Source organism: Pelecanus crispus, chromosome 4 (genome assembly GCF_030463565.1).
Source record: "Pelecanus crispus isolate bPelCri1 chromosome 4, bPelCri1.pri, whole genome shotgun sequence".
Lineage (NCBI taxonomy): Eukaryota > Metazoa > Chordata > Aves > Pelecaniformes > Pelecanidae > Pelecanus > Pelecanus crispus.
Genome location: NC_134646.1, coordinates 2,504,984 through 2,784,025, shown reverse-complemented (window position 1 = coordinate 2,784,025; position 279,042 = coordinate 2,504,984). Strand labels below are relative to the sequence as shown.

The window sequence follows — 279,042 nt, the reverse complement described above, 5'->3', positions numbered from 1 at the left end:
CCTACCATCTGGAACAAGTCAGCCGGAATGAGGCTTTGCAGACACTACAGACAAGGCAGAGAAACCTCATGCAGCCTCCCTGCCCCGTGCCATGCCACAGCGCAATAATTCAAGGGGCTGGTGTTGCCAACCAGCATCAGCAAGAGGCTCCTGCAGCCCCGCCGGTTCTCACCTCATGCTTCACCAGCTGCAGGTCACCCACAGACAGGGCTAAAAAGGAGCGGGTTGCCCACGAGGCTGGACCCCTCTGAAGGCACTAGAAAAGTGGTGGCTTTTTCATAGCAACATCTTTACACCATTCACAAAGCAGACAGACAGCAATACTGTTTTCTTCCTCCTCCGGACCCTCCGAGTGCTCTCGCTTCCAAAGGTGGCTCAGGCAGACACCGTCACCCTAAAACTAGAGTGGGGTCTTCCCACAGGCAACGACCCTGGCAACTTGGCGCAGCAGGGAAGGATCTTTCCCCCAGTTACAGGCAACAACACCTAACATCAGGCTTGCCCACCACATTTCTTTTGCAGGGACCTATTTTCCAAATACCTTTATTACTGAGGCAGGAATTCCTTGGGAATAAAATAAATAGTTTCACTGGTGCAACTGGGAATATATTATAAAGGCAATGAGGCCACACCACAGGTCATTGGATGCACCAGGCTCCCGAGCTGTTTGAGCACAGCTTCCACCCCGGGGCTGGATCCTGGTAAGAGGCAGCGGGTCTGCACCAGCACAGAGGGGAGGGGGCTCACGTGCAACCCCCAGCCTGCTAAGAGACACCAGGAAGGCAGGGTCAGCACCAGACCCCCAATTCCCACTGCGTGCCTGGCCCCAGCACATTCCTGGCAGAGCCTGAGCCCCCCCGGTACCCGCTCCACAAGCGCACGCAGCGCTTGCATGTCTTGCAGTGCTGCTGGCTGTATTTTAGCTTGCAGCAATCGGCCTCCAAAAGGCTGGGCAAGCTTTCCCACCAGACCAAGCTCAGATCACGCCAGGAACTTCAATTCCCGTAGTCACCTGAGCCTTCCTTACTCTTTTTATACAAGCTGCGATGATTTCCTTCATACAGCTTACTTCGCTGCAAGGTGCTCCTTAGCAGGAAAAGACATGTTTTAGGCCAGCCGCAGAACTTAATGTCCGAAGGCTACAACTTTATCACCTTGAGTAAAAGCAGCAACTTTGTGTGAGAGGTGTCTAGGAAGGAAAAGCTGCAAAGGAGAAAGGACCTGGAAAAAACCAGATAACTCCATGGCATTCAGGATAAGAAACAGCCACACAATTTGCCTTTATTTTCTTGTGCCTTTACCTGTAGTCAGGCAGGAACAGCTTCTGAGGCAACTGAAGTAACAAAGCCTACCTGAGTCGGGGGAAACCCAGGCCTTAACTTCTCAGCAAAAACACACGAGCAGAGACAAACCCGCCATTTTGAAACTGCTATGGCTACACGCCCACCTGACATGAGTGCTATAAGCAGGCCTGGCAATGACTAAGAGGTTTGGTGTCATGAACTAATTACTAGTTGTGGCCTCAGCTGAAGTTCAGAGATGACTTTTAGCCTTCTCCCTGGCTCTGTCTCCTCTCCTCCTTTGCCAGGGCTCATACTCGCTACCAAGCCTTCCACCAAAACGCTAACAACTTCTAAGCAGCCAGGCTCAAAGCAGAGCCCACCATGTCCTCTACTTCAGTCTCCAGTATATTTCTATGGTCTCCAAACAAAACACACACACGGTTTTGGACATCTGAAAACTGCCTGACAGCTGCCACTTGAAAAAAAATGTTACAAGCCACTTGAAAGCCATGTAACAGCTCATCTCTGAAAGATGGACAGATGAGTAGTGCTCTTCAGTGGTGGCACTTAACTAGGAAAGCACTGTGCTCTCCCACAACTGCACTCAGTCCCTTGCCCACTGACTGTGCAGTATTTGCAGAGAAGACAATAAAGCGCACTGCCTCGGTCTCCGTGGGGAAGACGCAACTCGGAGCGTGTACGTGGGTGTGGAGGGGTGTTCACCCAGCCAGGCTCCCGAGCACTGGCAAGAGCCAAGCAATCATGTAGTCATGCATGGTTCAAGGGCAGCTTTGAGACTAGGACCTCCCCAGTCGCCCTGGAAATGCAGAGGACACAACACTGCCTTTGCTGTTAGGTTAAGTGCAACACCGTAAATTAAATTGTCTGTACGCAAATGCAAGCCAACAGAGCAACTTTTTACTGAAACCTATGCAAAGTCCCCAGCAACTACCCATTTTATACCGGGCACTGTACTACAGAAATCTCCAAAGGCTATAATAAATGCAGATGTCAGGCTTAATGTAAAAAGCTAAGTCACACGTGATAACCCACTAGGAAAAGAACAGCAGAGCACGGGCGTGCGATACAAGCTTTAATAATCTGTCACGCAGACAGACACGCAGCCTGGAGAAAGTCTTTCCTCTGCAACACAGTGCCAGCAAACAGCAATTTCCCATCATCAAGGATTTCAAGCAGATTTATTAGTTTAATCCTAATAATGCAAATAAAGCCAGACGCAGAACTGGCAGAAGTTGCTACATGTGGAAAAACCTGCCCATGACCCCCCCTTCATGAATCTCTCGTAATAAAGCCTGTACCATTACCCTTTCTCTCCCTCCCCATCCTTGGGAAACCGAGCCAGCTCCGTGCTACCAGGCTGGGTGTGCGAGGGGGACAAGGCTGGCACAGGTGCCTTTTCTGTAACAGATTTCTCTCCCAATCAAGGTGCTTCTGCATTTGTATCTAGCTAGGTGTCCTAGCACCTGGGACCAAACTCAAAGCTTGAGCGCAGTGATATACCTTCAGGGGTTGCAGGTTTTTTCCTCTCAAAATTCAAGCCCTAGCAGAGAGGCTGCAAATCCCCCTGTTAACGGCAAAGGCTTCAGAGGCTCAAATGATACCCGCAAGTCACACTGCACTTCTCGTCCCACTCTCTGGGGTCAGACTCACACCGGTTAGCATCCTCCTCACCAAGTCAAACGCAAGGACGCTGATTACTGTCAGCTAAATGATTCAGAGGGGGGCTGGCACAAGCAAGGAGAGACCAAAGCCTCTCACGGCCCAAGCAGCTCATTGCTCAAGGCCAAAGCTCACTCCCTGCCACCGCAGAGCACCCAGGAGGCTCGGGTGCCCTGGGTGCGAAGCGCAGCACCGTGGTGTGGCTACGCCAGAGCTGGCAGACACCAGCCATCATTAGGGGTTGCGCTTGCTCCAGGCACTTTCATATTTTACAGCCTGCAATCTGCTTGCACATATCGGCACTGTTAGTGAATACCCCCAGCAAGCGTCTAAGAAGCGTATCTAGATTTCGGGGGAGGAAGCTCATTCTTTAAGAGATGAGAATAATCCCACATTTGACTTCCCACAAACGCGTTATGCATCAGCAGTCATGAAAAGACAAAGCGCCACATAAAATTCCTGGGGCTGGGAGGGGGGAAATCTCTTCGAGACTGTCCAACATGAAATGAAAGCTAAGCAAACAAAACATCAAGGTCCCACACTTCCCCTTCATGCAAGTAGGTTCAGATGCTAACAGCCCCTGAACCTTCAGCCAACTGGTATGTTTTCACAAGCTTAGCTTTTCTTGGCCAACAATTTTCATTTTTGCTCTAGAAAAAGCGACATATATATACCCCAAAACAAAAAAGCCCAATGGGAACAGTGTATAAATACACAACATAATGAAATAAGCGAGAGAAAAATATTTTTCTTGTCACTGTTGCTAAGTTTTATTAACACTAAGTGTTATTTTGAACAAGGACATGTAGAAAACAAAAACTCCTAAAGGATAATACTAACAGTACTTCTATAAACAAACTCACACTGGTGGCTAAACTCCAGACACTAATTAAACACATCCTGTCACCATAAAAATCCTTTTCTTACTTATAAATAATTCTGAGACCTCGGTCCAAAAGCTACTGTCAACTTTAGAGGGCCCAATGCTCCAGCCATACAAAGTTTATTCCACCAGGAAAAGGAAAAAAAAAAAAAAAAAAGGCAAAAAAATCCCCTATAACCTCAGGAAGCATACTGCACACTAACCTGACAAAACACACAAAGGTTTTCCAGTACTAAGAGTCCCACGGTCGGCGAGTCTGTTCTCAGAAAACAGTCCTGGGGTACGCTGGCAGGAAGGGAAATGGCTCCGTCTTCTGTGGGCTTATTCTTGAATTTCCCCTCATGTCAGCAAGGGGAACCGGCCCCTGCTGCGCACCCCGAGAACACGCCCAGCATCACCCATGCAGTAAACTGGTGAAAGATGTTGCAGTCACATATTTAACAGCACAGATGAGCAAACTGATTTATAAACTCCGGGGTTGCGGGGGAAGCAGCCATGTATTAACACCACCATATACACTTAATCAAATTAATTCACTTAATGATGAATAACTGCCTAATAGACACAGCTATGCTCTGCATGGTTTCCCGTAACTATTCTAAGATCCCTCTGATAAAACAACGCGCAGCCCTAACTTGGCAGCAGGTTCAGCATCGAGATTACAGTCCTACGGGCTGTATCAGTGATTTGCCATTTTCCAGGTGCTTAAGAGAAAGGGGGTGCGATGGCCTTCGCCCAGCACTCGGGAGCAATGTAAATTAGCAGGCACGGTTCTCATTTTGTAACTCTCTGAGCTCTGGACATCAGACAGAAGTCCTGTTAGAATCCATTCCAAAACCTAACATACAGCTTTATACCTTTGACCTGATCAAAGTATGGAGACTTGCATGTCTGAAAATGAAGGAAACTTAACTTTCACTTTCTAGCCACCAGATTTTTCCCCACATCTATTACTATCAATAAGGGGGTTTGACTTAACTTTCACTTTCTAGCCACCGGATTTTTCCCCACATCTATTACTATTAATAAGGGGTTTTGAGTTTCCTTCCCCCCCCCTCCAGTTCCAGAAACAGCCTTCCTGTAGCTATTTTTTCAAAAGCCCTCCATCCCAGCACCGTCCCTGGCAGAGCTGCATGTTCAGCGATCTCGTGGTACACGTCAAAGCTCCGGAACATTTGAGGATTACATTGCATTTCAACCTGTCCACCGAGACCAACATTTGTAACAAGAGAGGCAGTAACGTAGCAGGAGCGACACTTGGCCTGGAAGTGAGACAGAAGATGCCTTCATGGCAGGGAAAAGCTCCGTGAGGACATCGAACAAGCTATCCAAGGCTTCTGAAAGCAGGAGCTGCCAGCACAGCCAGGTCTGCGCAGCTCCCAGTGTCCTGCAGCTGGGAGGAGCGGTGCTCCTCACTGGGCACGCCAACTGCGGACCCAGCTTATTTTGCCAAAACTATGGGGGTAGCTGCAAATGTCATTTTTCTTCCTATGAAACGGGACATTTACTGGCAACGCTCGGCTGGCCATAAACACTTCATCGGGCTTCCCGGCACCATGGCTCTGCCAGAAAAAAGCCTGCAGTAAAAACATGGTTTGCTTATCAGTCTCTTTCAAAAGAAAGAGGGCGCTGTGCGTTACAGGCAACACTTACTTAAAACATTACATGCTTTATGGGAACGCGAGGACAGCGAACTTGTATTTGAGCTGGTCACTCACACCCCCCCACACACACACCCCCAATACGGGCAACGCAGAGGTTCCCACTGCTTCAGCAGTGAGCTCGCACCACCGGCACGGCCTCCGCAGAGCTCCAGCAGCCCCAGGGGAAGGTGAGCAGCACCCTGCGCTGGCCCTTTCCCTACAGCCAACGGCTACAGGCTGAGCTACAAAATTGCGAGTGCCCCCTCTCAGGGAATACCACCCTGCCAGCCCCTCCGGGTCCTTGAGGGGCTTCTGCTTGGCAGGTTTCCCTATCTGATGCAACAGGCCAACCTCCACAAACCAACCTGACACAGGAGGGTCACCCTCCTGTCTGAAGGTCGTGCCTCCTCCAGCCAGTAGCTCAGGCGATGAACCACAAAATGTTCCTGGGCTCTAACACCACCAAAAGGCAACCGCTCCAGCTGCTCAGATGCAAGCACTGCTCTATCGTGTGACCACATCTGGAGGCATAAAGTGCAAAGATGCACCAGGTAATGCAGATGAACTACAGCAAGTCTCCCTGTAGCCTTCTGCAATTATTCTCAAAGCAACAAAGATTCTTGCAGCTAAATGGTGCACCAGAACTTCTGCAGAGGAGCGCAGCACACTCTGAGGGCTTGCAGAGGGGTAGCTATCATCTAAGGTGCTCCTTAGGTGTGAGGATACACTTTGTTACTAAAAACAACGTGACAGGAAAATGCCAGACTTCAATGGTGTTTTCACCCTGCCGCAGAGCAGCTGGATGAGCAGACAGCAAACAAACCACAATTAGTGGTAAGCAGGTACTGACCCTGCCCTACGCGTTGTCAAAGGCTTCCCATCCGCATACCAAGGCTCCCAAATGCCTTTGTGAGCTGGACCTTCGGCTTCTGGTATCTTGATCCTGCTCCGCCTGCAGTGTCGCGACAGTTTAATTAAAAGCAGGAGGCTGAAAAGCTGGAAACAGGCAGGGGAGCGCTGCTGGGTTCACATCTGGCTCGCAAGTTTGATGCCGAGGCAAGGCTTCCATTTCTTCAGCTGCAGGAAAGGCACCCAACACCAAGCTCCCGAGCCGGGTAACAGGTCTGTAATGGTGCTGTGAGATCAAGTGACCCGGCGTTTGCCCAGACAGTCCAAGTACTTGAAACAAGGGAATTGTCTTCCCGTATGACAAGAGATATTGCAAAGGCTGCTTGGGAAAAGCCGGTAGCTAAAAACATCTCCCTGTGTTGCTTCCCACTTCTTGTTTGACGCATGAAGAATCCTCATATTTAATACATTTCTGCTCACTTCAGAATATCCTGCCTAGAGCCCAGAGCTGCTCTGCAGAAGGGCCAGTCTTTAGGAACTAAGTGTGACACTTCCAAACATTACCCTGAGCTAATCCAATGTTATTTTTCGTGCAGCAGGCCACTGCTCACAAGACCATTGGCAAAGATTTGCAAACCACTGGCATTCACCCACGTGCTCACTAGAATCGTGTTCTTCCAAATTCATGAATTATTCCATACACAGGCTGCTGCGACATCCATTAGCTGTGGATGGAGCCCTGCTAAAAGATTAAACTGAAGCCAGCATCCACCCCCACAGATGAATTAATGTTGGCCACCACATTCTGCTTTGACTGTCCACACCAGTCATGTCTGTGCTTTAAAGGAAAGCAAAAGCAGGCAAGACCCAGACTTAATTTTAATTTCTGCCCTCCTGTCAAGACTTGTGCTGTAGCAATCCATGCCACTGCTTGTAACAGACTAGTGTTAAATTAAACCCACACTTCCCGTGTTATTCCTTGAAAACAGCCCAAAAGTGAACAAAACAAATTCCCTTGGCCTGCTACCCATCTGAACAGTCCAGCCACTCATACTTCTCCCAGACAGTCAAGCTAAACACATACGTGGTAGAATTCAGTGTCTTGCAACCTTACGAGTACAGACAATACATATTGCACTCCACTTTGTTGAAATACATAGCTCAAGGACAACTTTTGGAAGGGAAGAAGGGAACATTTTGCAAGGCTGTTTCTCCAAACAAGAATAATAAGCAAGAGGATTTGCCATTAGCGTGTATCTCCTGCAGTTACTTTATGCAGTAGCTTTCTATACTCACATTACTCAGCTTTCTCATCCTTTTTCCCCTAAGAGGTGTCACTCCAAAGAAACACAACCTAGAGCCCAGGTGCGCCAGCCACCTCTCATCCCACTGCCTTGGCAGGAGAGCGCAGAGGCAGCTCACGACCGGCTGCTCTCCTGCAGCGAGATTTGCAAAGGTAGACCGCCAGGCCAGCACACCGCCCCGTTAGCTAGGGTCCCACACGGGTCACAGGCTGCCCATACTAGATCCCATTTTCTAGGCTCGATCTCAATTCCTTTTTTGTCCTGGAAGCACCAGGATAGGCAGCAAGGCACATCGGGTATCCCTCTGTAAGCAAAGCACTGAACTGTTTAGCTTGGCCAACTAACTGTGCCAGCACAGACCACGTAACAGCTGAGCACGAGTCGGCCGTGGAGCAAGAACGACTGTGACAGATGAGCAGGGGTGCTGCCGAGCGAGCAGGCTCCGCTGCACCGCGCTTCATCTCTCTGCAGCAGCAAGGCTTTAAAGACCTGACAGAGCAGGTAAATCTCGTCACAACTTTATGGAGCCAAACCTAAGGATTTGGGAAGACGAATGTACCCAAAGGCGAATTCAGCCTGCTCCAAGCAAGCGTTTCCTGCAGAGGACTAGGCAAGATTAGTTCACATGAAGGAGCTTCCTGCTCTGACATGCTCTACAACTCCGAGTGCTGCAGACCTGCCTATCCCAAAACTGGGGCACAATTCCCAAGCGTGGTGCATGTTTTTGCCCTTGGCTCGAGTTATTTAATGAGAAATACCAAAGCAAGTGATTTGCTGGTGCACATTCCTTATTAACACTGCAAAGGAGATGCAGCAGTCTCCACCTCTGCATTGCTCAAAGCAGTAGGTAACGCACGAAGCAGCACTGCATGGGTTACTTATACCCCAGAGCAGCTGGAGTCTGACAGCTAAATAACTGCTCCAGGAACTTGGTAAGCCTTCAAAGAGGAAGGCTAATGCCCAGCTTTTCCTCTCTTCCTCTCACGACTGTCCAGGAGAAAAAGCTGGGTTTGTACAGGCAGCATCAAGGCTCCCGCTCTGTGCACGCCGCAGTACCCACACAGCACGAGAGCCCGGTCCTGCGGCAGGCCAGCGCACGTTGACCCCGGGAGAGTCAGCGCAGGCAGGAGAGCAGCCCTTCCTCGGGTGCGTGATGTTTTAACTCGCATCTCCTCGGGCCACTCAGCAGCCCCCAAGGGTACAAACTGGAGCATGAAGCTCAAAAGCAGACTTGCACAGTCTTCTACTTCTACAGAAGCCAGGACAGCACCCATCCGGCCATCTCCATCCTCCCTCCTACCATTCAGCACCACTGAACGCGAGATGCTGGGCCATGGCCTCCTCTGCAAGGCACCGCATCAAACCAGAAACGCCACGTCCCCTGCCCTGAACAGCTTTCCATTGCCCAGGCTATTTCAGCACACAGAGTCCAGAAAAATAGCCACTTACCAGAGTTAGCGTGGATAGGGACAGCATCTACACGTTCTTCTCTCGGGACTTCTTACTGTGTGTTTTTACATAGGGACCAGCCACCTATTCCACACCAGAAACACAGACCATTTTTTAGCCTGTGTGAACTTTATACTTTCCCTCACTGCACGCAAGCTGTATCATAGCTAGCCCGCCTAGATTCATACTTCTAGCTTTCTGGCTCATCCCACTGGAAGAAATTGTCAGGTTGCTTCATTAGGCTATAAAAAAAAAAAATTGCTTTCCTTGGGTTCTATCAAAACCACATAATGCACATCCCATGGAAAAACTGCTTTTCAGAGTTCCATTCCTGGAGAGGCCAAACCCGGGGGAAACATGGCTGCGTTCGGTAACAGTAGTCACACATCAGACTATGTTCAAATAATGCTTTTGTTTAAATAACAAAACCAAAACACCTCTGCCTTTGATGTTTAAGCGGCTCCGGCCTAAAACAGAGAAACTCACCATGTCTTAGGAATGCTCTACATGAAAATTGCCCTCAATTACATTTACGTAAACCCAGAGAAGCCAGGTCAGTGGAGTTATTCACACTGCTCGCCTTATTCCTTATTGAAATTACTTGTTAAATCTCCTTGAAAACATAACTTGCATATTGCCCTATTTAAATAGTTATTTTCTTGGAAGCGTGCTTAATTAAAAGCATTAGTCTGGTAATGCTTCTGTGCCACAAGATCTCACTAGATTTGGTGCAACAGGGCTAGGTTTGTAAAGGTGACTACGGCCGTGCTATTAATTCATTCACCACAGCTTTGCACCTTACAAAACAAAGGAATTATCATCTGCTTTACAAATGGAGAAAACAAAAAGCATACCAAACCGAAGGTATTTGCTCAAGACCACCCAGCAAATCAGGAGCTGAAACACTTGCAGCATGCCAACCGCACAAGCCCCAGTCCCGTGTGGCTCTTGTAATTAATGATCTAATAATGAATAATTGCATAACTCCAAATGCTGAATAGCAAAAGCGCTTTTCAGTGGATGAATATTCAGCTACCTGGAAACACAAAGCCCAAGGTCCCCTGACACTACTCCTGCTTGGCAATTACGTATCAGAAACCAAACTAAATCATTCAGTGACCATGAACTGTGCATCCCAGAAGGTAAGGCACTTACTCGAGAAGCTGTTTAGTTTTAACTTTCAGCCCAGCTTCTTTGTAATTCAGAGCACCGGGAAAAGTTTACCGCTGCTTCACTGAAGAGCTGGCCCAGTGCCAAAGCAGAGACTTCACAGGCAAGTTTTCCCCAGGGTGAAGCAGCTCCCAGATCCGGTGCCACTCTCCACCTCCGCTGGACACCAGGGACTTGTGGTACAGTCACCAAAACCCCCCACTCCCCGCAAGACCCGAACGTTTATTAGGCCTACGAGGAAGACAGGAGCACTCCGCAAGAGCTCACTCAAAGCCGGGAAGGAGGGCTGCCTCTGCAGTCCGCCCAGGGACTCATTTCATGCCTTCCAAGATGGGGCTGGCACAGTGGAATAGCATCTTCCAGGCGCAGGGGCAGCACCCTCTGACCTTCCTTGTGCCCAGTCCCTACAGGAACCGCTCACGCATCAGCCTTGACACCGACCACGGGAGCACCCTCGGGCCCCCGACAACCTGCTCCCCAAAGACGCTTCGCACCTCTCGCCCCACGGGTGCTCAGAGGACCGGCTGGCACCAAGCACCTTCTCAAGAGCAGGCTGAAGGCTCAGAAATCCTGATGACTAACCAACCTCTGAAGACAGATTTGAGAGGACAGGGGGAGTAAAAAACCATAAATTAGGTCAAATGTTCCTGGAAAATGCCAATTACTTTATATATAGCAGATTGCACTCGGATGTCATTTAAAGCTCAGCTTGCCGTTGTCAGATATTAGCTGAAATTCCCAGCTTTGCTTCGGTTGCCATATTACAGTGCCATGTATTCAATATTAATGAGACAGATGAAACAGAATGAGACTAGGCTGGCATTTTCTGTGATAAAAGATACTTTGTGGCACAAAAGCATTCATTTAAAAGCATTAAAGATTTTTCTCTGCTTGGAAATTACATACAATATACAAGAATATAAGAATATATACATTTTCAAAAGTAATTAAAAATCTTAATCTTCTGATTCGATAAGCTAACAAAGGCTTAAGCATTGATACATTGTTTCTTCTGTTAAAAACAACAGCAGCAAGTTGAGTTACCTGGCCACAACTAGGGAAGGCTTTACAGATAAAAATGCTGGCATGGATTTGAGAAATTACTTTCCCCCCACCCCCCAAGCGTCTACACCCTTGCACTTACACACAGGCAAAAGTATTTCAGAGCGCAGAACCCTGTGACTGACCAAGAAAAGGCACGATGAGACCTGCCATTGCTCAACCTGGACACGAAACAGATTTGGGGGGAGGAAAAAGAAGTAGCCAACAGATGTGGTGGTTAAGCCGTGTGATTTACCACTAGAGCAAGTCAGCAGACAATCTAACAAAATCCCTGCTGCTCTTAGGGTCTTGACACAAAGATCTGAGGACTGTGCATATGTTCAGTTCCAGACGGCTGCGTTAAGCCTTATAATTACTGCTAGCATTTACAGCTAGCAATATACCTGCTCGCAGTATGACGACCTAATCTTTTAGCCATAAGAGCTGAAAATAAATGAGAACTGGTTCCAGTTATTTAATTCAGCAACTGGTTCCAGTTATTTAATTCAGCAACAACTGAAAATATCAGTCTTGATAACTCAAACTAGGAACAAAACAAAACCAAACACTATAGAAGTATCATTAGCCTTGCTGTTTCTAAGTTCATTCTGCAGATACCCAAGAAGTTTAAGTCTACCGATAAAAAAAAAAAAGGAGACAGAGAAAACAAAAGTCTAATCACATGAAGAAGCAAGAAAAGGAAAATCCAACTACATTCATGCACAACCTCTTTATTGGCAACGCTGTACATTTCCTACACACATCTGGAGGATGTGGGGTAATCCATGTTATCGCAGTGAGATGCCAAGAACGACCGTCAATGATAACCAGATACCTCCACCTTTCCAGGTTGCAAATTAAATCTTATTTCCAAGCTAGGATATCGCCTGCCAAATTTTGTCTCGGAAAAGTGAAGGCAGGACCGTCACCCTGCTATCCTTCATTCATCTGAAAGCTGCCAAAAGCTCCTAGGCTGACTCAGATTGGAGGAGAAGGGTTTTCACAGGGCCTGAAAGGAGATGATTTCTGTGCTTTGAAACGCAAAGATTTAGCTGTGGCTACAAGTGGGAACCTCCATCCGAAAGAATAAAAGCAGACTTGCAATTCAATCTCTACTGCAGTCTATGCTCTTGCACTTCACTGCAAATCAGTCACCGTGCTGCCCTGCGGAAGAGGGAAGTACAAGCTCGCACTGTCACCGAGCAAGCCAAGCAAGCCGTCTACCAAACTCGCTCCTCTCCCACCTTAATTTTGTTTACAGACAAAACCAGAGGCTGCCACCACCAGACTGCCAGAAACTTAATTCAAGCCACGGTAATGTGCTTAGGTAAAGCATTTAGCACAGTCAGTGCATTCAGCACACATCTGGCAAATAGATTCTGCCGAGTCTCTTGCTTACGCGGGACATCGTACTTTACATTGCACCCAGTTAACCCCCCGGCAAAACACCCACAGACTTTGCCAAACACCTTCAGATCCACGGACAGCCCCAAACAGTCCTGCAAATCACTTACAAAGATCCCCCTCAGGATTCAAAACACTATTTCTCCCCTTGCCCTCCCATCATGTGAGAGAGGTTAATACAATTTCTGAATGAAACACGTGAGATGCATGCAGATTTCCAGAAACAATTCCTATTAGAACTACTGCTGCGTGGAGGAATCGGTTCTCAGGAGCCACTGGCAAAGCGGGCAACATCTGTGGCAAACCCAAAATGTTTCTAAACCAAGTCTTTTTTATTAGCTTGTGCCAAGTATTCATGACCAGAGCTGGTGAAGAAATAACCTGCAATTATAGTACTTCAGTAACATATTTCCAGCAGCTAAATCCCATCTGAAAATAAATCTGGGATGCAGGAACGGTAACAGAAAATCCAATTAGATAATAGAAAGATCTAAAGAAGCTATAAGCCGAGATGGGGAAAAAAAACACGCCAAAAAACCCAAAACAACACCAAAACAAACAAAAAAACACTACCAAAACCAAAAACCGGTAGTAGCCTGCTCTTTGCCATCACCTTACGTGGGATGCTACTAAAGAAAACAAAAAGACCAAGCCTGCAGGAAAAACATTCAGCTCCTCCGTATTTCCAGCAACTTCAAAAGCTCTAGTTGCAAATTCAGATCCTAAGGCCACTCAGCCACTTTTTTAAACACAGGCACAGTCTGTATTTTTAAATACAGAGTCCCAAAGATAGCTCAAGATTTATCAATTTCAGAGCTCAGCAAAATAACTGTAGTACTAGTGAAAGGGCAATAATAGCCTTTGGACTACGTGTTTCATGCCAGCAGCGGGTATCACTTATGCTGGACGAGCAGAGAGCGCAGCCACAGGGAAAAAGCTTGCGAAGGGCTGGGTATTGCTAATGGAAAACCACAGGGAGCTTTCCCTCCTCCTCACGGCTCTTTCTCCAGCACCTCATGCAATGCCTACACCGGCATTAATCACACCTGCCCGAGCTGTGGATGACAACAGCTCTGGCGACTCCTGCAAGTCCTGGCCCACTTATGTCTAAACCAGGCACCGTGGCGTAGAGGAGGGGGGAAGGCATCCAAATGTAATGAAGCAGCCAAGAGCAAGCATCTCTTATTCCCATCTCACTGACTGCATCACCCAACAGCGTGCAAACTAGCACTCATAGGGAGAAAGAAGATTTGGGGTAATCTTTCTTGCTACCACCGCTCTTGGCTAAGACGGCAAGACCCTGAACTCAGTTTTCGTCCTCTGTTCTGGAGCATTCTCCACTAGTATTAATGCCAAATGATACAGCACCGTGGTGTTTGTCTGAACCATTATTACGCATCACTTATTACAGTAGGCTGGAGAGCTGTTCACAGAGCTGGAAGCGAAGGCAGCTAGATAGTGTACCTAAAAAAAGCTTGCAGTACTATTGCGGGGCTTTTTTTGTCTCTTTTTAAATCACCTGCTTGCATCCAACTGTTCCAAGCTGAAATTGCTTCAGTATCTTTTTCCTGCAAGAGCCACTGTAACTTAGAGGACTGAAGCCTAGAAGCAAACCAAGCCAACAAAGAGGTTGGGCAAGGCAGAAGCATTTGTCAAGCCAAGAGAAGACCCTGTCCCTTTGGCATCTCTCCTGCAAAGCAAGCCACAAGCTAGAGTAGTTCGTGCCCACGCTCTCGGCATTACCTCGAGAGGAAGAGGCGTGCCACGGGCACTAAAGGAGCGACAACCCTCAAATCTCTCCAGAGAGGGCAGCCAGCCAGCAAAGCCATCTCTTTCAGGGGCTGCAGGGGTGGGAAGGGGACATCTAAAACATGCCTCAGCTCTGAGTAAATATTTTACTTCTCGGATTCATGCTGCTTACTTAATCAATCCCCATCGCTATTTCAGAGGCCCTGCTCAGACACTAAAATTGATTCCCCATGATCTCATCTACACGATATAAGGGCTTTCCAAGTATCTCCATCAGATCCTGACTCCAGGTCAGCTCACTGCATGCTGGAAAAGCCAGAGGCACCAAGCTTCTGGTGGGCTGGACACATAACCTGCCCGGCGGCTGAGGCTGCGCTGAAAACAAGGCAAGGAGGGGGCAGGTTCCCACCATTGTTAACATCAACGGGAGCAATAAGAATTGTCTGAAAGAATTTCCTACTGCAGACAAGGCACTGAGGTGAATAAAGGAAACGAAGAGTTCACAAACTAAAATACAGTCCTGCGTGCACCGCCTGGGTCTGCTTCCCTGGGACAGCTCAGCCTCACAGTTAACTTGGAAAGCCACAAAGCTGCAAAGCAGCCATGGCCTGCAGACCTGTGCCTGGAGTGTGGCAATCCACTCCCTGTCCCGGGGTCCATCCCAAGCCCACCTCATCCCCCAACCTCTCTCTGTCTCAGCTCTCCACCTGCAACAGCTCTTCTCCCACCCAGTCGCACCTTTGACAGCGAAGACGACCAGACAACAACCAGACACTCGGCTACCAAGAGCACAGAAACCCTCAGGGACAGAGGTATATCCCCTTTCTTCGTGCTCATCCCACTTGCTAAAATTAGTGGCCATGGTGGCCCTGCTCCACCCACCACCACACATGGATGTGGCTTTCCAAAGGCGCTGCCCCACAGCTCTTGCTGACCCCGGTGGGTGCTGGTAGGTCTGCTGCTCAAAGACAAAGATTCTTCAGCTCCGTTAGCCCCACTCTACCTTCTTGTCTTGTCTCTCATTCTCTCCCCTCCATGGAAACTGGCAGTCTCTCATGACCAAGTATTTTTAAAACAGATGGAAGAATACACTGTGCTGTTTTAATCTCTCGGATAACGTTTTCCATGGCCCCCATGTAAAATTTGTATTCCAGCCTCATTTTCCATCAGTTTTTGTTTGACTTGGAGGGGAGTATATGTTAGCATATACATACGAGTAAACATTCGTTTTGCTCCTTTAACTAGATCAAGCTATGATTCTGCAAACGTTTAGGATAAACAAATCAAGAGAAGGGGAGGGAGGCCAGAGCCCTCTTCCATGCTCTGAACTACTGAGAAGCCATCCAGCACTGGTCAGGATGCTGGGAATTTACCCAGGAGGAGGAAGGGGGTCCCCTATCTAGCACATCTCAACAGTTTCCAGACTGCAAGTGGCTTATCTCGCACTGAGCCCAGACAGAGCCAGCACAGATGACCGTACACATCCTTCCACCCCGACGTATGTTTAAGCATACGCATGGCTTTCATCAGCTGAGAGGTCCCATGGCAGCTCCCGGCACCAATCCTGCCAAAACTTTGCTTATGCATGCCTTTACATTTACATACCGAGATCAGTCTCTATTAAAGTCAAACGAAATTACAGGCAGTGCATTACACATGTGCCTTCACATCTGTGGGATCAAGGCCTTCAAATGAAAGCTGCCCGTCCTACCAAAACACGCCCTGCTCGGCTACAATTAAACACAGACACTTCAGAGCAGCTCGCTGAAGTTATTTTTTATGCATGCTTTTACAATTAACATAATGTCATATCCTGCCAGGACGTAAAAGGTTGTGACTCAGGAATGTTATCTTAGTCGTTAAGTCAAACTAACTCACTTTTCATTCCTTTCCTTTTCTTTCCCCCTTCCTTTAACTCTATCCCCATGCTCCCCCCAACAAGATGCATACCACTCAGGGCCCTTATAAAATATGATTATTAAGTTGAAAGCTTGATCGGCAAACGTTCATCAGCCTTGCCTTGCTCTACCGTATAATTAACTGTTTCTTCAAATACCACCCTCCCAGCAACACAACAGCAGCATGCAAAGCAGCAGCAGAGAAGATTAGATAAGAAGGTATATGAGATGAAACGCCCCCAACACCTACTGAATACCAGCCCGCTGTCCTTTCTTCTCTTATCACCCCAAGATAAAATGACTGTCTTCCTCAAAAACCACCAATTCTGGAGGACGAATGCCCTGCCCACCAGCTGCTTCTGAGTGCCCTCATCCTTCCCTCTCTGGCACACACATGCTTCTCACGCCGGAGGATGAGTTATTGTGCGGTCAGTCCCACCGGACTGAACTCAGCGGCACATAGATTTGAATGGAGTTTAACTGGTGCAAAACCCTCTGTGGACACTGGTTTGGGATTGCTCATGGGCTTCGATTAACCAAAAATGTGAGAGGCTGAGTAGTGGCATCAGTTGAATATAACGACAAAGAAATAAAGCAAAACGTACACAAGAACAAACAGCAAACCCCTCTTGCAGTAAGCCACGTTCCCGAGCCTATTTACATTGCTAGGTTGCTACTCTACACAAAGAAAAACGGCTCTGCTTGGCAATAGCCTTCAGCCTGCCCTAAAAACCAGCTGAAGTAGCAATTTCAAAGCCTCTTCTTGCACTGAAAGACAAACTTCAATTTCCAAGCATGCTTTAGACCTTAAGATCAAGGAATCATTTCAGAAGCAGCTTTACAAACAGCTGGTATCATTTACGGGTATTCTGTTAACAAACATCAGCTCTCATTTTGCTTAGTCGCATAACTTCCCCACCTCCAGTAACACCATTAACCCCATCTTCATATATTTGCTTTGCCACATCAGAGGAGCCGTATAGCCCAGCAGATCCATAAGCGCATAATAAATGCTAAAAGAAACTGTCTCATCCTGGGCACATCTTGAACACAGACCATTTTCTTATTACGAGAAGGAGCCACATTCAAGTCCTCCACTCATGGGCAACATCTGTTTTACTCGCAAGCACTGAAAAAGTTACTGGGAAGTCGGTCAAGTCTCTCTCCCTCCCCCGGCCGATGCACAAAAGTGCATTCAGTCTGGTCATGGTGGAGTTTCATTCACGTTTCTGCAAGCTGGATGCAAGAGAGCTTTTGGGTTTGGTTTTTTCTTTTCTCCCCAGGAGCAGCATCTGTTATTTTTTCTGGGTTTGGGGTTTCCCCCCCCCCCCCCTTCTCTCTGTAAAGGGGAAATGCTTTGTCTTTCTCAACATGGATATAAAAATACTGCCGGCCGCCACATCCCCAGAAAAACGGTCATGCTGGAAGATGCAAAACACGCGTGCCCCTCGGAGGACTGTCACGCCGGGATTTCCACGGCTGTCGCCCGCCGCAGCCGAGCGCCCAAAGCCTTTTCCCAGGGGCTGCGGGCACTCCCCCGGCTGCCCACCCTGGACGAGGCGCAGCCCTCCCCGCTCCCAAGTTTTCCCATCCATGGGAACCGGCGGGGCAGAAACATCCGCGCCGAGCCACCAAACGCGGCCCCAGCCCCGGCGGGAGCGGCTCGGGGACCACCCCCGGGGTCTCGCCGCTGCTCAACGCGCAACAAAGAGCCGCGGCCCCAACCCGGGGCCAAAAAGTTTTGCGCGGCGCCCCCCACCCCCGGCGAGCCCCCCCCGGCTGCGCACCCCCGCAACGCTCCGCGTTACACGCGGGGCACTGCACCCCTCCACCCCCCGGCGTGGCATCCCCGTGCCGGGGATGCAACTCGCCCCGCAGCCCCGCGCCCCTGCCATGGCACCGCAACCCCCTCCCGTGCTCCGGCCCCGCGGCCCCCGGCCCCGCCGCACCCACCGCCGGTCTCCCCACGGCCACGGCCATGGCGGTGCAGTGCGCTGCGCTCCCCGGCCCGCCGCCGCCGCCTCTGCGCCGCCTGCTAAGGCTGCAACATGGCCACCCGGCGGGGAGGGCCCATGCGCAATGCAAAGGGGCCGGGCGGCGAGGCGGGACCCGGCCGGACCCCCCCGGCCCTCCCCCGGGGCCGCCGGCTGCACCCCGCCACCGCTCGGGGTACCCCGAAAGCGGGCCGGAGCCCCGGGGGCCGCGGGCAGTCCCCAGCGGTAATTGCAATTAACGCCTCTCTCAGCGAGCCCGCCGGGGAGGGGCCGCGCTGCTCTGCCCGGGGGGCCCGGGGAGCACGGCCCGCTCCCCAAACCCGGCCGCCGGTCCCCGTCCCCTCCGCCTGAAAGCATCACTCGCTCCGAGCCGGGCAGCCCCACAGCGATGGGGGACAGCCGAAAGCAGGGAGACCCAGCCGCCCCAGGGGCCCCCGCAAAGGGGAGGCCAAGCAAGCCACTGGCGAGGTCCTTCTCCTACCCGCTCGCTTAAGGATGGGGACTCGGCAAAAAGATATTTGTAACGGGGTCAGATGGGAGCTCTCACAGCTGGGGCTGTTTTCCAACAGGAGCCCCTACTGCCCTCATATAACGACACAGAAGGCAAAACCAGGCACCTCATTCCTCTAGTTTCTCTTCCAGCTCTCCCCCTCTGCCAAACACACCCATACTGCAGTTTCAAACAAACTGGGTACGCCAAAAACCGGTCATGCCCCGGTAGACGGTTGCTCTCCCACTCCAGTAACTGATTTCCAGGGATGAAGTGAAGCACAGCTGGCTCGTTGCTGCTCCAACCGGCAAAATGCTTCACATCCTGATGTTAAGCATGATAACCCTTTACCTGCAAAGGTACGAGTCTCAGGGCTAAACTCAGCTCTGCTTACAAGTCTTTGACCAAGGCGGCAGTGAAGGAAGGGCCCTCCTGGGCCAGGTCCTGCAGTGTTTTGCAGGGCATAAACCCCAAAAGACAGAGACCTGATTCACCGCCACACATGCAAAGGACGTGTTGAATTACAGACGTATCAGAGCTACTCCCTTACGTGAACACCCACAGAAACAAAACAAAAAAGCCAAAACAATAAAAGCGGAGAGCACCTTCTACAAGTAAATGACCCAGGGTAGTAAGTAAACAGACCTCAGGGGAACACTTACTGTTTGTACAGCCTCCAACCTAAAGCTTTTACCTTTTTGCTCCAAAAGCCATTTTCGCACGCCTGTGGAGAAATGCACGGCTGTCTGCAGATGGGTCCAAAGCACCAGGTATTTCCTTCCCGCAGCTCTTTTGATCATGTTTTGAAGGACTCAGGAGCTGGTACTTGAGAGCAGTCCCCCACGCCTGCTCCCACAGCCCCCAGACTGAAGAGGAACCAAAGGAAGCACAGGAGCCCACCCTGGCACTACTTCTCACCTGGGCTGAGGGTCTGCACCTGGGGCAGCAGCCCTTAACCGGGCACAGGTGCAGCCATCCTTAGCAAAGCTGCTACACCAAAAAACTCTAATGGGCTTTCTACCAGTACCATTTTGCAAGCGTAGTCGATGCGGTGCTTTTATTACACTAACGTGTTAGGTGTTACTGCTAATATCCTAGGGAGGCTGCTATATTGGACTCCCATTCTTGCTCTTGTAGCAAATTCCTCCTGCATGCACGGCTGCGGGTGAGGAGGTGCTGAGCGTGCCTGTACTGGGAAATGTGCTCGGACCAGCGCAGCCTCTAGTGGGAACCTGATGATCATATCTAAAGAGTTGCCCTCGTTGCACCTGTGGGTGAGGCAGACATAGCTTCCCTTTGTCTGAATTAGAGGCACGCATGATACTCCTGCATCAGCATAACTTCACTAACGCAAAGATCTTCTGCGTTTGCAAAACCCTAACGTGACTCACCGTGTCCTTCCTTGGCCCGAAGCTGGGAGAGCTGTGGCCGAGTTTTCTCCATAATACTCATGCATACAAACCTTCCTGGGCATGGCCGTTCATGCTGAAAGAGGTGGGGGAAAAAAAACCCCATCAAGACAAAGAAATGTTCTGCAATCTTTCTAGATCTTAGCTAGCGTAGTTCCTTGCATTCCTAGTGTTCAGCAGGAAGCAGCACATCCCTCACTCGTGAAAGTTTCACAACCGCTACTAACAGATCGGGACCCTGCAAAGGGAATTGCTGGTCCCATATCCTAGAGGCCCTGCGGGAACTGTTTCCATTTCTGCAAAGCTGTTTTGCATCATTTTGCAGATATGGCACGTCAAGGCTTTAATAACCTTTTGTGTCAGCTGCGGAGCAATTTGTCAAGATTACCTGGGATGAGAAAATACACAAGTAGACACAGAACTTGGGTTAACTTACCTCCTGTTTAAAAACAAACACGGGTATATAGCTCCCTAAAGGCAACACCTTCTTGCACAACAATAGGAAGCTACAATAAGCGGTGGGCTTTTTTTTTTTTTTTTTAATGTTGAAGTAATGCTCGATCCTGCCTCCATTTTGTGATTAGTGCTACTCACAACTTGCTCAAATTTCACCCAAAGAATCGAGAGACCTGCTCTGTCTGGAACTCCGAAAGATGGTGAGACCGGGGCAAATTCAGCCGTTCTGAAGACTCCTACCCAAAACCAAAAGCAACCAATTTGCAGACAGGGTAAATCATTAGAGCATAAGGGGAAACATGAATCTCTTTAAACCTCTTAGCGTGAAGCAGGCAACGAAGCAACTCCAGGTAGCAGGGCTGTGCTTCTCTTTGCCTTCGTGCAGCATTATACCCCCTTAATCCCAAAATGTGATTTGCAGCTCAGGCTGTAAGGGGGGAGAGGCGTGCCAGCGTTTGGTCTGCGTCTGAATCAACGCGAAGTACTCTTTCAGCAGACTTTTGCATGTGCCTACAAAGCCTATCAACAGACAGCCACCACCAAAGGGGTTACAACCAACTACCTTATTATTATCCATCATCTGAGCTATCCAGTACGCAACACGCTCCCAGCCAGCGCTGACCGTCAAGTGAGACGTGTTAGTTTAACCCATTTCACTCAAACAAACTCACTGAGGCTCTTCCAACCTCAGCAACGCAAAAGCATCAGCATTCAGCGCCCGTCTCAGTCCTGCAGGTACTTCAGCACTCAATGTTACCTGAGTGTGTTTCAATCACTTCAAAAAATAAGTTTACAGGGTGAGAGCTGACATTTCTCAGGAGAAAAACCTCTATTTTTTAGTCCAAGGTAAGCTTATAGTAAGCAAGATAATACCTCCAAGGGTGTTTAAATGAAAATAGGATACCATGGAAAGCCTCCTGCTTACGCCTTAGTCCACTAAACCAAAACACCATTTTCATAGCAGTGTTGTGATTTGCCACTGTTATTTACTTGGATTTTTTATCTTCACAGTCTACCCTCCTCTCTTATTTGTGATCACAAGTATATCATTATGCTCCGTTCATTTCACCTCAACCACTTCCTCTGAGAGTGTGCTGCTATCACAGTTGTGACTGCAATTCAGGGCTCATCGGAAGAAGAGGGAGAAAGGTATTTATGCCTTGAAGACCTGTACCAAAAGCACGTGCAACACGATAAAATATTACCATGAGCCTTACCCTCTTCCCGGCACCTGCACCCTGCTCAGATGAACGCCACTGATGGGATGTAGCCACACTCTCCTACAACATGCACCACAGGGAAAACCAAAAGCCGGATGTGGCAGAGCGTGTAGCGCAGTTTCTCTTGCTGTGCTACTCAAGCAACCAAAATCTTGGCACACTGGAAAAGTTTTCTGATACACTGCCTAAACTGTAACTTCTAACCTAGAAACTTTAAATTTAGTTTCTTTTAGGGCTGCTCCCACCACTCCAGAGGTTACAGTTTAGCAGTCCTGCAGCTCCACACGGCAATTTATCCTGCAAACCAGCACGATAACGCACCGAAACTAACGGTTCAGAGCGAGCAATCCAAAAGCACAGACCCGTGTAGCCTGCTTACTCGAGAGCAATGCTGCCGCACGCATCCACTCTTGCTTGTGTTTTAAAAGGGATCCTAAGGTTTAGCGTCACCAAAACGGAAATCACAAAACTGTACGTACCACCCATTGCAACCTCTGCCTGGGGTTTGCAAAGGTTGCATACGCACCTGGGTTTGCAGTGGGCTGGAGGATATTCCAGCTGCCTAGATGACAGGCAGCTAAAAATATTGAGGGACACCTGGGAGCCGGCAGTAGAGATGATTTCTGGAGCATGACTTAGGGCCGGATCCAGACCTTTTTAAAGCCAGGGAGCCTATACTGAGCTCGCTCCCTCCACGCCTCTGTTCCCTGGCTGTAAGACAGAAAAAACGGCGCACCCTCTCTCCCAGACTTTCTACCCACTATTCGCTCCCCAAACTCCTTGGGGCAGGGGCTGTCATTTGTTTGGTGCCTACAGGGCCCGTTGCCCACTGGGGCACTGACCTTATCCATCCCTCTCAGCTGTAATGTACGCGCTCGCGATAATAGCATTAGCAACAGAGAACGACATTAGATCCCCGCTCTAGTACAATGCGTGTCCAATCTACCTCAGCCACACAGTGAACACAGAGATGATTCGAGATATAATTTGACTTCAGGCACTCTCGGTATTTGCGTGTGGTTGTCGTACATGGGTGCAATCCCACACGCTTGCGATAACAGCTACCCCGAACCACAATCACATTCATGCATCTTTATTGCCAGTTTTTGTAAGTCACAGAATCACAGGGTGGTTTGTGTCAGAAGGCACCTCTGGAGATGGTCTTGCCCAGCCCCGGCTCAGGCGGGGTCACATCGAGCAGGATTGTGTCCGGCGGAGCTTAGAACATCCCTGAGGATGGAGACCACAACCTCTCCAGGCAACCCGCTCCAGTACTTGACCATCCTCACTGTAAAAGAGTTTCTGCTCACACACAAAGGGAATTTCGTGCATTTCGATCTGTGCCCATCGCCTCCTGTCCGGTCACTGACACAGTAACTGATAAAGCGCTCCTTCTCCTCACCGCACGCCAGCAAAGCTTTGTGCTTCTCAGAGCCCTAGCACGGCTCCGCCAGCCCCTCTACCCTGCTCCCCTCGTTCCCCGCCGCCGGTCCTCCCCGCTGCCACCCCAGCCGCGCAGCCCCACGGGCCGCCGCCCCGGGCAAAGGCGACCGGGGGGTGGTGGCCCGGCTGCGGAGGAGGAGGAGGAGGAGGCGGGGAGGCCCGGCGCGGCAGGAGGCGGGTTTCCCCGGCGCGGCAAGCGCCGTGCACCTGTGTGCAGCGCCGAGCACCGACGTGCAGCACCGAACCGGAGCGCCGGCAGGCCCGGAGCATGGCGCGGGAGCTGAGCCAGGAGGCCGTGCTGGATTTCCTCTGCGGGGCCGGCGGCCGAGCCCCCAACACGGCGCTGCTCCGCCACTTCCAGCGCTTCCTCCGCGACCCGGCGCTGAGCGAGCAGCAGCGGCGGGAGCGCCGCGAGTACTTCAAGAGCCTCGTAAACTCCCTGGCCACCGTGCACCCCGCCGCCGCGCCCGGCGCCTCCAAGGACATCGTCCTCCGCCGCAGGTACCGCGACCTCCTCGATGAGGAGCTGCCGCCGCCGCAACAGCGGGAGGAGGAGGAGGAGGAGGAGGAGGAGGAGGAAGAGAAGGAGCCGCCCCCGCTGCCCCGACGCGACCCCGACCGGCGGCGCGGCCCCGCAGGGGAGGCGGCGGCGAAGGGGCGGCCGTGCGGGGGGCAGCCCCCGGGGGCCGCCGTCGCGGGGGGCTGCGCTGCCCGGGGCGGACCCTGCTACGAGTGCCGCCGGGCGCGCCGCGCTGCTGCCGCCGCTGCCGGTGCTGCTGCCGCCGCCCCGGACCCCCGGGCGCCGGCCCCCGCCGCGCCGCCCCGCTCCCCGCCGCCGCCCCCCGCGCAGCCGCCCCCGTACCGGAGCCAGCCGCTGTCCCTCGGCCCCCGGGCGCTGCACCCCGCCGGGCCAACCCGCCCCCGGCCCCCGCCGCCGGGGCCTGGGGCGCTGACCCCCGCTGGGCCGCCCCGGTCCCGGTCGCCGCCGCTGCCTCCCGCCGGGCCGCCCCCGTACCGGACCCTGCAGCCGCCCTCTGCCAGGCCGGCCCGGGCCCGGTCCCCACCGCTGCCGCCGGGGCCCGGGGTGCTGCCTCCCACCGTCTCAGCCCCGTTCGGGTCCCTGCCACCGCAACGCCCGGGAGGGCCGCCCCCAACCCAGTCCCTGCCGCCGGGCCCCGGGGTGCTGCCCCCTGACAGGCCGCCGCAGCCCCGGGCTCCGCCACGGCCCCCCCCGGGGACACCCCTCCTGCCGGCCCCCGCACCCTCAGCAGGCCCCGGGGGGCGGCCCCGCACCGGCCCAGCCCAGCCCCCGCTGCTGGCATCGGGCCCCAGGGTGCCGTCCCCCACCGAGCTGCCCCTACCCCGGTCCCCACAGCCCCCCCTATCCCGGTCCCTGCCGCTGCTGTCCGCCCCGGGGGTGCTGCCCCTGTCGCGGTCCCTGCAGGTGCTCCCCGCCAGCCCATCCCCATCCCCACCGCTTTTGTCAGGCCCAGATGTGCTACCCTCCACCCGGCTGCCCCCAGCGCAGGCCAGGTCCCTGCAGCAACTCCCCACCGGCCCATCCCCGCCGAGGGGATCCCGGGTGCCGACCCCAAATGGACCAACCCAATCTCAAGCCCTGCTGCTGCACCCATACCAAACCCTGCCACTGCCGTCAGGCACCAGGGTGCTGCCCCCCACCAGGCCACCCCCCTCCTGGTCCCCACCGCAGTCCCCCACCTGGCCATCCCAATCCCCACCGCAGTTCCCCACCTGGCCACCCCCATCCCAATCCCCACCGCAGTCCCCCACCTGGCCACCCCCATCCCAATCCCAATCCCCACCGCAGTCCCCCACCTGGCCACCCCCATCCCAATCCCAATCCCCACCGCAGTCCCCCACCTGGCCACCCCCATCCCAATCCCCACCGCAGTCCCCCACCTGGCCACCCCCATCCCAATCCCCACCGCAGTCCCCCACCCGGCCACCCCCATCCTGGTCCCCACCGCAGTCCCCCACCCGGCCACCCCCATCCTGGTCCCCACCGCAGTCCCCCACCTGGCCACCCCCATCCCAATCCCCACCGCAGTCCCCCACCTGGCCACCCCCATCCCGGGCCCTGCGGCCACCCCCTGCCAAGCCACCCCCATCCCAGTCCTTGCTGCCAGCACAGGGCCCCGCAGGGCCCCCAGCCCCAAAGAGGAACCCCCTAGCACCGCTGCCTGTCTTCAGGAGCATCAGGTGCCGGCTTGCTTTGTTGGAGGTGCAGGGCATCGCCCCATCGCTGCCAGACAACTGTGGGCGGCAGCCTCGCATCGTACCCTCCAAGAGCTCCCTTAGGAACATCCCAAGCCGGGGGCTGTCGGTGCCGCTGGGGCAGCGGGAGCACGCCTGGCTGGTGGCCGTGTCAGCGGGGTGCTGGGCTCGGGTACGGGGGCTCTTCCTGGAAGAGCCGGAGCTGGCCCTGCAGCGGGACTTCATGTCAGGCTTCACAGTCCTTCACTGGCTGGCCAAGCACGGCGACGGGCCGGGCCTGCAGGAGCTGGCAGCAGCGGCGCGGCAGGCTGGGCTGGCCCTGGATGTGGACGCCCGCTCGGGCTGCGGGTACACTCCACTGCACCTGGCCGCCATACACGGCCACCAGCTCGTCATCAAGGTGCTGGTGCTGCAGCTGGGGTGCCAGGTGCGGGTGCGGGACAGCAGCGGGCGCCAGCCCTGGGAGTATCTGGGCAGCTCCACCTCAGGGGAGATCTGGCAGCTCCTGGAGGCACCCCGAGGCACCATCATGTTCCCCACGAAGCCCCTGGCCCGCAGCGTGTCCTCCGTCAGCAAGGTCTCGCTGTCCGCCGGCAGGACGGCACTGCCTGCCTGCCTCAGGCCGCAGCACGGCCGTGGGGCAGCATCCCACCGAACCGGCAGCGAGAGTGACTGAGAGACAGCTCCCTGGCATCCCCTGCCAGCGGAGATGGGACCGTGGTGGCCATTCCACAAGAGGAAGCCAGGCAGGCAGAAAAAAAGCTGTGAAACAGATTGAACCTATTGAAGAATGTACTTTTAAATTAATCCAATGAACGGTTGTCTGAGCCTCTCTGCCCTCCATCCCATTTCTCGCTTTTCTACCAGTGAGAGGATGCAACGACTCTGCTGGAAGCACATCTGAACCCTTGGTAGGCAAGTCCTGTGCACCCCACAGGGCAGGCACCGGCTGCTGGGTGCAGCCCACAATCACCAGCATTAGGTGGGACCATGGGTTTGGGGTCTTAAACACCGGTGTGAAGCTCACAGCCTGACTCCAGCCAGGGCAGAGAGCTCGGTTTGCTTACAGCGACAGATTGTTGTTGGTCCAGGTGTTTGCAAAACACTTGTTTACACCGCCTAAATTCTGGGGAGTGGCTAAGACTGCATCCCTTTTTAATTCCAGCAGACTAAGGACGAGTCCCGCTTCTAAAAATGCAGCTGATCAAGCTCCAACCTTCCAGCAAGAGTCCGTAGAGAGCGGCTGGCTGTGGCAGAGGGCGGCAGCTGGCGAGCCCGGAGTAGAGGAGGGTGTAACACACCCACTCCATCGCTCAGCCCGTCTTGCCCACCAGCCCATGCAGAAAGGAATGCAGGGCAGCACTGCGGCCCTGCTCCTCCCCACGACTGCCCCAGCCTGCCCGGCAGCACCGATACCACCCCCTCCTTCCCGCACCTCCAATCCCTTTTCTCACACCGCAGGACTAGGAAGTGGTACCCATGGTGTGGCTACAGCCCCGTTCCTACGCCTGGGGACTGAAACCATTGCTGCAAGAATCTGAGCTGGGCAGAAAAGGAGCTGTGCCGCGGTATGGGTCCCAAGCTTGTAGGGGGAAGGCAGAGCTGCCTTCCAGAGCTGCATTTCCTCAGAGACCCTGGCCCTAAATTGCCTCATAGGCATTTATGTGATGGGAGTGCGTGGGATTGGGGGTTCAGGGGCAGGGAAGAGATGTCCAGTGCAGTCGTTCCTGAGAGTTTACAAATAACAAGCTGGCTTTAGGAATCTCACTGGATTATGTGGGTCCCATAACATACCCTACTCTCTGACTTAGCATAAATGAGCTTCTGAACAGTCAAAAAATGCAATAGGTTAATCTTGCACCTAATCTGGCTGTCCTATAGATCCTTTATGAAGGCAGGAAGAGAGCTAAGATACACGAGGCAGGGCTACAGCACTGCCTGGTTGATGCTCCTGCTGCTGGGTGACCCCAGAGGTAGGACCAGCGGGTGTCAGTGCTGGTGAAACTAGGGCTGCCGGCTCTGCTTCAGCGGGATGCTTTGGGGCAGACCAGGGCAGTAGGTGGGACCGCTCATGTATTTGAGGCATGTGCCTAAATGCCTGCAGTTTCGGGGAGGAATGGGAATCAGGGCAGCAGAACCTGACCCTTGCATAACACGCGAGCTGGGGAATGCCTCGAGTCCTTGCTCAGGCACTAATTGAGGTCTCCACTTGGCTTGGGGTTTATTTGCGGGAGGAACTCTTTCCTGCAGAAGGGAAGCTCCTCTGCCTGACTCTGTGGCCACAAAAGGTTGTTGCCTTTTCCCAGCCTGGTTTTCTCCTTTTATAGAGGAAAGAGCTCAGTAAACCAAGGCAGTGTCCTGTGAATGATCATTCCTCTCTGAGAGGACAACACAAGCTTGACCTCCTAAGAAATTCAACTCTAATGTGGCCTCTGAGCCATTGGCATGGACAGCCGGAGGGCCCTCCAGGACTCCCCCGCAGCAGGAGGAATCCTACGCATCGCCCTTCCTCTTTGAACCAGCTAGGAGCTATAGCCTAGATCAGCATGAACACGCGAAGCGGCTGTTGCCTGGTAAAATGCTGAAGTCTCTTCCACCACATTCAGAGCCATTGCCACAATTCACATCATGCGCCAGGCTCCCTCAGGAAAGGGCTCGCTAAAGCCTTCCATGCGCCTCGGCTAGAAGCTCTTAAGAGCACCCTGTTGACAGTGGGTATCAGGGATACACCTTCACACACAGCGAGCTTCAGGGAGGAAATCCCCAATGAAAGAAGTTTGTGAGCTGACCAAAGCTGTCTGGTGGGGAGCATACTTTTGCTCCGCAGCCATCTAAAGATTCCAAAGAGTAAGGTTTTCCCCTTAGTATCCCCAGTGTTGCTAAGACAAAGACCAAGGAGGACAGTGCTACCTTGGGATTCTCTTTTTACAGCCTTTCCATGACCTTTCTCCACGATGCACATCTAAGCAGCACTTGTTTTTCTGCACGCTGTTGCAGACCTTGTCTGTCACCTTTTTCAGAGCTGTTTTCTCTCCCCAGCAGTGTTCAGTTCAGCAGTCTAACAACGAGCTGTGAAATCATTTTGTGACCACTGCTTGCTCGCCTGTTGAGATGACACAGACAAGCTGCTTCCTCCAATTTTTAACTTATAAAGCAACCCTTAGGAAGTCTGAAACTGCAGAAACCGATTCACTGCTGGATCCATTCACTCTGATTTATCGCCCTAGGATTACTTAGGAGTTCTTGGACTGCTAACATTGGTAATACTGCACAGCTCCTACACCACACTTTTGAAAAGCAGACGTTATCCCCACTGCTTGTGGGAATAACCACTCTTTTAACCCACAGAAAGCCTCATTCTCCAGGTTGTCTGCTGGTGAAATAAGCAACGGACAGGGTAAAACTCATCTCCAGCCCCTTATGAAAGGCAGGGCCAGATCTTTCATCAGCCGTGCCTGGAGGAATCACGCTGCCGCCCTGGAGCATCAGGCAGGCAGGGCGATGCAGGCATCACAGGTCCAGTCCCCCAGGAATAATCCACCCCGGATACACACACACGTGGCCTGAGCATCTCCGTTTCAAAGCGCTCCTGACCTCCTTGCTACTTACCTGTCAGCCTGCCTGGCCCCTTCCACACCCGTGCACGCTGCCGTTTCCTCATTGCAGGTGGAACGTGGCTCCTTGCCTCACACCCAATCCAGGTATCTGATTTTGCACCACCCTGAAACACAGGACATGTCATGGATTAGTGCACAGCAGGACTCTGCCCTCTCCTCTCATTGCTCTTGAAAACACACCTCCTACTCCACAGCTCATGATGATAAAGTCCACCCCTCTGCTCTCCAACGCTTATCTCTAAGCAGCTGTTTTGTAATCTGAAAGCCATGTCCTTCAAAGGAGGGGGGTGTTATTCCCACACAGTAGCCTCTGCCCATCACATACTGTCAAGCCCGTGAACTCCGAGCCTGACAAAGTTACAGTAAAGGTAACCCTGAAAGCACAGTACCCCCTTTCTCACCACCTCCCTGCTCCTGGGGCACACGCTTTCCCTCCCACTCATTAGATTGCTAAAAGCGGACAGCATAGCAGAGCTGGATGTTGATCTTGATTCATGCGGCTTCCTGTTAAGGGCTCCATTACAATCCCACATTGTGGCTCTGATTAGACTCATGCTGCAGCCTTTGCTAACCAAACTTGCACAGGTGAGCTGGCAGCCTGATGCGATTACTGAGCTATTAATGAAGTCTCTTTGTTAGTCACCAGCTATCCTTTGCCTATAGGGTCTTTGTCACTTCAGCCCAAACGAACGGCTTCTCAAACCACAGGAGTTTGCAAGACTAGTGCTTAAACCCGCAATCATTTATGCCGAACGGGATAAACCCAGCACAGAAGGGGGATTGGGTCAGTTTTGTGTGTTTTCAGTCCCATTTTGTGGCAGAGCTATTCTTTGAAGAGATACGAAGCTCCTCCCACTCAGCAAATCAAAGCTTTTTATCTGAAAGGAGTTTCCCATCTACAAACACACCAAATGTACGCTAAGCTTCCCAATCTGAAGAGCAGCAAGCTGGTAACAAATTGCCATGCTTCAGGTTTGGTTTTTTACAAGTCTCTGGACAAGAACCACATGCTAGAGCAACGGTGCGATCCCAGCTCAAACAACCCAAGAGGCTTTCATGCAATTAAAAAAGTGTTCTTGGGCAAAGCAGACAAGCGATGCAGCAGAACATTGCTAAATTAAGCTACCGGCCAAGACATCCTTTGTATCACAGCACTTTCTGAAGCAGTGAGAAAGAGAACTTGTACAATTAAAAAAAACCCCAAACACATCGAAGAGTCCATCACACAAAACGCACTTTTTTCTATTGTGATAACTGCCATTTGACTTAAGTAGTTTATCTACAACTCCACACTAAGAACAACATCTTGCACACTTTTAACAAGTAATGGGACAACTCCAATTGCTATTAAATGTTGTTAAAGCTAGAATTTGTCATGACTACCTTTACTGGAAGTAGTATCAGATAGCAAGTTAGCAGGATGGGTTTTACAAGAAGAGAAAACCCCAATTAACCGTACGGTTTTGTCCAGCTTAAGTTTCTCTATTAAAGTGAGAACTGTTAGCCCTTTGGAGGAAAAAACTGTTGTCTTAGGAAACTGAGTCACTCTGAAAAACACTGGAAGTTGAATTCTTGATTTAGCTAAATTAATATCCCTAATCCCTAACATGAGACCATTTAAGCAAACAAACTTTGGTTTATTATTAATAAAGAAAAATATTTTAAGATATCAACTTGAACTATTTGAGCAAAAATATTTAATGATAATATATCAAAGCAAGCTACCAAAACACTTTTTTCAGCATATGTGAAAACTTATTTATTAAATTAAATTGTCTGCCTTTAAAAATAAAAACCATTGAAACAATAATAGTTCCATCTCAAAAACTTTCAAGAATACCTAAGAATGTTCTTCCCTGGTCCACACATGCCCAGTCAGAAGCATAACCCCCACACTTGAAGAAAATAATGGTACCTAGCCCCTTATATAGCCTCAGTGCTGGGTGAGACTGCTTAAAAGGAGGCTGGGAAAGGCTTTGTTTTTATCACACACAGTGATTTTCTTTTGAGGCTGTAGTCTTGTTGGTGCTTACCTGAGAAACAACACAATAGCAAAGTAAGAAGAAAGCAAGCCTGGGTTATTTTTTGGGTGTTGTTTTATGGCTGAGGGAATATGGTTGTGTTTCATTTGTGGTAATTTTGGAGGGTGGGAACCAATAAATTTTTATTTTATTTTGAGGAAAAACATAAAAAGGATAAATGTGGGGGTAGGGAACTTTTAGTGCAAAGCATTTAATAGTTGACTGAAATAAAAAACAACAGTGAAAACGAGAGGAATACTTCAAAAGCCAGAAGGGTAACAAGTAAAGCAAGGTATTACAAAGAACAGAAAACTAGAAGAAAAAAACCCCCAAGTTTTCCTTAAGAGGTGGGGAGGAAGTGGTGCAGTTCCTTGTGTGAGCAAAGGCTTGGGTTTGGGTGATGCTGGGAGAAGCGTAGCAGCCTTACATAGGTTAGCGGTTTGGTATACTAGGTGCTGTGGCTAGGAGGTTTGGTGCTGAGGCACTGTTGTGTTAAATACCTAACCAAGCACAGTGACTTCTAGTGCAATAGCTTGCTTATAAAGACACAGTTGGGTGATTTTTTCAAGGTTATGCTTTTTTAATTAGGGCACTTAATTTGACCTGGTAGAGCTAACTTCTATCTGGATGGTTTACATAAGCCTAAGGCTCATAGTACTTTAAATCTGTATTGGATTTGGCACAGACAAGACAATCAAGCTCCTAATGTCTATCAGGACTTCCCTATTGTACAGTCTGCTCATAAAATATACGCAAAACAAAATCTGTATTTGTGGAGTAGATCTTTGCCCTGCTATTAGTTTTCTTAGTTTTGATGGCACTGAAGGAAGGCACAAAACTGCTCATGGCAGATTGGTCTGATAAAGATTTCTGATGCTTTTGTGACAGTGTTTCTTAGGCAGATGTGTTCTATGTGCTCAAAGGCCACAAGTTACTTAAAATTAATTTTTTAAAGAAAATTGATTATTACTGTTCTGAAGGAAACACCCATCAAAACTATTCACAAGTTTCTCCATACAAGCATGTCAGTTTGGAGGGACTGGCCTCAGTTTGCATTTCTAATGCTGCCATGGGAAGCAATGACCAAAATCCTTCAAGATGTGTCACAGCAGCTTCCCCTTTGCTGCTGGGCCTCTTTCAAAATAGGTATTGGTTTAAGTCTTTTCTTTCAGTTTTTGTGAGACACAGCTCTAGACTTGAGGAATATTCTGATGAAAATGATACTAGAAGATGTGGTTTATGGTCTTTAATGTAGCCCAGAATAGTGTCTAGTAAAAGTGGGAATTAGAAGAATTTGCATTGGTGTGTGTCTTGGGCCTGGAGTCCCATAATAACTCTGCAGGGAACAAATAACTTTGCACAGCCAAGCCCAGAGCAATCGTTATCACAGGTTGTCCAAAGTCCGTGTGGGCGCTGCATGCTGCTGGTGAATAGAAGGGATTGCTTAGGGGAAATGGGAAGCTCTTGAGTCTCACTTACAGAGAGGACAAGACCTACCTCTCAGGCCTTAACGGGGAGTGTGTTGCCACAGGGACGCAGAGCCGTGCTCCCTTGAATAACAAGCACTTCACCCTCCTTATCTCCCTAGTGTTTCTTGCTGTTTTGGCACCCTGTCCTTGGTCACCAGGAGCCAGCACTTAGTCCTGTGGTCTGTTTCTTTTCCTGGCCCGAGAAAAACTGGGGAGCTGAGAGGGATAAGGGTGGGGTTTGTTCTCGGAGCCAGGTGGTTTGCAAGCTTGCCAGTGGCCAGGGAAGACAGGGGGGCTCCAGAGCAAAAGCCCAAGGGAAAAGCAACTGCTGCTGCTCACTTGCAGCCTGCAGTGCTTTGGTAGAGGCTATGCAGAGCTTGGGGGCAGCAACAGTCCCTGCCCTGTACCACCGCTGGCTTCCTCTCTTGCAGATTCAGTCTCCGTGTGACTTTACCCAAGGGAAAGCCTGCCTGTCACTGTGGATCGCTTCATATTCCTGCCTGAATACGTCAGTGTTGCTGGTTCAGCCCACATGTGCCTCCATGAACACAGGCTGGGCAACCAAGGTGGGACCCTGTGCTGTGACCCTGACTTGACCCCCAAAATTGCACTCCATCCTGTGTCTGAGTGAGGCCGTGTCCCCTACCCAGTGTCTGTGCTCATGCCAAGTGGTGTCAAGTCACCCCAAAGGCAGGAAGACCTTTGCTAGGCATGTGCTGATTATTATTGAAGAGTGTAAAATGCAAATCCATGCGAACTCTGGAAGGGGATTAACTCTTATGTAAGAAAGCATGTATAAAACTGTCCAACTGCATTAGGAAATAATCTTGCTCTTTTCCTTCCTAGATAGCTTCTTGCATTAAAACACTTCATCAGCTGAGTTGCCAGCTCTTGTTTCTGAGTCATAACATCAGTGACAAAGAAGGTAAAGCCTGAATCTTGTTTCAGCGTATTTTTTTTTTTTGCTGGATGTTGTGGTGGTGCATTCATGACAGGTGTTTATAAGCCACAAGCCTGTTAAATTTTATTTGTTCTGCCCATCTGAGTCCTGGTCACTACAGACCATAGGCAAAGGCAAGGAATGTACCGCAGCAGTAGGAGACACTAGTTCACAGCAAGCACAAGAAGCTGACAAAACCTGTCAGAAATCCCTAAATATAAAGCCTCTTTTCTGCAGAGGGGGGGATGAGTGATGTTGTTTCATAACACATAGTATGTATATATCGAAACACATCTGTTTACAGAAAAAGATGAGCCGCTGCATGGCACCGTACAAACTTGTACATCTCTGACTAGATGCGGCTTAAGCGTTTTTTTTGGGGGGGGGAGCAATGAAATGTTCTTGCCAAGGCAGGGAAGCTTCCAGACAAGCAGCTTTAATAAATACCATCTACAGGAGGTCAGTAAGCCTGGCAGTCTTGCCTCCAGATTAAGATGCGCAGATGGGCGTAGTTAAGGGTAGTCGCACATTTTTCTTTGCATAAACAATAGGACTGGTTTAGTCATCTGCAGAATGGCATGCTCAAGGGAAATGCAGATCTTTCAGTTCGGGCGTTATTTGCATCTGATTTGGATTTTTTGTCTCTTTGCTTTATAAATACTGAATAGATGATTTAAGCAAACATCTTGAAACTCTCCCCTCTCCTTGGTTTCTCGCTGTTGCCTCACAACAAGCCCCAGGTTGCTATTACTCATAGTGCTTGCCTACTGATTTAAGTTGGATGGCTTTTTAGCTGCTGGATGGTCTGCGCTGGAGATGAGCAGCAGTCAGTCCTGGATCTGTATGTCCGTCTGTACAGCCATAGCATCTGGAAAGTCCCATTTTTCCTGCCTGTGGTCAAAGGGGAGGGCAGATGTAGCGGTGCTTTCCTGGGATTTTGGTATCTTGCAGACTTTGGCAGGTGTGCTGCTTGTCTGTCCTTGGGCTGAGATTTCCAAAGGCGCTGCGGGATTATGTGCAGCCAAGCTCTGTCAGACAGCTGTTTCCTCTCTGGTGCTGAGCACACCTTGCTGCAGATGCTCATTTACCGTGGGAGGGCAGTGCCTTAGAGTATGCCTCGGCGGAGTCTGCCACCTTTTGCTGGCTAGCGTGGTGGCGGCTGCATGAAGGTAGCCAGTTGTGTTAGTGCTCTCCCATGGGACTTGAGGGCATGCTGCAGCCCATGTCATGAGTCATGGCTGAGGCCTTTGGCATGAGTCACGCTCCCCCAATTTCCTGCTTCTTGTCAGTGTGAGAAATTCTGCCTGCCCTCCTTTTTCCTCGCATCCTGCAGTGCCCAGGGCTCCCCACCACTGCCTCATTTCATCATGCTGTGGCCAGAATCTGTTTATGGAGCCACGCAAGAGCTGCGAGCGAGAGCACCACAGCCTTCAGGGGATTTAGGAGCAGGGTTTCTCATCTGCCCACAGTGCTTGGTAATGATGCTTTTGCTTCCAAGCAGAACTTACCGAACTGCCACTTGCAAGTGTATTTGTCAATGTGTGTGTATGTGCATATTTCTAACTGGCTCTTTCTTCTTCAGCTATCAGCTGAGATGTCGCCTTCCAACCATCTGAGAAATGGCCTGTCATCAATAATGGGAGACAATCAAATGATCTGCCTGCATTTGATACTGATTTACAGCTGCTGTGTTTAAGGCATCCAGTAACATCAGTCTTAAACCTGAGTGTATCTTTGTTTATAGTACTTCAACAGCCAGAGAAGATCAGAGCTTGTTTCTGAAGCAAGGGAGCTCTCATGACCCAGGACTGGTTTCAGGTAAACCCTAAATCTGGCTGCTAAAACACTGAGGGAGAAGGTGGCAGGCAGGGGAAGGAACTTCACCCCAAGTAGCATCATTTTGAAGGCCCTTCAGTATCTTGGGGCTCAGAATGGACAGCGTTAATATTTCTGCAAAGTTTGTTGCTACATCTTTAATCAGCGTGTTGTTTCCAAGGCATTTTCCAAATACTTATTGACAATTTTCTTTTGCCTCAAATTGCATTTGAGAAATCTGACCTGCTTTAATACAATCCCTCTTCACTGTGGGTGGCTCAAAGGAGTCAAATACTGGTGCACACATGTTTTTGTGGGAAAGAACTCCAGATGGCTTGAGTTTCTAAACCATCCTGGCATGTTTTATGTGCTATATGTCAGGCTAGAGGAGAGCCCTTCTAAATCAGTCCAGCTTAAGCTTGCTGGAATGCTTTTGTGGACACTTTGTCCCACCCTATTCCAAGTCCTTGTGAGGTATTTTCCCCCATTGATTTGAGCAAAGCTCTAAACCAAGAAACTACCTGACAGTCCTTCAGTACAAGGGAGACCCCTGCCTTGCTGGTCTTGCATAATTAGAGTGACATAAGGCAAATCAAGCCTTAACGTCATAAGGAGAAAATATAAAAGGACCAACAGATAATTGTTTCTGTCGGTTGCTGAGAGGGCAGGAACCCATAGCCAGTGCCCTTTGCATCTCTGATACACGGAGAAGGATGGAAAGGGTGATTTAACTACTGATGTTCTTACCAGCTATCTAGGTTATGCTTGCCCAAGTTGCCCTGCAGCGGCAACTTGAGGATGCGCAGTCCTGGCAGCGTCACTGTGCCACGAATGGGCCTGCTGGTAGTTGCACTAGTAGAGCAGACAGCTCTCCAGCTCTGAGCACAGCTGATCTTGCTGTTGTGGAGCAGGTAAGTGATGCTGGCCTCTGCTGCAGATCACTATGCACCATGGAAGCAGTTTGGGGAATGCACTCCTTCCAAAGATGGCTTTTGCATTTGCAGATGCCTTGGAAGGTGCCAGATCTGCTCCAGGGACTGCCAGCTCCTGCATTCCCTTCTCTCAGCTTTAGCAGGACCAAGTAAGGCATTTCAACCTGAGCAGTGCAGTGCTGCCTCTGCCTTCTAGCCCTGCTGAAGCGGCTCCTGTGTTGGACAACAATGGGGGAAGTAATGCTTCCTGATGTGTCTGCTGTGACAACGCAGATCCAGTCCTTTGGCCTGCAATGGGGCAAATGTACAGTTACCTTTCATGGGAGCATCCAAGGTTTCTTGGAAAAACCCAGAGGCTTTAACTTTATGGATGGCACTATGTGATGAAAGCTGATTTGTGAATAGGAAATGAAACAAAGGCTGGACCCCCAACCTGTGTGCAGTTACCATAGTTCAAGATAAAAGCTCCCTAGAAGGTGTGCTCCAGTGATCATCTGTCTCCATAGACACCCCTCCATTTATTTTTTAACCAGAACAAGCTACGTTACTTGCAATCTTTCTCCTCTTGCTCCACTCACACAGGTCCAGACCCAGCTAAGCAGCGCTACTGCCGAAGTACCTTGGGGGGGCAATGCAGATGCAGTCCCTTCCAGCTTTCCTCACCTCTTGCACACCATGTAAACAACTTCAAGGCCTGTACAGATTTTATTCAGCTGGTTAAGGATAGGGGAAGGCATAGTTCCCCATCCCTTCCCCCTGCCCCTGGCAAGTCCCCTTGTTAAAAGTCAAACCCAGCTTGTCTGGAGCTAGACCACAGGCGTACATAAGGCTTGGGAAGAGCTGCTATCCTACTGTGGTATCTCAGGGAAAGGTGTTCCAGGGTCTGTTCCCTGTTGCAGAAGTTTGCAATGTGGTCATAGATGTAATTTAAACAACTTTCTTGTTAAGAAAAATAATTAAAACTGCCAGAGTTGACAGACCTCTAGAAAACATGCACTTGAAGGGCTGGTAACCTGTGGTGTCTGTGAATTCCTACTGTAGTAGCTGCTACAGCTTCCAGCTCAAGATCTTGCTGTTTGGGACACGGTGTCCCAGGGGAACAAGGGCTGGTCTGTCCCGGGTGATGTGCGTCTCGCACTCTAGTATGGCAAGAAATGGTGGTGAAAGGAGTGGCCTGGCAGGTGAAGGTGCAGCATGGCAGTGTGCAGCAGCAGGGCAGCACACTGCTTTTTACTGTTTTCTTGCAAGCGTGATGACTTTGGAGGAGAGATTAACCTTCCTGCTGCCTGCTGAGCTGCAAAGGGGAGGAAAAGATGTACCTGGATTTGTAAGTTTAGAGTAATGGAGACCTCTAATGAGGAACAAATGCAAAGAGCTCCTTTGAGATGAGGCAATAAACTCTGAGGAGAGGTGTTTGCCATGTGCAAACTTAAAAGGTATGGGGAGAGGTGCTGAAGTGAAAAGAGTCCAAAATAACAAAGCCCCAGTTCTGGGTAGTTAACAATTTGCTCTAGTTAAACCTAATCCACTGAGAGATGAGAGAAACATGGGGATTGTCAGCTTGGGTCAGTGTTAATGAGGGAAATAAAATGATGAGACATACTTTAAATCCCACTGAAGGGATCGGCAAACTCCTTTCATCACTTTGAGATAGTGCAAGAATTCCTATATAATTAACTTAATTTATAATTAACCTGTAATAGAGGTGCTTCCCTTTTAATGTAGGGAAAGCTGAAATCAGGAAAGCCCCTGGGAGAAAAATGCGGTAGTGACATGTGGCCATGCAATCCCAGCTGGCATCCAGGGTGGACTGGACCTTCAGCCCTTCTTCCCAGCACAAACTTCCCTCAGAAGCAGCGCTTTGCGAGGCTCGGTGCCTGCAGGCTTTGGGAGGGTGTCTCAGCCTCCTGCCAAATTGGACTGTGGCTCCAGAGTCATTCTTTGTCTTTCAGGAGGAGGCTAAGGATTTTTCTTGAGAGTCCGGCTCTATTTCCCTGTGGACCCTGAAGTTTCCCCCATGGATAGTGTAGGGCTGGAAGATACCATGGTGGCGAGAGCACTGTTTTAGCCAGCCATGCAAGGGACCTTTGGTGCAGAAGGGTCCAGAGAAACTGTGTGCAAAAACTCTTCAGGGGGTTGTGACCGCTCGAGCAAAAAGGCAGAAACTTCTCGGATGAGACAAACTGACAGGAGAAACAGGAAGAATCAGACCCATTAACAGCAGAGGATTGTTTAAGTTAAAAGTCCACACATATTCTGACGTAGAAAACAGCCTTGTGTGTGTATAGATGTGTATATCTATTATGCTATAACATAATATTTAGGTTGCAAGAGTAACCAGGGGCTATTGCTGAGACCAGGATCCCATTCAGACAGTACTGACACAAATAATACCTAAACACAGTGCATGAGAAAGATGCTGTATTTGCTTGATGAACCGAGAATGAACTTACAGAGACAAGAATGAATCTTCCTTAAAGAAAGGGCAAAAAAACCCCCTAACTTAGAGCAAACTATAAGCTTCAGCTCACAAGAGAAAGTGATGAGGAGTGTTTCTTATCCCGATTTTATGAGTATAACCCTTGCACTAGTGAATATCAGTCGGAGCTGTTTTTGTCCCTCCCTGGCCAGATGGAGTGATTCAGGTGTGTGTTGCCACTGGTGTGATGGTTGAAGCAGGGGTGCCCTCCCAGGGAAGGACAGGTACACTACTGCTGTGCGGGAGCTGAGGCCAGATGCCATCTCCAAAGGAGGAGAAAATTACGGTTTGCTCTTTCAAGCAAGAAGTGGGGCCTCTTTCTCAGCTATGGCAACTTAGGATATATAGCATCAACAACTACTGAGGCGTGTGGGTTCAGTGCAAGACAAACCAGGCACAGATACGGAAGAGCCAGCAGTGCTGGCCTCTGCACCCGGTGTCGCACAGGCTAGAGAATATACCATCGTCCTTCAGTTAGCCTGCAGCACAGGTGTGTTCTTAGACCTTCCAAAAACAGGGGCAAGCCATTTCCAATGACAGGAGTGATTAGCCAAGGATATGACTTGCCAAGGGCTAGGGTGTATTTTCTCTTGCAGAAGATTAAAAAGAGTAACAATCAGCACGCTACATCCTTTTGGTATTTACATTTTTCTAAAGCAAGTCTGGAGCATTTCTAGGGAGTTACAAGAAAATCACACTGGCCAATTGTCTGGCTTCAGTCTGTGCAAATCAAGAGATGAATTAAAAGTTTGGGCTGAGGACCTGGTGCTGGGCAGGGCCCCATGTCCTGAAACAAGCCTGCAAGGCCAGGTGCTGGAAGGGCACCTTTAATTTTCCCCACAGGGGAAAATTCCTCTGGGCATTGCCCTCTGGATGAGCAGGAGATGACTCTCCTCTCTCTGCTTCTGCCAGAGCTGCCTGGTGGGTGCAATGCTCTTCCCCCGAAAGCGTGTGAGAGCAGTAACTCCTGGAAAGGGGAACATGTACACCGTATGCACTCCGACTACTCTCTCGCAGGGCTGGTACATATGGCAATCCCTTGCTACGAGCCAGATAAAGCTAACTTGGGCTCTTCTCTGCATTCTGTCTCCTGCCCAGGTGTCTTCTCAGAATGTTACCTGCTGGTTCTGGGGCACAAGAGCAGCTTGCATGGGGCATCTCCCTCGTTCACACCCTAATCCTCTGCCTGCCTGCTGTGAGCTTTATGTTTTTCCGTAGGTGCAAAACTCCCACCCCAGGAAGCGGGGTGTGTCAGGGCTGAGTCCCTTCTCTGCGGGCAGCACAAGGTGTCCTCTCCCTCGTGTTGTGCAGAGGGGCTGGGGTCACCCTTGATGGGGTGGGCCCGGGAAGCATGGCCTTTCTTTGTAGCCTGTCTCCTTTTACAAACACTCTAGGAAGGGAAGGAGACCCACTGGGGAATTTCTTCCCACTTCTTCCCACTGGAGGCTGCAAAAGGGAAGATGTTCTTTCTTCTACCTCCCCACCATTGGCTTTAGTCCCTAGGAAAAATGTAGGGCAGTTGGGTATCTCAGCATTGTAGTCTCAGAATAAACGCTTCACTGATTTCACAGAGCATAAGACCAGGAGTGTTTTAAATCAGGGGCAAGACCAAAGGGTTTGTTGCTAAACCAACTAGGCTGCCCCTGCAGAGCACTCAAGGAAAACAAACTGTGCAGTCTCCACGTATTATTAGAAAGGTATTTTTCTGTCTGAATGAAAGGGTCAGAGAAGGAGACTTCAGGACAGAAAAGCAGCTCACAAAAAATGTGCATTTCAGAAGGGGAGTCAGAGCGGCCAGTGCTATGGCACTGCACGGCCCCAGCACCACAACTCCCCTTGCCAGCAGCTCTGTCTCCAGAAACGCTGCAGCGCGGAAAGGAGGAGAGAAGTCTCCAGGGATTTCACAGAGCTTAATGGAAAACAAATACAAAAACCCAACCGACCAAACAGAATTTGCTCAACCCCTCACACGTGGCAGCGAACAACTGCACTGTAACTCAGGCACTGTAACTCAGGCACACAGAAAGCGGGTGCCTAAAGCCTGGCTACAACACGTGATCCCAGCTAACATCATGCAAGAGACCGGGACAAACTTAAGGTGGAATTACTGGGCTTTCTCCCAACTGTCCGTGGAGGGGCCCGCTCTCAGTGGTGTTTGCTACCTGCACCAACTCTGCTCCTGCACTTGACTCCCAACTTCAGCGTGGCTCTTGCGTATGCGTAGCATGGCCAGGGAGGTTGGAGGCCAGAGCATGCGTGGGATTTTCCCTGTAGTACTTTCAGTCAGCATTTTGCCCTCTTTTATACACCCCGGTCACAGGGCTCCAATTCAGGCTTGTGACTTTCTAGTTCAAATTCAGCTCGGCTTTGATTCACTCGGAGTCATATGGGATGCTGAAATGCCACGGGAATGTTCAGAAATGGGTGTGGGGGAGATCTGGGGCAAAGGATGGCGTCAGGATGCTGTTCGTGTAACAGCGAGCACGCTCTAATGAAGTTCCAGCAGGCTCCTGCGGGGTAGCGTGCTTCCTCCTGCTACCCAGCCATAAATTCCTGCGCTGTTTTGTAAGCTGCCCTTCCTAAAGTTATCTGCAGATAGGTATCTCACAGGCTAGTCACGGCTTAACCAACAAGTAGCACGCTGCATGTATATAGCAGCTCTGACTGAAGTTTTACAAGTGGGATTGTGAAGCTACATGTCATTAATGTCATGTCATGGTTTAGCCCCAGCCAGCAACTCAGCACCACACAGCCGCTCGCTCACTCCCCCTACCCCGATGGGATGGGGGAGAGAATCGGAGGAGTAAGAGTGAGAAACACTCCTGGGCTGAGATAAGAACAGTTTAATCATTGAAATAAAATAAAGTAAAATAATAATAATAACAACAATATAATAATAATAGTAATAATAATATACAAAGCAAGTGATGCCCAATGCAATTGCTCACCACCCACCGACCGATATCCAGACAGTTCCCGAGCAGCGATCGCTGCTCCCCGGCCAACCCCCCCCCAGTTTCTATACTGCCCACGATGCCGTATGGTATGGAATAGCCCTTGGGGCAGTTGGGATCAACTCTTCTGGCTGTGCCCCCTCCCAGTTTCTTGTGCACCTGGCAGAGCATGGGAAGCTGAAAAGTCCTTGACTAGCATGAGCAGTACTTAGCAACAACTAAAAACATCAGCGTGTTATCAACATTCTTCTCCTACTAAATCCAAAACACAGCACTGTGCCTGCTGCTAGGAAGAAAATTAACTCTATCCCAGCCGAAACCAGGACATGTCACTTCATGTATGAGGGAAACTGAGGCACGGAGGCCTGAGGATCCTGCTAAAGCCAATCCAAAGCTACAGATGGCACCCGGCTGATCCAGTCACACAGACCCACAAAGCGCCGCAGCTGCTCCAGCCTTCACCTCCCTGCAAAGACTCTCGGGGCAGTGATGCTATGTGCTTTTAAGGGACATAGGAAAGGGGAAAAGCAGGCGTTAGGGACTAGCTGGGAAAGGAGCCTCCTTTCTCGTCAGCTGCACTCAGCCCTGCCTGGCCTCTTCCTCCGCTAACAAAGCATTTCTCTTTTCCCTCTGGAGCTTTTTGCAACTGGAATGGAACCAGAGAGATCACGCTACTTTTCAAAAGCTGCAGCCCGAATTCTCACATCTAGTAGTGCCCCACACAAACAACCTGAACTTTCAGGCACTTTTAAAATGCTGGCATAGAATATGACAAAGCCCTGGGCTTCATTTAACTGCAAGTAGTGATGATTTGTACCCAGGGGCTCCCATCTGTCCAGGCTCCTTGCAGGCATGAGGCCGGGCTGCGAGGATGCGTACGCACATATTCTCAGACGCAGTCATTTTACAGCAGTAATGTGAGGACTCCAACCCTGATTTTAGCCAGGGATCACTTAACAAAAAGCAGCCACCTTGCTGCAGGCACAGAGCCACACTCGGTCTCCTGGGATAAGAGCCAACATACACTGCATAGCAGCTAGAAGAGCTTACAGCAAGGATTTCTAGGATCACACGGAAGGAAACAATCATTAGCTTTTAAAATCAGACACATCCAGCCTGCAAAGAACAATATCAATAGAGATCTCCCGCTGCCCACTTTAAATGGCTGGGAAAGCTCCAGCCCCGAACAGCTGCAATTGATCCCCTTCTTCACCTCCCCTCCATCATGTGATGGTCCTGCCCAAGTGATTTAAGCTGCGGGAGCGCAGTGCTGAGTCACGTTGGGCTGTGGAGCAGGGGCTCCGGGGTGTCCTGGCTGGCGTCAGCAGCATGGAGCAAGTGAGTGCCGTCTTTGAGCTGGGTTGGTGTGCCAAATAGGACTAGGGTTTGGTTTCGTGTGGGTTTTCGGCTTGGTGCCAGAGGTAGGAGGAGAAAAGGATTAGCTGAGAGGAAATGCTGGGCGGTGGGAGGAATAGTTAGGGCTGACCAGCTGTTTTTCTTCTCCTTCTCTAGTATTTTGTTGAAGTGGGGAAGCTATTCTAATGCATGTTTATATCTTTGAGTACTCTAAAGGTTTGGGACCATTTGCAACTCTACACTTTGAATATCCTTTATACCTTTGTTTTTTTTCCCCATGAAGTTTGTATTTTCTTTCTGGAAAAATGCCTTTTTGGTACAGGACTGGGCTAACTCTAAACACAACAGCAGAGGAAAGCAGGACGGTTGTGTGTTCTGACCTACCCCAGCCCCCCTACCTTTCCTTTCCTCAAAAGACCCCCTGGGCACTGCGGCTGTGCTTCAGGCTGTGCTCCAGCACTGTACTAGATACAGAGCCAGCAAGCAGGGGTAGTGCCCTGACGATAAGCAGTTTAGTGACTGGGGGAGATCTGACCTTAGCAGTCTGTGCTGTGGGCAGAGCAGGGAACAGGCACGGGGACGAGCACTGCTGGGGCTGGGTGGCAGTCCTGGAGGGTACTGCGCTCCAGAGCAGCCGGCAGCTGCTGGGCATAAGCCCGCACAAGCTAGACAAGAAGAACTAGGCCAAATACACAATATACCTAATTTGAAATTAGTTTTTCTGCCTTATCTGTCTCGTGGTTAAGTGGAGCTCAGCATTGTTGTGCTTGGGCCTGGAGGAAGGACAGCAAAGCATGATTTGAGTTACGCTGGGCGCCACCAAACAGCATCCTCTTCTTAGTTGAGGGAGGCTGGTGACGTTAAGTGCGATTTTGGGGGTATGTGGCTGAGGGAGTGAATAACCTGGCTCTGAGGAAAGGATCAAGCCCTCTTGCCCGCAGTGGGAGCTTCCTGGGGGGTGTTTGTTCTGCTTTACTGGGCTGCAGCCAGAAGTGGGCTCCACTGACCCCTCTCTCTGTGTCTAGGCTGCTTTAAGTCAAGGCAAAAAAAAATTTTTTTGGTGGCTCCTGTTGCTTGGAGACCCACCTGGGGAAGGGGGACAGACCTAGTGTTGGAAAAGCTTTGTAACTAATGTTAATCCTATGCTAATGGCTCTGGCCACTGCTGACTTGAAGGTGCAAGCTTGCTTGCAAGGATGCCTTCTGCAGCAGCTGGTAAATCAGTGCCTGTACCCTACTCCTGTTACACCGGCATGAATGGCCTCCTTATCAGCTTATGTTGCTTAGTGGGGTGGGAGACCCCGATGGGGTGGTGGCTGTGAACCTGGGTTCCCTGACAGAGGGCTGAGACAGGCAGCTGGCCTGCCTCAACCCTTCCTTTAGCAGGAAACTGCAAATGTGTTTGGTCTGCCAGAGCTGGTTGTGCCTTGGCCCAAGCACTGCTAGCAGGTTTGCCTTGGGTCAGGCTAACTCCTGTGTTTGGCCCTGCAGGGACTGGTCGTTACTCAGCTGGACATACAGCCTGGCGAGTGCATCAAGGTCAAAGGGAAGATCCTGTCTAATGCCAAAGGGTGAGTGAGGAGGTGGCGAATGGATTGATGTGGCACTGGAGGGAGCCTGAGCTCCTGCTGTGTCCAGCTTGTCAGCACTGGGTAGCTGGAGCTACCTTTGCACTGCCTCTCTGTTTCCCCAGGTTTGCTGTGAATGTAGGGAAGGACAGCAGCACCCTCATGCTGCATTTCAACCCTCGCTTTGACTGCCACGGGGATGTCAACACCATTGTGTGCAATTCGAAGCAGGATGGCACGTGGGGTGAGGAGGAGAGGAAGGCTGACTTTCCCTTCCAGCAAGGTGACAAGATCGAGGTGAGGCCCCAGGGATGTGTGCGAGACCCTGGCACAGACGGTGAACGGGCCAAGGGCACGGCTTCTTAATGCTGCCTTGTACCTCTGTGGTGGAGGAGCAGGCGTGGAAAGGGGACCAAGCAACAGGGGAAAAGCTAAAGCCAACCCGCTGTCTAGACCTGCTCTGCTCAAGTCAATGCCCAACAGCTCAGATGTGTTAAATGCCTTACTTCTGCAAGCTGCACAAGTAAGAGCAATTAAAACACTGACCTGAGATTCCGACTGGGTCTGTCTCATCCCTTTGTTGCAGAAGCTTGGAGCTGACCTTGGGGCGGAGCAAACAGGCTTCCTCCCCTCCATGCCTCTGCTGGGCAGGGAGGAGACTGAGCTAGTGAGCATGGCCTTGACACCAGCAGCTGCCTCATCTGTCCTGTCCCCAGATTGGAGGTAGTAGGGAGTGAGGCTTGTGAGCTGCGATGTGCTAGCCTTCCTTCTTGTGGCTCTCTACAGATTTGCATCTCCTTCAATGAAATGGAGGCAACGGTGAAGCTGCCTGAGGCGGAGTTCCAGTTCCCTAATCGGATGGGCATGGAGAAAATTGAATACCTGGCTGTGGAGGGTGACTTTAAAGTCAAAGCCATTAAGTTCAGCGAACAGCTATAGCGTGGTTTGTTTTGTTTTCTTCCCCCCTGCATAGTGAAATAAACCCAAACTTGCAATGGCTGCTTCTCTGCTGTTTTCTGCTCTAATCTGCTTGCTCCTGTGTGTGCTACAGGGGTGGGCAGTGGGAAGGGGTATGTACACATCTGTGTGCATACTTACACTGCGGCCTTGCAGCTGGTACTGAGTTAGACCAGGCAAAGCATGATTTACTGTGAACAAAGCTATTCTCTAAGCTGTGAGCTTAGCAGTAGTTGCTTCCTCGACCCTGTTGTCTGCAGTGAGTAGTCCCTGGCTGTTGGGTTTCTAAACTCTGGCACTAGTCTCAGCCAGGGAAGCTCAAACAAGTGTATGTTGAGCATGTGTTGTGCCAGCTCTGACCAAGAAGTGCTGCTTGTATCTCCTTGCTGGGGATGGGGGACTGACAGGGAACAGGGCATGGCTTGTGCTCTTGCAAATAACTGTGCTTTCTAAGAACACGCTCAGCAGTTGGGTGCATTGCAGGCTGGCACTGGCATACGTAAGGAACAGAGCAGGCAAGACAGGCTAATTGCACTTGCTAGGGGAAAAGGCATGGAGCGTAAGGTGAAGCCTGACAGAAAACTTGAGTGAGGTCTGGAGAGCATCCAGGCTGCCTGTGTGGCTTCATGACACTGTCAGAGACTCAGTATCATGTTGCACCATGAAGTTGGTGGCTTAGCAACATGGCAGGTATATGTGACAAGCCATGTAGCAGACTGCAGGTCAGTGTCTGTAACACTTGGCTGCGAAGCTCCAGATGCAGCCTGGCTGTATTGAACAGAGTTACTAGAGGTAGTAAATCCTGAGTGCACCAAGCACAACTAGCTGCAGTAAAGCAGACCAAAAAAAAAGAAAAAGCTTAGTAAACAGTCTCTTCTGCATACAAGCTCTTTGCTCTGCTCCTGCAATGCCTTGGAGTGTGTTTGCTACTGCTATTCCCCATATTCCCAGCTGCCTGCGAGCCATGCCTACCCAAGACAGGGCTCAAGTTGGGAGTCCCGCAGCATTTGAGGACCTGATGAAACATAAAGAAGTTCTGACTGCGGTATGAAACATAAAGAAGTCCTGCCTGCAGTGGAGAGCTGGGAGCCTGGGCAGGCCGCCCTGGTTTTGGGGCTGGTTGTGTGACTACTGAAGCTACAACACTGCTGCCCCAGTGCAGCCTAGCTGGTAACTGACTGTGCTGGTGAGGTCTAGCTTAGCCAAATGCTGCTGAAGTGGTGGAATTTGACTCCTGCTGGCTAATCTCTCTCAGCAGGGCTGTTCTAGACCAGGGCTGCATCTGCTGCTCCTTTGAATAGCTGAGCAGTTGGGCCAGCTGCTTGGGTAGGGACAATACCCCTCTGCAGAGTATTTTGGCCATTTGAAGGCTTTTTATGGAGCAGCTGACAGGCTGCAAGCCTGTTGCCTTCATGTCAGCATAATTGCTGCATGGCAGTAATACCGTGACCGATGGGGGATTTGCTTTGGATGGTGGGCCCTCCTGCTGTACTGATGTCATTTTTCTCTCTGCTGTCTGATAACCCTTGTTCTGGAGGCTGCCTTGCACCTCTGCCAGAAGGGCATGGGTTGTAGCTGTGTCTTGCCAGTCACCCTGTGAGCAGAGACATTGTGACTGTGGCTAGACAGTGTCCTTCCTTTGTTCTCCAGAGCTGGTGCAGCTCATGATAGCAAGGGACTTGGTGTGCAAATAAGCAGGAGGCTTTCTGGGCACCTGTCCCGCTGGTGAGGTATGTGTGTCTGCGGAACACCAAAGGGCTCTGCTGCAGTGTCAAAGTTCAGCAAAAGTTTCCACTATGTGCCTGCTGGGAGGGGGGGAAGGGGCTGCTGTAACCCATCTCCCGTGTGGGAGTAGGACAGAGACAGCACGCACCCTGCACAGCAGGAGCCTGGCCGTGCTGTGGGACTAGCTCATTTGATATTGATGGGGGCACAGATAATGGTGCTTATAATTCCTGCCCTGCATATACTGCATTATTTACAGGATAGGAGGTTAGTTTTTAGAGGATAGGATGTGTTTACTAGGCAAAGGATGAGACAAGTCTTGCTGATGCTTTGCCTTGCCAAGTAAGTCTTGAGTTTTTTTTTTTTTTTTGAAGTCTATTTGTACTTGAGGTGGGGGCTGGGGAGAAAAGGATGGCTCTTGTCTTGTTTCCCCCTCTATGCCTTTGTTACGTTATCTGACTGAAGGTAACCCAAATGATGAAGCCTATAAGCACTTAAAAAGTACAATGCCCTTATGTTGCAGAGGCACAGAGGAGCTTAGGGCTGGTCCCTCTGCTGTCTCTGTTCCTGGCTGCCCTGATTAGATCAGGTATACGTTTGCCAGCACTGACAAGAGTAAAGCTGATCTCATTTTTGCCTGTTAAGCTGGCAGTCCTGATTTCTAGGTAGGTTAGCCACAAGTGTTCTTGACTGCTACTGCTATGCTCAGGGTACAAACAGTACTGTCGCGGGGGCCAGCCCCCTCTTGTACTTTTCACAAGAGTTAATTGGGCTTATCCTGCTAACACTGGCAGCTACCACTCAGGAGACCACAAAACAGGAGAAAGGGTAGGAAGGAAGCATGCCTTTACCAGCACTTCCTGCTTCTTGAGTTTTGTGCTCCCATATCCCAGAGCTATAAATACTCCTCTTCCTCTAAGTGGCACTGGTAAACAGGCAGAGTAAATGCGGAGTGCCCTGGCTGGCTCCTGGAGGGATGATAAGACTTTTTTTCTGTTAGAGCGATCAGGAAAGCAAGCACTGTGCACCCTGGGGCAGGCAGAGGGTCACAGTGAATGTCCAAGCAGGCCTCCTCCCTGCCAAGTATGCTCTCCTGAAGTGCATGGTGAACTCAGCTTGTCAGTATCTCTGGGAGGACCCTGAGCCCTGCTTGCTTTGGGGAGGAGCAGAAAGCACCACAGCATGGCCTAAGGGTGTGTGGGGGTGTCTTTTTATTTAAATCCTGCGTTGTGTGTAGTCAGTCTTGCAGTCCAGCAACACATCCCGCCAGGAGCCTAGGGAAAGAATCTGCCCCTTGGTTGCCTGAACACTGAGAGTAAGTTGTGGGGGGAACAACACTGATCCCTGTTGAGAGGGATGCATTTGCTGAAACCTGCAAGATTGCTAATCTGTACTCAGCCTCTGTCCCTGGTTATTTGCCAGGAACCAAAGCTGCACCAATTTATTTCTTTACAGCATCATAGTGAAGGAAAATGGGACCTTGAAAACCCTGCAAAACAGCTGTGAGGCTTTGTGTTGTAGATTGGAGATTTACATTGGGTATGAGGAAAAATTTCTTTGGGGTTGTCAAGCATTAGAACAGGCTGCCCAGGGAAGTGGTTGAGTATTTAAAAGACATGTAGATGTGGTGCTTAGGGACGTGGTTTAGTGGTGGACTTGGCAGTGCTAGGTTAGGGGTTAGACTTGATTATCTTCAGGGTCTTTTCCAACCTAAATGATTCTATGAACACAAATTAAGTGATGTATGTTATCACCTTGTGTCTAGGAAGAGGAGAACAAATACCCAACTAGAAAAGAGATTAGTTTGGAAACAGTAGAGATGTGACAGGAATTAAATCTCATGCAGGACCTAAAAGAGTGGTGGCTAAGACAGACCAACAGCTTTGTCTTCTCAAAAAATAACTTCTCCCTGAGCAGTTCACAGTAACTTCACTTGACAGAAATAGGCCATCCAAGTGACTCTGGAGCTACACAAGCACGCATGTGACACTGTTCAGCACAGCCTCAAAAGACAGTTGCAGGACGCTGTGCACCCAGAAACTGTGCATGGTGTAAGTATGTGTAGTGTGTGGAAGGAGGGTGCTGAGGTAAGCTGGTGGGTGATGCAGGTTGTGGCAGGGCATGGGAAGCCAGCTGGGTCACTTGCCATTGGAATTTACAAGCAAAAAAGGTGCAAGACAATTTCTTCCAAACAATATACATAAGAAATTAACCGATATCTGTTGTACAAAAAGAAAAGGTGACCACCAGCCAGCTTTGCAGTGTGCTGACAGTCCCATTCTTTGTCTCCTCACTTCCCGCTCCCTTAGCTCCGGTTTCAACATTTAAAAACCAAAGGGAACTTCCATCACTTACTTTTGGAAAGTCAGCATGAAACTGTAAGCTGCATGACCTGAAAGCTGGTCCACCATTCTGGTGCAGAGCATGGGAAACCTTAACCACAGAATTCCCCTTTCCCGTAGCATGATGGAGGTCTGAGCACAAGGCTGGCTGCTGCTGGTGTGGGATACCAAGCCCTTGGGGTCAGGCAGCTACAGACCATCCGTGGTCAGGAGCCAAGGAATGAGGGCAAGTCCTTCATGCCAGTGGGGGACACCACTGGGCCTGTGTGCCATGCAGAGACCCCCCGGATATGTGCACCAGCAAGTCCCCACATGCTGGGGCCCTCCCTCTGAGGACATGGCTGTGAAAACCAAACCCCCAACATGCCTGTTTTCCAACAAACTGGACCATTTTTCCCCCTCAACCCCAACCCGGCTGCTCCACAGGGGGTGCAAGCAGGCAGGCACAGGCTGCAAAGCCTTCCCACATCAGGGAAAAAATGTATAAAAATATGTATGTACTCACCTTTTGGCTTCTGGCTGAGTGCATCCTCCTGCAGTGCCTTGTGTGGGCTCCTGACCAGCTGTCCCTCATTAGCCCCAACTACCCCTCCAGGTACTAACTATAAAAACACACCAGGAGGGGTGGGCAGCAAGCCCTGCTATAATTTTTGGAGATTCTGGTGAGGGATGGGTGCTGGGGGGGTGTCCCGGCGTCTCCCCTGCTGTGCACTGCTCCCTTCAGCAGCCTGTGGCAGCGGCCCCGCCCGGCCCCTTCATGAGGTAAAATGGCAGCTGCCCCGCCTGGGCCCTTCATGAGGTAAAATGGCAGCTGCCCCGCCCGGCCCCTTCATGAGGTAAAATGGCGGCTGCCCCGCCTGGCCCCTTCATGAGGTAAAATGGCGGCTGCCCCGCCTGGCCCCTTCATGAGGTAAAATGGCAGCTGCCCCGCCCGGCCCCTTCATGAGGTAAAATGGCAGAGGCCCCGCCCGGCCCCTTCATGAGGTAAAATGGCAGCTGCCCCGCCCGGCCCCTTCATGAGGTAAAATGGCAGCTGCCCCGCCCGGCCCCTTCATGAGGTAAAATGGCACCTGCCCCGCCCGGCCCCTTCATGAGGTAAAATGGCAGCTGCCCCGCCCGGCCCCTTCATGAGGTAAAATGGCAGCTGCCCCGCCCGGCCCCTTCATGAGGTAAAATGGCAGCTGCCCCGCCCGGGCCCTTCATGAGGTAAAATGGCAGAGGCCCCGCCCGGCCCCTTCATGAGGTAAAATGGCAGAGGCCCCGCCCGGCCCCTTCATGAGGTAAAATGGCGGCTGCCCCGCCCGGGCCCTTCATGAGGTAAAATGGCGGCTGCCCCGCCCGGGCCCTTCATGAGGTAAAATGGCAGAGGCCCCGCCTGGCCCCTTCATGAGGTAAAATGGTGGCTGCCCCACCCGGCCCCTTCATGAGGTAAAATGGCACCTGCCCCGCCTGGCCCCTTCATGAGGTAAAATGGCGGCTGCCCCGCCCGGCCCCTTCATGAGGTAAAATGGCAGCTGCCCCGCCTGGGCCCTTCATGAGGTAAAATGGCAGCTGCCCCGCCCGGGCCCTTCATGAGGTAAAATGGCAGAGGCCCCGCCCGGCCCCTTCATGAGGTAAAATGGCGGCTGCCCCGCCCGGGCCCTTCATGAGGTAAAATGGCGGCTGCCCCGCCCGGGCCCTTCATGAGGTAAAATGGCGCCCGCTGCAAAACCAGCTTGGAGAGCCACGAGAAACTTCTGCAGAAAGCTGCTTTTCTCCTCCAAAACCTGCTGCCATGGCTTCTCGTTTTCAAATGCCATCCTTTCTAAGCTTGCCCAGATCCTTTTTTTTAATCAAAATCTTATTTTAGCTCAGCAAAACACCTGTGGCACAAGCTGTGCAAAAGCGGGTCCCTCGTACGCTGTTTCCTCAGTATTCAGTCACGCTTTCACCAGCTTTTATTCTCCCCAGCTGAATTACGTGGTTTTTTTTTGCATTTCAGGCCTAAAAATTCATTTAGTGCTAAAATGAACATGAATGAAAGAAGTACTGCTGGCCTCTCTTGTTCTGTTTGAAGGCTATCAGCTCACAGAGCAACCCTAGCAGGAAGGCACGGTCTCAAGCTGCAAAGCACGGAGGAAAAAGCTGCCTGGCTCACATGTACCATGATTTCTTTATGGTGTAGTGGAAAAAGAACCCTTTTTCCAAATCCCAAATCCTAATCCAGGCAGACCTGCGCTGACACCCCCCCCAGTCCCAGCCGAGGGTGCTGAGGCTGGCCGGCTCCAGCTCCCCGCCATCTTGCAATGGGCAACGACAAAGCAGGTTTTCGCATGGATTTTTAGCACTAACGCGCTGCAAGCTCCACAAAAGCCAGCGCTTCAGCTGGAGAGGTTGTGTTAGTGTAGGCACATAAGCAACAGCATAAGATGCATGCGTAAGCGTCTGGCAAGCACCCTCCAGACTACTTGATACCCTGAATTCAGCCTGTTTCTGCAGTTTGTACTGAAGAGGGACAGCAGAGTCCAGCCAAACCAGGCACAGAAGGACCATCTCCTAGACTGAGAGCGCTCTGGCCACATAAATACATTCAGTTGCACAACACAAACGATGTTTTTTCAGTACCGCGTTGCTAGAAAAACCCTGTAATACAGGAGAGGTGTATGACACTGAAGTTTGCGTGCAGAGGCACGAGGAAGAGTCCTGTAGGAACCCAGCTGAACCATAATGCCATGGCACGGTCAGCATACATCCCCTCTGGAGGGGATATAAAGGAAGAAACAGCTCTTATGTGACTTAAGCCCGGATGGAAACGCTGTCTTGGTGGATAGTTGACTAAAAGGCATGGAGAAACCTGGGGATCGGGTCTCTAGCTATGCCCCTGGTTTGCTCATACCGCTTTAAAGCATGGGATCTCCTATGAAAAGCTCGCTCTGTTTCCCATTTTGCAAATGACAACTCGTTGCTCGTGTTCCCATTGAGGATTTGTGTGGAGTGAGTATGAAATGCTACCCGGTTTGGTTTGCTTGCTTCTCTTAATTACCAGTCTATCGTTTAGATCACGACAGCGGCTGAGTTGTAGAGATGATGGATCAGGCCTGACGCATAAGCTCTTTTGGTGCTCTGTGTTTGACCGATTTTATAGGTAACCTTCACAAAAGATCGTGTGTATAAATTTACAACCAACAGACCCTAGCATGTAAACACTCTTTACTAGATTCAGTCTTGGGGAAGAAATGTGACGTGAATTCATTGTGACTATCAATTGCCCAAGGGCTCTGATAAAAAAAAAAGCAAATTGTAAATCAGATGACTAGATTTTCGTGGCGCTTACATCACGTGGCACGGCATGGTAGAGCAGACTGTAGGCACAGCATGTTGCTAAAAGCATGTGAGGACTTACGGAGAGCTAGGTTTAAAAGACACGCTTCAATATCCTGCGCAATAGATGGCATCACGGTGCGAGTGCATGCCTCCGTCTTTTTCGGAGACCCCAGCGGGGTCTGGGTGCTATGAGAGCAATGCAATTTGGTTATTGTCAAAGTCCAGGAAAAGCGCACCCCAGCTCTCTAGTGCCAAGGCTACAGCCTGAGCAGGAGCCTCTGGAACAATGATTTATATCTGCCTTTTTCCTGAGAGGTTCCTCAGAAACTGCCTGGAAATTGAAGATGATAAATTATTTAAGGAACGCTGACTCAGGAAAAATGCTATGTTCCTAACTGTAATGTGCAAGCACAATGTAACGTAACAGGCAATGAGGCACCCCGTGGCTTTTGTACAACTAGCTTTTACTATGAACTGGCAACGTATGTCAAATGTATAACTGCTTTGTCCTTACTAGCATTTTTCCTCAAGCGAGTGAAGTGAGACTGCGCACTTCACCCTGTGCTAGGGATCGACTGTAGCCAGCTGAACGGGCCAGGTACCTGTCGCAGGGTCCTTCGACAGTCGACGGACTTCTCCGGAGACCGCTTTGGAGAAGGCGCTTGACTCAGGTACTCTGAACTGACTTGGGGAGGAGTCTCGTCCACCGTCACCTACGGAGAGAGGCCATGCAGGCTGCCCCGCGAACCCAGCCAGTGCCGCTGTCCCCGCCGTACCGTGGGAGGTAGGGTATTCCATCCCAGTATCCCAAATAGGTGTTTCAATTATAAAAATGATGCTCATTTTTAGCAGAAATGCTCACTGTAGCTCACCTGCTACAGGTTCAGCTCTAAAAATCCCATGTAGCCAGACCCAAAATTCAGATTTGTTTCAGTAAGTTTACAAGGACTAGACAGTAAATGTAAAATTCTGTCCATGGTATTCCTGTCCCAAGAAATCATGTCATCACTCTGGGAAATGAGTTTCCATTATATTCGAGTTTTAAGAACACAAGAGAAAAGCAAGGTGGGATAAGGAGCAATGAATAGCTTCCCCTTTTTGGCAAAGGCACGGAGAAGTAAACCTACTGGCTTGGCCAATGTTTAATTACCTTTAAGTACACATCAAGATGTGCTTCTACCAAACTTAGCAAAACTTGCAGTTAGGGGAGCAACTGTTGTGCAAAGACTGCTTCCCTAATGATAAACTTACCAGTGCTTACAACAGAAATACGGGCTTTAACTCATTTTTCACCTGAAGATCTAAGCTGTTACAAAAATGTAAGTAACTATCGCTTGCCTCATTAGCTGATGCTTGTGTGTGCAGTGAGAGCACACGTAGGACTTGCATCATCAGCCCCCAAACGTGCTGGACCACAGAGCCATGCCAAACACCTGAATCTCCTGGAAACCACCAAGAACCCTTAACCCCAAAATTTTTAGCTGGAAACCCAACAAAAGAAACTGTTTTACACACTACTTAGTAAAGCCTTATATACCGCCTGGCTGACTGCCCGCCACTTGGAAACCCTTGACTTGTAGCGTAACGCCGGCATGCAGAGTGACGACTGCCGTCAATCATGCATCCCGTGTGGGCGAAGGTGGCCGGACCGTGCAGCCCAAGGTGCTCCCGCTGAAGTCAGTGCTGGTTCCCGGAGCAAATGGGCAGACCCCGCTTGGATCGGAGGCTCTTCATGGCCTGAGGGTAGACTGAAGGACTTACTTTCTCAGGAAAGAACTTACTAAATGGAAAATGCACTGTTGGCCGGTCTCAAGCTGTTCGCAAAAGCCTGCCAGATTTGCCAAGTCTTTCTGATTTGTTTTGGTAAGCGCAGGATGGAAGGATGGCTTTAAAAAAAAAAATCTAAATGAAAAACTTTTAAATGTGATAAACTAAATGGACATACTGTGTAGTTTTTTTTTTTTTTTTCCAGGACAAATTAAATGTTTTGATTGGCTTGAAACAGCTCCCCCCACTGTTTTCCTGAAACTCCACTCAAACAAAGAATTATTCTTGAGTGCCCCCCAAAATACTTTTCCCTCCAATTTTGTTTTTGATTCAGCTATTAAGGCATAAAAAGCAGTTTCTCTGCTTAGGGTTCTCATGAAATGCTGTATGAGCCTGAACAGCATTCAAGCTCAGAAGTAATGAAAAGGATAGGTTTGCTGTCATCACAAGTAATTGGCTTGCTGCTTCAAAAAGCATGACAAAACTAGGTAGATTTTCTTTTGTGTATTGGAGAATTGATGCTTGATATGACAGAAAGGCATTGGCATTTAGTCTGCCAAGTTGCCCGTGGAAGAGCTATGTGGTGAGCTATTAAAAAAAGGGGCTTTAAAACCAGCACTGAAAGCAATGAGTGTTGTAGTTACCAGTCACATGCTAGAGTTGAAATTCAAAACGAATGGACTTAAAAACTACATGTCTAAAATCTCTGCTCTGGTCCTGGTGGCAAGATAGGATGGGATGAACAATGCAACACCCTGGAGAAAGGAGACGCATGAATCGCTGCTGCAGCAGGAAACCTCTGCACAGTTAGAAGAGAGATGACCCAAATCTGGCTCATCAGCCACGGTGGTAATCTGTTCAGGTAGCTTCTAGCCATTTTGTTTAAATGGCGATGCAGCTCGTTAGAGAGGAAAGCACGTTCCACAGAGAAAAAGGGGCTCTGCCCCAATCTGCTTTGCTGACTGCAAACTGGCAGCAATCCTCCACCACTTGGTAAGTTGGTAGCGTTAAGGGATAGTTCAGTCAGGCAAATTTAGTTACTCCGTGTTTCCCTGACTAGGAAGTAATCCAAGAGTCTTTATGGTAGGCTCTCGTCTATCTAACTAGGGTGCACAACATTATCACTACATGTGCATGATTTCTGTGGGTAGGGAGAGAATATTGGATTTCAAGTTAATGCCTCTTCTAGCTTGTAAAATAACTTCTGATGAAGTGGGTTCAGACAAATGGGGTATTGCTGTATGAAAAAAGTCCTAGTGTACATCATCCCTTCACAAAAACAGGCCTATAAATCATGTCCTTAGAGATCCCTCTGACATCTCACAGAACTGCATTCAGGCTGCAACTGTAACACAGATCCTGAGTTAGATTATTCAAAACAAAGACAGACTTCCCCTATGCTCCTGCAGTGAGTCCAGACCTGAGTTTGTTACTTCGTGCTAACTTGGACTCCTGAGATGCAGGTTCTCATAAAAGCGTGTTTAAACTCCAGAATCAGTGGATCACACAATCCAGAAGAGGAAAGATTGTATGTCCCTGGTCAAAATCTCCTCCACAAGGCCACTTAATAGTATGTTTAGCATGTGTTGAAACAGGTTGAAGCTTCTTCTGGTAGCCCTTTATTATATTAAAAAACAACAACAACAACAGCAACAAAACCACGAGGAGATGTTCCAAGCTAATGCATGACTATCTTTGGGGTTCCCTCTTTTTGTTAAGGTTTTCACAAAATACAAAATTAAATGTCTTTTCTACACACAGAACAAAGTAGAATCAAGTGACTGATTAGAGTATGTACAAAAACTTACACATTCTGTCTTGTTCTTTAAAAAATATAAATATCAATAATGTTCAGTAGAATGGGTTGGTTTTATTTTTAAGGCTTCATTCTTTTAGATCCTTCATTATTTAATGAGGTGCCAGGTAGGCAGGAAAGGGAAGGAAGAGAGGAGGTCATGTTTTTTATTAAAGGTAATGTGTTTGATTCTCGTTAGATTCTTCCTCATCTCTGGCAAGAGGAGATTTCCCTCCACATTGATTTAAGTTTCCAGGAAGCAGAGGTGGAAGGAAAGGAAAATAAAACCTTTATTATTGCTATTTTTTTTCCTTCATTAAAATCTTGTTTTAAACCTGTCTCTGTTCATTGTCTTTGTAGAGAACCATCTGCCACGTAGCTGGATTAGACTCAAGCAGGAGGACTGTATCCCAGGTGCACCTGGGAAAGGTTAGAGCGAGGAGGAGACCGCTGGAGGTGTTTTACCACTGGCCCTGGCAGAGGTAGCAAGTGCTGCAGCTAGGGCAGCTGCTGCTGTTGCATCCCTGGGCGTGAAGTCTGTGGGGAGGCTTTCCATCAGGCACTTGAGCTGTTCCTGACCCAGTTTGATTTTATCATCTAGCTCTCGCTGCTCTATGAGGAGCGCGGACTTCATCTTTACAAAGTGCTGGTAGTCCTGGAGCTGTTCCTCAGAGAGGTAGTTGCCCAGGATCTCCAAGACCACCCGTTCTCGACGGTCAAGGTTTTCCTTCAGTTCCCGGGCATCTTCGTGCTGGCCAGCCAGCAGTTTCCTCTTCTCGTTCAGCGAACTCTGCACACACCAGAGAGAGTGCTTCAGTATCAGCAGCACCGGACTCACCGATCCCCCCTCTCCTTCCCCCCAACACCATGTTTGCCACCTCTGGGGGAGGCGGGATGGCTGCTAAGCTCCCAGACACACAGTCAGAAGCCCGGGGGAGGAGGATGAACTCCTCATTGCGGACTGAATGTGAATCTCACCGAATCAGACTCCGAACGTTCTAGTCAATGTGGGACAGAAAGTGCTCCAAACAAGTCAGGAAAACTGGCTTGAAAGCAACAACTACCAGGAATACCTGGCTTTGCATCTCACAACCACCCAAAGAATGATGAAAGGCAGCTTCAACTGAGGCAAAAGGCAGTGGGTTGTTCCACGATGCACAATACCATACAGCCTTTCCTCCAGCCACGGGTCACAGACATGCTGTGCCAAACACGGCCGTTCTGTTTTGAGACAAAACCTGCAGGATCTGAGACATTTATGCAAACCGGGACCAGATTCCCAGGGACAGAGCCACGTTTGCTACTGCTTATACGTAAGCGCTAAGACACCTGCCTTCCTGTGAGCCTTTGGAGGTCCTAGCTGATACAAGCACCTTCTTGTGACTGCTGCTGTCCCGCACCCCAAAAAAGGCCAAGATGCTATGGTTGTGCAGATACGTACCCGCTCTTCACTGTTGGCGTTTTCCCCTAGGCTACTCAGAACGTTCTCTACGCGGGCCAGGCGTCCCGAGAGGGAGAGCAGGAGGTTCACCACCTTATCCAAATCGCCAATGAACATCTTGTACTTGTCAAACTCGTTAGGTTTGCATAGGTTGCTGATCAACAGCTCCACCTCCTCTCCAAGAGCATTATTCATCTTAATGTCTGCAAGCAGGCCTTCCTTGGCTTCCTTCAGGATTTCCAGTTTGTGGGTCAAGCTCCCGATGAGCTCAGCCTGTCAGAAGGGAAACACATTGCCACATTGGTCATTACCATGATCGCCCTGATCATATGGGTGACGACAACAAGAGGATATGGCTACAGTTCCTGAGGAGCTGGGTCAAGTCAGCAGCAGCCGACAAAGACGACATTAAGGAGGGAACAGAGAAAAGTCTGAAATTCCACATCTACGTGATAATCTGAATACCCGAGCAGATTGCATGAAGATATATTTGCTCTACGAACATTTATAAAAGACACATCTGATTTGGTGTACCATATTCTGATATGCAGCTACCTGCCTCTGAAAGAGGTAGGTTCTCTAAAATCTCTGAGTGAAAAGAGCTACAGCCACATCTCCTGCATATTCCCCACTCCCTGCCCCAGCCTGAAATAGTTACATATGGCTTAGCAAGAAAGACGGAATTGCTGCATATTTCCTCCTCCTATAGTACCCTCAAACTACTGACTGCTCCTTACTCGGCCGCCTCAGTGTTGAGGTGCAAGCCGTGACCAAATTCAGCCCTGATCAAAACTCCCTGCCTGTGCAGGCACTACCTCATAGAGACAGGCACCAAGCAAGCATTTACACCAAAGATGCTCTAAATTTACTTAGTGACTGAGCAAAGACACGGAGAGCACACACCCATTTTGTGAAAATGCTGGCAACTGTTTCACTGCTGAAGAAAAGGAGGCCCCCAGGGTTCAGTTACTCCAGACACAGCAGTGCTGCACATGTGCTGCAGATCCTAATTTCTGTTAGGATTTAGGGGAAAGACATATGCAAAAGCAGAAGTCTATGGCCTGGGGCTTGCAATTCTTGCTTCCATCTACTCAGAACTGAGAGCACAGAGAGCAGGAAAAGCTCTTCATACAAGGGCTGGGTATTTTCAGTCTCTGCAGTTTATGCACTGCTGAGGCACCATTATATCTATGTTAATCTACTCTGCATACAAACACTGCAGGTTGAAATAAAACTAAATCACAAGGTTGCCTGACAATGTTCTCTCAAAGTTTCCTAACACAGTCTCCTTTCCATCAAAACTAAGAATTCATTTCAAGTTGGAAGGTGGTCTACTTCAAAGGAATAAGGATCTTCAAACCCAGGTCAGGCTGGGAGTTGCTCCGAATTGGCCCTTGCCCCCGGGGGCAGCCTGTCAAAGCGGGGTTTAGAAGGCTGGTTTGGCAGCTGGGAAGTTAAGAGCACTGTTTAGGCAGGCACCACTAGATGGTACACTTTGCGCGCATCCTCCGGAGCGCATGGCTTTGTGGCTGCACTCCAGTCCACTCTCAGCTTCCACACATATGCAAAGGCTGAATGAAATGCGAGTAATATTCTCTTAAAACAAACGTCAGCTACCAGACTTATGCTTGAATGACTGCTAAGTCACGCCGCTTGTTAGCAGCATAGTTCAGGGGGACAGGAGAGCAAAAGTGGTACTAAATCCAACCTGGTAGGAAGAAGGACAACTGTCCTGGTTTCGGCTGGGATAGAGTTAATTTTCTTCCTAGTAGCAGGCACAGTGCTGTGTTTTGGATTTAGTAGGAGAAGAATGTTGATAACACGCTGATGTTTTTAGTTATTGCTGAGTACTGCTTATGCTAGTCAAGGACTTTTTCAGCTTCCCCTGCTCTGCCAGGGGCACAAGAAGCTGGGAGGGGGCACAGCCAGAAGAGTTGATCCCAACTGCCCCAAGGGCCGTTCCATACCATACGGCGTCATGGGCAGTATAGAAACTGGGGGGGTTGGCCGGGGAGCAGCGATCGCTGCTCGGGGACTGGCTGGGTATTGGTCGGCGGGTGGTGAGCAATTCCATTGTGCATCACTTGCTTTGGATATTATTATTATATTGTTATTATTATCATTACCATTTTACTTTATTTTATTTCAATGATTAAACTGTTCTTATCTCACCCCAGGAGTGTTTCTCACTCTTAGTCCTCCGATTCTCTCCCCCATCCCATCGGGGTAGGGGGAGTGAGCGAGCGGCTGCGTGGTGCTGAGCTGCTGCCTGGGGCTAAACCATGACAACAACCAAAACTCCTTTGCTTGGATTCTCCCCTCAGTAAGACAGGTAGCATCCAGAGGCAAGAACCAACACTTGCCTTCCCTGTGCCTATGATGCTAATGCCACCTTCAAAAGAAAAATCCGAGGTCCTTATCAGTTGATTGTTGGACCAAATCCTGAGGAGCAAGAGAAGGGATCCATTTTCAATGAGTATGATACCAGGGGGGAAACTCTAGAGCAGGACTCTACGGGCTGGACGCAAAGTCCGGCATTAACCTTGACCGGCTTTCAGGAGGCCCGAGCTGCTCAGAAATGGCAGTTGTTCCTCCCTGCTCTGGGAGCTTTGCTCAAGGTGCAGACCTGCCCTCCAAGCGTAGCAGGAGGCTACGGAACTGCTGGGAGCGATGTACCTTTGTTCTGAAGGCATGGGAGCTGGACGGGGACTGCGAATTACTTGCTTTGTGTTCATTAATCAGTGACTCTCCTGCGATGCCAAATGCCAACCAATATAGCTCCTTTGCCTACTTACAATGGAAATGAGCTTGGTTTATCCAAATGACCTCTCAGAGTAGCTGCCTTCTCAGATAATGCCTATGCAAATGTTATTTCACACAGACCATGAACAAACATGCCAGGCTGATCTTGCTGTCTGGGCTTAATCACTCCCATCTATTTCTGTTTTCCATGCAAATGTAACCTTTGAGGCCCAGGACTCGTCCTCCATGGCAGAACATCTACTTGCAAGCCTGTCAGATGTTTGCAGCATGTCCACCGACTCCTTGGAGCAGCACCCTCGTCGTCTTTAATCGCTCCCTACCTTTCTTGTTGGTATAAGCAGGCTTCCAGTTTTGAAATGAACAGCACCCCAAAAATTGATTGAGCGCTGCAGACATGGCGGGGTAAGAACCGATTGAGCGCTACAGACGTCGCAGGGGCTGCGATTACCTTTGAAGCTGGGTGCTCTACAACCAATGGCTTGGGCCAGATGATAATTAAAGCAGCAGACAAAGGCCTTAGGCAAATGTTTTTGATTAGCAACACATGCATGACCTATCTGTGTAGACTTGCTACCCAGAATCTGTGTAGGACCACAGAAATAAGAGAAGGCAGGCACGGCGAGTGTCTCTAACCCATTCCGTTGGCATCGTATGACAGCTCGTAAAGACTTGACAGGGTCCTACCTGCACCTCAAACGCTCTACGAAATAGGACTAATCTACTCACTCAGTACTAATAATTTCTGTTACAGAGCACTTTGATGGCGGTCCCATTCTAGCTGTCATTGTATTAAAGCCTGGTAGGGAACAGATTTTGCTTAGCAGAGAAAAGCTGAGAACAGGAACAGAAAGGCAATATGAAAGAGAGAGGTGAGCTCTCCAAGTCAGGGCTGCAGGACAAACTGCATACTCGCAAACACCACTCACCCTCGCATCTTCTTTTTTCACTTGGCACGGGGATGAGGACCCGCACAGAAAATGTGGAATTGTGCTAGACACACACGAATTCTCTGCACTTTGACAGAGAGGCTGAGCTTGGGAGTCTTTCTTTAAATCCATGCCTGACTTCAGTGCAGGAAGAATTAAGTGCTATATTTACAGCACATGGGACTTGCACAGATATTTGTATCCTTCAGTATGTTTAAACTCTGCTGTTGTACAAACAGTATGAGATACGGGCTGTGCTCCTCTGTCCAGTGCAATGTAGGATGCTGTAAACTTATAGGCAGGCAGGCACAGCTGCTTTTGACATGAAGGTAGTAGGTGTGTGAAGGGAGGCACAGACAGACAAGTACCTGCTTGTGGCTCCCTGGGATTTGTGAGCTTCGCAACATGTCTGTAATTAGCAGGTAACCGATGTGAGACAACCACAGGGACAAATTAGAAGGCCCTGCAAAAGCCCTGGAAGACAGAGCACCCAAGCCTACGGCAAGAACTGCAGGGGCCATTCCTCAGTGAAATGTAGCCGCAGTAAGAGAGGAAAATGTTTCCTCCTCTCCTGCCCTGCTCTCCTCCCACCCGAGTCATCGCATCGAGGTTGCGCTGACTGAGCTGCTGAGGTGCACGTGGCTTTCAGCAGGTCAGTGAAACAATGAAGCGTGGGGGAAAAAAAGGGTAACCAATGTTTCTTTGGAGGCAGGGAGTGCAGACAGCAGGTAAAATGGGTAAACTGGCTTCAGTGAAAAGGCAAATCCTAGGGTGAAACCTCAGACAGTGCAGTCACTAGCTGGGCTCCGTTCCCGTTTCTAACCCGAGGTGTCCTTGCTTAAGTCACTTCACATCTCCCTTTTCCTTCCTTGCTACAGGACAGGGAGTGCCTCTTATAACCTGTACGCTCAGCATTTGACGTAATACAGGCCCGCCTCAGGGTTGTGCAAGATTTGTACTCAAATTTGCAGGGAGTACTCAGATTAACTCTCTTCCTTCAATCTGGGTCACCCTAATGAAGCTTCACGGGTGGCCTAAATGCACCCAGCCCCCATGCAACCTGGGACTGCCAAAAGCTGACATCAAATAGAAAGGCGCTTTAGGGCTTACTATTATTTCAGGAATGTCAGCAAATGGTGGTGTGTGCTGAATTTACCTTCTTCTCATTGATGTCCAGCAGCTCCTCTTCCTCACCTGCTTCTTCTGGCAAGTCCTTGATTTTATTCAGCAGTTCTGCTTTGGGTGCTGAAACACTGTAATAAGCAGGACAGGTGACCAGGATTACAGGAGCTTCCTTTTCTTCTCTCCTACACCACAGTGAAGAAAAAGGAGGAGTTCAGTCTGAGCCTGACTTTTGCCCATGCCTAGATCCCTGGTTTTCCAGCACTCCCTCTTTGGTACCTTCCCAGAATTATTAGCCACAAAGGAAATGTTCAATTCCTGCCATCAGAGGGTGCATGTCAGCTGCTTTCCTGGCTCTCCCCTGCGCAGAACAGTGCAGCTGCTCTGTTTAAATGTTGACTGGTTAGCAGCTCTGTACAGGATCAGATCCTTGCTGAAGGGAAATCAGCACAGCTCAGCTGGTGATGGCTAGACTGACTGTCTTGTCTGGCATGATGCGTTACAGCTTATTTCTATATATTTCTCCAGCTGTCATTGGGATTCTCTACCTTAAAAAAACCACGCTGGAGGACTTGGCCTGATCTTTGCATCCCCCTCTAATAAGTAGGCGCCCACATCCCTCCTTCCAAAATTTGGCCTTTCATTATCTTTCTGCCCGTCGCTGTTTTGGTCCTGGTTTTACTCTCGTATCTCTGTTACTGTGCTTCGGACTGAATTGCTTCAGATTACACAGGTTAAGATAGCAAAATCAAATAACAGAGATGGTTCATTTCCTGCCCAAGTTCAGCACCGTTTTCTACACAGCCCAGAGAGGTGAGCTCAAAGGCCACACATTCAGCCGAGCTCACGAGAAAGGGCGTTCAAAAATGCCCTGCCAGTCCTCATGCCTGAGAACTGGGAAACTCGCTCTCTGCCAGCATCCACCTATAAAGATGCAGAAAAATTCAGCACAGGCTTGTGCTTAAAAGCAAGCAAGCAGCCAGTTCTGCTGTGACATTAGCCCACAACCCAAACAAGAAGAGCTTACGTGTCATCTTCGACTACTGTCCTGCTAGCTGTCTTCTGCGTCATCTTCCTTTTCATGTTGTTCTCCTTCAGCAAGCTGGTTCCGCTGGGGAAAAGCCCTTCCATTAAGTCCATGGTTGTCTTCATTTTGGAATCTGGATCCAGGATGTCGGCCAGAGACTTGTCTTTATGGACAATTTCTTTTGCTAGAGCCTCTGACTTAATATCCTCTGGGGTCTTTGTCTTTACTGGAGGTGCTGCGCTGAGTGTCCTGGAGTCCAGGTTGCCATTTTCTGACTCTCCGGTGATGACTGCTGGCTCTCTGTGGTTGCCCTCAGGTTGAGTTAGGGGCTGTCTATCAGCGCTTTGAGGCCCTTCAGAAGCAGCAGGTACCTGGTGCTGCTTATCCACAGCAGATGGAGAGCTAGTCCTCTTTGACGCAGGTGGCGAGAGGGGCCAATTATTTTCACTGCTACTGGTGCCCAATCCTGTTATCTCCCTCTCGGCCAGGTCTTTGGGAAAGCTTTTGAAGCTGCTATGGACAGAAAAATTCCGTGAGATGAAGATAAACCACACAGGATCGTTGGGAACACATAGTAAAGGCCTAAGGCAAGTAAGTTTTCCTTCTCTCTCACTTATTTTTGTTTCTTACTTCTCACAGGCCCGCAGTGTCAAGCTACTGGCACCAGAAGCATATTGTCCCCTAAACCTGGACACTGCTGTTTTGTCATTCCAACAGAGAAGGAACTAGTGAGTGACGAGCCAGTTTGTTTTCTGCTCACAGGCTGGGGACATTGAGTCCCACCACCTGGGAGTACCATCCTGAGCAGCCTATACCCATTTGTTCTTTTCATGATGGAAAAGCCAATCACTACCACAGCCCCGGCCAGATTCCTCCTGGATGGAGATCAGAGCAGCTCCCTGGGAGCGAGGGAAGCTGCGCTGAGTTAAACCAGCTGGGCATCTAGCCCGAAGTCCTATCCTTCAGGAAAAATTCACTACGCAGTGTTACTGTGACATATTTGTGTTGTCACTTCTTGGCAGATGGTCACTGTTTCATAACAGCATTATTTTGTGCCAGGTCTAAAATGTATTTGGGGAAACTCTGTTTGGAAAAACTGTCATGGATTTAGTTCTCTCTCAAAAACCAGTAACTGGAAGGAGTCAGCAGCCATTTTAACTCTTCATGCTGGAGTTAAGAAGCAACTCCAGTGGAATCCGTATGGTAACTGCAGGGAGAACGAGACCAGGATAGTTTCTCACCCATAACCCCCTTGCTTGCCAAGCACCTGTCAGTGCATCTGCTGATGGGCCGCAAAGCTTTTTGCCTTCTTGCTGTGTGCCCTGCCCTGGCCACATCATTTGACAACGCTCTTGGCAGCCAGCAAAGCCTAGCAGCAGCGAGTCTGTCTGTCTGTCCCTCTCCCCTTATAACACGTGCCCTCCTCTGCAAGCTTCCCGCTCAGCTAGCAGCTGTGGGTGGGTCGTCGCGGCACGCAGAGCTGCGGAGGTCAGTCACAGTTGTGTGGAGCTCCGCATATCTTACTGTATATGGCCCTACAACGCCCGAGACGCTGCGGTATAGCCCTCCCTTACCTCACTTTGGCCTCCTCTGTGAGCCTGGTGGATTTGTCTCCAGCTGCCCCATTCCCCTCAAGCACCGCCGGTGGGGGAGGAGGTGGGAATTCCTCCGTGCTGTTTGCAGAAGTGCAAGAGCTCAGCTCAGGAAGAGGATGGGATGGCAGTGGGGGTGAGAAGGATGGAGCAACGACACCGGGCTGGGAAGGCATGACAAACACCTCGTCGTCTTCATCGTCCTGCAGCAGTGGTGGGGGTGTGAGCTGTGGGCCCGACTCGGAGATCCGGAGATGGGTTGTCCCCTGGGCAGAAGGACTCTCTGGGTCAGAAGAAGTGCTGCTCTGTGTTGGCAGGGACTGCCACCTCTGGAAGAACTTTGGCCCAGCTGCTGGAGAAAACACCATAGCCCTTGGGTAGCTGTTGTCTTTGACTGAATGAGCCCACACCACTTTGGGTAGGAGGGATCTGTGAAGCAGCCCAGCTTTCCTTCTCCACATCATTTCTTCCGTGGGAGTCTCGGGGGATCTATCCTGGACAGCATCCAAAGACTGTGCCTGAATATCACCACTGCCCTCAGGGGGAACAGCATCTCGTTTGGCATGCTGCTGTCTCAGAGTCTGGCCATCACCTGCACTCTGGAAGTCTGAGGGAGTCTGGGTGGGTGTATTAGAGGAGGACTGGCCAGATCCAGAAGGAGTAAGGTTAAGGAACAAGGGTTTAAAGCCTTGCTTTTGCTCAGGATACTGACTCCTTGCTTCTGTTGGGGATGGCACAAATGCAGAAGTCCTGCTATCTGGCCTGGAAAGTTCTGAGAGCTTGTGGTTCTCGGTTAGTGTGGTGGACCCGGTGACAACCTCACTGCTGGGGTGAGGATGGGGATAGTAACTCGTGAATGCCATTTTTTCCGAGTGGCTTCTTTCTTTCTTGCTGAAAGACCTAAAACCCAAGAGACAGACCATGATAAGATTAATAATTAATCAATGAGCAAAAAGCTCATTGTGTGCCTCCTTAATGAGCAAATTATGCAACCGTACCAGAGGCCTGGGTCAGCGCTTGCTGATCTAGGTGAGGTGCAGTTGTGCTTTGAAACTGGTAGTAAAATCCAGTCTACTAATGCTAGGGACACAGAGCCAGATCCGTTCCCACTCACCGTCTCCCATCATTTTTAGCGTGTGCTAGATCACGCACACATGTGCACACATGTAGCTAGCATCACAGCAATAACTTAATAGAGAAAATTTTAGGAAAACCTAAGTGCCTGGCTTCCCTTCCAGCTTTGCTTTGAATTTGGTTTGTTACAGATGGGGCCAGTAGTGACTGCTGTAAGAAAGACTACTAGACATTATCTACCACAAACTCCATTCTCGATTGCCAATAATTTTAAGAATTTCAGCTTTATGGGCCAAAAATTCCCATAACATTATCTGCTCCTTTTGGAAAGCTGCCATTGAAATGATTCAACTGTCTCCGAAAACAAAGTGAGGCCAAAAAATGCACTGTTTTGACTGCGGAGAAAAATAAAAAAAAAAGCTCTTACAACCTTGGAATCCTGTTAGAAAAAAGAGCTCCACTCAGATAGGTAGGTGGTGTAAAAACCAAAGCCAATACACTTCAACTGCAAATGGATTTCAGGCTGCAAAGTCAGCAGATTAAATTATTCCTTCCAGGTCTTTTAAGATGTTCTCATGTGAGTCTGAGAAACAGTGTTGGGCCTTTGAAGTGAGGACCCTGCTCAGAATACATAGCCCAACCTACTTGCCCATACGGCTATTTAGCTAGAAAACAAAATGAGCAGTCATAATAGCGCTAGCAGATGCAAGAGAAGATGGCCTAAAAACACGAGGCCATACCATAAAACAATAAAATACAATAAAGCTCTACTGCCAATGTATTTTCTGTTCTTGAGATGCATTGTTCAAATAATCCGACACTGCCAATGTGTGACGTTTGAGACTTAGGCCCCAAATTTGCTCTCAGATGTACTGGTACAAATTAAGAATAACTCTGTCAAAGATGTGGGTCGTTCCGGCTTTATTCTGGTGTAACTGAGAATAGAATTTGGCAACCTTTGCCTGGGGGTGGGGAAACTTCCCAGACAGACTGCTCTTGGTATTGTCTGTGGTTCCTGGACAGTAGCAATGTGTATTCTTTTCAGATGCTCAGTGTTTGTCAGAAACGCCAGATGGTAATTCTCTAATTGAAAGATCTCTCCTACTGTGGGAGCAATTGTGGATTCTAAAATTGGTGGAGCAACAAACATTCCCAACAGTGCTTATGAGACAGCTATTGTATGACACCTGGGGAGTACCGTAAGAGCACAGAGTGCAAGGCACAGAGCGTGTGTGACCACACCAAGTGGTTGCTGACCAGGGTTTCCTTAACTTCACCATTTGACATTTTTCCTTCTTGAGCAAGAGAGGTGGTCGGGATGGTCCCATCTCCCCTCCAGGATGTTAAGCAGCTGTGTCCCAAGGAAACCTAGAAGCGTAATTCCTACTGCCTGCTATCGCCTTCCCTGAAGGGCCCGTCCATGGAGTGAGCTGCAGATAGCGATAGGGTGGTGATGGTTAGGTGTGAGAGGACTGGATAGAAAAAGAGCGATTTGGGACTGACAGTCACGGGACAGACAAGGACTGCATCTGTTAAGGGATGGATTAAAGATGCTACAATAATCCCATATGGACCCAGACTGTGAAATACTCACTCACACTGGGGCAGGGGAATGTTCAACAGTATCCTAAGAGTGGAACTCCTTCTGTGAATCATTGGCACATGGGTAAGGTCCTGGTCTACCTGTCCCTTCCAGTCTGCAGAGGATTCAGATCTCGTTCTCATTGAGAGTTAAATATAAACTTATACCAGCTTCAGGAGCGCACGGTCAGAGCCCTCTGGCTTCCAAACCTCATTCCCATTCTCTTTCAGATCATTTCAGGTGCAGTAACATAAGAAAAATCACTCAGCAGCTGAGGCTTGTAGGGAGTGATTTGCAGCCTGTGTAGTGGGACCCTGTGTCCTCAGAGCCAAGGTCTTTTACCTGTCTTCTCCCATCCTTTCGTTCTATCTTTTGGGAAATCCGATTGTGATCAAGAAGGGAAAGCAACCTCACATCTCCCAGAAGAAATGTGCGTGCAGAGCATGCAGGATGCCTATGCAGCAGAAACATCATAAAACTGTTAAGTTAATACCAATGATCTTTGTGCAGTGAAGCACGAAAATGAGAAACCTACATTTTGTGCCCCAATAAACTTGTTTTCAGTCTGGGTGTTCAATGCCATTACCTGGAAAATAGGGGGGGGAAGGAAGCAGCAAGGAGTTATTAAGAATGATGAAATGCCATCTCTAGAAGAAATGGGGAGGCAGGATGAACTAAACCAGCTGTACTGTTCTCTTAGGGAAAAAACAGTGGAAAAAGTTATTCCAAATCAAAGTAAATGGGTGTGTTTTAAATAATCCTAAAAGGATGTGCCTGAAGGCGGATTGAGTCCCTCTAAAACAACATTTATGTCTTCCTAGGGGCAAAAATGGCCAGCCGGTCAGAAGTAAGATCCAGCTAGACTAGGAGCCTTCCTCTACTTCTAGCCCTCGCTCCCTGATCCAGAGCTGCACGGTGAAACCTTTGGAGACAGCAGTGTTAACTCCCACTGTGACAACAGAGTGGGATGACATTTACTGCAAGTTTGTAAGAAACAGCTCCTCTGTGAATAATTCTTTCCGTCCCTCTTGATGGTTTTTACTGTAATACAAGTTAGCTGTTTGGGCACTCAGAGCTTAGGGCAAGCATCTATTTAAACGTATTTATATTTAATACAGCAAGATCAACTTCAGTTCTAGTTAACTTCAAAACTACCCACTGCTAAGTGGGTAGTTACGTAAGTCCTAATATTATGCGTTTTATGATTGCACTTCTCTATTTTTAAAAACATTTCTCTCTCCCCTGTTGCTGAGCAAAATATCCTGCCTGAACAAAAGAAAGCAGCCTAAATGCAAGCTCCCAATTCAGCAAAGTAAATGAAATCTCCCGGTTTTAGTCCATGCAAATGTTCACTTGCTTTTGGGGAGGCAGCACCCTGGACTGGAGAAAACCAGACAGAGTGGGACACCAAGTATTTTTTCCTTTAGAATCCTTTGGTTATGACAGCATCTGGATGTGAGTCCTAGCAGCAGATCAAACACATTTTGGAAGGTATGTAATTGGAAATTTGCTGCAGAAACATGCTCCAAGATGACATGAGGAGGATTTGATAGTGAATTAATGTCTGTAGCGAAAAAAAAGCTCACAGCAACTTACTCCCCTCAACTCTACTGGGCACAGCACACCCAGAACTGTGTCTGTGCAGCTGCTTTCTCTGGTTTGTCACGATCCATCCATTTACACAGACAACGCACGACAACTGCTGCTGGCAGCAGGATGGCAAGAGCTGGTCCTGCAGTGGCAGAGGGGACGTTAACATATACCTACCTGGCTCTTGCGCTGACCACATCGAAAGGATCTCTCACCGTGGGGCCAAATTCGCTGCTTTCTCTTCTCAGCAGGTCCTGGAGTGCAAAAACAGTATTAGCAGCGAGCAGAGAGCAAACCAAAGTAACAAAACACTGATGCTTCCTACTAAGAAGAGAGCGCAGCATGTGCCGTATACAGACGGGAAGAAATCTCTAGTGTGGCATACCACCCTCCAGTGCCCTACTCCTGCTTAGAGGACCTGTCTGCCTTTTTCAGGATGGATTGTGGACCAACAGGCAGTCTTACTCAGAGAAATGTTTTTTTAAAACCCCTCAGCAAGTCCTTGCTTCTTCTAAAAACATGCTCAATGGTATCAGTGGGACCAGGGTGATCACCTCTGTTTTACGTGCAAGCAAGAAGCCGAGACGTCACTGAAGCAGCCTTAACAGGGGAAGCTAAACAGCGAACAAGCTCTGCCCATGCCCAGCGCCAAAACAGGACTGAAAGGCTGCAGAGATGCTGAATGCCACAAAGGCTGGAAACTCCAGCCGCAGGCAGAGGCGCGGAAAAACATCACCAAATCTGGTACTTGGTGCTTTTGAAAACTAAAGCGCAGGAACTACCTCCTCTTTAGGTATTTATGTCAGCTAAAACCAGAGAAATGTTGCAGCTGAAATACATTTGTGAATGTGACTCTGCCTGAGCTCCCACCATAGGACACCAGACTATTAAGAGACATGAAAGCAAATGCTAAGCCTGCTTTTGAAGAGGTTGGTATTTTCTCCCGTACGATCTTTCCAGCGGAGAGTATTTCAGTGCCCCCCTTCCCCACACCCTTAGCAATTTGCTTTTTTGGTCAGTGTTGCTGCAGAGGGAGGGTAAGTGCAGGTCTTGATTTAGGAGTCCGGGAGCTGGGAGATATGTGAGCTGAGATGGACTAAAAAAGCAGAGAGGAAGGAAGGCTGAGAATGCGTTCTGAAGACTGAGAGCTAATAATTCCACATGGCTATCAATTTCTTTATATCTTTAAACAAATCCCTACAGTGACACTGCAATGTGATTTATATACAGCCTGCAAGGAACATTAGACACTGTACACAAAGCCCTGACAAACATACAGTGAGGCAGAGAAGTGTGCTGCTAAACTGGAAATAAACATTTCCCACAAAAAATCTGAAAAGGCCAAAAAAATAATAAAAAACACCCCCGCCACCCTGTTGCTTTGGCTTTGTCCCCAACTTTTATAGCTGTGGTTTTGTATTGGAGGCAGATAGGAAACAAACCTAATTAAGAGAGCACTTCAACATATACTTCCCTTTCAAGCAGACACTTACGGATTGGTGTATATATTTCAAGTCAAACATGCTTTCTTGAATTAAGATTTAAGAACAGGATTTTCACAAGTGCCTTGCTGCCTATGGGAGTAAATCAGCATTCCAGAAGTGGATACAGCTAAATCACTCTGGGAAACAGCAGTAAGGGCTCTCCTCTCTTCTACACTTAGTCTAAGACCCTGCGAGCAGTTCTGCACTGCTGTTCATCGTCTTCCTCGAGTCAGCTTCCAACAGGCAGAAACTCTGGTTTGGCTGCTGAACATATGCAGGATTAAAAATGAGCCAACAAGGGGGAAATAAAGATCTTAAGAACTACCCTGTATGTCAACTACCCTGTATGTCCCCTGCCCAAGAGAGGCGGCTGGGTAAAAATGAACCAGGGCTGCTCGTCATCCAACCTGTCATCTAAAAATACATTATAGTGATTTTTCTCTTTCTGGATGCCTGGTTTTGTCGCTGCTCTGATTGTTCCAGGAGGCAGAGAAAGAGCCACAGCTTGGCCTTCACCCTAACTTTCTTAAGGACTGGCCTCTTACTGAACGCAACACTTCATGATCGGCAAGTGTGACAAAATGGCACAGGTGAGCCCGATGCCTGGCTGGTGTGGAAAAATACTGATGATGGGACGAGACAGCAGTGGTTATGGAAATGCATTCCAGTTACTTGATATTCACAAGCTGCTTTTTAAATTCTATTTAAAAACGTAGTGTGGGATCTGAGGTCTGTCGAGGGAGGACATTTAGAATGAAGCACACGGTAAGTTTGGGAGGACGGCTCCTTCTCCCGCACCCCGGTTCGGCCTGTTTCCGAGCTGCTGCCCAGAGCCTCCTTTACGTTACTTGACTCAGTACCACTTCATTGCACCTAGATAATCTGATCTGGGCCAGTAGCGAGTGCAAGAGTAGAAGGAGATGTCCTGGATCTCAGCTGCCCCGTAAATAGGTGAGACTGCCCAAACACTCAGACTATTTGGAGCGAGGAGCCTGTCCACACATTTCAGTTGTTTCGTCCCTCTCCCCGTGAAGAATGGAGCCTGGCGTGGAAACAGCTCGACCAGTTGCAGTTACCTAAATAGGTCTGAGTAGATTTCAGCCAGCTGAAGAGCTGGCCTGGGCGGCAGTTCGTTAAGAAGTTAGCCTGTTTCTACTATTTACCATCATCAGAGTCAGTCAAATTCCCCATTTGTGACATCAGTGCAATGTTCCCAACCACCAAGCAGGGGACATGGAAAGAGCGGCCAGGGTCTCCACTAAGTTTTGTCTGCAATGTTTCCCTCCAGGGCTGGAGGCAAAACATAATGGTTCCTTGGCAGTGGCTCCGCTGAGCATTTCCCAGCACTGTCAGGCACAGTGGGAGCCAGGGCAATTTCAAGCAGCCTTTAATCTTCTCTACTTTGCACCAGGAAAGTGAGCTAAGGCAGAACAGCAGCAACAGCGTCTCTATCGCCACCGTAACGATAGACCCCACCAGAAAGGCGATCGTGCTTCTCCGGCGATGCTGGCAGGTAAGAACAGGACACCTGAGGTGGGATGTCAGGAGCAGCAAGAACACATGCACGCTACCAGCATACGCACTGAAATCCCAGCATCTCTGAAATCCCTGAAATAGCCCCAGCAGTAAGCAAGCTGAACAGAAGCAGTACCCCACCAGCAAGCATTTCAAACAGCATCCTGGTAATTTAAACACAATAAACTGTCTCTGTCTCAACATGTATTTAACCTCTCTGTAACCAACAGAGTAACTGCCGTGACTGAACATCAGCCTGTCCTCCGACATCCCCCGTCTTTCCCTGGTTCATAAAGCCCTGCTTGCCCGCACGCACGATCCGGTTTCCACATACCTGGTGTTTCTTATCCGCCGTGGGAGACGATCTGGAACGTACATGCACAGGGACTGTCTGATTGTCGTACCTATCGAGCAAGTCTTCCACAGACACCGATTTCCCAGATTTCCTGGCAGTAGAGGGTGTTTCAAAGACCTGCTCCTGCTTCCCATAGCGAGGCTGGCCCTGCATGCCCAGAGGGTCCGTCTGCGTGCCTTTCGTGAGTTCCGTTTTGGCTCTGTAATCCCGGCACCTCTCTGTTTTCGGTCGGCTCGTGACCGAGCTGTCCTGGTGCCCTTTCTTCTCATCTCCACTGGTGTCAAAGCAGCTCATCAGCCCAGGAGGAAGGGTAGAAGATATCCGCCCCGTCCTGGATATCCGCTCTATGGACTCTCTCCGGCAGTAAAGGTTCTGGTCCTGGAGGGAATTCATGCTGGAGGCGGAGGAAAGGCTCTGGCTGTCTGGGCCACCTGCCTGTAGGTAGGAGTTGTGGGAGCGCTCCCTCAGCAGTCCGACATCTTGCGAGGATGGCCGTCTCCCTGTTTTGCGCTCGATGTAGTCGGCGAGCGCGTTCTGCTGGAGTTGCTTGAGCTCTGGCTTGGAGAGGCTAGCTGTGGAAGAAGCTTTGCTGTCCCTTTCGAAGATCTTACGCCGGTCAGCCACCGTATTCTCTGGAAAGACAAAATGGATACCTTTCTTCTGGAAGGAGAGAGGCGATGGCTCCCCATCAGAGATGCCCACCTCGTTCATCTTCTCCGGCTCCGAGTAAGACCGCTTCTTCTGCTCTGCCGTCAGCCGCTTTCGGCCCCCGATGCGCAAGACGTGCTGTGTCTTGGAGTAGTCCAGGGCGGAGAGGCTGCCTTCTGTTGGCGTGACACTGTGCCTCTCCTTCGGGGTGTGGGGAGACGGCGCCATGCTCCTCACGCCCACGTGGGCCGAGGCAGGCCTCTGGGTCGTCCTCTTGGGTGCGCTCCCGAACGGGGGGCTGATGCGACGGAAGGAAGTGGCCCTCAGCACCCTGGACTGAGCATCTTTAATGCTGTTCCTGTAGGCCCTGTTAAATGGTGTGTCCAGCTGCGACCCGTGGGCATCCTGGACGTTATCCTTCCAGAGGATCTCCTTCTCAGGCTCACCTCCCAGCTGGAATGTGCTTTTACTCCTTGGTAGCTGAGCCGCCCTTACGTGTGCCTCATTTTCAGGACACAGGCTGTAGTATTCGCTGGGTCTTGCCTGCTTCACCGAAGCTGCCATCTGCAGCTCTACGGGGCGCCAGTCAGCCTCTTCTAGCTTCCCGTTCCTGACGGAGGGGCTGGAGACCCTGCCCGGCTCACTGGGCAGCTGGCCGGGCTCGTGGAGCCTGCTCCGTATGTCCTCCGGGCTGTGCAGAGAGCACCTCGCGCTGGAGGGCTGGCTCGTCCTGCTCGGCCCGTAGTGCTGGCCGAAGCTGGGAACGCCGGCACTCTGGGGCTGGTGAGTGCTTTGCTCTCGCTGCTCAAACTTGCTGACCTTCTCCAGCACCGAGCAGCGGGGCTTGCTGGCGTCTGGTTTGCCGTAGGGAAAGCTTTGGGTGCCACTAGAGCTGAGCCGGCTCCTCCCGAAATCAGAGGGTTTTGGCTGCTGCGGAGAAGGGGGCTCTTCGCACTTCGGCTCAGCAGCATGGAAGGGAGTCACACTCGTGCCCTCCTCCGCCTGCCTCGCAAAGGCCTGTGGGTCCACATCACTCCGCTGTTTGTGCCCCTGTCCCCTGTGATCCTTCTCCTCTTTACTGCTGCTGTTCAAGAAGGACAGTTTGGTGTTGGGATAGCCCTCGCCTGGCTGCATCTCTTTTAGCTCCGAGCTGCTTTGCCTCCTGGAGCTGTCTGGGATGTTCTGCAAGGAGGAGAAGCCATACTGCTTGGCCTTGCTGTGACCCCACTGGTGGTGAGCAGCAGCGTGTCTCTCGTTTATCTGTGCGTTGCCGTTTTTGTCCTCCTGGGATTCAGCCGTCCAGTCCTCTTTGGGCTGGTAATGGGTTTTTCTCTCACTAGCATCCCTCAGCTGGGGCTGCGGGGCTTGAAAACTGTGTTTGGAGGCCTCTGCAGTACTTGAGGTCTCTCGGTTGCTGTGTGTTACCTTGTAAGGGGATAACAACTCCTCCTTTCTCGACGTGGTCAGGCAGGTTTCTGGGCCTGCCGTGCTAGGAGGTTTTTGCTGGAGAAGTTTTGCTGCAGCATCGTGCTTTCTCTCAGCTGCTGGGGGCTGGTAGAAGATGGTTGCCCTGCTTGTAGTGCTTTGGTTTCCATTCTCATCAAAGCCCAGGGTGCTGCTGGCTACGGCCTTGTCGTAAGAGACTGGAAGAGGTGGAGAGTACCCGCTTTCTTTGGCCAGGGCTGGATAAAGCGTCCCATTACTGCTTGCAGAAGGCTGGGGCACCTGGGCGTAGTGCGGCTCTGGGGAAGGTACCGGGTAGACACCAGTAGGCAGCAGGGGCTGCCCCGGCTGGGCTGGCTGGGAATAGCTCTGCTTGGGCTTCGTGGTGGGGCTGCTCTCTGGGCTCTTCTCCACCACGGTGTGCAGATGCCCTTCTCCAAAGGGGGCTTTCAGCACCGGTCCCTGGGATAGGGTGCTGACAAGCGGAGGCCAGGACGCTTTCGGCTGCGTTCGACCAGGCTTGTTCAGATCAAGGCCGGCGCATGAGCTGGGCCTCTCGTGATGCCTGATGGCTGCGTAGCTGTCGCTGCGAGTGGGAGGCAAGGGAGGTCCCTTGGGGGGCTGGCTCTTGCTGTCCGAGGAGCTCTGGCCTGGCTGCGCCCTGGAGGGAGCTGCGTTGTGCCGGCCAAAGCCGTGGAGCCTGCCGTGGCTGCGAGCGTCCAGCAAGGCCCGGGCCTCGCAGCTCGGAAGCAAGGTGGAAGACTTCACCTCATACTCCTTGGAGATCCCTCGCTGGGCGTCGTAGACTGTCTTGACGTACCTGATGTCAGCTTGCCTCATCCCCTCCTGCAGGCCGCCTCGGGACTGCATGCTGTCCATGGAGCAGGAGTGCTCCTTGCTGAATGGAGGAGCGGGATACTCGGGGATGCTAGAGTTGGTGGAGAAGGAGCTGTAGGCAGAGTCTCTCTTGCTGTGGAGGTGGGAGAGCTGGTCGATGCTGTTGGTGGATTTGGCCGGGGACAGGTGACAAGGGTGGTAGCCAGGGGAGGAGTGGTCCAAGCTCTCCATGCTGCCCCGGGAACTGTACTGGTCAGGACTTCTCCTCAGATAGCCATGCTCATAGCCAGAGAGATCGCTGGTTGAGGAGCTGGGGAAGAGCGAGAGAAGAGTAAAAACCCACTGTCAGCAGAGGAGAGGCACAACTTATAAGTGAGCTCAGAAGCAAGATGTTTAGTTTTGAGAAGTGCAGATGAAAACCCATATTTGGGCCTGACTCCATCCCCTGTTTGCAGTCATCCCAGTTCACAAAGAGGAACTGCTTGACATTGCAACACAAGGCTCTTATTTACCACAGAAGGGTGGGAGGGAAATACAGACAGAAAGACAGTGCATCTCTGGAGCCAGGGAGGATCAACCCCACCCATCAAACCTATCCAAAGCACTTGGAAAGCTGAATGAGCGCAGATGCCACTGAGGAGGAGGAGAGGAGCACGAGAGGCGTTCTGGGGGGAATCTAATATCTTTCTTTTTTTCCCATTTCATTTCTTTTTATGGAGACGAAGGCTATGCCCTGGCAGGCTTCCTGGAAATTCAGCTGTCCCAAGGACAGTCTGTTTGCTGCGAGAAAACTAAACTGACAAGACAGAGAAGAGATGCATGTGTTTGTGCGTGGAGGCAAGCGGGGGTGCAACAACAGAAACAGTTTGAGGATGCCCCGGGAAATCTTCACAGCCACCTCCTCATGTAGCTCAGCAGGTGCAGGTACACCTGGGCACCTGCTCCGAGATACACGTGTGCCAAAAGAGGACTCGTGGCCACCAGAGATGTGTTCAAAAAGAAGGATATTCAGACATCTTTCTGTCAGTGGCGAGGGAGCTCCTTGTGCCGGCCACAGTTCTTTTTACACCTCACGTGGGGATATCACAAATTTATGTGGAGTTTCCCCTGGCTAATCTTTCCTCCCAGACTCAAGCAAATACACTGAGTACTGGGGAGCGTAGCCCAAGGATTTCACTTTCCTCCCCTCTGTTCCCAGCTCTCCTCCCTTAGATATCTCTTTCTCTAGTTCCCCGTGCAGCTACATGCGCTGTCCTGGCGGAGCCACAGGAAAGCCCCAGGGAAGGAAAGACTGCTGTCCCACGCGAAGGGCGGCAAGGCGAGGCTCAGAGCTGCAAGCAGCCACGGAGAGGAGCCTGGGTTCGCCAGGGTGCAAGCTGCAGCCTCACCTGGCACAGGGGAAGGCAAGCTCCATTTCTGCGTGCTTTGCTCCGCTGGGTAATAAAACCAAACCTGCTCCACGCAGCGGGGGAGCTGGGGATGCACAGCAACCCTGAGAATCAAGGAGGCAGCAGGTACGTTTTCTAACAGCCCCCTCCCTAACAAGCGTCTGCTGAAGAGCCTAAAGCTTGCTCCAGATCATATCCCAGTCACTTCCATCCTGCTGGATGGACACCCACAAGCCCAAAGGACAGGCAGGGGGGAGAAGGCTGCTAAGGATGAGGGAAGGCAGAAGGAAGCCTGCCTGCGAGGGGAAAAAGCAGCAGCTCTGCAGAGAGATGCAGAGGAACGCAGAGACAGGCAGAAAGACTTATGGCAAATCTCAGGATAAAGCTGGTTTACTCATTTAAATGCACCACTCTATTTTAGTTTAAAAGAAATATCTCCCTGGCAATGCCCAGCGCAGCCCTGGCCAGCTGGCCACTAGATGTTCCCCGTGCTCCTCTTCAGGCACTCGGGAGACAGAGCCGCGCTGCCAAAGGCTCTGCCAGGAGCTGTGGCTGGGAAGCAAAGCCCCTCGGTGGGAAATGAATATGCTACAGCATGATCTGTGCTGAAGGCCAGAGATGAACATACATTCTTTCTGCAACCATCTCCTCACTTTTTTTAATGCTCTGTTTTCTTTTTCCCCTGCCAAGGCTCAGCTCGCCTGTAGAAGAAATGATGTTTAAATCCCAGTGGCTACAAGGAGAGTTTCCTGCTCCTGAAACCCTTCTGCCTTTCCAGGGAAAATCCTCCAAGGGCAAAGTTGAAACTTGTCCTCCCTCAAGCTGCCCCAGGGCTTACCACCAAGAACATTTTGGGGCTGCTCAGGGTGGCTGAGGGGTATGTCTGCCCTAGGCAGCTCTCCTCCCCGTACTCACCACACTGCGTGGCCTCACATAAACAGCCGCAACTCGCTGGGACCGCATCACTGCTTCCCATCTGCCTCGGCCACGGTCTACGGCCAAAACCAGAGGTGCTTCATACCACCTTCTTTTAACAGCACTAAGATTCCTAATTTAGTCTTCTGGGGACTGATAAACCACTGCACTAACTTCTTAGAGAAACAGCCATGCACATACAGTTACGATAAAGCTGACCCGTGCAGAAAGCAATTGTCAAAACCAGGAAACCCCTCGCTGAACTTCTCACCCTGCGAGTATCGTCGGTGATGCACTACTGTCGGCACTGAGAGCAGCCTGGTTATGCTGATGGGCACAGCTGCCCTGCTGCCTACACCCTTTTCTTCCTTTTTTTTTTTTTTTAATAGGCTAATTCTGACTTTGGATTTCGTCTCCTTTGCTGGTGAAACAACCATGCTGTGGTTCTATGTGGAGGATGCAGAGCAGGACTCCAGCTCCTGCATCCAGTCCCAGAGAAAGCAGCATTAATGTCCTGACAGTAGACTCCCACCTTGGTAGGAAGTGGGATTTTTAAAGCAATTAATTTCCTAGCTGTTAATCACCTCAGAGAGCACTCAAAGGAGAAAACATGGCCACTTTATCTGGGTAACCAAACTGGAATCTAAGCCTTCCTAACTCTAATCCTAACCCTCGATGTTTGTAAGCCTGTCCAGCTGTATGGAGGCGACTGGTAACATTTTTCCACCACATCTTTTGTCCCATTCCTTCACTCCTGTGCTCTAGATTTAGACCCTGATCTTGTAGTCAGTACCATCAAGACACATCCTTGGGCATGAGGCAGAGCCTCCCTGAAGTCAGCATAACACTGGAAACAAGGAAGGACATAGGACCAGGGGACTAGTTTAGAGGCATGTTTGCTCGGGAGCCTGATTTCTACACCCATGGGAGATATATCAAAAGAGGGCAAATGATACCAAAATGAAAACCACACACTGCTTTACATCTCTGCCTATGCAGCACAGGACCACAGCTGTGTAGTGCTTACCTGGAGTGGTAGGGCTGATGCCAAGGGGTGCCAAGCATACCCTGAGATATTTGCATCATGCTGGGATCGGGTTGGGTCTCCACAAGTTTGGTTGAATGCCAGGAGTGAGGCCGGCCTGGAGTTTCACTCCGCCTAGGTAAAAGCAGAAGGATTTTGCGTTCAGCAACAGGCCGGCTCTTCCAAGGAAGATGAATGTGAAGGAACACCAACAGCCATATTTAAAATTGCTCGTGCTTACTTCTGTTTCACTGCTTTCCAAGCGAACCAAGCAGCAATCATGCACGGTTCCTGACATTCACATGACACGTTCCCCCTCGTATTTGCAAGGCAAGAGGCGTGGGCAGAGAAGCGGGTTATCACTGAATGCGGGGGGTCTTCCCCTCTACCTCCCAGCCAGAAGCCTCACGCCTCTGGGACGAGCGTGGGGGCCCGTTCACAGGATGAGTTTACAGGCCGGGCTGCGTGTGGACTCCCGCACGGCGCACCAAGCAGGGTGGCTGCATGTGATTCTTACGGATGCTGAAGGAGCACTTTTTTCACAAGGTTCCCTTCATTTTAAAGCGACAGCCGGCAAAGTCATCTAAAGAATCAATTACCACGAGGGGGTGGAAGCCCGCACAACGCTGTTTTGATCTCTCCTCGGTGCTGCTAAAAATGCAGGAAGAGACAAGACAACCAAGTGCCAGCAATGTGCATCCTTTGCATCCCCCGGGGCCTTGCAGCCGGCCGGTGTCCCCCTGCAGCCCATGAGCCTGGGTGCGTCCCCAGGCACAGCGCGGCACGGTTGGCCTTCGGTTGCTTCAGTCACCAACGCTTAGGAAGGCCTCCGTTAGCTCTTAAGAGAAAAAACCCACCGACAACCTTATTTAAAGTACATAAAGGTGCAATGGAAAGTCAAAGCAGGGGATTAGCGATCAGGTACCCTGAACACGCCGCACAGACTCTCCTTCGCCCCAGCCTTTGGGCTTGTCCTTAATCCTCCCTCTGCTTTCCATGGGGGATCTCTCTCCCTGCTCTAGCACTCATCTCTGCAGTTTCTAACTCTTCCTGTGAGAACGAGGAGCAGCACTGGACCTGTGTAGCACTAAAGTCCCAAATGTGACAGCCTGCTGGGCCACCTTGACTACCTATAAAGCATAAATGCAAGAGGAGGATATGACGCATCTTTAAAGGCTTCATCTCACTGAAAATTTCACAGTACAGCATGTCCTGAATAAGTCAGTAAATAGATTAAAATGCCCTCTGCAGATGGTAACCAGACACTGAAAGAGGACTCTCCTAGAACTGCCTAAGATTGTGAAAAGAAACAATACAGGAAAACGTACAAAGTAAAAAATGCTTGTTAGGGTCAGGTCCTTTACTAGCACAAGTTAACATTGGCACTGGCTGATGTTCTCCGACATGGAAAAGCACTGGCAGAAAGTGAGAGGTAGAACCATTTCACCAGCAGGTTTTCCATACAGATTTCAGAAGCACAGGTCATTCTCTCATCATCAGCTAAAGAAGAAAAAAAAAAAAAAAAGGACATTCTTTTCCTTTTAACATTTGTTTTGTTGTGACAGGATTATCTTAAAGAAAGCTGAACTGGAGGTTTTACAGAGGGCGAGCTGAACCAAGCACCGTTTTACCATTACATGTGTAGGTGTGTTTAAAACAGAGCTCTTTTGTTAAGCTCCTTGCCCAGAGAAACAAGGAAGCTGAACACTGCCGGATGGGAAGTTGACAAAACTATTTATTAAGAATAACCCGCATTCTCACCTTTTCTGTTGCAGAGATTTAAAGACTCTCTTCGTACTTTCGAGTAGTACGAGCCCCCAGCATTTTTTTTTTTTTTGCTTGGGAAAGCAAACTGAATGATCACAGGCAAGGCACGTTACCCCTCGATTTGATCAGTAAAAAGCTGCAAGGGAGCTGCGTAGCCAATCTTCGGAGCCACAGGTATTTTAAACCCTTTTGGTCAATATCCTTGTAATAATAGAACATGTGGACAGCGAAGCTGTGAATTTAAGTCAGAAGACATGCCGTACCAGCTCAGTGCGGGATAACCTTGCATTGTTTCCACACCTACCTGATCCTGGAAACGTGGATTAAGGGTAACCGAATCTTAGCCGAGCTTAAGCCAAGAGGGGAAGCGCTGCCGCACGCACGATCTCCAGCTCGTGTTGCAGGCTCACGCAGGTCATCTCCAAGGAGGCAGCAGGATGGAAGTACGAAGGGTCTGCGCGCACACGCGTGCACCGAAAGGCAGAGGACAGGGGGCCTGATCCAGTCCCCACTGAATCAACCGAAAGACTCTCCTTGAGACGGAGCTCTGAGGTTGTAAAAGAAAGGCACAGCCGATGCTGCCAGTGCCTGCGCGTGGGCGTTCAGGGAACGCCAAGAATTTCCTAGCTTCAGCCTTCTATAACACCTGAAAATAGCACCTTGCTTCACCCTACTTCCTTAAGCTTAGTTTATAATTATTATTGCCTAATTAGGGAAAAGGACTGGAACTGGAGTGCAGTACAACAGTGAGCACCACAGTGTCTAAAGGAGAACAGCTATCTCCCGTTACAGATGGAGGGGGAGCTGGACATGGTGAATCCACCATGTTCAGGTTGCAAAATTCACGTTGAACTTTGCAACAGCTTTTGGTTACACTTGCTTTACTGCAGAGCACAACTTTTGGGAAGCAATAAAAACCAGTGCAAGATTAAACTCTTTTTGGCAAGTGGGGCGGAACTGTTTTTGTAAAGCCCACAACGTCTGATCCTGATTCATCCCAGACAAACTGGCCGAGTGATAAAACTTGCAAATGCAGCAGCTAATTCCTGACTTGAGTGAAGACAAATAAATCATTAGATCTTTAACTGGTATAAATTTGGTGCAGCACAGTTGCCTTCACCATAACCAGGAGCAACAGCTGATACTTTGCTCCAGGAGGTTGTAGGATTTCAAAATGCAGAACTGTAATAATAATAGTAATGACAACAACAAGAACAACAAAATTATTTCATCCCCTTATCCTTTATACTAGCTCCTCAAGGGCTGCACCTGGACCATACTTGCAAAAGTGTCTGGACAATCTTATTACTAAAAAAATTCTCCACTTTAGATAACGGAGAAAGTGATCCCTCTGTTGTAAATGCCAAGGCTGGAAAAGAGACTCCCGGTTCCTCATGGACACCTCCAGTCATCAGATAACCTGGGCATCTGGGTCAGGTTGGCATCACGACAAATGCCTCGGAGCGAAGATATTCGGAGACGTCAGTGGACCTTGATGCAATGCTGGCATCTAAATAGGCTCCTCGGCAGCTGCAACACCGATTACCTACCAGATACTGTCAAATTCACACCGTAAACTGGAAGACCGAAGGGAAACAAATAGTCTTTAATCTTGTCCAGCTGCTGTTATCTGGGCGCTCCTTGTTGCTATACTAGTCACAGCGTTTTCAGACAGAAACGTGACCGGCACATTAGCAGTCTACTCTAACGTAGTCTGGCAAAGGCTTGATGCCGTCTGGGCTGCAAGGACCGTACTGACATTTCTGAGGCCCTTCGCCATTAGGAGCTCTGTATCTCGCTCTTATTAGGAAGAGCTGAGCGTGTTCTTCTCTGTAATCTCCTTAGATTATTTTTATGCTTTGTATGCAAAACAGTAATGGAACTTTATAAAGATACCTTGGCACTAACTCTACAAATGAATCAGCATCTAAAGAACAGCCATCCAAAGCTTTCTTCACAGCATAACTGAAAGGTTGATTTATCTTTTTCCCAAGGTTACAAACTAAAACCATACAGAACAATGTATTCAGTCTAATTTCCATTCTTTACACACTGTTCCTCACCGATGCCAGAGTACACGCACAACCTGAGCGCTTTGCAATTCAAATGTACTCCAGCCCAGTGTCCTCCGAGAGTGCACAGATACTTCTGTGTAAAAAGGCCCATCTTTAACCAAAGCAAACAGCCTAGTTTCTTCGAATTGCCATTTCCATTTTTTCTACATTTGCCTAGAAAAGCTTCCCTTTTCCTAAACATCCAAGTGGAGAAGTTTTGGAGGGAGGAAAAAAAACAAAAAGGAGAGGAGAGGAGAGGAGAGGAGAGGAGAGGAGAGGAGAGGAGAGGAGAGGAGAGGAGAGGAGAGGAGAGGAGAGGAGAGGAGAGGAGAGGAGAGGAGAGGAGAAGAGAAGAGAAGAGAAGAAGAGAAGAGAAGAGAAGAGAAGAGAAGAGAAGAGAAGAGAAGAGAAGAGAAGAGAAGAGAAGAGAAGAGAAGAGAAGAGAAGAGAAGAGAAGAGAAAAAAGAAAAGAAAAAGAAAAGAAAAAGAAAAAGAAAAGAAAAAGGGAAGGGAAGGGAAGGGAAGGGAAGGGAAGGGAAGGGAAGGGAAGGGAAGGGAAGGGAAGGGAAGGGAAGGGAAGGGAAGGGAAGGGAAGGGAAGGGAAGGGAAGGGAAGGGAAGGGAAGGGAAGGGAAGGGAAGGGAAGGGAAGGGAAGGGAAGGGAAGGGAAGGGAAGAGAAAAGAGAAGAGAAGAGAAGAGAAGAGAAGAGAAGAGAAGAGAAGAGAAGAGAAGAGAAGAGAAGAGAAGAGAAGAGAAGAGAAGAGAAGAGAAGAGAAAAGAGAAGAGAAGAGAAGAGAAGAGAAGAGAAGAGAAGAGAAGAGAAGAGAAGAGAAGAGAAGAGAAGAGAAGAGAAAAGGAAAAGGAAAAAGATAAAAAGATGTTCAAATAACCCCTGCAGACTCCTGTGCTCCACGTTTCCGGCAGCAGCCTCCAGGCTGCCAGCAGCCAGCGGCACGCTTCGGCTGAGGCCGCGGAGCACAGCAATCCAGCAACACTGACCGCTGCTGCCGTGACAAGAACTGCAGGTGGATGACTACCGTTACGCCCAATTTATGAGACCGGTTTCTACGTTGGGATGAGAAGCAGGAAGGAAGCAGTTCCCTCCCTTCACATGCCATATCCTGGTCTTTCATGGAGCAGGACCCTGGGGCACGTCATGGGATGTACTTGCTGTGCAGATTAGACATAGCGTGAGAGCGTCAAAGCAAGCTGCTGAAGCTAGAAGAGAAGGATTTCACACGGAAAGCACCTTCTCTTAGGAAACACAGACTGAATTTTATCCTTAACAATAACAGGATGTCACTCAGCCTTTTAGAAAGCTAGTGAGTGAAAGCCAGGGAGGGGATGTTGTGGCTGATCAATTAGCAACTCAGAGTCATCAATGCCCCAATAAACTGATCTACTTCTACTGCAACATACCCACGGAGCTTGCAGGGAGCTTTCATCAGTCTCACATCTGTCAAACACAGCATCCAAGACGCCTGAACAGAGACCATTTGTGAACAATTCTTCTTCTACCACTGACCTTGTGCTCGTTTTTTCTCTGTCCCAGCAAGCTTCAAAATCCTCCTCAGCAGAGACGGGAAATGTTGAAGATTAAAGGCAGCAAAACCTTTCAAGAAAAGCATCTCTCCCCAAGGAGCAGAATCCACCTGCAGATCCAGGCAGGAGCAGCGGTCACCAGGACACATTCTCCATGACCTGCAGGGATGGTTTTGACTACCTGCTGGCGTTAACGTGCCCAAGAAAGATGGGAGCACATAAAGAAGAGACCTAAGGCCAAGAGGGTCACTCTGTGCCGTCGCAGACAACCACAATCCCTATGGATGTGCTCTCCCCCAGCAGCCATGCGGCCCAGGAGGCTGTGTGGGAGGTTGCTGGAGCTGGAAGGGATAGCCATGGCCTGGCCCATTCATCTGGGGAGGTGGGAAGGGACGGGGGCCCTGCAGCGGAGACCCTCCTCCCGTAGAAGGGAAGAAAGATTTGGACGCAAGTGCAAAGATTGTGCCTCTCGGATCCAAGCCCAGGCACTAAGTCACAAGAGAGAAAGCTAAGGCGGCAGCTGCCCATCCTTACCACGTCATCCTCGCAGTGGTTAAGATTTCAAGCTAGTGATATTTCTAAACTAACAAAAAGTATGTGGTAGAGGTGCTACGTCCTGAGCTGTACCCTGCTGCACGGTGCAGTAGGCTCTTTCTATACCGAGAGATCCCTGATCGGGATCTCTATGATCTAGCGATTGACGTGTACCCTCCCAGGGAGACTGTGTACCTGCATCAACAGAAAGCACAAACAACAAATGTGAATTTTCACCAGTGTGGACCTGTCTCCAAGAGGGCCACATCTAAAAGGAGCGCTAGCATAACAAGGGTACGTTCCACAGACATCCTAATGCGCTGCTGCAGTCCCTGTGCCTAGCTATTAAGCAGGAGATGAAGGAAAAACTAAAGCACTCAGAAGCCTATTAGGATTTCAACAGAGCGAGGCCACAATCTACTCAAAGCAACGTCGCTCCTAATTAAGGTTCAGTCATGGTTCTAAAAATAAGCATAACAGACAAGGCCAATTAGAAAGAAGTCGGACCATAATGGTGTCAGCTTGATGTGTCTTTCACTGAATCTGTCTTTTTAGGCTCACAGAGCCCTTCTGGTAAATTCTGGGGCAGAAATGATCTGGAGTGAGCTCCGTCCCTTCACAATTTTGACTAAAAAGAAGGACGACTCATTAGAAAGACCTGAAGTATATGAAATGATATTACATGTCACGGATCTTGGGCAAGAGTGTCTCCTCACCTATAAAGGAAAGGCAGAGTTGCACCTCCCACCCCTCTTTATGCTCAGATTAAAACTTTTCCTAAGTAAAAAACACACTGGAAAACCCTTTGCTTCAGAACACTTAGGTGAAATGTGTGAATATTCTCACACCAGGACGCAACCTTCTTTTCCACAATATGTTAATCTCTGCAACTTCTAGAGGACAACTCCCCACCCAGGGAATCCCTTCAGAGTATCTCACACTTTTTAGCAGTCTCAGTCTTAAACAAAAAAAAGAAAAAAACCTTGAGAAAAATACCCCAGCCAAGTTCAGGGCTCAACTGCAGACCAGTCTGGCCTCATTTCTCTCCCCAGCCCGTTTCCCAGTGGCATAGGCAGGTGTCGTGCCTGCATGTTGTTTCCAGCTGACATCAGATGCTATTTGTTTTTTTCCTTTGACAAGCATCACTTGGGATGTCTGGGTTGCATCAGACCAGGGCCTGAGTATCACGTCAGAACTGGGAGACAGGTACTGAGCTCCCTGAGGTCTCCCTGGGGCGAGGAAGCAGAGAATCAGAGGTTTCTGCTCAGATTTCCTACCTTTACCATTGCCGACTCTTCGGGAAAAACTCCCCACCATACCACTGGGAAGAAAAGCCCTGTGTGAAAGCAGAGATAACAACCACGTACGTGGATGTACATACACCTTTTTCCTACCGTTCTTCTCAACTCCATGTGCAGGAAACAGCCCGTCTCTCTTCCTTCTCTTCTCTCCCTGCCACCGAAAGCAGGCAGAGAAAAATGGTGCAGCAAGATTATTTTGTGGATGGCAATGACCAAGGGCACAGCCGTGTTCGCCACGCTGCCTGCGGTAAGGGACAAGGTGTGGGTGGCTGAGGATACATGAAAGTGTCAAGTGCTGCAGCAAAATTTGCCAGAGTTGGCGGGAGACCGAAGATGGCTCTTCTTGAAAGAAATGCTCTCCGCCGCAGGCTGCGGATGGAAGTGCTGGGATCGCTCAGAGGTGATGGCAGCTGTGAGCAACGGTCGCTCCTTAGTTGAACTCAGGAACAGTCAAACATTGTAATTAATGATTATTGCTCTTGCACATCACACCTCTGTGTTATCACATTTCTTTGGTAACCCCCAGGCTGTCCTATCCAAGAAAGGGGTATTTATCCATTTTCCAGAAAAGGAAACAAAGGCCTCAAGAGGTGAAGCGTCTTACAGAAAATCACCCAACGGGCCTACCGCAGAGTGCGGTGCTAGGAACTGGGCCGTGCGCTGCTGCTTCATTTTCCCTTTGCCCAAGCATATGTCTGACAGGCAATATTTAGATTGAGGACTTTGCCCTATACAAAGAAAGGGTCCCACTGACATTCCCTGACACTAACCAGACAACAGGCTTGAATGGGAACAGCGGGGCTTTGGTTATTAGTGTGAGAGGTGATGTATACAAGCTTCATTCTTGCCGATTACTGGATTCAAGGTCTTTGTCCTCCTGGGATCTTCTGACAGCTTGCTTTTTTAAAGAAAGCATTACCAAGCAACACGAGAAGTATGATTTAAATTGCAAAATAAAAAGTATTTCAGATCTCTATTTTGAGAAAGTACTTGCCGCCAGGATAGTCCATCTGCGCCGTTCACACAGGACTGCGGCTTAGACATGTGGAAGGCAAGACAGCCTCCTGCCTGGTACTTAGAGCATGTGTGGGCTAGAACGAGGAGCTGGTGAGCACTGGATTAAAGACCCTCTGCAACTTTCCTCTTCTCGCTACAATTTTCCTCTGTTTCCTTCGCTGGAAAAAGAGGAAAAAAGAAGAGACATGGAAAAAGAACCAGCTGACTGACTTACAGTCTTTGAGAAGGACCCTATTATTCCCTGTCTTCTCCAGGCATTCACATCATCTCTCAGAGCACAGGCAGAAAATCTCAGCAGGCAGGCCCGACAGTGGCTTCTCCTGCCCGTGGCTTTGCAGAACTCACAGAGCTGCACTGATTTATCCATATTGATGAATTGGCCCAACGGGCTTAATTCAAATAATTTTTCTTCATTCTTCTCCAGTCAGTAAATTAGTTAAAAAGACAGAAAAACAAGCATAGCTTAGATTCTTTCGCACCCTGATATCAAACACACAGCAACTTGCAACAGGAGAGACTTAGAAACAATGGAAGGAATGTGTTTTCCTAGTCTCGTTCAGTGCTTAGGAGGAACTCGGTGGCTGGCAGCAGAAATGCTGCCCTGTGAGCCTGATTATCCAAACGTAACATGGACAATGAGTCACGGCAGGTAACCAAGGGGATTTTCAGGGCAAGCGTTTCAGATAGTAGCTGGGTTCTCCTCTGAGTTACAGGGCTACAAATCACAGGCAACGCTAATAAAGCCAACACCAAAGTGCTAATGTAGAAACGATAAACGGGAGACAAGAAGAAGGTCCTTTAGGTGCGTGTGCTGAATGTATGTATGTATATACATACATTCGTGTGTGTCTCTGTGTGCGTATCTGTTCACAGACTGCTTGCTGAGGTACTGCAAGGAAAAAAAAAGGCAAAGGGCACCAAGGGGAGTTTAAACTTTTAGCTAGTCAGGTGAACTCGTGATTTACTCCCAGCTGGGAATTCACCTTCCCACCGTTCCTGCAGGGAGCGGGTGGGAAAGGTGGCCGTCCTTGAGTATATCACTGCAACTTGCACCAGTGGGGCGAGTGAAATAGCAAATCTGCAGCGATCTAACACAATTCAAGCCACAGAACGGCTAACAAACCTGTCCTCTCCCTCAGGGAAACTTTTAATCACTTTGGTACTAAGCATTTTTTTGGTGAAAGACACCCCCGCATCTGCATTTCTAGACCTAATTCTTCCCTCCCTCTCATCTCAGACTGCCCTTTACCGATGGGTAGAGCTGTAGTAACACGGCTGCACTGGCTGGCAACACCACCCTGGCCTTGTTTATTTTGCGCAGCAGAGGAAATGAAGCAAGCTTCATGAGCAATCGTTGAGTGTACACTTGGGAGGGTGAACTGCAGACCTGGTGTTGTGCTGCTCCTTTCTGTAGATCCTCAACTGCAACACCTGAGAAACCGGTCCTGGATTTCCCCTTTGACTACGGACATTCATTCATCACCCCAAATTTCAGAAACCGATAGGGACTGCTGACAGCCTGTTGCCTTCATCGCCTAGGGTGAGTCTGCGGAAAGTAAACAAGCGGGGGAATTGCACCCGGTGCCACGGCCAAAGCAAAGGCTGCTGAGTCTGAAATACCCTCCCACACTCGAATTCTTATACATTAAAGCAACTTCCTGTTTGTAACCAAAGCTTCAGCCAGAGTTAAACTGAGATATGCAGACAGAGCCTCCGACGCTGCCGGAAAAGTAAAGCAAAACATTGGCTCTGCATCCAAAGACAAATTAATCCAAGTGAAATGCTAAACTTTGGAGCTTCTGCGAAGATCTGCTACTGGATCGCCAGGAAAGCGGGATTTACAGAGGACGTATGCTGAATAACTCATTGCTATAGGAAGGTGGTGGATATATGGGAGCTCCTTTCCCAAATTTGCTGTGGGTCACATGCCTCAGGGACTGCAGAGTCCCACACCCCAGTCAGAGACAAATCTCTCCCTGATAAAACTAGCTTGAGGAGAGATTTCAGCCTCTAAAATCTGCTCCATCCGACAGAGATATAATTTATGGTGCAAACCCTCATCTGGAGAAAAGCAACAGAAATTTAGTGAGGTTACACACATGAACACTGGCAGAAAAGCCGAGCCCTTTCTCCTCCTTTTGCAGCCACCCAGGCTGTGCAGGGTCGGCATCAGTAACTGTTTGCAGTGGCTAAAAGCTGGAGCAACTCCACTAAGGTCAGTGAGTTTGCTCTACAAGTGCATCCTCGCTGATAAGATCAGAACGTGACTTTACGTGTCGCATTCCCTTCTCGGCTGCTCACTAACAGATGCTGGGCCACATTTCCTCCAGCTGTAGGAAATCAGTGTAGCTTCTTGACTTCAAATAAGTCAAGGTCTGGCCTGAATGCAATGTTGCCAATAAAAGTCACTGCTCTGACTTCACGGTGTGCAAATCTCAGAAGACTGAGACACAAAAATCTATGAAGTCATCCAGATTACCATCGGACTGATGTAAGAGGCTCTTTTGATGCCAGCAAAAGCTTTGCCTGAATAAATGCTGTAGGATTTGGTCCTAAACTGCATGGACAAAGGAAGGAAATCAGGCTCTGCCACAACACTGGCCAATCCAGAGCAATTCAGGAAATTGAATTCTGAAGACATTTAATCATTTAAAAATGCAGATAGGCACTCAGCAGGGTTGTCATGAATGCCAAACTCCCACTGAAACTCACAGACTCCAAAGAAGCCAGGTGATTTTGGAAAGCCAGGCACCTAAAGCTGGGGAGCCACAGCAGGCTTACACCACTTCTGTGGAGATATTTTGGTCCAGCATCTCTGATGACCTTTACCACCACTGACAAAAGTTTTTGAGGAGAAAGGACACCTCTTTCCAGGACTCCTTCTCAGCACCGTGCTGAGGGCAAGGAAGCCTTGGGAAAAGGTGGGTGTGAGGTTAAGAAACTGTCCTGGACCTCTTCCACTGCCTAATGCCACAGACGCTGGGGATTCACGCTGCTCCACTCCAGCATTCCTGCTGCTCTCGCTCCCACAAGAGGGAAGTGGAGTTTGACAGCTGCTCTCCAAGAAGAGCGGCCACAAACCACGCACAGCAGATAGGGACGCAGATACACGCGTTCTCACCTGGTCTTCAGCCGTAACTTAACTCCTCCCGACCACGTGGTTTTGCTGGGCTGAAAGTCAGTGGTCACGCAGTCTGCAGCGAGTGGGCTGGGAGACAGGTTGGCATCCCTTTGCTGCATGTGTGTCCCTGTCAAAAGAAACCAAGGCCATGTAAACATCGACGCAAAAAACTCAGCACCTGTATCCTTCATGTAATAAGGATTTTAGGAAAGAAGGCAATACACAGACCCAGGGGGCAAGGCAGGGGCATCAGTCTAGTTTTTAAAAGTGTAAAGAAAATGTCACCAAAAGCCACGGGTATCCCTTTTCTCCTCTATGTCACTGCCCAGGCAGGCTGTAAGAGTGAGATTTTGCTCTGCTTTATACCTAGGCAGTGCTCAGCCCCTGCGAGTGCCCCTCACAACTGTTTTGGAGGAGCTGCACAATACCACAGCACTGCTGCTCGGCACACAGGGGTGAGATCAGCTGCAGCATCCACGGCACAAAACTCATTATCCTACATCTGCATTTTGGGACTCTAAATCCCTAAGTGTGGAGTTCAGGGATTCCACTGTGGGATACACCTTTTCCACACGTAACCACCTTACGAGAGCTCAGGGAAGGCTCTGAACACACAAGAGAAAAGCAAGAGAAAGGTCCACACAGTGAGAGCAGGAAAGAGAAGCCTATCCCCCCCCTCTACTGATATTTCCACAAAGTTAGCAAAGAAATATTTACCCTGCTTCATCACACGCATGCAGAAGTCACACACACATCGTGTAACCGTCACTTCAGCTCCTTCCTTCCCCCAGGCACACGAGAGCCTGAAACGATCCAGTATTCCCACTTGCTCCCATTTTCAGCACTGAAACGCGGGAGAGATCTGAAATTTCTGCTTGCTCAAGGAACCCCCACGCTGAATAAAAGCGCGTCTGAAAGGACCCCCTCTGTGCCTCCCTGGGCCCGCAGCGGGCCGTGGCCCGAGGTGCGCTGTAATTGCCTCTTGCTGCGTGCTTAGCGGGCTGCAGGCTGAGCGCACATGCCGGCATCTGGGGCTTTGGATAGCTGAGATGGCTCGGATGCCATTCCGGTGAGAGGCCAGCCGTCTTTGTGTCCGGCTCGGTCCTCCCCCACGCTCCCTCCCCAAGCCCCCACGTGCCAGGCAGGAATGTTAAGCCTCACATTGCGGATGAGATATACCAGGGAAGCGCAGCGGCACTTTCACCCTAGATTAGGGAAAGCGACTGGTCTGGAACGGCCTTTTTGCTCGCCCTGCTTATCTTCATCCAAATTTTACTGCAAATCCTGCCTTAGCTGCCTTTTCTTTCCGTGTGCCAAAGCCCATTCTGCTTTGTCTTTGCCACCCCTCTCCTCTGAGATGATGTCAAGCCTCTCACCAACTAGAAAGATCCCCCTCCCTGCTCCTGTACCAGCCTTGCTGTATACGAGGAGCACAACCTCCTTTCCTGCAGCCCTGCGAAGTGCCAATACCGTTAACTGCTCCAATTCTCTTTGCTTACCAAGCTTACCGTGAGAAATTACGAATTTTTAGAAGAGACTTCACTGCAAGACAAAGGACAGAAGGCCTGCTACAGATGAGGATTTAAAAGATTGTACATAAATGATTCATATACACAAACAGGTATGCAATTTTGTAAGCAAAATATATTTATTTATTGTAGCGTTTAGAGGACAAAGTCCCCTGTTTAAGGCTTTGTATGAGAGATGGTCCCAGCCACAAAGAACCGCGCTTCTGCCCCTACAACGCTGCCCCCGAGAGATTTCTGTGACGGGGGCCCCACAAAGCCCCCGGGAGCGCTGAAGCACAGCTCAAATTCGTGGCGAGTGCTCCGTATCGTGTCGGAGCCTAATGAGTTGTCTCACTGACAGAGTCGTGGCAGGATCCTATTAGAGGGGAAAGGATCTCAGCAGAGGCACTTGTCTTAACTCCGGGGTGAATCCTGACCTCCCTCCTCAGGCCTCATTTCCCACACAGGGAACTCCCATCCCTTACACCTCCCTGGTTTGCTAACGGGGCTGTGAAGAGAAGATACAGTTTACCTGAAGGTCCTTCACAGACAGTACCATGTCGGGGTGACACGACCTTGGTTTGAAGGGGAGTGCAGGCACTTGGCTGTGACCACAGCTGCCTCGTTGATTCGGGGTAACCCTTGCACGAGTCAGAACTGGTGGGGCAATACTGGGGGCTGGCCCAGCAGCCTTATTTGCAGAAATGCCGATGCCGGTGGCTCCTGCTGATTTTGAGGGGCATTGCAGGTGCTGAGCCCTTTTGGAAAAGGCATCTGGATGTCCCAAAGTGCTGCCAACTGCCACGGCACTATAACCCTCATCACGACACCGAAACACTTCCAAAGTCAAGGTGATTTCTTTGAGCCAATTCTCAAAGTGCTGTTTCAACCTGTTTGAAAGCAGATACTGACACAGTAGAAGATGTTTGCCATGTTCATAGGAGATGCCTCAGATCAGCAATCAACTTTCCTAACACACCTCGGGCAGCGCTCAGTCGTAACCTCCCTATTCGTTTCCTAAATAGCAGACTTGGGCTCTCCCAGGCTACACAATAGCTGTACTCCTGCAGTGAGTAAAGCTGCTCACGTCTTCTCTCCAGTCAGCTATCTCTGAAGTAGCCAAAAACAATATTTAGGACTGGGAAATTGCCCCTGTGCCAAAGACAGAAAAAAAGAGTAAGCAGCCTGAGAAACTGATATAAAGGAGTAAGTGCCTACAGCTTCCCCATCACCAGAGCCTAGTGATTTTTCAGCACTCAGGGTCTTTTTTTTTTTTTTTAAAAACAGCTTTTGAAACATGTGAAGAAAGCAAGAGACAACACAGACTCTAAAGCAGAGCTTTCTAAGTAAGTCGCTTCCAAGCATTCCCGTATGGATCCGCACAGATCCGACTCACAATCGGTGGCTACAAGCAGCGGGGGGGTAAGCAGCTTGGGTGTTCCCACTCGCACAGCGAGAAACCCGTGCTTGCCAGCATGCATAACTTTGGGGTTTACCTCGCAGAGACAAAGAAACGTTAATTAGTGTCTGCATGGGCTCTGGGGTTGTTGTTCGGGGGTAAGAAGGAAATGCAACGGAGTTTTTCCCGAGCCTCTTAAAAAACGATAATTACTGAGCGCTGTGTGGAACGGCGGGCTCAATAAGACATTGAAAACTAATCAGCCAGTCTATAAATAACACCATTAACCAAGCCCAGTGGGGAACACAAAAGATGAGGATCCTTCCCCCGGTGAAGCGCACGCGCGTCAGGGATGGAGCACAGCAGCCCTTCGGCAGCGGCCGCCGCCGGGCGCTTTGCCGGAGAGGACGACAGCCACGCAGGCGTGCCTCCAGCGAGAGCGCAGCTGCCTGAGCGGGGAAAATACCTGAGGCCAGCACCAGGGCTGCAGCTGCGGAGGCGGAGACCTCCCCCAAAACCGGATTCACAAACCCAGCGCCTTTCCTCCCCGTGCAGCTTTCTGCCTCGCGCTCAGTCAAGCGACCTGACCGCTTATCCAAGAAGATTTTCTAAGACATTTCGAAATCATTTTCTAAGGCAGCTCGGTCTAACGATCAGGAGCGTGCTAATCTCTGTAAAGATACTTCTTCAACCATAACACGGAAACAGCCCCCCTAGTGCAAAGACGTTCAGGGCCTACCTTGCGTCTTGTCTGCCACCGCTCACGCCTTCTCCTCAGCGTGACCGCTCTCCTCCAGCCCGAGCTGTCCCCAGCACAGCGCGGCGGGCCGGCTCTCTGCAACAGCACCCAGCCTGCTGGGATCTTCCTTAAGGTCGGGGCTGCGTTTTATTTCGGGATGTTGCAAAGTGCCTCCTCACAATTGCATAGCTAGAAAGTATCCCTGGCAAGGAGTGGCCTGCAGTTGTTCTTTTTGTTACCGTGTCGTTTCTAAAGCTTGCAAGCGGGAGACAGGAAACCTAGCGCAGTCTATTTAAAACTCCTTTACCTCCCACCTGAGGCTGGCAGCTGCCTCTGAAATCTTTCCTTTTCTGCAAAGTTCATGTTTAATTATGAATTGTTATTTATACTGGCTGCTTCCATGCTGCCTTTGGTATTTAATAGCACACATGTCAATGAGTAGCTGTACAAAGACACTCCGCTCAGCTTTTCCCTCATCTAAAAATACGGTCTGTTAGGATTTTTTTCTTGATGCCTGCTCGACAAGCAGCGACAGAATACAGTACTACAGATTTAAGCCTTTTTTAAAGAAAAGCCTGCTCCTCAGACGTTTCATTGCCCCGCAGCTTGGTTGCCTCTGCCTCGTACCAGCCGCCAGAAGAAAGAGGCAGCGCCTCTCGACGCACGCGGCACTCTCTCCTCTGCACATCCAGCGCTGCCTTTTCCAAAGCAGACATCTGCGAAACGTTCCCTATTTTTTTACCACCCACTTCAGAGCTCTACAAAAAAGCACTGGCGGCCTTATTTTACATTATTCAGTTCCCTACAAGACTGGGTTGCCTGTTGTTGCCATCTGAAGTCTCGCGTCCTTCCCAAGCCGCCACAATCCCTGCAGAACTCGTTCACTGTTTTAGGGAGATCCTTTGCTTCTGACCACAGATGACTCTGACCTCCTCTGGCCGCCTTATCTGCCTCTCGCGCTGACCTCCCGTTACCTGCATACTTGAAACGTCTCATACCGTTTATCTTAACCTTTTGGGCTCTTGGCTCTTCTTTCTCACTTTCTTCGGTCTTCCTTATCCTTATTTATAATCTCCACATTCCAGCACAAATTGGTTTCCTAAATCAAGCCTAGACAAGTGCGTGTCCCTGCCCAGCAGATCCCCCAACAAGCTGCCTAAACCCGCTGACCAATTTCAGCCAGGGTCTGCAGAGATACTGTTCTCAATGAATTAATCTCCATGTTTCACAAAAATAGTTCCCTGAGTGATGGAAGTAGCATAAATCATTGCTCTCATTGAGGGAACGCTGCGGTGTCAGCTCAGCTGCCTGGCTACGATTCCCAAAGAGGAGAGACATTTTACACAGGGAAGCCGTACAAAACCAAACTTCTGAAGTTTTGCCTGCTATAGCATTTGTTTTTCAGCACATCAGCCTTACACTTCTGTCTGCGCTACCATCCTGTATTTTGCTTCTCTGCTTAGCTGTCTGTAGCTCCAGGTAGGAGACTAGGATATGGCTGAGATCATCCATAAACAGCACCTGGAACTATGCTTAAAAATGATTAAAGGTTTTTTTAAATCTTTCAAAATGGGTATTTTTCTAATGGTTCCACCTCTTGGCGTCATGATTACTTATTTTAAACTGACGCCAGGTTTGCTGCCATGGCAACAGAAGACCTAAGTCCCAGAGGACCAAACCCCCAAATGTTAATAGGTTTAGTAATTTTTAATATCTCATTACTTCTAAGCCCAGTGTTATTCCTAGAAGAGAGGATGGAGCTTAAATTCTGGTTTTTACATCATTTGGGATCAACAAGAGTGTTTATAACCACTATCAGAATTAAAAGCTGTCCTAGAAAAATAACTGCTCCTATGTCGATGCTTCTGAAATTGAGATCAAAGCAAGGTACTCCTCTTCCAAGTTCTACAGCAACTTGTAGGCATTTCCTGATATTTCTTCCCTTTGCCTTAAATCAGAACATAAGAGGCAACCCTCCTCCACCACAGAAAGAGCCAACAGCACAGCATAGACACAAAAATAAGGAGAAGCAGCAACAAAGCAGAACTCGGCTCCGACAGCCCTGCAAGGAGGGAGACGAAGGAGTTAAGGCTGCTGTTTTATCCTTATAGCACCCCGCGTTACACAATGCCACAGGGCATCCTGAGATCCCCAGCTCAGCCGAGTGACACCAGGACAGTCTGGCAGCTTCACCCCTGGCTATCCTCATCCTGCAGGCTACAGGCAAGCTCTCAGCAGCTGATGAGCTGGAATTACGTCTCCTTGTGAATGAAAATGCCGCCTCCACGCCAGTCCCCCATCTCTTGGCAAACAGCAAGCCTTCCCGCCTCCTCCATGCTGTTACAGAGAGGGCTCCCCCGGGCAGGGCTGCGGAAGGGGAAAGAGACCACGCTCATGCCGGGCACCGACCTTGCGCTCATCGGTGGGCATGCTGCTTTGCAGATCCTCCTGCTCCGCCTGAAGTGCAAAGACTGATTGCTTACGTATTTCTTATTTTGTTACCTCCTGTGGCTGGTCCAGAAATAGCCCGTAATCCACATATCTGTCACGCTCACAGAATCTCCTTTAGCTCAAGTGGAAGTGCCCTGCGTGTCAGAGCACAAAGGCCCAGGTCCTCTCCTGGACAGAGCACACGTGGGCCTTAGCTGGTAGCGGCAATGTCTGCACAGGTTTGTTAGTCTGTGCTCCTGGGACCCCCCAAGCCAGACAAAGAGCTAGGACCAGCTGGAAACACATGGACAAAACAATTTTTTCATCAGAAAAATTATCGTAAATGCAACTGAAACTTCTCCTTGGAGGGCATGCAGTTTGGACTAAAGTTTTTGCTGGGAAAAGCCTCTCAGTTCCCAGGTAAAATCTCCAGCCTGCCATTTAGGACGCTCACCTGAGATGGGGAAGGGCCAGGTTCAAGTCCACAGTCTAATGAGGCAGATATGGAATTCAAGGCCATTTCACGGACACCTCAAAACACAAAAGGCTCCACCTGTGAAAACCCCTGGAAGGACATCTTCATCATAACACAGAGCAAGACGGGTTTTGAAATCTCCATAAGGCTCATTGAGCACAGGAAACTTGGGACCAAATTAGCTATTCTTCCTGGAGTTTGGCAGCAAGATCCAAGTCTCCAAGCAGAAACAATAATATCCACCTCTCGGACTGAGATGTGTCAGTAAAGCTCAGGGAAAAAAACCACACAACCCAAAAACATTCAGAGTGCTGCTGGCTGCTGCTTCTAAGAAACAGGACTACTTAATACAAATTTTTTTATATGCATCACAGGCACATCCGTGCTGATATCTATTAAGACAGGATTCCTAGAGCTGATCTTTGTGCCATAAACCAATCACCAAAAGGGAAAAGAAGAAATTTTCCAGGAGCAGTGCAGAGGTTTGTGCTTTTCTAAACGAGCGGTTGTGCTTTTCTAAATGCACAGGCCATTTTGTGAAGGCAAATTAAAGGGCTAAGAAATCATGGAGCTGTCTTGGGATGGCAAATTTGAGGTGGATACATCTCACATTCAAGCAGCCATCACTTTCAGTCTAATGGCTCCTACACAGTCATGCCACGCATGTGGTATTTCAAGGCAAAGAAACACAGAGGCCGAGAAGTCGCTTGGAAATAATTCAGACTCACAGCTTTCCTTCTAGGAGGGCTCTTCACTTAGGCAACTCCAACTTAAACAACTTCAATGAGCACTGACCTTCAGGTCCACCAAGAAAAAATCTGGAGAAAGGAAACCACATTTTGACTGTGCTGTACTGTCTAGTCCTACTTATCCAGTGTTTTTCTGGCTTTCCCTTTTCTCTGAGATGGGATGGGTTTTATTTGACCTGACCTCAATCCTACAATCTGGCCGCTCTGGGTTTGCACAGAGCCACACAAATGCACAAACAAGCTGCTCCGGCGCCGTACCTGTTTGCAAGCAGAGATCCGAAAGGAGTGTTCGCATTCATTTGGGTTCCTCACTTCATTTGGTAGTGGCCAAGGGATCGTTGAGAAAATGAACTCCCTCTTTGTCTGTGAGAGAGACCTAATCCTCGTTTTGCCCTGCAGGATTACTGGGTACTTAGAAAGGCACTCACATGCACATTTTTGGTTTGTGCCAGCTGCATTTGGGTCCACAATATGTAGCCTTCGCTTTGGTCTTTAGGTTTGACAATAGGCATTCCACTGCACCCAGACCTCGACCCTAGAGACTGCCACCCTTTTAAAGACACCCTAAACGGAGGCTTTCTGAAATGTAGGCCTTCCCCTGCTTTGCATGAGTAGTTCTCCCTCAGACAGCACATGTGAATTCAGCGTGCGGGCGGGCAGCTGGGCACGCAGCCCTGAAGACCAGAGTCTTTTCTTGCGCTGCCGAGCCGGCGGTCGGAGTGCACGGTTCCCTGCGTGGCCCTGCCAAAAAGACCTGGACCCTAGCTAGAAGGAAGAACCTGTAGGACTGAGAAATTGGCAGTTATCCCTAGTCAATTCCTGGGTTTTTGTAATAGAAGTTTACGGTTATACTCAATTATAGCTTACTGTTTGTGCCACAGTACCACCCAGAGAGCCTGCCTGTTCAGGCACTGGAGCCCACCACTCCTGGGTTGTACACATTGATACATAAAAAAAGATCATTCTATAATAATTCCTATAAGAATTCCAAATGCCCAGTGCCGCAGCACCAACACCGTGCATAGCTGGGCTTTTACCGCTGTGGTTGTCTGTGCACAAGGTGGGTTTGTTGCTGGCCATGGTTTTGCTCTACCCATCAAGCTCAGGAGCCATTACAGCCTACTGGTGTTCCCACACGGGTAAAGTGTGCTCTGTGCAGCTCTGGCCCAAATATTTCTAGGATCGTGGCTTAATTCTGCAAAGTAGTAATTCGGGATGTAGTTCAATGGAAGTAAAGGACTCTCGTCTTCAGCTGGTGTAAATTAGTACCGACTGACTTGAGCAGCACTCTGCCTGCTCAGGGGAGATGTCACCTTCTCAGGAGGTGAGAATTGAGAGGTTACAAGTGTCTTGGTCTGTCAAACGGTACCACCACAAAAAAGTGGAGTGCAATCCGCCCTGCATCCCGACCCTACTTGGAAGCGAAATGCTTTCCTGCACCTTGTACTCAAGAGTTTTAACCCCCTTAGAAAACAGGTTTACCTACTTACTGTGTCAAAACAAAAGTAAAAATACAGAGAAATGACATTTTCATTCTATTCTACCCCAGAACTAACAGGACTATCTATAGACTTGCTCTTGACCATTACTGAAAATCTCTGGAGTTTTTCAGAGACATCAAGTCACACCAGCCTTTGGGGATGCTGTGGGATTTGCTTGGGGAATCAGAGGGTCACCCCTCTTCGCAGGCTGTTCAGGACCAGGAGGCCATTAGGAACAATCTTTCAGACCTGGCCATAAAAGATCAGGATCAGCTCTCTCTGAGGTGCAGAAGTGCTCAGATCTGTTGTTAGTCAGAGGTGCCCGAAATGAAGACGATGTACTGCAGAGCTCACGCAAGCAGAAGGATCATTAACACATCTGTCCCTTTAAGGACCATGACTACCGCACACAGGTAAAAGAATAACGTTTTCTTTACAGGTTCTGGGGTATGCCAGTGCTGAATCATGCTGATCAAAAGTCGTTCTGTATAAATTAAAACATTTACCTTATCTTACATAACAGAAAACAAAGCACAAGCCAGCTCTAAAAGACATGTGTAAATGAAAAAAAGTAATTGCAGCTCCTATAAAGAAAGGCAGTCACAAAAGTCATACCCTCATAAAATAAGGACTAGTTTCCACCTTAGGATTAGAGAATTAAAAGAATTCTATGGGAAAAGACTACAAGCCCTCCACGCTGAAAAAAGTTCTGTTCACAGAGAGAGATTCAATACGCGGAAGATATTTTCCCAGAATTACTCTTTTTGCACTCACCCTTCAGAACAGTGATAGTTTCCAGATACCAAAGGGCCGTCCTAGGGAGGGGTCTGAACGTCAGGCAAGACGCGTCCCACCTGGGACCTGGGCACGGGGTGCAGACCTGAGACCTGAAAGGCAAGACTAGCCCTCACCGGGACCTTTTCCAACAGCACGTGGGAGCTGGGGCCAGACTCGATCTGCTGGTGCAGTGCTTTGCGCGAGCACTTCCTAATATGTTAAAGGCAAAACAAACTAGGTCAGTTCAGACCAACAATTTAAATGGTTTAACGCTGAAGATTAAGGGAGTGCTTACACGAACTGTTCCAGTGGCAGATGGATGAGATCGCTGGCACGATGAGCAAGCGAGGGCATTAATCTCTTCCGCCAGCACAGCTGGATCTCTCTTCCTGGCTTGCATGCACATTGCACTTTAAAGAACACATCCTGAAATTTTACCCTAGCAGCTCCCCTTGGAAAATATGGATGTTACTGAAGTGCTGGAACAGTAGCTCAGGTGTTTTTTGAAAAACTGGTCTCAGTTGTCGGTACCGAGCGAGTTGACAATCTGAGCACCTATAGAGGGGGCAGAAGAAAGCCTCACGTTCACATCTGTCACAGGCATGGTGGACATTCAGCATCAAGAACCGACTCAAGTCTGCAGCTGAGTTGTCTCTCTGCTCGCTAACCTCATTATTTTACAGTGTTTCCTGGTATGCCAGATTTTAATTGCAGTAACTTGAGGGGTGGAGCGCATTTTACAGGCCTAAGTCGCCTTCCGGGGTGTAGCAATGGCTTATCCCCAGAATATGAGCTACTTCTTACGAGCCGCTTCTCCATCCCACTCACCCACCTCCTCCTCGACAAATTCCTGAATCCCTTACTCAACACAGCATCCATTTACCTCCTCAGGACTTCAGCAGGAGATTTGCTCAAGTGAGAAATGAGTATAGATTGAGTAAGGAGATAAGGATTTGGCCAGCTGCTTTACAAAACTCTGTGGCACCTGCAGCGTCATTTTGCACAGAGTTCAGAGACCTGTAGCTCTCAGGGACTGTAGTATACAAAAGCAAAGAGGAAAATACGCTTACTACAGAACCCAGCCATGCCTTAGTTGTCCATCCAGCCCCGAGGCAACAACTGCTATCGTTGGTTCATCATACCTCCTCTGTGCCACGTTAACTGGACAGGTCCAGTGGAAAACCAATGTACTGGTCCAGGGAGGGCACAAAAATAGCCTGGCAACAGCAGGAAGACTTGAGCTTTTCAGGTACACAGAGAATCCTCAGAGCGTGGTATAAGCACACAGCAAAGAAAAGCCTGCTGAATACATCAGAGTTGCAATCTGGCTGATCACCTCCTTGCATTTTTATTTTTAAAGAGTACAATGAGTTTGCTGTGGTTACTGTCCCCCTGCAGCAGTGATACCACAGCTTTTTTATAACTTCAGCCATAAATGCAGCTATAAATCAATGCGGGCAGCAAAGCCCATAGCCGTGAAGCCATTCGAGTTATAACAGTGTGCCCAAGCCAAGGCTCTGCCCTCCGAGCATTTTGTGATTCTTTGACTTTTAATGAGTGCCCAAGGCGAGATACAGAAATGCTGGCTGCTAAGCTAAAAAATAGATAAAGATCTGTTTGTCACTCAAATTATTTTTAGCCTCTGCCAGGCCGGCAGAGATGAGAGCTATCTAACAAGAGTTTGGAAAAGGATGAGGACTGCAGCCATGACAAGACACATCAGATGAGCGAGGAACCCTTGGCCCCCCTCGCCGGGCGCTATGCCTCAGTGCATCCCCACTGTGCTCCCAGAAACCACCTCAAAGGAGGAACCGGCCTTCCCGACTCCACTCCCTCCCGGCAGCGACGACGGAGGCCCCCGGCACCTGCGGCTCCTCCAACAAAGGCAAGGGCCGGCCACCTACCCCTGCCCTGTGAAGCCAGCTGGAGTGTGGGGCGGTGGGGGGCTGGCCACCCCGAGCCCGGTGCCGGCGGAGCGGGAAAGGCGGCCCCGCCGCCCCACCGCACATTCCTGCCGCCAGCGGTGAGGGGCACGCTCAGGGGATGTGCACAAAGCAGCTAATTTTAAAAAAAGAAGCAGGAGGGAGGTGAAGAATAGGGAGGACTGTAAGCAACAATAAAGCAATTATTCCAGTTTCTGCAGGCTGGGGAAGCATTGTAAGGCTGGAAAAGCCAAGGGGGCTCGAGTCTCGTGATTAGCACCGAACGGAGATGGATGAAAAACTAACACCGGAGCCACAAAAACCTTCGCGGTTGCCAGCAGCCGGGTCTCAGCCCCAGGTGGGACGCTGCCTGTCTTTGCACGGCACAGCTACGTAAAGAGTTAAAACTCATCTCGCTCTGCGTGATGAAGTCTTATACAGCCTACATTAGAAACAGGATTAGTAACATCATCGCTGATACATGAACAACTGCTAAGAGTAAAGAAGTCATGGAGATTTTTCTTTTAATCACAGGACTGGGGAATGTAGAAATTTCAGGCCATTTAGGAGCATAAATAGACCTCTGCCTTCCTCCTGCTGACAAGATACTACAAGCATCTTTCCTGTACCCAGCCCTATGTGTGGGAGCTCTCTTATGCGCCCTGCCACCAGGAAAACTCTTCCCCATCACCTTATCTACTGTGTTTTGGTCTGACGATCCCGACTCCAGACCCAAATCATTCCTCAGGCTCAAAGCCAGATCTGAAGTTGGGACTTTGGATGTTCTACTGCGTGCGCTGCAGGGCTGGATTAGCACCCGTGGAGGCTGGGGGAAGCTCACACGCTCGCCTGGATGAGGTCAGGGTCCTCCTCGGCGATGCTGCCCTTGAGTACCAATGGGGCAAAGCAGCTCCAGGAACAATTAAGAAACATTACCCTGCACATCAGCATATGGCTTTGATTTCCAGGGAAATGTCGCAAATCCTGCTGGGTTCCTGGGAACATGAAGGCACTACTCTCTAGATAAAGAACCTTTCACAGCTCTTGGGAAACCCAGAAAACCTCACGTAGGCTAAATGCCTATCAGCTTTTAATGGGACTTTCCTCACAAGTCATTTAAGACACATCTTAAATCCACCCAAACCTACTCTGTTTGAAACAGTATGAACTGCTTTTCCTTAGAGAAGCTCCAAGCACATTAAGAAAGCACGGAGGAGATGACCACCCACTGCAGTGCCAACTGGCAGTCTGACTTGAGGCCTTCCACAGCTAAGCAGAAGGCGGCCATTTACAAGTTAACGAAGATAGCGCGCATGAAAAATTATTATTCCCCAGTGTGAACACCAGCACCCTCTCAAAGGAATCCACATCTTTGCTAGGGACATGCAGTGATCTGTAGTCACAGTCTGGAAACCTCTGCTCTGCATGTCAATAGGAAAAAGGGGAGCAATACACAACCCCAGTCTCAGCCTCTCCTCATACATGGGACATGCTGTGACCATCCTCATTAAAAAAAAAACCTCCAAAATTAAGTCTTGGTGAAGCCAGTCCCAAACACAAATTGTCATTTGAGTCAGAAGTGCCAAACTCTTTCGGAGAGCGAACAGCAAACCCAAATCCTATTAAGCAGCCATCAGTGTCAATATTTATTCCTCACAAATCAGGGACAAGTAGCCTAGTAAATGGTGTCAGACTGAGCCTGGTGAGATGGAAGAGGAAGGGGATAGCCTTGGGGAAAGGACATGACATTAATCAGCATCACCCCTGCAAAACCCTTGACAGAAACAAGGTAGTAAACTCATTAGCCACTTAGAAACTAAGCTCCTTTTTTGCTTCGCACGGTGATAGCCCACAGTTTCCAGCCTGAAGGTTTGGCATCCTTCACAACAAAGCCACCGGGCCCCATAAAATCTTTTCCTTTCAATCTACCTCTCAACACACACCTCTCTCTGGTCCAGAGAGGCTTTGCTGGCTTAACTGCTCTCTTCCCTGACACAGAGCAGCACCGTCCCGAGGTCTGGACTGCAGTGCATTAAGCACTCAAATTAGCAGAGAGCAAGAGAACTCCCAGGCAAAAGATGTCTGCACTGAAAGACAAACAAATCAAATGATGATTTCACAAGGCAAACTCCTTGTCTGCAAGAGCCACTTCAAATATTGCAGCTTCTCCTTCTCCCCGTGGATCATTCCTGCCCCTGGGTGGTGGTATACGCCGTCTCGTCGGGTGTGCTAACAGCATGGCAGCCGCACGGCAAACTTGGGAAGGGAACCAGCCCAGCTTAATTTCTGCCAGATGTCTCTGCCGAAGGTGCCTGTGCCAGAGCCTGGAAACAGCCCCGGCTTTCCTCTGCATCTCCTCACAAAAAGGAGTTCACGGTGCGTGAAACACAATGATGGTGCCAGGTCTTTCGACGGATGTAGCTCAGTGAAGGTATCTGGATTTATATTTGCAACTCGCTTGAGACACAGGCAAAATTTTGGTTTTATTTATATGCTGTTGCTAGGCCTTCTTTTACCTGCTGCACTGTCTCGTTTCTCTTGAATGCCTGCTACCCCCAGGTCCTCTGCACCTGGGATCTAATAACCTGCCTGGAACAGCCAGGACCAATGCATACCCTTAACAGACAAATTGCTGGGAAATCCGCTTAAAAAGAACTTGCGAGCTGTGTAACAATACGGTTTCCTTCTCCCTGCCTAGATGGGAAAACCCAATATTAAGAAACTACACTCCAGGCTTGATCTTTCCATCGGGGCTGTAGCTTAGTTTTTAAAGCTATGCCTTAGAGCACGTATTTGCTCCCATCTACCCAGGGAAACTTAAGCTGCCATAGCACGATTAGGACGCAGCCGTCTTGCACGGGGGGCCCTGTCCCCACTATAACTGTACTGTGCACTGGCCATCAGTTATCACGTACTTTACTTAAATTAGTCTGAAACGAGTCTGTCTCCAGTCTGGAGCCTGCTTGTAACTGCAAAGGAATCTGTGCCCTCCGTAACACACGAGACGGGATCAGGTCACTGCTGGAGAGCACTTGGCCTGGCTATTTTTATTGTCTGCCTGAATACTTTTCCTCCATGCCATTTTAAGCTGCTGAAAGAACAGTAAAGATGAGATTTTTTAAAAAAAACAGACACACTGATAATCCATAGGAATTGTGTCCTTTTAACTTTTGGACGTTTCTCAAATCTTTGCCCTTGTTGCCAGGATGCTGCAGGCATTCTGAAGTCACAACATGATGAAACCTAATCAGGGCGAAGTGGGCTGGTTTCATTTTCATCACATTCCTCTTTCAAAGGCACAAATTTACCCTTCTGATCCTTCTCCCTACTGCTAGAACTGAGCCGATACAGCAGTTACTGCCATGTCAAAAAACCCACCCAACCCTCTTCCATCAAGAAGAACTGATCATTGAAATTCTTCATGTTTCTTTAAACCCAAAGGACAGTGCCACTAATTCAAGCATCGGTGCAACTAGAATGTAAAGGATTAGAGAAGTGGCTCTCATCCGAATATAGGCAAGCATGCATCACATCACGGTTAGCCAAGCTTTTCACTCAAGTTAAACTTGGTAACAACCCCCCTAAATCATCACTTTCAAGCATACACAGTCTTTCCTTATGCGTCTCTTCTTTCCCCTTGGCTATCACAAAGTTTTAGACTTTTATATCCTCTTGCAGCTTTGGGTTCTTCAGAGTGAATCATCTATTTTCAACACAGCGCTTGCCAAGAAAAGGGAAATGCTTGCGAAGACGAGCATGCAAATTGACAGTGTGCATCCTTCTCGGTCTCCTCGGCAGGACTGGTGACCCTTGGGGAACATCCCTGTTGCACCAGAAGAGAGAGGCAGCCGCAGCGACAGGAGGGTGACCCCCTCTCTGCTTGATTGCCACTGCCAAAACCAGGGACGGTGCCATCCCGGAGGCTGTCAGACAGGATGGCTGAGACAGCGGGAGGCTCTGAAATCCTACTTTTGGAGCGGAGTCAGGGCTTGTCTAAAACGGGTACAAGAATTAGGGAAACACTGTCATTGTCTCTCCCCTGGTTTACAGGAGTTTAGCCGGGCTCTAGGTATTGTTCACTCTGGGCAATATGCTTTATCCCCACTGTGCAGCTCGCTTGTATGCCCGATGATATAAAGGTAGCCTTTGTGCGGCGAGACTCAAGACTCCCAATTGCACTCTTACAGGAATCCAGAGCACAAATACGCTTCCAGTTGGGGACATTCATGAATAAGCATTTGTAACGGGCAATTAGTACTTAATTTCAAATGTCTGACCTGTCATAGATTTGAGGCTAGGTGTGCAGCTAGCAAAAATCAGCTTCATTCCATTTCCACACCAATAACAGGTTTTCCTTCCCAGCTACTTGAACATCCGATACGCTGGGAATAGCGTGGCTACAGCGGGCCTGACCCTGCTGACCACAAGCCATTCTCTACTCCCACACCCATTAAAGTCAGCCAGCTTGCCACTGCGAGCACCAACAACTCACCACATCAGTTCTGCTGAAACGCACGCTAAGGGTCAAGTCAGCCTACCCCAGGTTTAAAATTGAGTGTGTGATGTTGAATCGGGGCCCTCAAAACAGGGGTTCAGCCTTCACCCCTTCTCCTACAGCCGTAACGTTATTCCAGAAGCAGAGGTAGTGCAGTCTTCACCTGGATGTCCAAAGGCCAGCCACTGAGCCATGGTTGCCAAATACCCAGTTTCAGCCATGATAACTTTTGTCTAAACAAATGTTAGCCAAGCTAGAAATTCTGGTGGGAATCAGGCAGGCCTAGGGAAGAGTGGCATTATAAAATACCCCATTTGATGTCATATTCTGTTTATTTATTTACTTATACCGCCACTGAGGTGAGGAATCCCAGGAACGGACCGGGCGCCTCTGTGCCAGATGCTCTGCAAACACCACGGTGAAGGACGATTGCTCACCCACAGTGCTTACCATTAAAGTAGGGTTCACCCTAACTAAACAAATGCAGGAAGGATGTTTTCCCCGTCACTGCTGTTCCCTCAGCACCCTTCTCGATTCCATCTGCTCACCGACACCAACTGCATCCTACTGCAAGACGCACAGCTTTTCTCCCATTGCTGCCAAGAGCTAGGTCACTACGCAGAGGGAGAAGGGCTCTACATCACACCGCTTTTCTTCTCATAAAAATCTGGGGTCTGCTTGTTTGCCATCTACTGAACACAGGGACGTTTGACGAGGCTCTTGGCTGCTGCAGAATCACAGCTTGCCTTTCTCCCAGAGGCAGGACTCCCACCTGCCGCGTAGCAGCCCTCTCTGCGAGAGCGATGCCAAGGAGGCTGGAGCTGACTCTGTATGTAGTCATTGGCTTCTTTGCAATGTTTTGTACCTAAACTTCTGGCCTGCTGATCTCTGGGAAAAAAGCCTCTGTGATTATTAAATGACAGCCTGAACTTTCCCATAAAAATTACAGTAATCCTTATTTCAGTCAAACTGAACTTCCCTCTTCGGTTTAAGAACCACAGGTGCCAAGCACCATTCAATATGGGCCAACAAGCTCTCAATCCTTTAAAACCCCATATTATGGACCTGCAGGAGCAACCCTCTCTCTCCCAAGTGTAGGCTGGCCTGGACTTCACCTCTCTTGGTTGAAGGAGTTTTAGGGCATTGATTTTTCCCTAACATTGTTCCTGCTGGAGTCATGGAAAATGTCAACAAGCACCTAGCAGGACCTGAGTCAGGCCTCCACTGCTGAGAAAATACACCTGGCTGCTGAGGTTCACCCTGCTGCTTGCTGGGCAAAACAGGGCAAAACACAACTGCGGTTTGGGATGAAAAAGGCACATGCTTCAACGGGTGCTGCTGGTGTCACCTAATGGGCAGGAAGCACTGAAGGGATAGAAATTTGATTAAGGCTGGGTATAGGCAGAAGAATATGCAGAGGTCAGTCTTTAAAAGGCATTTCAGCAGGGAATGAGAAAAACGGACCTCTGGATCTTCTGGGCAGAAGAAGCTGAGGAGAAAATTGGAGTGCAGGCAAATGGGCAAAGGAGGTCTGTGGGTCACATTCCTTCCAAATTTACAAAGAAAGACGCTGGCCAATAATGTTACATTTGAATATAATTCTGTTCTTAGCCATTTTAAGGAGTCTGTGGGTCATTCCAACCAGGTGATAAAATTCCTTAGCCTCCGTCCCAGCAGAACTACCTCCAAGAACACTACACTACTTACTAAAACACGCAACAGCCGCGCGGTGCGCGCAAACGAGAAACCTCCCGCTCTTCAGACGCCCAGCTATTTCCTCCAGAGAAAGGGCTGTAAAGGGACCCTTCAAACACCGGAGCCGGGGCCCAGCCGCAGCACGGACAGGCAGGACAGTTGAATGATGTGGTCCTAGAGGTGCGCGTGCCATCAGAGCAAAAAGATGGGTTTTAAATCACACCTGGAGGATCCCTTGGAGTAAATGCGCTTTCATGCGTGGGCAGAGGGAAGCACGGCACGGCAGGGTCTGATCCTACACCCCTTCCTGCCCTGCCCACTCCCTTTCTGCACGCCGAGGTTCCAAAAACACCAAGCGAGAAGCCAGCACCTGGAACGGGCCGGGGTGGCTGGTGCCAGCCGCGCTGTGGGGCTGCTTTGTCTGCCTGCCCTGCGCTGCCCGGCCCTGCCCTGCCCTGCCCTGCCCGGCCCTGCCCGGCCCATCCCGTCCCTGCCCTGCCCTGTGCTGCCCGTCCCGTCCCGTCCCTGCCCTGCCCTGCCCCGTGCTGCCCGGCCCTGCCCTGCCCGGCCCTGCCCACGCCTGACTGGCCCAGCCCTGCCCGGCCCTGCCTGCACCTGCCCTGCCCACACCTGCCCTGCCCTGCCCTGCCCGCACCTGCCCTGCCCTGCCCGGCCCTGCCCGCCCTGCCCTGCCCTACCCGGCCCTGCCCTACCCGGCCCAGCCCTGCCCGCACCTGCCCTGCACTGCACTGCCCTGCCCTGCCCGCACCTGCCCGGCCCTGCCCTGCCCTGCCCTGCCCGCACCTGCCCGGCCCTGCACTGCCCTGCCCTGCCCTGCCCGCCTGGCCCTGCCTGCACCTGCCCTGCCTGCCTGGCCCTGCCCTGCCTGGCCCTGCCTGCACCTGCCCTGCCCTGCCCGGCCCTGCCCACCCTGCCCTGCCTGCCCTGCCCCGCCCTACCCGGCCCTGCCCTGCCCTGCCTGCCCTGCCTGCTCTGCCCTGCCCGCCCTGCCCCGCCCTGCCCCGCCCTACCCGGCCCTGCCCTGCCCTGCCTGCTCTGCCCTGCCCTGCCCTGCCCACCCCTGCCCTGCCCGCACCTGCCCTGCCCTGCCCTACCTGGCCCTGCCCGCACCTGCCCGCACCTGCTCTGCCCTGCCCTGCCCTACCCTGCCCAGCCCTGCCCACCCTGCCCTACCCGGCCCTGCCCTGCCCTGCCTGCTCTGCCCTGCCCTGCCTGCTCTGCCCTGCCCTGCCCTGCCTGCTCTGCCCTGCCCCGCCCTGCCCTGCCCTGCCTGCTCTGCCCTGCCCTGCCCGCACCTGCCCTGCCCTGCCCTACCTGGCCCTGCCCGCACCTGCTCTGCCCTGCCCTGCCTGCCCTGCCCTGCCCTACCCTGCCCAGCCCTGCCCTGCCCTGCCCTACCCGGCCCTGCCCTGCCCTGCCCTGCCTGCTCTGCCCTGCCCTACCCGGCCCTGCCCTGCCCGGCCCTGCCCTGCCCTGCCTGCTCTGCCCTGCCCTACCCGGCCCTGCCCTGCCCGCACCTGCCCTGCCCGCACCTGCCCTGCCCTGCCCTGCCCAGCCCAGCCCAGCCCTGCCCACCCTGCCCTACCCTGCCCGCCCTGCCCAGCCCTGCCCGCACCTGCCCGGCCCGGCCCGGCCCTCGCAGCGGGACAGCGGCCCCCGCTCCCCCCGGTTCCCCCGGCCCCCCCCCCGCCGCCCCGCGGGCACCCCCCGCTCCCCGCCGCCCCCCTGCCCGCTGCTCCGCCGGCGGCGGCCGCACTCACCCTCCCCGTGCCCGGGGCGCCGGCAGCTCCCGGCGGCTCCGCGCTCAGAGCCGGGGGAGGGCGCCGGAGCCCGGCGGCAGCGGCGGCTCCGGCTCCGGCTCCGGCCCCAGCGGCCGCCCCCGGCAGGTGCCGCGGCGGGCAGCCCGCCCCCAGCACCGCCCCGCCGGCCCGGCCCCGGGGCTGCCCCGCCAGAAGCGGCTTTGCGGGGCGGGGGGGCGGCCCTAGCTGTGAGCGGACGGGGCTCCCGCAGCCTGCCCGGGGAAAGCGAACCGCGGCGCCTGCCAGCACCGTGCCCACGGCCGTGGCCGGGAGGAGGCAGAGTGAGCGGGGGGCGGCAGTGGCTAAGCCCCCCCGCCCCGTGAAGGCTTCTTCTTCACGGTGTCATGTCATCCAGCCCGCAAAATTCATGGGATCCAGGCATCTCACTACAAGAGTTACAGGCTGAGTGCTCCAGGGCTGCGCTACGCGCACCCGTCGCGCCTGACGGCGAGGGAAGACCAGAATCGGGGTTGGAGGAAGCAGTCACGGGGAAAAGAACCATCGAATCGTTGAGGTTGGAAAAGACCCGTAAGATCATCCAGTCCAACCATTAACCTGCCACTGCCAAGCCTGCCACCAAACCACTAAGGGGAGAGGAATAATTAATTTCATGCTTCCTGGCTTGGTGGCTGGATTATTTTTTAATGAAAGTAAAACTGGGAATCATTAAGGTTGGAAAGCATCTCTAAGATCATCAGTCCAACCATCACCCCAACACCCCCATGCCCACTAAACCATGTCCCAAAGTGCCACCTCTGCCCGTTTTTTGAACCCCTCCAGGGATGGGGACTCCCCCACCTCTCTGGGCAGCCTGTTCCAATGCTTGGCCACTCTTTCCATGAAGAAATTTCTCCCAATATCCAATCTAAACCTCCCCTGGCACTGCTTGAGCCCATTTCCTCTCATCCTATCCCCTGTTCCTTGGGAGAAGAGCCCGACCCCCCCTCCCTGCCCCCTCCTGTCAGGAGCTGCAGAGCGATCAGGTCTCCCCTCAGCCTCCTCTTCTCCAGGCTGAACACCCCCAGCTCCCTCAGCTGCTCCCCACCAGCCCTGTGCTCCAAACCCTTCCCCAGCTCCGCTGCCCTTCCCTGGACACGCTCCCTCCAGAAGATGGAGGAGGAGGCAGCAGCAGCGAAGCCCAGCCACCAAGAGGTTGAGACGCCTGCGTCCATTGCCTCCGTCCTGTCCACAGGCCAGTTAACTCCCAAAGCTTTTGGTGTGTAGCACGTCATGGACGGATGGTTCATCACCATGTAGGGAGGAACCATCGCGTTTTAATACCAGAAAACCATATGAACGCCCAGCGCGGGGTGCCGGGGTGAGAAGCCAAGGGCGAGGGGCAGCCCACGGCTCTGCCCACCACATCTCGCTGCTGCTCCCTACCACTGCGGCGCAGCCCGGCCAGCTCCCGTCCGGCCGCGGTGCGCAGGCCTCAGAGAACTGGGCTCCCTCCAAAGCACTGCCATCCTTTCCCTGACCGGTCCCGGTAAAAGTCCAGTCCCACCATCCCATAAATGAGAGGCCGCTGGGCCGCACTGCGGGCGCTTCTGCTGGCACGCTGATCCCACACTATCGCAACCCCGCGGTCCTCGAGAGCGACTCTCACCAGCCACAGCAAGCCACGCTAATGCAGGGGTGGCTTTAACAGCATCTGCTGTCACCTACCAGGTTCGTTTCATACAGGACATTTAATCAGCAAATGAGCTATATTAAATTAATTTAAAAGCTACATGAAGCCGAACTGTTGTATCTCATGAAGGAAGATGACAGGCAGAGACAAGACAAATAAATCCTTCTCATTTCTCATATTTGCTGTCAATAACTGAAAAAACCCTTTCAAGCCGTGGAATGATTTGGGAAGGAGTTAAAGTTTAAAGCAGGAATTTGTACCTCTAATGCCCTGTTCTTGGCTGGTATAAAACGAGCACTGCGCTATTACCGAGCCGAGCTGGTTTATGTCTAGGAACTAAAGTGGTCAGACTTCACATCGTGGAAGTCCTCCTGGCTGAAGACTGCAGGATTTCACCGTCCTGTTCCCAGAGGACAGATTTTGCAGGTGAAATGAAATAGGTTTCTGCTTTCCCTCCCTGCCACTTGCCATCCACCTTCCTGCCCTTTTGATGCCTAATGCCTTCCCTTCCCTTTCTGCCCTATATCCTCCGTTAGGACTCCTGCCTTTTTGTCCGGTAGCTGTTTCCTCCTGAGAGGTTGCTCCACTTCCCCCTCATTCTTTGGTTTTGCACACGGATGCGAATGCGGCATGGCTCCCAACGCTACGGCCTTTAACACCAGAGCGCCGCGCAGAAGGAAGATGGCAAGTCCGTGGGAGAACGTGATGCATGTTCACTGAAGGAAAGAAAATACCTTTTCACCCCAAAGAGGTGACTGAAGGAGATGCTGGAAAAGCTGCTCTTCGCAACACGAGTATCTGGCCCATAATGGATCTTTTATCCAGGAATGTCCAAGGGCCATCCAAAAGTATCCCTGTTTTATAAAGGGAGAAATTAGTATTTTATAGAGGGAGGAAAAGGGAATTAATTCCCACTTATTTCGAGTGGGAAAGGATCCCACTCCCCAATGCGCTCTTCGCAAGAACGAGGCACTGGCTTCCCTGAAGCCGTTTATTCACCCACCGTTAAGCTATCACAAAAGGTTACATGGATAGTTTTATTTCAGTTCATAAGTAACTTATTCTGTCTTGGCTTAAAATGGTTCCTGTCGGTCTTATTTGAACTAATATTCTACTCTCCAAAAATCATAAAAGTGGCTTCATGGCCTTTTGCACAGGTGCATCTACATCAGGTTAAATTATGCTCAGCCAGCGCTACTTTTCATGCTGACATCTCTTTCTCTATCTGCTAACTCATAATCACCAGCCTAAAATGCTTAATGTTTAACAAGATGCATAAATCATAGAGCCTGTGATAAACCAGAATGTCAGATGCGGAAGAAACACTTGAGATGATTTTAAAAAGGCAGTAAGCGTTAGCTGTGAGTCTTAATTATGAAACCCGTCATGAAGCGGCACCTCCCACAGCAGAGTAAGTAGCGTTTCCCACATTTTTTCCCCTTGTGCTTCCTAGTGAAAAATACTTGTCTATAAAATCTGGCATGCTATCACGCACCTGGATACAGCCCCGGTTTGCAATGACTTTGAGCACGCTACACAGTTAGCATGGCCACCACGGGCAGATTTCCATCGGGAGGCAACACCACACCCCTCCCGTGCACGTGCCAAAGGGGATGGCGCCATCAAAACGGGTTAATAATTCCAACAGCTCTAAATCGCTGTCGTACAACGTGAAAGGTCAGGTTTTGGAAGCAGGATTAAACAGCCTGGTAATAATGGTGAGGAAAGATTACTCAGATGATGCCTGCCCTCCGGTTTGCTTTCCGGGCAAGGGTCCCTTTCTGATCTGAACCAAACACACCCATCACCCAGCTACAAATCCGACTGCTTTATCCAGAAGCAACCGTGACTGCTCGCTGCCAGCAGAGCTCCTGCTTGCAAACGTCATTCAGTTAAAGGCACGACTTTTGCTATCGCCTCTCCCGAGCGTGATTTCTCTCTCTGACTGGAAAGCTACGTGGAACGCTGTACCTTCCCACCCCAGCACAGGCAGTGTATGTCACCTGTTCAGGATCATTCCATTATAAGCCAGATGGACCCGCAATAATTTGCTTCGTGAGATGATTCCAGATGGTTTTATGGAGACTTTAAAGACTTTAAGTGTACTTTGCATCTTGGCCAGCAACTCTGAGAGATACTAAGTGGTAAACGGTTTCCCAGAAGTTACCAGGCAATAAAACAAAGTCCTTTTTTGGGATGTAACCATAAAAGCTCATGAACATTTGTCCTTCTGTGATAAAAACAACAAAAAAATTACCACCCATAGCACAAACCTAAGGCTCCACATAACCTTGGCGTATTTATTTAAGCATTATGTACTTATGATAGCACAGGTACTCACCCTGAGGCAGATGACAGGCAGGTAGTCCAAGAGGGAATTAACGATGAGAGATCATAACAAGCACATACTGCTGACAGAAGGAAACCTTCAACACAACTTCCAGCCACACCGCCCTGGAGCGATGAGCACAGCCGCCCTTCTAGACTAAACAGGCGTGGGTCAGGCAAACATCCACGCTGGGGAGTTGAGGTGCTGCAGGTAGCTCCGGCTGATGGACAGCCACATCTAGGAGCTGCTCACCTTGTGTCTCTCCTGCATCAGCAACACTACTTCTATTTCGGGTTAGACGGCAGTATCTGTCTAAAATGCATGGACCGTTCTCCTGCAGGATACAGCCGGGCTGTAGGGGAACGTGCTGGCCCCCTGTACCATCGCTGGACCAGTGCCCTGCTGAGTGGTGGTGGCAGCGTCCTAGCTACGATGCCTCACTGGCCTGACACAGCTAAACCCATTCTGCTCACATCTAAAGCCATGTTCACGTCTTGCTGGGTGATGCCTGGTTCTCCTGCCAAGTGCCAGCTTGGAAAATTGCACTTTTGCCTTTGTGCAATTCTCCCCTGATCCTGCGTCAACAGAAATGTGATTTTTCACCGTTCGGTTGGAGCAGCCCTGGATGGCGCGCTGTCCTGTACATGCTTAAGCAGCTGCCAGCACGAAGAGCAGGGCCATCTCTCCGGCACAGCCCAGCTCCTACCGAACTACCTCCGTAACTTTTCCCAGCAGGGACCAGGCTAAATGCCAAGTCCTTTGGTGCTTATTCTGGAAAGAAAAGCCCTTCCATGCAAACAAATGAAAGAATATATATAACAAAGCATGATTTCTCAAAGGTATAACAAAGCATGATTCCTCTATCAGGTGACTCCTGTGAGACCAGTATCAAATGGTATACCCTGCAAGGAGTAAGAATCAGGGGGAGGACTCAGAGGGCTGTTTTTAACATTTTTTGCAGGATTTTGGTTTCTTGCTTGGTGTTTGCTTCCGATAGCAGTTTAATCCTACTTAAGCACAAGAGTAGAGGCCATACAGTCTCCCCCAACAAACTGCAATCATCGATATAGCGGATTTTCCTCAGTCCTGCTGGGGTTTTCACTGCCTTTGAAAACGTGTGTCCTTTGACTTAAAAGAAACACTGAAGAAACTAGAGCTGGACTCTCCAGATAGCTTTCCAATGTGTTTCTCCCAACTGTTGCAAGTTGCGTGAGAAGCTGAGTGAAATACGGCAGAGATGGATATGAGTAAGCATTCAACGGGTGCGGTGAAGACCTGGCCCATCCCACTGCCCCTTCCCACCTGGCAATGGTGGGAATCAGATCGAAAGCAGGCGGGCAATTTCATTTTAGCTCCCACGTCACAGCGAACAGCTAGCGTGTATGCTGCTGTCATCAGCCCTGGAGCCTGCCAGCTGGATCTGGAGCAGGGGGAGATAGCCTAAGGAAAACTTGTGTACACACCACCTTGATCTGCATTTGCTATGTTTGCCTTTGGGAGTAGATGAAGACGCCCTAGGGCTACGTTTGCGCCATTCTTGCAAATAATTGCTGGAAACCAGTTGCAGGAGCCACGACAACTAGAGCTCTGGATGGTAGGGGGAGAGTCGACCTATGGCCGTGACGTTTTGAGGGTCAGGTTACAGCAGCCCACTTTGCGTGCCATAAATTTGTTCACTGTCAGTGGCCACTTTGAAATAAAGTCCAGCGTTCTGGTCAGCGCACCACACAACATGAGCTGCACACCCTGTCAAATGCAGACTAAGGGCAATTCTGAGGGTCATGGAGGCTTTCAAGCTATTACCTGCTTCAGTTCATATCATTGATGGACTTGGTAATGGAGATGGAAGAATAAACACAGCACGTTTCCTTGAGCTGAGGGTGTTGGGTATTAGCGGGATCAATGTCTGTACATGGTAAGTGGGTACAACCGCCCTAGACCTGCAAAGCACTCGAGCAGAGTTTTCAATTTGATGCCATGAATAACTCCACATACCTCCCCTTCCCCACGTATTTCACCAGAGATCACAGGAATAACCGTGCTGTGGGGAAACAAAGGACTCAGACATTCATCTGGGAGTTTTTTCTCTTTTGCTTTTTTTCACAAAAAACCCCTCCAAACCCCCAAAATGAACAGCAAAAAATCCAAAGGGAAATAAGAGACTCGTCAGAGGACTGACAGCAAATTAAGAAAGACACAGGCTAACTGGCAGAAGGAGAAAGCCCAGGTATCACAGAGAATGTGAATGCCGAGTGCATTTTGAGGAGGCTGTATTCACCCTGATGCATCGCAGCAATGCTCAACAGTGCCGGAGCCAGCGGGAGCCAGTGCTCCCGTTCTCCACCTCCCCGGCCCCAGGCTCCCTGGCGCCTGGATGCCAGGTACCGCCTTGCTCAATGAACAGCACACTCCCAGGGCACTGGATAACCCAGAAAACTTCCTTCTTCCTGTTTAAATAAAGCTGTGATGTCTCCTGCGAGGCGGGGGAGCGCGGCACACCCGCATGCCCCGGCGACGGCACTGGAAGAGCGGCACGGCATTGGAACGGCACAGAGCCCCGGATCCCGGCGCTCCCCCTCATCCCGCACTCCCCTGCCTCCCCGTCCTCTTTGTTTCTCGCAACACGAGCTGCTGGGCACAGAGCTGGGCTACAGCTGGTTCACAGAAATGGAAAAAAAGATCTTATTTGAAGGATGAAAGGACAACGTCAAACGCCCCAAAAGGAAATTGTTTTGTGCTTGTAATTTATGTCACCGGCTTGCTGGCCAATGCAGATGCCAGGCTACAGTAAATTTGGACCGGTTTGTGCATTTGCTCAGGCAGCTGGTGTGAAATGCGAGACCTGTTTGCTGGTGGAGGAAGGGAAGGCGTGGGATGGACAGAGGAAATTAGTTTTTGAAATAAGACATGGGCTGCATTGAAAAAGGATGATTTCCTTTGAGGAGTTGTTTGCAACGCTGACCTACCCACAGACCATGAAGAGCGAGAGCAAGGAGGGGCTGGAGCCAGGGCTATCAATCAGAGGAGAGCAAAACTCCAGGGGAGGTTCAGGTTTTGCAAAATGTGCCCAGTCGCCTTTTGATTTTGCAAACCTGAACCACAAGTTGTTGAGAGCCAGGACCGTTTGAATCCAAGCCCATAAAGTCTGGGGAAGTTTAGAGAAACTCCCCATTTTGGCTCATCTCCAATTCAAATGAACTCCTGGAAGGTGAGGAGGTGTTCAGATAAGTATCAGAAACTGCTCTCTAATGGGTCAAGGCCATTTTTTCCAGTGAACAAAAGTGCTTTTTCTTCGATCTCTCGTACACTGCATATCTCAGACCGAACTTAAGATAGCTATGAAAAGAATTAAGAAGCGAGGAAGTCCAAACACTGCAGCAATTAACAAAATCCATTATTAAATTTTCTCATGGAGACTTCTCCCAAACAAAACCAGTGAAAAATCGGTTTTAGATTGAAATGAAATTGAATGCAAGAGGTTTGTAAGGAAGTTCACTGTTATGTCAAGGGGGATTCGGAAAGAAATTACATACTCACATGTGCTGGCTCAGGAAAGTTACTTCCTAATGTTTTTATATCCAACTACCCTGTCCTCTGTGCTGAAACTTTTCTAGATTACGTCCCTAAGCTTTTCCCCTGTTCTTGGTACCGCAGTCACTGTGAGCACCACTCCGTGAGTGGAGATATCCCTAAGATATAAATGATGATAAAGATGATAGCACGGAGAGGAAAGAGAGGAAGGCTTCTTAAACATATCAAGGAGAGGAAAAGGGCAGAAAATAGATGTGCATCTACTTTTCCTCTAGTGTCCTGGAGAGGTGAGAGGAAGGCAGATGGAATGGCAGTTTTCTCTTGCTGTGAAAAACCTCCTCTTTCCTTCTGAGCTACTGACAAGCAGATTTAGGGAAAAGAGGAGGGAAAAAGGGACATTTGTACAGCGAAGAAAAAAGGAGGAGGCTTTGAAGACCTAATTAACAGACTCTGTCCCAAGTCACTTCAGTTCAGCTGCATCACAAAAGTCTGACAGAGATCCATGGGACCACAGCAACCTGCCTAAGAGAGTAAGACACTGTAAACAAAGGCAGTCACTCCGCAAACCCACCCCCCTCCAAATTCAAGGGGCTGGGAAGGGGAGGAAGCCGCAGCTGAAGGCCTGTTTTCCTGCTCACTAATAAATTTAGTTTACAGAACCTTTTGTGGGTCCTTTTTAAGGTTGTTTGTTGATTAAAGCGGCAAACAACAAACTTAGCCTTAATTTATGCTTCTTTTAACATTTCAAGCTTGGGGGGGATGCTTTTTATAGGAGTTAATGAGGCAGAATAGGTTCTTTATGGGGAAGATATTTTCTCACCAAATTAAAACCTGTATTGAAAATCTAATAATGAGATGAAGGTGGCTTTTCTTTCAGAAGTAAATAAATCTCGGAGTAGGAAACTTCTCACGCACTCGGAACTGTCCTTATCGGAGAGATCTGGGAACAGCAGGTTCACAAGATGTTCTTTTTTTTTTTTTCTTTTTAAATTTTTGCCTTCCTCCTTTCACCAAGGCAGTCATAAAGCATTATTTGCTCAAAACATGCAAACAGCTCCCGTGCGTGAGAGCACGGAAGCACCGGGAGCTCAGCAAAAGAGAAAACGTCCCGTTGCCCTTCGCTGCGGCAGAGCCATGAAAGCCCACAGCAGGGACTCGTCCCTACCGTAACCACGGCGGTATCCCAGGCAGGGCAGAGAAACGGCCACATCATGCCACCTTAGACACCCGTGCAAGTCTTACAGTAGCTCCTAGCAGAATCCCATGCAAGAGAGAATTTTCTAGATGAAAGCTTCCTTGCTGCCTCACATCTACTCCATTTTGCCAGTTTGGTGTAGCAGCACAAGCAAAATAAAGTACCTGAGTGGGCAGTACTGGAAGCTACTGCGTGACACCAGCAATCAGCACAGGATGTTATTAATTAGGGATAGACAGAACAAGGTCCCTATGTGATAGGAGAGCATCAACCCTGGTTCCTCTTAGCAATGGGAAAGAAAGACTTCCTTTCATTGCAGGCTACAAGCGCACTCGAGAATGACAACCCTGTTTGTCTTCACCGGAAAGGCTGAATAAATGCAGGTGGCACAGGTGTAACAACTGGTTGGTGCAGTCTCTGCCATGTATGGTGCCGTATATGCAATTGCACTTTGGGGGTATTCTGGTTTTCAGTGAAATGTCAATATTTTCTCAGGAAAGAAGGCCACCTTTTGACTTATTTCTTACCAAAAGGCATTTGGATTTTTTTTTTTTTTTTTGCTAAATCATCTCCACTTTATGGGTAAGAACAAGGCTAAGCCTACTCTGGAGCGCAAATAAGGTATTTTCCCTTCCATCTTTTGAAGTCTGTAGACGAGATGCCCGTAAGCAGTCTATAGTTTCTCCCGGGATGCCGGGAGCTTTGCAGCAGTGGCAGGAATGCTGTCCTTATCCTCCCGCTGTTGGCAGGCTGAGCCAGGACAGATAAGTCCAGCGCACCTGCAGCCTGCGGAAAGCTGTGGCAACGCCGGTTTCCTCATGCAATCGAGCAACAACCCACCTCAAATTTCAAAGCAGTTGTAAGACCCAGCACCGGTCACAGAAGGGTATGAATGGGGCTGTTTTCATATCTCTAATGCAAATGTCTGTTAGCACAACAATGTTATCCGTTGTTATCCGCAAACAGCAGGATTTTATCCGGTGCTCAGTCTTGGTCCCTGATCATGGAAAATGTATACAAAGTATAGTCAAAGAAACTTGAGCTGACAGCCAGCCACTCCCTGTGAAACCACATACTGCAGGAATGAGAGAAGGAACTCAACAGGCATCAAAAAGTCAACACCCAGGGAAATTCCAGCGTTTGGTAATGGCTCGGGAAGATCAGCCCTGCAAACCCAAACGCTGTACGCAGCTGCCCTGCAAAGCAGCTGTGTGCGTGTGAGAGAGAGAAAGCAGCCATAGAATGAGTAAGAGAGCTGAAAAAAGAAATTATGCGCTCGCCTTTCGGTCCATGAAAGCATAGCGCTAGTGCACTGGCATTAGCTACAGACATGCAACCACGGAGAGGCATGAAAGCACTTCAGAGGGAGGGGGGAAAGCAAGGAAATCATCAGTGAATCTCTGCAGAGAAGTCCCTAAAGTCAGGCAGGGAGAAGATAGGGTATGAGAAGGGACCGGACTGTCTGGATTGAGCTGTAGAAGATGGCAGTATCTAAAATACCCAGCAGAAAGACTTGCAAGCTGTGAGGCCGTACAAAGATACTCTAAGGGCTAAAATCACACAAGCTAGATGAAAGCATTTCCAGCACGCTGCAGTTTGGAGGGACAGGAGGCAAAGCTTCTTCATGAGTTTCCCTCCTGCGCTCTGCGCACGCGTCCACAAAGCGCAGTCTGAAATTCACTAATACACTGAGCATCACCTGGAAATGCTTCCTGAGCTCTCCTGCTGGAAATGATCATCCAAATAAAGGGAAGATCCCTATTCTCAGGTGCTGTGGACATGATGCCTGATCCAAAGATGCTGAAATGAATGGAAGACCTTATGCTGAGCACCTCTAGCTCCCCTCAATTGATTGCTCCAAAGAAGGATCCACAGCACCTACAATTTCCTTTCTAATTATGAGCTATGAACTAGACTCCGAATCAGATGGCATGAATCAGCGTAACTTCTTTTTTTCCTCTATCTCTGGTGATGCTGGAAGGGAAAAACCCTGTACTGACGTTGCTGGGTAAAGTTCCAGTTGCCCCAGTCACGAGGGAGAGAGAGGCTGCACCACGTTGCAGATACAAACCGCAATAGCTGCACTGTGCTACGGGGCAATGAAAATGGGCCCGCAGGCTTATGAGTTCAATCCTGCTTTTCTCAAATAGAGTCCCTTTCAGACACAGGTTGTTTGACCTTGAAATGGGATTGTAATCATAGCTGGTCAAAAATTTACAACAGACACTGGTTCTGTTCAGCAAAATGTCAGCAGGAAATGTCTACTGATCTACTCACAAGGTTAAAAATAAATTGAACTGTTTTCAGGTTTTTTAGAGTGAAATCAGAATCCTCCAGATCTCTGTCTCAGATTAATAATTTGGTTTGGTTTGGTTTTTGTCACTGAATCCTCTATCTATTTCAGACTTTAAGTCTTTCATTCACTGTTTGGTTTTTTTTTTTTTTGCAACCCTCCAGCTGTCAGTTCCTCCACCACGTGTCCCAGGCTCTCCCAATTCTCTTCTGTGGTCCTTCTAAGTCCTCTTGTCTTCAAGAAAGGATGCAGCTTTTAAAATAAAACAGATTTTTATTTTTGGAATTGAAATTTAACATATTATCACCAGTGAACAAGCTGAGGCAAAATTGCTTTAACTTTTTCCTACCTGGATTGGTTCTGCAGTGCTGAAAATTATTCAAAGAATTCAGCATTTTATAATCTGCAAGGCACACGCAGAAGGGTCACTGCATCAGCTCTGAGCTGCCACAATTCTGCTTCCAGGATAACTGCAGCTTCTACGTGCCTTGGTATCTCTCATGAAAAGGGAATCCTAGCTTTAATTACACCTTAAAAAGTATGTTTTAAGCATCCGAGCAGGAATGAAGAGTCAGGATCTGAAACGAGGATGCAAACAGGTTGCTATAGGAGGACAAGAGGCTGTTGTTTTGGAGAGCAAGTAACTGCTATTTAAATGAGAAACTGTAGTGCTGGAGGCCTCCAGTACAACCCTCCACCTTGAGTAAACACGTGTTGTCTGTACCGTACTTTTGACTAGCTTAATAGGCCAATGGATGTCACTGTTGCTCTACATAAACCAAAATGGGAAAGCAAAAATGATAATTAAAACAAAATAAGCTTATAGGAGAGAGTTCCCAAGGGGTTACATTTAAAACTCTCTAACCTGGTGTGTGCCGGTTAGGTTGGACAGCTTCTTCAGCGGCTTTGTAAGCGGATGTCTAACGTATCATATTGTTAACTACAGAGATAAGGTCAGGCTAATAGCTATGTGTAAAAAAGGAAGGCTATTACCAAGGCTAACAAAGATGCAGAATGGAAATCAGAGACATCCGTGCACAGACAGACAGGGCTTGCATAGCAGGCAGGCTATCAACTTCTGCTCTACTCCACACTCCATCACTTCTGTAAACTGCAGCCTAAGTGGCAGGAAACACTGAGAAGTTGCCCCAAAGGCTGAAAACCAGGGTAGTTTTTCATTTGGACTTTGCATCTTGAAAGCCTACAGTACACCTTCCCTTGTAATATTTCTGTGGTTGGAAGAGCAAACTGCACAGCACCTCTGGGATTAAACAACAGATACAAGGTCACGTTTCCCAAAGCATCCAGCATCTCGCGTGTTCACGGTTTTAGCGGGTCCTGTATCATTTGGGCTGTGTCTGAAAACTGGGACTTGGTCATTCGAATCTGAAGCAGCTGTTCAGACACTTTGAAAAATTTCACTCACGACTGAATGATTCTTGCCTTTGAGGCTTACCTAAAGCCAGATTTTGCCGAGCAGTTATAAGATTTACACAGTTCTTCCCATTTTACCACTTAATTTGCAACCTCTCCAAAACCGCAGCGGCAAGAAGCATTTGTTGATTAGTTTACTAGGAAGGATTCACGCTTGTGCTGCATGATGCTCACTGCTAAGAGAAACTAGGTCACCAGGAGGCTATTTCAGTGACTGTCAGAGACGCAGCTGCCGTATTTCTAGGTCAGTGGTCACTTCTACTTTAATGGCTTTATAAAGGTTTAAGAAACAAACGGCAGTTTTTGCTTGCATTCTTATGTGCAGGTCAGTAGCCTAACGTTTAATGAGGGGTGACTTTCAGTTGATTCTCACTGTTTCAATGAGGGGCAATTTACACTGAATTACTGACAAAGCTCAGGGAAACCAGCAGAGAAAGGCAGAGCCACCAGAGCACAGAAGTATGTCCCATCCTTATGCACTTGCCTTTGTAATATCTTGGAGGTGAGGAAAGACAGAGGTCTGCAAACGGCCCCGTCAAACACAGTACCCGGCCTCCAACTGGTTTGGGTCGCAGCTGCTTGTTTGGGGCAGTCACAGAGCGAGCTGGCCACAAGCAAAGCTGCCTCTTACAAACCCTCTGCGAGCCCGCGGCCTGCGTCCCGCCGATGAAAACTTCTGACGTTAACCTCTCTAATCCAGCCATCTTCTCAACTGCATCGCAACCTCTGTGGGCCCAGTTTCATATTTATTATACACACCGTTTCACGTTCCACATGTGCCATGCCCTCTTGGTTTGCTCTAAGAGTTGTTCTACTTTTTAAGCATGTTTTTGCTGCTGCCATCTCTTCCGCCCCCTCCATCAAACTCACTGAGAGTTGTGTAATCTAACTTAAAGAGCAAGTAAGGAGCGCTGACTCTTATCGCCTAGTAATTTGCAATTAAATGCAGCTTCCACAACTCTGATGTAAGCTCATGATAGAATCATAGAATCATAGAATCATAGAATCATCTAGGTTGGAAAAGACCTTTAAGATCATCCAGTCCAACCATTAACCTACACTACCAAGCCCACTCTAGACCAATCAAGGGTAGACCAGACTAAACCATATCCCGAAGTGCCACATCTACCCGTTTTTTAAACGCCTCCAGGGATGGGGACTCCACCACCTCTCTGGGCAGCCTGTTCCAATGCCTGACCACCCTTTCCGTAAAGAAATTTTTCCTAATTTCCAGTCTAAACCTCCCCTGGCGCAGCTTAAGCCCATTTCCTCTTGTCCTATCGCTAGCTACTTGGGAGAAGAGACCAACACCCACCTCACTACAACCTCCTTTCAGGTAGTTGTAGAGAGCGATAAGGTCTCCCCTCAGCCTCCTCTTTTCCAGGCTAAACAACCCCAGTTCCCTCAGCTGCTCCTCATAAGACTTGTTCTCCAGACCCTTCACCAGCTTCGTTGCCCGCCTCTGAACACGCTCCAGCACCTCAATGTCTTTCTTGTAGTGAGGGGCCCAAAACTGGACACAGTATTCCAGGTGCGGCCTCACCAGCGCCGAGTACAGGGGCACAATCACCTCCCTGCTCCTGCTGGCCACAGCATTCCTGATACAAGCCAGGATGCTGTTGGCCTTCTTGGCCACCTGGGCACACTGCTGGCTCATGTTCAGCCGGCTATCTACTAACACCCCCAGATGATGACGAGGTCCCCAGCCCTTCTGTAGCTTTTGGCAGGATCCCAGCACCCTGACCACCAGGCCCGTGGGGTCACCGTGAAGTCACCCCAAAACAGAGACAAAAGTTTTGAATGGTGTGAGAGAAAACCAAGAAAAAGGCTTCGAAAGGTATCAGGAGCGTGAAGCTTCTGGTCCAGATCTAATTCCGTCAAAATGTGGGAGCTGTGATCTCAGTTGCCCCATGTACACACGGACCCTACCTCTGTGACAAGGGCTCAAGTCAACTGGAATTTGTTTCCTGAAAGGAAGGATATTATTTAATCAATAGGGAAAGACAAGTGCCTGAGGCTTGCCCGAATTTAATAGGTATGGATGCCAAAATACACTTGGGATCCCTCAAAGTCTTGGTAAGAATAACAATTCAATTTCTTTCACATGCTGCTTCACAAGTAACCACTATGCAAACCAATAAAACCAAAAAGGGAACCTCAACTGCAAATAATTTAGCAATGGGAGCTCAGCGCAGCTATGAGCCACAGAAGTGAAAAGTTCTAAGCTAGCAAAGGTAGATTCAGACCTGCAAATTACCATCACCAGGTTTGCAGGCCAAATATTTTTTTCAAAGAGATTTGACGTGCCACTGGCCAACTGCACAGAACCACTGAAACACATTACTCTGGTCTGCTCTCCAGCAATGAACTTGGTCTGAGACATTCTCAAGATGCTGATGAAATGAATTCATTTGTTATCCTATGAGATCCCTTAGGAAAGTCTTCTTGCTCTCTCTCAGAACAGGCTCAGCTCATTGAAGTCTCTCTCAAGAACAGGAATCCTGTGGGTTGCCTATTTGTAATCATTGTAATAAACAGGAACAAGCCTGTGGTAAAGTCTGTGTCATGCACTGCTGGTAGTTACTGTTTAGGCCCACTCAGAGGACACAGAGCTGTTCCACAGAACGATGACTCTGTCTGCTCTACCCTCTTATTAGTCCCCTATGATACATCTTACCAATTGCTTCCTGAAATGAGAACTACACTTACCATATGTGTAAAGATACACTTAAACTAACCTTTCTTTTTCTAACTTTCAAAACCTCCAGACTAAAATTTTAAGTCTCTACATTCCCTTTTACAGCTGGACAAAGTTTTGCTTCCCCTGTATGAATCAAGCCACTACCTGCAAGTCAACAGGTCTAAAAAAACTTTCCCCTGTGCTTATAAATACAGTATCACGTACAAATCTTGTGTTTATACATTATTGCTGAAACTACGGAGAACAGACTTTGTTCAGCTATTTCTCCAGACTGAGGGACGGAGAATTTGGCAAGTGCCAAATGTCACTTGCAACATGTATATATAAGGGTTTATTTCTGCTCCTAATTAGGTCAGCATTACTTGGTGAAGCCTGGCTTGGAGGCTTTCTTCCCACCAGCGCTGTCCCAGGTGGTACAACAAGGCATGGCTGGAAACAATTTCCTTCTGTTCTTCCCAAGCAGCCCGTGGAGGAGCTGGCCCCACGCTCTGAGCACCGTGCGGCTGTTCAGCTTTATGTGGTTGCCACTGAGCAACCATCCTTCCTGGGCTGTTTCATCCACAGGTGGGAGGTGTGAGCTCAAAACTGCCAAAGGAGAATAACAGGGATGCGCCTAACACCCTGCAAAAAAAAGGCTAAGTTCAGTGGAAGGAAACTCTTTCCTTTAGCATTAGTCTCTGAGGAGCACTTACAGGTCTCACCACTTTGTGCTGATGGATTTTTTCAGATGTTTTGCAACGGCAATTTCAGAACCTCCCCTGCCATTTCTCATCTCTGTTATTCAGCGCTGTGGTCTGACAGCTTTGACAGAGGGAAGACCCCTCTGCCACGGCTGCCGAGGGGGCTGCTCAGCATCGCAACCTCGATGCCGTGATACCATGATGTCAGTCGCCCTGTGTCGTCATACAGTTAAACTTGTCAGCGTCCATCACTAAAAGAAATTGTGGTTTGTTTACATTGGAAGAGGCCAAGCAGAGGAATTCACACTTGAAGTAAATAACAAAAAAACCCCCACTTGAATCTCTAAGTGGTAGAGAACAGAGTTGGGTAACACACTTAAAATCTTAGACATCTAAATAAAAATGCCTAGATTTAAGTATGTCTCAGCTGCAACTCGTGTTGATTTCCTTGGGATTGTCATAGATATTAAGCATTTCTGAAAAGCCAAGCCAGTTATATTGTAATTCCCAAACACCTGGACCCCAAGAGAAGATCACTTGAACAGTGATGTCTTCAGGAATCACGTAGCGATTCAAGACTACGTGACAACAGAGCACTGAAAGAGTGGCCATGTAATAGCTGACCAGCAGCCACTGCAAACGAGCCCGTGCCCTCAATCTGCTCTCAAGAAGAGAGAGTCCACCCTACAAAATACCTCCGTGCAATCTGCACTAAGTATGGTGACACTGGCAGGCAGAGTGCCCCGGCAGAAAAGGAAGTTGCCCTGTCATTTTATAAGGTCAAATTTAAATTATAAGCTGCGTTGTTGCTATAAAGCAAGGCTGCTCCACGCCTGATATCGTTAGGTCCTAACTCCTGTTGGGTGAAAATACTCAGTGCCACCATGGTCATTTCTGCATCTGTGCAAAGGCAAAGGAGATTTTTTTTCTAGACTCAAATCCAGAAAATTGCAAATTCAGTGTTGGGTCTGGAAAATAGATCTCTCTGCAGTCTCTAGCACGTCAGCTAACTACTGAATCTCATACCCTGCCCCTGACTACACAACCCAACAGAGAAGGAGCAAATATTATGCACTTCATATGACTGCTGATCAAACATGCAAACCACGCAAACACAGGACTTGTCTGAATGACGCAATGCCCACCTGCGACTAAGCTCCCAGTGTGGTACGATGCTGTTCTGATCCACTTGTCGTCATCTGTAACAATACATTCAACAACAGAAACATACATTGTCACAATACGGAGACCGTGTAGAGTCTTTGCAGGGACTGAGCACGAGACAAACGAAGAAAACAAACCAGCCCACTGACAGCACCATTTACAGGTTGCTGCTAGTGGGCCTGGGGTAGGCTGTAACTGCCTCAGAAAAATGCCATTTCCTACGCGCAGCTGGTTGTATCGGCGTAACAGATTCAATTGCGTTGACCTATACAGGTTCATGCTTAAAAGAAGAAGAAAACAACATGAAACAGAATGAGAGGTGACGGCGAAATTCAGCGTTCCCGCTCACTATGTCTCTGAGCATCCAATCTCCCACAAAACAAGAGAGACAAAACAAATAGCAGCGAATTGCCTTCAACTATCACCAAAGTGAGCAAAAGTTTTCATGCTAGATGAGGAAGCCACAGCAAAAGACCTGCCAGGGTCTTCACAAAAGATCCGGTGTGCCCAAGCGGGGTGTAAAACGCCAAATCGACTGTAAAAATTGCACAAGCTCATCAAACCCGCGGAGCTGGGGTACGCACCGTTGCGATGCGGTCCAGAAGGCGAGGATCTTCTTAACTGCATGCGGGTTTGACTGCATCGTGAGCTCTGCCAGGAGGCTGCTCTCAGTGAGAAGGGTAAAGTCCCTTCACCATCAGCGCTGCGGCTTGCGATGGGGAAGGTGAGGCAGCGCATGGGAAGGCAGGCCAGGGGCAGGGAGGGAGAAGGAGCCAGCCTTGCTCACCCTTTTAACAGGCGGTCGGTCGTAATGACAGAGCTCCGCTCGCCGGCAGTCAGCCAGCCATAGCTTGTTGTATGCTCACACTGCAGTAATTGCCATGGCTGCAGGCACTGAGCTGATGAGACAAGAGTAAAGGAGAGAAAGGCAACTAAAACAGGGAAGGAAAAGCAGAAGGGATGCAAGAGGGAGAAGTTGACTTGTTTGTTACCCCTTAGAAAAGCACTCCCATCCGCTACAAAGCTAATGGCAGGCGCCCGTGTTTTAGTGATCCTGAGCCGTCAAAGCTCAAACAGATCAGCGCTGCCTCACAGATTTGCACAAAGGAGTGATGATTTATCCCAGCCCCACTTTCTTCACTTTCTTCAGAGCCTGAAATGTTCTCATAAATAACTATAAAAGCTCCTACTTCAGTTTCACAGTGGAGTCATGGCTCCTTGGGAAATTACAGTAAAAAGAAACAGAGGCAATACCAGCAGTTCTCCCATCTTTTCTGGTTTTGATCAGTTACCCTGTGTGATCTCTAATACTCAGGAAGAGAGACTGGAAACAAATTTTACTGCAAGTTTGACAACCACACCTACAGGTACTCTCAACCCAGCCCTTATGCTGGGAACTAAAGGCCACGGTTGGGTAATAGCCTGCTCCTTCTTGGCTCAGATACTGCCTCTCCAGATATTGCCTTTTCTCCTCTAGCAATGAGACCCAGTCCTGGGAACATCCTTTGCTTCCCTGGACGGAGTGATACTGCAGGGCTGCTGACTGGGGAAAAGCTGTTGTCACACGGGTCCCTCTCCTCCATCTCTGCTGCTGCTTCTCACTTGCCCCGGAGGGGAAGAGAAAGAGATGAAGAAGGCAGGGAGCAGTATGATGAAATTAATACGGGAACCCAAAAAGAACTGACAGAGAAACCACACAGAAAAAGAAACCCAGAGAAAGGCAGACAAGGGAATCTTTATGAGAACAGGTCACCTTACTGAATCACACATGATAACCTTTCTGTGCATATTTTGCGCCATCCTATCAAATTAAATCATTACTTTTCTCATATAGAGTACTATAAAACATTTATGAAAAGGATTTAATTCCTTATTATATTCTGAAAGATAGTGGCTCAGGTAGGTGCACCATGTACCCATCCACATTGAGTTAAATAAGATTTTCCTGTAAGATAAGGGCATTTTTGCCCCACTCCCCCCGTTTCAGATCCTGAAGAAAGCAGGAATTATTTGACCTGTCATATAGATAGGGAAGCTAAAGTACTGCTAAATTTATAGATAAAGATCTTTAAAAAGCAGGTGCCTAAATTCATGGCCTGAGTTTCAAAAGCACACAGCGGTTTGCAGACCCCACTGACTTCAAAGAGTCCTGCTCAGCCACTCACAGAGTTCTGGAAAAAAAAGGAAAAAGATAAGGATCCCTTTTGATTGAAAGCTTGGCCTGTAGGTCAGGGTTGGGATGGGAAACAGGGCTGAGCAAAATGAAGGCGCAAGCACATTACAGGCTCGGCGCGGGAGCTCGCTGTAATCCACCAGTTTCTCGTAATCGGCTGTGCTTGCTTGGGGGGGAACGTGCTAATTTTCCCAAGTGAGCTCTGCCCTGCCCCCTCGCTGTCCTGGAACAGTGTGTCTTTGCTAAACTTACGGTTATTTTCTACTCCCCATGCAAGGGGTCTATGTCTTCTCACTATATCAGTAACAGGAGATCAGTCTACCTTGAGCTTCATTAATGATGTGCTGAAATTCAGCGTGTTTTCTTTAAGGAGTACACAAGCAGCAGGGCAGTGCTCTCCTTTGATCTTCAACCTGCTCACACTGCTTCCTGCTCTGCTCCTTCCCTGATCACATCTGATACTGAACTCCTCCAGATGTCCCGAAGAACAGGCCACCGTAAAACAGGAGGACCAGAAGCAAGGAAAGTACCAACAATCTCACTCCAAAACCAAGATATCCACTCAACATCTCTAATTACAGATGGCCAGGACAGATTCACAAGCCTCGTGCTGGAGACAGGAATGTTTTTAATTACATTTGGTCGCTAGACTGCCAAGTAGCCAATTGCTCTGTCAAATTATCCAGGTATGGTTCCTCCCTCCTCATCGCGTACACCTCTGAAGCTGCTAATGCTGAAAGCAGCTACACCCCGGATTAAAGATCACTGTGATGCCAACCACAGCCTTGCTAATACTTCACAACAAGATGGTTTGCTGGATGGGCTTTCGTCAAATACTCCGGGCGTTACAAGATTTTGCCTTAGAATTTGTCTTGATTGGATTAACATCATTCGTCCACGCGCTCGTGAGACCCCTCGGGGGGTCTGTGTAACACTGTAATTAAACAATAAGACAGGACAGGGCAGAAATGGAGGGGTATTCATTCACATCTCCTATCTCAAATATAAACCCTTGTCAACGGTATTCCCGACAGGGAAGTGAAACGTCCTCTAATTCTTGCTCCATGGTCAGAATTTGCAAGCTCCCATAACACGTGGGAGGAAAAGCAGGACCTGTCTCTGCCACTGGCTTCAGTTCAGGTAAGTGGGCAGGGTGATGCTAATATTGGGCATTTCTGAGCACATGCTGTTCTTCAAAGTTCATCACGCCACCATTTCTATTATAGTAGAGAAACCCTTATGACGTCAAGTAAGAAGCTGTTGCAAAAGTAACTGTAAAGCTGAAAATAAAGTGTGGCTCTTGATACACATGACATGACAAGGAAACGCATTCTGGGGCTCCAAGGAATTTAATAAAGCCAGTTAACAATGATCGAAGCAAAAGCACTCCGACCACAGGGAAGGCAGCAGAACATTTTAAGGCAATGTAAACTTCCTTTTATTGCAACATAAAAGCTGCAGTTAGCTTGTTAATCTGAATTATTCTGCCTGCAGAAAATATGGTCAGGCTCTGATTCAGACACTTCTCATGGTAAGAAAAAGAGACCATGATCTCCTATAAATGCTGTGAGATCTCTTTTTCAGAAGCATGTCCTACTTAGGCAACTATATCAGTGCGCACTTTTACCAGTATTTTACACCCAGCTGAAACCTTTCTATTGCTTCATGGATAAAGCATGGGTTATTACAAACACTGATAGCGTTCGAGTTACCTGACCAAACAGAAGACACAAATTGTCCAGGAACCCTGGCTAGCTATGAAAGCAAGCTGCATTAATTAAAAAACTTTCAGCCACCCCCTTACTTTTAATCCTAAAGCAAAAGGATTCTGAATACCGGGCCGATCGCTGCCTGCAGACTGAGAGCCAGCAGGTCTTGGGTGTCCGCTTCTTCCAGCTGGGCGCAAGTCCCTCAGAAACGCCTGTCACCTCGGTCACTGGGTTTTCACATACGTGGGACTCACTGCAGAAACAGCTCCTCTTGGAGGATTTCACCAAAGATACCGACTCAATGGCTTGATAAACAGAGAACTTTGAGGGAAAGTCAAATTATGCAGTTTGTGATAGTTGAGAATCTCCTATTTCTAAAGAAAAAAGGACATACTTATAACACAACTTTTCACTCGGTTTCCTATATACCAAGTAGTTTACTCTCGTCTGGCACTCAGGATCCTTGTGTAGGTAAGTCCCATTTCTAATTTTGATGCAGCACAGAACAGGAGCGTGATCTTTCTTATCAACCTCCTCCGACACCCTGTCACCCTGAACATGGAAAGAACTATCAGCTTCTACTTTTGAACCCTAATTTGGGAGGGTGCTTGAAGCTGGCACTGGCTGTTGAGCACGTCCCTACATTCCGTGCACGTGCTTAATTTGCAGCATGATCTGAAGTCCACCATCATAAGACTCACACACAGGCTTGGTGTGACCGAGAGGCTTACAGGCTTTCCCAAATGCAGGTGGCTGAGGTGTCTGTCTGACTGAAAAGGACCACGACCCAACTTTCTTTGTACAGGGATCCGCTCAGCAAACTGGGTTCAGCAGCCTCGCAAATCCTAACCAGATAGAAAATCGTATTTTTCCTTCTAAAAGAAAATCACGTTTGCTCAGAGAGCACAAAGGTTCCCATCAAAACATTCTACCTCCTTCCATCAGTGGCACAGTAAAATCCTGATTCGTTGGAGGCAAAATGACTTCTGAAAGGAAGGCATCTCAGTGGCAAGCAACCTGTTACTTCCAACAAATCAAAACCAGAGTTTTCTTTAGTCACTAGATCTCACCTAAATCTTTCTCCTGCAGAACTGCCTACCTGGATGATATATTTTGTTTAAAACAGTGATACTGACAGATCTCCGCAAGCTTCTTCACTTCTTGGGGAGGTTCAATAATGAAATGTGAAGCTTCACAATGTCATATCAAAGTAAGTTCTTCACAAGTTCATTGGATATCATAGTGTAAAACGCCCGCTAAGATTTCTTTGGTGGCTTTCTTTAGTCTGCCTTACTGCCATTGTGACAAAATTTATGCAGGAAAGGGTTCCAAGTTACCTGTCACAGCCAAGTTTTTTTACATTTAAAGCAAGTTCAGGGAAAAATGAAGGCAACTTGGCATTCATCACTTCCAAGACACAACAGAAGAAAGCACTTGTACTTCTGTTAACCTGAAGTGCATGCCCAAGAGCTTTGCTTAAAGCAGGACCATGAGTCCTTCTGCAAGTATTCATACATAACTGATGTTGCATTAAACCCCTGTCTGTTAATTTGGCATAATATTAGCCACGAACCTTCCTGTTCCTGATGGCAGAGATGCTGCAGAATGACTTCTGGCCGCTGCCAATGCGCTGGTAAGGTTCACAAGAGGCAAAGTCAATGTGTATGATGGGGGCCTGGCTGCTAAATGATTCTGTTCCAAAGCTTTCATGTGTTTCTAAGAGGAAATGAAGTTTCAAGCTAAAAAGTAAATGCTTTGTTTTGAGCAGACAATGATGATTATTTTCATGAAGAAAGCCAGTGCCATCCAACCACTGTCATGGGACTGGGAAATGACACCACGCTGTCCTGTGAAGATTGCTGTTCAGTTACCAGGTTTGGTCAGGCAACATCTCTCATGATGGCCTACCTCTTCTCTCCAGGCAGATAAACTGTAGTGAAATGTGTGACATAACATCCCATCATGAAGCCCGGGCTTCTAAGGAGAGTGGAAGAGCGCGTCCCCTAGAATGGAAATATTTTGGGTTTTATTCTTCAAAATTCCACGTCTTTTTTTTTTTCCTTCCAAAAAGGTTGAGGGGACAGTTTTCACTAGGTCTGTCACAGAGATCCAGACATGGTGTCTTGTTTTGCTGGCTGGGTTCTGGACTGCCCGATCCACCAATGTTACTCCTGATTTACTGTTGGTTATAGGTAAGTAATGCCTACAAGAATAAAACGTGAAAATGCAAGTTCTCCGAGCCTCATCAAGGAAAACAGCCCACCTCCAAGTCTGAGGGTTTTCAGAACTAGGGCTTTGGTTCAGACCCATATTTCCTTTAAGCCTTTAAGGAAACAGTTTTTTTATGGAAAAGGTTGGACCTGTGACTGAATATTTCCAAAGTTCAAAACTGAAGCTTTTTCATTTATACCAGAAGTGATTCTGGTCTTGTGAGCCAACACATTGATGCTAGTAGAAGATCCTTCTGCACAAGAAATGTAGTAAAAACTAGGTAAGATGACTGGATAGTATTTGGAGTGGCCTGGATGTCACTTTGCAAAGGCCAGACATTCACGGTCTTATTATTCCCTAGCATATACCGTATCAAGGGAAACAGACATGCGGTGCCCACAGTTATTTCCCATATACTCCAGAATAAATGAGAACAGAATCGGACTCCAAAGTAATTGATAGAGAACTGGTACTGAACTTTTTCTGTAAGTCTCTGTAAACCCTTTAGCTACCTATCATGCATACGGTATTAATTTTAAGGGGATAAATAATGCAGAGCAAAGAAAAAAAATCCCATGCAGTCAACCCACAACATTCCAGAGCTATTTACTGGGTGGGTTTTTTTGTCATTTTATAGTTTTTTTAACAGTTTTAAACACTGTCCTGCTTGATTCATTAGTTTGGTCTCCAGTGAATAACTGGAGGTTTTTACAAGTCTAGCAAACACTCCACTATTAGATTATTCTAACCTAAGCTATAATGGGAGTGACCTGTGACAGTTTGATAGCTGCTACATATACAGAGCTGGAGCTTGGATTTTTTTTCTTTCCTCCTTTTTTATTTCCTTTTGGTGAGAGCTGGGGGAAGGCAGCGACAGCCAATCTTGTAACGTGCTGATTTGTTCTGCTGGTGTCTCTCGCACTCCAGCTTGTCAGATGTATTTTTCAGCATACACTAAAAAACCTAATCAAAACAATCCTGCAACCTAAAAGGTGCAGGCAGTGACTTTCTGACACTTTTCAGGAATTGCCATCACTGGGAATTCTCATGCTCCACCACCCACCCTGAGTAACCTTCATAACAAAACAGGGCTGAATGCCTTCAGAAATGATTCAGGTCAGAGCAAATGTTGCTCATGTTTTATCACCCGGGAAACTCAGAAACTTTCCAAGAATGAAGTTATGGGAGCCGGGCAAGCCCGGGAGCTCTAATGTACTGTCTCTTGCAGACAACAAGGCCTCAGTGTCAAAGCAACAAGACCAAGGGCAGAGAGAGCAGAGAAGAAAGCCGCCCTGAGAACCTGCAGGACACTGGTTACAAACAGGTGGCTGAATACTAAAGAAAGAGACACAGAGAGAACAAGCAGCAAGACACAGGCATGAATGGAATATATTTTACAGCCTGGCATGAGGAATTTAAGGAATTAAGACGGCTCCCTTTTGTTTCCCAGCTTAGCAGAAATATTCAGGCTTTAATTATCGCTCATCTTGTTGATGGAACATAAATCCCCAAGAATCCCCTTCTGGGGCGCTCTGCAGTCTTTGACTTACCTGACACCCAGAAAGAATTTGATTTTGTGCCTGACATTGCTGTCAGCGAATAAAAGAAACTGGTGTTAGAGGTTTTAGCTTCCTTTGTTGATCTCAGCTTGCACAGTTTGAGGACTTCAGGCAGACTGGCATTAAACAAAAAAGTCCCATGTGCTTTTGCCCTAAATTCCAGGGTGCTACTCTGTGACAGGAGTGCTGGCAGTCACCTCCCTCTCTATCCAAGGGCTTGATCCTGCGAGGCTGTGCGTGCTGTCCCCACGCCAGCACGGGGGTAATCCAGATCATTTCAGTGGAACTACTCACATTCTCAAAGCTGATCATGATCTTAAAAGCTTTGCTGGATCAAACCAGAATATTTGGCAGTGCACAGGACTGAGTCACTCGGGGACCACGTATTTTGGTGAGCCTTCCTATCGGGTCTGCTGATCACCTTGATGGTGGCACTGCATGCAAAAGGCATTTCTGAAGCGATTTGCCGGCACTCTGCATCGCACTATAAACTCCTGATCGCAGGCAACATGCCCTTTACATGCCTGGAAGTGACAAAGGCAATGAAATTATGAGTGGAGCAATTTCCAAACTCTGGGACAGGTCAGAGCCAGACTGAAGTGTGAAACATACGTTTTTTGGCTTGCCTTTAACTATGTCAGTACTTGTGAGTAAAGTGAGTAAAAAAAACCTCGTGACCTCCAGGCCTGGAGCAGCTCACTGCAACTTACAGGGACTCACCATGAAAGGCACGTTGCAGGTCTGAGCCCAAGGTGAGTATTAACATCTTCAAGACTCTTTAGCTCAGGTTTCAAGGAAAATCTCCCTCTAATTCACCTTCATTTCTGTTAGAGCCCAAATGGGTTTAAAGACAATGTCAGGTGAAAGATCTGCAGGGAGTTAAAGCCCCTATTGTCTGTCAGCCTGACTTTAATCCCCCAGCAGTGCAGAATGTGTTTTGGTCTTTGCTCTGCAGCTCTCGCTATTCTAACCACTTGCATGAACCATATTGTGCCCCATTTGCTCAGCCTGTTTCCTCCACCGGGGTCACAGGAATGTGACTGAGAATAAATCTATCAGCTAGAGAGAAACCTCCTCTTTACATCATTAAGGCCTGATGTAGTTTATGCACAGGATTTAAAGCAACTCACTCTGTTGTTCCTGTGCCCTCTGGCAATCCACATTCAATGCAGGAGCCAGGTTTTATAGCATAAACAAAGCAGGTTGCTAAATAATTGAGCTGACAAACTGGTTGGAAAGGTTGTGCTTCCAATCTGGCAAAGAGGCATGCTGGTCCCTTGACCTCAGGAATAAATCCTGCCCCTGCTTTTAGGGAACAGCCATCACCACCGCCCTCTGGTCCTACCAATGTGTCAGGCGATAAAGGTAGGTGATCAACATGTATGGCTCTTAGAGATTAGGGCCTGAGACATCAGGAATCCAGCTTGGCTTAACCTTAAAACACACAGGCTAGCAGGCAAATAATTGCTTTTTTTTTTTTTTTTTTTTTTGAGGCATGGGCGTAAGATGTGGGGACAATTCCCAAGGCTTCGCTTTCCAGCCTCTACCCCATTTCTCTCTATTTCTCCCGAAGAAGGAACCAGCACAACGTTGGGTATCTGCCTAAAGGAGAAGGAGGAGTCACTAGAGCCAGCCGCAGAGCTCAGGAACTGGGAAGGGCACCACGGCTGCGCACCACCACAGTGAAATCTTCCTAAAGGTAATCAGTGAATGCTTTTCCTGGAATACTCTTACAAACTTTACTCATTCCTGTCTTACAGAAACATAGCGATGCACCATCTCCCTCCAGCATGAACTACGATTGCTTTGTTCAGCCAGCAAGCAATCACAGCAGCTATTACATCGTGCTCTTCATTTCCCTGGAGGGAAGCTGAAACGGCAGCGACACTGAAAAATAAAAATCTTCTCATCAAGCAAATTTTATCCTTGGTGAATCCATCTTTGAACGCTAGCCCATAAAAGCAAACGTGGGTAAGGAACCTGAAATGTAACAGCATGAACTCAGTGCTGGCATAAGATTCACACTAGAGTCATTTTCATTAAAAAGATAAGATCCTTCAGAATTCTTAGGCAGCTTATGGTAACTACGAACCCTTATTCATTCTTTAAAAAAGCCATTTGTTACAAACTCTCATAAGCCCCGCCCCAGGGGTAAATCAGATGAAAGATGTCTGCCTGTTAAGTTCCATGACATGAAATATTTTAATGACTCTGAAATTAAAGTGAGATCCTCTTACATACACCTTAACTATTAAAACATAATGCTTAGCTCTTAGGTCTTATCTTTAGGAAAAGGTAAAGCACAAATCTATTACCACCCTGGAGACGAGTGGCAGAGCTGGGAGGGGAATGGGGTCTCACATGCCTGGACCTAATGGAAAGACGAACAATCCCTGTAGGGCGGAGGAAGGCTGCGAGGAAGGATCAGGTACACCACCTCTGACGAGTACAGAACTGTAGCTACTGATGTTTGTCACCAAACAGCACACTTCACAAAATCTCAATTTTCAGAACTGTTCTCAGTAACAGCTAGTGCTCTTTCATGTCCTGCTGCTGAGAATGATTTCTCAAAAGAAATTACTGTTTTTCCGTAACACCAATCTGTTGATGCAGATGGGATTAAGAGAACGCAGCTCAGCGCATAAATGCATACAAAAGAACCCACATGACTTTCTGCTGCTGCGTGTTGCTTTGAGAACTAACCTCACACACCTAATAGGCACAAGTGATACCGTACATGCAAAAAGAGCTGCATTCCTACTTAATGAGGTTATTAAAATGGCATCTCTCCATTTATTTGTGAATGAGTTCTTTGGAAATGACATGAAAAGTGCCATCATCATAAAAACATTCAAACATCACATTTGCTTCTCATCACAAAAAAGAAAGAAGAAGAAGAGTCTTGCAGAGGATGGAAAGCATTTGGTAACGCTCATCTATTTCACAAGACAAATCTCTCTAACAGTTGAAGACTGCAATGGCCTCTTTCAAAGCAGCTCTCAGACCAGCCACGCTGCTATGCCACTCAGTGCTTTTCAAACATAAAAACCTCACACCAAATGTCACTAATAAAAGAAATGGATTTAGGCCAAATAACTCCACTCTGTAACTTCACAGGCAATACACTTCTGTCACAAATAACCATGACCTGCTGAATCAGCCCTGACAGTTGCAGCACCACAACGATGGCCGTAACGCCCTTTGGGCTGATGAGGACTACCTGATACCGCAGGGAATACTTGGAGATTTCTGCTGCCTGAGGGCCTGACTCTGCCTTTTGCTCTGCTTTTATGGCAGCAAGCACTGTTGGTTCCTAACCCACAAGCAGGGCTCGTACGAGATACAACCAGGTAGATAACAACTAGCAATAATTAGAAGCCATTGTCCTGACTCCAAGGCCAGTGCTGTATCCAGCACACCTTACTGCCTCCAGCTCACATGCAAGGGACTGTTAGGTTATTTGAAAAACGTTCTGTCTTAATCCCCTCATTTCAGCTACCTCTTTTCAACAAAGCGTCGCAGGACTAGACCTCATCCAAAGCATCCACTGGATAGGAACCAGGTCATGAAGCTGACCAAGCCATTTATAAAAAAAGATATAGGACATTGCAAAGGAGTTGCTCCACCCTACCATCTGCTAAAACAGAAATTCAGGATCAGTCATTAACGCCAAGTAAAGCTGACATTGCTGGGCTTTTCTCCATTATCTGGACAGCACATTAGCTCCTCAGACTGTCCGCTCCTCAGAGGCTCAGACAAAACTGGGACAAGGAACAAAGCACCTTTCACCCCAGAGCACGCTGTGGGTCAGAAGGTCATAAGACAGCTCAAATTAACCTTGCAACTGCTGCTAAAAAGTTCAAGGCCCTGGAAAATACTCCTCTGCACATGTCCCAGGGTGCGGTCAATGCTGGGAAGAACAAACGTGAGCGTGGGCAACACTTGGCAGTTCAGGCCAGCAAGCTTTTACTCACATGAGTAATCCTTATTGTCTGATTAGTCCCACTGCAGTCATGAGGGGAGAGGGTGCCCATGTAAACCTGCAGAAGGAGGAGAAGAGGCCTTAGCAATGGAAACTGTGCTGAGACATACATGGCGGTATTTCTGCAGCCCCTTCGTCCAGCGTGACTTTTCCACATTTCCCAGTCCATCTCTTTGTTTTTCCTCTTTCTTTTCTCTAGTTTTTGTCCTTGACAGTGAGGCAAAAGCCCTCGGAAAGAACTGCTGGCGGTTTCCTGGTGGCCCACATACATCGCCGGCTGGACGTGCTGCGTAGCAACATCATCGTGTGGCATTGCATCACGTAGGTGCACACAGGGGGTGTAAAGACACAGAAACACCCTTAGGAGAGGCTGGGAGTAACAAATATATAACAGGAAAACCTGTTTACAAGAGCTGTTCCAGCTGGGTGTTACAGATCCACTAGCTGCTCAGGCTGTCCAGTTCTGTTCAGCCTGCACAGCAACTCACAGGGGCAGTCCTGCACTTACTGCCGCCTCCTTAACCAGCATGTGTAGGAGAAGTGGCTCTTGCTTCACTACTTCCATCGAAGGGCAACTCTTACCTGCAACCTGCTTTCAGCGACTAGCTGCACTTCTGTATGTAAACCACGTAACGAACAAAATACCCCAAGAGACATACGGACAATTGGCAGAGCAAAACCAAACTCCCTGTTGTTCCTTACCGTTTCTTTCCCAGCACAGTTCTCTTAAACAAGTGTGCAAACCAAATATGGCTTACTTTTGGTTTACTCTGAAGCAATGAATGTGCCCACACCCACACACGCCCATTCCCACACCATGAGCTGTAAAATTGCTTCCATCCCTGTGGCTTATGATTTATCTTCTACTTCAAACAAAGATATATGTAAAGGAAGGTATAATGCCACATTTTCCTGGGTTCTCCTCTGTGGCAGAACTGCTTTATGGTACCTCCTGTGCCTTGTCATGTGTTCTTCATTTTTGGTGAACCCTGCGAGAGCCGAAGCACTGCAGAATCCTCAGGAGTAGGGAAACGATATGTGTAAAAGTGATTTTCAGCAGACACCCTGAGTTAAGAGGCAAGACTTTCAGCCAATATCATGACCTACTGGGATGGCAGGGAGCAGACCACAGACGGTGAGTGTCAGCTTTACTTGTGAAATCCTGTAGATTCTAACAATTTTGGAGAGCTACAGGTACCTGGGGTGCTCTGTTTATTTTGCATACTTTCAGAGGTACTGGAAGTACAAGCCAAGTTTGTAGTGCTCATGGTGCCAGCCCCTCCGCAAAGACAGAACGACTAGTTAGGCAGCGGGGGAGAGGGGAAGCAGAAAGGTGAAGGTTGTACACCGGCCCTATGACCAGAGCCTCTGTCTTCCAAGGGCTGGAGAGACACCACAACTACCTGCCTGGCACTGCAATCATGGCATCCTTCCAGCTACAAGAAGTTCGAACACTGCTTCTCACCACCACCAGCAACATCCTGCATGCCCTTTGCTGTAACTGGTGGGTTCCTGCTCCTGGGCATGTGGGGTTGAATAGACCTGGGGGCTCCCACAGGCTGAATGGGAGGGAGAATGATGAAGAATCTTTCTCTTTTGGCTTCAAAAGGCTCATTCTTGGGTGACTGAGGCTGAGGAAGGCAATATTCTTCTTTTGCTAACAAGCAGTTCTCACCATCTACTTAGGAAAACCTCCTGGGCCGCAGTTACAGCAAGCAAGTCAAAGTACAAAGACATTCCTCTGAAAATTAGAGAGAAAGACCTTATTTTTTTCCCTTTTAATTGCCGTTTCATACCTTCAGTGATGCAATGTACTTTGCAAAGTGCTTTGCACATGGTAATTAAGCCTCATAACATCCCTCACCTTAGGAAGGACTGTTGATACACACTGCCCGGACAGAGAAATGCAAATACACAAAAGTAAACATCTTACCTCTCTTCTCACAGTGAATATGTGGCACAGGCAGAAATGAAACCCAGGCATCCTGGCCCCCTAATAACTGAGCTCATCTCCCCCTGACACCTCCAAACAAGCGAGAAAACTCTTTTCTGCTCAGCAGTGACAATCTGGTTCCTATTCTACTGCTCTCCTACCAGCCAGCCCTACAAGCACAGAGGCTGAGAGCAGAGGGCACGGAGACCAGACTGTCCCTTCAGCTCTGCAGGTGCTCCAGCCTAAACAGAGAGGAGTCAGTAACACATTGCTAAAAAATTCAGGATGATTTAAGACCTGTTCCGTGGGGAGGACTGTCAGTTTGCAGGCCAGCCAGCTTGCTGGGCAAGATATAGGTTTCTCTGCGACTCTCGGGCCCATTTATCATCAAAGGCCTCTTTATGTACTAAGCAATTGCTTTTCTGAGCAGTGGGTTCCTTTTCAGAGTAATGGAAGTTGACTGGGGAGTGATGGGTTTTTTTACAGCTCTCCCTCTTTCTTGAGGAGCCACCATTTCTGTTTCTCCCTCAGCAGTTTCCCACAACCTGACCAACACCAACAGGCTAGTGCTCTCCCTGACTGCTAAGCTCCTATGTTATTTTGATGAAGAATGTGGGACAAAAGGAAGAATGCTGACCAGCATTTTACTCTAGGTTAAATGGACACCGCTTCACCAAAGTCACAAGATTTCCATCCCATGTGCTGTAGGAGGACCAGCCCAGCAGCATATCTTTGCATTGCTAAGCTGCCCGTACACCATCTCTTTGCTTCTAGCCAATGCCTGCACAAAGCAAAACACCAAGTTGCACAAAATTGCCCCAAGAGGAAACAGTTACCCTTCATTATAGCAATCCAACAAGAGTCTGAAATGGTACAACTACTAATCAGGCTTTATACAATGTACCTATAGGTCTTTATTTTAATGTTTTCGATGAGGAAAGAGGTATACTGCTGATTTTTTAGAAGTAGATATTGGTTCATTACTCTTTCCTTAAGCTTCCAAGGGATTAGAGCTGGGTAAACATTGAAGGATAATACTAGCTGCCTTACTTCAAAATTTAAATGATGTTAAGTGCTGATGGTTTGTATTTTCCTTTGCCCCTGAACATTCACATGAAGGCTTGCTGTCTCTTTGCAGAGCACCGAATAACGCACATGTGCTAAGACTGCACGCTGGTCTTACTGAAGGGCTCAATTTCAGCCACACCAAAATGCCTCCTGTCCTCCACGCTGCAGAATTGAACTGCAAAAGGACAACGGACGCTTCCCCCTCAGCCACTCACTCTGGTTAGGCTTAACCTTCAGACTCTGTAATAACAGGCAGCATGGAGGTCCCAGCTGCAACGAGTAGCGCTAAGGAGATCTGGGTCACAGATAGACCCTCTTCAAAAAGACTGGCAGAGGGGGGACATTTCCTGACATCGCCATATGCACCTTGCTAGTAATCCAGGAAGCAAACCAGGACAAAGTCATGGTCCCCTTGTCTCTCCAAGAAGCTGAAGCAGCAGCACGCAGAGATCTTAGAGGCTGTGTCCTACACCACAACCGAAGCTAAGCTCCTGGGACACACGCTGCAGCCAGCACCTCTGGCTACTTACACTGCACACTGCTACCTCTGCTAGTTGTTCCTGGAAAACAGTCACGGTCTGAAAAAGGTTAGTCAAGAGTATCAATCAAGATCCCTTAAAAAAGAGAGAGTTTTATGAAGTATCAGCATCTGCTTTGATGTTCTTAAAGGGAGGGGAAGAAAGGCCACGTTCATTCAATGCCTTTGTTTGTTCTGAAATCACTTATTCAGCTCTGAGATGGTCTGATGCCATCAATGTACCTGCTTATGCAGAGCTGAAGTTGCTGGTATTTGTTTCTAGAGGGGTAAGGTCACTCACTGCCTTGACTCCAGGCCCACAGCGACATCACTTGCTCTTGTCCTTAATGATATCACGAAACTTGCACCCTTAAAAGACTTCTTATCAGCAGCAGAAAAAAGAAACGCCTACGAGGTTCCAAAAACTCATGTCTGAAGGCTTAATGGCTTGATTTATGAGTCTGGGTCTCTCCCACTACGGCTCAAAGTAAATGTTCAGTTATGATTTTGTGAAGGGCAGACTGATCATTTCCTGCTTTGTCAGCTTTACTAAAAGGAGCAGCCTCTATTCCTCTTCCAGAAGCACAGCCTCTCTGATAAGAGTAACTTGAAAAAACAAGAGCGGTGCAAATTCCAATAGCACCAATTCGTCACTAGGCCCAAATGCCTTTTCATTAGATCATTTTAAAAAGCCTATGCCAGGCAAGGGAGAGCGAGCTAAACAACATGGAATAAAAGCACCTGGATCCCAAATGAAACGTGAAAAGTGCTGCGTTTGCATTCAGTCGGGGAAAAGGTCAGTTCTTACCTGACATCAGCAGCCGACCTGGCAATCTCCAGAAAGGACAAGGCAGGGGGACTTTGCAGGTCTGCTAGCAGCTGAGGATAAACACCAGGCACTTCTGAGGTTTTAGCACATGAAAGTGGCAAAATGCCTTGTGCTCTCTATAAATTTCACAGCTCTATTTCCAGAGTGTGGGCACGCATGACCTGTGAACAAAATTTTTCCTACTCTCAGTTGGACACAATATATGGGAGGCACGTCCTGGGATGGGACTTTCATAGTAAACCAAAGGACAAGTGAGCCACAAGGTCTAAATGGTGGAAGGGAGGTGTGGGGAGTGTCGCAACGGCTGAGCCAATGTATTCTGCGCAAGATCTTCTAGCGCAAAAGCTGTTTTTTTAAAATGTCACAGGGAACCTCAAGCATCCATGAATTTACCAGCATCATCCAAGAAGCACTTAGACGGGTACATAAAGTAGCTGTGCACTTAGTCCTGGCTCCCAGCGTGTAACCTCTGTGCAGGAACAAACTTTGTCAGCTCTGATAAGGATATAGGCTGGTTACACAAAGGTGAGTGGCCCCACGGATGGCATGTTATGAACCAAAGAAATGCTTTAAATGGTTTAAGGACACTAACCTGTGGTACTAGACAGCAGATCTGAGGTGGGTAATCCAAGCCTAAAGCAATCCAAATCTATCATAATCCAAGGAGTTTTGGTTTGGATATGCCAGATGCACGCATGGGTCTTTGGGGGACACCTCATGTTGACTTTTACGAATTCCTGCTAGTCAATACAGAAATGTCCTTGGAAATTGTTACGTTTAGTGCTTGTCATGCAGAGGTGACCAGGCCAACATGTAGCCTCCAAAAAATAAAAGCAAAATTAAGCAAGTATTCCTTTATGAATTACTGAGAAAGCTGCATATCCCAACCAATTTAGGAACAAAAAACACAGCTGAAGTGATGTCAATAGAGCATATGGAATACAAAAAGATGAATAAACTGATGGACAAATGACTGCAGATAGAAGAGATGTGAAAAAGGCGTGGAAAAAGGTACAGAGCAAGCTGGTATAGCTGTTGCTAACCTTTCCAAAGAGAAATCACTATAACTAAAATAAAAAAAAAACCCACCTCTGTTTCTCTGATCCCCAAGTATCCGAGAAACAGAACTTGCTGCTGCAGGATGATATTGGGAAGAAATCCTAAAAACTGCAAGACTGAAATAAGACTCAAAGAATCAGTCTCCAGGGCGTACTGTTTGTCAAGTACATTACTGAAAGGAGCCAATTCTGTGCACTCTGACGCTCCCTTTGTGAAGTGACACTAGAGACAAAACACTAGGTTAAAAGGAACACTGATCTTCTTAGAAAGGGTCATTTAAATGTTGCTAAAATACTATTAACCTTCAATATGGTTTGTATTTTAGAAGGTCTCTGTTATGCAAATTCAGTGAGGACATTTTTCAGGGCCAGGCCCAGCCCCAGGTTGTTTAAGATTAACTAGCTGCTATGTCGGGAAGAAACAAAGCCAGTAAGGGACTTGGGAAAGGAGGCACTAAGTGTTATCTGAAGGTGCCCCATGATAACATCCAAGGTATCACAAAACCTGCTATTCATCACCTGGGCTCTCCTATGAAGATAGGAGAAGTTGGGTGCAAATGGAGAACATGGATGCCTGTGACAAGCGGTAGTGCGGTTGGTGCTCTGGAGAGCCGGGGTCGTACACTGCACGGCTTCAGTGGCAAAGTCTATGTTGTTCCAGGTGGTTAAAACTATTAAGATGAAAAAATCTCTAATCAATGTCATTGTATCCCCATCAACAGCCACTGCAGTATCTGACATAGACTGACAGCTTGAGGAGCAAGGACACATTCCTTCAGCTCCCCTCTGGACAAAGAAGAGATGGCACCTAGGATGACGCTTTATATTTTTGCTAAATAATGTGCCACAAACTGTGTAATTTCCTGAGGCTAGGCTCACCTCTTTAATGAAGTAATTCCACAAACAAATTTGTCCCCACATAGAAATGTGGCACAGTAAAAGGAACCATTTACTCTTAGCCTACACCAGCCTCAAATGATTCCTTGGAGCTGTGAGAGTAACTTCCTCTGCTAATATCTTCCTTGGCAAACTGGAAAGATGAGGCTTCCAGAGCAGCAGTTTTTGTGAGCTACTTGTGGCTTGCTCTCTCTCTCAGGCTGCTCGCACTCACATGTTTGCGTGTATGCACCACGTTTTTCTCTCTCTGGCCCAAACGTGCCTCCTTTGCGGGAGACACACCGCTAAGGTAGAACCTGCTGTGTTCCTTACCCCACATACTCCTACTGACCCCTATGCCCCTATGGAAAAACATCATACGGAGTGCAATCACGCTAAGAAGGAGGCTTAAAGATGCTACTATGCAATTCCCGTGTCTCTGAAATTTGAACGGACATTTCCGCGAGCAGGTTTTGCCAGCCAGAACTGCTCACTCAGCCTACAGAAAGCTGCAGAGTCATATGATCAAAGGGGCATTCCCCCCTAGAAGAATTTGGACTGCCAAAGCTGTCCTACTAAGGAAATACCATAAAAAGCAGAAAGCTGTGTGTGTCTGGGCAGCTATCTGCCCCTTTTCATGCTGCCATGCCTGCATGTATGTGAGAGACAAAGGGGAAACCTGCAAGCCCACAATGCAAGGATTAGACATTTTCTTTGCTAAGTCCGGAGCTGAAAAAACGGGTGGAGAGACCCGCTGCTGCTGAGCGCTCAGAGTGCTGTACTGCCTCAGGCGGCACACGATCCATCCGTGCGGAGTGAAATGGCAGCAGTGAGTAGAAAAGACAGGCAGAGAGGGAAAGAAGACACGTCACTTGTTAGCCTACAAGGTCTTTCCCTTCTTACTGATAACCACGAACAAAATACACGTCTCTTTCCGAAACAGCTTAAAAATGAGATTTCTGCTGAAACATCAGCATTTTTCCACATGGATAGTAGCTGGTTTTGCAGCACATTTTCTCTAAATGTTTCCTGCTCCTATGGCATGTGGGTAATTTCAAGTGTGACAGAGTTTGTATTGCTAACCCACCTTCAGCCAATGGCATTTATTTACCAATGCATTGCCTGATCCCGTCTAGGACATGACTAGACGCCTGGATAGACACTGGAGACTACTCCATGCCGCTAAGCTTACAGCAGGTAAGCATCAGTTTTTTTGGAAAGGCTTGAGAAAAGTCCAGACTAGCATATGTTAAAGTAATGGCTATGAGCCACAGCAACTTCACCTTCTTGTTTTTTATGCTCTCAAGGGACAGCTACAAAGATCAGAAAAGAGCTTATGAGCTCTGGGATACAATACACCGCTCGCTCCAGCATACAAAGAAGCCAGAGTACGGAGCTCTCTCCCACTTCATCCTATGAGACGTGGAATCACAGTCAATTTTCAAAAGCAGGCATTTGAGAAAACATTTTCAATTAAAGAGCACAAATGAATGGGGTCCCACAAAGATCAAGTCCCAGCATTACTTGTCTGCTGTGTGTCAAGGCTCGTGCTGTACTCTGGAACTCTTCGTAATGCATGGAGCTGTTAGAAGGGCATAATAAAACTGCAAGCAAGCTTATAATGCCAGTTCCCAACTTTTATTAAAGCAGGAGTTGCCGACATTGATACTATGGGAAGTAAGTTAGGCCAAAGAACTAGACCAGTAGTGAGACAGAGTGAGCTAAGAGGCTTGGAGACTAAAGATCACTCGGGGCTCACAGCAGCTCTCTAATATTCTTAGAGTTCCCCCCACCCAGCATCCATCATGCTTTGGAAAAGCCAAGTTCTCACTCGGGCTTTCCTGGCTGCAACTGAAAGGGCCACATCACACAGCTCTCCTCAAGGTGCTCCAAGGGAACTGGAAAAGCAGCAAAGAAATGGCAACATGAAATCAAAAGATGAGAATTATTCACACTAAATTGTCTCCCTTCAGTTGTCACCCCCACCCTCCTGCTCCAGCAAAGCAGAATCAAAAACTGCACTGGAAACAAAGCCCTCCTTTTGTTCTCTGACGACTAGAAGTCTTTTTATATTTAAATGAAAATCTGTCAAACTAATTAAGTGAATATGTAACGGTCTCATTTTGTACTCATTAGAGAACGTCGTAATGGCCATAAATTCCTCTGATGGAGCGTGTATGTGTGAACACGAATGTCTGGTAATGTCTCATAAACTTCAGGCTGGACTACGTCTTTTGTCTTTAGGTTAGACCTTGTAAGACAAACAAAAGCCCCAGTATTGCTTAAATTAGATGCAAAGTGCTATGTTACAGCAATATTATAAGCATGATTCTTGTGCACACAAACAAACTAGGGAACTCGAGTGATGGTTCCCACCGTGACTGCGATGTGGCCCTTGTGTAGGTCTGTACCGCGATGTATTGTCCGAGATGATGTACAATTTTCTGCTTGAAGATATATGGGCAATACAGCTGTTGCCGTGGATTGCTCTGAATGTATATTCAGAGTATAACTTCAATGGGGCGTGACATTCTTGGCTTTTTTTGCTTTTTGATATCCATAGATGAAAGGAAGAAAAAGAAATAAAGAAATATGGACAAGCAGCACTGAAATAAACATGTACATACTTTATCTCATTTATAATTCACATAATTTTTCACTCGTTTGTCTTTAGCAAAGAAACTTTCCTCACATACTGATGATGGATAACTTTTGAAATAAAACCGAGTTGGAATTCAAACAGATCCCAGTCTGAATTATGCGGGGGAGGGGGGAAAGTCAGCATCAAAGACCATCTAATGGTACATGTTGGGGCTAAGGAGGAAAATATTCAAGAACATTAAGGATTCTGGAGACCTGCTGTGGTGCAGGAACAGCAACAACAGCAACTAAATTTTATAGAGAGAAATGGACTCCTGGGCGACATGAGACAGAGGATACAGACAGGCTTGTCTTCTCATCTCAAGCTAGAGGCACTGTGTCTGCGTTTAAATACAGAGGACGGGTACACTCTTGGGTGGGACCAAGCTGCTCGAGGAAGGCTAACACAGACCTGGTGATTGTCATGGTCCCCAGCACCTCCAGCTGCATCAGCCAGGAAAGACTTGGAAGTTTGGACCAGCAGTTCTCCTACCCCGGAGCCAGCCTCCACGTAAAATCACCGTGACATTCCCCGCTACAAGGGTTTTGTCCAAGTAGGTGTGTTAAGGGGCTGTTTTCTGAACCTCCTCTACCAGCCACTGGCTGAAGCAAGATCTCAAACCGGGTGAGTCAGCAGGGTAGTCCAGTATCACACGATGCCTTATGAAGCTTGGAATTGGGAAACATTTCTAGGGGGGCCAGATGCAAGGAACAGGCAACTTGCATAGCCTCTTCCTTGAACCAATCAGCAGCTGTTCCTAGAGCTGAGCAGATTGGAGGCTTTAAATTTTCTCAGGCTTAACAACTTTTGTGGCCGGCTCCTTGTGGTGTGAAGAAAGACAGACTGACAATGAGGGAGAACTCCCCCTTCAGCAGGGGGCTTCATCAGACAGTTATTCTTCTGCAGACCTTTCTCCTCTCCACTCTCAAAACTTTGATGCTTTTCGGGGTGGAAGAGTGTAATGCAATGACGCCAAAGGAAACAATTCATTTTCCTTCCTCCCCCATCCCCAAAGAAGTTGTTATAATACAATGATAAATGTTGCTGTACTATTGCAAAAAGACAGATTTCTCCTGCCTCATGCAAAACTGTGAGATGAATGGATGCTCTCTGGATGCCATGGGTTGGATTTTCAGGGGTAACACGGTGCCAGGAGCCATAACGGGAGCGAGTGATCTTTACAGGAAGGAGAAACCTGAATATCACAAAAAGTCTCTGCCCCTTGGATTATGCTGAGGCATTATGCTCCAACTGTGTAAAAGCATGAACAGGCCCCCAAAATCACATGAGCAGGTTGAAAGTCATCTACTTGTCACAATTAGTATACGCAGAATTTTGACTTGCCTTCTAGGCTTCGAATCGTGAGAGCTAGAAACTTGAAAAGCAGACAGCTTCACAAATCTCCTGTGGAGATTTAAAGCTGGAGTTTTAAAGCAAGTACTGTATGTCACATAAACTGGCAATAGCACTCTGTCTCAGTAAAGCATCGAGCCTGCATTTCTGGTTTCATTTTAAAATGTTCTTCAGAATGGTGCAAAGTACAAAACTGTAATAAACACTGAAGAGAGAGAATGAGATTGAACCTTAACAGTGCTCAGTCACCTACAACCTTCCTTTACTGATCCCACTGTCCAAAAATAAAACCAACCCAACTTTGCCTCTTTTCCTTACAGCTGGGGGATTGTGGGAGCATCCGTGCATGGATGAAGGATCTTACTCTACATTACAACAGCTTTCAAGTAGGGAATACAGCAAACCAAAGGAAGGAAAGGTATAACTTGATGCTAAGGTATAGTTAAATCGAGGCAGATTTTGTGCCTACTCAGTGCAGATCATAACATCCATTTGCAGCTTGCTCTTGTTCTTTGCTTTTTCCAGCTAGGCTAGAAATACTAACAGCCTCATGCCTGTAGTTCAAGCTGGCAACTAACAGACCACGGTCCCCAACTGCTGAAAAAATGTTTTTTGGGAGGAAGAAGAGACTAAAGATGAAGGGAGCACTGCAGAACCCATAAAAATACCCATGCTGGCTCAATGAAGAAATAAGCACGACTAAAGACACCAAGTGCTTGATTTCAAGTAGTGTTTTCTATGCCTTATTCCCCTAGTTCTTCTGCAGGTCATTTACTGGAAGGGAAAGGCTGCAAGAGCGTGGTTATGACTGAGTAAGCTCCTGATTAAAGCTAAAGCCCAAATCTCTCGTTGCAGAAGCATTGCCGTTTTCCCTGAATGAGATCAAAAGTAAAAGAAAAAACATAGGAGGAGGTGAAAGGCTAATGGTTCCTGAAAATAGTGCGGTGGTGATAGGGCTGAGATTATTTCTTTGAACAACGTTTCTCTCATTAAAAGCAGGTAGGTATCAGATTTTAATGACTTGTTTTTTCCCATCTCAGTAGAACCAGAAAGACTTTACTTCCCTGTTCTCCACAGCCATCTTGCACAAGAAACGCTTTACCTGCCTTCTTATCACGGTGAAATGATACCTGCACTTGAAAGCAGGATTTTTACCCTTCTCTACAACCTTAGGCAAATATACCTAGTTCTCAGAGAGCTGGCAGGAAGGCAAATCACCAACTGCAAACTGACAGCTGTCAAGTGATAATAAATACCTATAAAGGGAGAGTTTCATCCCCCCATGTACCTATCAGCTTTCACTGAAATTATACCCTCCTCCCTGTGATCAAGCCACTATTGCCGTGTGCCCAGCTTCAAACACAGCCTTGAGTGCTGGCAGGGGGGTCTGCTGTTTTTCCTTCCCTCTCCTCTTGCACGACATCTCTTCGCAAATGGCATGAAATGTCCGAGAGATTTGTTTTGCTTTGCCAGTTCCCTGACTCCCTCTTGTCTATGGGGGCTTCTCTGTAAATTTCTGTATGTATTGCAGGCTGTTAGGCATAGAAATACTAAAGAAATCACTATGCTGTTTGGAAAAGTTAAATAGCCCTAACTTCTCAATGTCCTACCCCAAACCTCTTGAAACTCTCATGTAAAATTATGATATATAATTCTTTGTCTTAAAGGAATTAAAGCACTTGCTTAAAAACAATCCGCTTTGCTGAGTCACAGCAAGAGGTTGAGCAATTTGCAGGAATGAGGCCACAGTTACTTGACAGCAGGAAAAAAAGTTAAGGTGTGGGGAGAAAAGAAGTCTGCATTTCAGAAGTGAATTTCTAGGGGAAAGGAAAGAGTAAAAGCATTCACTCAGACAGACAGACAGAGAGGTCCTACCCCTGCTGCCTGAATAAAGGCTCTTTCAGCATTAACCCTTCCCAGCAGCACGCCGCCTCCACACTGTTATCTTTAGGAGACAGAGTTCTTATGTGGCAAAATCTTCCCTGGCATAAAAAGTTGCATCTCTCAGTTAACACCAGTGATGCTGAGCTATCTATAACCTCTGAGAATCCGGTCCCACCACTTCAGCATGCAGCAAAGCCTCTTAGCTAGAACAGACGTGCTCCGGGGCCCGAGGAAAATGATGGGCACAACAAATCAATACATTGGGGTTATTTACACCCAGCTATGTACACCTTGGCATCTGTAATAATAAGGCAGAAGTGGTCTCTGTTTTACCAAGAAGGACAATGGGTGGCTATGCATCCACTGGAGACTTTACTGAATATACCTCATGGCAAATACAGATCCGCTGTTGATTTGAATAGAACGAGACTTCTGCAATTAGCAATAAATTACACACATCGGCTCATGTTCCTTGAATGTCACAGCTCAGAAAGGAAAATGCCTCCCCAAACCAAATACAAGCTGAGCTCTAAAAGACCCTTTTCTCCTTTAGCACGCATCACACTGTGGCAGGAATCCCAGCCCCGTTCCCCACTTATTCATGAGTATGCGTATGCAGGAGCGGGGAAGAGGGCAAGGAAGAATTTCTTTATGGAAAAAAAAAAAAGCAGCCCCATTCCTGAGACGCTGTTGCTATGGGCCTGCGGGGTTCACAACAGATGGCAGCGAGAGCCATCCCTGCGTCTCGCTCTGAAGCCGTCCACTCAAGCATACCATTCGCATTCCCCGCATACCTCTGGCCCCGTGGCTTCGGCACAGGGCGGCCCGTCCCCCTCGACGCCCTGCCGACCTCTCTCCTCGAGGTGCCCGCGCCAAGCCGCGGGGCCGGGATGCAAGCAGCGGGCCGCCGTTCAGTCCTCCCGCCCCCTCCGCCTTTCACCATCCCTGCATTTTCCCACCACTGAGTTGTGATATACAATTTCAATACTTCACCTTCTGAGAGTTTGACTCATTGGGAGAAAGCGGTTCGTTAACCGGAGGCTCAGTCCCAGACACTGCCGATTTCTGCATCCTCGCGCTGGTCTGAATCAGGGTGGGAGAGAAAACGGCCCCTTAGGGCCTGATGCAGACCAGGGCTGTGCATCTTCCAGCTCCCTGGACAGAGGTGGCACCAGCCTTCGGGATAACGGCTTGAGGTGAGGAAGGCTGGACTGGGGCCCAGACATCCTCTTTGCTGCAGAGGACATCCTCACATCCAAAACACTTTAGGGGAGCACAGTTCAGAGCCATGGTCACTGCCAGAAAGGATTCACTAACGGACATTAGTAACAGCTAAAACGTGTGCGAGAAAGCGTGCAGAGGGAAAACAATGTAAGGATGGAGTAAGAGAAGTAGCAGGTGGGGAAAAGCATGACTTAAGCAGCAGAGGTGTCCAGCTGTATAGAAGAGAGACACCAGAAGCAGCAGCAAACAACTCCAGGTACAGCATTCTGCCTTGCTGCTCCATCTAGCCTACCGTAGGGCAAAATTACCTGCAAGAGCCCCCAAAATATGCTACACCCTGTTGAGAAGTCCCCGCTGCTGGGGAGTTCGTGGTCTCAGCCTTTCTTTCTGCGCCCTGCAAAATCCTGCCTGAGAATCGAAGTGTGTCTCTGACCGCAAGCTCCCAGGGCACAACCAGGCTGAAGAAAAGTCAATCCGCCATCACTCCCGCACACACGTTTGACACTCGATCGTACCGTTCCGGTCTCCTAAACCCAAACAACAGTCGTGTTGGTTCTGCAGTAAGGAATTTGAATGCGATTTGCCTGTCGCTTGCCGATCACACGTTAAGAGGGCTCTTTGGGGCTTATTTGCATTTGGCTGCTGGAGTTACTCCTTTTTTCTTTTTCGGGGGGGAGGTGTGTTACAAGAACGATGGAGACAAAGCGGCAGATGCTGTCAGCTAACCACGAAGAGCGGCGCTGGATGTGTGCAGCTGGCCATTTGCATTGTGCTGAGCTGCAGGGCTGCTCTGAGGCAGCCTGGGAAATGCGCTTGCTGCTCGTCAGCAGGTTCAGCCCAAATCCTTCACCACTCTCCTTTATGGCTGTGACTTGCCTGACCCTCCGAAAGGTTGTCCTTCCAAAGCACCGGGGGATAAAGTTATTTTGCTGGTTTGTTTTTCTTCTGATGCAGACAAGGAGCAAGCATTAAGTTTGAGAAACGTGTATGACTTTTGCTAAAAGTCAGTTTGTGCGTGCATGTGCAGTCTTTTCTGTGCGGGCATGCAGGAAATTTTCCCTCCCTCTCACACATACAATGGTTTAGATTTGGTATTTATGAGCTTAAGTTAGAAATAAAGGAGGAATGAAGTTTCCAGGTGGCTCTTTCTTTCTTTAATCTTTCCTATGTTTCTCCCTCTCTCCCCCTCTCTTTTCTATCATTCTTTAATCAAATTCCTGCTGTTACTTTTATTGAACAAAGGAGATGCTGGCACAGCCCTTAAGTGCCTATGCACATGGGTTGCCCTATAACAGCCAAGTTGCTATGATTCATTGTTAAATGGTCCCTGCAGGCTGTAATTTCTAAAAAGCAGAAAGAAATGTCCAGGCTTTGGCAACTGAGGTAAATGGTAATATCTGGTATTTCTTCAGCCACTTGGGTTTCTATGAGGTATTGCCTTTAACCCTTTGAAGGCTTCAGAAAGACTTATCTTTAAGAGACTATAAAACACACCAGAGAAAATAGTAACATCACCCCTAGATGGTTTTTTTTCAATTCACTTGAAGGAGGCGACCACCAAATCTCTTTAATTTCAGATACTACGTACATCACCTTTCTTCGCATTATATACTACAGAGCTCTGAATCACTCTGCTCAAATTGCTCCCAGGAACAGAGAAGAAATATATGTCTGGCTCATCTACAACCTGATATGAAGACCACAGGAGATGTCAAATCACTCAAGCAGGTAGCGGATTAGGACCCAAGCTAATCCCTTGCCCGTACATGGTTGTCCACACTAATTTATAGCTGTACGCTTCATTTGCAATACTGCCTGCCTGCAGTTCCCCTCAGGACAGAGTCATAGCACACGAGAGATGCAAGGGGGGAAGAGCTGACGCGCTCCTTTGCAGCCTCGTGGTGTACGTATGTGGGTCCTCCAGCAAAGGACAGGAGGTTCCTCACACCACAGCAGCTTTGGAACATGGCCACCTGTGCAGGCATCAGGCCATGCCTCCGGGTGATGGGATCTGTGCTGTAACAGCCTCTTCCTACATGCTGTGGATCTCTGTCAGCTCCACTCCCTCAGGAATCTCTAGGGCTACTCACACGCGGACTACTTTTGCCCTTGATGGCGTGCACTATAAGCAAATGTGTGCTCCCGAGAGCAGGCAAACGTACGCAGGCAGGAACATACAGACGCTCACCGTGCACGTCTTCCTCAGATGGGACAGCTGGCTTGTGAGAAGCCAGTGGGGTGCTCCAAGGACTGAAGCTGAGAGCACATAGACAGTCTTTCCCCCATCAGATGCTTCTTTGAATTTGGTTTTAAAGAGCTGGCTCAGACAAGGCAAAAGGAGGAAATCTGGGGCAATCCAAAGTGACTGGAATTTGCCACTGAAACCAGTTCTAGTTTTATTGTCAAAATCTCCCTGCTCTTTAAATATTGGAATAGTGAGTGCATATTAGGCAAGGCAGTGTGCTGCATTCACAAGTCGTGGCTGCATCTCTACTTCAGAACAGGCTGTTTCAAGTTGGTTTTCTTAAGCAGATAATCTAGAGCCAAAAAATACTCCATTTTACATAGACGGGGACACAGACCCCAATATTCCACTAGCACCACTTCAACTTGCTTTCACCTGCACTGCCAACTTATACTAAACAGACTGGATCACCACATTGTAGAGAAAATGCACAGTGGCAATAATTTCAGCCGAAGCGCACAGCTGAAGGTTTGGCCCGTATTCACAACCCCCCCACCCCAAGCAAACCTAAAGTTAAAGACACCCTAATAGCAACGGAGCAGGTAATGAGTTTAAAGATCAGTTAATGGGTTTACTAAAGGAGTTAATGTCTTAGGAAATAATCAAAATCAAAGTTCAATGAACATAGTTTTATGATTCACAACCAATCTAAAAGGGCGTATAGGTGTGTATAATACATGACAGGTCTTCAATGAATGTAAATTTGTGCAGGCCCACGCTGGAGCTGTACTGATTGCTCTCCCTTAAGCATCAGTCTCTTACACATTCTCTTTCTGCTCTCTGCAATGTTACTGTATTGATCAAGAATACATCCCAGACTGTACAGCTAGCCCATCTGTATTAAACGCTGATGCCAAGTGTTGGCCTGGTTTGACACCCGCCTTAAACACCTCTCAACTTATAAAAGGTGAAGGCCAAAAAGAGTGCCGCTTACTCGAGCAGAGACCCTTCCAGACTATAAAACTGTAAAATGCACCCGACACATCACGGTGTGTACGTGAGTCAGGTCCTCCGCTCACGAGACTCAGCATCCCAAGCGCACCCTTTGACACCAAGGGAGGGAATGGCCTGAAAAATGCTCTACAGCTCTGGAGGCTCTCAGAAGTTCACCTCTCCTGCGAGTTTCTGGCACTTTTGTAGCCTAAAGCCCAACAGATTTGTTTCCACAGCTCAACAGCTTCACCAGTGACGGGACCTGAGCAGCGGCACGGCACTGGCTCCCCATCTGCTGTGAGCTCACTTACAACAGCAGCTGAAAAATCCCCCATGGCACTGCCTGGACACTCATTTGCTCTGAAGTTTATGATGCTCATGACATTTAGGACCAACAGGGTCCTGAAGCCTCCTGTCCTCCCTCTCCCAAAGCCCTGCCGCGAGGTCTGACTGCCTCCGCAGGCACAAAGCCTTGCGCGGATTGCTTTGCTGTAGCTGTTGAGAGGCTGCTTACCTTTTGAGACACGAGACCGAGTCTCAGGTATTCCCATCCTTGCGGCGGAGGCAGCCTGCCATTTGGCGAGCACAGTCCTCGGAGGAGGGAACGGCACTACCGCCTCGGAAAGCGGAGGAACGGGAGCATAGCGATTAAGATAACAAGTTGCAGATACAGGTGCTGTGCACAGAGGCACCTCAGGACTAATCCCGCAGTAAAAAGCAGGAGGTTTGCTCAGCAGAGGCAGCTCAGATTACTGCCCTCCTACCAAGCAGTCGTCAGCAGGCCTGACAGACAGGAGCAGAGACCGTGAGGAAAGGGGAAATTTGCTGAGTGAAAGTGCCAGTCAGCTCCATCCTGACTCCCAGCAGACTGGTGGTTGGCTCCCTCTTATAATTAACACCAGGCTTTTGGGGGAGAGAGGGGAAAAGAAACTAAATTCAATAAAGAAGTGTTTTCAGCCAGCCAGGAATTATTTCTTGTTTCTCTTGAAATTCACCATTCAAAGTTCATTTGAAAAAAGTAACTGGAAGTGAGAGCAGGGGATAAAACCCAGGGTGGAGGAGAGGTGTAGCAGGGACATCAGTGTCTGTTGCTCACTGCCCCACAAGTTAGGGCACCGTAATTCAACCGCAGGTTCAGGTTCAAAAAGGCACCCACAGTGGTTCCCTTCTGCCAGCCGTCAGCTCTCTGGGTCCCACTGCCTCTTCTCCTGTGCCAAAGCACCAGGCCTGAGCCCCGACAGAGGGTAAGGCTGTGGGCATATGGCTCTGTAAGAAGTCCAGAAATATCACAGAAAAGTACGTGGCCCTCAACACACTGGACCCATCCTGATACAGAGGCTGTCAGCCTGATGCAAGCAGGGAGGTTCAGTTACCCTCTACCCAGCCAGGCTGCCTTAGCATCCAAGAGAATGCTGAAAACATACATTAACTATGTGCTACATATATTAAACTAACATGCTTTTCCTACGGGGAGCAAAACCTTTCATTTCAGGCCAAATGGAACACACAATTTCACTTCCATTTCACCTAAATATTTTTTTTCCCAGTCAAGCTGTTAGATCAAAACATACGTTATTCACAATCTCACCTGTACTTTTTACCATACTTTCTCCAATTTCAATGTCCCCATTACTTCAAGAGTCTGAATACATCATCCTCTTCAATGCAGTTAACTTCCTGACACCCTACAGGCAGGAGAGCCGTGTCTCCCTTTTACAAGGGAGGCGAGTATAAGGAGTAATGCCACATAAAAATATCAATCAGCAGGAGGAACCAAACCCAGTGCCCCAGGCCCAACAGCATGCATTTCCCGTCTCCCCAAGACAGAGGATGGCACTTACTGCCTCCATTCTCCTCTTGTAAGTTCACCTCATGACAGCAATGATTTTCAAAAGCCTAGTAAACGCAGAAGACTAAGAGGTAACTCTGAGCTAACTGGCTCTTTTCAGTGTCTGAAAGATGTATTTTTTAACCATTATTTCTGATTTTAATTAGCTTAGGCATTCTTTAATAGAAAAAAAGTTATGGTGTACTTATGCAGGTATAAACTCCATGAAAATGCCTTACATACATGTACTGAAGACCAGCCCCGTCTCCCTTCTAATGCCAAAGTCAAAGCAGGCAGAAAGCTGAAGAAAGGGGGTATTGGGGGAAAAAAAAAAGTTCTATATTGTAAAGCTATTGGCATAGCCAGTGTTTTGGCCAGGTGCACACACATGAATACTCTTTGTCCACCTGCATTTGTGCGAGTGAGTCAGGCTGCCTTTCGCTACAAACAGGAAGATTCATGCATATAAAAGACCATTTGATACTGTCTGTGCAGTTTCTGCTCTTCATTATTTTCGACTGAGATATTCCATTTATCCAGCTACAAGGGAGAAACAATATCAAGGGGTTTGGACGACCCATACAAGTCCATTCATGAAAAAATGTAGTTACAGTGACCACTACACCCTAACATCTGTTTTACTGAAGTAAGTCCAGGCAAACTCAATTTATATCAGTAGGATTACGTTAGGGTTCATTAGCCTTTCCTGACCCCACCTCCCTTTCAGAGGAAACCTTGGATCAAGCAGGAAAAGCATGGAAAAGTTTTTGACAAGTTGTTTTATATTCCTGGGTAACTAGTGTAGCTGAGCAAAAGAAATATTTAACCCGGCTAAGGATAATGTATCCATCAGCACACACCAACACCACGCAACTAACAAATCAATATTTATAGTCAGCTCTTGAAATTATAGCCATGCAGCTGGAGCTTCTTACAATAAAGACGATGAAATTCACTTATTCTCAGTTCTCCCCCTGCAGCTGCCCTGTGAAGCTGTCATCCTGCAGTCCTTTGCACCTGTACAGGTAACCAGAACCTCGCGCAAGTCCAGGTATTTGCCCTGTCGACTAAAGGTCAGCCCAGACACAATCACAGATAGAGAAGCGAGGCACAGATCAGTCGGAGAACACATGCTTGTTTGTTCGAGTTTTCATACTATCATGATCTGATCCAGCTCCAACTTAATCCTCAGGAAATTCCAAAAGAAGGAGATTCACACCCTAAAAAGCACTTTGTACGGTGCTGGCAGAGATTCCCAGCTTTTCCAGTGTCACTTTCTGACAAATCAAACCCCAGTTTGATTATTGCCTGAAGAAGGCAAACTAATCCAAATGCACTCGGTGAAAGAAGCAGCTAATGCAGAGTGGCAGTGGCTAGAAATCGCTGCGTTTCTAATGCAGTTTCAGGTGAGAGGTCAGTCTTTAATGTCCCATATAGGATAACATGTTACGGTGGCTGGCATTTTTTTTTTCCCAAGGCATTTTCTCACTGTCCCCATCAGTAGCCTAAACCCTTTTTTCAACATTGTATCTAGTTCTTCTTCACATTTACTACTTACTGTGGGAAATTTCCTAAAAGTCTGGCAGTCCTAAGCTGTAGCTAATTAAATCCTAGACAGTAAACGTGTTGCCAGTGATTTCAAAATTAAATTCTGTTCACCTCTTAGCTGTCTGCCCGCGTTTTTGCATTGACCCTTCTTAATGAGATAGGAACTGCAAACATTTTGATGAACGCACAGAAAACTCCTCTAATGAAAATACTGATGTTTGAGATAGTTAAAAGACTCAGCAGTTTGATCCAACACACAAGCAAATTTGAAATCCTTTACTTACCTGGGAACAGGCTGTACAGACCTCGGAAATGCTCTACAAACAATGGGTCAGGACCCTGATGGGCTTTGGCTGGTCGCACCCATTTGCATCAGCTGAGGAGCTGTCTCTTCATGTAAGACTCCAACCGAAGGCCCATTCTTTTAGAGCGTTAAAAAGCTGCACTTTAAAAGACCTTCTCCCTTGTCCCATGCAACAGAGCGTCAGTGACACGTGGCAGACGGGGAGCTGAGAAAGAAGGAGACATGACCAAGGGCACACTGCAAAGCTGTGGAGGAGTTCACAACCGAACGTACAACAGTGTTACTCACAAGACCACCCTGCCAGCCCTCTACCACTGTTAATGCCAGCTTTGGCCTCTCAGGCTGTCAGTCTTGAAACTTCCATGTGCACAAAACCTTCCTTTCTCCTGTCCCTCAGTCATCATCACTGAAAAAAAATAAACGCACCGCATAGCAGCTCTTTGGAAGCCTGCTTCTGCGTTGCTACAGAGTGGGGTGTGAGCCAATGCCTATTCTAATTAATTTCATTCACAAAACTTGGATTTATTCGATGCAATTTTTTGGCATGCTGTCAAATACGACACAAAATTACATTAGTGTCATAAGAGGGAAGGATTAGTCCACAGAGTTCTTTGAAGAATTGTGTTGGCACTTGGCTTTTTGTAAAAATGCCAGCAGCTTCCCCTCTCTCTAGGGGAAATCACTGCTCAGTGAGGGTCTGAGCCAAAGCCTTTTTCAGTCTGTGGGAATCTTTCCACCAATTTCCATGGGCTCGAATCGGCTCTGAGCCTCAGATGTCAGTCGTACTGACATCTTCCTCCCACACTTTGAAACTTCGATAGGGTCGTTTATAAGGTAGAGTGGAAGACTTTTTTTTCCTTTTTTTTTTTTTTAAAAACCCTTGGTTATAGCAATTTGCTGCCAAAAGAAGAACAACTTTGTAGCTATGACATAGGTGCAAGTATTCAGGATGTGTGTGTTTAATTCCTGGTCTTGCCACAGAGATCTTTCAATGATTTGATTAGAACCAGATTTGTCTGAAAACTTAACGCTGGCCATGCTGTGGCAGAGCGGAGGCCCACGTAGCCCAGCATCTTCTCCCTGACGGCACTGAAAGCAGATATGTCAAGAAGAGGGTAAGAGCAGAACTAATATACGCGCAGCTCCGACATCCACCCAGCCCCAGCAGTTTGCAGTGCAGTGACTGTGTAAGCGTGAGATGGCCCCTGGCACTTAGCAGCAGGTTTTTGTCTGCCACGGGACTGGCGTTTCCGGGGGTGTATCCCTGGGGGAATTCTCAGTCCGCTCAGTGCCTGAATTAGCCAGCTTCCCTCTGACACTCCCAGTCTCAGGACTGTAGCATAATTCTCCTCTCAGCACCTCCCCGAGGTCTCATCGTTCAGACAAGGGGGCCGGGGACAGGGATGTGCCAAGAGAATAAGCCGAATAACCCAAGTGACACAGGGAATCTGTAGGGAAGCATGAAAACAAACACGCAGATTACGGTTATTGCCAAGGATAAGCTTAATCCTTTCTTTTTGTACAGTTTTTAGCACAACAGAAAAATGAGGATAATGTTTTCTATCCCCACTCCTTTATGTGACTCGTATTTTTAGCCTAAGGCTCTTTGAGATGGAAAAGAATTGCAGGCACTGCTAAGCTTGAGGCAGATGCAAACCACCAACTACTAACACTGAAAACAGAAAGTCAACTGCTTGGAATACTGATCTGTGCTATGTTTGTTATCTCTTTGTTTACTTACACCTCACTACAGAGCTGCCCCAGAAAGTGAGAGATGATACAATCAAATGTCCTTCACTCTACATAAAACATACCACGAGAACTGGGCAAACACACACCCTTGGCACAGGTAAGGCGGGTAGTAAAGCTGTTAGTAGGTATCAGGAGCAGCGGCAGCCACATACTTTAATTGCAGTATCTATCTCGACAGCGATGGCTAGCAGCAAGCCCAAAGCATGAGACGCTCCTTCAAGCTACTGCTGATTTGTATGAGCAGAGGATTCGCTCATGGGCGGCTTTGGAGAAGAACAAGGCTGAGGGGTGGCTTGTACCGCGGTGGTCTCAGAAGCACTAAGCTTGTGTGCCTTGAGCTTCAAGAGTGCAACGAGATGTTAGGGCAACTGTATGCTATAGGAACTCAGTGTACTTCACCTTTGATATAATATTGTATATACCACATAAATAATACTTGAACAGGCTTCCTATGGACTCGTATCTGTATGATCAGATACAGGCTAAGAACACACGTTGTGCGTCTTGGAGGTATGCAGTTTTGCTGTAAACCACAGCTCTTTTGAGATTCATACTTGGTGCAATCTCACTGGCTCTGCAAATGCAAGTGTCACCATCAGAGCCCCTCACATCCCAAGTCAGAACCTGGGCACTGGCCTGAACACTAAAAACAACACCCCAGAAGAGTTCTGCAGGACTCCTGCATGTCAGCAGGTACAGAGTAATGGCCTAAAACACTCGTAATTCTCTGCAGAAAATTTTTACTTGCTGTTCCACCAGCAAATTTTAATAGAGCTTTGCGTTCATTAACCAAGACCGATGCTGGATCCAAGAGTTTAAAGAATCAAAGGACCAAATTCTGACCCGAGGTAACTCATCTGAACTCCATTCAAGTCAATGGAGCTGCTTTACACCCACCAAGGATGTGGACCAAACTGCCCGTGGCAAGCTCACTTCGCAACATACTGTCGTCTCAACAAGAATGACTTCGTGTTTTCACCTCTGCCCTCCCTGCACCAGGCAACAGCGAATGCCACAGCAACTCTAAGGAATGGCTTGTAGGAGGCCTTAGTTCAAACAGTTCAAACAGTGTTTGTGTTAGAAAGGGTGTCTGAGAGCTGTTCTCCCTGTGACTGGGGTTCCCTTCAGCATGATATTCGCAGAACAGCTACATTTGCCATCACGCCTCAGTGATCTAATTGCTGCTGTTATGAACACGTTGAATGTAAAACTATGTAAACAGTGTGACACTCTGACAGCCATTCTTGCTTACTGACCTGTGGAAAAGTCTATTTTTGGCAACTGCTGTAGGCCACTGTGGTCGCTGTAAAGCAGACGAGGCAATGCCCGCATTTTGAGCCTTATCTTCAGCTGATAGGAGCATGCACAACACAATTAGATCGAACTGATACCACCGAGAAGGCCTGGGTCTTTTTTTAATTGCACCCAACTCTGCTTAGATACTGAAGTTGGAGAGGAAGCGACAGAAAAAAACAAGCTGGAAAAAATAACCTTTCACTATTAAACGACTAAGCCTTATTTCTGTGGCTTGTAGCTTTAACTTTCAAACACTCAGTCTCCTCCAGCTGGTTAAAGATCAACTGAGTATCAAAAACTATCTCATGTAGCTTGCTGAGGACAGTAGGCGAGCCTCCCGCTATGAAATTAAACAAACTGGACTCTCCAGTTTCTCGTAGCGATTCACACCTACTGTTCCCAAGTTGGCAACCCATGAGCAAAAAGGTCTCCCCAGCGTCAGCCTGTGGATTCCTCAGGCTTGACGGAACTGGTTCTGCTCATACCCACAGTGAGGGACACTGGGCACCAGCAGTGACATGGACATACTGAAGACTATCACGGGAAATACTTGCGGAGACCTCTCTTCTGAGGACCTAGCTGCTTGGCTCACTCCCACAGTCTGTCACCAGCGGAGCGATACTTGTTTGTTCTCCCCTGTAGTGCAATGCTATCTTGTCTCTTCGCTCAGTGATAATTTTAAAGGCTGTTCCCCTCATTTACCCTGTTTACCTGGGGCAGTTTGATCTGGCTAGCAGGACTGAACACTTGAGCAGCGGTATGCTTTTGGCCTGATTGCTCAGGTATGAAATATATCAGAATGAAATGAATGTGCTTTCTACTGGGCCAGCAGAGGAAAGTGTCCTGAAAAGCCCTGTATTAAAAAGCGGGGAAGGAGAAAACAGGTAATTTTGTCGTGCAATTCTAACCGTCTTAAGAATCACATGGCAGAAAAAGGACTAGAATGGACCACCAAGCTAAATCCACCTTGCCAGCAGCAAGCACACAAAAGATACTAGCAGCAGGGTATGTGAGGCGGGAAATCGTAACTCAAGTTAGCAGGGACCGGCAAGTGCACCTAAGGTACACTCAATAAGGCTTTGTAATTCTCTGAGAGGCAGAGTAGCTCTTACTCTGGCTTATTCTGGCTTCAGCACAATGAAGTGTGAAGTATCAGCAAGCCTCCTCATAGCACACCAGTTGCAGACCTGAGATCTACAGGAATGAACAAATACATACATGTCTGAGTCTATTGTCCTGGAAATGAATGGGCAAAACAAGTACAGGGAGGTAGCGAGGAATGGGCAGAAAGAAAGGAACTGGCTTTAGAACAGCCTTTTAAACAAGTCTGAGCAGCCCTGTTAAAGAAGCAGAGAAAGCCGAATGTTTGAAAACTGCCATTGAGGGCTCCTGAGCTGAAAATGAGACAAGAAAAATGCATCCATGACAAAATCATTTAACAGTTACCTCCCAAATAAGGATCACCTGAGGGAATGGGCACAGTATTTACTTAACACTAGGGCTCGTTTGGTCATTCTGCCTCCACCCTACTGTAAGTCCATGAGCAAGGAAGCAGAAAGCGTGTAAATTTACAACTTTACATGTCTCTCCTACTGCAAGTTCCTCCCTGATGTCAGTGGGATGTTTGCACAGCAGTGAAAGGCAGACCATGGTCCTCAGGTACTAACTACTCTGCTACTGGTTATTTATTTATAACCATTCATATTTATTAATATGAAGTATCCTTGTGAGACAGGTAATTTTTCTCATCTCTATTTATTTTAGTCTCTCCTCTCAGACTGAATTTTCTCTGATTTTCCCTTCACATTCCTTTCATTGAAACTATTCCCACTCTTTTCCATTAGACTGATCAATAACAGACTGATGAAGACTGACAATGATGCATCAGTACTGAGCTCTGCAAGATGGCATTCCAAAGAAAATAACACATCATTGCATGAGCCTGTCTGCAGAGCTAGCAAGGTGCCGTAACGTCAATTTTTGTGTAGTAACACAAGTAGAGGCTCACTCTGCTGCCACTGGTACTAAAAGCTTACCTTTCTCTTAAGATAAAAACCAAAATTAAATAGCAATCTGAGTATGCTACGTGGGCTACACAAGTGCATGGAGTGGGTCAAATGTATTCTGTCGGTCCTCTGACGGTCTTACTACAATACATCTGAATAAAAAAGCCTGCGTTTTCGATCCATTGTGAAGCCTGGCGTAACCATCACAGTGCTACAAAGAGCTCCCGAATTTTTAATTCGAAAAACAATCAAACCTTCAAAAACATGCTGACCTTGAATATGCTTTGGAAAGAACCAAAACCACATACACCAAGCAGACTTTGCTATTGTTTGCATATGACTTTTAAGGGGTAAAGTCCACGTCAGTGTGAGTTTGTGTCACTCCTAAGCAAGAGCCCTCCTGAATACTGAAATCACAGACTAAAAATTCAGGTCACAAATGAGTGGTCAGTGAGTTTTCAGACTGCTGGTATTTGCAGCAAGCAACCCTAATCCACTTAAATTAAATCGTTATGGCCAATTTACAAAAATCAGCATCTCAAGCACTGCAAAAATACTTTATTTTCAGGTGATACAGTACTGCAAAACATCATCTTCTTGTCCACGCAACAAAAAACAACCTGAAGTGGGAAGCATGCTAGTGCTTCCTTTACCAGTCTTAATGGCTAAACTCATTATGTCTGGGGTAAAGATAATCTGCACATCCTTGGTGCTGTGGCTTTACCTCAAGTCTGGCTTGCAAACCGTTGTTTGCTCACATTTCCTCACACAGATATGCTGCCTGCCCAGCAGCATCCCCCTAACTGAGATGAAGGCTCCACGTGGCTCAGGTTCTGCACTGAGCTGCTTTCCTTAACTTGTTTCTTTTGCATCTTGCCTCATTTCATTTCATATTGTTGGAAGCTTTCATTTAATGCAGAAACTCACTTTCCCCTCACTGCTTTCCTTTTTCTCACCATTCTCCTCTGGGATCCTTCTTTTATCCCTTCTCATCCACTTTCCTTCCAGCACTGGAGACAAAATCTTTGTCTTCTACCTTGCCACCGGCTGGCCAGAGTGCTGAGTCTTGCCACCTTTGGTGACGGAGAGAATTCAGAAAAACTTGTGACCCACTGCCCACAAAGCAGTCAGGACCTCACATTTTTGTTCTTTTGCTGCTTTCATGCCAGCACTGCAGGGTCAGCTGGGACTGTGTCAAATTACCTGAACTGAAGGCTGGGCTCTTAGCTCTTAATTGCAATTTTTCAGTTCTAAGTTTATGGATTGTCACTGAGCTTTAAATGTGCACAAAGGGCTTAAAGTACCTCGGCAAGGGAATAGTATGTGAATGTAATACCTCTTAAAGTTAATGTGCTTGATCTTTCTAGTGGTCATGAAATGAAACCATGAAAGGCTCTGAACCAAACGTTCTTCATGTACTGCATGTGAAAAACTAGTCAAGGAAATTAAAAAGTTACTCATTTTCTCTTTTAGCTTGAAGAAAGAGGCCTCAAAGCTTTCTAAGAGATGTGGTCCCGTGATTCAGGCATCTCCCAAGGAAATATTAGGAACTGCAGAATTTTGGCCTGGCTACGACACTGCTGACCTCGAGTACATGACTTCTCTGTGTATAAAGACCTATATGCATACATATATACACATATGTGCATGTGTGCACGTATGTGCATGTGTGTGTGCATACTTACCCAGGCAGAGAGAGACACATTTGTGGTGTCCAGTTTGAGACACACAGGAACCGATCCTCCCAATGCACTTTTTCCAGTTTGCAGGCTGCAAAAGGGCTTTTCACAAGAACATGGGCAGGTTTTAAATCTCCACCAGAGGAATGCTGCTAACGCAAATATCTAAGTGAAGTGGGGAGGAAGAAGTCTGGGACAACACAGTTCCAGTGGGACTTCAGGCTTTGCTGTCTATCCTTTTCTCTTTCCTTGTCTTTTGACCTCTTAGGTGGACAGATCAAACGCCAGAAACAATTCTCAACTTACACCAAACAGAACCAGTTATTTTACTAGTTCATCTTGGCAAAATGAAATTAAACTGTGACAAAAGGGTTCTATTTTCACAATTTCACTAAGTTAGTTTGAATTAAACATTTTGTTCAGTCAGTACAGATGGACCACAATCTACATGGGCCTTAAATAAAAACCATTTATTTTTGGAAAACACTCAAATTGCAATGAACTGCTTTTGCAAATATCCTCCCAATGGCTACACAAATCATCTAACATTCTGCATATGAATACTCAGAACTTGTCATAAGGTCATTGTCAGCACCTAAAGGTGCTTTAAGTAAACACCACAATATAGCCAGCAAAAGCACGGAACATACTCCAGAGAGCAGGAGTTCATACCTGCCCTCCCTGGACATCACTGCTCAGATGGCAGTCAGTTGTTCCAACTTAGTGACCCAAGCTGACACCTTTTGCTTGGCTAATGACAGCTCCTCAGCTATGCTGATCTTGACCCAGATTCCCTTCTGGCTAAGTGTGGAAATTCAGGACAGAGCACTCCATAAAGTGATACCAGCTATCACCTAACTGGCACAGAAAAAACTTGTTTGGACATGCCCACAGTAAAAAAGCATACAGGAAGCATCTCTATTAAGAACCGCCCCCCAAATTCCAGACCCAAACAATCTCTTATTCAAAATGCACCTCAAGATTCAAGTTCTGTGGCCTGACCCTAAGACAAACATATTCATTATTCATGTCACCAAAGAGGATCAGCACGGTTTCCTTAGCTGAGTTATGCTCAGCGCACCATCAAACCCAACATGCTGGCATCACTACTCGTTACCATTTACAAGGCCTCTGACAGCCAGGGAAGCGGCGACATAGAATATGTGGGAGAGCACTCATTCAGCGATAGCACAGAGGCTGTTGCTCAAAAGATGCAAGTGAAGTGGCTGCTCTAGAAGTAGATCACACCCTGTGTACAATATTGGTCAGACTGCTCTCGGTCAGCACAGCCACTCTATCACTTACCTGCAAAACACGAAACAGCTCCAAATCTTGCTGAGGCCAGCGGAAATCTTTCTGCTGTCACAGCAACGGTAACAACATGCAGCAAATGAGGCAAGAGCTATGTACAGAACTCCCACGCTTTCACAGGGAGCTCCAAGCACTTTGAAAGAAGACGGGACTGCTTGTAAATCACTGAACAGCAATCCTGGATTGTCATGGGGCAGGGGAGCAGCGGAAGAGATTTGGGTAAGTATTTCACATGCTTGGAGGTATCAGTGAGAAAGGGGTCATGGAAATGTTGGCTGAAAAGAACAAACATTTGCCCTTGGGCTCATGCCTGTGTGCTTAAAGCAAGGCTTTTGCCAAGATCAGGCCGAGTCCTAGGCTTTCCGCCGGAGATGTGAGGGGAATGGCTGTGACACCCTGCAGGGCAGGAGAGAGGGAGGGAAGGAATGTTGGATCTTGCCTACCTGCGGACAACTAGCTTCAGTTTCTTGTAGGACCCTTTAACCAGGGAGATGGCCTCTCTCCTGGAGCTGCTCAGTTCCACCTCGTTGATGTTCACCACTTCGTCACCAGCCTGCAGCTTGGAAGGCAGGGAGTCCGCTTTACCTCCCTCTTCGATCTGCACAGGAAAGAGAGGAGAAAGAAATGGTGAGGGAAGCGTGCCACAGTTTGGCTAGCACATGCAGAGCTGAGTGTGCATTTCTGTTGAAGAAATCAGGTCTACCAGCCCCAAACTCAGGTCTCTGACTAAGAAATGTTGACTCCCTTTGCCAGCCAACTTCCTCAAAGGTCTGTCCTTGCCTCCCCTGCATTTCATATAGATGGAAGCTGGGGATCGGCAGCCAAATTAATTCTGCCGAGAAGCATTGTTTTGAATAGGCCTGAAAAGTCGTTGGTATTTGGAAGCAGTAAACGCCAGCAAAATGCCCATGGAACGCCTCCTGATAAGAGCACCCAGGCATAAGCCCAAGGGCAAAGCCGGGATCAGAAGAGCTTGGATGTGATTTTTTTGTTCAAGCTCGTCTTCGTGATCTAGCTGCCTGATTAACAACAGCTTCTTGCTTACTGGCCAGCAACACAGCAGATGCACATAGGTGTATGTAATTAATGACACGCAGCACCTCTGTAGGGTTTTTCAGCTAGGGATTTAAAGAAAGTAGACAATTATTTTAATTTTATGAGAAAGTAAGCAGCCTGCTCAAGGCTATGTAGTGACAAAGCTAGAAGGAGAATCCCAGGGCACCCTCCTCTGTTTTGTATGGTCCATCACATACACTGTGTAGTCCTTCATGCACATTGATTCTCCATCAGTGAGCCAGCAGAAATACGCCAAGTCTGCCAAGAAGTGACAAGGCAGAGGACAAGAAAATTTGGCCCCGAATCTCTGAATCTCAGCCTTGTGCATTAATGCACTACCTCTCTGCAAAGGCATTTGAGCATAGCAGAGGGCAAGGTTATATACGGGTTAACGTACTGCAAATCCGGAGTTTCTGGAGACTCGGGAGTGCCACCGGTTCAGAGAGCAACTGATACAGCTTTTATTACAAAACTTGTCACCAAAACATCTGATATTCAAAGCACCCAGCAGTCCCTGTTCAAGAGAAGCTGTGACCTGCGTTAGCAATTGTCATGTGATGCACACTTAAGCATTTGGCACATTAGAAGTATAATCATAGAATCACAGAATCATAGAATCGTCTAGGTTGGAAAAGACCTTTAAGATCATCCAGTCCAACCATTAACCTACACTACCAAGCCCACCTAAACCAATCAAGGGTAGACTAGACTAAACCATATCCCCAAGTGCCACATCTACCCGTTTTTTGAACACTTCCAGGGATGGTGACTCCACCACCTCTCTGGGCAGCCTGTTCCAATGCTTGACCACCCTTTCCGTAAAGAAATTTTTCCTAATTTCCAGCCTAAACCTCCCCTGGCGCAGCTTGAGCCCATTTCCTCTCGTCCTATCGCTAGCTACTTGGGAGAAGAGACCAACACCCACCTCACTACTACCTCCTTTCAGGTAGTTGTAGAGCGCGATAAGGTCTCCCCTCAGCCTCCTCTTCTCCAGGCTAAAAATCTCTTCCTTCAGGCCCTCACCTTCCCAGACATCATACTGAGACGAAGAGGTGTATCCGAATTGGATTAAGGCTCTGATCCAGCCAGGGGAAGGGCTGCTATTTGCAGGGGTACCATTTTCCGAGCAGTGAAACTGCATGCACACTTATGAAAGTTACTTTTATTTCAAGTCATGCCAGGCAAAGTGTAATTGAGCCATAACCCCGACATGTAACTCGGCACATGTAGACGTATTACCCAGATTTTTACCAGAACATTAGTTTCAGTGTTGAATGGTGATTTCTCACACGCGAAGCCAGTCTGTTCTTCTGAACAATAGTATTCCAGCTCACGTAACTTCCAAAACTTAAAATATGACTTCCATAAACATTAGCTAATAAATTTTATGACCCCCCTACAAAGGTAGGTAAAAATCATTGTCGTTCATCCTACCAGGAAGTCATTCCACTGATGAATGAGTTTTTTCTTTTCTTCTTAAGAATGGGTAAAACCACAGGAATGAGACTTCATATAAAGTGCCTTGTATCACAATTACCAGGAAGGGTGAGAGATGAAACATTAGACCTTGCTGCCAGCATAAATAAATAACAAACTAAAAATGGGGTATTGCTCCAGTTTGTTGCTGCTCTAAAGCAAAACAGGTGGGTATCATTTAAATGAAATACAATAGAGGGGGATACTATGGGTTAGATTGACTTGTGATACAGTCACCAGAAAAGATTTTTTTTGTTTGTTATGTTAGATCACATATAATGGAGAAAAGGCATTCTTGGAAAAATATCTCTATTTTTTCAAGCTAACAAATACCAACTACTTCAAAGGCTCAGATACTCATCAGAATTGTTTGTATTAACTTCTGCCTTGATGAACCTTGACCCTAAAGAATCAAGAAAATCGTGATCTGTGCTTTATCCTCTAATAATCCAAATTGGTTTTATATATTCTAGTTTTTTTCACTCCACAGGATCACTGTTTTAAGGTTCTCTTTGCAACCATGTGGCTTAGACTTTTCTTCTCCTCCTCCTTTTTAGTGAAAATGGAAATTTGGATTCTTCCATAATCACTTTTATAAATAATGTGAAATCAAAAACTTTAAGGAAAGACTAAACTCCACGATACTTCTGATCAGGTTGCTAACATTATAAACAGCTCTGAAAGAAATCTTTCTTCAAATCCTGATGCGTTCCAGCTTATGCCTACGCCAAGGGCTCTTAAACTGCAGCTTGCAAGGCCATGTAGCCAGCCACAGTACCATAGTAAAGAATGCCTTTAAGGAAAGTTTGCTACTATGAGTACAGAGTCATCTGCAAGTAATTCCAGAGGCTGAGAACAATCTGCTTTGCTCCTCTGTGCTTAAACTATCCATGAGCAACACCTAAAACAAGACCCACTTTTTGTGATTAGAAGCTTTTGATGGCAGCAACAAAACCATATTACTTACGTACCTGGAGTATGTAAAATGGAGATATGGACTGATCTTTTGTTGTTTACATAGTTATCTCATCTATTAATAATCTGTTAGCCTTCTCATATGTCTATTGCCTAGGAACAGTTGTGTCATGTATTCGGCTGGGGTTCCCTAGATGCAAATTCCTTAAAGTTCCTGGAGGAAAACGTTCACAACAGGCCTGTGACCTGGCACTACCACTCAGAGAGTCAAAAGAGGCAAAAAGACTCCCGAGTTTCCACCAAAAGTCCAGAAACAAGGCGCTGTCTCCCAAAGCAAGGCTCAGATGCTCCACGCTCATTTCTTCTCTCTGAATGCTTCTGAAAATATTTGTGTTTAAGGAGTGGTGATATATCAAGGAAAGGACTGAATGGTCCAAACAAAACAAGCTGCACTATAAACACAAAGCTCTATCTCTACCTGGTGTAACAATTACCAACAAAGCAAACAAACCTCAGCCTACGTGTAAGCTATTTAAATGAACACCTGCTTCACTGGACAACGCTGAACAAAGTCAAGGGTGGGACTCTGCTGGGTCTGTGATGCGCTGAGCAGTTAAGGATGGAAGATGCTTGCAAAGCTATGCACGCCACAGCAGACAAATAATACAGAGGCAGGCTACTTCGTCATGTGGTTACCTTCTCTCAACAACCTCTCTCACCCTGTGGACCAGGTCCCAAGTGAGAGTAAATGAGAAGGCAAGTCTTCAACTGTTCCCTAAATCTCAAGTGGTTCTAAGTGCTGTCAGTCAGCAGGGGCAGAGCCAGCAATACAGTCTGCTGTTTTAAGCGTGCAAGTCGTGTTGGAGTAGTTCGAGCAGCCACAGCATTGTCACAATCACCCTCAACAGTCACTTGTGCCAAAAACGTAATTGCTGTGAGCTACAGGACCTAGCGTAAGAGGTCAATCAATAGCCAGTTACACCTTTTATGGTTTATTTAAGCTGAGAAAAACAAGGTGATATGCAGCCAGCAAACCTTCTGGGTGCAGGATTGTTGCTTATCCATCAGGAGCAGGAGGAGCCGGGGGAGACGGCTGGGGACTGAAGTTTTTTTCCTTTTGACTGGATTGAGCCAACCGCTCTGCCAAGTCGAGTTATGAGAGATGGCTCTGACGAGCACAGGCTGGAGGAATACCTAAAACCAGGCTGGTTTTGAACTTCATGTGCTGGGCTAAACCTTAGGGGGCTAGATTCCATGGCTGGTCTTACTGCAGGTGCTGTGAGTAGAGCCAGCTGCCCAGGCACTGCCACGTGGGGAGAAGAACCCCTCTCCCTGAAATCAGGACGAGCATCTGTACAGCAAAACATTCCTCAATAGCATAGACTCTTGGTTTCTGTGCCTCAGTTTCCCATTTGCAAAATGGACACAATTGTTACTACCTTTGTCTGTCCTGTCTATTTAATGTGTGAGCTCTCTGTGGGTAGTGCTGATCCAAATCTTGGCTCTCATTCCAGGGGCTGTCTCTGCGAATCCCTAGCTCACAGGCCCTGACCCTGGGGTGAGTCCGTGCCGATTAGAACCACGCAACAGGAAAGTACCCCCTTCCAGAGGGTGCCCCACCAACCATCTACAAGATGGTTCCTACTTCCTGTGAAATCCCATCAAACTTCTGTGATTTCAGCATCTCCCCCACACCTCTCTCTTTCTTCTGTTTTCCACAAACATATCTAGCTGATTCTTTCAGGTTCTTTCAGAAGGAGAGAACAAGATCTTCCCTGCCAAGCTGGCCTTTCCTGAAATACACCCACTTCAAAACGCCTCAATAGTCTCCTTGGGCTGACGCAAACTCAAGTCCCTTCAGTTGTCTTTCCTGCAGTAAAGCCTTCCATGCCCACTGCCCTTTCCTGAAAATCCCAAAGGCCACCCCTGGTCCTGCTTTGCATTAACACTCCGGTCCATTTTCTTGCATTAGAGGAGGCTTCTTGTCATTCAATAGGTCCTGCAGCAGACTTTGAACCCATCTGTTCTCCCTTTTTCTGGCTTACTGTAAAAGCAAGAAGTTGCTTAAGCAGATCACCAAGGATACATAAGACTTATTACTACTGTCTTTTGTTTGGTTCGCTATGGTTACTGTAGGTTCAGAGAATGCTGTCTAACTGAGATCCTTTCTTGATTATTTTAAAGAAGTTTTCTTTATTTATTCCTCTTTTCCCTTTCTTTGAGGAGCTTTGGTAACAACAAATTCTCTGTAGCTTTTAAGATGGATTATTCCATCTTTGTGTCTTTTATATTATGAATGGTGCCTGTGATTCCTAAACTGTAAACTTACTTGCTGAAGTTTCTCAACAACAAAAAAAAAAGAAGCAAGCAAGCAAATATGTACGCACACTGTATGCAGTTACACAAATGAGAGCTGTGCCACGCAGCAAGTTAGTACAACTGCTGCATGACACCGGGAGATGCTCTGGAAAAACAGTAAGCAAGCATAGCTGGGTGTTGACATAAGCAGCGGCAATTGCAATGACAAACTACTGCCCTTTTCGTGTCAGATATTATAACGATGGGAAGGGAAGCATCACAAATGAACTGCTGGAGATGGCTGTCCAGAATTCCTGAGCTGCCGAAAAAGATGTTATAGGAACCGACAGGGTGAGAGAGGACGAAATTTTGCTCCACGAAGGAACTGAGAGAGGTAGCTTCCTCTGCTGCAAGGAGTCTGTGACTCACCCTGGAGGAGCATTACAGAAAAATGTTCTCTGCTTTGGACCCCTTGTTTTCAAATATTTCATTGGAACCATTTTCATTCTTGCCAGTGGAACAATGCATTTCCAGTGAATCTGGGGTTCATCTCTTCCTTGTCCTTCACGAGGTCATCAGCACTGGTGCAACCTTGGGGAAAGGGTTAAACCAGCTGTGTGTTTGCAAGAAAACACATGAAAACTGACTGCATCCACTTCCAAATTCAACAGTCAAGGTTTTAATCACTTCTCAGTGCCCAGACTGGAACACCAAACAGGTGAGACTGGGGTCTTCCAGTTACCTGTCCGCTATTAGGCATAATACAGCCACACCAGACCAGTTGCGTATTGCACCCAGTACAGAGCAGTGCACACAGAGGCCCACTGGGCCAAATTTGGCTTGCGCAGTAAACTCACTGAGTAGCTGATTGATTTAGGCTTTATGTTGGAGATGGAGATTTTTAAGCCCCTGTGGAGTTCAGAGATGGTTCTCAAACCTAAAAACAAAGTTGCAGAGCTGCTGAGTGACTCCAGAGAATACGCTGCTCCCCTCATTCAGACTTAATGCCATGTCACAACTTGGGGGCAGCGAGTGTTTCCCATGCAGCAGACAGAAATTCTTCCTCATTGTCCCCAACCTCTGTGTCAGTGTGACAGAGTAGTTAAGACAATTCAATCAAAAAATAGTTAAGTCAAAGGTCTCCCCCTGGAGCCGTGTCTCTGCTGGATGTCCCCATCCCTGATGCAGACATGCATCTTGAGAGAATTTAGCTATTGACATTTACTCCAAGCCAAAGAAAGTGTTGCCAAATTAGTTATTGTTTTATTCTGCAGGGAAGCAAGGAAGGGATTTTTTCTCATAGTGCTCCGGATTGTTCTACAGTAACATTTCTGCTCCCATGTACAAAGCATAGTAGTGGAGAGACTAATTTATTCCAGGTAGTCATACAAGGTTCACATAGAATGAATTCACCTTGAGAGGTGAACTTTATTCAGTAGAAGAACAAGTTAAACTACACGGTTTTGAAGGGTTAGCAGTGCTATGAAATCTTTCTGGCACTTCCAAAAAAAAAAAAAATTCCATTATTTAACACAGGCAAAACAACATATTTTCTCCCACACTCAGCCTGAACCATGTGAACGAATATACTTACTTGGCTTGGAGCAAGACACCTAGCACAGAAAACTCCAGCCCTTACTATTCACAACTCTAACACTTCTGGCATGCCCAGGCTTATTTTCCAGATACTACATCAGAGGGGCACCACTGTAAATCTAGAGGGACATCTACTCACCGTGTTGGCAGTGACAGTCACCACCTCTGATTTTAGCATTGTGGCCGACATCAGAGCAACTCAGCAGTATTTGACCCCATGCAGAGAAGACTCACGAGCTCAGGGCTGCACCAGACTGTCACAGACAGCTCACGGCTTCTTTACACTATGTGTGTGTGTATCCCTGGTGACGGACAGATTCATTTATTTCCTACCTGTCAGGACAAAAATCAGCTCACCTGCCCCTCCACTGAATTCATCAGCTCATGCTCTAAGTATATATATATAATATGCTGCCTCGATTCTCAGGAGTGGCAAAATTCCATGTCAAGGCTGTGGCAGAAAGCTTCCCCCAATGCTGTGCCCTCCCCAGGTAGTTGAGGAGACCGAGCCAGCAGGAGCTCAGCATCCTGTCGCAGCTCTTTTGCCAGCATCGGGTGCACTCGGCCTCAGATAAAGCGGTGCAGCTAGCGCTGAGGAACGTGCGGTACCAAGGAGCACAGCCAGCTCCCAGGCCCTTTCCTCTCCCCTCCCCACTGCTGGGGTGCACTTCTGCTGTCAAAGCTGCTTTCCCTACTTCCAGGTGGGCAAAGGCAGGTGCTGCTCTGAGAGAAAGGCCATCCATCCTTCACTGGGGCAGAGGAGCTTCCTTCAGCACGTGTCTGGAGAAATCACTCCTAGTCCCTGTGGCTTTACTCCTCTCCTGTTCCCCTGCTCTGCTGTCTGAGGCAATCCTTACTTTGTCTGTGCCTAAGGCTGGACCTGATGAAAGCTGAAATGAGCAGGAACCACTCATGTTTTTTTCAGAGGAGGGATTTCAGGTGAGTTGTATTTACCCAAACTGGAATCTGTCCAGGATGCTGAGTGAAAATGCTACAGAGCCTCTGATACAAAGGGAACCAGGACCTCACCTTTCACGGGCATTCCCAAAAGCCAAAATGAAGCACAAGCAGCAGCAGCAGCCCCAAAGTGTTGCCTGTTCCCTGCCAAGTGCTACAGATCCAGATAGAAACCTGCTGCCCCTTGATGACTGAGCACCACCCCTTCTCTACAGCCCCTTCTCTCCCCACCTGCACCTGCACTGCCCCAGGAGACCCTGTGCCATTTACAGCGCCTGGCTGACCCCACTTCAGGGGAAAACCCAGCCCAGGAGCAAAGGAGTAACCAGACTGCTTTCCCGTAGTCTCCAAACCTGGATGATCTGGAAACCAGGAGTGCAGGCAATATACCGGAGTGCCCCTGCGCCAGTGCAGAGGCTCCCTGAAGGACCAAGACCTTTTCCAGTATATTTTATCGGGGACAGGCACCAAAGTGGCTGTGAGCACCAAAGCAGCAATCCAGCTGCGGAAATGCCACTGTGATCCGTGCAGGGTGGATGCAAGCTACCGACAAGTGGTGAGGATTCAAGGTCATTCCTAGGACTACCCTGCAGGCTCCAACACTTCCACACCTTTCCATTTCCTGCCTGATTGTTTCCTGTCCTGGGAGCAAGGTTAATCTCAGCAGTCAGCCCCTCAGCAAAAAGTGGCAAGAAGTGAATGGAAAACAGATTGCTGGCTTCAGCTACAAGAGATAAGAAGACATGCTTGGATGAGTTTGCGTCTGACTCCTTCCTCTTGGTGACTCTAAATTCCTAAGCCAGCAGAGGAAAGAAGGCTTAGCTCTTAAGATAATTTTCCACCTTCTTAAGCACAGAACTGTTAGGCTCCCACAGAGATTTTTACATTTAAAAGTGGAAGGGGCAGGGAAAATCAAGTCTTCTTTCAGCTAATGCACAAAGAAAGATGGACCTACGCTACAGCTTTGATTCAGGCCTTCAAGAAGCCTCCAGGATCTTTTCTGTAACAAGAGGCAAAACTAACAATAAATTTTCTCCACCCTTCTCCATATACAAGACAAGGAACTAATCTGCCTTTGCTCTACGGTAATGCCTAGAGCCATATCAGGTCCTCTTTTAGAGGCACGGTACAAACACATTATCACAGACAGTTCCTGTGGTATAAATGGACAGGTCAGACAAACAGAGGGACAGGAAATAGATGTGGAAAAGCTGTGACAACAGCAAACAGAAAGACAGCAGCAAAGCCTGCTCTCAGCTACATGGCGACATTTGCAACATATAGACTGAACCTAGAAGCAAAGAGAAGCAAGAGCAGCTGCTGGACAGGGGAAAAATCAGCTTGTTTTCAGCCAGCATAAAGCCAGCTGTGACGTGCCCGGGGACCGACTGCAAAATGACATTCTGACAACTTTACAGTGGCAGCAAACAGTCCTTCTCCTGCTAACCCAGAGAGGCAGGAAAAAGGTGGCTAGAGGACAGGAGATGGCTTCTTTCCTGGCTCTCCCAACACTCAGCTGCCTGCTGCTCTGTGTCACGGTGTCCAGGGAGCCAATATCTCAAACGCCATTAATGCTTCTTCCTACCTTTCCCTCCTGTTGTTCCCAGCACACAGCAACCGGGCAAGGCAAGGAGAAAAAGCACCCATGTACGCCTGAGTCACAGACAGAGCAACTACGGAAAAGTGATGCCTATCTGCAGGTGCAGAGTAATGCTCACCCTTTTGCAGTGTTAAAACTTGAGGGATCGCTTTCTCCTGCTCTTTCTCCAACTCCCGCATGAGGCCAGCTTTTACCCCAGCAGAGTCGTGCCTGCAGAACACACCCTGCCAGCACACGTGGGAATCTGAGAGCCTTACTTCTTTGTTCGCTGTTTGGTTTTTGCAAACAAACCATTCCATGCATGCCACAGAGGGTATATTACCAGGTGATACAAATACTGGGGCCTGGAGCATGTTAACTTGATCCTGTTTGGTCTGCAGCGATTATCAGGGTGATATCAGCTCAAAGGGGCTACAAGAACTCATTCCCTGTTACTCTGTTGTATCTGATACAGCTCGCCCCTCTCCAGAGCACACAAAGCCAGTGACTGCACATGTCTAAGAGTTAATATTTGCTTTGCAATGTGAGAGTTAAAAATAGCTGTTTGTCAAAGAGTCTGCTGGAAAGGTCTTCTGCTCTGCCCCAAACACACCCAAGGTTTCCGCACTCAGGACTCCTTTTTTCACCCTGCTTTGCCCTCCTGCCCCCAACTTCACAGTCCTTTCTTACATTTCTCACAAGGTCTCAATAATTAAAACCCCAGTTCCTATGACATTTAGACAGTGAGCCCATTACAGTCTAGGCGGGGGGCTATCAAACATGTGGCCACCCAACATATGAGCACTGCCTCAAAGCTACTGCACGGCTACCGAGTCCATCGCAGTGGTGCGGCTTGGAACAGCACAGCAGCTGAGGATCACTGGCAACCCCACATCTCCTCGCACACTCCCATTCCCCAGCCACCCCTCTTCCTTTTGTGTTCGCGGCGTGCAGGGTGCCACTCATCATCCTCGTCACCATCTCTATCCTGACCATTGCGGCAGGAGCCACTGCAGCATGCACCAGCTTTACCCACAGAGATGAACTGAGCCTAGCGCTGAATGTTTCTCACCTAGTGCCATGCTGCAGCAAAAGCTGGAGATGGGCCTGTGGTAACAGTTGTGATTATTAAAACTGAGGCGAGGTACTGCTAAGAGACCGCCTGAACCCTACGAACCCTAGGATTTTAAGTCAATGACATCAAGTGCTCCCTAATCCATTCCACAGGCACCTGTACAGACCCCCCATACCAACTCCAAACAGCCCTCGGTGGTTGCAGCGTATCACTCAAACTGTGGGATGTCACGGACCAACATTCACTCACAAACCAAAATGTAAAATGTGCAAGGACTGGCCCACCTCAAGCAATGTCACCTTTTGCACTGAGTGCAAATGGGCAGGCATAGGAACATGCTATTATTTTTTTGCTGCTGGCAGTTTCTTTTGCTTTGCATACTCTCTTCTCACAGCATGACCTTACGTACCCTCCCTCCACCTGCCCTTGCCATCTAGGAAAACAAACGAGCTGGAGATGCGTCTGCAAAATTATATGTGTTACCTACCCCAAGGACAATTTTTCAAGCCTGGGGAAAGCCAAACCTAGCATCACAGGAACTGCCATAGTAGGAAACCTGGTTATTTCTTTAATCTCCCTCCTGTCTGTTCTAAAACCAAGGAGCAAATGACAACATTTAGAATTTGCCTTTTCAAACCTATGTAACCAGTTACATAGCACTGCCTTGTGCCCTCTTTTACGGGATGCTTTACACGTCTTCCCAGACTTTTGTATTACTTTTCTATACTTGCTGTTATGACCTATATTGCCATAACCCCTAGAGGTTGTAGCTTGACAGGGTGATCAACTGCCATGAGACCTTCTTTGAACTGTGTCTTTTTGGGGTAACTGGAAAACATTTCCATGCAAGAAAATACGACTGAGATGTACACACCTGTGATCGGTTCGGAGAAGAAAGACAACCAGCAGGCTCTCAAAGAACAGTTGTTGAGGGTTTTTTTCACCACATGATTAGACAGTGAACTTCCTGCCTTGGCATACTGCTTACATGAATTCAAAACAGAAATGCCAAGAAAATCTGCCCTGCGATCAGGTAATTCCATAAATTAGGCAAACCTAAAACTACAGGACTTTCTGGCTACTGGAACAAGTAGTACTTATGTCTCCTGGAGACAGATCCTGGCCCCCAGCATGCCAGTTACTGCTTTTGATGTTTCCCACTTCTCTTTCTCTTATTTCCTTTCCCCAATATTAACATTTCCATTACACCTGTTATTACAAATAGCAATAATAGTAATGACAACAGTAATAATGACCCTCAAGAACTTTCCTTTCGTTAGCTAATTTGACCTTTCAGCACCATGGGAAGACAGCAGGAAGTATTGTTCCTAAATTAGAGAGGAATAAAAACAGAAGCAATGTTTATGTAACTTTTCCAGGGTCACAGAAAGAATCACACATTAGCACTGGAGTTGCACTCTCTACTCTGACTGCCAGGTCAGCCTGTACTGATGCCAAATGAGACTCCCCCCTTTAAGATTTCTACCATGTCCACAGCATTGAGCCATTTTCTCTCATGGCAATTTTTCCCTTTTCTACAACCAAGAGGAACTGCTCTTGGATGTCCTTCCACCTATATTCCCGGTTCCCCGCTTGTCTCCATAGTTTTCATTCTTTGTTTGCTGTGGTGGTTGTCTCCCTCGTGCTATCATTTCCCTTTCTTTCTTCTGCCTTATATTCCCTTCTTCATCAAGCTTCTCCTTCCTCCCTGCGCCTACTAATACAAACGAATAACACTAAATGGTTGATATCTGAAAGGGAAAAAAACCAGATGATGCAGCAGAGCCATACTTGATGGACCGACTGGAGCTCTTGCCACACATTCAATAGCTGCCTTAGGGATTCAGGTATTCACTTCTCACTCATTTTAATGAGAATCAGACATCAAAATTTTTAGGGACTCTTTTGAAGACTGATGCTTAGGGCAGCCTACAGCAATTAAAACACAGCTCAACATCAAGAGACGTGTCCTTTAGGGCAAGAGAGTACTGCTGGCATCCCTAGGTAATGAGAAGGAAATGATAACGGATTCTCCAGAAGCAGCTGGGCCAGTTCATCACAGCACGGGAACTCGATGCTTTTTGACTCACTGCCAGGTCACGCATGCTCCACAATAACGCAGCGAGAACTCCCCTCGGACCAGATAATGGCAACAGCACACGGCTTAGAGTGATGGTGCCAGTATGAAAAAGGAATTTTATGTTCCAAGCCATTGTCATCATATCACACTTGGCAAACCCTTTCTTTATTCCCCCGGCCTTCTATAATTATTAAAAAGTCTTTTCAAGTGAATTTAGTGCCCATGAAAGATGCCAGGCTCACAGCCCTGGAGATTCATTTTTCTTGCTATGGATCAGCTTGTCACCCTTCCTCCCTGCCCCCTTCTCCCCACCGCATCTCCAGTGTGTTTTAGCACTTTGTTGAAGGAAGAGCATCTTGGAGACAAAAGGAAGACTATTTCTCTGAGAATCTCAGTGAGATGACCAGCTCCACAGATCCAAGTGCAGCAGCTATTTTTTAAAAATGGGCGCTGGTGAAGCAGAATGTATTGCTTCTGGTCCCCCACGCGCTGGAGCATGGGAGCAGATCGTACACAGGCATGGCTATCTACAGGACTGGTATTCACGTGAAGAGCAGTTCATGGCACCATCTATGACAGTCTTCTTGCCCCAAATCAACCCAGGAGAAGAATTTCCTGGCAGCATTTTCTGTGACACTACTGTAACCCCCAAAGAGTAAAGAATCACAATCAAATTCTCAGAAATGATTGAAAGCACAGGAGGGAGTGCAGCAATTGGTTTCAATTTCATACAGGAAGAATGAATATTTTCAAGATCAAAATGTCCATCTCCTTCTGACCGCCATCCACCTACCGTTATGCACACGCACATGATCCCATGACTCTGTGCCAGGACAGGCCGGCTGAGCACTTGAGAACCTACTCCCCACGAACACACGTGAAAGTGTGCAGTCTTAGCTGCGCATGAGCATTTTCCTAAACAGGGTCCTACCAGGCTATCCAAATGGAAAATAGCATGGAAACTGAAAAGCCTGTCCTTGCTCAGGCCTTGTGGATGTCTTGCAGGGCTTTGTGGTCTTACTGGGAGCAGCAGGGAGATGGAGGAACAAACTCTGCGAGGGAGATACCCAGCTTTGGTCCGTTTGTTCAAATCCCTCACTCTGCAGCCACTATCCTTGTCCCCTGCTGCCACCCTGCGGCAGTTCGAAATTCAAGGGACAACTGCTTTGCTCTGCGCTAGTATCTCGTTTGTAGCTGGTGGGACTCAGCGGTGAGGGATGCTCTTCTAATGACGGGCTAAAAAAGCAGCTCGTGTAGTGTTAGTGAGAAGAGGAGCGAAACCCTGTCAGCCCAATCCTAAGTCTGAATCTCATCCTTCAAACCTATGGGTAGTTCTGTTTTCAGTAACATGAGTTATGCACGAGCAGCGAATTAATCTGAAAGGCCATTCAGTTATTACTGTTGTGAAAATAGAGCAGTCGCTGCATTTAAGCCAGAGTGAATATCTCAAAGGCTCAAAGGCAGATGTGTGAATAAATTTTACATGTGGAAAAGCAAGAATAAACTGTTAAAGGGTGGCATTTACCTTATTTCTTAATTTAGATATTGAAAACCCAGTCAGACTCACCAGGGAATGCTGCCGTCCTCTGTCTAATTACAAAATGAGAGAAAAGGGGTCCTGACCTCTTCAACCTGTCTGGCTGATACCTTTCAATCCTTCCCACTCCACCAGCCCTGCTCTCTGTGGTCTCTTTGCTCTGCAGCTCTCTAACATTTTTGCTGATAGTACCCTTAACCTCGTGGTTCTGAGCATGTTCCCTATCAGTTTGTCCCGAAAGCACCTTAGGCTGCTAAACACAAGACAACATTCACGTTAATAAACACTGAATTCATTTTGTTTGGGCTCTGTGTCAATTCTTTAACTAGAGCCCAAGAGGCCAAGTGCACCCCCGAATCCCCTGCCTGCCTGTCAGCCTAAATGTCTTCAACCCGTGCATGGAGGGGTATTTGCCAGCTCAAGAAAATGCTGGAGCAATTTTGAAAGTAAGACGATAAAAGCAGGCTTAGCTACTGATTAGCAAGGCATTTCACAGCAATCCAGGAACTTTCTTGTTAATTTTACACCACAGATGTGGACACTAATAATGCAAAAGCTGCTAGGCTATGCAAGGATGCATATTTGTTCTCTTCTACCTTAAAAATAATCCCTTCAGATATGGGTACAGGGAAAGGTACTCCCTAAAGCCACTCTCACAATAGAAAAGCAAAGAGACTAGTGCCTGCTCGCTGCATTTCTTTTACAGGTATCCTGACAGATGATGCATGGGAAGAGATCCTAGTCTTTATAAAGTACAATGTCTGTTCTCCTAAGGTCCAGCCTTTATCATCTCAAGAGGGCAGCGGTTTTTCCCCCAGCTCAACAGTTCTCCCAGCAGACACAAGCTTCCCAAACCTCTGCAGCTCTACGGATGTGCAGGGGTGACTGAACTTAGCTAGTTTGGGATCGCCAGCAGCAGAGCTGAGCATGGAGCTCAGATTCCAGAGTATACCCCAGAAAATCAAGTTAACAGCTCAGGCAGTAAGGCTCTGCTCTATTTTGTCCTGTCCCAGCTGTAGTAGCAGCGCTAAAGTTCATTAAGATACGTGCACAGCACCTACCCCTCTCCCTGCTTAAATCCTCTGAAGTAGGCACATCTTGGAACTGTCTTATCAAGCCCTTCTTTTAGGGAAGGGGATTTATAGCTGCATTTCCAAGCTTATTCATTTATCAAACCAAACACTTTTTGGCAAAACTATTTTTAGCTGCAGCAGACACATAAATGACTTTCGCTGCAGTTCAGGTTGAGGCAGGTCCAAGTTTTCAGAGCCAGTGCTGCAGTCGGGTGCCGTGGAGATGGATGAGGCAAACATACCTGTAAAAACAGCAGGCTCATTGCCCACTGTCTTCCTCCTCCCTGCATGCCAGAGAGCTCTTGCTCTTAAGCTTGTCTTTTGAAACTGTTTTCTGTGTGAAGACAAAGCTCAATATTCAGTCCAGATGGGTGCTAACTTTGTGGAAGCTTATATTTGTACCTTGCCCTGCACCTAAAATGCCGGGCTGACACCCACCAGTATGACATGTAAATGCCTTTCTAGAGTAAGGGTTTCAAATTCTTATTCTGCCATATATGCCAGGGAAAAAAGTCTGCCGCGAGCGCCTCAAATACAAACTGAAAATGTGCATTCCCTTCCTGCCTTCTCCTCCACTTGGTACCATTTCCTGGTTTCTCATAGTTCTCTCAATTTTTTTGCTGCTCTTCTGTTTCCAAAAATGTCATTGAAAATAAACTGACAGGACAAACAACTACCAGATTCCCACTAACAAGGGCAATGTGAAATGACCTGTTTGGCTATCGGCAGCGGAAGGCCCTTGATCACAGGAAAGAACTGGATTACAAAGGCACGTTTTCCATGAGTACTGCTAGGCTTACTCCAGTTTTATACCTAAACTAGGGCAGCACACAAAAAGTGACCTAACTCCTGCACCAGGAGAAGGCCCCTTTGACTTGCTAGTCTCCTCTATTCTTGCACGCAGCATTGGGTCCCGGAGGTATCAACATTAAAGACACAAGGTGACGTACGAATGTGTCGGAGCTGAGCTGGACTGGGTACAGGGAGCCCTTTATGTCTGAATATCGCATCTTAAGCACCAAAGAGCCATATTCCTGCTTCATGGATGATGGGAGCAGTCAGGAGCATCCACGGGGCCCTCATTCCCTGGCAGAAGGCAAGTCAGTCTGACAGCCAGGACCAGGCCTTCTCAGAGATGGTTCCCCTCTGAAATCCATTTGATTGATTTTACAGAGCATGCCTTTGTGGCTGTGCAGCTATGTGAAGACTGTACGCTCAGAATGCTACCTGAATGGGGCACAGGGGCTCACTGCGAGTGCTGTTTACACAATGCACTGGAAACTTTACTCTTGCATCTTGAGGATGGGGAGGAGAAAGAAGGGGAGGGGAGCAGAAATAACTAGAAAGGAAGGGAATGTGCCTGCTAAAGCCAGTCGTTACACTTCGGCTAAATCGCATTTCTTTAATTGCCATAGCTCCAGGGGCTAAGGCAGCAGGCACATGTTTTTATAAGCTGAATCATACATTAATGAAAATCCCAGGACATTCCTGTAAGAGCAGAGGCATTAGTGGTAGCTGGGACGCTGGCCAAATTCCAATGAAGGTAACTACATTCTGTCGCCCTGTGGTCTCCCCGCCGCTTCAATGAATATGGTCAATTGTTTCAGCTCCAAGTCGCTCCGCAACATCCCTGAGATCAGCTGCCATACCCAGAGCACCCTGTACAGTTCTCTGGGATATCATTCTCACTTCAGGAATCTTTGTTGAATTTAAAAATAGGTCCTGTGAATGATGAAAATGTCCCTTCTGGCAAACAAGTTTGCAACAACAGCTTTGAGTCAAACAAGCTGCAGAAAACTTTAAGATTGCGTAAAAGTTCTAAGAGGGAAGAACAAAAAGTACAGTCCAAACCTCAAGGCAGAAACATTGCAGCAGACACTGCTCGGGCTGTTTGGAATTAGTTTAACTAACATCCTTCTGGGGACTTGACCAAGCATTGCTAAATTCAGTATATGTCTTTTCCATTTAATGGCGTTTGCATGAAACCTATATAGAAGTATTTTTCAGAGAAAAAGTCCTCCCACTGTAACAGGGCTTGGTATTTCACTCTACTATGACTAAAGATGGCCAGCAGCAACCCTTCCTCAAGGCTTCCAAATCCAAAGCAAACCCACAGTTTGAACCCTGAAATTTGCAGGCTCCTCTCTATGATAGCCTGATCCACCACCTCAGAAAGCAACCCCTGTCCGTGCTAGGCCTGGCTTAATCCAAGAAGCAGCGAGCAGTGATTCACAAGACTCTGTTGCTATCAGCTGTGCCACTGACCCTGTGCATTAAAAACCTCCAGGACCTAAATTATGATCTAAATCTTGGGCAAGATTTTTCCCAGCTTTCTTCACACCCAGCACCCCCACAGCCCTTCAATGGTTCCTCCACCAGCACTACCGAGAGAGCAAGGGACGGCGCAGAGAGAGCAGCACGGCCTGCGATGTGACCCTGGACTCACATCCACTAGGTCAATAGCAGGGTATCTCACAGAGGGGATAATTTTTAAAGATACTCTCTCTCTCAGAGGGAGTGTCTTTAACCTCGTAAGTTAACAACAGGCACTGTCTAGTCTGTATCGAAGCAGACTGTGTGGAACATGCAAAAAGCTTGGATGAGCTTTAAAGACTTTAGATCCCGTTCAAAGGGCCTGGCAGGAGAAGAGTAAAACCACAGGGAAATGGGACAACAAACCTTAGGGCTGCAAGTCTGACTTCGCCGCTGTCCCAGCATAGACTTTTGTGAACACAAATACTGAACTGCTGCTGTTTACTCTCATCCTTGCCAACATAATAATTACAAATGTACAATGCTGGCCCTTTGAAAAGCTGCACAGAGCAACAGTTACAGTAAAAACCCCAGCATCTGTTCCTCAAGCTGAATTAGGACCAGAGCTGGCTGGCCCTTTTTTTGTTGAATCACCCATTTGCTGACAGGACAGACCCCCAGATTTGAACTGCTAAGCCTCTTAGCAGTTTGATTCTCTCCTGCATTTTGGCCCTTACTGGGGCAAGGATTAAGGCCTTAATCACATGGATAGCCAAAATACGGAGTTTCTCGCTATGTGTGAAAACAGCACAGTGATGGTGGTGGCCTCTTGACTGTGACTGTTGGCACAATAGTGGATCCTAGAGATCCTTACCAAAATTACAGCTGCAACAGTACACTTGGCGTTGTGTCTTCACAGAGCTAAAAAACATGCAAAGCACAGACAGGCATGGAGCGCTACGCTACCCATTTCACAGGTGAAAGTGTGGGCAGATTGAGGGATTTGCTGACTACATAAACCAGCCTGCAACTGACCCCAAAACTGAACCAAGACATCCCTCAGTCCTAGCCCAATGTTTAGCTTCCAGGTTGCCCTTTTGCTCATCTTTCCTTTGCCTTAGAAATTCACTCACGAATCCCAGTCTCGGTGAATCAGAAGCTAGATATAATAAAGTTGCCCTCCTCTCTTCCTTACCAGCATTCCTCCCCAAATCAGTAAGACAGAGAGATGCATTTTAACAGGCCTTGTCACACCAGAGTCGGGCTTGCTTCACTAGCAGCTCTGGGGACAAGGCATTAAGTTTCTTATAGCGCTCGTGCTCTCCACAGCCACTGGCTCACGACTGCTGCAACGGCACAGCTGGCGCAGCTGCACAGCGACGTTTACCCGAACGCCTAACACAGGCACATGACGATGCGTGCCACAGCGCTCGGCTTTGTGCTATTTAAGTACTGAAGGAGTCCACATTTTTGAGTGCTTTTGCTGCACCCCAAGGGACAAAATCTGTTCCTGGTAGCTTGCTCCAACTTATCTTTTTGGAAACACTTCCTTTTTCCCCACACCTTTTACAGGGGTCCTTTTAAGTGAGTACATTTCAGCAGTCTCCCCCAGGCAGCACCTCAGCTGGCATAAACCACTGAGACACCCCTCACTTCACAGGACTTCCACTGGCTACAGAGCTCTTGCAACACCGGGCCTCTAGACTTGCCACTGGTATTGTCACCATTTCTCATAAGAACTGCCTTCATTTTGGATGTCCATCTATTAGGAAGTTGCTTTCAATTATTGATAAAGTGTATGCGTATAAACACCACAACCCAGACGTGGCTTTCAGAGAAGCCCAGGTGACTCTGGCCAGTGTACAATCTCAGCCTGCCTATCAGAGGAAGAGATGCTTTTCACTCAGCCGCCTGCCTGAAACACTTATCATCACTCAGTGTCCCGACTGATTAACTAAGTGGGGGCTGAAGAAACAGCATGTAGTACTTAGCTAATTACACTGGCTGAGATCTTTTGTTCTGCTACCACAGGATCACCTCAATTGATTCTTTCAGTCCCTAAACAGCTTTGTGGGCTGTATGCCTGGGTAGAACAAGGTCTTTTGTCATCCTTTAATGAACAAAAACGTTTTAAATCCTCTCCTTCTCCCTCCACTCCAAGTAGCGGCAAGGGTAACCTTGGTACAAGGACAGCTGTACGTGCTGATCAGTATCTGTCAACCGCTTTCTTGGATGTGATTGCAAATGCACTCCTCTCCCCACATGAACATACTCCTCCTACTAGGCTGTGGGAGTTCACATGCTTCGCAGCGTCGGTCCATCAGTCTATCAAAGGTATCTATTGCCACCTCCACCTCCAGGGGCTACAGGGGATTTAAGTCTTGAAGACTTCTTCTAGAACTCAGATAGGCTCTGACAGCTAAAAACGTGTTAAAAGCAATTACAGCTATTTCTATTGGGCCTCAAACAAATAAATAAGTCTCAGATATCAGCAAACCAAGAGTACAGTCCAGCTGTTAAAATCTTCAGCAACTCTGTCTAGCCCAGACCCCTGAATACACATACCTTTTGTAAGAAACTGAATCATCTAGAGGCTAACACTGCGGAATTGGTATCAAATGAGCTCTGTTACAAACCAAACAGCATTACTTCATGTGTCTGCTTTTCTCTTCCATCCCTTCAGTTAAGTGATTCTTTGTGATCAGGATTGTCTCTTGATGTGTGCTTTGGTTATGCCTAGAGCAAGATGCTCCTGAGAGCAAATCATACGCTCTTCTGCTCTCCTGAGAGCAAATGCTGTCTTAGCAGTAACCCACTCATAGCACTAAGTACAGCCACCTTGACACTGCACTGATAGTTTTATAAATTAAATGTGTGTGCAGTAAGAAGTTTTTTAAACGTTTCTGATTTCACCTATCAAACAGATTAACAGTTTGATTCCTGATCTTACCTTCCCTTCTCTGCAAGATACTGAGAGCAGACATTATCGATCCCAAGGTACCTGGAGGGCTGCTAGGAAGCCAGAAAAGAATCTGATTCAGTTTCTATGAACAAATATGAATCCTCGTGCTGAATACTCACAGCTGATCACCTTCCTGCCCAGAAGTACTAGTAAGGTGGGTGCTGAGCAACTCTTAGAAACTCTTGCAAGCAAAAATAACTTCTGAGTGCAAATCACTTGAAAATTTGTCTACGGAAAGTCTTTAAAGTATCACCTTTCTAAGATTTTAAGATCTGTGACCCTGAGAAAGTAGTTATAGGCTTATCCCATTTGCTTTGTGAGCTTGTAACAACTTCTGCAAGGACATAAATGACTCCTAAAATTTTCCTGCAGTTTGTTAGTTAAGTTTGTAAACCCCATAAACCCCATGAGATAAATTTCTAGACTATGCTGCCAGAAAAAGCGGTTGCAAACATTCAGCATAATAACATAGATTCATTATTACTTAACTCCTGCATAAACCAATCTGAAACATTTTTTGTGGGGGGAAAAAAAAAACAACCAAAAAACAAACATCCCACCTTCAGTTTAAAATTTCTGAGGATTAAGAAGCTGCCGTGGTAGACACTTGGTAAATTGTTCCACTGATAAATGGCCCTTCACAAACAAAAAGCTACCCCCTTGTTTCTAATCATATCTTCTAGCTTCAGCATCCAGCCACTGGTGATGTATTTTTTGTAGTTAAGCTCAAAACACTTAATATGCAATTTAAAATGTGACGTATCAGGATTGGCAGTGTCTCGCTGAAGTTCTCCATAAAGTGTCTCCCAGTCAGTTAATCTAATGAACTTGCGCATATAATGAACATTTTCTCAGCATTGTCCAGAGTCGTTAAACCCGGCATACCCTCCTACAGTACAAGTAGTAAAACACAGATGTCAAGACCAAGCTATGAGCTGACCATGTTCTGCTCTACGTTCCCATTCTCCAGAGCTGATTATTTTTCAGCTGGCTGAGTTTCAGATGTGAAATAAAGGGATTAATAAATGAAAAGGCTCTTATCATCCATTCCTGTGCTCACAGCCCCCAAACAATTTTGCCCTGACACTTGCCAATAAAGTTGTAATAGCTCATAATACATGCTTCATCACTTACTGAGATTCATGATCAAAACTCTTAATGTCAGTAACAAGGGCAAAACCCATTTCTTTTCCGAGGTAATGGACTTGGGGAAGGGGAGAGAACACCTTGGGACTAACAAGCAATTGTTAACCTACCGTGATCAGAAAATAAAGGCATGCTGCTCTTTTGTAGCTGCTATTTACACTGAATGGTCTCCACGTCAGATTTGTTCCCTCTGAGTTAAGAGTAAGTTGGCGCAAGTGCCAGCTTGGCGTGTCTGAACCGCTAATTGTCTTGTTTCCATTTAACACATCATCATCACAGTAACATTTCTGGAACTGGAAGACAAATGCCTGTTTGACTGATAAGGCAGACTGAAATACAGCCAGATAACCTGCAGGTTTATTACAACTCCAAATACGGCTTTTCTGTAGACCAAGAAGAAATTAAGGCTCTGGCAAAACTGCAACCCTACCACTTTGGTTTAAAAACTACTGTTTAAAACAACAGCTTTTGCCCAAATACTCACAATATGTTTAGGTGTCTGCCACCTTTTGAGATACCCTAGTATCTCATATTGTCATAGTCTCATAAATGCTCAGGAAGTACAGAGAAGAAATCAGTGCAGAGCAGGATAAAGGCCCAGGTCCACAAATGCGCGCAGGCAAAATCAATTTGGAGTTAGGCACCAAAATACTACATGTATATATAATTCCTTACAGATTTTAAAGTACTGTGAGAACAGAACACATTTCTAAAATCAGAATTTGACTATCTGATCGATGAGGAAGAAATAAATGCACCCAGATCATCTAACGTGATAGGAAAATGCATTAAAACCAGTTACCACAACATTTTCCTTATCAGTCCAAAAACATAGACCACATTTTAAAATCTAGTGGTTTTGCATTGTCTAGCTCCATTACCTCAGCAGAAGGTTTAGAAGCTGGCCACAGGATTCACTGTATTCAGATGGTTCACTGGGTTCAGGGAACTGAAGCCGTACAGCATATAGTCAAGCTCCCCAGGTCACGTTAACTAGACTTCAAAGGCATTGGAGTTATTCTGGTTCCCTTAGGCCGGAAATGTATCTGTATATGAACACCCAGTTCCTTTTCTCAGCATGTTTGAACTTCATACATAAAAATAAACCGCAAGCGCTTTCAGCAGATTAGGTTTTCCCATGACCACAGAGACCGAAGACTATGCCAGAACAGCAAACATGACAGCAGTGTTTTACAACCTTGTTAGCTTGCAATCAGCAAAGAAGAAATCCAATACCAGCCAAGTTGGTACAAAGCTAAGAAAAAGAACCAAAAGCGAACTTGCCAGTTCCAGCGATCTTAGTTACCCAGCAAACCACCTCCTGCTCTCATCAGAAAGCACAAGCTCTCGCTGGCTTCATTCTCCCACTGTTATTCTCTGAGCACCATGATATCACAACTTACAAACACCTTTTGCGGGGCCTGGATTTTGCTTCTCCCAGATGATATTTACTCGGTAGCTTTCACAAATGCTCAAGGACAAAGATGAAGTGCTAAGGAACATCCCACGACTGCCATTTCACCCCCACACTCACCCTCATCCCCGACTATCTGCTCGCTGCACGTCTCCGCCAACTGCCCTTCCAGCGCTTAAAGGCCTCGGGAGAACGCTGACGCATTTGGCAATTCCATCTTTTTTGTCTGAAGTGTCAGGCTAAGATGGACGGTAGATACGATAAATGGTAACCCCGATACTTGATACTGGTCGTTCACCTTCTCACAAGGAAGAGGAAGAATCATAGAGGAATACTGTCTGCTAATAAAGCAGACTACAAGCAGCTATTACAATCGTGTTTCAAACATTCTATTAAGCATCCCGCAAGTTTACATATACACAAACCCTGAGAGGAATGACTTAAGACACACAGGCATACACAAATGTGAGATTTATATGGTCAAACTGTCCTTTGTTAAGAATAAATCAGATGCAAGCAGAAGCGAAAGGCTGAGCATCCCTGTAAATTATCTAGGCATTCAGAATCAATACAGCAGAAGAGGACAGAGTTGAAATATATAACCTATTGTTTTCTACCCTCAACGTTAAGAATAAAAAGTGCATGCAACAGCAAGAGCTGAATAGCACAAACATTGACTTTAGTTTAATTACCAGATTTCATTATACACACCAGAATCTCAGTCCATTCTATAGCACTGGATCTTACAAAATATTCTTATCTAATACCATTTGTTACAGCAGCTTTTTGTATTGTACAGACACCCCACTCATAGTACAGTCTGAAACTTTCAGTTCTGGAACCATTTTTCCAACAGTGTAAGTATCCACGCTGTTGCTTAATGAAATTCTTTTGTGATCCTTCCAATCTCACAAGCAAACATGGAAGCGGCTGATCTTTAAGCAAATGTCAGCCAACAGATATTTCTTCTTTCTCACTCAGGACGATGATGAGACGTGCTCCTTGCCAAACCTGCCTTTTCGAAGGAAAGACTCTTCTCTGAAGAAAACTTGTGTGGCTCTTTATTTGGGTAGCACAAGAACTCACTCAGCTGAATGACTTGATGCATTTATTAGTTTCTCTGCATTTTTTTCCTGTCTCCTCCTCTCTGAAATGCCAGTTCAGAGGTTGAATGTACTGCTTGAAGCAGTACATGAAATTCTGTTACAAGACGGTGTCACTTCTACTCTTGCTTTCCTTCTGCTGAATTTCTATCCCAAAAGCCAGCTTTCTAAGAACAAATATAACAGGGCACCCTACTCTGGTCTTGCTGGCATCCTTCCTCAAAGAGCAGGGCAAGGCAGGAAAATTCCCCTGCAACTATTGCAAGTGAATTTTCCAAAAGTCGCTGTTCTTTTTGAAAGACAGCTGGAAAATTACTTTCTCTCAAAATTTTGCTGAATGTTGTGCCTGAGCTTTATGCCTAACACTGTTTCCCTGAATTTCCGAGCCTTTCCTTTGTGAGAGAGCAGTATGCCTGCAGTAATTAGTTTGGTACCTTAGGGACACATTATTCACTCCAGAGAAAGAAAGGGTGAAAGAAAAACATACGCCAGTTTCTCAGCTGAGATCCTGGCGCTGTTCTAGTAGGATCAATGTGTTGATTTACATCAGCCAAAGCACTGGCCTCTGGAAATCATTCCTACATGCATTATATTTGATGAATTGGATGAATCAGGTAGCTTTTGTGTGAGTGATGGAGGAGGCAAAACTGACCCAGGATCTAAGAAAAAGGTCACGTGGCTATTCAGCATCATACACATTTTTCTTCAGAACTCAAAGGAAAAGGCCATCATATTTTATTTCTGTAGCAGTAATGAATCCTACTTTATCCACACAATTCCTCTCTTTTTTTTTCATTTTTCCCCAGACAGCATGATCCTATGAGCATGCCTTTATACTGGCTGCGAACCAGCCCAGCCTAGCTGACACCCGTACTCCATAATTGTCCCTGTTTCCAGCCCTAATTGCTTTACTCAAGTTCCTATCCATCCATTCAGGGCTCCGTCATTGTCTCCGCCTAGGGAAAGAGAAGTCTCAGCGTGCTGAAATAAGCTCAAACCAGCTCCTTTTAATTCAGAGAGGGAGTAGGGTCATTTAAATCCCATCCCAGAGTGAGACAGAGCTTTTTCCCAAGGTCTGGCCTCTCTGTCCTATGAAAGGTCCCCTCTTCATAGCTCAGGCACAGCTCCCAGGCCTTCTCCTCCCATCACCAGCCAATTCAAAGTCCATTTGCGGCCTGGAAAAGATAGGGGAGGCATGAAGCAAAGGTGTATCAGACAGGAAACAGGTTATTTCCCCTGCTGCTGGGAGAGAAGGAGCTCAGATGAAAAAATGCTGTCTTTTGATGCCATAGCGCCAATTTGGGATATTGGCCAACTCCCAAGAGCTGTCCTCAGATGACTTTGCCGTCATCTCTCAGTTTCTCCAGGCAGATAATAATGCTCGTCCATCACGCTGAAACAGCTTGGACCAAATTCTGCTTCAGTTACGTCAGTGCGCAGCAGAAGAAATACTGCTGACATTTCATTAGCTCTTTCCAAGTTAACCACAGGACAATTCAAGAGCAGATTTCCATCCTGAGGGTTCATCATGCCCCTCACAGATGCACTCAGCAGTCTGACTTTTAAAGCCCTTGACGTGCAACACTTCAAAAAGCCCTCTGTCCATTTTAGTCTCATGGCCCATCACCTACAACTATTACTTTGTCACCTGCTACCACTGGAAGTGTCTGCTCTTGTCATGCATCTCCCACGTGGCAGTGGGTAGAGCTCAAGCATGAGTATTTTCTTACTGCATTTTTGTCTTGAACTGGTAATACTGATCCAAAATTGCTGATCCAAATCCTCAGCCTGAAAACTGTGTGCTGTCCCACAGCAGGTTGCTCTGGTGGTGTAATATTTGGGGAGGGTTCCAGCAGCATTTTGCATCACAAAAAATGACTCTGTATAAACCACAGGTTATTGAAAAACCACACCTTACTGCTGTACAAAGCTATTGTTAAAGACAGAAGGTTTGTCATGGCAGAGTTGAAAATTTTATTTCACCCTCAACAGCCTGCTGAGTCTCTTCTGGCCCCAAAGCAAAAGTGAGACAAAAGACGGCGTGAGTGGGGACCAGAGGTGGAATCAGATTTTAAGCAGAAGTTCCTTGGCCCTCCCGCAGGGCCCCTTCTCTTGAAGCATACTGCTTTCCTCACTGCCCAGGAATTAAACTGCACAAAACCACAGCAGAGAAAGGATCAGGCCTGTAATCTGGTTTCACTTATATTATTTGTTCCTAATCTCCCTTCAGTTCCCACGCAGTTTTTGAAGTATCGATCACCCCATAGAAAAAGCTTAAAATGAACAATGGATTCATGGTTAATGAGTTTCAGTAACTCCATTCACCTCACTTGAGACCTTGGGGTGAGAAAGTTAAGTGCTACTGTACAAGCTCAAGTGACTGCTCACCATTTCCTTAATATTTCATCTCTTTGTATTTTGTAGTTTGCCTTCTTCTGAGCTAATGTTTATTTTTCCAGAGAGAGGTTATTGTGGTAAACCGATATCAGACCAGCAGTGTGGGAAACGAAATTTCAGTGTGTTTATCTCCTGTACTTCAATACTGCATTCAGGAAGGCAACGTGGACAAAAAAGAGTCAATCTAAGAGCTTTTTTCTCTTTAAGCAGGATGACACCTTGTTGCTAGTGCAATGATGCACTAGCATCAATGACTCTCCAGAATCAGGGAACTACTTCACCCCAGGAACATTTCTGTTTAAACTAAGGAACGGACAGTACTGAGAGGCAATGCGAGTTGTAGGATAGCCTTAAAAAGTAGGAAGAAGTGATGTACTTGAGGGTGAGCCTCCTGACGTCAATGAAATTATGCTGATTTATACCAGCTCAAACCTGACACAGCCTGTTCATCCCACGTGAGTGCCTTTGGTGTCTCAATTTTAGCCAAAGTAAATGCAAAGTTATCCAAGCAGTTTTGCCTCTTGTTTTCTCTTCTCCTTTTTTAGCATCATCCTGATCCCTCTTCTCGCTTTATACCCAGGCCTCATTTCTTTCCATTGTCCCTCCTTGATGCTACTGAGTCTCTCTCACCGGTGATTTTCTATAGCATGAATTATTTAGCTTCCAGCATTTTTTTCTAATGGAGAAGATACTGCGTTCCCCTCTCATGTCAGTGTGAGCACCCCTTGGGCACATCAGCATCTTCTGGTGTTGTCTGGGTATTTGGACACCAAGGTCTCTAGGAATGTGATTCTTTTCTGTTTGCTCGTCTTCTTCACACCCTTAAGCACGCTTTACTTTACCCACATAGTAACGTTAGAGAAAATACCGGCATTTCCGAGCTGAGAACAGACCAGGCCCCGTTTGTGTGTTTGTAGAACTCTACTATCCAAAACTATGGAAGAAAAATCTCCTTTTGCTTTTGCAGTTGTGGAGAGCAGATGGTTCTTTATGGTTAATATAACTTTCTAAGAATGTTTTCTATTCTAATCTTGTTGACTAATCTTTTTTCTTCTAAAGTGTTCATCTTGCTTTAGGAATAAACGTGTGATACTGTGTTAGAAAAGCCAATCGACTGCTCAGGCTCTAGCTGGGAAGCAATGTGAGTTCCCCTTTGTACAAGCTCTTCTCAAATGTGATTGTTTCCCCCGTGTCAAATTCCATGGATTTTAGGAGCTGAATGGGTACAAAATTTGACATGGTCAGAAACGTGTGCTTATAAAAACTTATTATCGTTGAATAGCTGGCGCATTCTTGATGCACTCATGTGCAAACTACACTTTGAGATAGCTGGCTGGCATCGCCTCTGGGCCTCATTAGCACACACACGCACAGATCCCAGAGAGGTCTGGCTTGTGCTCCCATCCTCCTCTCAAATACCGTTTTGACTGTTCCCATGTTTCATGTGGGGAGGAGATGCACGAGGCTGCCGCAGGCATCCTGCACTCAACAGCTGTCCTCAGTTAACCTTAGAGCTGTCCGAGTCGCTTGAACGCCATGGCTCCTCAGCCAAGGCAAGCCCTGGGGAGTTAGGCAGCCCTTGAGGGCGATAACTCATGTGCCAGGAATTACAGCCGTCTCAATACTGAACTGAGAACAAGACTGGGGAGAAACACCAAGTCTCATGACCTTCCCGCTGACGTTGCTGTGGGCTGCTAGAGGGTTATGTTGAGCACCAGCGCCCAGGTAGCTCCTGCTCCCGTAGCACGCTCCACCAGGCTGATAAAACCCAGCAGTGTGTAGTTAGATGCCAAACATGAAGTGCATGGTGCAGCCAGAGACAGAGCTAAGTGGCTGAGGTGCGGGCCACGCAAAACTGAGCAAAGAATGGCGGAACACACGGCAAAGTGTCAGTTGTCTAACCTTTGGGCTCAGCTGTGGGAGAGCTACAGGCCTGTTTGGGCTAGGGATGTCTGCGTCACTCTAACACGTGCACATGGAGCCAATGCAAATGGAGCCTACATGAGTGAATTTAGCGCAAAGTCAACAGCTTACACTGGCACGGAAGTACTAGACTGGTGTATATACGCCAGCTTTAAGAAAAACTGCTTCAATCTCACAAGCTGCTCTACTGACAAGGCCTTACACTACCAAAACCTCTTTACCTGGATTAGTGCTACCCCTGGATTTAGAGACAAATCTCAGAAGTTATTTGGAATAGTTGAAATAACAAGGTTTTGGCAGCTGGGGCCGCGGGGGGAGGTTAAGCACTAATGCTGAGCACACAGTGTCTCCTTCTTGGCCTTACCCAGCTCTTCACAACCTTCTGCTTAGAGCTGAGCTTTTTAGCTCAGGCAGCGGGAACGTCTGTTCTCCCGTGGAGGTCCCCTCACCAGTCCTGGGGGTGATGGGCATCATAGCAGAGTAAGCTCACAGTACTCTTTTTCCCTGCCTCTCTCCACTGCAGCATTCATGGGCAAAGGGCCACAGTATCCCCTCTGGGTGGAAAGACGCCATGGATGAGAGCTTCTGAGTATTAATAAATAAGAGCAGTAGCCAACAGGGAACTTGAGTGAGAAAGTTAGATTTTTTTAAGAGTACCTACAACTAAGGACCAGGGAAACCTCCCTGGACACTGAGTGTTCCTGCAAATCCAGTTCTCATCTACTTTGCTTTAAAGACCACTCATCAACCTTTCTAATGCCTATGCGACTTAGGTGATTAAGTCCAGTTGGTGACATGTTACTCATGGGAACATTCTCCAAACACGTACTGATTCTGATAAGATATACATTAAAAAGAAAACAGCCTGGAGTTCACTATTTTTAAAATAAAAATTTTTCAGTTTACATTAAAATTTCATTATTTGATTTGATTTTAGTAGATGAAGTTCTTTCTGGGAATTGTCAAAACTAAAACTGTTATTGAAACAAACCATCTGGACCAAGCGCAAATACTTTTTTAATATCCAGTGACCTGAAAATCCATTTTTCACTCAGCTCCAGTTACCACTAATAATAAAGAAAGATAAATATCCTTCTCCCCTACCGTCCCTGCAGATTTTTGGCAGCGCTATTTACTGGCAATGCAATATAGGGACAGGGTAGGCATTACATCTGGCCAGCATTTTACAGACAGCCAAGGAGAGCCTCGGATGACTATGCTACAGCAATAATTTCACGGATGTGTATCAGATAGAGAAGGGCGGCTAAAAATGCCTTTCACACACAAGGAAGTGGAATAAGAGCACAGTTGTTTTGCAGTCTTGTGTTTGCTTGATCTTTCCCAAGCATGCCTTGACAATGCCACAGTGTTTACAGCCCAAAGATACAGATAGCTGGGTATAAGGCAGTGTATGTTTACCTTCCTTACTTAGGATACAGGAAGAACAGAGAACAGGATGCACCTATCTTTGCTTCAGTGTGCGCCCAGGAGATGCACTCTGGGGAGTCAGAAGTGTAAAAAGCAACCACTTTTAGGTATGATAACACCAAGGTATGAAGACTGTAGGCCTTTGCTATAGCTATATTTCCCCATGCAGCAACAAAATCTCTGTTGACTTCAAACTGATGAGGGAACATGGAAAAATTATTTTCATAAGTAATCTCCCTTTTTCCACACCTGTGGTTCTAAGACTTCACACAATAGATACTATGCCGGTAAGAAGCATAAGAAATCCCAGAGAAAGTTGACGAGATCCATCAGTTTGGATGAGAAAAAGAGATTATACAATGACATCGACTCTATTCAACTCACCAAGCAGCCAAAAATGCCCAACATACAAAGACTGAAAGCACATCAATCCTGTATTTAGGTGACAATGCACTTTTGGGATGTGTAACATCATTTTGTACATCCCACTACCTGTTGCACTCCTCTCCATCAGAGACTGTCATAGTCTTCAAAACCAAATTTGCTCATTTGTGCAATTGCCCAGTGTTATTTTCAGAGATGTTTTCCCACGTACACTTGAAGGGAAATTTGCAAGCCACTGGTGCTTGGTGAAAGACAAAAATAAATACCTCCTGTGTTAAGTGCTGAGTCTCTAAACAGGAGTTTGCTGCATGGATCTCTGCCAGCAGGTACTGAATCGCAAACCTGTCTAAGGATTAGAGAAAATCAAACAAGCCATTTCCAGTCCTTGGCTTGCAACATGTACGTCAAGCAGAGAGGCTAATGGCTACCAGTGTAGAATGTTTTTCTAAGCAGCACACAGCATATGCAGCCCAAACGTAAATCAATAAATATTTATCCTGTGAATCTTATTATTTATCAGTAACATCTGATCATGAGGCCAGTACTCATGTGGAGATGCCTTTTCTTTCAAATGATATGCCACGCAGAAGAGCCCAGACTGCCTTTTTCAGAATTACTGGTAACTGAAAAATATTAAAAGTTAGTTTCTCCTTAATGTGAGCAGCACCTCACAACTACAACTTCACAAGTGCAAGAATAACAAAGGATTCATTCACCTGTATCCCTGGCCTGCTGACCAATCCTTGCTTTATTCACATTACTCCATAGGCTACAGTGGATCAAGGGGCCCATAAAACATTTTTTGTTAGCCACTGTAAAACTGTGTCAGTAGCCAAGGATTAAATGAACCAGTATTTCTTGCAAGCAGAAATACGAAGCTCTTAAAGAAAAAAAAGAAATAGCTCTTTGTATGAAAGTAACCCACAGTCCTGAATGACTCTGTGTTTTGGGATTCTTCTGCTGACACCTCTCACACTGGAATAAGACTAGCAATGTCACGTAACAAAACCAAGTCTACATTTGTCAGCCAGCATTGCTTTTCCCAACTGCCGATCCCTCTCCTATTATTAATTTTATAGAGCCTTTAGCCACAGGCCCCATGTCTCATTGCCAGCCAGTATCTGAGTGCTCACTATGGCCTCACTGCAATGCCGTGCTCGGAGGGGATACAGGGAGCTGTAAGAGGAGCAGAATACCGTCACGTGCCGATGCCCTGTACCAGCTCTTGATGTGTTTATGTGTTGGAGAACTGCTGATCTGAGACACACTTCTAGTTCCTGTCTTGGCAACTACTATTGCTCAGACTACACAGCACAGGATGATTCTGATCCATCCTTATTGCTCCTATACAGAAGTAGAAAAAGAGTAACAGTGCACACTGGTGGATATCATTGCGTACCCCTATAAAAGATGTGTTTTGAAGCATCACAATTGCATTAGAAATATGAAATGCGCAGGAATAATATCCAGGGATATTACCACATCCATTCCCTCATGAAGATTCTACCTTACTACCTGAATTTTCCTAGGAGCTCAATATATCCCTTGTACCATTAAGAAAAGGTCTTAAACAAGGATTCTGGCGAGTTTCAGTTCCATTTCACCAGAAGACATCAAAATAAGCCACAAAGGTAATAAGGAATGTCATTCACAGGTTCTATGAAGTCTAAATTGCTCCACATTCAAACAGAACTTTATTTTGACAGATGTATTTTGACAAGAGCGGGCATCGTTATTTAGCTGTAGTGTGATTCTGAGTAGCAAGAACAAGGCTGCTTCCACATGGAGGTTAAATGCAGTAAATGGTGTTGATCCCTAAAAGGCAGGGAAGAAAGAATAATTTTAAAGGGTTGAAACTTTTAACCTTGACATTTTTAAAGCAGAATATTTTAGTTTTGTTTTCGGTTATTATTTTCATTTCAAACTTCACCTGCATTTATTTTACAGGGTCGAACAAAACTTTTCAGTTCAACACAAACCCCTAATTTTTTTCTATTCTTTCTGTCTTGCCGCAATTTTGGTTCAGGGTCCACAAGAACTAATGTCATTATACAGGCCACCAAACCAAGAATATTTCATAGTTCTATGTTCTTTAAGCTTTCCATGTATTAAAAATTAGTTTTCGTGCCACGGTCAGTATGCTGCGACTAAATAAAACCTGTAAATCCAAGTGACCAACCAAACCGCCTGCTCCAAATGCACATCTCCTCCTACACTCCCCCCAACCAAGCAACATGCATATATACAGATATACACAAAGATAAAAGGAATTTCAAAGTCTCCAGGCCAACAGAGTTCTTCCTCTGGTCTCCTCCTGGCCAGGGTCTTTGGGTTTCCAGCGTTTTTCTTCCTGGCTGCTGTTGGTTTTGGCAAGAGCAGTAATACCACTAAGAACTTACAGACCCTCTGTTCTATTCCAAAACCGGTTTAGCTAACTTAAACTAGCAAAAAACCCCCCCACACACCTCCTTGTCAGTTGGAATCTCCACTAGTGCCTGAAGGACAGAGGAAACCAGAGAGCACACTACAACCCAGCAGGAAATATTTCTGACTATGATTAACGCTTCCTTTAGCAGTGCAACAGAATCTTTGCAGATCTTTGTGGATCCTTGGCAGAGCTCCGCTTACTACTCTCCAGGTCATATTTTGCTGTGAAAACCTTATTACATAACAGAAGCATTAACAGATTCAGAGTAAAATAAGAAAAGATGTATTATCCTAAAGATTTGGAGAACAGGGAGGGGGAGAAGTTAAGAAAGGCACACACGGTTTTCCTTTCATTCCATGTGATTATATTGTGATAATGCCCTCTACAGACCTGTCCATCACTTGCGGACTCAGGTCAGAGAAGCTCTCTGACCCGACCAGCTGGGTGACACAAACCAAACAATGACAAATTCAGCTTCAGTTGATCTTGCCAGAAGGATCTCAGAGTTGCCTGTTGAGCGGCTATGAGACAACTACACTTGCCTTTTGTCCATCTTCTTTTTTTTTTTTTTTTTTTTTGCTGGGGAGTTTGCAAGGATATATGCAGAGTTTGGAAAATCGCAGTCTCTCACGTGCAGAGTGCCTTTCTAACTTTGGCTTCCTTACCTAGATCCCCCATTACCAACTTTTAGAACACGTATTCATTCATACCTTGAACTACTTTGTTAGGAAATACTTTAAATCCCTACTCTGGCACAATAAACTTGCCTTGCAGATTTCTAGGTATTGCTGCTGCAGATGGCCAAGGATACCCCACAGTTGTAGGGAGCCTTGCAACACTGGCACTCAGACTCAAATGCCATTGGAGTCACTGGAGCCCATTAGGTCATTTGTGAATGCCACGGCCACAGGCATGATGGAAGACAATGCTTTTATCCAACATGTCAGGATACTGGCACCCTTTTCAAATTACCCTAAAGAAAAGCAGACTCACTCCCGAATGCTGAACACTCAGCAACTAACCAAAGACATTTGACCGAGTATTCTGCTTGGCCTACAGCTGGTCACCAAAAGTACAAGGGCAGACTACAACCCCCTGTGAATTATAAAGAGGGCTTAAAACTGAGACCAGCTGTATGCTGTCACCATCAAAATGTTATAAGTGTATTATACAAGCATTGAATTTTTGTATTTACTCCTTCCCCCCTAACTCTCACATCTCTATTTGCTGCACTAATGGCTAGTTCTCTCTCACTGGCTATAAACCACTGATTTAGGCCAAGAGAAGAGTATGCAACTGGTGTGCAGGGACCCCTCCAAATCCAGTTATGTATTACCTTTCAGTTCTATATTCCAGCATATTTTCCAACTCAGGTCAAAAGCATATATTTTTTTCATCCTGGTACTTGATGGGATTACAAACTATAAGCACCCTCAGCTCACACACACATACATATACATATTTATATGTAAAAATACAACCGTTTCATGGCAGGCACTGCCATCTGCTACCAAAGCATCTCACAACAGCTACCTGCAACCCTTAGCTGCTCTAGAACAAGAAAACCTAAGATGATGGTGCTGGTACGCAATTTATCTCAAACCGAATTTAGCTCATGGGATGATGGTTTTTTTCCTAGTATAATATGCCACCAACTGACCTTCTATAATATCTCATCACCGAAGCCAGAACATCTCATAGAGCAGCGCTATCACACCTTCTCCGCCTCAGACTCTGACGGGTCAGTGATTCTGACTCAGAGGGAGCAGGGCTACGGACTGAACCACTTTGTGCCATTTCTCATTGCGTTTCAAAGTCTCCCATCCAAGGAATGACACAGTCCAACCTGTTAAGCTAACGAGAGCTGACAAGATCACAGCCCGAGAATAATAAAACATACAGAACAATAGATGCTCACCCTGGTTCTCTTCAGCTCCAACCAGCAGAGGAACCTTTTGTTTTAGCAGCTGATGAGGTACACAAGAAGTTGTAGAGACGCAGAGTCACTCAAGCGCACTTACTTTTGTTTCTGCTTATTCCTTTCTCCTAACCTCCAACTTCTATTGATGTGCTAGTGGCTCACTCTCTATCAATCTCCATTAAACATTCATATAAGCCATAGAAAGATCATGTCACTGGTAGACAGGGAAACCTCTAAATGCAGTTCATTATTAACATCTGATGATTGATTAAATAACAGCCAGTCTTAAGGAAAGCACAGATTAAGGTTCTCCCTAAACATTTTTCTGTATATCACCGGTTTCTTAGAAAACAATTATATGTACAAGTTTCTCAACTCATACAGTAAGTAGCACAGTCTCCCCACAGCTTTCCTGCATTTCAACACCGGCCACAGGGAAACAGAGACTGAAGCACTTCCAGTTTTTGTGTCTGATGTTTACAGTTTGCTACCCCAAAGGGCTGGACTGCCTCTTAGTCCTAGTTTTAATGTAGGTCATGAAGAGAAGTCAGACTGCGGTTGACTAGCTTTACTGAAAACGCTGTAGAAAAACAGTTATGATATGCCAGGGAAGAGATTTTTGGATCTACCCCTTAGTGAACAAGTGAAGACATAGGTGCTATCTGGTAGGCCAACATCTGTTGCTAAACTAGAGATAGACTTGGGAAGAAGCGCAAGGACTCCTTTTCCCAAAGTCGAAGGAACTGTTAATAAATTGGAAATACGAAGTTTTCTGGCAAGCAGGACTGGGGAGGTGTATTGCTGTGAGTGGCCCCTGCAGAACACGCAGAGGGGTGCGTGCACCCCTGGCCCAAACTTGATTGCCACTGACTAAAGCAGGAGCAGGAAGAGGGCCTGGGGCTGGAAAAAGTGGCTGCTTTGCACTTTTGGGCAAGGATAGGCGGGGATACCCCCCCGTGTCTGTGGCTGTCCTTCTGGGCTGATAAAAAGGCTAAGTTGTCCCTGATGAAGCTGTGATGGAAACCTAATCCTCTGCAACAATAGCCCAGTGCTAAGAAACATCCATGGGTCCGGGCATGAGAGCAAGCGAGGACCCCTTCTAAGGGCATTTGTTTCTACATCAATCTTTTGTTGTGCCTTTCCCCCTCACCCACCTCCTTCCCTGCTTGGTTATTCCAGCATTAGTTCGCACGGGCTGTTTGCAGAGACAGAACAACAACAGAGGTCTACTTGGAAAGCCAGCAGAAACATCTTAGCTTGAAATCAGAAATGTGCAGAATCCCCAAAGAACAAAAATGCTTGAACTTGCCTCCCCAAAAGTGTTGTATTCATTGACTTGCAAGCAGGGGCAACAGTAGTAGTAATTTAACCTAGGGAAGAGTGCCAACAACTTATTTAATTGCAGAGTTTGTGCCAACACCACCACAATACAACTATTAATACAAGTCTGCAGTACAAGACTAATTCTACTAACCTTTTGCTGTTGCCTTATAGGCAGGTCAGTGGCTGCATCCCTTCTGTGCTGACACCATTCAACAAACACTGGCAACTGCTTTTAAGCAAACACGAAATGGAGCAGGGCAGGAGGGAGGGGAGTGGGATCATTGATAAAATGAAGATTCCCCCCACAACCCCACCCCTCTCTGTGCAAATGTTTTGCATTTCTTTCTCCATTTCAAGCCTCTCTCTTGAAACTGGAAATGCTTCTTGCCATGTATTTGCTCCTGGAAAACAGCCAGATCTTTGGTCTGAATTCCATCAGCTCATTTCCCAGTTTCTATGAGACTGCGTTTGAGAAATGTGGATCTCTCTCAGTCCACTGGCAAGATTGGTCATCAATCAATGTATAAAAACATGAGGGCTGACATTCAGGACCAATCCACTTTTCTAAATGAAGCATTCATTTAAATAATGCATATTTTTACCAAAAAAGAAAAAAATAGCAACAGTGGATCCAGCACTACTGCAAGTTTTCAGTTATTCCAGCGATTATGTGCCACTGTAAATGTCTTAAAATCCAACATTAAACAATGCATAAACTCCAAGTGACATCATTATTATATGAGGTAGTAAATTCACCGGTGCATTTGCAGACTCACCCTTGCTTCACGCTTCTCCCATTGCCATATTTTTTTTTTTTTTTTATATTTCCATCTTGTGACTGTATCACAACTATAAATTCCAAATGCCCAGAAGCAGGTTTTTTTATTACACTGATAAACAGCATAAAGGGTTCGTAGTTTTCAACTGTGACCTGGTGGCACTACCATGACGGAAAAAGTAAATATTGATTACAAGCTCAACAGAAAAACAAGAACAGTAGTTCTGTATGACTATAGTTAACACTCTTTATGAGGAAGTCTATACTATATAGTAGTATATAGAAGACTGTACTACTATAGTAGTTCTCTATAGGTGTTAGGAAATTTTCTACAACATGCAGCGGACTGTCTGCTCTTTCGATTCTTCTTCGCTCTTGCCACAACATGTGCCTTCTTCAGGGATCATCGAGACCCTTCCAGCCTCCTTCTGCCCCATGAAACTGTTTCCACTGTGTACGTTTTGAAACGGATCCATCTGCCCTTTCTTTGGCAAATATTTCCATAATACTTTTAATTAACATTTTACATTTATCCATGCCTTTAAAAGGAAAAAAAGTCATGAAAACTCTTAGAAGTAATGGCAAATGTGAAGATTTGGCATATTTTCAAAAACTTGCCTTCAATAAAAAGGTGAAAAACCTCTAACGGTGTTAATAAAAATTGACCCCCTGACAATTATGACCAATTCCCTGAAGACTTCAGCATCACAGATTGTACCTCTACATGTCAAGTCATGTTCAGACAATGACCCACTAGTGGTAATGGCTATTAAAAACCAGTATCTCTTCTATCGCTGTTGGCTGGTGTTTAGCACTGCTGGTATTTAACTGCTAATATGGAGAGGACAAAACTGCTTACAGCATCACTGCAGAATGTGTGACTGAATCCCAGTAGAACATGGAGCTATGACATTTGCCAGCCAAACTCGTCATTCATCCGTGCATTGGAAAATCCCCATTCTTGAGTGAGAATAGGGATTGGCTTTCAGGCTGGCAGATTATCTGGAGAGGTCTGTGGGAACTGAAAAACATTGCACCTGCCTGAAAAGTGGCACCACTCAGCACAAGACGTTTCCAGAGGAGAAAGTTAATATATGGGAGGAATGCACATAAATCCTGTTATTTCTTAATGGGATTTAGGAGCTTATTTCTCACCCCATGCTTTGAAATGTATCCCACCGCCTAGTCTATTAATGAATTTAAGCACAGTGATTTTCTTATCAGCAGGAATCATTCTTCACTGGGGTTTGAAATTTTTTTGGTGGGATTTTTTAATGCAAGTGTGGAAAATTGATATTATGCTTGAATATCGGTTAGGATGTTAACAAGCTGTGTCCTGGATAAGCTGGTCTTGTCTGTTCCTCTTGCCCTTTTCCTAATTTCAATCAATGAAGAAACCTGGAATCATTTATCTGTTTGGGTTTCTTTAAGTTCATGGCAAAGTAACAAGAGTTGTGGAAATAGATTTAGGCAGTGTCTGGCTGAAAATGGGAAGACCAGAACTCTATTTCCAGCTCAGCCCTGTGAATGAACCTACACAAGCCCCCTCTTACTTAAAACAAACCTACAATGTTTAGGAAGATGGTTTCTCACTCGGAGTGCTAAGTGTGATACACAGACCATATTTCCACAGGGGAAAGATGCTTCCTGGCATTTAACAACCTCTGACCTGAGTCTCTTTAAAAAGCTAGGGTTCTGGCAAGTCCATCTGAATTCTACAGTCCAGATCTCCTTCAGAAACAAGGATTTAGCCAAAGCTGAGGGTTTTAAATGGACCTACAAAGAAGGCAGGAACCCTCTGAGTGAGACACAAATGCAGATATGGCAGCATATATGAGATGAGATTATAAGGAAAAGGAGAAATGTATTTGGTGCACTTAAAATCTACACTTCCTAAATTATATTCATCTGACACACAGCAATGACCAATACCCCGCTCTAGCCAAGGAAAGTTTTCAGGGAACCTCCAAATATCTAGCAACCCTTGCTCCATCACTGGTGTGTGACAGCCAGGACTACCCAAGGGTCTGATTTCCACATCTCACGTGTACTAAGCAGGCTTGGTCCTGTTCAGCACCCATGCTGGCAAGCATTCGTAATGCAGAGCACACTGCTGACTTCAGAGAAAGAAATCCAAGATGTGAGGTTCATGTGGCTGGGTGCTAGGCAGCTAGAGAATGCCAAGTCTTCCAGCAGACAAGCTAGTCCTGATGCTGAATTGTATTTTTCTCTTATTAACTGGATATTCCCTGTTCCAAGCATAAGGGCAGGTTTGTGTCAGGCAGGAAAAGAAACCCTCTCCTAGGCAGGATTAGAAATCCAGCCTGAAGACTCCAGAGCGATGGCAGAACACCCATCAGTTTCTGTTGTTCATGCTCAATGGCAAAGTCTACTGTCTCAACTCTCAAGTAGGGGAGAGATTTGCCTCCTGGGCTGATGGATACCAACCCATTTCAGGGGTTTCTACCACTGCTCTTGGATGCTCTCTGATGCCACCAGATGGTCATCCGCTCAAGGCTTTGGAAATACACAAATAAGTGACAAAGATTTTGTGGTTTGGCAGTCTATTTTCAAAGGCCTCTGGACATTTTTTCTTTGACCACCAATGTTTGTGGGCAAGCAAATTAGAGTTCATCTCATTTTCACTTTCAAAGATCCCTCCCAAAGTCTGAGTAGTTCACACACAATAGATCCACGCTGGATTCACGCTCCACAGTTTTGAGCTTCATCAAAAGATCCTGAAGGCAAACACTGATGAAATCTGAGATGAGATTAGCTCAGCTCCAGCTCTACTATCGATGATGGTTTTTCTTCCTATGCCTTGGGCTCCCAAGAAGCGTGGGAAAGGCTGAACATAGTAGAGCCTTTCACAAGCAATCATCCACTCTGCACAAATACTAATTTAAAGAGTGCATTCTCTGGTTCTCTTTCTAGGATCAGTGTAAATCTTAACTCTGGTTATACCTGCTACAGCCAAGTGAACAAGGATACATGGCATTTTTCTGTCTAATCTCTTTCATGTAAGATAAAGCTAGTGCATGATTTAGGAAGGCTCCTTTTATTGACCCTAAGGACCACATGTTGTGTTTAATCACAGACAATTCCTCTCTGTTCAAGAACCTGAGAAGAAAATATTTCTTCCATTAAACCATTTTGTGACTTCGAAGGCCATTACACTGCATATGGTCCTCTGTAACTCATGTGGTTGCAATGCAGTGGTGGAGACCTGATCTTAAAGATGAGCTGTCTCTGCAGATTTGGAGCAAAACTTTGCAGCTTGGGTTGATCTCTGGTAAGGAGGTAACTCTAAAGCGTGACTGCTCAACTGGAGACAGACAGCTGACAGTCGTCGTCCCCACCCCTAGTCAGCACAGAGGTATGACTTTTTTCAAGGGTAATTTCCTTCCACATACACGTTCATAAAAGTCACGTCACTGAGTTGCCTGTGCACCTTGGGATTCGTCTGTGCTGACCTTGGTTAATAAGGACAGCCACGGTATTCCTGGCAGATGGGCTGGTCGTGATGCATCACAGACCAACTGGCACTACCCTTTCAGACAGCCTATCTGCAGTCTGAAAAGCTCCTACTGACTTTGCTGGTGCAGCAGCAATGCCCAGCAAGCCACTGCTCACGTCAGTCAGTCAGTCAGTTTGTCTGCAATTGCTAATTCAGTGCTGTGGAAGTGAACAGAAGTCTTTTTGTGCTAGAGAACGATCGGCAGCCTAATGGAGGGGGCTGACAATAGAAGCCTTTTCATCAAGCAGCTCCCTAGCTTTAAGAAAAGGTAGACGATCCTGTCCCTTGTGCTGGCATCAGCAGTCTTTCGTGAGGCCCTAATCTGAGCCCTGAGAAACAAGGAAGAGTGGTGAGGAACTGCCCCTCCGCTTTCCCAAACAATTGCAGCATCAGTTCCCTTCTGCTTCTCTGAAAGCAAAGTTCTGCATCGTCCAGATTTCCCCGTTGTCTGGGATCAGGTATCTGCCTTGTGTACGGCCACAGGCTAGCGACAGGAGTCAGATGTGCAGGCAGGTGATTTTGCACAATGAACCCCTTGCTCATCAGCAGACCAAGCACACCTTTCTTCAGTGCCAAACCTAAAAGAAGTACTGGGGGCAGGGAGAGGGAAATCGGAAAGAAATAATTTCTGTTGACCAGGCTGGTTTGGTCCTTGACCTTTTTACTACAGCCCAGACAGGACACCAGTCAGTGCAGGTCTGTACTTCTTTTTGCTCACAGGAGCACCTTGTCACTTGCCTTTGGACTGAGACCAAGCTCAAGCAATTACATTATGCTTTAGTCCTAGATGAATTACTGCCCACTTACCGTTCACTTACTGCTTTCCCCAGTGAATACAAGGAGTGAAGGAATAACGAACGTGCCAAGCCTCCATGCCCTGTAAGCTGATGTAGTCAAATAGTAAGAGATCAGCACTCAGGCAATTCTTATATACCATTCTTACACAAGGAAAAACACATTTCTAAGGACCTGCCATATTATACACATCCATATCTATGGCCCTAAATGCATAAGCAGTGCAGAAAATGCTCTGCAAGAAGGCATGAGCATAACAACAGCTTTGAAACAGAAACCTTCATCAGCCCATGCACAGTATATTGGAAGATGAATAGTGAAAAGGGGTATTATTTGTAAACATTAACAACACAGAAGCCCCAAGCTATTCTTCAGCACTGAGGAGAAAAATAAAGTCCATATCTAACCAGACAAGAACAGGTGTGGAAACTTTCAAAGAAAAAATAATTAAAAAAAAAATATATTAACAGGACAAATCACCATGCCTCTGGCTCAGTTTCATGTCCTCATGCCCAGGCCAATAAGTCTATCACGACTCCGCCAACTTCAGACAAGCCTCTCTAATATAAGCATTGGCTGTCTTTTTTGTGCTTGCAGCCCGGCGAAAAGGTTAACAGTTTCTAAACTGCCATTTGTCACACACAGGGATACGGGGAATGGGTGCAAAGAAACTTTGCCTGTCAGCACGTAGGATAATTTAATTTTGTTTATGGGGATTCTAGGCATTCGAGTGGGGAAAGCAATGGGCTCCTGGTACTGCCCTAATGGAAGAACACTGACTCCGAGTGTTTTGATCAGAGGCAGAGACATAGATAAGTGTCTGTGGGCCAGCTGGGCTCCAGAACGGCCTTTTGGGTTTTGTTTTGTCAAGAATGGCGGAATGATTCTCATTACATGTCACTAACTGCTCTATGAGCTCACTCAAGTGAGGTGAACAAGGCATCATAACCAAAAATATTAGGGAAGTGGCACAGGCGTGGGATCCTTGCGGAAGACAGCCTGATGCAGCTCCTGTAAGCACCGATTGCTAGAGGGCTATTCATTTCATCAGAAGCTGGATCAGGCTCCTAACAAGGTTTAAACACCTTACAAGAATTCAGGATTATTTCTCAGGCTCTGTCTCAAGCTATTCCTATTATTATTAAACTTTTATTGCTTCCTACATCCCTGCTGAGAGGTAAACCTCAGAGTTTGTGTCATGCTTCTGGCATGAGGTCCCTGTAAATGACCTACCCTTTTGAGTTAAGGGAACCGATGAACTACAGCACAGCGTGTGAAAAGTGTTCTCACATTGCCGCTATCCGGGAAAGAACGCTTTAGATGCTTTAATTCCTAGGCAAGAGAAACAACTCTTTTGTTAGTATCATCAACATGGAGCTCAAAATAAAAGGGCGTTTCAGAAGCCTACAACAGCTAAAACCATTCCAAAGGTTTGCGTGCAGCAATGAGAAACAGACTGCAGAAATAGTTCGCCTGGCTCCCAAACAGTCGAGACTGAATAATGTTAATTACCTTAAATTAAAAATTCTTGCAGGAAATCAAGAGGGAATGAATACTTCTGTTACCAGTTTGCCTTTACTGCCTAGAACAGTCTGGGCTTTCCTTTTTACAATATTGATCTTACAGCTCAGGATGAGCCAAAAAAGTAATACGCAAATGGAAATCTGGGTTTGCTTCTGGGTATTATCACGGTTTTAAGGCAAAAGGAAATCAGGCTCCAATTAAACATTCAGTTATCACCTACAATCATCTTTGCATTTCTCATAAAATTTCTAGTTCCACGTGAATAAACCACTTGTTTAATGAGGTATCTACTGTGAGCAAATCTCCCCAAATCTAGGCCAAAATTACATGGTTCTAAATTACTAAACAGCTATAATAAAAAAAACGGAAGGTGAACTATATGAACAAAGATCTGAAAACAGAGAAGTACAGGTCACTACAGGGAATCTAACTTCTACTGTTTCTGAAGTATTAGTGACACATTTATAATAACAAGTTACCTTTTAAACACTAATGGACAGAAGAAGAAAACTGTGATGTTTAAAAAAAGGAAAGTAATTAAAGACTTGAGAACCTTCTTGCCAAAGGAGTATTTGATAACCATGAGTAACAATTCTCTGGAGATGTAGGCTGGATTCTTTGAGGTCTACAAACTTGCAAAGTTCTCTCAGCTGGAAAAAAGTTAGCATAACATGCTCATTCTAGAGATCCTGCCACCAGCCTCCTTTTCCTCTTCACCTCCGGAAGACATTTATTTATTTGAAAACACGGGGAGAAACTGTGAACAGTTCTAAGTAACGAATTTGATTGACAGCTATTCTCTAAGCTCATATAAATGAGAAATTCTTCCCCAGGAAGAATATTAAGACTATAGCCCCCTTTCAGACTCTCACTTACACTCCTCATTGACAACATGTTTTATACCACAGAATCAATACAAAAGGGAAAATACATTTTGTTAATTTGCAGCCTCCGATTCATCTTTTTGGACACAGTCCCACTGCTAAACAGTGTCATTCTGGTGCTAATTTAAGTACTGATTTTGGGACGCTCCCTTCAGGCGCAGCAGAACAGGAACGTGCAACTAACTGCTTTTTGCCCATTCTTCCATTCCTTTCCTTCTGGTACAACAAAAATTAACATTGGGAAGATTCCACAGAGCTTATATGAGGCTCCTTCACAAGCTTGTGCTTAGATGGCAGAGCAGGAATACCACATACAATCCTAAAGCACTGTGGCCCAACTGGCAGCTCCAGAAGACAAAGGGAACTTCCTTACGTTCCCGAGATGGCTAAGTGCTGCTCTAGGACAGTCACACCCCGAGTTTCCATTTTTTTGATACACTGTTAGCATTTCCAAATTTGTTTTCATTGAAACTCACTATGTTCTTTTAAATGTCCTATACAGCCAGAATCATTATGATTCTACAGCCTTCATGTGATGAGTTGTATACAGTCAGTCCAGAAGCAAGCTAGAAAGAAGATGACTACAGGGAATGTCAAAGCAGCTTCCTTTGTGGAGAAGGGAAAATGTGGGTCGAATGTAATAAATTTGTTTATGGTCTGCCCCCACCTCCAGCAAAACACATCACGAACATGACCTGCGTTCAGGACTTTGAATCAGCCGTCATTAAACTGCTTCAGTATAGGTTTGTCTTTTCACGTGGAAAAAAGAACAGCGTTAGCATAAAAAGGTCATCTGTTTTAACTACCTAAATGCATGTTAGCTGTACAACCAACATTTCTGACAAGTTGATTTAGGCTCGGTTGCATGATGTGCTGAGCATCAGGGCTGATTCAGCAAAGCGTTTACTAGTGTGTTTAACTGTAAGTGTGCCTATCTGTGCGTTCAAGCACACGCACGCTGAGAAATCGGCCTGTCTTGTTGCACAGAAGCACAGCAATACGTTTATACAGCAAAGGGACTTTTACTGGAAGGCAGTAGGTAACTTGTTCTTACGTGGAAGGCAATACTATAGCTATGGTAATCAGATCTCTAAACCAGCACCTTCTACCAGCTGAGAATATAAGTCTGGTTTTTGCAACTTACACGCCCAACTGTCGCTGCCACTGCTTTTGGGTAATTTCTTGGCATATTATTGGTGGAAAAATCTGTCTTTCCAAAGAACTGCACAGGACTGCGAGAACCAGTTTTCATGTATCTGGGCCTTCTGTAAATTCTCTCATCTTGGTTTCTAACCTCTATCACAGCCTTTGATCTGAAGCTGAGACAGGCCAATACTTGTGGGTCCCAGATGAGCATCAGTTCCTGATGGCTAGAAAGAACTATTGCATTCAAACAGATTTAGTATCTGTCTAGGATTCTATAACAACACATCAACATTACTTTGACTGTTTTAAGTCATGTTGCAAGCTTTCATGGGTACCAGCTTAAATATTTGCTGAAATCTACATTTTTATTTACACTAAGGCCATTTAGCACCACTCTGTCAATGCAAACAGACAGGTAAGTGGACGTAAACAGAATGTACTTGCCAAAACAAAATAGGGAGCCGAAATAAAAATAAAACTCCTACCTTATTTATGAATAATCAGAAATGAAAAACTGACATCTGCATTTTCTGATATTTGCAGGTAATATTATTTAGAACTGTTATTGGATCATTCCTAGTGCATACCTGCATGAACAGTGTGATCTTTAATGGTCCTTTCCAACCCAAACCATTCTAGGATTCTATAAGTACTCTTATGCAAGTACAGTATTTAACCTGTAACATGATTCAATTTATCATTTCCCCACAGTTCCTCATTACTTCACAGCATAATGAGAAGAAGAATACCGAATTAGCTAAATGACTAATATGCAATTAATTCTGAAGAGCACGGTGAATTCAAACACAAGAGGAATTTCTCAGCTGAAACTGGAAACCAGGAAACAGCTATAGGTGCTGCACAAATTCCAGAAAGCACAGCTTTCGCATGCAAGCCGTTCTCCGGCTCTGCATCACCGAAGCATGAGCAAAACAATGAAATGCTAACATTGATAGCACAAACCAAGCAGCCACTACAAGTTGTTTTTTTTTTTTTTTTTTTTAAAAAAAGAAGGCAACTAAAAAAAACCACCACATTTTTGCAGTGTTGTTTCACAGAAGGCAGGCACAAGTCATACAGCTCCCAGTGGCACTATGCACACTCCAGGCATGTTTGACATTAAGGGGCCTGGTTGTTGTGGTAACCAAATCCCATAGATTAATTAATGTTCAGCAGCCAAAGCCATCTCTCTTCCTCTCTGCCTCCCTGCCCCCAATTAAAAAAAAAAAGGGGGTGGGGGTGGTGCTTTTTACATCACAGAAGAATGTCAAAGCATAAAGAAACTTTTCCCGCAGAAATGCAGAACACTATGAATAAAAGTGAACAACCTGACTGAAGTGTTAGTCCCTCATCTTTATAAAATGAAAAAATATAACACCATTTCAGTGAGGCTAGTTTTGCTTTATGGGGCTATGCCAAACTATCTCCAAGAAGGTCCTGCAAGAAAGATGACTGCGAAATTTCTAAAATTCCTTTATGATGAAAGAACTTTTATGGAAGTCACCCTTTTTTAGTTTCAACATGTAGATGCACTAATTACAAATAATTTATTTCAGGTGAACTATTCAAGTGACTGACAGTGTTCATGTGAATGTGTTTGCACAGTGAATTGCAGGATTTGAATAACATTGATTCTGACTATCAGCATTTTCTTTTAGCCAACATTGGTTCTGATCCTTTGAATTCCCCACATACGTCCCAGTTTACAGGAGGAAGTAAGATTAGACCTAAGTACATATATGCACCTAGCAGCTTGCTATATAAATGCATACCAGAAATGAGCAGAATGCACCAGACGACACAGAAGAGAAATAGAGCTAAGAGTCGCTACAGGTAAAATTTCAGAATTACCTAACTTCTACTTTCAAAACAGTTTCAGGGCCATAAGTCAAACATATTTTAGATATTCACAGATTCCATTTGATGCTTTTGAAAATCCGTTGTCCTCAGTATCTGCATCTTGAGGTACCTGGCTGCTTTTAATAGCCCAGTTCTGGTGAGAGTGAGGAACTCCTTCTCCCATCTTTTTTCCCTCAAAATATCCTTGTGAGCTATGCTACTAGTTGCCTGTTGACAATACTCAACCATGAATAATTAAAATAACAAAGATTTTGAAGGCGTACCATACTTAATAGATATTTACTAAGGAGAGAGTATGTAGGTAGGGTGAGAAAACCACTAACATAAGATAATATGTATACATACCAAATAGGTACAAGTATTTATTATTCTGTTTCCCCGCACACACTTCTAATTAGCCAACATCACATCATGTGACTTAAAGCACTTACTTTCTTTTCTCTTCAGAAGAGGTGGTGATGGATTACTGAACATGCTCAGATACGCTATGACTTCATTACACAAGATCGCCTCAAACTCCCCTACTCGCTCCCATTCATAACAGTGAAATAAACAGAGCCAATTTCTGCAAGCTAAGATACTTCCTGTGGGACAAAAACTGCACCTTGATAGTTAAACAATGCCGAGAGCTCTCATGTGTTGCTCAAATACGTAGCTCCTGAGCAAACCTAGTGACTTCAATAGGTGCTCAACAGTTTTCAAATCCAAGCCAAATACAGCATCAAATACAACATTTCAGTGTTATTTTACAACTCTTGCCCTTTAAATCGGGCACTGCTCCTAACTTGTTTGCGTTTCATTTAAAGCAAGAAAAATACCTTTGAGATGATTAATGGCTCCCCGTGCTCCAGTCCGCCTTTCAGTGTGAATCCCCATGGAGCCCCTCCGTGAAGCAGTGCCTCCAGGTAGATATATCTTCCTTTATGAGTAATGCTGGACTCTGAAGGTGATATGCTGGTGTTAATATTGTCTAACATCCTCATCTGTCCTATCACATACTCAGTCAAATACAAAACCTGCTCAGGCAATCACAGAACAACCAAGTTGGAAATTAAACTCCCCAGAAGACCACCACAAGTCATCCCTGAATACGTGAAACAAGAAGAGTCCGAGACAGAGACGTTTTCTTCAGAGCTTCAGTCCAAGGTGATGGGTTAAAAACGGTTCCCATCAACATTTCAGCATGCTGTTTCTCCTTCAGAATTGCAACGTTTTACTGGTGTTTCAGCACTGTGCTTTCCCCTTTCCCAGATATTCTGGGCATGATAGATTTGTAAAGATTTCTCTTCCTGTCTTCAGTATATCAAACTTGTGCTTTTAAAGATGTGGGCAAAAAAAAAGAAAAAAAAAAGTTTATAGATTTAAAAGCCCCTGGCCAGCAAATTGCCAAAATCCAAACGAATGCTTCATTTGTGATTGATTATCAGCCTTTTCTTCCTTTCTGCGTGCAATTTACCATTACAATGGCCTTTTTGCCTCAGCCCACTGCACTAAAAGAATGGAAGCGTCTTCTCCCTCTCGTGCTCTCAGTTACTCTGTCCGCTTACTTCACAATTTTCTGACTTGTCAAAAAAAAAAAAAAAAAAAAAAAAAAAAAAAGCCTGGGGGAGGAGGAGAGAGAAAGTCCATTCCTAAAACTCTTTAGAGGGGTTTAAAATGTGAAATAACTCCAGACTTATTGGATTAAGAAGTGCAAAAAAGTCTATCAGGAAAACTGGAGAAGCAGGTGAAATTAATCCTTTGGGAAAAATGTTAAGACAATAGCTGAGCTCTTTTCATTTTCTGCGTTCTCCCCAATGATCTGCCAAAGCTGCAGCAGCTACTGCTGCTATGAGGGAGAGTGAGAGAGAGAGAGAGATGGATTAAGGCAAGTAAGGCAGCGCTGCCCAATTGTGCACATCAAGCATGCAATTACAAAATGCAGTGTGCAAAAGCTGGGGCTCACCCTTTTATTATGCCCCCGGAAACCACCATCTTTCTATTGTACTTGCCAAGGAATTGTAACAATCCAATCTGCCAGTTGCTGAAAATACAATGGACCTGTTCCAAACCAGCACAGTGGAACACTGCTAATAATTTTGCTCTCATAAAGTGCTTTTCCTCTGCATGAAGCCTACCAACTTCCCTGGACATATCCCTTTCCCCAGCTTACATTGTCATAAAAGGTCAATGCTTTCCCAATATACGGAATAAGAAATAACACTAAGAGTTTAAGACACTTTTATTAACGTAGGCAGTCACCAATGACTACTGTAGAACTTATTGATGTGGGCGCATCTGTTCTTGCATATATGCACATAAGCTTAGGCATTTGACTCGCCACTTAAACAGGTGTTGACAGCATATATCACTAAAGGTGTTAAAAAAATCTTCTGTTTTTTATCAGCCCTTGAACAGGATGATTCCTGTAGCCCACAGACCACTCCCTTTCCTGCTGGCATAGCTGAGTAAACATAGTAGCACCCTCTAAGCTGCCCGCACTTTTGATCTTATAGTTCCTGGGATGTGCATTATTTCCTCTTCGGGCTTTGAAAGCTGTGAAGATTTTGTGTTAACAAACCCATAAGGAACTGCGGGGGAAAAGCTTTGAAGCTGCAACTCTAAAAACAGAAATCTCTGCATTTGTTCATGTCACCCCATTCCCATCCCCTTTAAGATGTTACAGTTTTCCAGAGCCTTCTATGTGCCCCATGTGTCCCAGCTCTCATTCCCAATAGCCATGAAGAGGAATGCAGAAAAGAGGCCCCTCCCTTTATTCTTCATGGTAGATGATCCTCAATCCTTGCTTATATTGAGCTTTGTCCCCTCTGCTTCCCTCCCAGGGGCTGAGTTTTCATTAGCTTTGCATCCCGGTCAGGCTCACAGATTGCTTTTATCCAGCACTCACCCTTTAGCCTGACTCAAATCAGATTTCTGTAGTTTTACGCTCCTAGTGTTTCAGTGTAAAAACCCTCATTCCAAGTCACCACAAAGAGTAATTAATTTCTGTCCCTCCACAGGCCTTCCAGAGACAGGCTAAGGCTCCATATCCATACCCATCAGGACTATTTAAGACTATGTAAGGACATGCCAGCCCGTTAACAAGCCAAGGTACCTCTTTGGATTATATCAATTTCCAATATGAAACATTGCTCACTACACCTAATGTCTGCAGACACCAAAATTTCAATAAAAGCTATATTTCTCACAGTGCCTAGAGTGGCTGATGATTAACAGATATCAACATGATTTTCGAGGTACAGTTTTTCTTCTACTCCAGCACTGCAATTCATTTCAGGTGCTGAATCCAACATCACTTTTGCCAATAACCCCATGAAATTTGTCACCATTACAAGCACATAATTTTCTCCCCCTACTACTTCCAGATTTGCTAGTTCTTTACACTGTTAATCCAGCTCTAAAAAGGTCACATACAGGCCCTTGCATATATCAGAGAGCCATGACCAGCTAAGGAAAAAAGTTTGATCCATCACCCAGAAAGGGCTGCCAGATACTGTGCTGCTTCCTCAGCAGGCTCTTACTCCACAGAGGAGTTATAAATCTGTCAGGTGCTCACAGAACCCTAGTTCTCACCTGTTTAACTCAGACATTTCTCATAGAGAAAACTGCCTGGGCCATCCTCACAATCCTAACCTCTTGGCAATGCCCAAAGAAACCAAAGGATTTTTGGAACGTTAGAGACAGCAGCAACTCCAGCCCATACACTCGGGATTTAACTTCCTGCCAGACGCAATGCAAACAAAACCAGCGCAAAATAACTAAATAACATACAGCAACTATTGATGAAGAAAGTGGGACTAACAGCATGCAGATGAGTATTGCTGTGCTTTAGCTGAAAACTAAGTCTTCCAAGAAACAGATTTCAGTGCTGAATACAATTAAAGCAATATTCGCCATTCACCTACATATAAACATTTCCAAATATTAAATACAACCTTTTTTTTTTGTCAGCTTGCCTCTGGCAAGAACCTCATGTAGAACAAGTATCTTAGCACTGTTTGTTACAAGAAAGGAATTCTTCTACAAGGAGTTACTCTCAGGACAGAGCTGAGATACTCTCTGTCGGGGTGCAATAGGAAAGACCTGGGTTCAGAAAAGCGCTGTCCACACAGAATAATATATTTGAATTAAAATTTTGCACGGTTTCAGTGTAAGAGAAAATAAATTCGGAATTGAGTCATGTCAGAACCCTTTCCCTCAATTATCAAGTACTACACTGCTAAAGCAGAAGAAATTACCATTGATTTCACTTTGCAGAGCTCACAATCAAACCCCACATTTATCATCTATAACGGCACTGCCTCCTTGCTGGCAGCTGCTCTGACTTTTCCTAAATTCCTTCAAATATTCCAAGTTTCTTTTGCAAACCAAGTTCATCAGAGCAATACTGCCCCCATCTGCTGGCAGTATCAGTTGTCACAGTTTGACTTCATTAATTTAAATGCAAACATTTCACAGTTTAGTTAATTGGCATTTGCTATGCTTTTCCCTTCCAGAAAGAAAGCAGAATCTTTACTAAGTATTCAGAGTAGTGTTATTGATCTTACCTGGGTCCCTGAGCTGGCAAGTCATTAGGTCAGGTTAAAGGTAAACCTAGAAATCAAAGAAAGGAAATTCAGCTCCTAAATTTTGTACGCATCTGTTACTGCCTTTTGGGCTGGAGAATTAAACAGTATGCTTAGTTCAAATCTACCTGCTGTGTAGTTATATCCTGTCAGTTCAGAGGAAGCAAGTTCACAACTTAGCTCTAAAGAGAAGTTTTATAAAATAAAGCAGCCCTCATCTGTACTAAAGGGACTTCTGAGGAGGAGTAGCATGCCAAAATGGCTCAGAGTGGGACACCAGAAGAGCAGAAGTGTAACTGATTACCTAATATGTCATATTTGGCAGAAAATTGTCATTACAAGCAGGTCGACAAAAAGTTCAGGATGAGGAGGGGGGCACTGAGTTATCTCACATTTGCTCCTGCTTTTGCGGTCTTTTGTATTTCCAGCTGTGCACAAACTGCTTCTGAGCGAGGAAAAGGCTTGCAACAGACCTGTTTGAGAGAATTTATATTTTAAATTGGCACAGTGGACAAAAGGGGATAGAAATGTGGGTCTTTGTACCTTTCACAGATACAGAGAGGGAATGGGTGACTCGCTCATGGTCATACATGAATCATGAAAAGGCTGAAAAAGGAAAGTAGTGCTTCTTTTTCCTAGCTCACTGCTTTTATCACAGAACAACTTCTCTTTTTCTTCCAGCCAGGGCTCTGCATAAGCTGAAGAGCCTCAGGAATTTTAAATAATAATAGACAGCCTTCAAGCACCAGTGGCCGTCCCAGCTTCTTCCTCTCCCCCTGAGTCCTGAAACCATTCACCTAAATCTGCAGTAGGATGGAACAAAACACAAGTGTCAAAAGACACAACCCTCCTGAATCAGCCCAGGATCCCTTAAGAAGTGAATCATTCCTTCTTGGGGAATTCCCCTGAAGGTTTATTATATAAAAAAATTGGAAACAAGTAAATAGAAAATATGGCTTTTCTGTACTTACCTCCAATCAGCTTGAGCTGACTGTAACACCTCTCTCCACTCAACTCTGTAAAATGTCAGTCTTGCATCTAAAAGAAGAAATTACAGGAAGATACACACGTTATGACTCTGTATGGCCTCAAAGGGATTGCAATCAACTACCAATGTTCAAAATTTGTTTCTAGAGGGATATTCCTAGGGCTACACAAGGAAGCTGTGCTCAGATTCCAGGTTGGATTTGAGTTCATCTTCCTTCCAGGCCACAGAATAAGCCTGCTTTTCTGGAAAGGCCTGAAGTAAAATATGAAAAATCAGACAGAGAAAGGGAAAGACAGAGATCTGAGAGTGAAAGGAAAGAACAAAGCTGAGAAACAGAAGTTGCAAAATCCATGAATGTGCATCCCTTTTGTGGGGGAAAAGGCACTTGTCTTTGAGGTCTGAAAAGAAAGAATTTTCTTTGGTGAACATAAAAAAGCCTCTCCATATAATATTGCCTCTGGCACAAAATAGCTCTGGGTCCCTCAGTTACTCAAAGCAAACTGAAAAGCAACAAGCCAAGGTGAGGAACAGATCCGTTCCTCTAAGGAGAGCACAAGTGCTGTCACAACTGAAGGAGGTGAATTCAGGGTATCTGAATTCAGAATCGCAGATTCTCTCTCTGCATCTGAATTTTCACCTCTCTGACGTAATGCACAGAGAATCACCCTGCTGAAACAAGAGTTCGAATCAGGAACCAGGAATCAAAAAAGTCATCACAGTACAACACCAGAACCTTACAACGTAGAGGTTGTTGCTGTTACACAAGCATTATAACTGTAACAACACTGAGGCCACTTCAGCAATAACAGTGGCTGATTTTCTATATATTACTGGAAGGCCCTCCAGAGAAACAGGCCATTTTGCACTCTGAATGGAATAACTTAACAAGATGCACAAAAGCAGGGACATCAAAGATAAGTCCTCATTCTAACACTAAATTAATAAAAGATTCCATGATTACACATTATTATCCAGTATTATTATGCTAAAGGGGTTTCCCTTGTCAAGACTCAGTTAGACACTTCAGAAAAAGAGAAACACAAAATGCTCAGGGCAGCCATCACCTCCTTTATTTGAACAGCTGTGCAGCATTTATCTCTATCTTAGTAGGCTGTGTACATGATTGGACAGCTTTTAGATATACCCATCTGCTCAAATCAGAGGTTTCTGTGCCAAGCTATTTCTTGTAATTGTTTCTTGCAAGATGCATTACAGCTAAAGTCACCTGAGGCACCATGACCAGATGCTCTCACTACAAGGCCGGACATCGCCGCAAGTTGTGATGACGCAGCCCTGTGTCTGAGCTCATCCTGTAAAGAGCAGGGCAAATTCTGTAGACATTTATGTTTGATACCTGGCATATCAGGAAACATGGGAGGTTCAGACAGATTAATTTTCGGGGCGGGGGGGCAAGGTTCCCCCCATAAAAAAGATTATTATTTAACTGTTAAAGCCATTATTAATGTCTTTAACCGAATCTGCAATGGCTGGTGGGTATGGCCCAGGTACTTTAGAAGTAGAGCCTCTGCTGACATAAATTACTCCACTACCTTCCTCTGAAGTTATATCCCCCCTGCACAGCTCATAGTCCTCTCTGTGGGAGGAATGGATTATTTTAGACACAAAAAGTTTATATTTGCATCTTGCTGGCAAACCTGTGGTGATTCTTAGATTTTTCTTCTGAGAGATATTCCCAAACTGGGAGAAAAATTATTCAGGAATTACATCCTAAAAGAATTATTCTGTCCCCAGGTTGCAACTGCTGTTACAGGAGTTGCAGGGGCAAGCAGCAAAGAGGCTGGGGTGCTGAAGACCTGGACTCCCACAAAACACTAGCCAAAAAAGGCACCTGCTGCCAGGAGAGGTGATGCTCCGCAGAAAGCACCCCGCTACGGCCATGATGGAGAAAAGCTATCAAGTTTCCTGCTGAAGCCAGACTTTGAATGACACTTTGCAGAGAAATCAAACACTGGATGCGGCGTTTATTGGCTCCCCCTCACGCACATGATTAGTTCCAGAGGAGGAGTTTGTTCCCAAGGCTACCGAGTCGGGCGAAGGGGCTGGGGTAAGGGGCAGGTGGCTCCCAACGGCTCCAGAGGGGTTTGGGAACTGGATGCGCAGCCCGCAGCACAGCAAATGCAGGAGAGAATGCGAGATGATCAGTGCCCCCCTCCTTTCCCAGCCCCACAGCAAGGAGCAAAACCTCAGTGCACCATCCAAAATACAGGAGAAACAAACCTCACCAGTGTCTGTCAGAGGTAGGTGCAGGCCGCCTCCCGGATGAGTTTTCACGCTTTGTTAACACCCAAGGCTGTTTGAGCATTGAAGTCCAGCTTCAGGATATTGTATAGCATATTTACCTATAAATTCCTTTGCCTCTTTTCTCTGTGGCTAGAAGAAAAACATACCTTTTCAGCGCTGCCTCTTTTTCCAGGTGGTGCGATAGAAAGTTCGTCTTTCCTCTAGCTGTCTTCCATCTTCTGCATGTGTTTTTTGCTACTGATGCACTGACAATTCTGGAGTGTGGTGCAGCTAGGAGAGTGGAGACAAGGTCTGTCTTCAGCTGATTAATTCTTTTCTTTGCTCAGTCTGAAGTAGTCCACGTAAAACCACTTTTCTTTTGTCTTTAGGTTTGTCTTTTAGCACTAGGTGAATGGTTTTCTTCTCTTGTAAATTAAAATGGTGTATTCTCTGTTGAGGAATGGTTATGTGTTTTTCTTCTTAGTCAGGTATTTAGAAATATAAACTTATGTCTGTCTCCTGAGTTTGCTCCAACTTAAGTTCTCCATTTCTCTGATGATTTTGTTTTGGGCCCAGTTCATACACCTGTTTCTGGAAAGTTGTAACACGGTGTGTCTGGTATAAGCTGTTGGCTGTTATTTCAAATAACTTGAAAAGAAGGACAGCCTGTTGACATGTGCATGTTCATTCCTGAAATCAAGATCCAAAATGGAACAGTCAGCCACATCATTTTCTTTGCTGAAGTAAAGCGATTGTCTCCTCACTCTGCACCCACTCTCTCAGCGAGAAATGAAAATACCAGTCAGGCAATCACCTTTGGGAAATCAAAAATATTTCATCTCTGAAGAGATTGGTGTAAGAATCAAAAGATTTTAATTTTTATTTCTGAACTGGTTTTGGGGGGAAGATGCTTTTGGCCCTCAGGCTTTTTCTCTGACAGGAGGAAGCCTCCTCACCCCAACTTTTGCCTTCAGTCGGCTCACGGTCACCACCCCCCCCCAAATGCTACCTTTATGATCAAATATCATAAAGAAGATGACCCAGGCCCTCCGCTACCCTCGTATGAGAGGATTTTTATCTCCATTCTCAAGCACGACATCATTAAATCACCCACCATCACAACCCGGAGGCCGTCAAGGCGCCTTAAGTCCTGTGCGCACCGCCTGAGGGGGGCACACGTGAGCGGCCATTTTGGCGCTGAGGGGGCTGAGCGCCGCCATGGTGCGGGAGCGGGGACGGCGCTCGGGCTGCGCGGCCGCTGCCTTCCCCGGGGCCGCGCTGAGATGAAGCGGGCGGCTCCCAGAGGATCGGGTCGCAGCCACGGGAGGGCCCCTTCCCGGGGAGGAGGACGGCGAAGGGGCGAGACGGTTCTCCTCACCGTGAGGGAGCGGCCTCTCTGGGGACGCAATAGCGAGTACGCGCCCTCATGAGGTAAAAAGTCCCTCAGAGCGGAGGTGTGGATGGTTTATAGAGGCTAGAGGGGTTTCGGAACAGACCTGCGGAGGTGGGAGAGGCTGGTCGGGGTGCTCAGGGGCTCCCTCGTTTCCCGCCACGGAAAGGCAGGTGGTCGCATGCGGCGGCCATTTTGTCGGTGGCTCGCCGGGCCCGCGGCCTTTAACGCCGCCGGCCTCGCCCTCCTTCGCCGCAGGGAAAACACGGGGGGGGGGGGGGGGGGGGGGGGGGCGAAGTGACAGGGTCCGCCCCGGTTTAGCAAAAATGGCCCTGTTGTCGTGGCGCGGTTGAACTTTCGGGGGCTGCTGTCCGAGGGTTGGAGGCAATGTTTTCACGTTAAGGAAGCATTTTTGCTACTTGGGATTGGGGTCTGGGATAAAGGGCTCCACTTCTCTCCATTACATGCCCTTAGGAAGCACCCACAGCGGTATTTTCAGTCAAATGGGTATGTTGAAGGTGTCATCCATGGTATGGAAACTGCTACTCAGCTACCTCTTGACTTAGGCTGTAGTCCCATGCCTTCCAGAGGACCAGTCACCCAGGAAAATCCAAATAACGCAAATAAAACCCCATCAAATACCATGTGGCTCAAAGGTACCCCAGAGTAATAAATTTTTCTTAATTTTTTCTTCCCCCCTCTGAGGAAAAGGTTCACAGAGTTGCCCCCCAGGGGCTATTAATAGCAATCCCGCTCCCAAAACCCAGGACATAGAAGTCTAGACTTGCCCACCTCAGGCTCACCCCAGATTTGAGTTTTTCTTTTCTTTTGGGCATACCTCCAAAAGCCCTTTTGTGAGGAAAAAGTCTGTTTGGCTTTAATCAAGGAGATTGGGATAGACAACACTTGTAGAGGAGATCAAGGCAGACGTTTGTAGAAATCTCATCTTCAGTGTTTCTTGTGGAAAAATTCTGTATCTGGAAACGTCACAGGAAGGTGGTAGTGTGTATGATTTGCCACTTAACTGATGTTGCAGAACTTAACAGGCAGATGCTAACAGGTACTTATAAAAGCCTGCATCTGTGTTCGTCCTCACAAAATGAAGCATAAGACTTTAAAAAGGAGAGAAACCATCTCCCTCAATATCCTTTAATTCCTCCTGCACTATTAAAATTAGATGGTCAAAATTCATAAAGTTGACTCTTAATATATTAGAAAATAAGGACAGATCTTTTTCTTCACAGATGCTATTACAATGAGCGAGAATATTCAGGAATTAAGGTAGTATACAGGTTTTGTTTGTTTAATTTAGAGCAATTCCTGTACCTGCTATCTGTCATTACAGTAAACGGCACACTCACTGAAAATGGAACCCAACAGATTCCTAAGATGTAGTCTGTTACACTAATGTGACAGGAAAGACGTGAACACAAAATTTAAGGATATCGGTGCCCAAGCACTCTACGGTGAAGGATGAATTACACTGATCATTGTAATGTGTGTTCCAGGATAATAGCTTCATTTCTGCCTACAGTGGAATGAGTTCTTCCTGCTGGCAATGGGATTTCTGCACAAAGAGCAGGATATAGTACTGCCCTTTCATAATGAATTTGCAGGGGTCCAGGGTTCTGCCTACTATTAGATTCAAAATCATTCAGCATTGGAAAAGTGATACGTGTGAAATCATATTCAGTGATTTTGCTGTTTTGAGTAGGTTGTTCTTTTTTTTTTTTCCCCAGAAGGTGGTGCTTGGATTTAGTGGGTTTTATATACAGTTGTGTATCTAATATTTGAAAGTTTCTCCCCAAGAAGGATCATTAATGAGTTTGAAGATTAATGGCCAACTGAGAAGAATGGGGATGGTATTTTTCTTTTTAAAGCTTTGATTTATTGATTTGCTCAGACTCTGATGGATCAAACCAAATTGTCATCTCACCACTGTGCTTATTGCAGTAGTGTGTAGTGGCAGATGCATAGAAAAATGATCAGGAAAAAGTGGTAGTTTGGCTTAGTATACCTCAGTATCTCAGTGTCCAGGGAATTAGAATGTAAAGACTTACTGAATCTGAATGTCTGTCCCAGCTGTCAAATTTATTAGTCCTGGGGATTTGTCTAGTTAGGCTTTTAATCTGTTTATGCATTTAGGTTATACTCCACAATAACAGGGCAATGCTGATAGAACCTCCACCCTTGCCTGTAGCTGATGCCCCTTCTTCCCACTTTCAGAGTAACAGACTCCTCAGGATGCTTTTCCCCATGCTTTCCATGTTTGCATCTGTGTCCTCTAATCTGTTTTATCAGTAGTGTTACAGAATGAAAATCCACGTTTATTAGGATGCGTTAATACAAATGCAGAGAGGCGGCATAACAAGTGCAGTGCACAGATGCAGGGACTTGTTGCATTGTGAAAAAAAGAAAAAGAAGTGCTGCGTGGACAGTGATCAGCTGCGCATGTTGTAATGGGTCATTTGTGAATGTCACAGTCCTGCTACGCACACACAACGGTACTGATGCTAAACGACAGGGAGCTGCTCTCCTTGCTGATCTCATACTCCCCTCACCTGTAGACTTGCCACTTAAAATATTTTTCCATCATTTCAGACTCCTCTTTGTCCCTCAACTATTTTTTCTTCATGTTTCCTCTTAGCTTTCTTCTATTTACAGCTTATAGGTGAACTGCCAAAACTTGCCTATTACTCTCACTTAGACTGTATTTCTTCTCTTGGTTCAAAAAATTCCTTTTGCCTTTTTTTTTTTTTTCCTTATCTGTCTACTTTCTTTGCACACACATATTTCCCCTCTCCCAAGAATGTAGGAAATTATCTGTTGCCTGATCAAGTCCAGTAAAATAAGATGGTGTTGAATCTGCACAGGTGTCCTTTCTTCTGTGCTCGAGGATTTATATAACCTAATACATCTCTGATTCTGCAAGGTTTCTGAGATGTTTCTTCTTATGCCTGCAAATAAAGTATTTGATAGATGTCTGTGGGTTGATTGACCATACAGTTACAGTTTTGTGTCACTAAGGTAACGTTTTACTGGGCAGCTAGGAGAAAAAATGTGGAAGATAAACCAATTTAGTTGTGTTTGTTTGATGAAGTGTTATTTTACTTGTTTGAAATGTTACACATTATGCCTGCTAGTGACAAACACAATAGTTCAGTTGACTGCAGTGGAGCTGCAGCAGTTGAAGATGGGCACTGTGTTGCCAAATATAAGTGCAAACCAGGAAAATATAACAGCGTTACCAAATAAATTCTTTGGTTTCGTTTCTATTTTCAGTTATTCGTTGCAGGTTGCATTTGTGATGCCGTGCAGTTTGGTACTCTTCTGTATTCAGTCCTGCCTTTTCAGCAAATGTTTCTGTGTGCTATTCTGCAGGGAGGCACTGGAAAGACAAATGAAACAGGCTCTGAAACTCCACGAAGAGGCCACCAAATTCCCAGAGGATTCAATGATACATTCTTTGAGTCATGAGGAATCTTTACCAAGTGGCAATACGCCTAGCGTGGGCAAGTATTAAACAGATTTCAGAACAACATTTGGGAGTAAATCAATATAAACATTGCAGACTATTATGTGATTTAGAAGGTTGCTCATAAGTTCATGTTTCCAGCTGAATCCTCTTTAGGCCTTGCATCTTGAACAGCTCTTGTTGACGTAAGCCCAAGGTAAAGGCAGAGCAGTTTTGAAGTGCTCCCTTCTGAACACTCTAGCATTCCCCACCCAGTGTGCAACCCTAGAATTGGCTGGGTTTGTTGTCCTTAGAAAAGACGATTCCTGGGTTTGACTATCGATAGATAGACACTGACAGGCGCTAATGCTCAATTTGTACAAGTGACTGTTTATTTCCATGTAACGACTCTTGTTTCAACACTTCAATTTATCTGCTTTTCAGGTGCTGCCGGTCCCTTTCTTGGCAACCAGGATGTTTTAGCTTCTTCCATTCTCAGCACAGTGATGAAAAACTCAGCCTCTTCTAGTACTGGTCGCAGTCCATCCAATAGTGTCTTCTGTTCCAAACACGAAACACATACTGATTCTGAGAAAAAAAACACGAGCGGTGCTGGCAAAGAACATGTGGAAAACGTTCTGGCAGAATACTTGCAGAAAGGTAGAGATGTGCAGAAGAGGCTGAAGGAAGTGAGTTGCAAATTTGGAGCAGCTTCTGAAGTATAGATGAGCTTTTGTTGCTTTTGTCATTGCTGAATCTTTGGACAGTTTCGCCAGTGCTATTTTGAGCAGCCTTTTGGCTGCTGTAAATTGTACTTGGCAGTCATGGTTCCCACGTGTCATTTGACAGACAGAAATAGGCAACGGGTAATAATGTTGTCGGCATGATCCCTGTAACCATGTTCCGTGCATAGTCAGTCCACCGCAGCACAGTGTGACTAGCTGGTTAACTAAGAACTATTTAAAAAGAAAAAAAAAAAGAAAGAAACAAAAATAACCTCTTAATTCCCATACCCATGCTATACTCAGCCTTATTTTTTTAGGTTATGTATTCAGTATTTTGGTTGATTTAGCTTGGTGGTTTGGTTTTTTCTCCTTTAGAGCACTGAGGTACATGAGCAACAGAAAATGAATTTAAGACTGATGATTGCTGATTTGCAGACCAAACTAATGGAAGTGCAATTGGAAAGAGATGCGCTTCAGGATACCAGGTGTGAAGGCCAAGACAAATGTATTATGGAGAGTGTATATATGGGCTTTGGGAGGCACACCAGATCTCCTAAGTGAGAAACTTGCCCTTGGGAATGAAGACAGTGAGACTGTGCGTTTTTCGTGGTTTAGAAAATGGCTTATTGTGTAGTTGTAAAAAACAGTGGTTAATCAACTGAAGTATTACACATATTAGTCAGGATAAAAATCCATGTTGTGTATCCTGGTTTTTTTAAATTACTTCTTTGCTTTCCAAATTCAGACAAAAGGAATGCCAGGGCCAAGAGAATGTAAAAATACAACTAAAAAATACAATTCAAGAACTGGAAGCTGCCAACCAGCTGCAGGAGGAGATGCTGAGGGAGGCTGACAGCCAAAGTGAGCATCTGAAAAAGATGGTACACGGCCACGAGGAACTACTTCTGGAACTACGTGGCATCCTAATGGACTACGAAGACAGCACAGGCAAGAAACTCTATGAGCATGAGAGCATTACTAGCCTACACATCCACAACCTGACCGCAGCATTTGCTGACATCCTGCGAGATTTAGACTCAGAGGTGTCATACCTCAAAGAAAAGGTTGTCCTGGTATGTGAAGAAAGTGCTACTTTTCCTTGCAACGCTTGGTGTTCTGTTTTTTAGAAAATATTTTTGAAAACTCCGCGAGGTCCCATCTAAACTGGCCTAAGGAAATGGTTATGGCATAAAGAGGTACAAATGCTACTTGGCAGTTAAGATGGCAGGTGCTGGTATGCCAGCCTTTTACACTGTTCCCAGCTTGAGATGGGGTTTATTGCTTCAATGTTTACCTGTATTGTGCATATTTTCGTAGTTCAAGGTGGAAGCAAAAGGAAGGAAATAACACTTTGAAAACTACTGTTTAGACTGTCTTTTCTTTAGGGGTTAGCATTGTCATCTGTTTCCAATAGGTGGAAGAAGAACTTGAGTCATTGAAAAAAGATGCACAGACCCAAAACCAACTTCTGCTTCAGCAACATCAAAATAGGTACCTGTTCTCCATTTATTTATTCAGAAAACATAAATAGATATTTTTTCACATTTCACAGATAATTATTTTCTGATGATGATACTGGGGGGGATGGATGGGGGGCAGCAAGCGATGTTTTTGAGGACTTAATAATTGTTCCATTCCAGATGTTTATTTACTCTTGACTTTCTGCTGCTTTTCCCTTCCATGCTGACAATTTCCTGTTTCATTCACTGCCTCAAAAGATACTATTTTTGGAAGAATCAGGATTTTCTTTTTGAAACAGGATTGAGCAGCTAGTAAGTGAGCATGAACAGGAGGTGGCAGCACTAACTGATAAAGCTGACAGTGCAGGCAGCTATGCAAATAGTATCCAAAGCCAGATGGAGATCATTCAGTATGTTTTTTGATTACAGTATAGAAAATGTTAAGAGTAACCTTAATTTGAGGGAAAGGTTATGCTGCTAGTATACTCTACCCTCTGCCCTGTGCTTTTGGTTTTTTAGTGTCTTTGTTTAAAGAGTTAGGCAGTCCTAGCATAAATTATGGAATGAAGAGAAAAAGAGAAAGAACAGGAAAACGTTAAACTGTGCTATATAGAGGAGAGGCAAAATACACGTGCATTAGGCAAACTGAGAATTGGGAGACTTGGGCTCGTTCTCCTCTCAGACTGCTGCAGTTCAGAAGAAGAGTAAGGCCAGTGAAGTCAGTGGAAGCTCAGACTGGCTCGAGCTGTCAGCTCTGTTTTTGCCACCAGCTTTTGGAATGATGAATCTCTGTTATCTGAGTTGTGAACAGTTTCTGCAGAGTACATGGCTGGAGTTAAGGGATGAAAGAGTATGTAAGCTAAGAGCGGCGGCTGAGTGCAATTTTAGGTGGCTGCGTTGCACCATGACCTTTGCCTTCTAAATGTTCTATGGATTTGGATACAAAATTAATTCCCAGCAGCATTATGGTTGAATCACAAACAAGAATGGATAAAGAGTTGGATTGTTCGCATACATGTGCAAATAGTAACGGACGTTAATTTTAAAGAAAGGGCAATTTTCATTTGGGATAAATAGCTGTGTTGGTACTGTTGACTTTGGTAACGAGTGAGAATAAAAAGACACTAATAAAAAGACACTGATTCTCACTGGCCACTTGATGACTCAGAAATCGGTGCTCAATATATCAGTTAAAAAAACCGAGGACATGCCGTGCAATGTTGCAAACCTAAGATGAGATTTAAGTATTAGCATGCATTAATAGCTGACTTGCATAGTTGAGACTGAATAGCAAAATGCTTCTCAGTTCTACTTGTAGAATAGTTGGGGTGCATTTGAAAGCAGACTTAGCTTTCTTCGAACTTGCTTGAGAATAAATGAATTATCATCAGGAATAAAAAGCATCAAGATTTCAATTTATGTAATTTTATGTGAGATAGATATCAGAGAGAAATATAACCAGTCAGAAGGTGTAATTTTTATGTGATCCCACCATGAACAATAATCATGCTTCAAAGCAGTAAGTTTCAGCGGTCATACTGATTGCAGTGAAAACAGCCACAAATGTTTCACGCTTTCGTGGTTCTTAAAGTTTCTAATTTCTCCACCTAAAACTTTTTAGACAACAAACAAGAAGCCAAACTTCAGTGCATGCACATCGAGTTAATCACCTGGAATCCACAGTTTCTCAGCTGCGTTCTGAATTACGAGAAGCTAAGAGGATGTATGAAGACAAGGTGTGTATGGATTTGTCTGTTAGCATTAGTGCCAATGAAACTGGATATGTGGATATCTGAAATGTTCCGGATACATAAGGAAAGTCTTTTGATAAGGGATTGCTTCAGAAAAACTGTGTGGACAGTAAGATAAATTACATTATCCTTAACTCTATTTGTATTTATTTTAAGAACAAGTTATCTTTCTCTAACACAAAATAGCTTTGCAAAACTCAGTGAACACAAAACAGTTTTGCCAAATGTATTGAGAGCATACCATAAGTAATGCCTTCCGGAAATACATTAAATGATTCTGTACTACAAACATCATTTGCACACGCAGGACAAGAACATTGTTCCACTATACCACTAGAGAATATATCAGCAAAAAACAAGTAGTAAAAATAGCTTCTTTTTTAAGTCATACTGCCCAGAAAAATTCTTTGGTAAGTTTGTCTTGGTAAGCACAAGGATGGGAAAACACAGAGATTACATCAGCGCTTGAGAAGCATTCAGATGCCCAGAGATGCCCCGTTGTGAGTTAAGAACCTTTTAACATTCATTGAAATCCAAAGGCTTCTTATCAGCAGGATATAATATAAGCAAAAAAGACAGGCTGGCCAGCACCTGTGTACTCAAACCATTTCTTAATCCTACTAGAAAACATCAGTCTGGACAAACTTTTTTTAACCACGTTTCTCCCTGAAGACCAGCTTTTTTCGAGGTAGTACAGGAGCAAGTTCCTGCAGACAAATAGAGAGACCTTCTTACAGTCCTGCCACAGAATCTCTTCCACATCACTAACTGCAGCATTTTCTATCCTGTTTCTATATTAAGTCTGCTGCATCTTTCACTTATTTCACTGCTTTGGATTCCAATTGTAGAAACAATTTGAGTATCTTTAAATTCTTTCTTATTTTTGGTGAAAGATAATTCGTGTTTTCCTTAGAAAATGACCTGAAAATGGTTGGTCTCTACTCCCTTTAAAAATGAGTGGAGCTGACCCATGCAGAAATGCTTGATGGATCCATATCCATCTCAGATTACAAGTCATGAGGATTTAGGCATCTTTCTCCTACATACTATTGGAAAGGGAAAGTTCAGGTCACAGGAGTGCCGTGAAATTTGGCAGAGCTCATAGTCTCTGATCCCAAAAGGTCTGAGAATGGAATGGCCGGGATCTGCAGGTCAAGCCCCTGGAGCCATGGTGTACGTGTACTTGCATTATAATGCAGAGTAGGAAGGACTTTGTGTTTTATCATTTCTGTAGGTTTCCAGTTTTATCAATTCCATTGATTCACATGTATCAAAACTCACACTAGTCAGTTCCAAAAGTGATTTTTGACAGCATAACTGAACTATGCAGCATTTGTAAATTAATCTCCATTACTGTATTTCATCCTCAAGGAAGAGCACGATATACGGTATGCTCTTCGTGTTAGGTCTATTTTTCTGAGTTCTTTTGGTTTAAATCCTGCAGTGCGCAGCACAAGGTCATATGACATATGTAGCTATAACTGTAGTGTATATTCTTTAGGCATGTTCCCTTTCATAATGGTTACCTCGTAACAGATGTAAAAATGGAACCTGGGAATCAGTTTAAGGCTATTTTTCCCAGTCTACCAACTCCAGAAAACGTTGGGTTTGTATATCTATAAAAGAATATACTACTCAGTCCAATAAAAATTGCTTTTGAATAGGAAGTGTAATATGCTGAATTGCTAAGGTAGACTTTAGTGAGAGACAAGTTGGTAGCTGGAGATGATTTGATCTCTTGCTGTTATGTGGAGTCATTCCAGGGAAGGTGTGAGAGAGGATCTAAATAAAGCTCTTCCAACTGTATGTCTCTCTCTTACAACAAGCATTTCTGCACAGCTTCTCTAGTAGGAAAACACCTTAGCAACGAAAACTTCCAAGGGAGTAGGTGAAAACTAAAGCCAGTGTAAGTTGTTGCTACCAGATGGTTTCAGCAGTCAGAAAATCTGGTACTTAGTGGATATAAATGTAAATACGTAAGTGTTCTGTTTGGATATGCCTGTGTTAATATCCTTACTAAAAGGTGTGGTAGACTGGTCTGTCATGTCATACACTGCCAGAAGGTGCATCCTTTCAGAGAAAGTGACTACCACTTGGAGCAAAATATGTTTGCCTGTAGATTTGTTAACGTATTCATAGTGAAGGAATAGACCTCCTTGCCTTAGCTACATAAAACCTGCTGTTAGGCCTGGGTGTGTCTGAAGAACTTCATTGTTTCATTAAACACAAAGTGAATATGGCTGCCTATATGTTTGGGACCAAATTCTCCCTAAAATTAACTTAATTGCAGGAAAGGTCCTGTGTGAGGACAACTCTTTCTGTCACTGTCTGTTAAAGCCCTATTGATGATGATGTACACAGTCTTTGAGCTCTGTAGAGGGTGTACTTCAGGCTTAGATTTTCTGTGGAAATATGGAGTAGTTGTGTAAGGAGAGTTTACGGGAGAAGTAATCTAGGATTTACTGAGATTTCTCCTGATGGACGGCTCCACAAGATGAGAGAAACCCCTTTCAAAAAGAACCTCAGGCAATTACAGAAAGAAAGGGTCTTGATTATGTCCTGCTGCTTAGGTGTTGGGCCTCTAGGAAGAGAAGATTACTGATTTTATCCGATTTGGGGGAAGTAAAACTTCATAAGAAGATCTTCAGAACTTTCCTTGACAACATCCTCTCATATCATCCTGACATTCTCAGCCCCCATTTGTTGAAGGACATGAGGTTTTGGGACTAGCCCTGTATAAATGGTCCATTACTAACTGAAAAGAATTATGTCGTCATTATAATCAGATGCATGAAAGAGGGGGCGAGGTGCAGAAGAGGAAGGCAAGAGATTAGTGGTTTTGTCACAAGCTGAAGAAACATTTTTAAGGAAGTAGAAAGGAAATGCCCAGATTTTGATGTTAGCCAAAAGAGAGATTGCAGGTCCTAAAGTGTTTATTACAAGAGCACTGTAGGAGATTTTGTGTATTTTCTCATTGAATGATTCCACATAAATTGCGTTTTACTTATACTTGCATTATATTGGCTTTTCTAACTAGTAGTACTGCAAATCAAGCAAGGAGCTTGAACTTCTTCCATAAGGTGGCTCTTTTCCCATTCCCTTCAATGTTTATGGTGTAGGTAAGGACTTTTTGAAGAGGTGTGGATCAGTGTGGAAGCCAGTTCCTTCTCAGGAAGCTCAGTTAACTGCAGTGAAATTGAGCTTAATCACTAAAAGAAGACAACACAATTCTGAATACACCTAGGGAATAACTCTGCTGAGCCAAAAGATGACATTTGGGCTTCTTTTGAGTAGAACGTAGAAGAAAACTAGAAGAAATCCAATGTACTATTTAAAATAGAATACATTCTTAATGAATGTTTGTCTTTATTCTAGGTCAAAGATCTTGAGAAGCAGTTGCACCTAGCCCACTCTGAGGTAGTAGAAGCTCAAACGGAACAGGATCGACGCAACCAAGAATCTGGAAATCTGAATGACCGGATTCATCAATTGTTGGTAAAAACAAGTGATGGTATTGAAAAAAAACATGCTTTCTAAACACCTCTCCTTACTGCTGGTGTTCAGATTTGCACATTGCTTGTTTCCGAAGTGCAGCAGCCCCCTTATAATTAAGTTTGAGGATTATTTCTTACTAGAAATTTGAATTAGCTGTGAGGAAAGTCTACCAAAGGCCTTTGCCATGAGCAATGCAGGACATTCACAATTAAGATTAACTTTGCCATAAATTCAAAATCCTTGAATCCTATGCAAATCATATTAAAGATGCTGAGCCACCTTGACTTGAACCTCACAGTTTAGATCGCTCTATTAAGGAACCTTGGTCCCTTAACACATATTTTGCAAAACATGTCCGGGACTTTCCTGACAGCACTAAACATTCCTTTGTAACTGACTAATAATACTCACAAATTGAACATATAGTATAAAAAAAATTTGCCACATAGGGTTGGTTTCGTCGCAACTGGCTTCGTGTACTATAATTAGCCCTGCTTTTCTTACATAAGATTATTCCTTAATGACTGAATTTTGGGATATTCGTTTGTGTGGTTTCATTAGGTTTGTTTGCCCAGTTGGCGTCACGGTACTTCTGAAGGAGATGTTGAAATTATTTCATTCCATACGATGTTCTCTTATTCAAGAATATGTTAGTGTAAATCTTTTCCTACAGATTGTACATAGCTGTAGAGAAGACTGGAGTCAGAATAATCATTGCACAATTGAAGGTTAGGAATCTAATTTAAGATTCCTTTTGTTTCTGTGTCTTCAGCTGATGTTTTCATTCTGCCATTCTCTGAGATTCCTACTTAGTTCTCTACTTCAGCTTTTACAACAGGGAGATAGCTAACAATAGCAAAAGTTAGGATTAGTAGAAATGCCTATTGATAATCAGTTTGGGCACATTTTTAATTCACATTTTGAAATTAGTAGCTCTGAAAAGTGTCAGTATTTTTAATATTATTTACATTTTTAATTACCATTTATAATTTTAATTATGTACTGTTAGGATTATGTCTGAGGTGGAAAAGATTTAAGCTCTGGAGAACGTGATAAATTACTGCATGAAATTAAACAAGCGATGAACAATTCTTATTAGTGGTAAAGGTGGGAGTTTATCAAGAGCAGCCTTCCTTGGCATGTAAGGTAGTGCTTTGTTGTTTTTCATTTGATGTTGACACAGTATAACCTTTTTTCATTTTGTAGCTTATACTGATTTTGGGATAGATATAAATGACATGAAGGACTTCAGCGTTGAGGTACATGCTTCAAAATAATTATAGCAGCAGTATATAAAGTTTAAAGTTACTGCTTTGTTGGAAGAAAATGTGTAGGAGGTGTCAGACGAGTTTAGCCAATATTCCTGTCTTCTGCTAAGTGTAAATCCATGCAGTGGTCCCTATTCAGATATGTAACCCTGTAATTGAATGTTGCTAATATGTTAAGAGAAAGAACAAAAAAAATCCTAAATGTGATTCAAGGAGGGAGATGACTTTAATTTCTTGTAGACTGAACTTCGTAAAAAAGAGATAGAACTAAGTCTAGAAAAAGAGCAGAACAGGCGATTTTGGGATCGGAACACGGACAACAGCATCACCATTGACCATCTGAGGAGAGAACTAGACAACAAAAACACGCAATTGCAGCGCATGGAAAACACAGTGAAGGAAATGAGGACTGAATGTCACAGACAAATGGAGCGCCAGGTTGGTGAGCAACTGCGGTGTGATAGTGTTCAGGATAGAAAGTGCACGGGCTGGGGGCTGTACTTCAGATAGAAATACTGTAACTCTGCTTACCATGGTTGGGAGGCCTCTGGAGCTCATGTGCCAAAATTTTCCTTCCAAAGATGCAGATACATGACAGTCAGAATTTGCATTTTTTTTTCTTACTCATCTGACCTGTTCAGCCTTCATTTCTCTTTACTGATGAGGAAGTAGAAGCATTATTTTTACTTTGGATTTTTGACATACAAGCCTTAGGAGAAAGTGAATGTTCTGCTGATAGCGGGTTTGATTTTGACTCGAAACCTTCAAAACAACATTTTATAAATTTTCAAACAGTTTGATGCTGCCAGACGTAACAAACAAACAATTGAAAGTATTTTCAGTAGTGAGCACTTCTGTAAGAATAATTAGTAAATTAAAGGCCTTCATAATGCTGTACTTTATGTAGCGCTTAATGAAAACATAATGAAGTTTGTGTTTATAACCCTAAGTTGAATGCAGTGCTATGTCAGAAGAATTACTTCTGACAAAAGTAGATTCCCAGACTCTGACTTGTAGTATGTTCCCCTTTCTTCAAGACTTCACTTCAGCCCCTCAAAAATGAGCTGTAATTAGGTAGCCCACTTTGCATTACGAGTAAAGATCAAGTTAATTCCTTTATTTTCTACCAACCACACGCTACCTTACACATCGTTCTAGCCATTATTTTTCCTTTAAAACCCTCCCACCAGGAAGTTCATTCTTTTCTTCTGTTTCTGTTTTGTACTATTAACAGTTCCTGAGTCACAGTACTTTGTGCTTTAAGTGGTGCACATTGCTACCTGCAGGAATAAAATCAGTAATAAATTATTCATGTACATACATTTTTTTTCCAACTTACAGTGCAGTCAGTTGAGTTTTAACAGAGTTCTTTAGAACCAACTACTCCTAAATTTTATACTAACATTGCCTTTTTTTTTACATCAGTTTAACATTTTTCATTTTCTGTGATTAAAAAACCAATATTCTAAGCAATACTTCATTTATTAAAATGGAGAAAGAGGAAAGAAAACCAGAAGAATCGCATACTCATTGTAGACCAGACCATGCTGACCTAATTTTCCTGTAAAATTAAGATATTTAAGATGAACTATAGAAAAACAGAAATGTGACAGGGAATTCTAAAGGTAGAAATAAACATTTTTCTCCGTTGATCCTTATATTGCTATTATTCAGATGGCTGCGATTAAGGAAAAAAATGAAAGCATTGTCAGAATCTCCTCTTTGACTGTCCAACTGGAGTCAACCAAGGAAACACTCCGTAAAGTTAAAGAAGTTCTTAGAGCCAAACAGATCAATTTGGAGACTGTTGAGAAAACAGTGTCAAATCTGACGGCCCGTCTGCAGGAGAAAGAGAGAGCCCTTGAGGTTACCGGTAAGAAAATCGAGAAGCTACATTCACAACTTGGCAGTAGGACACAGGAGCTCCAGCATCTAAAGAACGAAGAGGACTGTTTACACAGTGCGCAGTCAGAGTGTGAAATGCTGAAACTGCAGCTGTTAGAGAAGGAAAGGATTATTGAGATCTTCCAAAAGCAAATCGATAACATGACCCAGATTGTGGGCCAGCACAGTCGGACTGCGGGAGCAATGGAAGTTGAGAAATCTCAGCTTATAAAAGAAATAAATGACTGGAGACTTGAAGTAGAAGAACTTAAGGTGTGCCAATGATGCTGTGTTTATGTTTTCTGGTTTTAAATCTGTACTTTAACGTGCTAATAGTGCTTTCTGAAAGCAGGTCAGACAATGCGCCTTGAATCCTAACAGTACTGGAAGAGTTAGTGGGCAGAGGAGAATAATATTATCACATAACCACCAAAAATGAATAATTCACTGGTGCAAAGCGATTGCCAAAAGGTTTGCGAAATCTGGAATATAATGTGCTGTCCTCAGTGATAACAATTGTCCACATCAGTAACAGGACCAGAAATACAAAGTGTTACTGAGAAATAACAGACAGTGAGCACTCAGAATTCCAAACTGAGGACAGTGTTTATAAGTGGTTATTTCTCAGACAAGAATTACAGGATATGGTAGTCTTATGCAGGTCAGCATCTTCAGAAAAAAATCACTCCAGATAGGGAATTTCATCCTGTTCTGTGAGAAGACAGTTGAGCATTAGGAGCGAACATGGAGGTAGTGCTACAAGAGGATGGAAATAATTTTCATATACACCTGGTAAGGTTAAACACGCTGTGAAGCTGTCACATCAGATTGTGTTGTACCCTTTTTGCCTGGATTAGCAATTTTCACAAAAGTAATTTGTCTCTTTTACTCTGTTTTTTTCTTGCTCCAAACTGTTCTCTGACAACTGAGATGTAAAGTAATGATGATGTCTGCACATCTTTGTGGTTGTTTTATATAATAATGTACATCACACATAATTACTGTTGGGTTTTGTGTAAGTAGATTGCAAAGGATGAGAAAGAAGCCAGAATGCATGAAATGGAGGCCAGACTGAATGAACTGGAAGTGGAAAAGGTTAAACTGGTGAACACATGCAGTGAGAGGCTCCATGCACTTAATGATATGAAACTGGAAAAAGACCAGCTGATGAATGAACTCCAAGCCCGTCGGAGTGAGCTGGCTGGCCTTGCAGGTAGGGAGCCTCGACTTAGCTCCGATAGCTGCTAAATTGGGCTGATGTTAAAAATAGAAGAGCAGCTTGCTTGCTGAATCCAAATATGGCTGCCGGTACAGCAGAAGGTTCCCTGCCAGCACAGGATGGTCAGATTGCTTCAGAGACCTAAGTCATGGTTTGGATTCTGGCACAGAATGATGGGAATACAATCTTTATGGCAGTCTCTTGCTACTCTGAGCAAAAATACTTAAATCGCCTGACTGGAGACCAAAGAAGCAGATCTAGTAAATCACAAACAGAAATTTGACCAGTTTTTCCTGAGTACTACTTCAGAGTACTAGTGGATCGCATTAACCATCTGTGGTCAAATTACAGCGGAACTTTGTTTCTGTTTTGTTGTAGTTTTGCTACAATGTTATTTAAAAGTTTATGTTCTAACTCCAAGCACTGTTTTCACATCTAATGTGTGGGGAAGATCAAGATAATACTTAAAAAAACCCAAATATAGGGGCTGGACCCAAGGCAACCACCAAAATTCAGGGAGATCCTCTGTTAAATCTGCACTGCAGCCAGGCAGAGGATACTGTTCATGTGCTTTGCTCTCTACACACCGCTGTACTCTCCTAAAATACCCATTGGTGACATTTATTTCTTCGCAACTCAGCTATACTTCTAAACTCATTAAGATTTGTAAGAATTCAACAGATACTGTGATTTTACATGGGAGGTCTGCTGCAGGTTTGTACAGTACTGTCAGGGTGAATGAGGTATAAGAAAGGCTTACTGGAGTGAATGACTACAGAATTAGGGCCAAGCGGTTGACAGAATCTGAGCGCACAGCTGGCTGGCTTGTGGTGGTATGGGTGACATAAGAGGAGTTGAAGAGAAGTAGAAGCAACAGAGCGGAGAAGCAGACTTGTGGGGGAATGCTTGACAAATTAGATCAGTTCAGACCTAGGTCTGGTTATAAGTGCGGCTGGAGAGAAGAATGACCAGGGCAAAATGCTGTCTCACTAATACCCTTAACTTTCACAATATGTAGTTGGTTCTAGCAGCAGGAATTCAGAAATGTGGATTTAAATCGCATTCTGAACAGTTGCTTTGGCGAGCAACCAAAGAACACATTTGTTTCTGGCGAAACAGAAACTTTTGCTGACATGCAGGACAATGAACTACTAGTTGTGCATTTGTGAGCAGTGGATGTTACTCATTTTATGTCTTGGCTCTCTGCGTATTCAATACTTATTTAAAGAGAGTAGTCAACAGATCAGTAGTCTAGAAGAATGATAATTTTTTCACTATAATTTCAATCTTTAATTACTCTCACCAGAGGGATTTGAAGATTTGAAGAGGGATTACCAGGATAAAATCGGGGAGATGGAAAATACTGCAAACAGACTGAAAATGCAGTTGAAGTCTGCCCAAGCTGAACTGGAACAGACCAGGACTGCTCTAAAGACTGTGGAGGGATCTGATGGGCATGGTAATTATGGATTGAACTTCCCAAAAATCACACATGTTTATCTTTTTAACTAGATGATTTTTGTAAGTATTGGTCCTTCAATAGATGCTGTAATAGTATTCCAGATATTTTGTGAAATAAATAAAAACAATATTGCAGATGACAACATATTTTTATTTTACCTTTTATTACATACTGTAAAACTTAAACTGAGTTTTCTCAGGTGATCTTGACACAGATTTCCAGGGAATGCTGTCTTCTTGTCTTGTGTGTGTGAGGGGTCTGGTGCCACTACCTTGGACAAAATTCCAGCTGATTCTGATGGGTGGTTTGCACACATAAGTGACTGTAGGATCCTGGTTCAACTTACTTATTCTAACATATTGCTGATAACTGACTGCCAGTGTCTTCTGTTGGAACTCAGGATGCATAATCAGTGTTGTTCATTGAGAATTTACCTTGTCTTTTACAGCTATGAAAGTTGCAGTGGGAATGCAGAAGCAGATCACGGCCAAGAGAGGACAGATAGATGCATTACAGAGCAAGATTAAATTCTTGGAAGAGGCAACAACAAATGAAGCTAAGGTCACGAGAGCTCTGTGTAAAAGTATTTAACTGTATCTAGAGGAATGTTTCTTTCGAGAAATGCATGGCCAAAAGCACAGCTGGCCCAAGAAGGACCACAGAGAATTTTACTTGATGTAATGGACACCTTCCCTGTCCTCCTGCTAGCATATATCAGAGAATATCTCCACTACATAAATTAGTCTTCTGCATAGAGACAGGTTTTAATTTATGCTTGTTCTCCATTAAAGAACAGTACTAGTTTCAGTGAGAATCAAGCTTTTGCTTATCAGGATTTTTTAAAAAATGTCCACTAATGCATTCTGTATGCTTCTGAAATTGGCCTACAGTGCTTTTCCCTCTTTTTTTTCTGAGGCGGTTCTTTGCAGTTCTGGTTGTAAACTCTGTATGTCAAGGTCTGTCTTGCATATTGAGGTCTTCCTGGCGTTTTCTGTGACACAAATCATTCAGTTACCAACAGTTGGAGTTTACTAAATGATCATTTATATCTGTTCTCTATAACCTGTCCTTCTTCACTGGCTTTGGATCCTGTGGATCCTGAAGCTTAAAATTCCAGTTTCAAAATGGATCTAAAATCCGAGGTGTTACTTCATCAGGACCAGTCCAATTGTACTTTTCTTTATAAGGCCTATCTTCTTGTTGAAAAAACTCATCTTTCCGCAAGACGCAGTAGCTAAGCTTCTGAAAGGGTTAATTCAGATCTTTCAAAGAGAAAAAAATTTGCACAAAACAAGTATGTATAATGTAGGTGGTTATGAATTCTTGACTTGTACTTTGTTGTCCTTACCTTAAATTCAGGAGAAGCATTACCTCAGAGAAGAAAATAGTAAACTAAGTCAAGAATTGAGATGTATTACAGCAGAAAATACCAAGATTGCTGGGGAACTGGAGATCCTAAGATCACAAGACAAACGTCTGAAAGAAAAAATATCTAAGATGGAGACAGCCCTTGATAAGGTAATTTTAGGTAGCTTTCAGTTCAGTGAGACTTCTGGGTGCTTTCCTCTACAGTCACAGTGGGAAGAGAAAATGTCTGATGTCTCACCTAGGTTGTATTTAGTATATTCACACGTACTTCAAGATACTTACCTGAAGAGATGTCTACAGTTAGGACTGTCTTCTGGTTTTTTAATGGTAAAAGGTTTCTATTTTCATTAAGAGAATTCTTGATTTACTCCTTACTAGCTCAGGGAAGTACAAACTGCAGGGAATTTAAAGCAGATTGACCTTCCAGACCTTCCACTGGCTCTTGGCACAGCTCCTTTCCCTGGCCAGAGAGACTGTTAGTCAATATAACAGGGGCTCCACTGGAACCAAGGGTGGGCACACGCTGACTCAACACGCTTGCCCATGCTCAGCCCTTTCTGGGACCTTAGCGAGCCAGCTGTGGGTCCCTGAGGGTGAGGGAGGTTTTTAAGAACATAGTGCTGTTTCATTTGCCTTTTTTAGTTGAGGTTTCTGCTGCTGTCATATCTGACTCTTAAGGCTAGGTTCTACATTTTGGTCTAACTAGCACATAAATCCCTGGTGCCCTACAGGTAAGCTGCTGCTCTTCCAGAAGGAAGAGTCCTTTTCAGCTGCTCAGAATTCTAGCTTTTCAGGGTGTAAATTTCCATGTAAGGTGTCATTCTCAAATTGCTTTATTACTTTAAAGAGATAATAAAGGTAATTGTGATACCTCCTCCCAAGTGTGGCATTTCTTACTTTAAATGCTTGACGCTGGAAACTTAACTTTCTTTGTAATGTATATCATTGTACACAGTACTGGCCAACTGACAGAGGAGCTGAGACACTGTGGAGGCAGGTGCTCACTGAAAACTAGCACATATGGTACGCTAAAAAAAAAATTCTTAGAAATTAGTAAAGGTTGTACTGTGTTGTCTCACAGGTTGCTAGTGTATACCATTGCAGAGCATCCACTGTATAAACATCAGAGTGTAATTGGCCATCTTGCTCATCATTAATGATTCAGAGTTAAATGTTCAAAAAGCTGCTGCTGGTAACCATACATCCACAGTGCCTCAGGGAGCCTGCCCATGCCTCAGTGGCCGTCGTAAAGAAGCACAGAAAGAGAGACAGATTTTATTTTAAAACCGAAGAGGGAACTGTGCTAGAGTGGTAAAAGCAGTCTGATTCATAAAGATCTGTCTCTCTTTTTGTGCTTTGGCTTAGAGCTTCGTCTCTTCTTCTTGCTGTCCTGGTAAGTACTCAATGAAAAATAGCTACATTATTAGATCTTCTCTCACCTTTTCAGAGTAAACTTTTTAAAGAATGAGTATGTAACAACTTAACAAAGACAGGTCAGCAAAGTTATCAGCCATGCATTTTTAAAACCTTGAGTATAGTTTTGCCTCATTAGCACAGTTGAATTTTCTAATCCCAGAGGTGTTCAGCAGGTCTAGGACTGCCCCGGACAGGATTAGTTCCCTTCTGTGATACTGTGGTGTGCATATTATAGTTACTAGGATCATATAACCAGTCAGTTGCTTTTGTAAGCCTATCAAGAAAGGCATCTGGTCATCTTGCAGTATTTCTGTACTGATAGCAGTAGATTAATACAGCATCTGTACGTGTACCTTGTTGTTTCTTTATTGCAAAGAAAACACGACAGAGTGTAATCCACGGAAAGTTAGAAAAATTAATTTATGCCTCTTTTCTCCTCTCTCACAGGCATCCATGCAGTTTGCAGAATGTCAGTGCATAATCCAGTGTCAGGAACAAGAAGCTATGCGCCTCAGGCTGCAGCATACCTTACATGTAAAAGTAAGTACATTACTGAGAAGCATGGGTATAAAGTTCAATGCGTTTACTTTGTGTCCTGACTTTAGGTTTAACCTTATTTATTGCAAATACTTTAAATGTAAGGTTTCTGTTCTGAAACCCTTTTTTACGTGGAGTACCTCATTGCTGCACAAGTCATGTCCATAATTTCAGTTACTTTGAAGTGCTATTTACAGTAAGGGCAACAAAAAAAATTAAACAGCTACAGGAATATTGGACCATATGCATCAGCTGCTAAGCTTTGGTTTTGGTGACATTTAAGCATTTTCTTGCAGCTGTAGGCAAATAAAAGCTAGAAATGTTCATGGCATTATTACAAAAAATTAATTAGAGAGACAAGGTCTGTAGGGATGCCTTTTACTGGTGTAACTGTTAGAGATAGGAAGCACTAACAAGCTTTTGGGCACCCACATCCTTCTTCAGGCCTGAAATAAAACCAGCAGCGTTAAAGCTATGTACAGGCTGGAAACAAGGGCTCTGAGTTTAATTTGATTATACTAATTAGTTAGGCAGCGCCAAAAAAAAGTCATTTTTAAGAAGCAAAGAGAATTGTTAGCAAGGGGAAAGGAAGTAGGGTCATGAGGCATGTGGGACAGAAAAAGGAAGACATGTAATTGATATCTTTCAAGCTATATAGCATTAGTGAAAGATAGGGTATAGGGAAAATCATGCGGTAATGTAAAGCCAGTATCTCTATTACAGAGCCTAGAATTTTTATTGCCGTATAGATTTAGTCCAATCTCTGTCTTTACTAATGAGTTTAATAGAGAAGATTATTTACTTTTGCCTTATTTATAACCATAGACTATTAAGGCTGCAACGAAACTACTGCTATAAATGAATGGTACACTCAAAACACTAGTTTTGTTGTAAGAAATTATCGTTAATTTTAGTGACCCACCCCTGTTGCTAGTTTTGAGTGAGAAATGAAATGTTACATTCAAAATACAAATCTACATAAGCGCTACAAAAAGTATTTCATCTGAACAATGGCAAAGGTGGGGAATCTTGTATTCCAGCAAAAGAAATTCTCACCCAAGTGCGGGAAAAAAGGTACAAGAACTGTGGGACAGTTCAATTTTGTGGTGGCCCGGAGATGTCCTCCACTTGAATGGTTCCAGAGCATATGTTCAGATTCTGAAAATAAATGAAGCTGCCACTTTTGCACGCAGTTCAGTCACTAAAAGGGTTATGTCTGAGCACACCTGATTGATAAATACTAGGAAGTGTTTTGAGAATTGAGTGCTGCATATTATAAAAGATTTGACTAAAAGAGATGCCCTGTTACAGAGGGCATGCTGTCTATACTCATTTATTCTGCGTAGCTGTACTTGCTTATTCTGCTTGGCTAATGTTTTTCCACAGGAGCTGCAGGGCCCAGGCTACTCGTCAGCTTCTGCTTTAGGCACGCTGCGGCACATAGCGCCTCTTTCCCGCCTGCGCTCTGCTGTCGTGCCACCTTCCCTGAACTTGGCCAGCTGTGCCCCTCATGTGAGTACCTGCCTCAAAATGGGAACCTGCACGGGAAACGGGGATGTTCCAAAGAGGAAAAATAACATGGAATTGCTAAATAGGAGAGCATCTGGTAGGAGTGAATTCCAAGAGTGAATTCTTAACACCAAAGATGAAATAATTTTCTGTAGCTTCTCGTACGTTATGGCCTTTCAGGTTTTCTTTTTTTCCGTTTGCGAAATAGATGTAAAAACCAACCGGACAATAAAAAATTCTATAGATTGTAATAGGAGTTTATCTTACCTCTGTCACCAATAACATTTATAAACTATTAAAATGGAAGGTACCAATCTGTAAGCAGTTTGGTTTTCACTTTTTTTTTTTTTTTTGGTAGTACTTTACGTGCTGTAAATCACTTCTTTTTGGCAGTGAAAATAGACTTGTACATAGTTCCTGAATAAATTCCATCATCTGATTGACCTGTAGTATCTTTTAATACTTAAATGGTTCTCCAAGCTGGCCTTCACTGATTTTGACCAGTTTTATCCTAAAAGACACATCGTTGTCCTTCCTTCCTTTTGTTTTTGTACATTTTCATTTACATTTAAATTAGATGCTAGTGTTGTTCTAATTTTTAGTTACAGAAAACATCAACTCAAATCTCTCATGCAAAAAAAAAAAATCTTTTGGTATTTTCTGTATAGATTTTGTATAATTCTCCAAAAGGGACCTGATGTAACTCCCACAGAAATTGATAGAGGTCTTTTCATTAATTTTTACCTCAAAATCTGTAGGAGACTGCAAGTTAGTGCAGATATTTTTCAGTACTATTTTCCGTTTTACTTTCTGATGTGGTGAAAAACATTTACATCGAGGAACAAAGGATAGTTAGTTCTGTGAAATCCCTGCAGCATCAGGCACTCTCATTCTCTTTCTCTTTGAGTGAATCAATTTGTAGTTCTGAGGATCAAGAAGGAAGAAGGACCAATTTTTAATGTTGTACCATGGTGAGGACCTAACAGGTTATAGGAGAACTTGATTCAAGGTCTACTTGAGTCTTCTTGGTTCCTGCGTGATTAGTTACTGTACAAAATGAAGCAGCTCCAACACTTGAGACAAGACCCTACCTGGTTGATAGCCTGATTTCTTAGCTAGAATGTGGGAAAGAAGGATTTGGTCTGACTCAGTATCACATTGACCCATTAAGAAGCTGAGGATTTGTTCTCCATATAAGCTCTGCTGAGACTAGTGCATTGCCATTGGAAATGACTGTTTTTTCAATGAAAACATGTTAGCAAGATGTTTCTAGCCAGTTCCATCCACAGATGAAGCGTAAGTCAGTGGAAGCAGTGCTTTGAACATGTGAAGTGCTGAGTAGTCTGAAAAATCCAGTTCTTCACAGAAAGGATTCTTTGAACCAGGCCTTTGCCTCAAGTCCTGATCAGTAAAATGAGAATAATATTGCACTTCATTGCAGAGTATGGCTGTGACAATAAAGTGGTTTATATTTGCAGACAACTTGGCTGTTACAGAAATGAGTGCCTAGAAAACACCCTGATATACTAGTATTTCTGTCTTCAGAGCTGTGTCTGTGTACAGTAATACCTGGGATCACAGGTTAAAAAGGAGAAAACAGAGTTGTCACATAAGCAGAGATTATTGGTTCTGGGTAATGAAAAAAGTAATGGTTGTATTGGGTGGAGGGGAAGCTTTCGTAATTAAAGGCCTATTTTAATGTTTTTGGCCTTGAAACAGTAGTCGTAACCATTTTACAACATTTTTTCAAAATGCAGATGTTAGCCGTGTTCTCCCTCAGTCATATTTAGTTGCTTTACACATTTCTATCAGATAACTTTCCAGATAAGAGTGCAGTCATATTCAGAAAGTATTTTGACAGTCTTCAAGTTACCACGATCTAGCCTCCAACACTTCTTAACTAAAATTACAAAAAATGCGCCCTGTTTCTAACTGGTAAGACAAGAGTAGAGGGGGAGAAAAATGTGACTTCGGATGAGTATAGGTAAGAATGGAAAAAGAGAATGCCTTTATAAATACTTCCTAACAGAATGATTTTATTTCAGATGCCTTCCAAGCCAGGCATTTTGGAGGAAGAACCGTTGCAGGATCTAAAGAGGATTCTTCAAGAATTAACAAGCTCAGACAATTACATTCCCTCTGTGGATCTTGGCAAGGATGACAGCAATGGTGGGAGAAAATCACCTTTAGCAACCATGAGGAATACAGTGTACGAATAATATACTGTTATTTCTGTTGTGTGCTGTGTACTTGTATCGCCTTCTAAAATTAGGATCTAGCCATTCATGTGCTTCAGGACCAGTATAGGATGCCTTCTTGCAAGAAAGATGGGTTTACAAGTGAGCTTGAGATAATCTGAAAGCTTCCAAAGCTTCTGTTGTTTGCCAGGTTCCTTGGATGCTTTAGGCAGTAGGGAAATAGAAGGTGACTACACCATTTGCTTTTATTGCTTGCTTTTTTGCATTTCTGCTTTTATTTTCATTTAGAACTCCTTTCTTCTTTTTCTGCCTTAGGTAAATACCCCTTTTCTCATTGATGAAGCAGGCAATTATTTTTTGACCAAACAAATGATAATGACAGTGGTACATGAAGTTGAAACACAAATACAGCACACATTCTGATGTTTCTAATCCAGAACATAAGGATACTTTGTAAAGGAAAATATAATTCACGGACTTTGATTAGGATCAAATTTATTTAAACCATGACGCTTCTCCCATAATATGTACTGGTGGAACAAAATCACATCAGTCCCAATATCCTATGTATTCTGGGTTTTTCTGCTTTTCCCAGGTATTTTTATTGAACAAAAGATCTGCCTGTTATCAACATGCAAATTTTTGACAGCTTAAATATAGAAACTTTTATTTCACAACCGGAAAAAGGATTCATGCACAGAAGTGGGTCTGTTTGTCTGATTTTTTAAGTAGTAAATGTACTACCTCTTCCTACCTTGACTTTGCGTGTCATAGATAGAGTCCTTTGGAGGCATGACAATCAACAGTGTCCTTTGCCAGCCTGTACTATATGATTATTGTTCTCTGTTTATGGTGGCAGTGGGAGAAACTGTTCTTTTCTACATATGGTTGCAAGCTTTTATGGTTGAGACCGTGTGGATTTTATGAGAATTTTTCTCCCTTGCAACAGTGTTCTCCTGCAGAGCTGAAAAGAGGATGGGAGAATCCTACACCTAATCGTCCCTTTATACAAAGCTGTCTGTCAAAGTCCATGACTGTCTCAGTGCTGTGGTATCTCAGTGCTAAGATAGCCATTACTTCAGTAGTCTAAATTCACTCCAACTCTGATAGACTTTTTTTAGTGAGCTCTTACAACAATTATACAGTGCCTTTTCTTCACTCTTAGAATGTGGCGGCCATTGCAGTCTGCTTAAAAAACAAGCTTATCTTCTAGAAATGTGAAATGTGGCAATCTTACTGGCACAGCTTTTGCTGAGATTTCGACAGTGATACGTTTCTCCATGCAGGGAGACTGCAGCTAGAGACTCTGCTACGGAAAGCATTGTGGAAAAGGATACTTCCAGACGGTGAGAAGTGCTTTCACTTAGCTGAGTAACCTGCTTCTTAGAGTACTCATTTGAGATTCAGTTTCAAAGGCTGTTTTAATACAGCATCAGTCCTGAGCTTGTTTGTATTGTTTTATTCATAATGCTAAAAGCTTCTGGGAATTATAAAACAAAGCTATGATGTTACTTTCATCCCTCTAAGAAAGAGCTCTGGAATTTACTTACATTGTTTGCTTTTAATTTACATGTATAAGATCTGGAGATTACATATGAGAGCTTCACGTTCTCACTGTGGAGGCTAGCTAGCATTACCAAAACTTAGCATAATAGTTCCAGAATGTGAGTTTTGCCATCGTTTTGCTTGCAGGGATCCTTCGTGCTTACATACTGCAAATCTTCAGTCCCAAGACGTTACCCTGCCCTTTACATCCCTTGGTAAGTTTTCACTGGCAGCGTCAGAGGATGAGTGTGCCGTATTGATGTCAATTGGAACGTTACAGAATATTCAGAAAATATAGTCCAAATACAATATATTTTCTTAGGTGATTTACTCAAATACCTCTTAGCAGGTGCTATTACAAAGTCTCTATTGCACTTACTGCAAAATCTGTATCTTGTTGCAAACCAGCTCCATGGAGGCTGATACCAGCTCACCTAAAACGGGTATCTTCCATGGTAGTTATTAATGAATAGCGATAGTCTTGTGTAATTAGCATGGATAATATTGTCAAATTTTTGGTGCCTAAATTCAGGGTCTTGAATTGTGTATTCAGGTATCTAAATATGGATGTGCTTTTTAGAGGAATCAAGTCATTGTAAATTCCGTTGATTTCCTTCCAAGTACCGGGTGGGCAGTACCTTTTAAAATGTGGTGACGTGAGTTCAGTAATGTAAACAGAAATATAAAGATACGGCCTTGAGCATCAGGGTTTGAAGACACTAGTCTCTTTTCTTGACCATAGATTATCCATTCTGTGAATTTTCTGTGAAAATTGCCTGCAGATGCCAATACATTTAATTGTTCTCTATTAGTATTTAAGCCACTGTGCTTCAGAGAGAGGCTAGAACTCTCTGTTGTCCTGAGGAGTAACTACTCTGGGTCTTCTTTTTATATTTCTCAGTATTAAAGAAAATCTCCTGGGTAGTTAGTGTCAGCCTTCTAACAAACTTACTGCAACATCCAGGGATTTTTCCTAGCTTCCAAAGTAGCCCCAAGTAGCATTTTTTACGTAGAAGACTTGAGAAGTATTTGAACAAGCAGAACTCGTTTGAAACGCCCTGAATGATTTTCAAGACATCCCAGGAGGGGTGTTAGGAGTAAGGAAACAGACTATGGGAAGAAAAAGAGAAGAATTTTAGTAAATCTTCCCCTCATTAGTTGCACACAACCTTTTTTCTTTTTTTAACACACAGACTGTGTGCCATGCATATGAAAGTATGTTACGTAATCTGTTGATTGCATATTTCTGTGCATATCTTGTCTCTTTTCCTTACGACTCTCTTTCTGCCAGGAACTCAAAGCATAGCAGTCACTTAGTGGAAAGGAGGGAGATGGCAGACCTCTGTAAGCAACATTGTTTTTTCTGCTTCTCACACCTAAGTAACGAGATCCAAGTCAGCAGTAACGTGCGGGGAGCCTTGGGTTGTTAGCAGCTACGACGCTCCCATCAGGCTGTTGGGAATGGAAAGGATGAGAGAGTGCAATGAAGGGAACCCAACCCTGTAGCTGTTAGAGAGAGAATGTCAGAGCTGGTATGGGGGTTTCTCTGTGGGTGTGTGCTCACTGCTCTTTGCTTGGATATCTCCTAGGCGGTGCATCCATCTTCTCAGCAGCTCCCCATTATACATCCTCTCCCAAGAAGGTCTCTCAGGAGGAGAGATACAGAGAAAGGTCTCCAGTACACTTGCTATTAACTGCACCACCTGATGACCTTGCAGCTGGCCCCAGCACCTCACCAGAGCACGGACCGCCCTCGAGGAAGGTTGGCTCTCCAGAGGGTGCAGCCACAGTCCCCCAGATAAGTAAGTTGGGTCCCATTTCCTGATCCAAAGAGCTTGGCTGGGTCCCTTCCCAGCCAGTACAGTGAGCGAGTTACAAACTGTAGGATAAATTCAGCCATTCAGCATTTCTGGAGAAACCAGTGGAGTCCCACCACCATTCACTGATAACAGTCTTTTACAGTTCATGATTGTGGTACCTGCACTTCAGACTGCATTTATTTTTTGTGCACCTTTGTAATATGTCACTTACGGAATCCATTCACGTTGCTGAACGTAAACGCTAGCAGTCTCAAATGTACAGGGATTGATCTTCCATTTGTGGTTCCAGCAAGTGCAATTAGAGTATGCAAATTTATTGAAACATAATTCACTGATGGTTCATTTTAAAGCACTGCCTTAGTGGTCCTGGCCCACTTACCTAAAAGTGACCTGTTCTTGCTTACATCAGACTGCCTTCGCCCTGTCACAGTTCTGTTCAAGTAGAAGGTTTTTTTCTGTGATAAATGCATTGTGAGTAAAATGTAGCAGCTAATTAATGTATTATAGAAAGAGGAGATATATTCCATACACCACTAAATTGAAGAACTGGTAAATTGCTTTACTCAGGTAAACAGACTGTAGGGATGCTTAACATCAAGTCTTTGCAGTAACAGGCAACACAGTTGCCTAATATTAATATTTGTAATAGTTGTTGTGGGTCCTGTAACACATTTAGAAAAGTTCTGGGGTTTACTGAAAATACTGTTGTAAGGCTTTGTCTGTGTAGCTCTTAAGTGATAAAAATAAGCTTTCCTGCGTCACAGGGTATGTGTGAGGATGATGAACATTTTCAAGGTAGTTTATGAATTACTTGCCAGTGAGCCAGGCTGTCAGGACTCCTTTATTACATTTAAGTGGCAGAAAGACCCCACAATGGGTAGGTGCAATAGGAAAAACAGGTAAGCAACTAAATTTGCAAGTAATACTTACCAAATACCGTTTGTAAACATTACATTTCTCTATTGTGCAACATCTGAAAATACCATTTCTCTTAGAGGGCCCGTAAGCACTGCAGGTAGGAGTGTAATAGAGATGCTGCACACCTAGCTCTAAGCTAGTTCTGTTACAGGCAAAAATCTAACCATAGCTCCAAGGAGCTCGAAAGGACTAATGTTTCCTGCCTCTCGGGTGGGATTTTTTTTTGTAGTTTCAACCTAACTTTAGCATGTCTGTATTGTGGTGGTGTTTGATTAACGCAGACTTCTCCTCAGTCACTTTATCTTTTGCATTTTAGAAACATTAGGATGTTCTCTTTATGCAGAGTAGTATCTAAAACAGCTGGGCTGAGCAGTCATCCTGGCTAGAACATTAACATTGTTGCTCATTGACCTTTGCCTTCCCCCAGCTGTCTGGCTGTGCAAAGATGAAGCGCGTATTTGTTAGCTAATCTGTATTTTTAATGCATGTTTAACAACTAAGAAATGCCTGTTCATAAGCAGAGCGCAAATGGGCATGGCATTTCCTCATCAAAGCGCTGAATTGGCTATGTGAGCGAGTACATGCAAATTTCTGTACCCGTAGAGCAACACAACCAGCCCCGCAGTGAGCCTGGGTTCTGGATTGCACGTGTTTTAAGAAAGACGCAGGCTTTGTGGTATGGATCTCTCTGCACTTGGGCTTAAACCCCACATTGTTTCCATGTAGACCACAGGAGGTCTAGCAGGTCACAACTGTAACCTTCAGTCAGTTGCCAATCATTGCTCAGTTCAAAGAGAAAGATAAGTGGCATCACTCTTTTTTTGTTGTGTTTTGGGTTTTTTGTTTTGTTTGTTAATCTGGTCAGCCAGTTTCCTCCATCTCTGGCTCCTTTTTTTTTTTTTTTTTTTTTTTTTTTTTGCCTCTTTTTATTTGAGAATTGATGACAGTAGCAAAAATGAAACAGTCCAAGTTCTGGTCACAAGAGGCTCCAGGGTGGGAGGCTGTAGTTGTTCATACTCCAGGGTGGGAGGCTGTAGTTCTTCATAAAGTACTGGCGTGACGGTGTCAGTCTGTGGGCGTTAATGTTCAGTCAGACAGGCACAATGCCTATTGAATTCTGCACTGGTCTGGATCTTCAGGACTTGGAATTTCTGGTTTTATTCCTGGCGTTAGTAAGTTACGTCTTTCTGTATCTTAGTTTTCCATCTGTAAAATGCAACTGACACTACTGCTTTCCTTTGTACAAACCTTGCAGTTTTACTGGCAAAGAGGGACTTAGAAGCGGTGGGCATAAATACTATTTTAGTAACATAAAGCACTTTTTCTCCATTCCCCAAATGGGGAAATTTATAGGCAAAATAGAAACGTGGTTGTATTTTCACTTAAACAGAAATACTGCTAGGTATAAATTTCTGTTAATAACCTTGTCTCCTTACTCATTTTCTTTGCTACTGGAAGTTTTATTGTTTGAAATTTGATTTTCTAAGAACTTTACTTCAGATGGAATGTTTAAATAATTTAGAATGACTTTTTTTTTTTAAATCTGTGATAACATATCGATGAATAATTTTCTCACTAGCTTCTCAGGCCGTGGAAACTAGTGAGAATACACCTAGGAGGCTACAGAACAAGATGGAAAGCCTGCAAAACCTGGTGGAATCATTACAGATGAAAAACCAAGGTACCAAAATTTACAAAAAATACTCCCGTTTTATTTAAAATACCCACGCTATCCAGAAACCGTTTTTGTTACCTGCCAAAGCACTACCTGTGTTTTTCCATGAGGTCAGTTTAGATGTGCCTGTTTTACTAGCAGTATCCGCTTCTACGTTATCCTGCTCCTAGGAGAGTAATTAGATTAACTCCACAACGTACTGTTGCTCAGCCCCTTAACTCTAATAAGCTTCAAGATCCTTAACATTTCAAACATGGCAGCTGGTCAGGGGTGCCCTCGTGTGCTGTCATGTCCCATTAAAGGAAATTTTTAACAAGCTGATGACTGTGTCATGGAAACTGAAAAATACTCTGAAAGAAGTAGACTCCAAAACTATGGTTTCCCACCAGTGGCCTCAGAAGCATATGCTTTCCTCGTCAAATATTTTTTAAATTTGAGATGACCACAGTGACAGTGGAGAACTTCTAAGGTTCTCTTGTTGCTTTCTTGCTCGCTTTGAAGTCACTGGTAAAATGCTCGTGAACTCTTGTGATGGCAGGATGCCAAGTGAGATGGAATTTCTTTTCTCCGCACTTTTTTCTTATTGCACATTCCAGTTGCTCCCTCTTTGCCCCTTTTAGTCTCGCTGCATAGATTTGGGAGATTATTATTTGCCCACATCATACAGTGCACATGTGTCAGGAACATACAAGTGACCTGATTTAGGTAAAACAAATAAAATTATTTCTATAAAGTTTAAGGTAAGTGTTCTCTTTTTTTATGCTTTGCCATCCATTAACATCTTCAGTTTGCCTCTTTTCTATATCCACATAAAAATGTATTAGTATCTGTAATGTGTCAAGAGTTACTATATAAAGGTGGGGGGGAAGCCTTTTATGTACAGACTAAGTAAACCCATTCCCATGAGCGTTGGACCAAAGGTATTAATTTCACACCATCCCAAAAGAGAGATTCTGAAATCAATAGCATTTCACCACTACTCCCGCATTTGGTGCTTTGGCTTCACAAAGCAGATAAGGTGGTGCCTGTTTATAACTAGGTTTATCTTTTCTGTGAAGGCCCTTGCATATAAAGAATTGCAAACTAAAGTTGCATTTATAAGGGCTTGATAAGCACAGTGTAACATGTGGGAGGATATTACAAACCTTCAGGTGTCTGCACCTGAGGCCTCAATCATTTTAACATAAGGTGGTGTTCAGCTAATCCGTTCTTGCTGCTTTTTTCAGCCATGTCATCAATGATCAGACCTCAGGAAATGAAGACAGAGAAAACAAAGGAAAAGGAGAAAAAACTATCAAAGTCAAGACGCCGTATACGTTAGTGATTACTTTCACGTATGTACATCGTGTTTAAAATACATTATATTTTTAAAGATGAATAATAAAAGTTCTTGCAGTTTTGTAATTCTTGCCTGGAACCATGACAGTCTTTACAGTTTTTACTTCTAAATGAGTGGGAAGTACAGACAAGTAGAAATACATCTAAATGCAGGCTCTTTCACTGGCACACATTTTCAATGGCTGTGTGCTGTGAGGGACGCTGGCCACAGGACACTGCTGACTGCTTCAAGTTCCAGTATTTCTTCCATGTGTTCTGGATCTTGCACATCATTTCAGGTCCTGTTTTTTAGAAAGTTAGTTTCGAAATGGTTTGTTGGGCATTTCTTTTTCATTCTAAAATAAACTGGTTTCCCCCTCCCTCCCTACTTCATGTTATTATTTCAATAAATTCTGATTCATCTGGATGTCCCAGAACTGCCAAGTATTTCCAATAAAAGCAGGAAACCTGCCTGTGGCTCCTGTTAATGTTGAGACAGAGTGTTGAACCACATACCTACAACTGCAAGACTGCACAGATTTCATCCTATACCATGATTCCTTTAAGCAGAATGGACTCAAGTGGTATTTTTTATGTAATTTTCAATGCTTGTTGAGATATTTAGCTTGATTTATAGTCCAGACGGAGAGTCCGCAGTCTGCCTTGGGGTTAGCTTTGTAAGCATTGCACTCGTATTTTGACTTGCAGCTGAGGGTGTGTATGTTCCTAGTTTGGGACATTTTTTTGTCCTTCTTCAATCCATGTCCCTCTATAGAAACTAAAATAAGTGAAGTTTAGGCAGAAAAAAATGCATTTTGAATCTATACTGACTTTTTTTTCTTATAACGGTCTGGTATGACCTAAATGCCAGGCTCCACCACCCATATTAAGAAGTTCGCTAAAATAGCTGGGCATGTTACTTTCAGGTGGTCTCCAGAATGCTCTTCAGTTGAGTTACCAATACAGACAACCTTGCCTTAATATGAGTGCCTAAGAATAATGTTCTCAAAGGCCATTCCTAGTGTAAGATTTAGTAATAAACAGGAAGGCATGTTGAGCACACCTGGCATACCTGAATTTATTTTAAAACCTCCTATGTCTTCTGACATTTGAGGATTTTGCAGCAGTGGGCAAATGACTTACTGCACTTAGAATTGAGTTGAAAGACTATCCAATGCTAAAAACAATTCCAAAGGAGTAAGATGAACAGGATCACTAAAGTGTCAGATCAATGTTTAAAGCCTCCTTAGCGTTTGACTATATGTCAGAAAAAAAAAATGTCTTGAAAAAAGACAGGGGAGGAGGAACTTTGTACTCATCCCAAATTGAGTACCTTTCCAGAGTTTGCCATTCGATTTTTGTCAGGGGACTGTTGTTGGAGAGCAGATTAATAGTGCTGCCCCTTCAGAGTCTAGCAAGGCTGTCAGAGAATTTGGTCGTGGAAGCTGCTGGCCTGGTAGCAGGGGAGTCCTTGCTATAAATGGTACTAACAAAACAAGGGACGAGATGTCCTTCTGCAATAAATCGGTACCAAGCACAGAAAAGTAGACCGTCCCCAGGGTCAGCAGGAGGTGCCAGTGGGGCAGCTTCACTAGCGTTAGTGGTTTTTCTTATTATCTGCTTTCTGAAAAGCAACTACTGCCTTGGATTTGGGGCAGTGTGGAATGCCACGCTTGAATTCCAGGGGCTTACCCAGTGATTTTGTCCAAACCAAGTGATTTACAGCTATGGCTCAGCAAAAGTAGCTTCGTGAGCACAAGCCATGCAGATACAAGCTTGGTTTTGTTGACTTTAAAGCTACAGAACTATATTCAGAGTAGATCAAATCTCTGAGGTTTTTTTAGTCTTTTCATGGGGGAAGAAGAGATTAGTGAGTTGTTCTGAGCTGTCCTCAGTTATTGTCAACAGTATTTTGATTTAATTCAGGTCATTGTCTGTATTTTCTAATATTTTTTTCCACCGATTGAGTCATTTTTTGCAACAGTGTTGCAAGCATAGTCAAAATGTTAATAAAGGCATCTTCCCTTTCCTCGGGATCTGTTGCATTGAAAATGAAAGGATCATTTTAGATGGTTTGTGTATCACAGTTTGGATTTGTTACACATACTTGACAGATCTACCAAAGTTTTCGAAGGAAAAGGGTGAGGTGTAGAGAATGTATTCACGCCATAGCCCAGCAGGTTGGAAAAGCTCAGTTGTGTTCGAGGAGCCAAGCTAAAAAGAGTTTCAAAAGACTGCAGCCCCATGAGAACAGAAGGGAGCAGGTGGAGAGGTACAAACAGCTAGAGAGAAGGGAGATCTGCCAAGCAAAAAGGCAGCTGAACATCTTTGTGCTGGAATCTAGCGGAGTTGGGAGCGGGTCTGGTCGTCTTCCCTGCCACCAGCAGAAGGTAAAGAATTGGCCTTGGGAGGCAAAAGGGTCGTAGATTCGTGGGCCCTAGAGCAGCTATATACATCCTGGCCTTTGCAGCACGAATAGCACTTTGTTATTCCCTGTCACACAGGTGGATGACAGGAGGACCGTTAGGCAAATATTGACCGCAGGAGGACACCACAGATGGCAACCAACCCCCTAGAGAGAAAACCTAATCCCAGTCTAATATTTTCGAATGGATCACATGGAGACACTCCAAACAGTAAGTTCAGCTTCCAGAGAGAATGTGGGATGGGTGTGGGTTTTGCAAAGGCGCCTGCAAAGTGAGTAGGAAGCAAACAAGTTGCAATGCAAGTTTCTGTATGGGACTTCAAACTGGTTTATGCCCAGTACCCTTTCCAGCCTCAGGCTGTCTGCTCAGCTTACCATCCAGGTGCAGCAGTTAGCACTTGCACACCAAATTACTTGACAAATAGGAGTAGATTGCATTTCACCTAAAAGTAATCAAAAATTGTCTAATTTGTCAGAAGTTTGTTGGCAGCAGTAGGAGCAGGTGAACGTAAAAGGTAGATCTTTGGCTGCAGTCATTCCGGTTTTGCCAAGCTGGGAGTGAGACAGTTTATTATTTGCTTTTCGACATCCTGAGCCGCTGGCTGCTAGGCTGTTACATCCACGTAGGAATGTCAACAAGAACTTGTTTCTCTCATGTAGCTTCACTAGTCTCACTTGTATTAAACAGATATCAGCCCATTCTAGCATAAATATTTTTATGCAGCAAGGCAACTTTGTTTAAATCTGCGTTTACGCTGGAGAGAATAGATTGTTCAATAATAAGAAATCGCCTCTGTAAAAATTAGACAAAATACTAATCAGCTTCTCCAGTAATACTGAAATCCAGAGCTCATTTTTTCACCACAGAAATAACATTTAATTTACATAGCATAGGCCCTGCTGGGCAAGCAGTGATGTGAGTGGTGTAATAATTCAGAGATTATAGTACAAGGGCAGTGCAGGTCTTTGTAGAAACCTTGCTTGATCATTCAGCTAGGTGATGCAATCATGAGGACTATATGCGTTGTCTGTGGGATCAAAGTGCAGCATGTTTAATTAAAAAACAGATTCTCAATTTGAGAGACTTCTCAGGGTTAGTCTGTTTGAAACATGTTCATCATTGTATTAGAGATTCTATTCTAGTGTAGGTTAAGTGGCTTTCTAGTGAATATCTTAATCTAATCCCACAGTTAATCTTCTCAGGCAAGCCTCCAGTGTATATATAAATACACTCAAATGGCAGTGGCTGCTGGACGAGTACTTTTTCAGTTGACAGTATCTCACTATTTGAAGTGCTTGCCTTAATGGGGAGAAGAATTGTAAGCAGCTTGGAATAACATGTTTTGCTTTGACTTCTGTGATTTCTGAAGATCAACTTCTATTTCAACTGTGCCTATGTATATTAGCTATATCGTTCACTTAAATTTATTGTTAGAAAACCTAAGTGCAAAAAATGCAATTAAGGTACCAAGCCATTAATTCCAGCACAAGTATACCTATTCAGTTCAAGCTGTAAGTTACTGACTGAAACCCACACCCATGTTTTGTGTACTCAGCAGTGGTGCATATGGACAGCACTTAAGAGCTTTCTGTTGATACACAGTAAGCACAGTCATAATTAAACAGTAGAAATATTTGTTACAGTGAAGCAGTAGCCCCTAAAATGACATAAGCCTCGTGTTAGTATTGATTTTTCAAGCCAGGGCATGCTAACTGTGTCCTATTTTCCTTTTAAGTTCATGTAGTAAGTAACTTAAGTCTCATATTAGTTTCCTGTTGAAAGAGTTGAGGACTAGTGTGCGCATGTGTTGAAGACCACTGAAGCATCAACCACCTGCTGAATTGTCAGCTCCATCCTCTCCTTTTGAGTCAGTTGCCAGAAACGGTACCACATTCCTTCCAGACCTGCAATACTTCTCACGCAGAAGTAGTCCCAGGGGTGCTTTTCATCCTGGACGAGCAGTTAATAAAAAGCTTACAGTCAGTCTCGAGGTTAGCTCCCACCCACATTTCCTACCTCATTCTCTTCTATAACAGGTCTCTTGAAGGAAATGAAACTTACTCACCTGAATCTTTAGGTTGCTCGAGACAACCAGAGCGCGAAGCTAGTGTCTGCAGAAGTAACTGACCCACAGAACAAGTCGCTCTGTCAGGTAGCAACAGCTGGGAGGGGCTTGTTTTACATGAGAACACAAACCTCAACTTGGCAGTGCAGTTCATTTGCCTTAGTCTCTCTCCCTCTTCCCCCTCCCCTCCACACACCCCAAAGGTTTTCTTTTGCTATTTTGTGCCTACGCCTGCATGAGCAGGCAGCCCAGCCCACTCAGTGGATTTGTTTCATGAAACAGCTGGTACTGAAGTCCCAGTAACAACATTCCAGACACTTGTTCTTCACAGCAGCTCTAGCATTGTCCCACCAACTGGATGTCCATTAACCATTAGATGCAGGAGGTAAGCCTCTGAAGCTCACCTTCCAGTCTCTCACCAAAGTCCATTCTATTTCACATATTCAGACTGCTCCACCATGCAAAGCAGGAAAGAATTAGAAGAGGCATTTAGATCAGCAGTGTGCTTTTGAAGTAAATGCTCCAAACCAAAGTGCTAATTTATGCACTTCCAGAACTCCTATAAACCTATGCTCTTCAGACCAAGTTCACTCTAGGGAAGTGATATTTGCAAGCTAGAGCTGGGTTCCTCATTTTGGAAAAAAAGAGCTTGCTGAAGTGGCATCATGTATTTGTAACCAAAATTACAAAAAGCAGGCAAGCAGAGCAGCTATCTGCTTCTGTCATATAAAAAATAACAACTGGTTGAAGCTGGAAGTATTCTGCTTTACCTGGCTTACTCGAAGGCCACAACTTAAAATCAATTTGTGTTGAAAAGCCTCGCCTTGAAAAAAAACTACGAGTTAAAGCTAAGTAGTTAGTTACAATACTGTGGTATTGTTCCTAGGTAGGCAGAGTGTGCCACCTAAGTATTTCAGGAAGAATCCTATTCCCCAGCCATCACAGCAGTCCAGGTTTTTTTTAAAGTCTGCTCCCACCCTGACGAAGTAATTCATTAAGCCCAGACAGTCCTTTCTGACCTTTGCTCTGCTTTCAGCAGGATGATCTGACTGAAAGGGACCTACCTGCCAAGCCTTCATTTGGGCTGAGGTGCTTCCTGGACAGTAGGGAGTAGAGAAGGAACTACTTGGGGGTTAAACCTTCGTTACTCCAAGAGTGCCAGCCACCTCTCGGTAGTTCTTTAGCACTAAGATTTCAGGTCAAGTAACTCACTTCTATCAAAGTTATTAAGAGTCAGTTCACCGGTCAAGTTGTAAAGGGCTATCAGTCTGAAAGTGTTTATTGCTTACTTAATACATTACATAAGTTAAGACACTTGAGTTCCTACTACAGTGCAGATAACCACACTTCTAGTATGCTTCAAAAGCCCTAAGCAGTCGGTACAAAGATGCATCCCATAGCCCCACTCAAAGCAACGCAAACTCAAGTCCAGGGTCCAGATTTACCTGGAGAGGCAGCTGCTTGGAACGCTGCTCATGCCTTCATAGCCTACCTGGCACATCTTCAGAACGCATTTCAAGTTGTTTTTTCAGGTTGCCAAATGATTTTCTAAAAGGGATGGCAGAGATCATTCCGCTCACGCAGTTCAACCGTGTTTGCTGTGGGAATTACAGAGCTCTGCGCTTGAGAAGGTCTCCTACTGAAGAAAGGGTCAAGTTTAGGGGCTCTCTGATTAATCTAAGCAGGCTTGCCATTCAGTAAGCAGCTTCCAAAATCCCATTAATGGTATCCCCACCACTGATGAACAATTCGGTCTTCATGTTCAGTCACTAGGGTCCTATTACCGCATTCTTCCCAACGCCTCACCTTCCCATCCTCCACCAAGATAAATTTCCACTCCACTCTGGTGTCTGCCGGCAGACTAATGGATTCGGACCAGAAGCCATCCTTGTCGTACTTGAGGGGAACGTAGCTTTGCCACTGGCCAAGACACTCGTGGTCGCCAGTAACGCCGATCAGCTGAGTGTCAGAGTGCGTGATGTAGTGCACGCGGAAAGTCACGTGGATGTTTTGGAGCATGGGGGGCACGGCCGCAACTCTCTTTGCTCTCAGGTCCCCGTCGGGGCAGTCTCCTTGCTCCCATTCCTTGCTGTCGCAGTCGTCGTCGACGCTGCTGTTCTTGCCAGCCTCCCCCCAGGCCGTGTGCTCAGAAACAACTTCCCACTCTTCGTGGTCCAAGTCCCTACTCTCAGCTGGCTGACCCGGCTGCTCCTCACTTCTGTCCTTACAGGCGCCATCGGAGGCTCCTGCCAAGTTCATTGCGCACCATCCATCACTTGCCTCTCCCATCTGGGGTCTCAGTTCTCCTGCCTGGCTGCCACGCGTTTCAGCTGGATGCTCCCTGGCGTCGGTGGCGCCCCGCTTCGGGAGCGGCTGCTCCACCTCCAGAGGTTCGCCTGAAACTCCACCGCTGGGAACATGGTTAAGCTCTTTCCTCGGTACGGCCGCTGCATCCTCCCCTGGCTTCCGAGGGCCGGACAGGGCAGCAGCCTTGGCCTCCAGCAGCACTTGCTCGCCGCTCGCCAGGAGATCCTCTAAGAGCGACATTTAATGAAAACAGGAACGGTTTAAGCAACGCAGCGAAGCCCCGGTGCCCGCTGGCGGGCTAGGGCAGCCCGAGAGCCCCGGAGCACCGGCTGCCCCCCAGCTCCCCGCAGCACCCCCGCCCCGTACCTGCGGCCGCCTCGCCCCTCGCCTGCGGGGACCCCTCGTCGCCCTCCTCGCCTCGCCCGTCGCCGCCGCCGTACCAGAGCCAGGCGACGAGGGCGGCCAGCAGCCCCACCACCAGCGCCGGCCACAGCCCCGCTGCCAGCCAGCCCCAGCCGCGGGCCTCGGCGGGGAGAGCGGCGGCGGCGGGGGCGGAGCGCGGCGCGGCGGCGGGCTGCCGCAGCACGGGCGGGCCGCTGTCACGGGCCATGGCCGGGCGCTGGCAGCGGGGCCGCCGGCGCCGCTTTAAGCCGGGCCCTGGCCCCGGGGAGGAGCCGCCCCGGGGGCGGGCGGGGGCGGCTGAAGGCAGGGAGAAGGCAGGTCGGAATCCAAAAGTCGCAAGTGAGGGTGAGAAAAAGTCGAGAGGCTTGCTTTCCCTTCTTCCCCGCCCCTTCGCTGCCATCTCTCCCTTTTCCCCCATCTCTTTCCTCATTTTGTCTCTCTAGCTAGGCACCCTGCACGAGGTAGCCACACTGCAAGGGCTTTCAACCACAGATAATGCCAAAAGGAAGGGAGATGACACGCAGGAGTTGAAGACGGAACGCTTGAGTTTCCTCTGCTTGTATGAAAAAAAGCGTTGGAGCTGTAGTAGCTGCGGATGTTGATGAAGTTTAATTCTAGCAGTACCGGTGGGCTTAGATTTATATGCTCTAACAGGGGCATGCTGAGGGTGGCCGATTTGCTCATACTTTTAATGCTTGTACTGACGAAAATCAGGCTTTCTCCGGTATCCCTGAGAAGTGAGACACATTCACTACTAATTTTGTAACTTCTCCATCATACTCTAATGAGTACAATTGGATTTCTTAACTGTCCTGCTCTCCCGTCTTCCGTATTATGCTCAGGAGGCTTTTTTGGACTACCAGGACTTCAGAGTCCATTAGTGCAGAGGATATTTGATGTTTATTTTAATTTACTTTCATTTTGCTACCCATTTTTCCTCTTGAAGTGATGATGTCAAATTTTATTTCAAAATTAAAAGGTTATACAGTTAAATCTCACTAGGGACCCAAGAAATTTAGTAAATGCACTTTAGTAAATGCACAGTAAAATGACTTTGGTTTTTGAATTGGTAATTCTGGAGTGACAAACTGTGAAAATGTTTATCAGTGTAGACTATGAACACCAAAGATCAACACCAGAGAAGGAGTTAGGCGAGGCAGTTCCATTCATTTTCCACTGCTGTTTCTGGTTTTTTTTTTTTTTAAATCCATTCTCTTTATCTGAACAAAGGTGTTGTCATTACTTGATTTCTAAAGCCCACTGATGAGATTTCAGCCACTATCTCATTAGAAAAGAGAATGACTAAGTGGATGTCCCAATAAGTCTATTTCCAGTGTGTGAACTTAATCTTTCAGTGTCATTTAGAGCAGTGGTACCTCAGCTTAACAGGACAGTAAATGTCATTTGAATTTATAGAAGCACAAGTGTGCAGTCTTCGCGGTGAAGTTCCCTGGCTGATATGGTATATGGTGGCCTGTGTGAATACGCAGAATTCATGATCTAAATATTTTTCCTTTCTTTGCTTACCACAGTAGCTAAGACGCCTTCTTTGAAGCCCTCCTCCAACAAAGTGCTGAGCTTGTGCTTAAGGAAAAATATCTATTTTGGTACTTTGATGTGTGGGATGCTTTAAGGCATGTGCTAAACATGCACTGCTCAGATCTTCTGCTCAATAATACAGTGAAAGAAAAGGGCTGAGAAGCTAGGACCTGCCTGGGTACTTTCCCAGTGAATGTGGTTTTGGGTGCACTCTCTTTTACCGCTGTTGATGTGTCAAGGTGCAGCTTAGCCTTGCTACTTAAAACAGACACTTGGCTGTAATGAGTTGTGTTAACTATTGAAAGTCTTTGTGTAGTAGATGATATTTTCACAGTTTACTTATATTTGTTTTTCTAGCCTTCAAAACAGAGACAGTCCCATGCTCTGTTTGTACACCACGTTGCTCAGCTGGGATTATCAGTCAGGGCACCTACATACTACTGTTCTTTATGTAGTGCGCGTGTGCTGCAATTTAAAATTCCTAGTCATCTCCCTGAAGCAGAGCAGACAAAAATTATTAATTATTGTATCATTACACTAAAAGAGCATCCTTCCGTCAGCACTCAGCACAGATGAAGAGGTAGTGATTGGAGCTGCTAACCTCAGTATTTCTTTTCTTAAATACAGTTGATAAAACAGCTTAGGAAGGAAGAGACACCAAACTAAGACAGCTTGGAAGTGGCTATTACACAAATCCTTAAGGAACAGTTTATTTTGAAGACACAGAAATGCACGTGATGAAAGGCAGGCTGCTGCTTTAATGAGCAAGAAAAGAGCAAAGGTCTCCTCCGGTTCTATTCATCTTCCATGTTCATACAAGTCTCCTCTGTTGCCAGACTCTTTTTCATCCAGTATCTGCAGAAGAAACTAAAGCAAAGCACACAGATTGCTTTGAGTGCTCAGAGAGTAATTGTTGTTACTAGGAATGCATTTGAATGATGACAGAAAGAGGGAGTCACAAAGGACCCAGGTGCCGCCAGAGACAAGCTTGCCGCACGGCCAGGCGGGGAAGGACAGTTCTGTAACCCAGATCCCACATTCCCGCGCAAGTCCTACGCAGTCCCCAGAGGGTACCTGCTATTTTTGCCCAGTCGCTGCCCGGTGCCATCAGCATCCGCTGATGCAAACGCACTTTGAGTGCTGTGGTCTCCTAGACCAGGGCCGTCCCTGTAACCTGCCGTGGAACAGCCACAGTTCAGAGGTGAGGGAGCTTTTGGTGAGCAAGGGGTTCAGCTTTAGCAATGATTACTTACTTGCGGTGGCTGCAGTGGGTGGCAGGACCTGAAAAGGCTTCATAATTTGCAGACCTCCTGGTAGGATTCCACTTTAGTCCAGCATGAGTCCACACTGCTGCAGAAAAATCGTCTGAGCCTTCGGCTCCCCTGTCCTCTGTGCCTGTTTTGTGCAGGCCTTTGCTTTCATGTGACCATTGAAGTGGGTCAGATTAGGTAACTGATCCAGCTGAAAAGTAACGCAGAAAATTAAAAAAATGTTTCTTTTCATCCACACAAATACTTGTGCCAACAGAGGGGAGAAAACAAGAACGGATAGCTAAAGGAAAGGCAGACCTTTCCCTTTCAGAGGCAATGTGGATTTATGCTGGATATAACTAGTTTTACGCGGTTCAGTCGTGGTTGTAGCAATGATACTCTGTCCAGGTAGCAGCGAATTTGTGCTTTGGAACTCCTCTTAGGATGTCTATAATTTATTTTCTGTTTCCTTTTTTTAGAACAGGGTTCTTGGTGAATAGTAAGGCTGAAATTCCCGAGTCACTGATCACTTACCAAGTGTTAGAAGCAGAGATGCTGGACGGAAGAGAAGTGAGAAGGATCACGGCCCAAGAGCTCACAGGATGCTGAGGACCAAGGTTCCTGTTCTGAAGCAAACGCACAGATCGTTGCAGACGGTAACTTACCCCTGGTCTTTGGTACCCTTCCTCTCTAGGAATTCTTGAAATGCTCACATCCTGTAGAACATGGAGACCTCTGCCTCTTACGAGAATTTCTAAAGCAGATTAACAGAAATGCTGCAAAATGTATCTTGCATTTTTTAAAAGCTTTTCTTGGAACCGGACAAAGTGACAGTACAATAAAGGGGCAAGGAAACAGTTTCTCGAAGTCTCAGGGACACTCCAATTCTGTTTCTGATTAATTCAAGATTGTAGTTTGTTCATGCAATCATTTCTGATGCGGCATTAGTTTGGAAGTTAGTGCTCTGTGAACACTGAGGTTTCATTGCATCATTGTTTATTCAGTAAATGCGATAGCAGTCTCTGGACCATATTTTGAAAAGCTACCTGTGACTCTGCAGAATTACCAGGCAGCTGACTGGCCTAAGATCAGGAGCCTCAAACCTGCCACCTTTTCGCATTTCAAAACCAAAACAGTAGGGTGGATTTTTGCTATTACAGTTCTATAAACAACTCTACAGCCATAGCTGTGGAAGTCCTGGCCCACATGCACTGTCTCCAATGAACTCTCTGAATTTTATTCTGTAAGCTGTGCCATCTAGCGTGGTGACAGGGAATCTCAGCTGTAGCTGTAAGAGCGAGTGAGAAATGCCCTGCTGAATCAGAGCCGTGGTGCGTCTATCCCACTATTCTGGCTCTGGCAGTGGCAGTAGGGGATGCTATTTAGGGAGCGCTTTTGAGCCTGGCCAGTGTCTGATCCCGTGGTATCCCCAGCTGCTGTATTAAGGATGTTGGAGAGTACTGCTCTTAAAGAAGCCTTGTGTGTGTACAGTGCTTCTTCCAGTTTTACTTTTATAACAGAACAAAATGGAAACGTGAACAAGTACAAAAGAAATGCAAATTAAGGAGCCCTGTTATTCCCTGTGGCTGTACTATCGGGGCATCTGGAAGTTCCACAGACAACTTGAGAATGAGTCTTCCGCAGGGGAAGCTTTACGGAGGTTTGCAGAGAGCTCTTCCTGAGCACAATGACAGCGTGTGTAAAAAAACCGCAGGGTGCTTTTACAAAGCTGTGTTGAGGAGGGAAAGGAGAACAGGCAGGAGGTGAGGTTGGAAGCAGGTAGCAGCTTTCTGATAATAAGAGCTGTAGGTGTTTGCTCATTGCCAGGCCTTACACGGTGGGTTGTCGCTATCACAGAGTCAAAAACCAAGCAGTCGTTGTCATCAGTCAGGTGAACAGTAGAGACATTATGCCTCTTATTCTCGCTGCAAGTGGTGCACAGGCACGTTCCCATAACCAGCATGCCTTCTAGCCATTAATTCTGCTGGGCTCAGTGTCAGCGGTACACAGTGCTTATGGTACGTTCTTAACGGGTGGTGTCGTAAAATTGGGAACACCGTTGCCTGTTCCTTTCAGATCCATTAAAGGTTCGCCCACGTTTCGCTTTTTCCGTGTTTTAGGGTCAAGGTATCAGGCGCCATATCTACCCTTAACAACTTTGGGCTGGCGTGACTCCTAAAAAATACAGAATAATGTGTAGTAACTCCCTTAATCATATTTCCTATTGATAGAGAAGATACCAAGTACTAGTGCTGCATGAATGTGCCTTGGTAGTTACCCCTTGCAGTAGCAGTGAAGTATAATCATGTTCAGCACCACTGATTCTTTCAGTGTGAAGAATACTAGACAGAAGACTTCTGTCCTGTCTGCTCTTCTCATTAAGTTTTCTAACCCAGCCATTTGCTAGTGAGTTGTTTTTTCTTTGCAGCCAAAGGAGTAGGCAGTTTAACTGAAAATGGTCAGATTCGCTTGGGAATGTACCTCTGTAGTAAAAGAGGATGCACAGTAGAGTGGAGGAAGGCAAATAGGGGATATAGTGAGAAAGGAGAAGCGCAGATGGAGCTGTGGAAGCAAGTACAGAATTAAGGTAGTTTGTTCATCTCTTCTTCCTGTCCCCAGTGAGAAGATGTGCCCAAAGGCAGAGCTAAAAGGAGATTGGAAAAGCAACAACATCATCTCATAGATACCTTAACTGTAGCTCACAAAGCTTAGTCTAAAGTAGCTTTCCCTAGAAGCCAGGTTAAAATCTAAAATTCAAGACTTTGCTGCCATGGAGGTTTTCTTGGCAGTTGCTTGACACTTTCTGCGTTGGGTCCCCACCCAACCAGGTGGAAAAATGGGAAGGGCAAAGTGTTCCTATACTTTGGACCTGCATCACACTCTGGGAAGAAATGGTAACCCTGACTGTCTTTCTGTACCGTGCTTTTCCTGTATTAATTGGGAGTATCTCAGCCACGAACACTGGATGCTTTTCTGCGTGCAACATTTCGCAGTAGCCAGCGGGTGGCACATGAGGAGTATGTCTGATGGTAAAAGCTCTTCGTTTGCAGACTGAAGAAACGGTTTCTCTCAGTTGCTATTAGCTTCTGAAGGGCAATGTTTTCCATACCTTCTGTCCTAGATTGCTGACCAAGAAGTTGCTTTCTGCAGTAAGGCACTGAAGAATGTAGAGAGAGCAGAGAAGCAGGCAGATTAGAACTGGGAGTGCTGTCCTCAGAACTGGCCTTCAGAGTGGTTAGTAATGAGGATACTGCAGATCCAGACCTGCTTTACATTATCAGCCATTAAAATCTGGAAGGCAGCCAGAGAAGAGAGGGGAAAAGCTGTTTTTCCCCAGTTTCTTTGCAATTTGTTTACATCTTTCTTAAAGAACAGTAACCAAACCTGGACACAAGATGTCGCCCCCAGAGGTGGTCTTACCCAGACGGAGAAGTACAGAGGGTTATCTCATGTTTGTCTTTGTTCTCACAATAGGATGCTTCCTTTTTTTTTTTTTTTTGTACAAACAGGACATTGCGGATATTTACAATCTACTAAAATCCCTGTATTATTTCCTTGCTGAACTCCTGCCTAGCCAGTTGTTCCTCATTCGGTATTTGCGCAGCTGAGAAGTTCTGCTTGGGAGAAGTCTTTCGGCTCTGGTTTTTTCACCAGGTTTTGTCCAACATGTCAGCATCATTTTGAATCCATTCGAAGCCCTTCAGCATCCTTGCTGTGTTTTCTAGCTGGGTGTCATCTGCAAATTGAACAGATTCTTTGGAAGTACACCGGTTTTCCATGAATTTTCAAGGAAACAGCTTGTGATTCTGAGTTTGTTCTACTGTTCCATATTATAATGCATTTCATCCTCACTTAGCTGACTCTAAACATCTAACAGGTCTAATGCTGTTCTTTTCTACTTACCCATAGTAATCTGACTTGGAATTCCTTCTTGGGTTTGAGGTAGAGCTTATCACTTGCCCAGGCCAGTCTCTTACTGCATTTCGTATGCTTTCTCTGAACTTGCATACTGTGCCAGTGATATGCAGGAGCGACAGCTTTCCCTAAATCTCTTTTCCTCATAGATTTGTTTCCCGTGAGCCATTATTTTCCAGCTTTTTCAGTTTATTAGTCACTCTCTGCAAGTCATGCTTTCTATTTTGTTGTTCTCTGTTCTCCTTTTCCCTAGCTGGTAGAGTTGCGTTTCCTATGCCATTTCATGATTGGTGCCTGATGTTTTTCACCTCCTCCCAGGTTAGAATAAAATCCCTTCTAAGAATTTGAAAGAGGAGGGACAAAAAACAAGACACTGCAAGGCAGAGAAAAAGAAACACTGAACCAGTGAAAATCTCCTCTTGGAGCCCAGTAGACAGGGAACAAAGTTGAAGATCTATAGATCTTGCTCAATTAAGTATTTCCCCATGCACTGTATTTTAAGCTCTGCGCTCTTTAGAGACATAATGAGATATGCCAAAAACATGCCTTAGTTCTTCAGTGGAAGTTCTGCACGCAGCAGACTAGCAGGGTCAGTGTACCGTACAGGAATAGACTGAAACAATAATAAGACATTATTCTGTTACGTTATGTTATTTTGCCAGTGATGGGAGGCAGCAGAGACCCCAAAGTGTAAAACATAGTGTAATATATTTGGCTAAATTCTGTGAAATGTTAAGTGTCTCAAGCTCATCTCAGGGTTCAGTGAAGTTGTGGTACCCAGTAGCTCTCAGAAATTGAATCATAACTAAAATGTTCCAGCAAATTCCTGCTGCTAGACCCTCATGGTTGTCTAATGACCTAGAGACATTATGTTTTGACTTCCATGTAGATTCTTTACATTGTCAGGCCCATAGAAAAACGCAGTGTAAAAGACATCCAAATATTTATTTTCAAACAACTTTTAACACAGAAATTTATCAAAGTCCAAAGTCTGAAGAGCACTGAGAAAACAAATACAAGCTTGAGTTTTGTGATTAAAAAAAAAAAAAAGGACATCTGTGTTTGTAGCTGACAGGTATAATTTTCTAAGCTGGAGATAGAAAACCGTTGATTCTGAGAAAATGCCAGAAATGTGATTTTAGCTCCTGGGAAAGAACAGCTTCTGAGAGGACACTTTGCAGGGAGCTGGTGCAGAGCGTGGTATCATTTTACACTATTTCTTACAGCATGTTACCCTGGCAAGCTTTACCGGCAAATGCCTTTTTTCAGCTGGAGCATCTCATGTGTATTCTCTTAGCCTAGCTGTGGTGTTTATTTACTGTGAAATGAAGCTTTTTGTCATAATTGAAGGAGGCTTCAGAGCCGTGTCACTGGTGTCATCACCAGGCTCATAGAAATACGGCTTTTACACCGTCTTAAATATTCCCTTGGATTCAGTGCCAGGCATAACAATCTGCTTTTCTAAGGAAGGATTTTTTTAAGCTTTGTCTGAAGTTTCTCTAAATGAAGTATTACATGAGACAAGGGCATGTGGAGGACTGGAACAGAAATAAGTCACAGAGGGCTGTAGGTGAGCTTGCTTTCTTTTGACAAGCACTTTTCTCACCCCCAGCCTGGCTATATATTCTTTTGCACTTCTTCATGTATCACTGAGTGCAATTATTTCATTCTCAGGAGGTTAAGATGCTCTTAGTTTTCAACAGATGACTTAGGACAAACCTTTATAGAATTTCTGAATATGAGTGTTCATGCCCCCTATGTTTAGATGTTGCTTTCCTGAAAGCTGTAAGCAATTAGATCATTTTATAAATCATATGATTGACTTCAAAATGAAGCTCCCAATTCCCTGAATTTGCCTTTTTTTCTGTGTTGCCTGGCTGTCTACCACAGAAGGACTCTTTACAACTCTCTTGAGAAAGGATTCTCCCAAATGGTCTATAAGCTCTGGTGGTAGAGTGTTTATCTTCATGACCTGAACAGGCTTGATTAGAGATCTGGTATCACAGAGTTGTACGGGGTTATCTTCATTGATGCTACGTATTTCTCCTCTCTGAAATAAGAAGCCAGGGATATAAATAAGGCAGAAACAGGAATCTTTCACGCGCCTTGAAATACAGTTATGCTGACATCAAATCTGCATGCCCTATTCTGCAACTGTTCCGCAAGTTCCTCTTGCCTGAGTTAAACGTTTGAAGGAGGTTGTCACCGGTCACTTAGTCATGTGCTGCTTTGGTCTGATGACAGGAGAAAGCATAAAGTCCCTTCCCACACAGTCATGTTAGAGGAAAAGGCAAGACGTAAGCCAGTAATTTGTGCTTAACAAGCCAGCGCTTGATGCAGTGACACCATCCCGAGACCCAGCTCACATGCTAGAACCCACCAGGGGTGTGATTTTTTTTTTTCTTCCCCAAAGTATTCCCTGCTTTGCCCTGACTGCGGTGTCAAGGGATACAGCTGACCTGTACACGGTATTGCAGACCGTGCTGAAGGTCTAGCTTAATGGTTCCCATCCTAGGGACCAGCACTGCTTTTGGCCACAGGATAATAAATACTCAAAATTGATGCTGGCAGGCACAACGAAGTGCAACATTGCACTGGGGCTGGTGCCCAGGGTCTGACGAGGAATTGGGGACAGACGAACTAGACTCTGCAAGATGCGTGGGCCTGGAAATAGCAAAAGTGTGCTGGGTTGTTTGCATTCCTGAGGAAGGTGGAGGTGGACAGGAGTGCAGTAGGTTCTCGGGCAGCATTTGCCCTTCCCTTCCGCCCCAATGTTTTTTCCTCAGTGCCACTTTTGTGTTGAAAAAATGGTGCAAATAATTGAACGCAGCATTGCCTTCAACAGCTGTGAACAGTTGTACTCCTAGATGGGCGACCTGCCCGTGCAAACAGTTGGCGAACTTTGTTTACTGTACTAGCATAAAATCCTGCTAAGCGCGGGTGCTCGTCGCATCGTGGTGCCAAAGCTTTGTATTCAGCAGGCAGACTGGGGGGCAGTGATTCCGAGCCGCTGACCTTCTGCAGCACGTCTCTGCACCTCCTCAGGTGGGGCTGGGAGGTGGACTACATCCGCTGAAGGGGACAGCTTGTTCCAGATCTGTGCACCGATCCTACGGGAACCACAGGAAGGAGATGCCACAGGCTTCCTTACCGGGATTAGGCCCCTAGGAGCTCCCTCGTTAAATCCTTAACTCCGCAGTCTGGGCTCTTTGAACATCGTTTCCTCCATCCTTCTCCTGCACTGGTCACTTAAGACCTCTGCCATCCGGCACATTTCCAGGGAAGCAAGTGCCTATCATGCCTTTAGCTGGTGTTGCCCTGCCTCGGGACAGGAGCCGTCACACACACAGCCTCGTTGTACAAGCTGGTAGACACGAGCTATTTGTATCAAGGCTGACGTATAAAGCATTTGTTTACTCACGGCTGCCACTGACTAGGCGGGATTAGGGCTAGGGGCTAGGAATGACTCAGTCTGGCCTTATTTGTGGGCCTAGCAAGTGTGCATTTAAGGGCAATAGACATTGGGAATCAGGAAGAGACTCCCCATGTGAGCCGTTTTGGTCTCTTTCCTCGTCTGTGCCAAAAAGCGCGGTGCACTGAAGGACTGAGACTGCAGGATTTGTGCATGCTAAGACTCAGAGAGCTCAGCTGTCCTGCTCTCGCTCCACTGATACTGCCTGCTGAAAGATACTTACATTTCAGAATATTAATTAGAGTTACTTGAGTGCCTGAGTAAATAATAATGTAATGCAGGCTAGCAAAATCATCTAATTGCAGCCTTCAATACCTATGTTTATTTCAGGAACAAGGGAAGATATCAGCCTGTGACATAAGACAGGCTCAAAACAAAGCAGACGCTGATTGTAGGTCTGCAGTCTCGCTCAAATGCACAGGCACAGTCAACTGCAGTTAGCAGAGACTGTAAAAATCCCTTGCTTACTCTGCAAGACGTCCACTTTTCCTCAGTAAAGTGCTATGTAGAGGTACTGTGCATCTAAGTTTTAATGCAGCAGCACACATTTTAAGCTCCAGAATCTGCTCTTGAATTCTTTCAGATCAATAAGTTGAGCTAACAAAAGAAAGTTGGCTGACAAAAGAAAAAAATGAGACACCTAGCGCATTGCAGTGGGATTTTCAAAAGTACTGAGTCACCTGGTCCCTCAGAAGTATATAGAAAGTTTGTCTTTGACTTCAAAGGAAGAATGATGTGGAGCGCTGAGCATGGATGTAGCAACAACACATTTCAAATACGCTTCCCCGGAGTCTGTCCTATCGTATTCCAGTGGAACATCCTTCACCTCTGTAATGTCGGAGTGGCATTCGTGTGGAATATGACTCACGGGTCAGGGAAACATGTGCCAGTGGTTTGCTAATTTGAAATGTGCCCTCTGTAGTACAGTTCACTTAAAACTAGGTATGGATTGTTGAAACTGTGCTCAGTCAGGCTGAATCCAAAATCAGGCAAATAAACGTAACGGGTCTCTCTGTCCCCTCCCTTCACACCAGCAAATGCCCAAGTAAGCAGATGCACTTGGCAGCACTACAGATAAATTGACTTGTGATTTGCTTTGTACTTTGGCACTCTCTGTGTACAAAACTCCTGTCAAATCAGAGGGCTTGGGTCAGAGTTTTCATCCACCGCTGTGGGATTTGGGCCCTGAAGTCCCACTGACAGTTGTAGACTATAATCCTCACTTTTTTAGGAGGCGTGTGGGTCATAATATAGGAAAAAGTACATGATCACCTTTATTTATTTAAACAGATATTTATTCTGTTTGAATGAGAGATTACTATTTCTGGCTTGTTCAGGGTTATCACGAGATGTTTTCAAGGCTGGAGGGTAAATCTTCTGCTCTCTAATGTCTTATATTGATGGGAAAGTGTGGGACTGGCTCAGTAACTGACCTGTGTGACTAATCTGGCCATGTTAGCAAGGTGTCTCACAAACCTGCCAGCGCTTTATAGCTTTCCCTATAGTAAGATCGGAGATACATTTTTCTGGTGATTCAGGCTTTGTTGGCTTCCTCTTTGTAAGTAATAATGAGGGGCAGGGGTTTTATAAGGCAAGAGGGAACACAATCCCGGACTGGTTTTGCATTTCAGGTGCTGGCTGGATGCTCAGTTCAAGGAAGAGTAGCAACAGCTATATTGTCTTTACCTCTGGAAAGATGGTGTCTTTCAAATGAGAGTGAAATAACTGAGGGTGGTGACTGCGGTGGTGATCCATCTCCTTGCTGAAATCCTTCCTGGCTTCCTGCTTTGACCTGAGCTTGCAGTTGGGTTTAGCAGATGTTTTCCGTGCCTTTTGTTGAGCCAGGTGGGATCTACTCTGTAGCAGGATAGGGGAAAGCCCCTTTGGGCTACGGATGATGATGTTATCGCACAGAAGAGGGAAGCCATTTCTGAAATCATCCAGACCGCCTTTTAAGAACCGCCAGCTCTGGCCATTAAGCGAATCTGAGAACCTCTGTTTGGTGCTGCGTGCTCTCAAGCATCTTGATGACAGCTTTTCCTTGTACCTGAAACCAAAAATCTCTAGTTAGTGCAGCAAATACTGGCTTTATAAAGAAGTGTGGTTTAAGATTTACTTTGCTTGTATTAAGAAAGCAGGAATAAAAGGCTCACCACGTAGGGCCTGTGCCGTGACAGTTTAGCTCCACTGTTGGCCCTGTGTGAAACCAGCACACGGCAGGGGAGTTAACCGGTTGGTGTCAAAGCTGTGGACCAAACATGCAGGACCACTCGGGCTCCAAGGTCTCAGGGTGTGAGAATGGAGCTGCGCTAGATGCTGACATTCAGAAGCCAGGCGAGGGACTAGGTTACAAGCCAGGGGCTGAGAAAAGTGATTTCCTTGTTTTGCTTGTTTTCCCACTAACACATTTAAGAGAGAAAAACTCAGGTCCAGACCCCGCTAACTCTGATGGGGGTGGGTCTACTGCAGCTGGAGCTTCAGGAGGAAAGAGTGAACACGCCAGAAGGACAGGCAGATGAACGAAGGAGCACAAGGTCCTCACCAGACCTCCCTTGGTCCCTTGCTCGCACTCACCGTGGAGCTGCGCTCGTCCTGACAGCTCCACACCACGAGGCCCTGGCTGCCTGGCACGGAAGGGCAAAGTCTGGGGACTCTGTGTCACTAAGAGACTGCGTCCAGAACCGCCTGCAGGGCCGAGAGAGGCTCTCGGTCACGTAACTCATCCCCAGGCTCTGTCTGTTTTCTCTGCTCTGTCCTTGGGACACGTGCCCCACACACTCCTCTTGCCTGTGCCCATGCTCGCCAGGTCTGCCAGGAACTCTGCCAGGTGACACGGTGCCTTTAGTGCTGCTGGAGATAAGAAAGCTGAGCTGAATTATTGCTAGCCTCTTCGTGCGTCTGCACTGCTGTGAACGGTGTGGGCACACCTCATCTGTGTTCTTGGCTCCTCCCTGGGTGCAGCTGCACTCGTGCTTGTCCTTTGGTGTGCAGAGGGTGTTCCCAGTAGTCCAGGGCTGTTTGCAGTGCTCATCAGCAACAGAACATGCTGGTCCTGGAGCTGCTTCACAGCTGTATAGAAAACTGAGGGCTTGGAGAAGTTCTGTCAGTCTCCCTGGGCTCTAGCTGTCTAATCCATAATGGTTCCTCCCATGACCTGAGGTGTCCTCGGGGGAGAAAGCAGGTGGAGAGTAGGACTTAATGTGAAAGAGTATAAGATCAAGCACTTGGTTGCTGACTGTTGCAATCTGCATTGGAGGAATATGCAGTCTAGCAGCTATAACTTGATTTAAGGTAGTAAAACCTGGACAGTAGGAGATTCACTGATTAGATGGGCTTGGCACTGCAAGCCGGGTCCTCAGCAAACTTGTTACTCTGTTTAGGTTACCCAGACAGTGCCACATGCCAGAGTCTTCCATACATTCCAGTGCATGCTCTGCAGCTTCCTCCCCTTCCTTTCCTAGCAAGATTTCAGTTTCACAGCTTAGTGCAAGCCGTAGCCTATCTTACACAGCCACTAGTGACATTCTCCCACCGCACAGCTTATTTCCTCTATCCCCCATCCCCTAGCATGGTTCCTGGGCCGCGTTCAGCTTGAGAGTGCCCTAGCTCAGCCATGAGGGCTCTTGCATTGCTCTGTGGCAGTGGTGAAAACGAGATGTGCGACTGAGTAAAGAGGACATAGTGTGGATCGGTGCTCGATGCGGTGGGGAGAAGAGGATGGGGGCTGTTTAGGTTGGAGGTGAAGTTTGGAAGAGAGCAGAGCTGAGCGAGGAGAGAAATCTGGGTGAAAAGAACAGAGAGGAAAAGATTGCCTGAAGCAATGCTCTGTCCTCCTACACAGGTGGCACAGTTTGCAGCCTCTGAGTCACGAGGCTCTATATGCAGAAGCAGCTGATGAGTCAGGGAAGCAGCAAACCAAACCAGAAGTAGCTGATGGGTGTGAGTTGCTGTACTTGCTAATTTTGGTATAGCTCAGTTTATGAGGAATATGGTTGTGTATGTGTAATTTTGAAGTGTACTGCATGATCTATATCACAGTTACAATGTGCGTGTAGAGGTATTTGTGTGTATGTGTGGCTTGTAATTCGTGAGGACTGTGGTTATTTAGGTGGCGAGTGTCAAACACATGAGAGTCGAGCAGGACCACATTTCAATAGAGCGTTTTTGCTGCTGTTCTCCTAACAGGTAAAAGTATTCATTTCCTCAGAAGCAAAAACAAGTGCTGTAGACAAATCTCTCATCTCCTCAAAAGTCCTTGTCCTAGATCTAGAAGGGAAGTGGTATTCTAAATGCAAATCCCAGCCTGGCCTGTCCAATGCGCTTACTTTGTGTGCATCCCTGTGCAGCTAAACCAAGAGCAAAGGCTGCTGTTACACAAGCTGCAACTTTGTTCGCAGACCTTTCCGAGGTTGCTGTTGAACCTAGTAATTGCAGGGTAGCTCTGCCCTATAGCGAACTACTTTCCTGCCAGCAGTTAATTTGTACTGTGTGGGAAGAATAAATTAAAGCTTGAGTACAGTGAAATTTGATCGCTACCAACTTACAAGCCTTTCAGAAATTTCTCAACTCTCAGCTGAAGTCAGTATCTTGTAATTAGATTATTATTTTATTAGTTATGTATACAGTACTGGAAACATACATAGTATGTGTAAATTCATTGATGACAAGTACGTGTATTAGCTGCGCATGAAAGGCAGAAGAGCAAAGTCTCTGAAAACATTTTCTTTGTGTATTACTGATGCACTTGGGTGTTTCCCAAGAGCTGCTCCTCTAAGTCTGGGAGCGTACTGCACGTAAAGCTTCTTCTGCTGTCCTCCTTGGCCCATGCTGTGAAACACCCAGCCGGCAGAGGCTCTTTGTGGTGAGCTGTCAGGAAACTTGGAATGTTAAGAACCTGCAAGTTCTCATCTGTTGGTGAGCTGGGCTGAGGTAAATGGCAGCCAGGGGTTAAATTCCTGACAGTATGCAACAGAGAGGGATGCCCCACCTTCATAAAAGCACCGTTCTTGATAACTAGAAGATGTCAGTCCCTGTAATATTTACCTCTGAATTTCTTCTGTTGTATATCCCAGAGGAAAATACAGGTAGCATTCAGAAACATGGTGATGGAGATGGAAGTAAACAGAGCACCGCAGATACATAGATGAAAGCAGACAAGCAGCAGCAGGAGATGAGTGGACAAGTCTGCCAAAATTTTAGAGGTAGAGTATTTATTAAGTGAAACACTTTTCTAGTTACGATTGCATTCTCACTGTTGAGATGAAACTACACTTGGTTCTGGAAAGGCTGTTTCATGTCTCTGTGTGCCTTCAGGTCCCAGCCCCTAAAGGAAGCAATGCAGGATTTGGATCCAGTTAGACCTGGTGTGAACAGGTCTGTCAACAGCGACAGATGATTGTAGCACTGAAGTCTGAAGTAAGGACAAGCACGATTCCTGTCTTGGGTGGTGAAGACCAGAGATCCATGAAGTGATACAGATGTACTCAAAGAGACAACAAAAAGTACCCTACCTCTCTTACCTGCTGTTTCCACCTCTCTGTTGTGGCCAACATAAAACATTCGCTAAAGAAAGGTCTAACAGTTACTAAATCACAGGAGTAGGATTAAGGATTTCTGGCATCTGTTCTGATTTGGCTGATACTGTGCTGTATGATTTCTTAATTCCTTCCTTGACAAGCCTTTTCCTTCCTTACGTAGACCCCAAGGAGCCAAGAAACTGGTGTTACACAAAGTGGAGATGCCACCTTGACAACCTCAGTAAGTAAAGACTTCTTATATCTTAAAAGATTTTCCCAGTGCATGGAACAGGTCTATTTCATCCATGGTTTAGTTTTTAAAAAAGGGTTCTCAAATCATTTACCACACGGAAGTCATCAGGAGAGGCCCTGAACTGTTCCCCTGGGAGCATGAAGCTGGCCCATTTCATCATGAGACTGCAAAATCTGGGGTAGCCCAGCAGCATTTGTGGGTGATGGGGGCAGAACAGGAGACAGCAGCTTTCTGCGCCAGACTCCATGACTGCTTGCTCAGTGTTCTCCTACAGTCGGGTTTCTCCAGGCCCTAACATCTCAGTGTTCTCTGATTTACCTGCCCTTCACACCCCTTGCAACTTTACATTTCCAAAGGGATGCTGCTGGCAACGTGCATCCATTTTGATGTGCTTCTCTCCTACAGATCCCGACATCGTGCATGCGGGCCTGCTGCGTCTGCCATGGAGCGTGAGGAATGCCACTCAACAGGGAAGGGACAATCTGTCCCAGCTATCAATGTGCCTTTTGTTTTTTCGCTAAGCGATTGTCAGTGAGGCCCCAGCATGGGATCTGGCACCTGGTATGTTTTATAGGGTAGGATTTGCCTATTACTTTCACCGTATTTATGGTGTTAGTGCAAGGCGCCCACCATGGCTGGGATCCCAGCTATGAAGGGTTCTACACAATAAGAGAAAAAGGAAAAAAACTGCGCCAAGAGTTTACAGTGGAGGTAAGAGAATGGTGTAGCACATGAGCAGAGTAACTGTCATGAACTTCTGTAAATACTGTCATTTTACGTGGCGGAGATTCTTGGGAATGGCAAATTAAATAGTGAAAAAGTGAAAGGGGTGGGGAGAGGGAAGATTAATGGAAGGGGGTAAGAAAGGAAAAAGAATGAAGACATGAAGTCTTCTTTGGGTAAGCACATTTACATGCTTTCCTGAATGTGGGCCTTATCTGCCTTTTCCCCTTGTAATATCAACGTGGTTTTGGAATGGGAAGATATGTCTCTGCTTGTTTCAGAGATTTGTAATTATGACACAGTACTGTGCATTGAGCCAGCAGTGCACCCACTGCATTCCCATGCTGCACTTCAGAGGTGGAGTCAGTCTTCATGGGAATGTTTTACATGTATCATTGCTAGTAAGCAGTTTCTTGATTTCCAAAGGTAAAATAATTTGCCAAAAAAGAAATTAATTCACTCTGAGCATCTAGAAAACCTGTATGGAGAAACGATGTAGTTCTGTGCATCACATGATTAGATTTTTATGAAAAAATAAACCAAAACACTGAATTAAGCAAAACCAAAATCCTGCTGAAATCATCGCTTGAGCTGTAAATATTCATGCCAGGGTCCAGCTAAAAGAATTTCAGTGGTCCCGTGGGCTGCAAGAATCCTTTATCTGTTGCGGTAGCAAACCAAATTTAGCCTTTGGAAAAAACATTGTATCTCCTATTTAAGGTATCTCAGATTACTGGAATTCCTTAAATATTCCTGCCTTTCTTTTGATTTTCCAGGGTTTCAGTGCTCAGATGAAACAGCATATTCTTTAATGTCATTAAAAAAAAATGCTTCATGGCTGTGAAAAGTAGTTATGATAAAAATGGCTTTGCATAACTAGAGAATTGCTGTCTATTCTTGTTCTTCTGTATTTATCTCTGATTTAGAGACAATGGACCTGGTCGGCTTCTTACTTACATTGGAGTGCGTACATCAGGATATCCTCACTAAAAAACAGAAGTCACAGAGCGGTTAAACTACTTTAGGTGAGATGAGAAAGAGATCTCCGTTCCACTGCTTCAGCAGCCGTGGAAA

The 279,042-nt window shown here is 46.3% G+C and overlaps 5 protein-coding genes across 5 annotated transcripts; 3 read left to right on the top strand and 2 right to left on the bottom strand.

The window, feature by feature from the left end:
- The first annotated feature begins 23,633 nt into the window (after positions 1 to 23,633).
- On the top strand, positions 23,634 to 26,276 carry SOWAHB (sosondowah ankyrin repeat domain family member B). Its single transcript, XM_075709821.1, has 2 exons — positions 23,634 to 25,031; positions 25,485 to 26,276. Exons 1-2 carry the CDS (start codon positions 23,634 to 23,636, stop codon positions 26,274 to 26,276), a joined length of 2,190 nt encoding a protein of 729 aa, XP_075565936.1.
- Positions 26,277 to 43,057: 16,781 nt separating this feature from the next.
- LOC104028507 (16 kDa beta-galactoside-binding lectin) lies at positions 43,058 to 45,689 on the top strand. The gene is given in 4 exon segments (XM_009479547.2): positions 43,058 to 43,165; positions 44,674 to 44,753; positions 44,876 to 45,047; positions 45,537 to 45,689. Coding segments are annotated over 4 exon segments (513 nt in total).
- An 11,380-nt stretch (positions 45,690 to 57,069) lies between these two features.
- On the bottom strand, positions 57,070 to 214,878 carry SHROOM3 (shroom family member 3). The gene is given in 12 exon segments (XM_075708744.1): positions 57,070 to 57,429; positions 58,081 to 58,353; positions 62,926 to 63,076; positions 63,919 to 64,431; positions 65,493 to 66,410; positions 69,934 to 70,010; positions 73,090 to 76,348; positions 79,369 to 79,500; positions 90,702 to 90,803; positions 90,805 to 90,828; positions 167,511 to 167,665; positions 214,714 to 214,878. Coding segments are annotated over 12 exon segments (6,129 nt in total).
- A 6,725-nt stretch (positions 214,879 to 221,603) lies between these two features.
- Positions 221,604 to 254,104, top strand: CCDC158 (coiled-coil domain containing 158). Its single transcript, XM_075709386.1, is given in 23 exon segments — positions 221,604 to 221,706; positions 221,915 to 222,070; positions 224,308 to 224,360; positions 227,634 to 227,743; positions 228,004 to 228,331; positions 228,673 to 228,749; positions 229,018 to 229,069; positions 229,071 to 229,132; positions 230,340 to 230,454; positions 233,845 to 233,964; positions 235,473 to 235,670; positions 236,907 to 237,389; positions 238,140 to 238,329; positions 239,642 to 239,794; positions 240,246 to 240,358; positions 241,157 to 241,315; positions 243,029 to 243,121; positions 244,505 to 244,630; positions 246,673 to 246,836; positions 248,518 to 248,585; positions 249,960 to 250,172; positions 252,688 to 252,789; positions 254,010 to 254,104. Coding segments are annotated over 23 exon segments (3,333 nt in total).
- A 6,206-nt stretch (positions 254,105 to 260,310) lies between these two features.
- Positions 260,311 to 261,508, bottom strand: STBD1 (starch binding domain 1). Its single transcript, XM_075709795.1, has 2 exons — positions 261,265 to 261,508; positions 260,311 to 261,125 (listed from the first exon to the last, which is right to left on the bottom strand). Exons 1-2 carry the CDS (start codon positions 261,506 to 261,508, stop codon positions 260,311 to 260,313), a joined length of 1,059 nt encoding a protein of 352 aa, XP_075565910.1.
- Between the last annotated feature and the right edge of the window lie 17,534 nt (positions 261,509 to 279,042).

Excerpts from the sequence above, each read along its gene's own strand:
- SOWAHB (XM_075709821.1), top strand. The coding sequence starts at position 23,634 with ATGGCGCGGGAGCTGAGCCAGGAGGCCGTGCTGGATTTCCTCTGCGGG. Across the intron at positions 25,032-25,484 it reads CACTGCCGTCAGGCACCAGG|CCACCCCCATCCCAGTCCTT; the intron begins GTGCTGCCCCCC and ends CCCCCTGCCAAG.
- STBD1 (XM_075709795.1), bottom strand. The coding sequence starts at position 261,508 with ATGGCCCGTGACAGCGGCCCGCCCGTGCTGCGGCAGCCCGCCGCCGCG. Across the intron at positions 261,126-261,264 it reads GAGGGGCGAGGCGGCCGCAG|AGGATCTCCTGGCGAGCGGC; the intron begins GTACGGGGCGGG and ends TGTCGCTCTTAG.